Source organism: Carassius auratus, chromosome 5 (genome assembly GCF_003368295.1).
Source record: "Carassius auratus strain Wakin chromosome 5, ASM336829v1, whole genome shotgun sequence".
Lineage (NCBI taxonomy): Eukaryota > Metazoa > Chordata > Actinopteri > Cypriniformes > Cyprinidae > Carassius > Carassius auratus.
In genome coordinates, this window is record NC_039247.1 from 19,654,769 (window position 1) to 19,943,126 (window position 288,358).

General features: G+C 37.4%; 8 protein-coding genes, 3 long non-coding RNA genes and 1 pseudogene across 25 annotated transcripts; 7 read left to right on the forward strand and 5 right to left on the reverse strand.

The window, feature by feature from the left end:
• Positions 1 to 5,820: 5,820 nt before the first annotated feature.
• On the reverse strand, positions 5,821 to 11,861 carry LOC113069306 (uncharacterized). Its single transcript, XR_003279700.1, has 3 exons — positions 11,764 to 11,861; positions 7,617 to 7,800; positions 5,821 to 5,897 (listed from the first exon to the last, which is right to left on the reverse strand). It is a non-coding gene; the product is annotated as an uncharacterized LOC113069306 (long non-coding RNA).
• A 3,097-nt stretch (positions 11,862 to 14,958) lies between these two features.
• On the forward strand, positions 14,959 to 26,230 carry LOC113079895 (G-protein-signaling modulator 1-like). 3 transcript variants are annotated; one of them, XM_026252139.1, is made up of 3 exons: positions 14,959 to 15,166; positions 24,854 to 25,184; positions 25,306 to 26,230. In XM_026252139.1, the coding sequence occupies exons 2-3, from the start codon at positions 24,873 to 24,875 to the stop codon at positions 25,489 to 25,491; spliced, it is 498 nt and encodes a 165-aa protein (XP_026107924.1). In that variant the 5' UTR covers positions 14,959 to 15,166; positions 24,854 to 24,872; the 3' UTR covers positions 25,492 to 26,230. The 3 variants fall into 3 exon arrangements, with proteins under 3 accessions (XP_026107924.1, XP_026107918.1, XP_026107914.1); XM_026252133.1 differs by lacking the exon at positions 14,959 to 15,166 and adding an exon at positions 23,394 to 24,250; XM_026252129.1 differs by lacking the exon at positions 14,959 to 15,166 and adding an exon at positions 23,436 to 24,250 and having other exon boundaries at positions 24,811 to 25,184.
• Positions 15,191 to 16,488, reverse strand: LOC113079887 (uncharacterized). The gene is made up of 2 exons (XM_026252121.1): positions 15,965 to 16,488; positions 15,191 to 15,825 (listed from the first exon to the last, which is right to left on the reverse strand). Exons 1-2 carry the CDS (start codon positions 16,077 to 16,079, stop codon positions 15,269 to 15,271), a joined length of 672 nt encoding a protein of 223 aa, XP_026107906.1. The 5' UTR covers positions 16,080 to 16,488; the 3' UTR covers positions 15,191 to 15,268.
• Positions 26,231 to 27,505: 1,275 nt separating the features above from the next.
• LOC113079918 (adenylate kinase isoenzyme 5-like) lies at positions 27,506 to 34,726 on the forward strand. The gene is made up of 8 exons (XM_026252150.1): positions 27,506 to 27,784; positions 30,432 to 30,618; positions 31,351 to 31,524; positions 31,700 to 31,872; positions 32,991 to 33,104; positions 33,664 to 33,855; positions 34,014 to 34,100; positions 34,201 to 34,726. Exons 1-8 carry the CDS (start codon positions 27,725 to 27,727, stop codon positions 34,219 to 34,221), a joined length of 1,008 nt encoding a protein of 335 aa, XP_026107935.1. The 5' UTR covers positions 27,506 to 27,724; the 3' UTR covers positions 34,222 to 34,726.
• Positions 34,727 to 36,244: 1,518 nt separating this feature from the next.
• LOC113079927 (myosin light chain 4 pseudogene) lies at positions 36,245 to 37,011 on the forward strand (annotated as a pseudogene).
• Positions 37,012 to 60,433: 23,422 nt separating this feature from the next.
• On the forward strand, positions 60,434 to 145,363 carry LOC113079934 (pappalysin-1-like). Of its 3 annotated transcripts, none has more exons than XM_026252176.1 (22): positions 60,435 to 61,198; positions 66,067 to 67,138; positions 87,946 to 88,091; positions 88,285 to 88,578; positions 88,738 to 88,930; positions 89,252 to 89,373; positions 94,363 to 94,864; positions 104,173 to 104,301; positions 104,745 to 104,836; positions 108,013 to 108,209; positions 113,601 to 113,708; positions 114,293 to 114,428; positions 114,568 to 114,781; positions 115,562 to 115,730; positions 124,190 to 124,373; positions 124,592 to 124,799; positions 127,081 to 127,300; positions 127,668 to 127,815; positions 129,420 to 129,535; positions 136,587 to 136,658; positions 138,106 to 138,204; positions 143,426 to 145,363. In XM_026252176.1, exons 1-22 carry the CDS (start codon positions 60,817 to 60,819, stop codon positions 143,528 to 143,530), a joined length of 4,908 nt encoding a protein of 1,635 aa, XP_026107961.1. In that variant the 5' UTR covers positions 60,435 to 60,816; the 3' UTR covers positions 143,531 to 145,363. The 3 variants fall into 3 exon arrangements, with proteins under 3 accessions (XP_026107975.1, XP_026107961.1, XP_026107968.1); XM_026252183.1 differs by having other exon boundaries at positions 60,436 to 61,198; positions 127,081 to 127,273; XM_026252190.1 differs by lacking the exons at positions 127,081 to 127,300; positions 127,668 to 127,815; positions 129,420 to 129,535; ... (1 more) ...; positions 138,106 to 138,204; positions 143,426 to 145,363 and having other exon boundaries at positions 60,434 to 61,198; positions 124,190 to 124,425; positions 124,592 to 124,719.
• An 11,926-nt stretch (positions 145,364 to 157,289) lies between these two features.
• LOC113079953 (nascent polypeptide-associated complex subunit alpha, muscle-specific form-like) lies at positions 157,290 to 162,816 on the reverse strand. The gene is made up of 2 exons (XM_026252201.1): positions 158,160 to 162,816; positions 157,290 to 158,055 (listed from the first exon to the last, which is right to left on the reverse strand). The coding sequence occupies exons 1-2, from the start codon at positions 162,597 to 162,599 to the stop codon at positions 157,339 to 157,341; spliced, it is 5,157 nt and encodes a 1,718-aa protein (XP_026107986.1). The 5' UTR covers positions 162,600 to 162,816; the 3' UTR covers positions 157,290 to 157,338.
• Positions 162,817 to 168,817: 6,001 nt separating this feature from the next.
• Positions 168,818 to 171,097, forward strand: LOC113080006 (uncharacterized). Its single transcript, XR_003281789.1, has 4 exons — positions 168,818 to 168,836; positions 169,378 to 169,474; positions 169,886 to 169,917; positions 170,374 to 171,097. It is a non-coding gene; the product is annotated as an uncharacterized LOC113080006 (long non-coding RNA).
• Positions 171,098 to 189,322: 18,225 nt separating this feature from the next.
• Positions 189,323 to 218,897, reverse strand: LOC113079963 (regulator of G-protein signaling 3-like). 5 transcript variants are annotated; one of them, XM_026252218.1, is made up of 25 exons: positions 218,765 to 218,897; positions 216,988 to 217,167; positions 215,843 to 216,024; positions 212,544 to 212,594; positions 212,260 to 212,318; positions 211,783 to 211,877; positions 211,398 to 211,466; positions 211,022 to 211,082; positions 209,917 to 210,007; positions 208,762 to 208,826; positions 204,379 to 204,460; positions 203,718 to 203,823; positions 202,735 to 203,101; positions 202,599 to 202,647; positions 201,916 to 202,166; positions 201,295 to 201,378; positions 199,427 to 199,538; positions 197,227 to 197,270; positions 196,491 to 196,613; positions 193,256 to 194,044; positions 193,001 to 193,071; positions 191,681 to 191,785; positions 191,357 to 191,418; positions 190,992 to 191,158; positions 189,323 to 190,723 (listed from the first exon to the last, which is right to left on the reverse strand). In XM_026252218.1, exons 1-25 carry the CDS (start codon positions 218,809 to 218,811, stop codon positions 190,529 to 190,531), a joined length of 3,507 nt encoding a protein of 1,168 aa, XP_026108003.1. In that variant the 5' UTR covers positions 218,812 to 218,897; the 3' UTR covers positions 189,323 to 190,528. The 5 variants fall into 5 exon arrangements, with proteins under 5 accessions (XP_026108003.1, XP_026107995.1, XP_026108008.1 ...); XM_026252210.1 differs by having other exon boundaries at positions 208,762 to 208,829; XM_026252223.1 differs by lacking the exons at positions 215,843 to 216,024; positions 216,988 to 217,167; positions 218,765 to 218,897 and adding an exon at positions 213,869 to 214,093 and having other exon boundaries at positions 208,762 to 208,829.
• On the forward strand, positions 191,679 to 193,398 carry LOC113079999 (uncharacterized). Its single transcript, XR_003281788.1, has 3 exons — positions 191,679 to 191,816; positions 192,354 to 192,476; positions 193,267 to 193,398. It is a non-coding gene; the product is annotated as an uncharacterized LOC113079999 (long non-coding RNA).
• A 4,394-nt stretch (positions 218,898 to 223,291) lies between the features above and the next one.
• LOC113080013 (dynamin-1-like) lies at positions 223,292 to 251,702 on the reverse strand. Of its 7 annotated transcripts, none has more exons than XM_026252300.1 (23): positions 251,291 to 251,702; positions 246,641 to 246,714; positions 246,194 to 246,343; positions 245,863 to 246,066; positions 245,618 to 245,716; positions 243,219 to 243,379; positions 242,947 to 243,089; positions 242,297 to 242,432; positions 242,152 to 242,219; positions 241,786 to 241,924; positions 240,253 to 240,339; positions 240,083 to 240,153; positions 238,627 to 238,678; positions 238,004 to 238,015; positions 236,497 to 236,610; positions 230,865 to 230,974; positions 230,266 to 230,377; positions 230,103 to 230,114; positions 228,958 to 229,128; positions 228,580 to 228,821; positions 227,944 to 228,133; positions 226,923 to 226,930; positions 223,292 to 224,460 (listed from the first exon to the last, which is right to left on the reverse strand). In XM_026252300.1, exons 1-23 carry the CDS (start codon positions 251,449 to 251,451, stop codon positions 224,400 to 224,402), a joined length of 2,577 nt encoding a protein of 858 aa, XP_026108085.1. In that variant the 5' UTR covers positions 251,452 to 251,702; the 3' UTR covers positions 223,292 to 224,399. The 7 variants fall into 7 exon arrangements, with proteins under 7 accessions (XP_026108085.1, XP_026108078.1, XP_026108057.1 ...); XM_026252293.1 differs by having other exon boundaries at positions 228,958 to 229,131; XM_026252272.1 differs by lacking the exons at positions 223,292 to 224,460; positions 226,923 to 226,930 and adding exons at positions 225,171 to 226,228; positions 226,913 to 226,922 and having other exon boundaries at positions 227,946 to 228,133.
• A 4,457-nt stretch (positions 251,703 to 256,159) lies between these two features.
• Positions 256,160 to 264,272, forward strand: LOC113080054 (surfeit locus protein 4-like). Its single transcript, XM_026252307.1, has 6 exons — positions 256,160 to 256,404; positions 259,646 to 259,832; positions 259,919 to 259,995; positions 260,088 to 260,131; positions 260,227 to 260,413; positions 262,864 to 264,272. The coding sequence occupies exons 1-6, from the start codon at positions 256,357 to 256,359 to the stop codon at positions 263,128 to 263,130; spliced, it is 810 nt and encodes a 269-aa protein (XP_026108092.1). The 5' UTR covers positions 256,160 to 256,356; the 3' UTR covers positions 263,131 to 264,272.
• Positions 264,273 to 288,358: the final 24,086 nt, after the last annotated feature.

Sequence of the window (288,358 nt, forward strand, 5' to 3'; positions counted from 1 at the left end):
CAGATGTTAAAAGCAGTACAACCAATACTAATATAACATATAAATATTTTATAATTTAAATAGTATATAATTTCTTTAGAATTTCAGTATTCAGAATAACTTTTTTTTTCTTTTTTTTTTTCATGAGCCTACATTGCAAAAGTGGAAATTAGGTGAAAATTTGCTTAATTGTCATGAAAATAATTTTATAATGAAAGAAAACTTAATGGTCCTAAAAAAAGGGGTAAATGGGTTTATACATTTATATTCTTTAACAAAATATAATTTATGAACTATGTGAAATATGACATTAACATTTTCTTGAGAGGATTTTTGAGATTCACCGAAAAAGAAAATAACAACATAGCACAGATGTATGAAAATGACAAGGTTCTAAAACTTGTATTTTAGGTTGAAAAGCGCATATGATTTAGTGCTAATATTGTGTCATCCAAAAGAAGGCTAAAAATCTTGGAAGTCAGATGCATCTTCACTGTACGGATCAGCTCTGTAGTCTTGCCAAGTTCTCTCCTGAATCTAGAAGTAGATAAAAAGACAAAATTAGACTTTCAGTTCTACCATTTACTGCAGTCTTAAATATTATTAGAGCTGAATTTTCACCAAAATCAGTAATTTTATAAGCAATTATAGGAGTGCCTTTAAACACACCAGTATAAAGTCCGCTCTGTCTCTCTTGGCGTACCAGTATTTGGAGCGTAATACAGTTTTTGGAGCTTCTGTCATCTGTTGCTCACTTCGCTTTAAATTCACAATTTTCAACAAACTTTAAATGAACAAGATTAACAAACTGTAAATGTTCTTAAAAGGATTTTCATCCGAATCTTAGTCCAACAGAAACAATAGTAATAATACTAATGAAATACCTTTAAAAATGTGACTAAATTTTGACTGGATTGCAGGGCTGTAATCACAGGTTGTTCATCTATATTCTGTGCAGATCGTTTTGTCCTTAACAGATCACCCCAAATCTGATGAAGTACATCAGATGTTAACCGAAAGATCACCTACAGAGTAAGATGAACAAGGTTTAGATTAGAGCTAAATTTTATAGTCATGTGTTATGTACTCTTTCCCATAGACTAACCTGCCAATAAGGTTTGCGACTATTATCGTCTAATAAATAGCTTGGTGTTTCATAAAGGTCAAGAGTGTCTTGCTTGGCCACAGAGAATCTCCGCAGCAGCATCCACTAATCTGTACACGATGCTGTCTCCATGGGGCGGCACTTTGATCTTTGGTGGCATGTCCGGTTGGGCTTGGTGCCTGCTCCAAGATACATGGCATAAAATGACCATCATCTTTTTTTCTGACATCCTGAATATCAAAGAGAGAGAAGTGGCGTAAAAAGATATATATATATATATATATATATATATATATATATATATATATATATATATATATATATATATATATATATATATATATTTTTTTTTTTTTTTTTTTTTTTTTTTTTAATTGATTCAAATTTCATGCACAGATACACATCTTAGTTTTTTAGTTGTTTTGGCAACTTACAATATCTGTAGATTGCTTGCCATGCAATGATTTAATTCTTCGTCTCTTTCTGTTATCCTGAGCACACTGAACTCCATCTTCATCCAGCTCTTCTAACAGCTTAGTATTTACACAATGCCTGTTTTGATGGAGCTTATAGTCGGTCTGTAAAATGTAGGTGCTTAGTGATAGACAGAATTGCTAAATGTTGCATATTAGTTTGTAAAAACAATAGTTACCAAAAAATGAAAATTCGGTCATAATTTAATCATTCTCATGCTATTCAATGCCTGTGTGACTCTGTTTACAAGAATGTTGATGCTGCTCTTTTCTATACAATGAAATCACACTGTGAACAGAGGCTGTCCAGCTCCATTGAGGACAAAAAGCACATTCAAAGCCCCGAGCTTTCTGAAGTTTTCTGTTAAGTTGCACATATCTTTGTGTGAGGAACAGATAGTCCCGTTTAATTTACTATCATGCTAGCCATTTATGTATATCGCTCAGAAATCATTTTAATATTCTGATTCACTGCTCAAGAAAACATTTCTTATTATTATCAATGTTAAAATCAGTTGTGCTGCTTAATATTTTTTGTAGAATCTCTGTAAATTTTTCTTTGACAAATAGAAAGTTCAAAACAGCATTTATGAAAGTCTTAAACGGTAGTGTACATGCTTCCACTATATGCAAAAGAGTTACATTTATCTTTAGTTCTCCTTTTCTGCTCCAAAGAAGTAAGTAAGACAAACAGGTCTGGAAAACAATGAGGATGATTATATAGTTCAAGAATTTTCATTTTTGAGGAACTATTCCTGCCAATGATGTGTCCTTCTGTTGTTTCTCTCTCTTTGCCCAAGGCGGCTCCTCATCTGAGAAGGGATCTTCATCCACCCCCGTCTCTATATCACTGCTATGTATTCCTGTGTATCTGTGCAACATCTTCCGCTCTGACCAGGACACCGTAGCTTTTGTCGCTGTCGCAAAGCAACACCAGCCCAAAAACCCATTCGCAAACGCCACCAGACCTTTATACTGCAGCACACCCAGTCTAGAGTTACACACAAGAACTCTGTTCTCAATTTGAAAAGAGAACAATGGATCTGAGATTTCATTTCGCACATCTTCAGGAAGTGAGCTACTATACTCCAAACAGTCATTGTCCTCTGCGTCCTCACACAGAGCTCCATCAGCATCATCATTTACCTCCTTCTCCCTAAAATTGTTAGAGTCTAGTCTTTGAGACTCTTTTCTTTTCAGAGAAACGTCCACAGAGAGAGGAGGGTGGTTCTTCCACAGAATCAGGTGGAGCTGGAAGTTCCTCACTTGTCCATGTAATAATTTCAAAGGCAGGAGGAGGAGGACAACCATAGCTGTCAAGATCTGATGAGACTCGTCCTTTGACGGATGGAGGAAGTTCTGCACTTCCGTAAGAAAAAACCTCATCTACAGGAGAGAGAATTTCTGACAGGGTCGACTCTACAGTCACTTGTCTTTCGTAATGTAGCTGTGTACAACGTTCTTCCTGTTTGTTGTTCAAATAAGGCTGAAAATCATCTGATACAACATTGTAATCTTCTGCAAAAACTAAAGACAAACTATTTGCTTGAGCTGCTTCAATCTCCTCCTCACTGAGACAATCCCTTTCTTCTTCAGACCAAGCGAGTGCTTCACTATGAAACGAAATTGCCTCTGACTTCTCATCTATCTCAAGATGGACTATCCTCAGCCTTTCTTATTTCCACACTTACTGCTTCCAGAATTAAGTTTTCAATAAGTGGATTGTCTGTGGCAGTCTCATTTGTACATGCCTGAGATTTTAGTTCTGGAAAATCATTGGTTTTATCGATTCTGGAGTATAAAAGAGATGGTTTCCATTGCCCCCCGGCATTCTGCTCACAGACATGGATGTTGTTCAGGGTCAGCACACTGTGAAGTCTCTGATTGTTCTGTACTACATTTAGAGCAGTGATATCTAGTGTTGTCGTCTTTATGTCCTCTTGCTCCTTGGGTTTAAGATGACTATTTTTAGAGTCCAATTGGAGATCGTCTTTTTTGTCAGATGACAAACTGGATACTGTTGGGGCTCTGAGTGAATCTGAATGAGGTTCATGGTTGAGTGTGAAATGTTGGATATCTAATACCGGCTTCATTGGCACTTTAGCTGGATGTTGTGGTCTTTCTTTCCCGAGTGTGCATGTGTCCTCATAAAGACCTTGAACCTTCTTCTGAGTGTCTTGTTCTGAAAATGTTATAAAGGATTCTCTATAGTCAAAAATCCTAAAGGAATGCTAATTTATAACATAATTTGGAACCACTCCCAACCAAACCTTTCCTAAGCCCCAGTCTTAAACCATTACTAACCAATCATACTTCGCAACCACTCTTGAACAAGTTCACTTATGTGCTTTCTTAATATAATTTAAAATATATATTTATTTTAGTCATAAACAGCTGAATTTTCATCATCTATTCTCCTTTTCTTTCTTTCTTTTCAGTCTACAGTGTCACATGATCCTTCAGAAAGCATTCTAATATGCCCCCCACCACCACCACCGCACACCACAATTTATAGTGATTTTTTCATTTTCAAATGAGGCTTATAAAATCATATTCCTATAGGATGTTCTGTAAAGCTAAGTTAGCAACAGTAACCAGTGAGAAAAAAACAAAAACAAAAAAAAAACACACTATTTTTTTAATTTAGTTGATGTAGTTCGATCTAATTTGATTCTAAGAAAGCTGTCTTTTAGGATTAGTTCAGATTTTTTTACACTTTTTTGACGGTGTAACTGTTTTCCAGTTTTGCATTGTTTATGTGCAGTCATATGCTATAAATGCCACGGTAAATCAGTATGGCCATTGAGTCATTTCTCTCACAGCATGAGTCAGCAGAAATTAGACACACTGTAAATCAGCACTCACGATGAATTGCAGTCCACTAAATAACAACAGACGGACATCTATCAAAGAGAAAGTCTGTAAAAAAAAAAAAAAGTCAAATCAGACTGTATGACGTCTGACTGTTTTCTTTTACTGAAATGAAGACGAAGCCTGGTTCTAGGCTGAACCTGTGAGAGGGACTGGATGGAGGATTCTTTGATTCTGTGACTTGCAGAATATCCTGCTCAGCCGGGACGAATTCAACTGAGTTCCTCTTCCTTCCTAAAGTCCACGCTTCATCTGATGATAACAGCCTCCTCAAACCTGGCTTACTCAACAAGCTGAAGGAAAAAGAGCAAAGTTTGAACTCACATCTGAGGCCTCAAATTAACTCAATAAATTCTTCCCCTTATAATTATAAAGGAAATTTTTTTCAGCTTACAATGGCATCTTTATCCCATATGAAAGAAAATATGAAATATGAGATTTAATAGAACATTTTTTATGTTTTATTTTTTGCAATTACATTAAGCGTAGACCAAGGCTTTCACCTTCGAACAAAAGCCTCAGGCTCCATTCATTGTAATTACTTGGAAAAAGTAAATAATGTACTTAAGTAAGTACTTAACAGGATGTTCATTTTTCAGTGAACTACTGCTTTAATTTTATATAATAAATTATATAACTAGCAAAGAACTAATGCCTCCTGATGCAATTAGAGAGAGAGTGAAAGAGCAAGAATCAGAGAGAGAGAGAGAGAGAGAGGGAGGGAAGGAGGGAGGGAGGGAGAGAAATGCCGTCCACCTACTCTGACCTGTTCATGACTGGCATACTGCCATCACAAAGGGACTCAGTGGCGAGCAAGCAGTCAGAGGAACAGAAGTCCTCATTCATGTCCCCTGTGAGACGCTGCTGCCATTCCCCAAATATAGTGTCAACTCGCAGCTGCAGTCAATCTGGTGGCTGAGAGAGCAGTCATCCTGCATCTCTGTCTACAGCTATGTCTTCTTTTTATTCTCTTTAACTTCCTCCTGCACGCCTCTTTCTCTTTCTTTCATCCAATAACTCTCTCCTCCCATCCAGCCTCCCCCTCCTCTCTCCTACTCACTCAATCTATCAATCTCCACTTTATCTCACCGACTTCCTTCCATTTCTCTCTCTCTAAGGGTAATTACTCGAGTGGTGCATTGTAGCAAGACAGAGAGTAAATGCTGTAGATAACAAGCTCATGATATGCACACCCTTCTGCCATGTCTCCTCCTCTGCTGTGTGTCATACAGGATTTGCCAGTGGTGCACTGCAGTATTTCCTCTTGAGGTGTTACCCTACATAAACGTGATGGCACTGCCTCTGCTTACTGTATATGGGAGCTAAATATCTCAATACTCCTCTGTGTAAGTGTATGATAATAAACGATGGAATAATAGTGATCACACTTGCCTCCCTTCCTCTCTTGGTGCTTTATCTGTGCTTCTAGCATCTGGCTTAATCCCAAGCTGCATAACACCCTCTTCCTCCTGCAAAGCATCAGCATAAAAATCAGTACTGCTAAATGTGGCATCAGAGCATTATGGGTAATTATCACATGGTTTCACTTGTTCAGTTCATAAACATTATTGCAGTGACAACACTGAGAACGGTTGCATTTTGGAATTTGTCAAACTCAACATGAAATCAAAATCCTCATAATTTAGTTTTTTTTTGCTAAGAACATATAATATCAGTTTATTATTATAATTGGTATTATTATTTTGTCTTGTTTTGAAGTGCAAATGTCTATATATCATTAAATCAATACACATTTACTTGAGAACTGGGTTATTATAGTTAAGTAAAACTAATAAACAAACAATAGCATTAAAATATTAATAAAAAAATATGAAAAATATTATATATAAATATAGTGTTGTGAGGGACCCGGTTTCGAATCCACTGTGAGAAACCAATGTGTCCCTGAGCAAGACACAACCCCTAGTTGCTCCAGAGGCGTGCGACCTCTGACATATATAGCAACTGTAAGTCGCTTTGGATAAAAGCGTCAGCTAAATGAATAAATGTAATGTAAATTGACATGACCATAAATACAATAATGGTGGTATTATTAGTTTAAAATGTGTTTTCTGCTTTTTTATTACATATTCAAATATAATTTCCCTTTGATTGCAAAACTGAATTTTCAGTATTACTCCAGTCTTCATATAATTCTTCAGAAATCATACGCCTTTTTTTTTTTGTCCTCAAGAAACATTTCTTATTATTATCAGTGTTGAAAACAGTTGTGCTGCTTAATGCTTTTGTGGAAACCATACTTTTTTTATGATGAATAGAAAGTAATTTTGTTTACCATGTATGTATACCAATCAATTTAATCCGTCGTTGCTAAAAAAAAAAAAAAAAAAAAAAAAAAAAAATTATATATATATATATATATATATATATATATATATATATTTTTTTTTTTTTTTTTTATTCTAATCTTACTGACCTAAACTTACCTGGTCTTATTGGAATCTGTGAATTACTTCCTCCTGCTTCTGCTTGAGTTCAGTCAAAGCAACTTTTGCTTTTTCACGACTGATGAAAATAGATGTTATATGACAATATGGACAGGTTACATGCAATGACTGCAACAATAACAGCAAACTTATATATGACTTAAATATCCCAAAACCAAATATTTGCATGTACTGTATGAATAAGTGGTAAAAAGATAATAATAATAAAAAAAGAAGAAAAAAAAAGAAAAACAATTTGCATCAGTCATAGAATTATGAGAACTACTAGCTATGATGATACAGAGTAAAATGAGGTATTGCTTATCCAGTAATAGGAGGATTACTTAAATTTATTCTTTTACAAACGTCTAATTATTTACTAAAATGTAATCAGTTAATTAATCAAGCCCACATGTGCAATTAAATAAGAGAAAAGGAATAATGCATAATGACTCACGTTTTCTGTACTACCGAATCAAAGGTTGAACATGCTCGACTCGAGACCGGTGGTGCTATGAAATGTGTGATTTACGTATGTGATAATCAGCAGCCTGATGTGATAATAAGGCTCTGCCACTGCTAACACATTACTGCTTTTCTTATACATCCTAGCCTTTTTTTATACCCAGTTTTTCCACTAGATGCATCAGTAATTCGATGATATCCTTTTAAAATGTAACTGTAAATGATTTTTTGGGGATTCTGATCATGTAGCATCATTACAAGTTCTCTGTTACTGACCTCATGCAGTGCTCAACCAGTCAAGCTCAGCCCGAGTCTTCTCCCAGAGCGCTTTCTCTCTGAGCCTGAAGAGGACGCTGTACTGCCGTGCCCTCAGCTCCTCTTCACTCAGGAACTGCTGGCTCTGGGCCAGGGAAAGGTGACTGTGGAGCCGCTGGCTGTACAACTCACTCAGCTCACTCCACTACAAAATGCATTAATAGAGGAAGCAGACATAAATGTGCGTTCAATACTTTGACATACACTTGCCTTGCACGGCCTTTAGTGCACATTTGCAATTTGTGATTCTGCTACAGACAGGAGTCTATCCTGTCGAAAGTACAGTGGTACAGTGATGGTATTGTATAGTTATTTTCTATTTAGTTATATAATAAACATCATTCTAAATAATTACCTAATTCATTTTGCGTGGTACTCCAAGGTTTTTTCGAAGAATACCATGGTATTTTAACAAAGCACGTCATTGCCATGGTAGGGGAAGATGGAGAAAGATGCTCCCCTTAAGAACCATGTGCATTTACTTTAAAATTGCAACATTTTTTGAGGGATGATGATGCATCAGTCATTATGTTATTAATGGAAGTAAATAGAAACACACTGTTTTTTTTTTCCTCTCAGGCGTTATTAATATAAAATACTAAATAAACTCATGTGCTTCATTATATTTAGTTGAATAATATAATATAGGCATGTGAATATAAACATATTTAATAGCCCATATAGTAATTTCAGACTATGAATTCAGATGGAATGATTTCACTCAATTAGCCTATAAGGGTTTTAAAGAATAGCAGAAATGGAATTAATGAATAATAACCCCATATTACATATTCCATTTTGTGTCAATTCTGTTGCCCCTCTTATAGGGTGTCAAATTGATTAATCACATCCAAAATAAAAGTGTTCACATAACACACACACACACCTGTATATATTTAAGAAAGTAATAATAAATTAATAAGAAGAAGAATTTATAAGAAAATAATGTTTTTATATATATGTGTGTATATATGTATAAATATAGACTGCACACACATATATTATTACAAACTTTTATTTTGACTGCAATAAATTTATCGATTTGATATCCCTAAAATAGACAAAAAAAATAATATTCTACTTGTCAATATCACAGATCACTGTTTCTAAAGACAAAAATGGCATCAATTAACCTAAAAAAATATTTAATTGACTTAATGTCACAAATATTGATATTCACATAAAGAGAAAATTTACAGGTGCATCTCAATAAATTAGAATATCGTGAAAAAGATAATTTATTTCAGTAATTCAACTCAAATTGTGAAACTTGTGTATTAAATAAATGCAATGCACACAGACTGAAGTATTTTAAGGACCCATCCACACGGAAATGCTTTTCGCTGTATACATTTTGGGAAAATTAAAACTATTTTTTTTTAAAGGGGGGGTGAAATGCTCATTTTCACTCAATATCCTGTTAATCTTGAGTACCTATAGAGTAGTACTGCATCCTTCATAACTCCAAAAAGTCTTTAGTTTTATTATATTCATAAGAGAAAGATAGTCTGTACCGATTTGTCCCGGAAAAACACGAGCGTCTGGAGGCGTGACGTGTGGGCGGAGCTAAAGAATCACGAGCGCGAGTAGGCTTTTGCGCTGAGAGCGTTTGGAAGCTGTGACATTACCGTGAGGAAAAAACATCATCCAAAACAAACCATGGCTAACAGTCAGATTCAACGTATATTTATGATCCAGAATCAGATCCAGAGGCTGAAATTTAACAAGAACAGCATCAGCAACGACGTCTCTATGTGTTATGTACTGAAACTGTATATATTTGCATAGGGGTTTTCGAAAAGTCCACTTTATGTCGTCTTTTTTTTTTTTTTTTTTAAGCTGTACATGTGGAAAGTGCAGTTTGATGACAACATCGCATGTTGTTTACTTGATGTGATTAAGCGCCGATAGCTAAGTTAACAACACAGAGATATTTGAAGCAGTTTTACTCACCGCCTGCGGTTCCAACACACGATCGTGACCCTTTTTCGTTGGGACTGCATTATCCTTAAGAAATAAATGATGTGTAAATCCGGCGTCAAACTGGGCCTTGTTTGTAAAACAATCATCTTCAAAATGCAGGGAATAAACAAAAACACTTGCACAACTCCGTTGATGCTCTAATAAACTCCATCCACTGGTCCCTTAATGCTGTTTTTTTTTTTTTTTTGGTAATCTGTGCAGGGTTGTCTTGCCCTGGCAACCAAAAACACACTTCTTTTGTGACATTTCGCGACGCTCTCGCTCTAATCAGTGAATGCCTCTGCTCTCAGTGCTCTGCTATACGGGAGCGCGCGCTCTTCCGGCAGAAGTGCGTCAGGACCCATATAAGGAAATTCCGCTCCATCTAACGTCACACAGAGCCAAACTCGAAAAAAAACTTTCCGAAACTTGTGACAAACCGGAAGGAGTATTTTTGGAACAGAAATACTCCTTCAAACGTACAACTTAATTTTTGAAACTTTGTCCATGTTTAGCATGGGAATCCAACTCTTTAACAGTGTAAAAAAACTCAGTATGCATGAAATAGCATTTCACCCCCCCTTAAACAGTGTCATGAGAAATCGAGTACCCCCTCGAAATCGCGGTCACTAACACATCATGACACTGGGTCTCGAGTGAATAAATTTGAAAACGCCGCCTTTGCGTTTTCATGTGGACAGCAAATCTTCTCTACATCACGTAACAGTAACCGCAACAAAAACATGAACACTCACTAAACGATTGTCTTTACAATCTAACATTAACACAGATTAATAAATGTATTGTTCCATGTTCGTTTGTGTACCATGCGTAGGGTTTATGCGCATAGTCCATGTCTTCTCCATTTTTAGTGTTTCACTGTGCCACAATTACAGCACCACATGCTGGTCTGGCATGTATCCTATATCATTTTGTGGTTTGGGTGGACGCGGATATTTCTTGAGATTAGGAAAAAAAAAGATTGGATAGGGAAAGCTCTGGTTTCGTGTGGACGTAGCTTAAGTATTTGGTTATTTTTATTCAGATAATTTTTGCTCACATTTAACAAAAACAACTCTCAACAAATTATATTTTAATAATTTTACATGCCAATCAGCTAATCAATTCAAAACACCTAAGGGTAAGCCACAAACATTCATTGCTAAAGAAGCTGGCTGTTCACAGAGTGCTGTATCCAAGCATGTTAACAGAAAGTTGAGTGGAAGGAAAATGTGTGGAAGAAAAAGATGCACAACCAACCGAAAGAACCACAGCCTAATGAGGATTGTCAAGCAAAATCGATTCAAGAATTTGACTGAACTTCACAAGGAATGGACTGAGGCTGGTGTCAAGGCATCAAGAGCCACCACACATAGATGTGTCAAAGAATTTGGCTACAGTTGTCGTATTCCTCTTGTTAAGCCACTCCTGAACCACATACAACATCAGAGGCATCTTGCCTGGGCTATAAGGAGAAGAAGAAATAGACTGTTGCCCAGTGGTCCAAAGTCCTTTTTTCAGATTATAGCAAGTTTTGTCTTTCATTTGGAAACCAAGGTCCTAGAGTCTGGAGGAAGGGTGGATAAGCTCTTAGCCCAAGTTGCAAGTTTCCACAGTCTGTGATGGTTTGGGTTGCAGTGTTATCTGCTGGTGTTGGTCCATTGTGTTTTTTGAAAACCAGTCACTGCACCTGTTTACCGAGAAATTTTGGAGCACTTCATGCTTCCTTCTGCTGACCAGCTTTCTGAAGATGCCGATTTAATTTTCCAACAGGATTTGGCACCTGCCCACACTGCCAAAAGCACCAAAAGTTGATTAAATGACCATGGTGTTGGTGTGCTTGACTGGCCAGCAAACTCATCAGACCTGAACCCCACAGAGAATCTACGTATGGGCTATTGTCATGTGAGCCAGCCAAAATCATCACAATTAAAAGAACCAAAGACTTAAACTACTTCAGTCTGTGTGGATTGAATTTATTTAATAGACAAGATCACAAATTGAGTTGAATTACTGAAATAAATGAACTTTTCCATGACATTCTAATTTATTGAGATGCACCTGTAGGAGAAGCACATCCATTTGATAAATATGTTGAGATGATATTAAAAACAGTTTCTTAATTTGATGTTATTTAATTGATCACCTTGCTTGTGGTGTCAGTGCTCTCACTGCTGTCACTTTGCTCCTCTTGTCTTTTTTCTTTCTGGTCAATCCATGGTCTGAAATCTGCAGCACGCAGTCCCATATATAAAATAATATATACAGTATTGTTCAAAATAATAGCAGTACAATGTGACTAACCAGAATAATCAAGGTTTTTAGTATATTTTTTATTGCTACGTGGCAAACAAGTTACCAGTAGGTTCAGTAGATTGTCAGAAAACAAACAAGACCCAGCATTCATGATATGCACGCTCTTAAGGCTGTGCAATTGGGCAATTAGTTGAAAGGGGTGTGTTCAAAAAAATAGCAGTGTCTACCTTTGACTGTACAAACTCAAAACTATTTTGTACAAACATTTTTTTTTCTCTGGGATTTAGCAATCCTGTGAATCACTAAACTAATATTTAGTTGTATGACCACAGTTTTTTAAAACTGCTTGACATCTGTGTGGCATGGAGTCAACCAACTTGTGGCACCTCTCAGCTGTTATTCCACTCCATGATTCTTTAACAACATTCCACAATTCATTCACATTTCTTGGTTTTGCTTCAGAAACAGCATTTTTGATATCACCCCACAAGTTCTCAATTGGATTAAGGTCTGGAGATTGGGCTGGCCACTCCATAACATTAATTTTGTTGGTTTGGAACCAAGACTTTGCCCGTTTACTAGTGTGTTTTGGGTCATTGTCTTGTTGAAACAACCATTTCAAGGGCATGTCCTCTTCAGCATAGGGCAACATGACCTCTTCAAGTATTTTAACATATGCAAACTGATCCATGATCCCTGGTATGCGATAAATAGGCCCAACACCATAGTAGGAGAAACATGCCCATATCATGATGCTTGCACCTCCATGCTTCACTGTCTTCACTGTGTACTGTGGCTTGAATTCAGAGTTTGGGGGTCGTCTCACAAACTGCCTGTGGCCCTTGGACCCAAAAAGAACAATATTACTCTCATCAGTCCACAAAATGTTCCTCCATTTCTCTTTAGGCCAGTTGATGTGTTCTTTGGCAAATTGTAACCTCTTCTGCACATGCCTTTTTTTTAACAGAGGGACTTTGCGGGGGATTCTTGAAAATAGATTAGCTTCACACAGACGTCTTCTAACTGTCACAGTACTTACAGGTAACTCCAGACTGTCTTTGATCATCCTGGAGGTGATCATTGGCTGAGGCTTTGCCATTCTGGTTATTCTTCTATCCATTTTGATGGTTGTCTTCCGTTTTCTTCCACGTCTCTCTGGTTTTGCTCTCCATTTTAAGGCATTGGAGATCATATTAGCTGAACAGCCTATCATTTTTTGCACCTCTTTATAGGTTTTCCCCTCTCTAATCAACTTTTTAATCAAAGTACGCTGTTCTTCTGAACAATGTCTTGAACGACCCATTTTCCTCAGCTTTCAAATGCATGTTCAACAAGTGTTGGCTTCATCCTTAAATAGGGGCCACCTGATTCACACCTGTTTCTTCACAAAATTGATGACCTCAGTGATTGAATGCCACACTGCTATTTTTTTGAACACACCCCTTTCAACTAATTCAACTAATTGCCCAATTGCACAGCCTTAAGAGCGTGCATATCATGAATGCTGGGTCTCATTTGTTTTCTGAGAATCTACTGAACCTACTGGTAACTTGTTTGCCACGTAGCAATAAAAAAATATATGAAAAACCTTGATTATTCTGGTTAGTCACATTGTACTGCTATTATTTTGAACAATACTGTACATATATTTAAAAAAATATGATATATTTCATTCAAAGATTTGAAATGCCTAGATGCATAATTGTTTCATATTCTTTAAAAGTAATCAACCCTAGAGCACCCACTTCATCTTTAATCTCTTTTTTTAATGGACACTCATTTTTGTCTGTGCTCTCTCTCTGTATATGTATCCAAAGATATAAAATCAGACAAAGTTTCTCTTGACTCGGCTTCACAGAGGTCCTGTCCAGCAGGTTGTGACTGGCTCAGAGCCCCTTTGTGGTCTGTGATTCGCAGCCAGGCTGACTCTGCCTCATCATGTGTGTATCTAGAGCACTTATTGTCTTCCTGAGAGCCTCTACACTGTGTGTGTGAGTTGCCAGAGTGTTTAGAGCCCAGCTTACATCGGCAGCACACACAGGACTGCCAGCTTCACCCACAGTGCCTGATCCACCTCCTCAGATCTGCTGGTTCAAAGATGGCAGACGTGTTAGGATTCCACGTACTACCAGACTGATTACAGCTGAGAATGAGTGACGCTAGCATGTATAAAATCAAACATACAAATGGTTGCATAACAGTGTTGTTATTGTTACAAATTTGAAATAAAGCCGTAATAAAATGAAATAATGTCTGTCTAAACTACTGGTCAAAGTTTTGAGTAATTACGATTTTTGAAAGAAGTATCTTAAGATCAATGAGTCTGCATTTATTTGAAAAACTAAAATACAGTAAAAACATTAATATTGTGAACTATTATTACAATTACAAACAAAAAAGATTTGTATATATTTTATAATTTAAATTATTCCTGTGGTGGCAAAGCTGAATTTTCAGCAGCCTTTACTCCACAAGTCACAAGATCTTTCAGAAAGTAATCTAATATGCTGATTTACTGCTCAAAAAATAAATAAATAAATAAATAAATAAATAAATAAATAATAATAATAATAATAATAATAATAATAAATTATATATATATATACATATATAATTATTTTCAGGGTTATTCAGTTTATTTAATAAAACATTACAAATGTCTTTACTTTTACTTGAGATCAATAAAATTGATCAATTAATTTTTGTTTTTAAATATTCAACATTTTGAATGACATTGTATCGTGGTTTCCATAAAAGGAAACCATGAAATATTGTTTCTTTTTTTCTTTTCTTTTTTTTTTTACCATTGATAATTATTGAGCATCCTATTCAGCATATAAGAATGATAATGGTCATAAATTGTCAATCAATCTATATTTTTGTCTTGAAAAAAAAATTGCTTTTCTATCTAAAATTAAAGTTAGAGGAATTTCTTCTTTCCATTTCAGTTCATTTTAATTCAGCTTCACTCGCAATTATTTATCCTGTTTGCCATCTTAAAATTCTGTTCAACTGAATTCACTAATAATCCTGTAGTTTTAACTGTTCTCCAAGGACAAATGGGTGTGGTGTTTCAGGTCCAAATTCTGTACATTTGGTCACGTATTGTGTCTATTTCTTTGCTTTAAATACTTGCTGACTCAATACTGCCCTCTTGAGGTTGAGAAAAGGTAGAGTGGGTTCTGCAGTGGACTCGCACTGTCACACTTTGGGACTGTCTAGGAAACACAGACAATTCAGTTGTGTCAGCTACATGAGCACATCTCTTCTCCTCGGAACTGCCTCTCTTCTGTGTAAGTGCACATTTATATCTCATTATTGCAACAACATGAAGATGGTAATGCCTAAGTTTTTCATTTGTCTATGTAAGAACATTTGCATTTTCCAGTCAACATTCATTTACATACCTTGTACTCCTGTTGCTGTTCTCTCTTGGCCCTGTGGAGCACTTGCCTTTGTTTTTTAACTACTTCATGCATATTCCTTTGCTTCCTCTGGTCCTCTTGCTGTACTTCTTTCCTCATTTGCAGCACCTTTCTCCTTCTCTCAACGGCCTGGTGATGCAAATATTCACGCACCTCTTGGATGTTATTTCTAGGTTGCCTGTTTGATTTCGTTTGACCTTCATTTTCTTCACCTGCTACTAGCGGTTTTGTTTTCTTTGTAATGTCATAGTTTTTAGCAAACACTTTAGAGATGGAATTTTGTGAGTAATGATTTCTGTGTGCCAACGGAACTGCTTTGACCAGGTTTGAAGAAGCTGCGCTGCTAAGAAATGTCTTTCCAGATGCTGGATAATATAAGACTTGAGCTTGAGATCTCAAGGGTCTGGGATGCTCCTTAGGTGAATTCTCATCCTTTTTGATTCGGTTTGAACTTAGGTCTCCATTTGTTTGAGCCTTCAAAACAACACATTGTTGAGGAGCCTTCTTGTTTGACCACTTGCTCTGATCTGTAATGAAAATGCGTGCATGAGAAGTGTGCAAATTTAAAAGAATGCAAAGATGCTAAATATGATATAAGCATGCATAAGATGCTGAGTCTGATTCTGTGTGCCCACTCAAACTTAAAACAACTGAATTACAGCCTACCCTTAATGCTGACTCTTTCAGCCTGTGAAACAGCAGTGCAAGGTGAGTTCAAAATTAGTTTCTCAAGCCCTTGGGCATTCCTCGATGTGGATATGTATAGAATGCTCTGCTGCATGGTTAGAAAGGAAAGGGTAAAAAAAGAAGTGCAAAAAAAAAAAAAAAAACGGTACCTTTTGTAGGGATACAATAGCTTGTTACTGACACAGCGCCTTAAAAGGAATACTTCATCCAAAAATGAACATTTGCAGTAATATTCACTCACCCTCAGGCCATCCAAGATGTAAATACAATTTCTTTATCAGAACAGGTTTGCTGAAATTGAGCATTACATCATTTGCTCACCAGTGCGTCCTCTGCAGTGAATGGGTGCCGTCAGAATGAGAGTCAAAACAGCTGATAAAAACATCACAACAATCCACAGGACTCCAGTCCATCGATTAACTTCTTGTGAAGTTCAAATTAAAAGTTAAAATGCCTTAATGATGGAGTGCTTTCTCACAAATACTTATCCAATGATTTCTCTAAATCTGTCCCAATGAAGAAACAAGCTAATCTACATCTTGGATGGTCTTTTTCTTCAGCAAATTTAAAATTTTGGGTGAACTACTGTAATTAAATGGACAATTTTGTACTTTATCTATATAAAAGGTGCATATTAGTACCTTCCCTTGTGAAAAAGAAGAGTGCTTAATTGTATCGAATGTGCACTTGTGTACTTGCAAAAAAAAAAAAAAAAAAAAAAAAACCTTTACTTGTACATACCACTTAAATCATTATGTTTAAATAATTGTCATGCATACTATAAAGCACATGTAAAGTACATTATAATGATTTTAACTGCCTTGTGTTACTTGGAATTACATTTAAAGTTAATTCAATTTTGAATATAATTTCAAATTGTACTTAATTGTAACTGTATACTTTAAACATATTTTAAAGACAATATATTTATGATATTACATTTACAGATGAACAATTAAAACAACTAAACAATTAAAGTGTCTGTATAAATACTCTGAGTTTAAGTGTACATTTTTTTCACAAAGGTTAGTGTAGTAAATCTATACCATTAAGGCACTATTCTGAACCTTTTAGGAGTAAATAAGATACAAAGATGCCCTTTAAAGGAACAAGCTGTTATATCCCTATAAGGTACAGTTTTTGTTCAATTTTCTTCTGAGAGTGTGGTTTTAATGCTTAATTGAATCTTTCTATTCTCTAAGGCAGGACATTTAGTAGGCCAAGGTACCTTGAAAGCTCAGAGATATTTTTATCTTATATTCTGGGTCAGGAAGCATTATATTAAATAGTGTCCTCACAAGTCTCACCTCGGAGATCAGATGTTTGGCCGGAATTGGGTGAAAAACAGCTTCCAGCGTTTTTCCTTACAGTCAACTGAATTACTTCATCTGTACGTGGTGATGCTTTTGCTTCTAGCGGAAGAGATTACATCAGATTACATAGTAACTTCATTTTACAGACTTTCACAGTTATATGTAATCTAACTGACATCTGTTACCTCTATATCTTTTTTTATGTACATGCTCTGTAACTGCATATACCATAAAGTTAAGTGACAATGCAGACCTTTGTTTGTCACCCTGCACATTTTTCTGGTAAGACGTTGCCAGTCTTTCTTCCCAGGCGCTGGAGTTTGAATCTCTCTCCTCATTTTCTGTTGCTGGATCTTCATTCTTAGACTGTTTAAGGCTTTGGATGTAGGTACAATTTTCTTCAAAAGCTCCGCACAAGTTAGTGAGTGTAATTTTGGAGAAAGAGTGTCATCTTGTGGAAACTTTTGGGAATGACTCACAGTCTGCAGAACTTAAGGTGTCTTTGATGCGTTCGTTTTTGATTTGTATGATAAATGCTCTTTGCAAAATCCTTTCTGCACAGATTTATCATGTATATTTAAAGAGTCCAGGAGGAAAGTACTTCCTGAATATGGCACAGCAGATGAGTCACACTCTGACATGCTCCTAAATGGACTGAGAATGAAATTTTAACTTCATACAAAAAAAAATAAAATAAAATAATTAAATTAAATAAAAAAAATAAAAAAATAAATAATAATTCAGGGATAGAAACATTAATCAATGTATACAATTCTAATATTCACCTGTAACAGAATGTTTGTTTCAAGATTTTTGTGTGTGTGTGTGTGTGTGTACTTTGTGTCTTTGCATGCAGTGTTTCTGAAAAACAAAGAAAATGGTTAATTAACATATAATCACAGCATCAGTATGTCCCCATTACAGGAAAAAAAGTTTATTTAAAAATCATAGTATTCATTTAAATTAGACAAATGCCTGTTATTTCCACTTCACGAAATCATATGCATTTTTTCCTGGGTTTTTTTTTTTTTTTTTTTTTTTTTAACGAACCTCATAGATACAGTAGCAAATCCAATGTAGATAGGCTATCATTTAAAATAATCCGAGTCACATTCAAATAGCAAGATAGTTATGTCTAACATTGCCCTAGTGGCTGATTTTATATTTGCCTACTATTAAATACGTGAAATATTAGTTCAGTACAAAGCCCCGAAAATACCCGCTATCATAAACAGAAAAAAGACTAATAGGTTCTATCATCAATTATATTTAACAACATAAAGCCATCCTACCCTTGGATTCGCAGGATCACGGTTACATGTGTCTGCGTCAGTGACTGTGTTTACATCAGAGTTCCTGGTAACAGCTCGATAAAGTCAGAGTTATGGACACAAGTACACAACAACCAAAAGGTTTCTGCCAGACTTATATATACTATATATATATTATTATTTTTTATTTATTTTTTCAAAATTGAGATACATTTCTGTAACGTATTAAAGTTCATTGTCGATCTCCCTTTGTTAAAGTTTGAACACAGAATCCTCGCCATGAGCACATTCTTAGCAGAGATGTAACTTAATCGTATTCCACACATTGTGGCCAACTTTTAATATGTAAAATATAATCAATCATAAACAAAATCCTGTAATTGAAAGTATTTTACTTTTATGTCCAAATTCGCAAATAAGGCAAGTTTGATGAAAACCATTCATTTAAAATATTTATTATCTGGCACTTTTTAGATTTTACTGCACATGATATGCTTTAAAAAGTCTTGAATTGAGTGAAGGAATCCTCAAATCTGCAGTTTAGCTCTAATAACCCTAATCAAATATACCCGAGCATGCTAATCACTGTTTTCAGGATCATTTGAAAATCAAAGGTAGGTGAGTTACAGTTTCTTACAGCTAATTAATTAAGCTTGAGATGACATAAAGCAATTTTTCACTAAAATGCATGATTTGTCTGACAGGATGTAAAACAAAAATACAGAACAGTATACTTTAAAACAGGGGTGCCCAACCCTTGCTCCTGGAGATTGACTGTCCTGCAAGCTCCAGTCCGAATCTTCTTCTTCTTTTAGAGTTTAACTGGCGGTTGGCAGACCAACTTAAAGGGTTAGTTCACCCAATTTGCAAAATTATGTCATTAATAACTTACCCTCATGTTGTTCTAAACCCGTAAGACCTCAATTTATCTTCGGAACACAGTTTAAGATATTTTAGATTTAGTCCGAGATCTCTCAGTCTCTCCATTGAAGCTGTGTGTACGGTCTACTGTCCATGTCCAGAAAGGTAAGAAAAACATCTTCAAAGTAGTCCATGTGACATCAGAGAGTCAGTTAGAGTTTTTTGAAGCATCGAAAATACATTTTGGTCTAAAAACAGCAAAAACTACGACTTTATTCAGCATTGTCTTCTCTTCCGTGTCTGTTGTGAGAGAGTTCAAAACAAAGCGGTTTGTGATATCTGGTTCACGAACGAATCATTCGATGTAACTGGATCTTCTTGAAACCTTTCACCAAATCGAACTGAATTGTTTTAAACGGTTCGCGTCTCCAATACGCATTAATCCACAAATGACTTAAGCTGTTAACTTTTTTAATGTGGCTGACACTCCCTCTAAGTTCAAACAAACCAATATCCTGGAGTAATTCATTTACTCAAACAGTACACTGACTGAACTGCTGTGAAGAGAGAACTGAAGATGAACACCGAGCCGAGCCAGATAACTAACAAAAGAATGACTCGTTCACGAGTCTTGGGTTCGTTACCCCAGTGCGCACCAGGATCCGATGACTGCGTTCACATTGGCGATATTTTTTATTTATTATTTATTTTTTTATGCATACATTCCGCACTAAACTGCCAGTGTGAAAGCCCCCTAAGATACGTCTGATTAGGGGGAACCCAGGTGCACAATTGCAGGTATCCTGGTTGCAGTCATGCTGGGTGCTTCAGCAAACAAGCCCTAACAGCCATTCAACTTTAGCACAGAATCTATTTTCATGGAAAACCAAGTAACTCTGCGTTTCTAATTTTGGATACTTATGCCTTCAAATAGACAGTGTGATGCACTTGTGTTCACAATGTTGTAACATATAGGTGGTGCTTCTCAATAAATTAGAATGTCGTGGAAAAAGTTAATTTATTTCAGTAATTCAACTCAAATAGTGAAACTTGTGTATTAAATAAATTCAATGCACACAGACTGAAATAGTTTAATTCTTTGGTTCTTTTAATTGTGGTGATTTGGCTCACATTTAACAAAAACCCACCAATTCATTATACACTGAGGCTGGAGTCAAGGCATCAAGAGCCACCACACACCGATATGTCAAGGAATCTGGATACAGTTGTCGTATTCCTCTTGTTAAGCAACTTCTGATGCGTCTTACCAGGCCTAAGGAGAAGAAGAACTGGACTGTTGCCCAATGGTCCAAAGTCCTCTTTTCAGATGATGGTAAGTTTTGTATTTCATTTGGAAACCAAGGTCCTAGAGTCTGGAGAAAGGCTGGAGAAGCTCATAGGCCAAGTTGCTTAAAGTCAAGTTAAGTTTCCACAGTCTGTGACGATTTGGGGTGTAATGTCATCTGCTGGAGTTGGTCCATAGTGTTTTTTTTAAATCCAATGTAAAGCACCCGTTTAATAAGAAATTTTGGAGCACTTCATGCTTCCTTCTGCTGACCAGCTTTTTGAAGATGCTGATTTCATTTTCCAGGAGGATTTGGCACCTGCCCACACTACCAAAAGCACCAAAATTTGATTAAATGACCATGGTTTGGTGTGCTTGACTGGCCAGCAAACTCATCAGACCTGAACCCCATAGAAAATATATGGGGTGTTGTCAAGAGGAAAATGAAAAACAAGAAACCAATGCATATGAGCTGAAGACCACTGTCAAAGAAATCTGGGCTTCCAGACTACCTCAGCAGTGTCACAAACTGATCACCTCCATGTCAGGCCAAATTAAGGAAGTAATTTAAGCAAAAGAAGTCCGTACCAAATATTGAGTACATGTACAGTAAATGAACATACTTTCCAGAAGGCGAACAATTCATTTTTATTTTTTATTGGTCTTATGAAATATTCTGATTTGTTGAGATTGTGATTTGGTGGGTTTTTGTTAAATTTGATCCTAAATCATCACAATGAAAAGAACAAAAGGCTTAAACTACTTCAGTCTGTGTGCATTGAATTTATTTAATACACGAGTTTCACAATTTGAGTTGAATTACTGATATAAACGAACTTTTTCACGCTATACAAATTTTTTGAGAAGCACCTGTACATATGCAGTTTCACATATTGTCTTTGAAAAGAGAAAAGTTTGAATCTGTCTATGACGCTTTTGTGTATGAATGGTGACTGATAGCTGAATGGACCGGTATGGCTGAATAGCTTTGTTCACAAAAGCTGATGGATTTTCCTATTTGCCAGAGCACTTAACTAATGGAGGGTTGAAAAGCTTCCTTTTGGCAGTGCATTTAAAAAGACGGGTGATGTTTGCTCTCACTCCAGCGGTGCGTCTAAAGTCCGCTAAGACCTTGTTGGCTTAATAGCGACATGAGGTTTCACAAATATATATTTTATGAGACCCAAACCGCAGTAAGGGCATTTTTTGTGCATGTTGTTTTTTTTTTTTTTTTTTCACATTAATGGATATGACAGTGTCAGTGTATGTTATCAGTGCAGAACACGTGGAGAGAAATACATTCATGCAAATATTGATTTATTGAAATTATTAATTTATTATTTATTTAATGATTACGCTGGATGATAAAATGTTTTAAATCACCAGTAGTCTTAGTTAATTGTGACCGGCTCTGTGACTGGCACTCAGTTTACCCAGGTTTAAGTGAAACTTAGGGTGTAGTATAATGCACAGAGTGACAGACATAACAGATGTTTACATATACTCCACAAGACAAAATAATAACTGAAATTACAAAAATGACCCCATTCAAAAGAATTTTGATACTGTGTGTTATTTCCTGGATGATCCATGACTGTTTTTATATTTTGCGATGGTTGTTCACTAGTCCCTTGTTAGTCCTGAACAGTTCAACTGCCTGCTGTTATTCAGAAAAATATTTCAGCTCCTGCACATTATTTGGTTTTCCTGCATCTTCTGCATGTTTGAAAGCTTTCCAACAATGACTGTATGATTTTGAGATCCACCACACTGAGGGCAACCGAGGGACTCATAGTGTACATAGCGATTACAAAAGGTGGAAATATTTACTGATGCTTAAGAAGTCAAAACAATGCATTAATAGCAGGGGGCTGTAAACTTTTGAACAGGATGATGATGTGTAAATTTTTCTTATTTTGTAAAAGATTATACTTTTTTCTTTCATTTAGTACTGCACTTCAGAAGCTACATAAATATTTAAATGTTTCCCAGAAGACAAAATAAGTACAATGTACCATGATCATCCAATTCCAAAGGTTTACACCCCAGCTCTTAATGCATTGTTACCTTTTTGAGCATCATTACATGTTTTCACGTTATATACTAGTTATGTATGAGTCCCCCAACGAAAGATGGATCTCAAAATCATACAGTCACTGTTGGAAAGGGTTCAAATATGCAGAAAGTGCTGGAAAACCAAAGAACGTGCAGGAGCTGGAGGATTTTTCTGAAGAACAACAGGCAGTTGAACTGTTCAGGACCAACAAGTTTCAACAACTATCACAAAATGTTAAAATGTGGATCATCCAGGAAACGACACCGTATTAAGATTCAAGGGTATTTTGAACGGGGTCATTTTAATAAATTCAGTTATTTTGTCTTGTGGAGAATATTTAAACATCTGTTATGTGAAATAGCTTATTCAGGGCTGTACTAAGTAAAAAAAGATAATTATTTTATTTCAATTATTTACATTTTCCATATTCTTCAGGGGATATGTAAACTTATTAGCGCCACTGTGTGTATACACACACACACACACACATCAATGAACAGCCTGCTACCGCATATGAAATGGTGTGAACTGAAGTAGTGTAGAGCACCGATGAACTGGACCTGTTCTCGTAGCTCCCTGCTGGCTGGCACATGGAGCTGGACTGGAGGGAATCCCAAGAAAGACTGCTCTATTCCCCCTGGGGAATTCTAAATGGAGTGGCATTCATCCATTCATTTCAGACGAAGGGCCCCAGGCAACATTATGTTGCTTTGGTTTATCCCGGAATCATTGGTTATTGCCTCCCACTTATGGTACCTTCCAGGCAACCTTCTCGTGTTTTGTCAACGTGGCTCGGCATCGCTTGAAACAAAGACATGAAAATGACAGACACATCAGTAATCTTGGCCACTGTATCCTGGTATAATTGTGCTCTAGTTTTCCCGACTGTGGATAGAGAGAGGCAACTGATCCCCCCAGGAGGCAATGAATGGAACTCAACATTGCAGGAATGCAAGCCAGTGTGTGTGTGTGTGTGTGTGTGCACTAGACAGTGTGTGTTTTTGTTTGTGTGCACATGTCTGTGTTTGAGTGAACAACGGGAGCGAGATTTGGAAGCCGATTTCTAGTTCCTATAGCAACCATGATGTAAGCAGAGAGGGGCAACAGCGCCCCATTTTTCTCTATCTCTCCCCCCTCACTCTCCCTTTCTCTCCCTCTCCCCCTTGAAAAACAGACAGCCCAGCACACAGGAAACCTGGGTGTGGAAGATAGGAAAGTCATTCTCATTTTTGCTGGAATATAAGGCATTTTTCTTGTATTTCTTTTAATTTTTTAATGTTTTTAAGATTTGAAAGCTGTTTAGTAACATGTACGTTTCAATCTTGGGAGAGAAAGGTCTGCTTGTCATGTCTGCCAAGAAAATCATTTAGTGCCAGAGGCTGTGGCAGTTGGTGTATGGCTGTTCTCAGATGAAGTCCCTGTGGAGAGCGCCTTTGTGAACTTTATTGTTTTTGGATTTTTTTAAAAAAGGATAAAACTGTAAGTCATTTTACATTTTTGTCATATGTTAAATTTGTCATACTTAAATATTCCATTTCTAGTAAAATATCACAAATGTTTTGTGTGATGTTACATATTATATTTATTAAAAGCCATTTTGTTTTATAATGTTTGAAGATGATTTAATGTTATTCCTTTGTGCTACTTCTAATAACACATTTCCAATTTTTATTAAAATTGTTAACTAATTCAAACTGTGCTGGTCTGCAGTTTATGCATCATGGTAACTCTAAAATAAGTTATTATGCCAGATATATTTCACACTTCAAAACTTTTCAGGCTTACAAAAGCAAGTCTGTGTTAAAAAAGTTAAAAAGTTGACGTGTGTTTAAAGATCTGAATATAATTTTTAGTTCATGTTTGCATCATTCTGGGAACAAAAAAGCACTGTCTGTCACATTGGGCACTTACTGAAATTATTGCTGACAGTCTGTTTCAAGTCTTCATGTTTCAACATGTGCTTCAAAATCAAGGATCATAAGTGATTTCATTAATTGTTGCAAGAGTGTTTAATCATCTGCTCTGTATTCTGTTTTAAGGGTAAGTCACCTCTAATGAGGTCTGCCCTTTCACTGTGCTCAGAGACCCCAGAAGCAGCGGCATGGAGAACCGGCGCTGCCAGCACTCTCAGCAGCCCAATGGCCAGGCCCAAGAGGCCTCGTCTGGGCCTCAGTCCTCCATGCCCCAGTCCCCTTTACTGTCTGGAGCCTCCTCCCTCATCTCCCTTACCCAGACAGAGGAGTTCTTTGACCTGATAGCCAGTTCCCAGAGCCGCAGACTGGACGACCAAAGAGCCAGTATAGGGGACCGTCTGGGCATCAGGATAGCACAGAACAATGTGGGACACTTGTGCGAGTCATGTAGTCCACGCGAACCTAGTGACGAGTTTTTCAACATGCTCATAAAGTATCAGGTAACAAAATAGCAACTGAAATTCAATATCATGTGAAGTGTACAAATGTGCCTTAGACTTGCATTCCTCAGAGTTCCTCTGTTTGCTTGTTGTGAACTTTCTCACCTCTGTCCCCCTCCAGTCCTCCAGAATCAATGATCAGAGGTGCTCTTTGCCACCAGCAGCAGACCCAGATGAAGACTTCTTCAGCCTAATTCAGAGAGTGCAATCCAAACGCATGGATGAACAACGGGTTTCTTTTCCTTCTGATGAAAATGATGAAACAGACTTAAATTATAAGTCCAAAACCTCTGAGGGCTCAAGCTAGAGACTTTAACACTTCTGATACGACTTCCACAAATTATTCTGCGAACTCTGACCCTCTGGCTGCACATTTTGCGAGATCTTCTAAGGCTGGGGTTAGGGAGGCGTGATATAGGTTTATTTTAATTATAGGACTATATCATGGTGAATTGTTTTATATTTTTAAAGACAAGTTCCCCTGAGGTGAATCCAAACCCAACAGATGTGGTTCAGAGGAAATGGAAACACTCACCTCTTTGTATGTTCCATCAATTGTTCTTTCACAAAAGTGTTTGTGCAGAGTTTAAGCAAAGCAACACCATGGAAAATGATTAACATGGTGCTTTCTGAGGATAATATTACTAACTACTTTCACACAACACTGTATAGATCAGTGTGACAAACAATGGCAGCACATAATCTCCAAGCACATGCGTGTTCATTTAACTCAAGTGGAAAGTGTGTTTCAGAACACAATGAATATGAATTAAATGATTCCCAACAGATGGGAGCAGCTGTATTTGGCATGACACTGAAGTTACATGGCTCATGGATCAGTTCATTAGGTTGTCTAATTCTGCTGATAAGTAATATAAATACCAATAGTAACATACTTCTTTCAGAAGATTTAAGAAAAGCTGAATCCATCTTCAGCATTAAAAAGTGCATATTGTTAGTCTGTGAAAAGTGATAGACTCATTTTGAGGTGCACTGTTTAACATGATGGTTTATTGTTTCATTGGAATAAAAGTGATGTTTTAGTATGATTGTAGTATGTCATTAATATTATTTTCAGTGGGGCTTATGTTATGATTTTTTTTTTTTATGTTATGGATATGGGATCTCATTAAAACAGTAAAAAAAAAAAAAAAAAAAAAAAAAAGAAAAAAAAAACTTTTAGGGGATAGTTTTTTTTTCTCCTTGTTTTTCGCTCCTAAACTTGTTCCAAGCCTGTGACACAAGATTGTTTCAAACTATTTGAGGTGGGACTATTTTCGTTTAAGACTTGTACAGAGCCACATGACATGCACACACACACACACACACACACACACACACACAAAAAAAGATTTTGAAATTTTTGGTCATGTTTTATTAATTTGTTAATTTTGTTTAATTTAAATTGTTCTTGCGATTTCTTAATTGGTCACATTGTACTAATTCATTCCCCCTGTTTAATTTACTATGCCTAAATTATATCAGTGATTTAACTAAAATGAGGAAACAACGTAGTCTAGTAGATTTTGGCCACAATTTATGTAAAATTAGGGAATGGAGGAAGTCATGAATGATCAGTGTTGGGTTGTATAGAAGTAATCTGGATAACGTAATCATATTCCAAAAAATAAGTACTTGTAATTATATACTACATTGTAAAGTGAAATTTTATTTAAAAAACATTTGTAAATAAAATAAATCCCACTGCTTATATACTTTCAGAAAGTATTTCAGGTTTATGTAAATGCACATGTGATTATTTGCATGGAAAATGGAAAGGCCACACAATTAGTTTGACATTTTAATTAATTATTTTAATATTAGCTTTTTATCACCTCAGAGACCCCAGTTTGGGGGTAAACAATGAAAAATATTTTCTTGAAACTTCGAAATCTTTCTTACAACGGTCAGGATACAATTTCGTGCAATCCAAGTGTTTACATTACTATCTACAATTATATAATTAGTAATCAGTCGCCTAATGAACCATTTATTTATTTGCCACCTGCATTTATTTGTATATTTACTTACTAATTTATTCATGCAAATAATAAGTTCTGTATAATGACATAAAAACATCTTACTTTAGATGATTTTTCAGTGTCATTATTACATCACAAAAACATAAGTGTTTTCTTTACAGCGAAATAAAATAAAGATCTCTAGGTGGGCTAGCTTATACATTTCTGTCAAACACACGGGGGAAAACGGTCTAACCTATCTGATTATTATTATTTTTTTTCTTTCATTTTTTTTTTTTTTTTTTTTTTTTTACTGCGGTAGCGATACCAAGGATACTCGATACTGATCGACGCTACTAAGGGTCACTTTGAGCTCAGCTTTCATGAGCGTGACTATAACAACTGATGAATAGACACATCGCCCGGAGGTCATCGGCGTCAAAGCAGCGGAGAACAACCCAAAGCGATGGTGCAAGAAGACAGCACAGCTGCTCCGAGGGTGAAACGCAACAGATGAGCAGATCGACACAGCTGCTGCTCTACTGACTTACAAGCGCTGCCTCTGGATAACCGACGAGAATGAACACAAACGACGCGAAGGATTACCTCTCCAAACGACAGATCCCACACCTTTTTGAGGTAAGAATCACCTCCAGGAGAAGCCTTTTGAAGTATTTTACTATTAACGTCAATTAGAGAACAACACATTTGGAAACATCTGGCACTCTGAAATCTGATCATGTAGTCTGTTTTCAAGGTGAGCATACAGTATATATGCCTTCCTATTATTCAGCCTCTAGTTCTTCTTCTCAGAGTTCTTCAGAGTTAATGAAAAATTATAGATTGGTAATGATTGCTATTTCTACAGTCAACAGTTTTTATATGAACAATCTATAGGGGGAAAGCGTACTAGAGCTGATGTGAGCTGGTAGCATGAATTAATCAAAAGTCTGTGTCTATTTATCATGCACAATTACATGGTAAATTAGATACTTCAAGGTGTCTCTATGGTGATTCTCAAGTAGGGTGCTGTAATGGCAAAGCGGAGGGTCTCAAGCCTGTCAGCAAGAGGGAAGATTCTCCTCAGGCAGCGTCAACAAGTGCTTGTGCTTGTGTGGGAGATATGTAGTTGCATACAGAATACTGTGTCCATGGAGGATCATAGAACACACTTCTGACCGGCTTTCCATCTCCAAATTGATCATGTATATAAGCAAGCTCAACATTGTAGGTCATCACATCTATCATCTATCATCTATCACCACGTGTATGACATCTGGTCAGGCAGGAGACAATATGTGAAGGATGTAAACACGAGTTTCAGCACATCAACACTTTGGCTGTCTCCAAGGCAACAAGCAATGCACTTTTATATTTAGTGTCTCATCTTAGAAATTGTGGGTAATGGAGGGTGAGGGGGAGAGAAGGAGTCAAACTCTTGAAATTCTTGAATGTGCCCAAACACGCAATTCACAGAGGAATGCAAACAAGCCGGTTCATGTGCATACCTCTAGATATACATCTCTGAAACTCATCCGTCTGAGACAGCATGTAAAGATGCAGTAAGGAAGATTAAGAAAGTGCATCTAAAGTAGTTGGTAAACTGGTATCATTGCAAGTATCTCTCACTTATCTCATAAAGCATAATATAGGAGGAAATGGAGGATAAAACACCTCTGTTTCATTCACTGAGAAGAAAAAAAGTATTTGGCGCAGTTGCTGATGTTTATATGGCCAGAAAGTAAGATGAAATTCTGTTAATTTATAATGTAAATCAATATAATCTTTATAATAGCATAGTAAACTATGTATATAAACATCAGTTATCACTCTAAATGTCAATAAAATGTACATTTAGTAAAGCTATGTGGTGCAAAACATAACTCAATGCAATACTATGATAAATGAGAGACATACAAATAAACATCGCTCAAAAGCTAACTGAAAAGCTGCTTTAGTTTCAGCTTGAAATATTACTAATAATATAAAAGTTATTTGCATGTACTAAAAACTATAAAAATCTGAAAAGATTTCACAGCAAAAAGACACATGTAGCACAACCTTTTTTTGATCAAATAGCACTCTAAGGTAACAATAGAAGGTTACTACATTTTACAGTTCAAGCTTAGTTTGAGTTTATTTTTCATGTTTTCTTCTAAATATCGAAACTGCATTAGTCCTTAAAAATGCTGTGGTCTGTTATTAAACTGATACCTCTAGCAAATTCAGCCTTTTGTTCTGTTTCTGTTTGGGACACTGTTCCTTTATTCAGTGGCTGAATGTGTCTTTATCTGTTTGATACCCGTGAGGATTGAGATGTAAATTCTCAAGCAGTTTTATTTGCATCAAAAGAAGTAAACAGCTGATTATTTAGAGCTCAGATTTTCCATTCCATGTCCCTCAGAATGGCCCAGAGTATGAACTGCTAGTGTGGGATGAATAGAAAAACAATTTGCAAGTATTATTTTCTCTCCCTGGATGTTATTCATATTTGTTCTCTCTTTGTCTCATGATTCAGAAATCATTTAGCTCTGTTTGGGTAATAAACAAAACATGTTCTCATGCTCCTTGCTTTGAGGTAAATAAGCAAGAAAGGACTTTTGCTACATGTCAGTGATGTATCAAATTATGATGAACATATAAGTCGTTTACACAAAACGATGCACAGGAATTCACACTTAGAAATACAGAATTGCATTTCTGAAACACTCAACTAAGCATTTCATTATGTGTCCTCTAGACGCATTACATTCTGCATTATAGCACCATCCCAAGAGGCATAAAATCACTTTCACAGACTTTTACATCAACTGTTCCCTCCTGGTGGAATGACCTGCCCAACTCAATCCTTAACCCTCTTTAAGAAATGACTAAAAACACATCTCTTCCATCTTCATCTGACCCTCTAACTCTAGTTCTCTAATCTAATTCTAAAAAAAAAACAAAAAAAAAAAATACTCGAAACATCTAACACTCTATATTCTATTTATATTCTTAAAACATGTTTTCTTAAAAAAAAAAAAAAAAGACTAGCATTAATGTCAAGGTCAACACTAGCAGTCTCTATTCTTTTTATATTCTATCTTCTTGTATTCTTTTTATTTATTATTATATAAATTTATTACTATGTGTAATGCATTAGGCTAACTGAGACATGTCACAGCACTCACATTATATTGCACTTTTGTTGATTTTGATTACTTCTATTCTACTAGTTTGTAAGTCTCCTTGGATAAAAGCATCATGTATGTAACAAAACTGTTCAAACTCTGTGTGTATCTCACAGAGCATGTTAACAGGGCTGATGTACCACAAGCCTGAGGACCCTTTGGCATTCTTGGAAAGTTGTCTGCAGAAAACACGAGACCTTGGGGGTCCTGAATGTGTGGCCTGGGACACTTTCATTACACCTGATCGAAAACCTCTACCACCGATCACCCCAGCACAGGGAAAGAAAAACCCTGGCAAACTCGGTAATTTGAAGGCACATTACCTTAGCAAGCAATAGAAAAAAAAAGTAATGAAAAAGTAAAGAAACAAATAAGAAAAGCAAGAAAAAGACTACAAGTCAGAGGTTTTTCATAATTTCATATAATTCAAAATTGTATTAAATGTTTTAATTTACCAACGTTAAGTTCTCTATCGGAATGCAATTATTAATTTCCATAAACCACATCTGTAATGAGATGGTAAGCTCTGATTTTTCACTCTAAGAGAATATAAAATCAGCAATAGTTCTTCCATGAGCTTTATGGCATGGGGACTCTTGAGGTTTGAATATGTAGACCTCTGGATCCACTAGGAAAGGACTGTACTGAATCTTATATTAAACTATATATATGTAATACTTTTAATTTTTATGCTTAATGAAAGCATTAAAACTCACAATTAATTATATTTTACAGTTTTTATATTGGCCTCTCTCTTTCAATCACTAAAACTACATTTTCCACATAAAAAGCCAGCAGCTAAGGAACCATCATTCAGGATGGGAATCTGAAGGAAGCTGTGAAAATGGAAACGAAAGAGCATTGAAAACGAGTTTAAAAAGGTTAAACATGGTTCAAGTGTTTGAAAATCACCCGAATATCTCAATAATGAATATTTAACCACATAGATTTGTGTGGGTTTAATTAAATGTGTGAATTAAGAGTGCATCTGAGGTCATATAGAAGCAATGAATGTAATCTGTTTCCTTTGCACAGACAGTGGTCCTGGTCCAGGCCCCGGACCTTACCGTCGATATGAAAGGTTGCCACCAATCCAGGCCCAGTTCTCCATAGAAAGTGACTCAGACATGACAGAGTCCTCAGGGCTCATACAGGAATATGATGTCTTTGACCCATCAAAACCACGCCCACACATCATATTCATTATTGGTGAGTAGTCCTCACCGTCAGCTGGTCATTTTCAGTCTGTTTCGGTCATTTGATCTTATTCTGAATTCATCTGGGTCTAAATTCCAACTCTTTGAGCTGGATGAAATTGAATTCAGTAGACCTATTTGAAATTAGCATTTCCATTTTGCTGTTTCTGTGATCAAATATTTTCCAGGTGGACCGGGCAGTGGGAAGGGCACTCAGACAGCTAAACTTGCAGATCACTATGATTACGAGCATGTGTCCGTGGGGGAAATTTTGAGGAACCAGTTGCTGCATCATGCCCCCAGTGACAGAAAATGGGAGTTGATTGCTCAGATCATAGCCAACGGGGAACTGGCACCTCAGGTTTGGCAGTTTTGACAACCAACAGTGTGGATCAGCTTAATTACTAAACTAACTTAAACTATCATTTAAAGATTTTTTTTTTATATATAAAAAAAAAAAATAATAATAATAATAATAATATATATATATATATATATATATATATATATATATATATATAACAGTTTCACACACACGCACACACACGCACACAAATATATATATATTAATGTAGTTCACCCTAAAATGATACAGTAGGTAAAAATTGATAGCCTGAATGCACTGTAAGTTGCTTGGGATAAAAGTGTCTGCTAAATGCATACATTTAAATTTTATTTAATTTTAAAATGTCCTTAACCTTAGTCCATCCAAGATTTAGATGAGTTTGTTTCCTCATCGTAGCAGATTTTAAGAAATTTAGCTGAGACAAAAAAGATATTTACATCAATTGCTGACCAATGGATCCTCTGCAGTGAATACAGCAATATCATGGATAGAAGACTTGTAGTTTAGCCAGAAACAACGGTTTGAAGTTAAAGGGATTGTTCATCTAAACATGAAAATTACCCCATGATTTACTCACCTTCAAAGCATCCTAAGTGACTTTCTTCTTTTAAATGAATACAATCGGAGTTATATAAAAAAATATCTCTGCTCTTTCCAAGCTTTATAGTGGCAGTGAGTGGGTGGTAATATTCAATAGTCCAATAGAAGTCCAATAAACTGCATTTATCCATTATATAAAGTAACATAATGCAAAATTTCTCCAAATCTCTTCTGATAAAGAAACAAACTCATCTACATTTTCAGTAAATGTTCATTTTCGTGTGAACAATTTCTTTACGTAGCACACTGTTTTCAAAATTGATGATAATAATTGTTTCCTGAGCATGAAATAATCATATTAGAATGATTTCTGAAAGATCGCTGAAGACTGGAGTAGTGGCTGCTGAAAATCCAGCTTTGCAATTACAGAAATAAATTACACTTTAAAATATAAAAGTAGACAGTGAAATTATAATAATATTTCACAATAATACAGTTTTTTACTGTATTTTGTTTATCAAATAAATGCTCCAAACATCTGAGTAGTGTACTGTAGTCAAGTAAGTTTAGTCACCCTATTCTTGTCCCTTTAGGAGACGACTATCGAAGAGCTGAAGCATCAGTTTATCAAAAAGCAGGATGCTAAAGGATTCATTGTGGACGGATTCCCCAGAGAGATCTCACAGGCTTTCACCTTTGAGGAGCAGGTCAGATATTCAGCTTTCTGATGGTCTATACAGTACATAATCTACATGAAAACATGTGACCCTGGACCACAAAACTCGTCTAAAATCGCTGGGGTATATTTTTAGCAATATGCAAAAAAACATTGTATAAGTCAAACTTAGCGATTTTTATTTTATGCCAAAAATCATTAGGATATTGAGTAAAGATGTTTTGTAAATTTCCTACTATATATTTCTATATTTATACTATAAATTTCCTACTATATATTCCTAATATATGAAAAATATTTTTTGATTAGTAATTTGCATTTATAAGAACTTAATTTGGATAACTTTAAAGGCGATTTTCTCAATATTTAGATTTTTTTGCACCCTCAGATTCCAGATTTTCAAATTTTGTCCTATTCTTACAAACCATAGATCAATGGAAAGCTTATTTATTCAGCTTTCAGATGATAACAATTACATTTCTCAATTTCTAAAAATGACACTTAAGACTGATTTTGTGGTTCAGGGTCATATATGTTTTTGTACATTATGGCAGCGTCTGTCAATGTGAATGACACTCATATTCCTACAGATTGGCTCCCCAGACTTGGTGATCTTGCTTGCCTGCTCCAATCAGCAACTCCGGCAGCGTCTAGAGAAAAGAGCTTCCCAGCAGGGACGTCCCGACGATAACACTCACGCTATTGAGAAGAGACTAGATACCTTCAAACACAATATCACACTGATAGCCAAGTACTACCAGGAGAGAGGACTTATTGTGAGGGTAAGCTGTTCTGTGCTTATTTTTATCTTAACTCTATTATTCAGTTGGTTTTAACAGAATATGCTGTTCTGTTGCTGATTACAGTCACAGCCTTTGTTTAAATAAATTGTCTAGTTTTATGCTGTGAAACACAATTCTGTCTCTCTGTGCATGGTCAGGTCGATGCTGATCGAGAGGAAGATGACATTTTCACAGACATTTCTGCCATTGTGAAGGAGAGATTCTTCCCTAATGACACAAGTGCAGTAGGTTTTGAATAAAAGTTACTCTATAAGCCACAATTTGTGTTTTAAAAATCTTTTGTTTTTGCAGCAAACTTCATAAACATTATTTTTCTCCCTGCAGAGCAGTACTGAAGATCTTTAGAGGGACGTCTAAACATCCAAACAACTGCTGCCATTAATTCCAAAATGGCAAAAACAGCCTGCCAAACATATTTTTCATCATTAGGGTCAAGGAAGTAATATAATATACTGTAGAATTTACACTGGATGTTGCCTCTATTTGTACTTCACTGTGAATCTACTCTTTTGCAGTAATTTAATAAGAATGACTTTCTAGAGCAGAGCTTTTTTTTCCCCCAACATTTTCTGTTTTTTTTTTTCTTCTTTTCTTAATTTTAATGTTGTTTTGACTCTATATTATTAATGCATATTTGGAGCTCAAGCCAGAGTTAATGTGAGTTGTAAAATGCACCAAATTATAATGCAATAACACAATAACAACATCAAATGTTTTCAAACAAATTGCCTAACCTATTCCTGCAAAATTATTAAAGGGATTAATGATTACTGTTAAGTTCTCCTACTTCACAGTATGAGCACATTGGAGAGAGACAAAAAAATTACAAATAAAAATAAATAAAAAAAAATGGAGAGAGAGAGAGAGGCACTACAAACGTGTCTCCGGGCTGTGTTCTCATTAATAGATGTTCATTCCAGCTGTGCCAATATTTCACAGTGAGACATCAGTGAAGACAGACTCTCTGTCCTTGCTGACAGACCTTGTCCTTGACTGTTAACTCAAGTGCCAAAAATACTGCAAATTACTGAGGAGTACTGAAATGTAAACCCACCTTTATTGAAAGATGGTACACAGAAATTAGTGGAAAAAACAAGTAGTAAAAGCTTATTAAACATCAGCAGTATCTATTTCATGTTTTTTTTCTACACTCATTGCTTGTACATTTTCTAGACAAAAAAAAAAAATCACAATTATCCCACTAGATGGCAGGCTTTTATTCCTTAAAAATTATTTGTTCAATACCCTCAACTGATTTGAAAGCGTTAACTCATAGACGTCCACAATAATACCCAGTTCTGCCTTTTTGAAGAAATGTAATATTATCAATTCTTAGCTTTTGAGTATGTAAACTGATTGATAAAGAATACACATGTTTAAAAAACTGCTTGGAAAAACATGAGCTCCGAGTACGCTTTTAACAACAGTAGATAACGTTAACCCTAAAAAGACCATAGTATCTTTGTTTGGGTTAAGTGTGTTTAAAATACTGTGTTATAAACAGCATCACAGTGAAGGAGTGCTGGTATGTGCTGCCTCTCAAAATAGATCCGCCTTTATCACCTGCCTGGCAAATTACTAGCAGTGGCGCGATAGGAGACTCCTCTATACTTGCACAAAATACAGCTTCAGGTTTTTTAAAGTATAAATTGAATTACTGCATCTGTATGTTGTTCAGAAAATCTCCTCTTTCGTGTTCTGATCTAACATGTTCAGTTTGGTTTTGGATGGTTATAGAGAATAATACCACCGTGGTGCGTTTTTACTCTTCTTATCTGCTGTATAGTCTAGAGCTTTTCTGCTCTTTATAATTCTTTTATTTTTTATTTTTACATCCAGTAGCTGATCTTGGCACAGTTATGAGATAAATGTCATTGTCTGAATCAACAAATCATACTTTTCAGATCTTTTAGGTTGATCTAGTTTACAAAACTGAAAAGAACGATTTGTTAATGAAGCAAATTCATCAGCTTCTCAAGTTCAATGCGCTCAAATCGGTCAATCATAAGGAAATGTACATTATCAGTGAATCATTTCTAACATAAATATGTGATATGTGAATCAACTAATTTCCATTTTAAGCTTGTATGCTAACATAATTGTCCTGTTGATAAAAAGCCAAAGAATAACCTATTTTGTAACAGTGTTTCATTTCAATCTGAAATATGGCTATTTAAGTACATTCATTTAATTTGTTCATTTTTATAAGGTAACAGGTTTGTCGGTCTGGTTTTATCTACTGGACAGAAGCATTTCAACATGGTATGAGCAGCACTCAAGTCTGTTCCAGTTCATTTCCTTATACAGTCTGCCACTATTCCAGTTCTGATAAGGCTTATCACAGTTAATATAAAAGCCCAACAGGTTCTCCCACAATACATTACCCAGCTTTCCCATCTGCACTCTCAGCATCGGCATTATGGCACCCAAAAAAATTGAACCCAAGAAACCAGAGCCTAAAAAACCTGAGCCGAAGAAAGAAGAAGCCCCAGCTCCTACCCCGGTTCCAGAGACCCCCAAAGAGCCTGAGCTGGACCTGAAAAGTATCACGCTGGACTTTACAGCTGACCAGATCGAAGAGTTCAAAGATGCCTTCACTCTCTTTGACGAGACACCAACGGGCGAGATGAAGATAAGGTACGCCCAGTGTGGAGACGTGATGAGGGCCCTGGGTCACAACCCTACCAATGCCGATGTCCTGACTGTGCTGGGGAAGCCCAAAGCTGAAGATATGAACAGCAAATATCTGGACTTTGAGACGTTCCTGCCCAAGCTACAGCATATCTCAAGAGCCAAGGACCAGGGGACATTTGAGGACTTTGTTGAGGGTCTGAGAGTCTTTGACAAGGAAGGAAATGGAACAGTGATGGGTGCTGAGCTCCGTCATGTCTTGGCAACACTCGGGGAGAAAATGACAGAAGATGAGGTGGACCGTCTGATGGCGGGACAAGAAGACGCCAACGGCTGCATTAACTACACGTCCTTCATCAAGTACATCCTCTCTGGGTGAGCCGGAGCAGCGGAGATTGCCGAATGAAACTGGAACTCTAAATGGCAACTGTCAAAACACTGGAAAGAAAATATGTCTTGTCTGTATTTCTTGGAAAGCATCAAATAAAAACCATCCAAATTTTGTTTCGTCTGATTTCTTTTTTTTTTTTTTTTGCCCAGTTAATCTTGTTGTTGAGATGTCAACCTCAGATGTGTGTAGACAAAGGAAGCTACTGATTTAACTATTGGAAAACATGATCTACAGTATGTAATCTTATAAAGCTGCCAGCAAAGAAAAAAGGAGTTTTGGCAGTAATGTCCTTTAAGTTTTTTTTTTTCTTTTTTTGTGCCATAAATGGTTAGTTCCTGAAGTATGCATTTCATAGACACTTTAAAATCCCATTAGAGAATTTTTAAGAGGCTTATCCGAAGTGCGTTTGTCAGATGTTAAACAGACTTTTAGACAGTCTTTAGGATGTTAATGATTTATAATGTATGTAAAACTTACTTTAAAGATGTTATCCGCTGTTTGCACACATCAGATGCTTTCCAGACAAAGCGCTCTTTAAAAGACATACTGGAGATGTACCTGTCCTGTCTGGATAACATTCATACTACACACATTCATACTATATAAAATGTACATTTTAGTACATTTAGTAGTTATCAATTCAGATGCAACCATCATGTCCAACAGCACTAAGTTACTTTTCACTCTTTTTATCACTGCACTTGTCTGTTTTTGTTCACTAAGGAACCCCGCACATAACAATGATATTGGGATTAAGAATTTGTTCCCACATCTTTTTAATTTGTTGCCCACGATTGATTAATCGATATCCCCAGATTCATAGTAACGATATCATGTGCAAGGCTCCATATAGTGCATAAAAGTATGGGAGGCAGAGTGATACAAAAAGTGAACAGTCCCAGTGCTGTTACATAATTGAACCATGACAATTTATTATTTATTTTTAATGAAAGAGCCATACATCATTCAACAAGGTACTGCTTTTATGAATGAGTCATTGACATCAAACGATTCCTTCGAAAACACTGATTCATTCGTGAAAGTTGATGCTGTTTGTTGTGCAATGGTTCGCAGGATGACAGACAAAGGTAATGTGTGTTCAAGTTAGGTAATATCATTTTTTCAAATGTTGTTTAAAAACAAGATCACTTCAATTCTGTTGGTAAATGTTATCCCCCTAGACACAGGCATAGACTTTGGTCTTCCGAGGACTGTGACCCTGCATGCAACATTTTTAAATCTGGATGTCCCTTACAGAGCACATTCAGGGCTTTTTAGAAATATCAAATGTTTGGAGGTTTGATCATAAACACTCCCTCTCCTTGGACTTAAAATACGACTGATATTGATAGAATGAACAGATTTAACAATATGATATGAAATATGATTATGTTTTGTAATTAACATTTAAATCTAAATAAACTTTTCAGAAAAACGTTATTGGGTTTCAAATCGGAATGTGACTTTTTGTTACGTAACAGGGCATTGTTTTCATAGATGTCTTCTTGTTAATCAGGCACTTTTCTTATGAAAATGTTGCCAAGTTATTTCTCATTATAACACTTCCGTTATGGTTTGCCCCAAGAACACATTAATATGCAAATTAGATGCAACATTATAGATACATTGTGTAGAATGGGAATACCAATTTATGGACATTTTACTCACATTTTGCATAAAGTAAAATAGTATATCAAATCAATGATAAAAAGGCAGATTTTACAGCTTTTGAACCACTGAAGAATAACTGAGCCCATTTTCTATGTGGTTGTCACGCATCTTGTTCTTGTAAATCCACGTTTTCCTCGTTATCGATGCTGTGAAAATAAACAAAAGTCGTTCATATCATAACATTATGTTTGGCGGGACTCCCCCGTGGTTTTCCCATATCTGACATTTTTGCTATGTTCTCTGCATAACAACATTCTTTGTGATCTAGAACTGCGGTAAATGAGTTATTTAGGCGCTTAGAGGTTTCGCCAAGATTTAAATGCTTGTGAGTCCATGAGATTCGCTTTTCGTGCGATTTATATCTGTTTGCAGTTATGATGGCAGCTCACCAACACTCTTTTGCTTGCAGCTTTGGCAGCTTGAAGCTCACTGGATTTTCCCCATCTCTGCTCAATCAGGAGAGCAAAAACAGAGCCGCAGGTAAGTCCAAGGAAGGATTTTGAGAGTTTGTTTATGGTGACAGGTAATGCCCTGGCAAGCCTGGTTGACACCGCATCTGTACTTCCCCCTCTGTTACATCCCAAACAAACTTAGGAAAAGTGCCACCCATCAGTCATCACATAAATTATGTCTATCAGGCATGTGTCCTTTTCCATTTTCATATGCCACATCTTCTGTGAGTCATTTAGTGTATTAAGTTTTTCCAAAGTGTGAGTCGAAACCCGTTTGATTCTCATTTGTTGAATAGTGTGGATGAAAATTTCATTTCCCTTAAATAGCAAAAAAAAAAAAAAAAAAGAGGTCCTCTAGCTCAAATTCTTGATTTTGCTCATATGTTTTCTGAAGAAAGATAAACATGTATAGGGATGAAAGCCAAAATATTAAATGTCATGGTTGAATATTTACTGAGTTATCTACTATTTTGCAGAGGGGGGTCAAAATGGCAGTTTTCACTAGAGATTCAGAGCCAAATTGATGTTATTTTTACACAGGGATCAGTAGGTCTGTCAATAAAATCTGTTGTCTTTAGCAATCTTTGTTGCATCACATGCCAGTTGGAATTGTATCTTGTTTCAAAATATATTATTCTGTATATTTTTATAATATACCGTCATATCATTTAATATATTGATAATTCATATATTAGGAAATATATTTTCTTTGCGTTATGGTTTGAAAAGCCTCTCTCAGAATTAGATTCTCTAGGTTCGACTATAGATCCAAAAGGCTGTTTTCTTTGGCAGGACTGATCTTAAACCAGCTTTGTCTCTTTTCATCCTTAAAAGAGAAATGTATGTTTTAATTTAGAGACGTGTATGGTTGTTTTTATTCATTTTTCAGGACATAAAGACCACTGATAGAGAAGATCATTTTAGTTGAGTTTGGATCCAAAGACACATCTGCCCAGCTAATGACTTTTTGTGTATGCATGTGGATATAGGTTCACATTGGGACGTACAGTACATATGGCAGTAGAGTTTAAGTTCACAAAAGAAACCTATGTTGATTCTGGGGGTAGCTGATCTCAAGAGAATGTTTGGCACATGATCAAGGAAGCTTGGCCTTAAAAACTGAGCTTGAGCATCTTTATTATTTCAAACAACAGTTTATTATTCATTGATGTCCAGACGTATATTTTATTCTTTAAGTCTGCACTTCACGGGTGCACTGAGACATAACAAAAGGATCCTTTAGTAGAGAGCTCTCAAAGGCGAGACTTTCTCCTCAGAAGGCCCGAAGAGAGACATGAGGTTACATGAGCTTACATTCAGTGTGATGCAAATATCATCCTAAATCTCAGTGAACAAAGAATGCTAAGGAAGACTGATCTCTTACAGTGGGAGAGGGACATCAAAAGATATTAGGTATAAGGTATTTCTTCTTTCCTAGTCATAAGTCTTTATTTTATTTCACTCATACATTATAGCTAATAATATTTTTTATAGGCTACTATTTCGGTTTTGTTAATATTTTAAATTGGATTTTAGTTTAATGTTTTCTGCTTGCAGATTAATTTGAAAGTTTTTTTTATTAATTTCAAAAGTTTTTTTGTGGTATTTAAAAAAAAAAAAATAGTTTTTTATACATTTATATTTACTAGTGTTCATATAATTAATAATAATTATAATAATTCCTTACATTTATATAGCGGTTTTCTAGGCACTCAAATCGCTTTACATTGTCAGGGGGGTATCACCTCATCCACCACCAGTGTGCAGCATCGTCCTCGATGATGTGACAGTAGCCATAGTGCGCCAGAACGCCCACCACACACAGCTTACTGGTTTATTTAATTATTATACTACTAACTAGTTAAAGTTAAACTGAATGAAAATGAGAATTAGCAAATACCGTAAGTAGCAAAAAAAAAATATATATATATATATATATATATATATATATATATATATCAACATTGATAAAGACATGTTTCTTGAGGACTAAATCAGTGAATTACAATGATTTCTGAAGGACTGTCAGAAATGTGACACTAACACAACTGGAGCAACAGCTGCTGATAAATTCAGCTTTGCCATCACAGGAATAAATTCCATAATTATTTTAAATTGTAATAATATATATTTGACTACGTAATAGTAATATATATATATACAATTCTATCCAAAGCTGGTTAGATAGGATAAGAGAGGATGCTTGGAAGAAATCAAAGTCTTCTTTTCTCCCTTTAGAATATGTAGCTCTTATAAATGTTTTTTTTTTTTTGTCATTATAGCTTACATTTATACACAGTATATGTGACATGGATATTTATGATATACAGCATATTTGATACATCAAAATATAATGTCAAAAGTAATTTATAAGAGCTTTATGTTTATAAAGGTCATAAATACCTCAGAGTCTTTAAAATGAATGCTGTTTTGACTGAAAAAATGAGGAGAGGATGATCCCAACATACCTTAATCAGTACCATTGAGGTATCTCAGTGCACAAGCCCTCAAATCTGCACTGAATCTTCCTTTCTGATGGGGGATGGGTCAGCTAGAGATGACATCATCGGCTAGAGTTGTGCGCTGTGCTTGTGTGATGCAGATATTTCGCACTCTTGTAAGAAGGATGAAGTCTCTCCCTGATGACCTCGTGAAGACTGACTTGCAGCCAGTCACTAGAGGGCCAACACTTACTACATACATATATATATATGCTCATTTTTTTATAAAAACAAGAATACAGAATGCATGGTAACAGGCTGAATTTGTAGCTAGGAAAGTACAACACTAAGTTTGAGCCTCAAAAGATGCTAAAATGTCAATAGGCAATTACTTGTTAGAACATCGCTAGGGGGCATCAATCTCCTTTTTTTTCTCTGCCTCTACGTAACATTTGGGATTGTGTGGACAATATCCATTCTGTAAGGTGTCTCGGTTATCATATATTCACGTTTTCTGCTACAATTCAGGCATCTTGCCACCAGATTCAGATGTTTAGTCAGGCTGGACTACCACGTCTTCATTCCCTTTCCATAGTGATTTACAGTTTTCTTGCAGACCAATCTGGTCATGACCTACATATATCCACTGCCATATATATGGAAATCGCTAAGACTCATAGAATGATGATTGGGAAGCTATAATCAAATTCTGAAAAAAATGATTAGGCAATTAATAAAACCCACACTGAGAATAATGAATCAAGTGTATGAAGACAGCACAGAGCAATGGTGGAAGTCAGACAGATTCAGGCCTAGAGCTGATCCTGTGGGGAGATGAGCGGTTCTTCAGGCTGATTTTATGCACATTGACATGGCCACAGGAACCTGCCAGAGTCCATTAAAATCTTCCCCAGTGAGGTGTCTCCTCTGCTTCTCTACACATGGTCCTCCAGCTCACCACCAATGCATTCTGCTCCTAGAACAATCAATATGTTAGGTTACCATCCAGGATGGAACATTGCTGTGCCATTTCAGCAAGTTTAGGTGGGGGTCAAAGTCCATCCTTAAACAGATATGATGGTGCAGCTGCTTCTTTGAGCTCCTGAACTTGGAATGGTGAATAAACAATTATTTAATATAATATAATAAGCAGAGCCAGATTGATAACTTACTGTGATGTTGTAAAAGCAGTAAAGAGAGAGTGGTTGGTGAAAAATTATGCATTTCCATATTGAGGATATTCTGTCATCAACTACTTTCCCTTGTGTCGGTCCAAACTCAGAAAACATCTTTTTCATCTTTTAAACACAGCTGAAGATTTGTTTCTATTGCAGCTTGTGAGATTGAACCTCCACTGAAAGTCCAATCCACCAAAATGCTCAAAATGTTAGTAAAAGAATCAAGAAATAAAATAAGTTGAGCAGTTGAATTTAAGTCTTCCTGAGAGACAGAAGCTTTTTTAATGAAAATATTTGATTTAATTTAATTCAGGCTGTCTTTCACATATAAACGCACACAAATATGTTTAAGCTTTCATTTACTATTTGATGTGCTCTATGTATATACTTAGTATATGTGAATGAAAGACTAAATTAAACCTTTTCATGATATAAATTGATAATGGGTCTTTAGACTAAACTGTCTGATTCATACGGTATGGATTACGTGACACACTTTTTGAAGCATCAACGTTTTGGTGGAACAGACTTTCAGGCACAGAAAAATAAAGCTCTCTGATATTATTAAAAATATATTCATTTGTGCCCAGTGAAACACAGGGAAAGAGAGATCCAATTGCAGTATGGTTTATTTAGGGTAATCCAAATCGTAATCCAACAAGCCGGGGTCAAAACCAGAATACAGTCCAAATAAACAAACAAAGAAGGAACAGGAAGGGAACAGGAACGGAAACAGGAACAGGAACTCGGAATGCGAGGAACTCGGAAGACGAGAAGACTGGGTACGGAAGGAAACGGAAGGAAGGACTCCATGCAGACAACAGGAAAAGAATGGTTAATATAGGGAGGCTGATGACTAATAAATAAGGCACCTGGTGTAATTAACAGGAGTGCAATTACTGTGATGAAGGGACAAGGCTAGTGGGAATTGTAGTGCCTACGGTGAGGTGCCTAAGGGGAAGTGAGCCCACTAGTGGACACCCAGGGAAACAGAGACCAGACAGCGTGACAGTGAGTTAATGATGACTTTAGCTTAACTTAGTTAGGTAGTGCTCATTCCAGAAAGATGAGCCATATATTCTAGAGCTTTTAATTAATTAATATAGATGTCAATCATCCAATCAGATGTGTTGGTTTTATAATTTTATATGTTTTATGTTCTGTCTTATAAGTTGTTATTCTTTCCTAAGGTTTAATATCTGTTATTTGTCCTTTCTATTAATCGTTACATGTAATTCTCTCAAGTTCTAACAAGGACATAGAAATGTAGCTTTTAAGAAACCTGTCTTGTTGTTAATTTAGTTTCATATTTCAGCATCTGTCAGATTTATTTTCCTTTTTGATAAGCAAGGAACCAATAACATAGTAGGTATGGTCACAACGTCAAAACTGGAAGCATGTTGATGGGATTAGAAAACTAAGAAGACTGGAAAAACTAACTATTTGCATATATCACATTGGAAACAATTTACAATTCATAAACAAACACATACTGTAAAGATGATTTTTTTAGAAATTGTAAATAAAAGAGGTTATTGGAGTGTGCTTTAAATGAAAGATATTTTCTTAATTTGTCAAAATTCCACGTTTAATTCAATGCGTTTCTCGCCGTTTCTTTTAAATGTGAATTTTAATTGCAAGTTCTAAGTGAAAATGATTTTAAGCTAATCGTTTTTACAAATTACAATTTACACTCATACAACTGAATGTTTACTTAAGGTCTAGTCATTTGTCAGAATTATAATACTTTGAAGTGTTTGTTTTGGTCAGTGGCTTCAGGGTTTGGAAGAGGGGGCCCCCTGTTTTGATGGGTTTGTTTTGAACGTTCAAGGTGGGCAGGGCCAAAAAGCATTGATTTGAAAATGAAACGTGCCATGTCAAGCCTTACGTTTGAGCAGAAGGTTACGGGGGTGTGGAAAGAACAGGGGCCAACAAGTAGGAGTGGGGCACAGGGGTCAGTACTTTGGAGAAACACATGGGGTGGGATGGGGGGCGGGGGGGTTGGTGGGTGTTTGAAGTGGGTGGTCTCAAAAGAATGCCTGACAAATTAGGATGAGTAACTATGGATACAACAACACGTGGCTGGAATATGCACTGGAGCCACATTGACAACAACACACTCCAACACACTTCTTCACTCCAGTTGCTGGTGTTGATAAATTAAAGCTTTCAGGGGAGTTAAATGGTCATTAAAATGTTTACTCAGTCACATCCCATATTAAACAACTTTTGTTGTACTTTTGTTCTGCGGGTTTTAAGGACAGTTTGATGTATGACGTGGGTCAGGTACTCAAAAAACGTTTAAGCATAAAAAGCAATATTTGAAAACAGTTACTGCACAAAAAAAGACAAATGATAAGGTCAACTTATGATATATGAGATCACTGGAAGAGTGGAGGAGGGGATTTGGTGCATCTTGGGAGGTTGGAGAGATGTTGAGGTGGAGGCTTGGGGCTGTCACCACAAGATTGAGTAACTTTCCAGACATTTTAAAGGGATAGTTCACTCATAAATGAAAAGTCTGTCATTATTTACTAATCTTTTTCAAGTAAGACTTTTGCAAAGCACTAAAACACTACCACTACCTTTTGTGCAAAGTCAGTGGGGTCCAAAACAATAAGACAAGTCATATATTTCTGGAGCGACATGAGGGTGAGTAAATGACAGAATTTTTATTTTTGAGTGAACTGGCCCTTTAACAACTGTCCTTAAATACCCTGAACATCAAATGTGAAGAACACTGAAGAAGCTGAACAAATGGAAAATACAGAAAATGGCAGTCATCTGACCTTATTCTGCTGATAATCACATAATGAATCAAAATATACCAATATTAGTAAGAAAATGTCAGTGACATTTGAAAAAGCATGACGTACCGTATCACACTTTGGCATACAAACAACATAACGCAGGGATACACAAGCACTCGGGACGAGTACAAGGGATCTGAAATGCAATTTGTGGTGAAATGAATCATTTACTGATGTCATCCTCTACCCATTGGCTTTGTCAGCCTCATGCACAATATCTTCAGGAAGCAAGAGGGAGATCATTGACTGACCTCTGTCAGGGTGGATAAGCTATTATCTCTATATCCTCTCACTCACATCTGTCAGACATTGTGTCCCGCTGTTTATATTGTAGCAGATTTAATTTTCCCCTAGAATAATCTTGTGATTTTAATTGAAACGGATTTGAGTCATTTCTACGATATTTGTTTGGGAGATCATACAGTATGTGGAGCATGTTTACAGAGCTTGTTGTTGATGCAGACATGATGAGGCAACTAGAGCACCGAAGGATTACTCTGATCAGTTCATTGTCCATTGAAATAGGTTAACCCTTTAAGCCCTGAGGGCATTTCTGCCTCACTAAAGTGGATGTTTTTTTCTGAGTGACATACACAAAAATAATGACTCATAACTCGAAGATTGCAATCAAAAGGTTGGTCTTGTTTGGTAGAAAACTTTCTGTACTTTCAGGGGGAAACATGTTTTATTTGGACATAATACTGATTAAAAAGATGTAAGAAAAATTAGCATAAAGTACCCAAAAATTAAATTATTTTGTAACAAAATAGGCCTTTTTGTTTAGCTCTTGACTCCCTGAAGATATTTTTGTTTTCTGAGTTTCAGACCCCAAAATAATGACTGTTTGATAAAAAAAATCTTTCTATATCTTGGAATATGCATTTGAATATTCTCATGTTGAGAAAGAGGTGATAAAATGTAAGAAATATTAAAGTGGTCAAGGGAATTTTTTCCTTATCATTCTTATTTGACATTCAATATATCATTAAAAAATAAGTTGGTGAAAATGTGTGATGATGCTCCCCAACATATGCGCTGTAGGTAAAATAATTTTTGTGGTGATATCATAAAGTAATCAAATTACAGCATTTGAAACCAAGGTAGCCTTTCTCTTAGCAGCACTTTGCAGTTTAGAAATTGTTTTGAATTTAAAGTAATGCCTCACTCAAGTTTAGTCAAAGCCCCAAACGATTCTACTTGTTTTATTCTACTCGATGAGACCTTCAGATGACACCTTGGGTTTAAAGGGTTAAAGTTCCCTTTATGACAGTCTGAGAGCAGCTTGTTCTCTCACTCCGGATTTGACCGACTAGTTGTGTGCCGCTGTAAAAGAGCAACCTGTCCCTAGAGCTCATTCATCAATTGATCAGTTGGCAGACTGAGCTCTTTCATCAGTTTGAAAGACATCTATATGAATGCTCTTTATATCTCTGTTCACTCCCCCACTGGCTTGAAATGCAATGCACAAATTTAAGACAAGGATCATCCTTTTATTAAAACCTCCATTTTCATCAGGACAATTAGATGGAAAAAAACTATATTGTGTTCATTCTGTCCTTCTTAGCTCAACTCAATATTTGCATAAATGACTGTGACTCACTGCAAACTGGCTTTCGAACTAAATTGCTTCAAATAATACAATACGTACAAAGCTGAGTCACTAAAGTGTCAGGAAATCAGTCCCAGTCCTGGCTGGCTATGTTCTGCTCAGGCTGGTGGACCAGCATAGCCATGCTGTTTACCAACAAAGACCTCAACCAGTATGATGATGGCTGTCTTGCTGGTGTTATTTCTTTTTAACCAAACCATTATTTTATTCTGGAGTCCAAGATCCAAGACAAGCGGAATGTTTTTTTTTTTTTTTTTTTTTTTCACAGAGATGCTCTGCCAGTTCCTCTGGCTTATCGCGTACAGTTCAAAATTCTAATTACAGTTTTTAAAGCACTTCATGGTCCTTCACCGCAGTATCTAGCAGATCTTCCTGCTCAGACACTTAATTCCTCCGGAGCCAATTTATTAACGGTTCAAGATTGTCCTCCATGGGTGGTAGGTCTTTCAGTGGCCCCCTAGACACTGGTATTCTCTCCAGCAGCATCTCTGTGAAATTTCATCTCCTCCCACTTTCAAAACTCCATTAATAAAAATGTTCTGTTTAGTTAGTGTTGTTAAGACGTTTATGTGCCTCTTTAGTGCCATGTAAAGGCTTTGTGAAATGCACAATAATAATAATAATAATGAAATATGTTAAAGTATTCTCTTTATTGATAAAAATATTATTATTAATGTATTACTACTCCTAATATTAATAATTCTAATAATAGTTTTATTAATACTTTTATTTATTTGGTGCTTTTGTAATGTTGCTTTACAGAATCAATGAATAAATCAAAATAACAACATGAGCTGTTTAGAAATAAAATTATTTTTGCTATAATTAATGTAAAATCTAGTAGCGTAAAATCTAAAGATTACAAGTAAGCATAACAAGAAGAAACTGAAGCTGTGAGGACTACGTTAAAGGAACACGTAGGGGGTTTAAAGGTGAAGGTAGTGGCAGGGGTGAGAGTGTAACAGTATCTCTTCCCTCAGCAGGCACAAATGTTTGGGCTACAGAGCTGAGATCTGCCTCTCTGCGAAGTGGAAACTGTTTATTTGAATTAAATGTCATTTCTGCGGTTCCATATGGAACTGGTATATCTTTCATTTTTATGTGGTATGTTTGATTTGAGAAATCAGGAGCTGAGGCTGGAGGCTTAGGTTAAGGTCTTTACAGTTTCCGATAGGTACACTTTCCAGACCACAGGGGGGAACTGACTTTGTGTAAACTGGCTGAGGTCCATCATGCCGTCTTCTTAGGTTTGGAGAAACAGACAAAGTCTGTGCTGCTCTCTAAAAGGACCACTTGTTTGTTACGTTTGAGTATGACCCTCATTAATACTCCCCACTTTAGTTCTCATGTGTGAGCTACCTGAACCCAACTTTAAAACAACATGGTTTCAGATTTTAAAAGTCTACTTTCCTTTCAGCAAATAAATACATCTAAAGCACCAATGTTAGGGAGAGATACTAGTTTTCCTACTGTACAGCTCCAGTTCCCACCTCTTGGTTCATTGTCTGAGAGGAAATGCTTCAGATCTGCATCTAAAATTTCCGATCTATGCTTTAAAAAAAAGAATCACTCTAAACTAGCAGAGAGAGAAAAAAACACTTTAACTTCAACTATACTGTCAGTGTGTAATGTTTGTTTGTGTAACTGCATTTTATTGGTTATGTGATGCTTTTCATTCCTTCGTGTTCACTCTGCTGTTCTAAGTTGAACAGAACAGTATGATTCAGTAAACACAGACAAACATTGCTAAACTCCATTTTCATGCCAAATTACTTCTTGAGTGGATTAGATGTACAATTAGGTTTTATATTGGCAGGCTTAAAAATGTGCCTACATGGAAAGCATCACAATTTTAATGATCCGGTTTAAGATGCAGTTCCTCTTAATGATTACATTTACTTAATGAGTAGTCCAGGGCCCGGTTCCCCAAAACGTTCTTATCGCTAAGTAGTTCTTAACCTATTCCTTAACCTCTCTCTTAACTTTATGGCACGATTCCCGACACATTCGTACACTAAGTATATCTTCTGTAAGTCTTACTTTCGTAAGGTTGGTCTGGACCATTCTTAAGCTCTCTCTTAGCGTTGTTTGAGCTCAAGACGCTACTGTACAGCAGTCTTTAGAAACCAGCGCAGCGAAGTACAAGTCAAACCATGGTATGTTGACAATGTTGTGGCTCAACAATGATTTTATGTTATTTTTTAAGACTCATAATAAATTATGTTCGCAATGGATACAGGCCTATTTATGAAGTTGACTTTAATGACTTGGATTTTTCATAATGTAATTAAAATCTGGCAAACAATTTGGCTCTAAATGTCCTTGTATTGAATCAAAGACGGAGCCGGACACGGAGCCATTTAGTCCATGTCAATCATTTTTTATTCGGCAAAACTTAAGCCCTTCTGACATTTTGCCTAACGTGGCTGTATTTAAAAAAAATTGCCTCCCAAGACAACTCATTGTGGAGCTGCTGGACCTTCTCAGACCTGCGCTTGCCAGGCAAAAGCGGCGGAATTTTGCTTTATGCCCTGAAGGCCAGCGCTACGTTTTTTTTTTTTTTTTTTTGCTACAGATAGATTCATCGAGGTCGTGGGAGAGGGCTACGGCTTAATCAAGACCTCTGTGTGGAGGTGCGTCCACACTGTCACCAACGCCCTTCTGCGCCATGCCGGGGATTTCATCCTGGTGGATGGCACACTCATCCCTATCGCCAATCCATCAGTGATTGATCAGGCGTAGGTTACTTATCGCGAAAGAGAGACGCGGCCATAAACTTGCAGGTTATAGTGGACAATAGAGGTGTGATCTCCGACCTGGTGGCAATGTCCAGCAAAACTTCAACTTCCTCTGACGAGAGGCTCGGTGCCCTTTTTTACGTTGCTTCCCCATCATATTCTGTATCTAACTCTCTTTCTCTCTGTTCATTGTAGATAGGTTGCTTTTTATTTAAAACATAAACCAATTGCCAATCAATTCAGATTGTAAAGTAACTTACCATTAATATAAAAGTGTATTATATAATTTTTATAAGTCGTTAAACCCATGTCAAGAAACGGCACAAGTGGCACAATGGGATAATGAGGGTGGATGATTAGCGAGGGATACCCGGTTCGTCTAACCGTCACAACATATCGTGTGAACATATTACTGACCATTTGATAATTAAATTTATAGTCTATATTCTACTGATAACTTGAAGAAAAGAAAAAAGAATGTTAAAATAAATGTTACTATAATAATTTGAGGAATGTTTCATTTGCATAGAACGTGTTGTCTTTCTTAACGCTGTATTGCACCTTCGCGTGAAGTGGAAAATCGATTCATGAGCAATCGATGCCAACTAATTCAGCACCCTTGTGTTTTTGAAAGAAGTTTCTTATGCTTACCTAGACTGCATTTATTTGATACATAATAAACAATAATTCTAAATTGTAATATTGTGAAATATTAATTATAAATTCTCAATTGTTATTGGTGATGAATTATTATAATTTATTATTGATGCTCAGTTATTTATAATGGTTCTTATTGTCAATGTTATATACAGTTTTTTATTTCAACTTTGATTCATTTATATATATATAATAATAGAAAGTTTATTGAACAGCATTTATTTGAAATATATCAAATAGAGATCAAATAAGTGCAGCCGTGTTGAGCATGAGACACTTCTTTAAAAAAAAATTCAAAAAATAATTGTATGTCTTAATTGTTCCAAAGTTTTGACCAATGATGTGTGCTGAGTAATGCAGGAAACATTACCCAAGTATTTTAGTTCAATGCTCTCTTTGCATTCATGGAAGAATGCATGCTTTTAAATTGTTGAAGTAAACAAATGTCATATCATTTGGTTACTGTTTTTTTTTTTTTGCATTCTCGCTTCCCAGCCCTGCACGACTATATGCAGCTATATGCCATGTGACCACCGGGAAGCCTTTCCTTGTCCTTGACCCAGTTCTTACAAGACCTGCACCTCTTTCCTCAAGGAGCTTCTTTTTTGTCTACATTGTTCTCTGATGTTCTGTCAGTTCATGAGGGAGATGAAAAGACTGTGATTGATGAATGAGAGGTATTGACTGCTGCCCGTGATGGCCAGACATCAGCCTCTTTGACAGGATAATGCATCGCAATAATAACTTTAAAGGGATCAGTCATAACCATTATGAGGCTAAGCCTAAAAAGTTAATAGCCATATGAAAACAATGAAGAGCATTTTTTTTGTCTTTTCATGGCTTGTGAAGACAGTTCCCCAGAGTTCTAGTTGTGTGGAAGATACATAAACCTGTGAATCAAGCATATGTGCACACCTGTGCTCCTCTTCATCATAGATCAAAACCAGGACAAATCTGGAGCTAACAATTATGTATGGTGTGTCAAATGCACTTTGGGGAACGCGCCCGGCGTGAGCGACTCTGAATATTGTGTGTAATCAGTCCAATGGAAGATCGTGACGTCACAGGCTGGGTGACGTAAGCGACCAGGAAGCTATAAAAGCACGTGCCACGCAGCTGGCGTCAGCTTCGCGTCTTTCAGCAAGCTCTCTGTGTGTGAATGTCACTTGTTTGTCTTGTGAGTCTTAATTACTGTTGTCTGTCCAGTTAGAGCTCCTAGCACTTCCTCCCAGACCTAAGGGGTCACCATGTGTTGGTGCGCACCGACAACACATCGGTGGTCTCTTACATAAACCACCAGGGAGGTCTGCGTTCGCGCCCATTGTACAAGCTGGCGCACCAGATCCTGGTGTGGTCCCAGAGCAAACTTCTCTCATTAAGAGCAGTATATATTCCTGGGAAAATAAATATGGGAGCAGACATACTGTCAAGGCAGGGGCCGAGGCCCGGGGAATGGAGACTTCACCCAGGGGTGGTTAAGCAGATATGGAGAGTGTTTGGCAGGGCTCAAGTAGACCTATTTGTGACTCAAGAGACATCACAATGTCCTCCTTGGTTCTCTCTAGATCATCCAGCTCCTCTGGGACTGCACGCAATGGTACAGACCTGGCCGAGGCTTCGTCTGTACACCTTTACCCCTATTGCTCTGCTCCCGGGAGTTCTGTCGAGAGTACGCCGGGACAGGTTCCGTCTGTTATTAGTAGCCCCGTTCTGGCCGGGCCGATTATGGTTCTTAGATCTAGTCTTGCTCCTCGACGACCCTCTGTGGGAGAGACCGATCAGGACAGACCTACTCTCACAGGCGCAGGGTACGATAATTCACCCTCGCCCGGAGTTGTGGAAGCTGTGGGTGTGGCCCCAGAGGGGGCACAACTGTTAGCAGCTGGTCTCTCAACTGAGGTTGTTAAGACCCTCCTCCAATCCAGAGCTCCCTCAACGAGGAAACTGTACACCCTGAGGTGGAAACTCTTCACCTCATAGTGCAGAGACTGCCAGTTAGACCCAGCAAACTGCCCAGTTGGTACAGTTCTGGAGTCTCTACAGGCTAGGCTCTCTGCAGGGTTGACCCACTCCACACTGAAGGTTTACGTGGCGGCCATTGTGGCCTACCACCCCATTCTCGATGGCCAGTCTCTGGGAAGTCACCCCCTAGTTACACATTTCCTCCACATTGCGCTGAGGCTGAGACCTCCATTACGGTCCCGTATTCCCCCGTGGGACTTGGTTGTGGTGTTAGAGGCAATGTGCAAACCCCCATTTGAACCTATTCAAGATATCTCAGACAGATATCTCACACTTAAAACCTCCTTTCTGTTGGATATCACCTCTCTGTGGAGAGTAGGAGATATTTAGGCCCTCTCTGTGGCCCCCACTTATCTTGAGTTTGCACCTAGCATATACCCTTGAGCAGTATATGTTCCCAAGGTTCCCTCTGTTACACCACGACCTGTAGTGCTGCAGGCCTTCTGTCCTCATCCCTTTCGGGAGCACGACCAAGCAAAGCTAAATTGTGTCCAGTTCGGGCGCTGGACGCATACGTCCACAGGGCTGCCCTGTGGAGAAAAACTGACCAATTGTTTGTATGCTACGGTCCCCCCAAGAGGGGTTTTCCTGCTTCTAAGCAGACTATTAGTCGATGGTTAGTCGAGGCTATCAACGGCACCTGTGAGTCCTCTGGTCGTCCCCCGCTGTCGGGAGCCAAGGCTCACTCTACTCGGGGTATGGCAGCCTCCAAGGCCTTCCTAGCAGGTGTATCCATGCTGGACATCTGCAATGCTGTGGGGTGGTCCACGCCCTCTACGTTTGTTAAATTCTATGGCCTAGACATGCCAGTCACTCCAGGTGCCTCTGTCCTCCTGTCCTAAGCTGTGCTCTTCGGATACACACTAGGCAGGGGTTTGGTAGTCTGGCGCCGTTGGTACTCGTTCCCCAAAGCGCATTTGACGCAGCTTGAGTTCCTGAAGAGGAAAGTCTCTAGTTTACATATGTAACCCTAGTTCCTCGAGGAAACGAGACGCTGTGTCTCGGAGCCATACCGCCGGCAGGAACTCGCTTGCTGGTACCCGAAGCTGACGCCAGCTGCGTGGCACGTGCTTTTATAGCTTCCTGGTCGCTTACGTCACCCCGTCTGTGACGTCATGCTCTTCCATTGGACTGATTACACACAATATTCAGAGTCGCTCACGCTGTTACGCTGGTGCGTTCCCCAAAGCGCATTTGACGCAGCGTCTCGTTCCCTCGAGGAACTAGGGTTACATACGTAACCTAGAGACTTTATTTATGTGGATGAATCTTCATAGTAAATATTGCACATATTCTACGTCAGTAGCTCTCAACTGGTTTTATTTCACAACCAAGTTTTTGCCAAACTAGATAATATAATATGTTTCTTTAGCATTAAATCAGCATATTGGATTGATTTCTGAAGGATCATGTGACACTTAAGACTGGAGAAATGATGCTGAAAATTCAGCTTTGCCATCACGTGAATAAATTCTATTTTAAAATATATTCAAATAGTAAAGTATAATTATTATTATTATTATTATTATTATTATTATTATTATTATTATTATTATTATTATTATTTTATTAAATAAATCCATTTGTTAGCAAATAAGACATTAAAACCTTACTGACCCCATACCTTTAAATATTGGTGTGTGTGTATTTCTTAGTCTTCATGGTATAAAACAATTCCTTTCAATTACTTTTTCTACAAGATACTTAGCTCACTTTTTCTTCAGGTGCTGGCTTGACTTTTTTTTCAGTAAGAATCTGTGCTATGCTCATTGCTAGAGCTGGTACTATACATCATGCACTCTTTACGGAAGGATAACCTGTCACCTCACTGCAGGGTGTCTCGAGGGAGTTGGGCTCTGAATGTTCCCACCACGTTGTACCCAAGCAGTATAACTGTCACACAGAGGAACACGTCCTGACTCATGCATTCCCTTATATCTTCCAGAGCAAAGAACACAGGTCTCTGAAGAGGGGACATCTAATGCCCTCGGAGGGATTGTCTTATGTAAAGAACTGAAATATTAATTTGTCCACGTGAGGGGGCTTTTCTTTTGAAGAACACCTGAAAAAGCCACTAGATGTGCACACTCACACAATCTATGTCAGTGTGCTGCCATTCAAAAAAAAAAAAAAAAAAAAAAAAACCTTTATTAAAAAAGCCTAATGTCCATCAGAGACCTGTGGCTCATTGTGGCTAGTGTAGTTATTGGTAATATGATATCACATTCACACATTACGAAAACGATATTGATATTGACAACTAAAAAAAAAGATCCAAATGTATAATAATTTGAATATAATTATTATATAATTCATACAATTTTGTATCTAAAAATCTGTTTTTGGTGAAATTATTTTAACATACTTTTCAAGTGTTTTAATGTAATTTAAAGTATCTTGGAGTCTTTTCAGCAGTTATTATCATGTCCGATAACTGGCATAAGAAATCAACACACCTAAAGTGTGAGTAAAATGGGAGTAGTGCTTTATGGCAGCAGGGAGAGGAAACAGGCTGTAAGAGGAGGGATTTCCAGGAACTGGTCACGATCTTACTGGTCTCCTTTATCAGCCTTCCTCCCTTAGGGCTGATTGACCGGCCTGGTGGTGACGTAAAGCAGAGTATAACTCAAACACATCCACATCCATGACTATACCATGAAGCGTCCCTGGAGAATGTGAAGGGTTTGTGTTGCTGCTTTATCAAAGCGTGCATTATCTCATTCTAGGAATCAGTGTTGATAATGTTTTTAGAAAGGCCACATGGATGTCTAAACTATGACACAGTACTGAAGTGAGTTTTTTTTATCACTTTGACAACTTTCCATAGCTTAAAGGCACAATATGTATGATTTTTTTAAATTAAAATATACAAAATCTACAAGAACAGTATTATATATTTTGCTGACTTGTGAACTTACATTATCCCAAATGTTTGGACGAATGTTTAAATCCAGAGAAATAAGCAATTTTACCTAGTGACATGGACCGTTTCCATAGTGTCATTGTGTCTCCTGCCAATGATGTCATAACCCCTCAATTTCCAAGAAAACATGGAAACACCAAAGACGCTTTAATATGTTGTGCATTCTATTAGACAGGTGGTGACTGCATAGAGTAGCATTATAACAGAACTTCCTTGTATGATAAAACAGTGCTGCCCATATATGCATGACCGGAAGGAGCGGAAGCGGTCGACTGTGGCATAATAAAAGCAGCTCCGTTGCTTTCGAGCCATGCACGTTTGTTCAGCAGCCTCTTTTCGCTTCTATGGCTTTCAGCCTCACCATGCTTAATTCTACTACCTTAATAAATCATATTAGCTCATCCATGAACATGATTTAAAATAAGAATTTATTCCATTATTTGTTTTGAATAGGCATTAGAATATCACATAATGTAGCTTTAAATTGTTAATTGGTAGTCCCACAGACCGTTGGCTAAACGTCTGAAGCATATAACACACAAAAGTGAAAACACTTCAGGAGTGTCGAAGTCATCATCGGATTGGTTGAATTCGACAGGATTTCCGTCAGACATGTGTGTAGTGTTTTTTAACGTTCCACCTGGAAACAAAGATGCCATGAAGTCCGAATTGAGGGGGGACTTAAGCATCAAGGGACCCCCATAAGGCACAAAAAATAACCTTGTTGGGGTCCCCTGGTTTTTCTTTTAAAAATAAAATAGATAAAATTTTTGACATAGCCCTATCTATTTTTTTTCGAAGTATTGCGCTGCCGCTCCCATAAAAAGCTACTTCAAATTAGATGTGCATTTGAAAATACGCTCAAGTGCACCACACGCTGTTTTCTGACAGAATTTACAGATTGCGAGCGCGACATCACTGTGTGATCGGCTGGCAGAGTGATCCTTCCTCATTATTTTACCTCACGATGACGGTAAGATAATATTTCTTTGCTTTATGATTGTTTGGTACACCTAATTTACTGCTACTGAATAAGTGTTTATCTTAGAATCGGACAATCACTTTTATTATAATCTTGGTTTGTCAATTGTAGTTTTTTTTTTTTTATCTTACGATGCTAGCTCTCTATCGGATTGTCAATTGTAATTAGCCATCTAACGTAATCCCCAAGAGCTTTGACACAATTCGATCACTGGTGACGCCAAATCCCCTCATGAAAGAAGAAAGCCACTGTATTTACAACGGTGACGAAGAGTGCTTAGCAGGATCAACTAAACACTGGATTTTCAAAAGTATGTGAAATATTTAAAGTTCATGGCATATAATCTTTAAAATACTTCCGAGAGTTTTAAACACCGGTCTGTTATTGTGGCGATATTTCCACGCCTCGAAACGTGACCATGAATGAAACAAACTGTGATTGGTTGTTTGACATGTCACTCAAATGGCCTCATTGGCGGGCCTTTGCCAATGAAAGCTACCATGAATTCTGGCTTTTTTGCATAGTTGGCTTTTATTTAGAAGTTTATGTTCTCTGGCCAATGCCTGATGTGTATATATACAGTATAATAAGAAGCTGGAACCTCGAAATGTATGTTTTCCTTCCATTAAATTGTAAACTATAAATATTCTCTTAAACATAAATCAGAAAATAAATAATAATAGTAAAATGGGCGATTTAGTCTGGGAATGTTTGTCACACTCTGTATGGGTGTCAATGTTTTTTTTTTTTTTTTTTTTTTTTTGTGGCTTTATCAAAGCATTTCAGTACTGACACATACCTTAAAATTGTGACCAAAAAAAAAAAAGAAAAGAAAAGAAAACTTGAACTTTGTGATCAAAGAATCCTGATATTTTTATTTATTTGTTATTATTATTTTTTATTATTATCATTATTGACATGAACAGCAAATCCACATACAGATATTCAAATCAACATTCCATCAGCTGCTGTTAGTCCACCATCAAGAGCTTCCATTCAGATGACATGAACCAAGTTTACCAACAAATATGTGGACTTAATGTTGGTTATGGTTATTTTGCCAACACCATCCTAATGACAACCACTTCATGCAGCTGAGATTAAATTAATACGTTGTTCCATCACAGTACAGGGTTTTTCCAGTCTCCCTCTTTTCCATTGAAGGAACACCTTGATCTCTGGAATGAATAAAAATGCCCATATTCATTTATTGGATCAGATACAATAGATGTCAGAACATGCATCACTTTCCATTTTTATGATGGTTATCTTTTTGAAAGATGGGTACAATAAACACCAGGTGGAGTTTCCCCTATTACAAACACAAAAACGCTTGTTCAAGCACGTGCTTGTTCACACGTTTACATGTTTGACTTGCGAAGGATTCACTTGCAAACTTTTTAAATTAACATCAAAGACAGACCTTTTCATATTCATGAGTCAACACATTAATTCTGCATTACATTTGCTTTGATATTAGGAAAGATGTTTGATTGGACAAATTTCTGCATTTCCTCTCTGTACTCCTAAATTGCAATTCACCAATAAAATCTGCTGATAAGTCATCAAAAGGATTCATTTCACAATTGTAATGGGAGCTCACTTGCCTTTTGGACAAGCTGTTCTTTTACTGCCAATGAATATTATACATCTTAATGGCCCAAGAGTACAAATAAGACATTTACTGGAATGACTGTTTAGTTGTTATTACACAATACTGTGTTGGAGCTTCTATCCGACCCAGCCCTGTGTGCAGGTGCAGGAAAATTCCACAAAGATTATTCATAATGTGTTTGTAGTGAAGGCAAAGGCAGTTTTGGTGATAAAGAGAAATGTATGGTAAGTCAAAAATTGACATGCATTTCCTGATTACAGGCAGAGAGTAAAAAAACAGGATGTGTACATCATTTATGACATCAGCTGTCTATGCAACCTGCTATTAATCACAATACAGGACTAGTGCCAAGCTCGCTTAACATTATGTTTGAATGATTTGTAAAGTTTAATTTCTGTAATGCAGTGAGTACCCCACTAAAGATGCTGAATGGAAAGCAGTGAGTCACTGAGTGCAATAGCAAAACCTGTGCAGATATATGATAAAATAATAACTGACTGCACAAATCCTGCCTCAAATACTTAAAAACCACCACAAACCTGCATGCATGCCTTCTTTTTTACACATGAATATTTCTTGCATTAAATAAAGACATGCATTATAATATTTAATTAAATATAATAAGGTCAAAGTTGACACCCCTATGTGCAATTAACAAATTATAGTTATCTATATCTCAAGAGGGTGCAAAATAATTATATAAGTCATTTATAATAATTAAACTTAAATATGTTGTCTATATATGACTTAAGAAACAACTATATATTTTAATGGAATATGTTTCTTCACATATTTTGGATATTCCATAGGTTTACGATTCTAAGGCGTATATGCATCCAAAAAATATGGAGTTTTAATAGCAAGCCTGCATCTATTTTAAGTGATAAGAGACAAGGTACTTCAGAGTATCACTGTAAAACCTTCCAGAGCAAAGGGCTTACTTACAGTGATTTAGACATCCTGCTGAATAAGAATGGCTGAAAGTCACTTTGAGGTAAGAACCTGCCAAATGAGGGGCTCTATAGTGGCTCACCCTATAGGTTTCCCGCTGGTCCTTTAGCACCAGTGCCCATTGATATTCAGCAGTATTGACGTCACATGTTTGCAAGGAGTCCCTCTGCAGCTGTGAGAACCAGAACACTGAGAACAGGAGCAGACAATCTAGGAAGTGCATTCAGTCATTTTCCAGGCTCCCTCTGCTGCTGACATTCAATAAGAAGACTCTGGCTGGAAATGCTTCGATGCACTAGTTCTATGTGTCACACACTGTATGTAATCAGATCTATATGTACTATGCTTCCTATTATTCATCAGTGCTATAGTATATCCACTCTAAAATCACCAGTCTACTCATATGAGGGTCATTTCACAAAATGAGTGCTTTGAGATTTTAAACCATGTCTGTCAGAGAATGTCTTTGAATGTTACGTGCTGTGCTTATTTTAAGTAAAAGAGTTGAAGATGGCATTATTGTCCATTATTAAGCGTCTTTTGAGCTCACAACAAGGTGTTTATTAGAAAGAGAAAATATAACATTAAGTAATCATATTAATAAGAAACATGTTCTTGTGGTTTAGAGTTCACCCTAAAAGGATGATGCCATTTATGAGTGTATTTATTTATTTATAAAAATGTAGATCATATACCAAAAGCATGGTAAATAAGAAAAGAAAATATTAATCTGGGGACAGATCAACAAGCATAGCATTTTACATTTATTTTTCTTTGTAATGGACGATTTTTTTTTTTTTTTTTTTTGTTATTTTAGTGTTAGCTTTTCATCGTTAAAGTCGTTATTACACCAATATTTTCAATAGTCACACATAAAAAGCATCATTTTCTTGAAATATTTATCTTGTCCAGTGCACCTTGCGCCTGTGTTTGGCTTTATGTGAGTCTTGCCTCGCCATCCAGCGCTGCGCACGATAACAGGTCGGTGGGGACAAAGGAAAGAATCATAAAAAAATATTCAACTCGCCTTACCAGATTTATTTTTTATTTTTATTTTTTTTATGAGAGTTCATTGTGTAGCCACTAGAGGGTTCTCAACGCAACGATGCACAACATAAAACACCGTCCCGGTTCAGATACGCACTGAGGAACAAAACAGAAAGCAGGTTGACAGGACTCCTGTCAGAACGAACCCGGCTATTCGCGCTGAGTGTTATTAGGCCAAAAAAAAAAAAAAAAAAAAAAAAAACCTTGTGACGTAATGACCGAGAGTTGCCCGAAACATGTAGCATTTGACAAATCATGTCTTTTTATTTCAACTCGGTCTCTTCGATTGAGACCGGGGATATAACTTTAATGCACGCGAATCCCTCTGAAGAAATAGACGCAGGTCTCGCCTCTGACCCCGTTCAAACACTCATACATGTAGGCTACGTCTAGAGCAGTGCACGTGATGTGTTTGAGGCACGCGCTTTTGCCAAGTTTATTTGAAATGCAGATGAAGGAAAGGTGAAAGGGAAAAGATTTTGACCTCTCCACACTGATTGATTAATAAGTCATCCCTGCAGTTTAATTGAGATCCATTCAATTGGGAAGGTGGAGCACTTGAATGAATTAACATATTCCTTTCGCCCCTCAATCTGTGTTGAAGTGTCTTTGAAAGGGGCAAGGAAAGGGGGTCGTGGCTTAACATTATAAAGGAAAAAATAAGACAGCATTGCCGTCTTGGTTGGTGTTGAATACGCGTCTTGACAGGCTTTTGTAAAAGCAAAAGACCGGGAAAGATCTCCAAAGACGAGCGCTATTTAGTATTTTGAAATCATCAAATCCCCTATCCTTTGACAAAAAATCTCTTCTCTCCACTTGAAAATGAAACTTTTGCCCATTTGCACTTGGCTCCTTTGCCTTTTGCTTTTTATCGTGTGCTTGGGATCTGAGTGTGGGACTCCACGGCGAATTGAAATGTCTAAAAGGGACATGGTACGCATCAGGGAAGCCAGAAGTACCTTCCTAGGACCTTGTGCCACACGCCTGCCTCGGGGCAAACGCTCACCTCCCGGGATAGATCGGCACTCCCCGCGCCTGTCACAGGCGGGGGAAAGCAGCCCAGGTCGGCGGAGGGCTGTTTACTTTACCGGTCGAGGAGACCAACTGCGTCTGAAGCCCAATGCAGAGGTGCCAAGGGGAAATTTCACCCTGGAAATGTGGATAAAACCTGAGGGTGGGCAGCGCTCTCCAGCTGTTATCGGAGGTTTGATTTGCTTAATTATGACTTGCATTAGGCTATATTCACTGCAGAAATCATTTCATAGTGTAACTGCAGCATACCCGTGCTTCATAAATCACCTCCAGTGTGAGATTAGTTGCTTAAACACTTGCCTCTAGCACTTCTTTTTATCACTTTCACTATTTATGAGCTAAGGCGAGCATGTACCGAGAATAGTTAACGAATATCTCTCCGAGGACGGCACCTAGAGATGCGCCTTTCTTGTTGTTTACAAGCAAAAACTCTTGTAAGGTTTTGTATGCTGTTGGCAGGTTATCGCCACCTAACTTTTGGTAGCATCTTATAGTTTTAACGTTACCAGTTTAAATCGCCTTTAGTCATTAATATTTGAACGATTCGTGATGTGGAGAAAATCAACTGTTATTATAGGCTACCAGTATCGTTTTTGTTGGTTTGCTATTTAATTCATGGCGTTTAAAGAATTTGATTTGTTTACTGGATTATACTTATTAATCATATTATTTACTCATTTTAAACTGCTTTTTATAGTGTCTGTGTAAAAAAAAAAAGAAAAAAAAAATTCTTGATAGCAGCATATAGATTCGTCTGTATGATGCTGAATGATTAAGAAATCGCTTAAACAAATGCGTCATCCCTCTGATGCATAGGCTACTGTACTCCTTACGTGCTCAGCTCTGCACTCTCAATACTACATATACACCCTAGCTGGCGCCTGTTTTACTTTAGTCTTTATGTATTTATATTTATAATTATATTTTTATTTTAAAATGTGCTTTGAAAGTATGAGCCACTAACGAAGCGCTTGTAGTTCAAATCGGATAACAAAATCAGTACGTTTTTTTTTTCCCCTTGAAAAATCTCTACTTAGCACATTTACGCATTATTCTGATGGGGATGGAGTAGCATGGTGGGCGTGTTATTAGTTGCTCGGTTGTATTTTTTTTTCCTTCAAACAAATCTATGTGATTTCTTTCCCCCCCATCCCTTTTCCAGCCAACAGAGAGCGTAATAGCCGTGTAGTCGGTTTATGAATCCTGCGTGCACCCCGTGAACCCCGAAAGCACGCAGTTTTTCTAACATGGATGTCATTAGAAATCTACAAAAGAACCACATGCTTATTTTTTTATCTTCACAAATATTAGACAAAACGTCTTACATAGATTAAATGTAAAACGTTAACTTTATATCTGAGTTTTTATTTATTTATTATATAAATAATAAAATACTGAACATATTTAGTGAGACATGCACATATGCACATGCAATTTAGTGGTAGATTTAAGGATGCATGATTTAAATAGCAAATCGTAGACTCAGGACATTGAAAATTAATGTAATTATATATAGCTGGGTACACTGTTTTTAAACAAGCTTTATATCTCCAGAGAGCTGCATGATAATGGATTGATTGAATACATCTTGTCAGTGAGTCATCTAAAATTAGTCCACTCTGTTCTCATCTCCTTATAGTCACAGTAACGTTATGAAGCAACGAGGGGGCGCTGGCAGAGTTTATATAGCTTCTCCAACTGCGCATCTAATAGTGCTGTTCAGTAGATTTTGTTTTAAACAATGCATTAAATGTTTGCGGTCCATGGAAGTTGTTACCCTCATATATCTGCTGTCAGGTCTGAACCCGAAAATATACGCTGTTTTGGAATCAGGATTCTTCAAGTATAGGATTATGAGAAGGAAATGCTTTAAATGTCAGTCCAGATGGGGGAAGCTATAAAATTAGTGCCTTGTCCATCCTTTCTTCAAGTGGTTTTGTTATTGCTTCTTCTTGTAAAGATATTACAGCCCTTGCCACAAAATATAATGGAATGAGCTCCTGCTTTCAGTCAATCAGATCCTCAGACGCAAGCGCGTACAGAGAGGTGCTGAGCCTGTTCTCAGACACATGACATTTTTATTAGAAGTTTTGCAGCATGTCTGCTGAAGTTAGGTGGCAACTTTTCATCTGGAATTGCATGCAGTCTGTTTTTAAATTTAAATGCATAGATTTTGCTTATTTTTTCATTGTTGTCATTGAGTTCTCTGTGTAGTATACAGTGAAATGGGATATTTTATGGCACATTACAATAATAACTTAATATGCACCTCATGAAACTGTCGATAACACCACTTAGAGGTTTGTAAATGATGGCTATAACAATTGAAATATTCAGTTATCATGTTACTAAACGGGATGATTTATGTTTGGTTAGTGTAGTTGTTAACATATTTCATGTTTTTACAATGGTAATTCATTCTTCATGAGAGGTTTATGAAGATTTTATTTAGTTAATACATTAATAAACGTATATTAATAGATGTAATAAAATATAATATATATATATATATATATATATATATATATATATATATATATATATATATATATATATAAATATATAGTGCATACATTTGTACGGTGGTTTCATTAATGTTAGTTGATGCTAAAAATGACCAATTCATTTGTTTCAGTATTTATTAATCTTTGTTAGCTGAGGCCCATAAAATTGTATAAACAGATACAACTTTTGTAATGTATTAGTCAGTATTAGAATTAACATTAGCTATGATTAATAAATGTCTTACAACTATTTTTCATTGTTAGTTCTTGCAATTAAATAAGGTATAACTAATGATAACAAATGGAACTGTATTTAAAAGTCTTACATATTGTACTGATAAAGAACATTTTGTCTTAATCATACTGCATGAGTGAAAATATTATATATATATTATTATTTTTTTTAAACAAAAAGCTGATCTTTAAAATATTTTGACACCATATCTAACATAAAATGAGTCTAACAACTTAGTTTAAATGTAGCTATTCGAAGAACAAACTCATTGTAGCCTTACAGATGTTTTAATAAAAGTATATAGACACTACAGGTGGATATAATGTTTTCCAAACGGCTGCTGTGCTTGTCTTTCATTTCGTAATGCTCACTTTGCAGTGCTCTGTCCATGGTGCTGGATACTGAGATTGAATGAACTCAAAATGGATGCTTTCATGAAATATTGGAAAGGATTACAATGTATGCTATATTCTGCACAAGGAGCCAGCGGCATTAATTTCCAAAACTGCATTTTAACTTCAGCATGTACTTAGTTTAATGACTGGATTGATTTCATAAAGTAAGTTAATTTGCAAAGCAAGCAGCATGCAGCATTTGTATTTGCGTGTGAGATTTTTTTCTCCACACTATTTATCATACATTAGTTTTTAATGCATTGTCCTAGTTAAAGCGATGGACAGTATTATTATGCATTGATGGTTTTAATGAAATCTTATTTGTGATCAGTGTAAAATGTACATTTTCTAGTGCGTCCATCCATTCATTGAACCCCCATCCCTTTTCCCTACACTGAGCCCCTTGCATGTCTAAAGTTCGGTGCTGGCATGAAATGTACCTGTTTGTTATTTCCCACTTAGTGGTCTCATTCCAGGATTTCACAGATTGTAATTTCCTCAGTTTTATGGCACAATTTATTTTTATAGATGCTGGCAGTGGTTCTGCTGGCAGTCCAGAAGTGAGAGGGAACTACATGCTCCTGACTGTTCTTTAGTAAGGCGCTCCCGAATGAATGATCTCTTTAAAGTGGTCAATCCTAGTGGTCAGAAGATCGTCATGCATTCAGCTTCACTTAATGGATTTAAGCAGTTCAGTCCAAATGTGTTTCCCTGCTGCAGAGGCATGTGTAAATTTGGAGTTATGTTACACGGTTTAAGCAGTAATGTAGCATAGTAACATTTTCCTCTACTAACCTGGTAACTCTTTACTGCTTATTTGCCCTAACTGAATTTCACTAATTACCTCTGACAAACACAATTCTCTCCACTCTGGAAGACCGGAGAGTTCCTCATGCAGAAGACAGATCCACAGATCCTCACTTTCTGTCTTTGACTTTAGGTTTCATTGCTCAGCAATTTACTGTATTAAGTAGCACTGCTGTGTGGATTTGTAGTGCTTGTTTGATTTTTTTTATTTTTTTTTATGAAATGTAAGAATACAATTTTTTGAATATGCCCTGTATCAGATTTCTGCAGTATTGAAATACAATGATTCATATGAAATCAGGAAGATTATGAAGGACGTGCACCCATTAAATGTAAGAGTACTTTTCCTTCTGGAGCTCAGCGCATGGTTTCCAAATGAAACAGGAAGAAAGGGTTTCAGAGCCCCTATCATAATACAGACTGTGCTGAAAAAGGACCATTTTTGATTTCAAACATCCCTACTGCCGAGGCATATTTCAAGAAAATAGACTGAAAATTCAAGTAACCTTTGCTCTGTTGATACAAGACCACACTGTCTGGGCCTGATTGCTAGCAGATGCTTTCTCGTAGGCCTGTAGGCCTTGGACGTTGTGTTCCCCAGTTTTCTGGATAAACACATACAGTTTTTCGTCACTCTCTGCAACAGGTTGCAGAAACTTGCGTCTGTGGTGTTGCGTCAGTCAGTTTGTTGAACTTCTATGTGCACCTTTAATTATACTTTTGGGTAAATCAGTGTCAGCTAATTGTGTCTAACATTTATGGAGCAGAAAACCTCAGAAGAACACAGTGAAAATCTGCAATTGAAAATGGTAATGGTAAACATTGCAGTAAACTTTTAAAGCTTTTTGAAAATATATGACAAAAATATGCTTCTATTGAAGCTCAAGACCATCAGGTTTTACAAGAACTTGTGAAGTTCATGCAGCTTGAATACTTCTGTCATTAAACTAACAACGACAAATTGTAAAATTTGTGTGAATTTTTATACATTCAAAAGTTTTGCTGATAATAGAATTTATGAAAAAAAAGCATAAAAATGTGCAATTGTACTGTGATTTTCTGCTTGTTCTTGTATCTAATACCCGTCATCTTCCTGCAGGTCTCTTTGATAAATGCTTCTACGCATCCAGCGATAGAGGGTGGTTATTTGGCATCAAAGCATTCAGCGACCAAGCAAACCGCGACCCTCGCTTCTTCTTCTCCCTCAAAACGGACCGAGCCCACAAGCTCACCACGATCACCTCCAATGCACCCTACACTCCCAATCAATGGTCACACTTGGCCGTCACCTACAACGGTCTCTTTATGAAGCTGTACATAAACGGGGCACAGGTTGCTGTAAGCCGAGACCAATCTGGGGAGATTTTCAGCCCACTTACCAAGAAGTGCAAGGTGCTAATGATCGGTGGCAATGCCTTAAATCACAACTACAGGGGTACGATGGAACACTTGAGCTTGTGGCACCGGGCTCTGAGCCAGCGTGAGATCATCAGATACATGGGTCACAGTTTGGGTCAGTTTGGTGACCTCTCTCAGCTGGTCATTCATGAGAACTTTGAGAACATGTCAAGACGGTGGCTGACAGTGAAAGATGGCAGCTTCCCCCGGTTGGAGGACTCAGACAGGAACCTGGCGGCTGTCCTCAGTGATGCTGCCCTGAAACCTCCACCTTGTGGACAGACTGTATGTGACAATGTGGAGGTAATTACAAACTATTACCAGCTCTGGAGCTTCCGCAAACCCAAGACGGTGCGCTATCGAGTGATAAACATTTATGACGATGATGGACGGTGGCCGACGATTACAGACCACCAGATCAACCTTCAGCACCAGCACTTGAACAACGCTTTCCGCATCTACAACATTTCCTGGGAGCGCACCGTTCACAATGTCTACAACTCGTCCTTACGGAACCGCCTAATACTGGCCAACTGTGATATCAGCAAAGTAGGCGATGAAGTGTGCGATCCAGAATGTAACCACATGCTTACTGGCTTCGATGCCGGATACTGTAAGAGGCAGAGCACACACTGCCCCGAATACAAGCAGGGGAACGGGGTTTGTGACCCAGAGTGTAACTGGGACAACTTCTATTATGATCATGGGGACTGCTGTAACCCCAACATCACTGATGTCACCAAGACCTGCTTTAATCCTGCGTCACCCCACAGGTAATTCTGTAACTCTGCTATTTCAAACCTGTTCATGTTGCGTACTGATTAAGTAGTTAAATTATTAATTCAACTTGCAAATAGCAGATTATATCCAGTATGGCTTAACCCTGTAAAGCCTCACATATGAAATAATAGCAAAAAATAAATTAATTAATAAAGTCATTTTTTTATTTTTATTAAAGCAACAGTTTACTTGAACCTTTAGACAAATTCTAAAGCTACATCTGATAGAAAATGGAGCTCATATTCGAGGAGGAAACATCACCTCAGTTTTATTTTGAAGCCCAAACTGAGTAAACTGATATTTATATGGCCATAAATTCATTCATATGAAATTCTAATAGAGCCTAATATCAATCAGTCTTTATAACATGGTTATTAATTAAATTAATAATTTTTTTTTTTAGTTTAACTTTATTAATCACCTTGGCACAATTAGTTCAGACTGTTGTGTTGCTTCACATATACAATCAACACTTAAACACACATGCAAATACTCAAAATACACAAATACTTACAAAAGATATAGAATGAAAAAAAATCTACTATTTTTATTATATAAATGTATTGGTTGTGTAACATCTGATTGTCCTTAAACGTCACCCAAGGGGCATCCACTCAAAGTAATAATTCAAAGGGTGTGTGCTGTCTCCTGGTATTTTATGTGCCATCCTCATCACTCGCTGTTCATAATAAAGAAAAAGGACAGGATAGTTTCAAGGTCAACAAATGAATTATAAAAAGCCCTGCGAATAACTCTCTGTAAATTGAAATAGTCAAGCTTCCTCAGCACAAACAATCTTTGGTGTGGCTTTTTTAATCACTAATGTCACTATTGATATATTAATTTTAGTTGTCTGTAGTTTTATTTGTATTGTGATGAATGATTAAAAAAAAAAATAATAATAAATAAAAAAACAGGGATGCACCGGTTGACCGGCCATAAATCGAAACAGCTTTTTGGCTTTTTTTCAGCCGATTTTTCCGGAAATGCGCCCGCTTGGCTTGCACACACTAAATTGTAATTATTCGCTGTCATGTCATTTGTGTGGAAGTATTTCGAATCTGTGCGCAGGACACGGGCAGCCGTTCAGCACTGGAAGTGCAGAGCTACATGTCTGAGGCACAGATATCAGGAAGCAAACAAATAAGAGCACCTTTCCTGCTCACTGAAGCTGCGTGAGCGTACTGTACCTGTCCTTGCACAAGCCGAGACAGCGAAGGGATGTTCAACTTCTAGCATGTTGGATGAGAAACGAAACGGACTAAAAAAAAAAAGAAAAAAAGTTTTTTTATTTGTAAATTAGAACTTGCATACATATTTGAGAAGCCAGAAGTAACCATCAGTTCTGTATAAGATCATTATTTTTATTTTACATTAAAACTACATCGACTTAATTTGATTTAAAAATCACCTGCTGTAGCACACTGAAAAATTGTTTTATTCATCCAATTTAGGGTAATGATTCACATCTATATTTTTTAACTTGAGCCAATAGTTATTTATTTTTCATTGGCTCAAGTAAAAAAATATAGATGTGAATCATTACCGTATTTTTTTTAAAAATGAAACACTTTGCATCTTTGTTTTATTTGCACCAACATTGTTTGATTTTAACATTTTGGAATAATTTATTTACGTAGCATACTTTTATTTATTCTCACTGGTAAAAACTTTTTTTTTTTTATTTAAAACCAAATTTAAAAACTAAAACAAATACTGAATGCTGATTAAGAAACATCTTATTGAATGTGTGTTGGTTGTGTTGTTTGGATTATAGAAATATGCAGTTGTTGCCTTTAATTTCACATGGTTACAGTTAATCTTTTAATTTAAGGCCAGTTCTATGTAGTTTCAATCCAATTCAAAAACAAAAGCTAAATGCTGATGTCTGTAACATCTATGTTTGTATTAAATGTAGGCTACTTACTATGCAGTTACTGACGTTAATTTCCAATGGTTACGGTTATTGTTTTCAATAGCCAAAAGCCAGTTTGGCCTATTAAATTCCAAATAAACATCTTGTTTATGCATACTTTCCTTCTTTCTTGTTTGTTGCTGAAAGAAAAAAAAAAACGGAAATCGATATTGGAATCGGCCAGTTTGCTTATAAAAAAATCGGTATCGGAATCAGCCATGAAAATCATGATCGGTGCATCCCTAAAAAAAAAAAAAAATTCAAAGATCACGCAAATAAATGTTCCTCAAAAGCATGTAGTATCATATTTGTCACTTAAAGGGATAATTTACCCAAAAATGGGTGAAAATTTTATGTTTATCTGCTTACCCCCAAGGCATCTAATATGTAGGTGACTTTGTTTCTTCAGTAGAATGCAGAAAAAGATTTTTAACACAAACCATTGCAGTCTGTCAGTCATATAATAGAAGTGAATGGGAGGTGTAAAGACACAAAACAATCAGTCTGTGCAAGAAACTGATGAGTATTTAAATAGTTTTTTACCTTTGAATCCCCGCAATGTCCAAACTGCCCTGAGCGCGTTCTCAACAGCGGCGTGTGATGCGTCTTCTTCTTGCTTTATGGCGGAACACAGACTTATAAGTGCATTACCGCCACCTATCTCTCAAGTAGGCCATTGACACTCCTTATTGAGTTTATATGTAGAGTGTCTATGGACATTGCGGTGAATCAGAGGTAAAAAAAAAAATATATATATATAAATACTGTTCAGTTTCTTGCACATACAAATTGTTACTTGTCTTTACAAATTGATGTCTCGTCTCGAGCCGCAGAGTCTAATTTGGTTTTGTTTGTGTATGTTTTTTTGACTCTCTATTATATGACCATTCCCATTCACTTCTATTATATGAATGACAGACTGCAACAGTTTGAGTTAAAAATCCACGTTTTATTTCTACTGAAGAAACAAAGTCACCTACATCTTGGATGCACTGGGGGTAAGCAGATAAACATCACATTTTTGGGTGAACTATCCCTTTAATTAAATTTTTTTCTAAAATTATGAATGGATAAGTTGCTTCAGAACAGCAAGTGTTCATCTTGAAATATTTATAACAATATAAAAGTTATTGTTATGTTTACTTTATGAAATTCATTAGATTTCACAGCAAAAAACATGAACGATGACCTGAAGGGGAAAATCATTTGAATTATACTAATTAGAATTATACTTTGAGTTAAAGGCAGGGTAGGTAATAAATTATAAACAACTTTCTTCCAAATTCGTTTAAACTTTCTATATATATCAATACATAATTAAAATGTAAGTACTCTGATAAAAAGAGTATAAAAATCGAGTGACTCAAGACCGTTTAATCTGTATTAAACACAGCTCATTATTTCCATTCGGGACGAAACATAGGATTGGCTTAGGCGACTGTCACTCTCTCGCAACCATGGCAACCACACTTTTGCCACACATGACCTGCCCACTTGCGCGCGTACGTTTGATTTGAGGAATTCAAGAGGCACGGATCCTAGGAATACCAAAACAATTGTAGAGAAACAGCAAGCAAAATTCACAGTACCGGCCTATGCAGTTAGTGAAGGCAAACCAGGCAATAAAAGGAAGACAGTAACAGTACAAGAAAAGGCAATGAACAAAAAGTCTTTGGATAAACAAAGAAATAAAACGTGAGTTAATATCGGCGTGGCTTTCCAGCAATGCGAGAACTGAGGGAACTCAAGGGGCTGAAAAGTGACTCCTTGATGGCTTTTTTTCTGCTGGACAGGTAAATCTTTATTTTTGTATTTTGATCATACATATTTTTTTGTTTATTTTTTCATGAAGCATGTGTCATTAGCACACGTAGCTGCATAATATAGCTTACATAACATTATTTAGCGAGCCGTAGTAGAGACGATAAATAATCTATAGGCCTAGCTCAAGATGATAGCTATAGCGTGGCTTTGGAAGGAGCCCAGAAGGGAGGGGGTGAAGTGAATGGAAATAATGAGCTGTCTTTAAAACAGTCTCTATGTGGTATGTACTGGAACTGTATATATTTGTTTAGCGGTTCCACTTTGTCGTCTTTTTTTTTTTTTTTTTTTTTAAGCTGTACATGTGGAAAGTGCAGTTTGATGACAACATCGCATGTTGTTTACTTGATGTGATTAAGCGCCGATAGCTAAGTTAACAACACAGAGATATTTTAAGCAGTTTTACTCACCGCCTGCGGTTCCAACACACGATCGTGACCCTTTTTCGTTGGGACTGCATTATCCTTAAGAAATAAACGATGTGCAAATCCAGCGTCAACCTGGGCCTTGTTTGTAAAACAAGCATCTTCGAAATGCAGGGAACAAACAAGAACACTTGCACAACTCCGTTGATGCTCTGTAAAAATAAACTCCATCCACTGGTCCCTTAATGCTGTTTCTCTTTTGGTAATCTGTGCAGGGTTGTCTTGCCCTGGCAACCAAAAACACACTCCTTTTGTGACATTTCGCGACGCTCTCGCTGTGATGAGTGATTGTCTGTGCACAGCCTCTCTCTGCTCTGCTATACGGGAGCGCGCGCTCTTCCGGCAGAAGTGCCTTAGGATCCATATAAGGAAATTCCGCTCCATCTAACGTCACACAGAGCCATACTCGAAAAAAACTTTCCGAAACTTGTGACAAACCGGAAGGAGTATTTTTGGAACAGAAATACTCCTTCAAACGTACAACTTAATTTTTGAAACTTTGTCCATGTTTAGCATGGGAATCCAAGTCTTTAACAGTGTAAAAAACTCAGTATGCATGAAATAGCATTTCACCCCCCCTTTAATGGTTACATGTGACATTTTTTAGAGTCATTAGGTTAAAACTTCATGAACTTATAAATGCTTTCAAAGTCAAAATCATATGAATCCAACATGAATAATAAACCTGTCTTTATCGTGGACTCTTATTTCTCATTGACCCATGTACAACAGTTTTCTCTTCTTCTTTTGAAGCTCAAGGTTAGTAGTTCATAGCTGTTTAAAAATTTTGGAAGTACCAGACGTGAACTCTAGGGCACTATAATTTTCTTTAGCTATGTGTGAAGCTTTCAGCTATTTTAATTCTGTTCCATTCATGTATTATGACGTGACGTCCTGAAAACATCTTAACTGCTGAACCGGAGTCAGAGTTCTGGAGCATCAATTAATGCATACAGGGATGGATGCAGTTTGAGGGACAATAAAACACCATGATGGATGAGTCTCGGCCCTGTGACTTGGTGCGCACAGTTTGGCGTGTCTGTACTAGTGAGTTTCAGGTCTGTTCTTATGTGTTTTTATGTGTCCCCAGAGTCCATTTTGGCACTGAATCAGAGCTCGGCAACCAATCGCGTTTTACTCTTTGGGTGAAATGAACTACTCTCGTGGTGACCAGATGTGAAGACTGAGGAGATTGTAGACATAGTTCTCCTTTTTTGTAAGCTTATAAAAGTGATTTGATAGAAAGTGAGTGGGAATGGAAACGGTGTCCCTGTGGACAAACAGGGGAGCCAATCACAGCTTAGAGTGGAATCTCCAACACTATTATTTACGGCATTAGAGACTCTTCTGGGAGTCCTGTTCAGGAAAAAGAGCTTTCCAGAAATATGTTGAGGTTGTGGGGGCACTGGAGACTGTTGGGGTAAAGCTCTATATTTACTCTCTGAATGGTGGGACAAACCAAACCACTCTGCAAGTTTTGTGACCTAGAGTGGGATTCAGAAATCTGAGATTATGCTGGCAATCTTGGATTCAAAATTTAATTTAAATCTGGAAATAAAGTTTTAGAATTTTGATGAAAAAAAAAGTAAACAAAGAAACTTTATGGATTAACGTTAGAATGAATATAAATGCATATACGTTATAATAAATATTTAAGATTCTTCTTTTGCTCACACTTCCTGTGCCCTCGTAAACCAAATGGATACCAAAATACTAAACTGAAATTTTAAACATGCATTTTTCCATGATGGAAAGAGGTAGTGTATGGCGATAGAATATACCGTTTGTACAGTATAGAAAACCTTGTTCCTGCCAGAGTTCAGTGTGTTTATCCTCTTGGTCAATGGTCCACATTCTCTGTGGCACTGCTGCCATGTTCATCTTTCTTCTGTGGTTTCCCTAGTTCGTGATTGGTCAACTTCCGATAGATCAACAAATCGGCTCGTTCAACCACACACGTCACAAATTCAAACCGATAGCTCACAAACTTTTCAGACATGTTTAAAAATGATCGGGAGGTCGGGAAGTGCTCGTAAGGCACTCTGCTTGGTTCATAATTTCTAGCACATGATACGAGCTGCGACCATATGAGCATACACGATTTCCACACAATAAAAAAAAAATTGCATGTGAACTCGTACAACAGCAAAAATCGCACCGTGTACCTTTACCACCATGTCGTTCCAAACCCGTAAAAGCTTCGTTCGCCTTTGAAACACAATTTAAGATATTTTGGATGAAAACCGGGAGGCTTGTGACTGTCACATTAACTGCCATGTAAATTACACCGTCAAAGTCTAGAATAGTCCATCTGCCATCAGTGGTTCAACTCTAATGTTATGAAGCGACAAGAATACTTTTTAAACGTGAAAAAATATATATCTTTCCGGATCACTATAGTGCAATTTTGGAGAATATCCACTGAACCCAAGCAGCATACGCTCTTCTGTGTCAGCTGTGCAACAAGGATATGGTTTCTACGTGTATTTATGCTTTTATTTGAACAAAAACAGCCCATCCGTGCAGCGCGGATGACATTCTCCAAAATGGGGCTACAGTGATTCGGAGAGACACAGAGGAGATGAGTTGTTGAATAAAGTCATTATTTTTGTTAAGCTTACAAGTTTTCATCCAAAATATCTTAAATTATGTTCAGAAGATGAACACATTTTAATAGGTTTGGAATGACATTTTACAGGGTAAAGTGATTCATTTTGGGGTGGAGTATCCCTTTAACTAGATTTTGCAGAGGCAGTAAGTTTGCAAGTAGCGTTAACATTGAAATGTACAGGGTTCTCTTAAGTCCAAGTTTACATCAGAATTGTGGACAAATTGTGAAATAAAAAGTTCGTATTTATTCATATTAATTTTTCTAATACAACATATCACTTAAATTGTTGTGCTGGTTATGTGTTTATAATAAAAAAAATAAAATAAAAACAAGGACATGAAGCAGTTTCACAGGTGGACTTTTGAAACCGTATGTCTGCTATTGAAAGCAAAACCACTGATTATCATTTAGTGCAGTTTAGTGTATTTAATCAGAACAAACAAGGGTATTTAAGGACAACTAGTGATCTGTGCCAGATAAAAAAAAAGAGAGGCATGTCAAGGTCCAAGATGAAAGTTTTATTCTCAGGAAACAGAAACTGAATATGGTTGAATGATTGCATATTCAATATCTGTAAATCGGAACAAATTAAATATAAAAGGCATCACTTACCTTTGAGAGGTTCTATAAATTAAAATATTGGTTCCAGGTTCATAAACTCATTGCACTATGGTACTGCTTGCAAATTGCACAATCATATTGCTTCCTGTCCGTATGTGGTTACAGATCCTTAGTTCACCGTATTTGTTTTTGCTGTAATTGCAGTTTGTTCTGTTGACGTTTTTGTGTGTTCGTGTGTGAGATGAGACTAGAGCATGTGGTCAAGCGCAGAGCACTCCAAGTTGTTGCTTGTTTTGATTTGATTATGGTATGTCTGGAGAGCTTTGCCGAAGGCTGCATAACGAAGTGATTTGACATTCCTTTTTGATTGTACAAGAATGCATGAACAAAGAGTTGTGCAAGAACAGAACAATGAAATCAAATGCTGTGGTGAATTTGTTGTTGCCCAAGACCTATGCAGATGTTGCAGTCAACTTAAAAATCTGCAATTTTCAACAGACCTTGTTATTGAAGGGTTAGTTCACCCAGATAGCAAAATTATGTAATTAATAACTTACCCTCATGTTGTTTCAAACCCTTAAGACCTCCGTTTATCTTTGTAACACAGTTTAAGATATTTTAGATTTAGTCCTCCATTGAAGCTGTGTGTACGGTATACTGTCCATGTCCAGAAAGGTAAGAAAAACATCATCAAAGTAATCCATGTGACATCAGAGGGTCAGTTAGAATTTTTAGAAGCACCGAAAATACATTTTGGTCCAAAAATAGCAAAAACGACGACTTTATTCAGCATTGTCTTCTCTTCCGTGTCTGTTGTGAGAGAGAGTTCAAAACAAAGCAGTTTGTGATATCCGGTTTGCGAACGAATCATTCAGTTCAGCAAATCGAACTGAATCATTTTAAACGGTCGCATCTCTAATACGCATTAATCCACAAATGACTTAAGCTGTTAACTTTTTTAATGTGGCTGACACTCCCTCTGAGTTCAAAGAAACCAATATCCCGGAATAATTCATTTACTCAAACAGTACACTGACTGAACTGCTGTGAAGAGAGAACTGAAGATGAACACAAAGCCGAGCCAGATAACGAACAATAGATTGACTCGTTCACGAATGAAGAGCCGTTTCTGTCAGGCGCGTTCAATTCGTGAACTGAGGAGCTGATGATACTGCGCAAGTGTGATTCAGCGTGAAGCAGACCGACACACAGAGCATCTGAACTGAACTGATTCTTTTAGTGATTGATTCTGAACTGATTCTGTGCTAATGTTATAAGCGCGGGTAAACCGAAGGCTTGAATCAAGGGCAATCATCACAAATGACGTCATTACGTCGAGCGCAAAAGAACCGGTGAACCGTTTTCTTCAACCGGTTTATTGAGTCGAACTGTCCGAAAGAACTACTGGTGATCCGAAAACCGATGCAACCAGTTCTTGACTCATGAACGAGTCAGTCTATTGTTCGTTATCTGGCTCGGCTCAGTGTTCATCTTCAGTTCTCTCTTCACAGCAGTTCAGTCAGTGTACTGTTTGAGTAAATGAATTACTCCGGGATATTGGTTTGTCTGAACTCAGAGGGAGTGTCAGCCACATTAAAAAAGTTAACAGCCTAAGTCATTTGTGGATTAATGCATACTGGAGACGTGAACCGTTTAAAACGATTCAGTTCGATTTGGTGAACTGGTTCAAGAAGATCTGGTTACATCGAATGATTCGTTCGCGAACCGGATATCACAAACTGCTTTGTTTTGAACTCTCTCTCACAACAGACACGGAAGAGAAGACGATGCTAAATAAAGTCGTTGTTTTTGCTATTTTTGGACCAAAATGTATTTTCGATGCTTTAAAATATTCTAACTGACCCTCTGATGTCACATGGACTACTTTGATGATGTTTTTCTTACCTTTCTGGACAAAATAACGGTGTTCCTTTGGAATTCTTCAGCTTTTAAGAACTGCTGGGTTCTCCTGTAGTGGGAGGAACTAATGCACAAATGGCAATCTCATTGGCTGGCGCTCACTTCTTATCGTCCCTGAACTGATTTCAGCAAAATTATTTAATTATTTAATTTTTAAAGTCACAAAAGAAGTGTGATTTTGGTTGCCAGGGCAAGACAATCCTGCACAGATTACCAAAAAAAAAACAGCATTAAGGGACCAGTGGATGGAGTTTATTTTTACAGAGCATCAACTGAGTTGTGCAAGTGTTTTTGTTTGTTTCCTGCATTTCGAAGATGCTTGTTTTACAAACAAGGCCCAGTTTGATGATGGATTTGCGTATCGTTTATTTCTTAAGGATGATGCATTCCCAACGAAAAAGGGTCACGATCGTGTTTTGGAACCGCAGGCGGTGAGTAAAACTGCGAGCGAGTCGTTGCTGATGCTGCTCTCGTTCAATTTCAGCCTCGGGTTGAAATCATGATTCTGGATCATAAATAAACGGCTGAATCTGACTGTAAGCCATGGTTTGTTTTGGATGATGGTTTTTCCCTCACGGTAATGTCACAGTTTCCACATGCTCTCAACGCAAAAGCTTACTGGCACGCGTGATTTTTTTTGCTCCGCCCACACGTCACGCCTCCAGCCGGTCATGTTTTTCCGGGAAAAATCGGTACAGACTATCTTTCTCTTAAAACTAAAGACTTTTTGGAGTTATGAAGGATGCATTTCTACTCTGTAGGTACTCAAGATTAACAGGATATTGAGTGAAAACATCCCCCCCCCCTTAACCTTTTTTTATATCTGTTTTCTTTCAGTGATGAATGCTATATATTGAATTGGGCTTTTTGTTAATAATTACTTAGTTGCCTTAATCTTAAAGCAAATAATTTATATACAGGTTGCTATAATAAATTAGTGCTAGTTCTAGTCTCGTATAGCCAGAGTTTTGACTGCAGAAGGTATGGACTCCATGGCAGCTTTTATTGGCTAAGAATCACCCAAGAGGCTGTCTGACAGACATATAAAGGAACCAGTCACAGTTCGCTTTGTTCAGCATCATATTTAGGGGCATGAAAATTTAAAGTGTAAAGGGCTGTGCCGCCAATAAATCTATCATTCAAGAATGCTGTGTGAAAAAAATATGAATAAATGTCTTCACACTTTTGAAAATCCAGCGTTTATCTGTGCAAGATTATGATTTTTGAACAAAGATGATTAAAACGTCTCCAGAATCTGTTTTTGAAGAAATATCGCAAATATTGCATCTGATTGCGCTAATAGTTTTAAAAACACACAAGGTTTACATATAAACATTGTTGGTTATGTCTAAAGTGAAAGTAAACGGTTAAAAGAAAGAAAAACTGATGTGTGCCTGTATATTAGACACGCTGTATATTAGACACGCGCAGGTCTTAAAGAGACAGCAGACTAATAGTGCTAAACGTGCTGTCATTAAAGGGATAGTTCACCCCGAAATTTTTATTCTGTTATTATTTACTCGCTTTCATATTGTACCAAACCTGTATTAATTTCTTTCTTGTACTGAACACAAAGAAGATATTTTGATGAAAGTGTGTTACCAGAGTTGCTGGACCCCATTGTCTTTAACAGTGTTGGGCAAGTTACTTTTAAAAAGTAATTAGTTACAGTTACTAGTTACTTCTTCCAAAAAGTAACTAAATTAGTAACTCAGTTACACATTTTTAAAGTAACTAGTTACTTAAGAAAGTAACTATTGCGTTACTTTCAAGTAAAATTAAATTTTAAATGCTCAAACGTGACCCCACCTCTACCCCTCTTTAAAGGAACTTAAAATACATGTGCATGTTCAATTATTTATGATAAATCTGAATATTATAAAGAAATGGACACTTAATACAATACATTATTAACAGAAACATGAAACATTGTACACACATCTAAAAAAAAAAGTTGCTGTGGGACAAAGTGAGACTAGCCTCCAATCAAATGGCATGTATGTAGATATTATGTTTATATAGTGGATCAATGCAAATAACACGATAGATTTTTGGGAACTTTTGATATTTCCTTTTATTGTTTCTTTAATTTCTTGAAGGAAAAAGTAATGTATATACTTCTATTTAGAGAAGGCTACTTTTGGATTATTTGGGCTCGTCGCCATACCTGTCTCTCGTTGACTGACTGGCTTGTGTTGTTCGTTGTGTGTCCTGTCCTGTCCGATGATGGGTCGTTCGCGAATGAGTGTTAGTGATGATGGATCGACTCGTTCGCGAATGAGCTTTTGATGAGTCGTTCGCGATTCGCGAATGAGCCGACTCTAAGAGCCGGCTTTTTTAGTTGAACTTCGGGAGCTGGCTCGCATATCTGAAGAGCCAACTCTATTTTTTCAAATTTAGCCTATAGAAATTAAATAATTATGTAATAAAAATTGAAATATTATAGTCAAAGTCATTTAAAGAGCCGTTTGTGAGCCAAAGAGCCGGCTCTTTTCAGTGAGCTGAGTCAAAAGAGCCGAATTCCCATCACTACTATGCGTGCTTTCGAAAACCCGCCCAACTCTAATTCTGATTGGCTTACAATGAAATTTTACTCTACCTCAGCCAATCGTCAGCATTTATGCGCTTGTCTCGTGCTCTGCCCACTAACCAAGGAAGAACAGTAAAAAAAAAGTATTTGCCTCTCGCTCAGAGATCTAGTTGGTCTGATGAAAAAAAAAAAACAGCTTCATCATCAGTTATAGTAACGCGCCGCATTTTTTGGCAGTAACGGTAACGGCGTTATTAAGATGAGAAGAGTAATCAATTAGATTACTCGTTACTGGAAAAAGTAATGCCGTTAGTAACGCCGTTATTTATAACGCCGTTATTCCCATCACTGGTCTTTAATAGTAGGGGAAAAAATCCTATGGAAGTGTCAGGGGAACAGCAACAGTTTGGAAACCCACATTCTTCAACATAACATTTACGTATGTTTAACCGAAGAAAAACTCAATCAGGTTTAAAACAACTTGAGAGCTGGCAAATGATATCAGACTTAACATTTTTTGGTGAACTAATATTAATAAAACAACAAAACACAAAGATAAAAATCACTCACTACTCTTGACTGAAGAACTTTAACATAGTTACTTTAGTATGAATCAATGTATAATTTATACAGTGTTTTATTTTTATATTTGTTCATTACATTTCTTAAATGCTATGGAATACAATACATGAATATTAATCAGGTTGTGTGCATTCGCTCAAACTGGTTTGCTGAAATCAGTTCAGGGACGATAAGAGGTGAGCTCCAGCCAATGAGATTGCCATTTGTGCATTAGTTCCTCCCACTACAGGAGAACCCAGCAGTTCTTAAAAGCTGAAGAATTCCAAAGGAACACCGTTATTTTGGCAGGAAAATACAACAAAGAATATTGTTTACATGTAGCTTGTCAACTCTCTCTCTCTATCTCTCTGCATGAGCGAGACAAAGTGACAACAAGTTGTGCACCTTCACACTAGAGTTTGTGGTAACTTGCGTCAAATACAGGTGCACTGCGCATTGAGATGATCTGAAAAATAGCACAGATCACTTGATGGAGAGTGAAATTCTGAAGTGCTCAGTTAGTGTGTTCGGCGAGTGCTAAACTGTGCTATACTTATACTTACCTGTCACACACTGGCGAGTAAAATCTGAGAATTTATTAGCCATTGGCTAATATTAAACCTTATTTAGTCGCCCAGAGTGGAGATTTAGTCTCAATGTAGAGGGTTGATTTATAATATGTGATTTTTTATTTTATTTTTAATAACAAGATAAAATAATGACAAATTTTATCGTCGCCCACTTTGGCCTAAATATCTGCCATTTCTTTATTTTATATTTATATTTATTGTGAGGCTTTGTTTTTAAAACAGGGAAATTAGTTTGTCTATGCTGCTTAGAAAACTTGCTAAATATTAAAACAATCGTGATAAAGAATCATGATTTTCATTTAAAAAAAATCATGATATGACATTTTTGCCACATTGCCAACACCTACTGACCAAAAACTTTTGAACAGTACTGCATCAATGTTACAACATTGACCATTTCCATTAAACCACCACTGACATTTTCAATGTGCACTTAAAGCTAATGCATTTAAATGATATGTTTGGGTCACCCCACGACTGCAGAGCTGGTGGGGGAAACGGTGGTAGAGCGAGACAGTATAAAAATGAGTCAAGTCTGTGTAATTGCATGAGTCGAAACCCATACATCTGGCTCATTTTCAAGCACTTCAGACAAGCTCTCAGTGTCAAAAAGAGAGTGATATCATCACTTCTTTAAAAACTAGCTGTTCGGTTTCAGTTCACACATGCGGATTTTATATAAACATGGTCGTCTATACCTGAATTGACATGAATTTCAGGAATAAATTGAGCTTAAGTGCAGTACTTTCACTGTTCACTGGCGATTCAAAGGTCACAGCAGTGCAAGAGAGAAAAGAAAATGCATTGCATTCCTAAGTGTATCTCGATCGCATACCTGATTGTCTCAGAATAGTCAAAGGTATGTTGTACCGCTGTGCGCTCTCTTTCCTCCTGCTTTGTCCAGGACTCTCTTGAAGAGGGCATCCAACTCAAATAATAATAGTATCTCTGTAAGCCTTTTGTGAGACTTCACTCTGCAGCATAATCTAAGCCACTCGGCTTGTAAACTAAGCCGGCTAATAGCCAGTTACCTTATCAAGGATTTGGACAGGAAAAGCACACTCTTAGCACCTTTTTATTCTTATGGAGGCTTGAGAGACCACACAAGTCTACACAAGTGGCAAAATAAAGATCTGCCTTCCTCTGTATTGCATGCAATGCCACACACCCTTACCCACACAATCACAAGGTCCAACCCCTGGTGTTCAGAAGTTAGTTTGGATAAAGAGTTAAGCCCTGAGGACAGAAGGATTTCCTCTTTTTAAACTGCAGCAATTAAATAGTGCTTTAACATGCCACTGTGAGGCCAGCTGATTCATTTGTGTGCAGAGCCCTTTTCATTGGGGACTTCCACTCCACCGCAGTTACAGCAGTGGACACACTTACTTGCAATGAACTAGTTTCTGAGCTTTAATTGTATTCTAAATATATTTGGCTTCTGAAATAAAGTGAGAGATTTACGCGAACCAAATAATGCTGATGCTTTGTTGCATTGTCATTGTTGTGTGTCCGGCTGTCTGCATGAAATGTGACGGTACATAGCTCATGTTGAGTCATGAATGTTTTTTCTGCCTTTTAATATTCAATTTTTATTTTTTATTTTTAAGGATAATAGTTTTGAAACAGCCAATATTGCCACATAGATACACAGTGTTTAATGCATAACATTTAAAAAAAAACTGTTAAAAATTATCAAGGCAAGTTTTTAGACTGTATTTAATGCCCCTAAAGGGGACACGGCGATAAAATAAATAAATAAATAAAATAAAAAGAAAAAACAGTAGTATCAACGCTTTTACTATGCTTTCGGTTGCAAAACAGTTATATCTGTATCATAAGTATTATCTCTCAAAACATTTGTGTTCTCTGACAAAAAAAAATTAAATATAGTTATCATTTCCATCATAAAACATTTGTGAGTGTAGAAAACGTTTCTCCGTGGAAAGCAAAAAAATTTCAAGAACTTGAAAGCAATAATAATTTTTTTTTAAACCTCCATGACCATGTCCTTTTATGGACCCCATAATATTTCACAAATAACAGTGAAAATGTAAATGTAATAATTTTTACTTATGTGTTTGTGAGTGTGTGTGTGTGTGTGTGTATGCGTGTGTGTGGGTGGGTGTGGGTGTGTGGGTGTATATATATACACATACACAAACACACAAACACACACACACACTCACACACAACACTGCATAGGAATCAACAGCAATATTTATATACTTTACTTGTAGTAAAACATTTTAATATAGTTGATAATATACATTATTAAATGAAGTGTACAGTTTCAACTGAATAACAAACTGTTTGAATTTGTATTAAAGACACAGCAGAAAATAAATATGCTATATATATATATATATATATATATATATATATATATATATATATATATATATATATATATATATATATATATAAACATTTTTGTAAACATTTTACACAATTTAATTGTCAGACGTTGGAAAATTACTATTTAAACCTAATTTAAATTGAAATAACATGAAGAAACAGAACAAACTGAGACCAACTAAATCCAGAAGAAATGCTTCTCCAAAATGCTTCAGAAAACCTGCAAAGCTACAGTACTGTTCAACATTTTGGCACTTGAGTAAAAATGCTGTAAAGTGAGGATGCAGTCAAACATAGTGCCATAAATAGAGTTGATTAATTATCTTCTATTTAATTAAATAAATTGAATCAACATTTGGTGTGACCACTCTATGCATTAAAAAAAGCTTTTGTCCTAGGTGCACTTGCACAGTATTTGTCAGGCAGCTTTGAAGGTAGGTTTCTTGAAATGTCTTGGAGACATTGCCACAGTTCTTCTGGACTCAGTCTGTCTCAGTTCATTCTGTTTCTTCATGTTATTTCAGACAGACTGATGATGGTGAGATCATCTCTCCGTGTTGAGCACTGGCTGCTGTCAAACTCCTTGTGCAAACAGAAATCTCACTGGATTATTACAATTAATGGGAAAAATAATGTTTGGAAATGTAAACTGATATTTACTACTGACACACTACATCAAAAGATTGATGTTAAACCATTTTTTTGTTGGTGGAAATACTAGTGGCCTAAGACTTCTGCACAGTACTGTACATGTTGTTGTATTTTACTGCATAAAATAATTCATACTCTGAAAGTAGAAGTAGACTCTTTTTTTTTTGCAACCAATATGCACCCACAAAATCCTGTTGGGACACTGAATGTAAAGGAAACACTGTAGGTTTGGCTGTCTCAATGTGAGTGTGCATGCCAGTTCACCTTACTACTTGTGTGAACCATGTAATGGTACGAAATACATTTCCTCACACAAAGAGCAGCCTAGGGCCACTGACAATGTTAAGCCGCCCCTGCTGAGAGACTACAGTGAAAGTGATCATTTACTCTATTCTTTTAATACAATATTTCCAGTTTTATCTACTTCAGTTCTCTTTTCTTCATACATCAACCAGCCCTCGTTTTCCGTAGACTTAGCATAAATTTATCGTCCTCTCTTCCAGCCCCTTTAAAGGTAACTTGTCTGTGAATTATATTATTCCTGTAGAGGCTAGCCTGTGAACTTCACGCCTGGTTGTGCATGATGCTAATTGTATAGATGATTGATCACTCCTCTTATGTAGTTGGAGCTGACGAAAAGATCCCTGAAAGGCTGAGAAAATTACAGCCCTCTCTGCCAACTGGTGAACACTGCCATGCCAACCGGCCCCGAGCAGCTCTACGCAAAACCACACTCAGTACATCTGGATGTAAGGCCGTCTTTACTGATTCAGATGAATAATACATGGGTGTAAATGGATGAAGCCATAATCATGCATTTAATAGGCATTAAATATAAATGCGTCAACACACCACTTGGAGCACTCTGAGTGCAGTCAGGCGGAACTGATCAGCAGTGACGTCTGCACCATTCCCCAACCCCTTTTTGCACGTTTAATGGACAGCCTTCCTATGACACAAGCCTGTACTGTGCATGCTAATGTGTAGATAGGAATGGATTACTTTTAAGATGTCCAGGAAGACTAATTTGGCATTCATAAAGGTGATCACCTCCGAATGTGAGCCTAGTGATTCGTTATGTGGCTTCAAATGATCGTGAGCAGCATAGTGCAATACATGACCACTGATGCCTGCATGCTTTGGCTAGACATATGCCTACTTTGGCCTGCTGTTTTTGTAGTAGGCCTACTTCCACATCTGATTCATGGTGTGTATTTGTAAGTGAGCCAGTGGATTAAACTTAACTGAACTCAGATTAGGTGGCATTGACCTACAGTAGTGGAACTTTTATTAAAGCAGAGGCCTACGTTTTTTAAAAACAAGCTCTTTTTGCACTTACTCTATAGCTGACTTATTTATCTCATCATGAAACTCCCTGACCACTTTTCCCCTTCTGTACAGCCAAAAAGCCAGCCAAATATTTTCATAGGAAATAATGAAATTCCTGAAATGATTAGGAGGGAAACCTTATATCATCTGTTTTCCTTAGATTTGTCCCCTGAGCTGGCTTCCACAGTTTCACAAGCCAAGTCTTTTGATACTGCCCAACTGTTTATTTTTATTTTTATTTTATTTTATTTTTAAGAAAAGACGTTAGTCCAAGTATTGCAGTACATAGGTTCACTTTGGTGATGCTTAAATGCAATATTACAGATATACCAGTAACATTCATGCTTATAAGTCAAAAAGTGAATGGTTCTTTTCTGTGATCATAACAGTACCGTTCCTTGTAAGAATATCTATTCTATTTGGAGTTGTTTTCTGAATATGTGTGGAACGAAGCAGGTAATTTGAGATCTGTACCACACAAGATGTTTCCACGCTGTGCTGCATCTCATTGGCAGCTGTGTTGGCTTGTAACGTCACCAACACAACTAATCATCAGTGTTCTGCCTAGAGAACATCAGACCCTCTGCCATGTTTGTTCATATTTGTGCATCAAAATCAAGTTTTTGTCTTTTTTTCATACATATAATAACTTGATGAATTTTTTTAAATGTTTAAAAAAAAATAATCTTGTGTTTTTAATCTTCAGTTATTAAGAATAGTAGAATGATTTCTTAGATATTATGTGACACTGAAGACTGGAGTAATGCCATTTAATGCTGAAAATGCAGTTTAAATGGCATTTTAAAATATGTAAGAAATCTAGTTTTAAATTGTATGAACATTTCATAATATCATTGTTTTTACTATGCAGCCTGCAAATACAGTAAGCATAAGAGACTTCTTGCAAGAACTTTTAATTCAATATAACTGTCCCACTGTTGCTCAACCAACAGCCACGGTATAGAAGGCTTATGAGAAAATAAATACCAGGAAATGATCATCCTGTCTCCTAGACCCGTGTCTTCCTTAGAAGGTTAATACATCAAGAACAACTACAAAGTAATACATACATTTTCATAATGTCTCCGCTAAGCCAGGGTTTAGCAGCATGGCAACAGATACCATCTTTGATTGATTCTCCCTGTGAACTGGCTAACAGATGTTGCTCTTAAGATGAGGAATGAGACCTGGCTGTTTTGTTTTGTTTTGTTTTTTTTTCCTCAATGAATAATGGAGGTGGGTGTCAAAAGGGGAAATGTTTTAAGAGAATTAAGCGTGGCCTCCCGTAAAGACAGAGGAGGTTAGAAGAGAGGCGATATGAAATACTAGACGTCTGCACAAATATGAATATATGCATGCTTACATGCTGTTGTACTTTTGGAAATGTGCGTCTTCCGCAAGCCAGCATTCATCACTCCAGAGAGGATTGTCTTTGCCTGTCTTGCATGACAGTTATCACTGCAGGGGAAAGGCTTGGATGGGAATAACATGCCCAGTGTGTTTGAGGTTAAATAATAAGCATTTTAAGGGGGCCGTGTTTGGAACTATCCAAATGACACAATGCATTCCTAACTAAACAGGGCCAGTGACCTCTGACCTCAGCTCTGGTTGCAGAGCGGGGCTCAGGTTTCCTTCCAAATACAAGCCCTGTGTGACAGCCTCACTACAGCCATTAAATTACAAACACTGCTTCCCCTGACAAATATTTACACACACACACACACACACGTGCTCTTTGTGTACATTCTGTTTTCTCATCTATCTTGAGTGATATATTTAATTAATTTATTACTTCAATGTGTTGAAATTATATACACACTTAAATTAAATGTTTAGAGAGTCAAGTAAACAATATGCACCACTTGTAAATCCAGTGATTCATATAGATATAGGTTTTCCTATTTGAGACAATTCTGACTCACAAGCTATCAGTTTGATTCCAGTTCATTTGGGTATATTTCAGTAATGATCATTATTAAAAGAGGTGGCTAATAAATGTGCTCATTTGATCAAATTCAATACAGACCGTAATCTCAACTATGGTTTATTTTGCTGTTGCACTTAAGTTTCAACATTGAGGGAGCTGTAAAAATGAATGAAAGAAAATCCTAACAAGAAAACCCTAACCTAGTATATTGCAAACCCAATAATTGTAAAAATAAGCAACAGAGTCCAAACTACGTAGCTGAGTCAGTTAGTTGAGCACAACGCAGTGACATCTGCGGGACACGAAACACTGTACAAATACAATATAATGCAGCCCCTGTAACTAGGCATAAAATAGCAATGTTGTCATGTTAATAATCATGATGAGTGAAGGTAAGATGGTGGGAAATATAAGAACATACAGTATTCACAAAAGCACAAGCGGCAGCTGGTCAACTGGAATTAATCATTTAGTTTAAAGGGGGGGGGGGGGTGAAATGCTCGTTTTCACTCACTATCCTGTTAATCTTGAGTACCTATAGAGTAGTACTGCATCCTTCATAACTCCAAAAAGTCTTTAGTTTTATTATATTCATAAGAGAAAGATAGTCTGTACCGATTTTTCCCGGAAAAACACGACCGGCTGGATGTGTGACATGTGGGCGGAGCTAAAGAATCACGAGCGCGAGTAGGCTTTTGCATTGAGAGCATGTGGAAACTGTGACATTACCGTGAGGGAAAAACCATCATCCAAAACAAACCATGGCTAACAGTCAGATTCAGCCGTTTATTTATGATCCAGAATCAGATCCCGAGGCTGAAACTGAACGAGAGCAGCAGCAGCAACGACTCGCTCCGAGCGGGGCTCGAACCCGGGTCTCCGGCACGGGAGGGGACGCACTAACAAGGAGGCAGAGATATTTTAAGCAGTTTTACTCACCGCCTGCGGTTCCAACACACGATTGTGACCCTTTTTCGTTGGGATTGCATCATCCTTAAGAAATAAACGATACGCAAATCCGGCGTCAAACTGGGCCTTGTTTGTAAAACAAGCATCTTTGAAATGCAGATAACAAACACAAACACTTGCACAACTCCGTTGATGCTCTGTAAAAATAAACTCCATCCACTGGTCCCTTAATGCTGTTTTTTTTTTGGTAATCTGTGCAGGGTTGTCTTGCCCTGGCAACCAAAAACACACTTCTTTTGTGACATTTCGTGACGCTCTCGCTCTGATCAGTGAATGTCTCTGCTCTCAGTGCTCTGCTATACGGGAGCGCGCGCTCTTCTGGCAGAAGTGCGTCAGGACCCATATAAGGAAATTCCGCTCCATCTAACGTCACACAGAGCCATACTTGAAAAAAACTTTTCGAAACTTGTGACAAACCGGAAGGAGTCTTTTGGGAACAGAAATACTCCTTCAAACGTACAACTTAATTTTTTTAACTTTGTCCATGTTTAGCATGGGAATCCAACTCTTTAACAGTGTAAAAAACTCAGTATGCATGAAATAGCATTTCACCCCCCCAATCTATATTTGATTGTAAGGTTTTATGCATACATTTTGAATATTTGGTGTGTTAATAAGTCTTTCTTGTTCTGTAGGGCCTACATGAATGTGAAGGAGCTGAAAGAGGTTTTGAATTTGGATGGATCTACACACTTGAACATCTTCTTTGCTAACTCTTCTGATGAAGACATGGCTGGCGTGGGCACTTGGCCCTGGGATAAAGAAGCTTTAACGCATTTAGGTAAATAAATATTTGCACCACTACAATGTAGATAACAACCTTTGGGTTACCATCATTTATATTGTAGTTTTAAAGCGTTTTAAGAGCATTGTATATCAACTTTCATTGTCATCAGAAAAAAAAAAAACACATTAAGCAGGTATCAAAAAAGATAATGCTTATAATATCTGTTCTTGTTCTGTCTTCTTTTGAGGTGGGATTGTTTTAAACCCTTCATTTTATGGTACATTTGGCCACACTCACACCATGATCCATGAGATTGGCCACAGCCTTGGACTGTACCATGTCTTCAGGGGAATCTCAGAGGTGGAGTCCTGTAATGATGCCTGCTTAGAGACTGAGCCTTCTCTTGAGACAGGAGATCTGTGTGTAGATACCAATCCCACACCCAAGTACAAGTACTGTAGAGATCCTGAGCCAGGCAACGACACCTGCGGCAGACGTCATTTCATAAACACCCCCTTCAACAATTACATGAGCTATGCTGGTGAGACATATATCAGCTCTAAATGTCTGCTTAGTAGAAGCCTTCTGCAGACATTTATTTTATTTTTTTTAGCATTTTCTGTGCTGACTTGGATCTGTGAAATGTATTTAAAATTAGTATAACATCTGAGATTTCTTTGTTCATTTTATTCCCATAAAGATGATGGCTGCACAGATTCCTTCACGCTGAACCAGGTGGCCCGGATGCACTGTTACCTGGATCTGATCTACCAGTCTTGGAGACCTGGAAGCAAACCAGCTCCTGTTCCTTTAACTCCACGAGTTACGGCCCAGGATCAAGAGTCTGTTACACTAGAGTGGTTCCCTGCCCTCACCGGCCATTACTCAGACAGGTGAAAAGGACTAGGAGCCAAAGCTATTCCTAGATAGGTTATTAATTTGTTTTATTAATCAAGAAATGATTTATTAATTCAAAATTTATACAATTATTAAATATGTATTCAAATTTTATCACCTGATTTCCACCATAATTAAAAAATTGAACATTCATTAAAATTGTGAAACCCTAAAAGTGACATCATTTGTATTGTAAGTTATTGAAGAAAAAAAACAGAAATAAAAAGAGATAAAATGTATTAAGAAAAGCCAATCAAGAGGTTGTTGTGGTGTTGCTGTGTCTAAGTTGCTACCTTGGCTGTCTGTTGATTTCCTAGAGAAGTGGGATCAGTTTGTGACAGATGTACTGAAGTTGGGGTGCTCCTGCAGTATGCCTCAAACTCCTCTTCTCCCAGACCTTGTGCTCCCTCTGGCTACTGGAGCCCTCGTGAAGCAGAAGGTAAGACTCAATAATGCTGATGAATCCTTAGTCTAAAATATTGCACATAAACCCTGATGTATATGCATTCTTGGTTTGATTCATATGCACTTTTAAGGTCAGGTTTTTGTAAAAGCAGACAGTTAACCAACTGTGGTTGCAAGTTCCATTGCTAACAAAATGGCAAGAAACAAAAAGCAGTGATGTAGTACTTACAGGAGCATCTCAGTAAATTAGAATGTCATGGAAAAGTTCATTTATTTCAGTAATTCAACTCAAATTGTTAAACTTGTGTATTAAATTAATTAAATGCACACAAACTTAAGTAGTTCTTTTAATTGTAAGTAATTTTGGCTCACATTTAACAAAAACCACCAATTCACTATATCAACAAATTAGAATATGATGACATGCCAATCAGCTAATCAACTCAAAACACCTGCAAAGGTTTCTCTGAGCCTTCAAAATGGTCTCTCAGTTTGGTTCACTAGGCTACACAATCATGGGGAAGACTACTGACCTGACAGTTGTCCAGGAAACAATCATTGACACCCTTCACAAGGAGGGTAAGACACACACATTCATTGCCAAAGAAGCTGGCTCTTCAGAGTGCTGTTATCAAAAAAATAAAAAAATAAATAATAATTATTATTAAAAATGTATGCATTTAGAAGACACTTTTATCCAAAGCAACTTACAGTGCATTCAGGCTAAACAATTTTAACTAACATGAGTTCCCTGGGAATCGAACCCACAACCTTCTGGTGTTAACACAATGCTCTACCACTTGAGCCACAGGAACACATATCCAAGCATGTTTACATAAAGTTGAGTGGAAAGAAAAAGTGTGGAATAAAAAGATTCAGAACCAACCGAGAGAACCGCAGCCTTATGGGGACTGTCAAGCTAAACTGATTTAAGAATTTGAGTGAACTTCACAAGGAATGGACTTAGGCTGGGATCAAGGTATCAAGAGCCACCACATACAGACGTGTCAAGGAATTTGCTGGATCACAGACAACCTCAGAGGTGTCTTACCTGGGCTAAGGAGAAGAAGAACTGCACTGTTATCCAGTGGTCCAAAGTCCTCTTTTCAGATGAGAGCAAGTTTTGTATTTCATTTGGAAACCAAGGTCCTAGAGTCTGAAGGAAAGGTGGAGAAAGCTCATAGCCCAAGTTGCTTGAAGTCCAGTGTTAAGTTTCCACAGTCTGTGATGGTTTGGGTTGCACTGTCATCTGCTGGTGTTGGTTTCTAGTGTTTATTTTTTAATCCAAAGTAAAGCACCCGTTTATCAAGAAATGTTGGAGCACTTCATGCTTCCTTCTGCTGACCAGCTTTTTGAAGATGCTGGTTTCATTTTCCAGCAGGATTTGGCATCTGCCCACACTACCAAAAGCACCAAAAGTTGGTTAAATGACCATGGTGTTGATGTGCTTGACTGACCAGCAAACTCACCAGACCTGAACCCCAGAGAATCTATGGTGTATTGTCAAGAGGAAAATGAGAAACAAGAGACCAAAAAAAATGCAGATGAGCTAAAGGCCACTGTCAAAGAAACCTGTGATTCCAGATCACCTCAGCAGTGCCTCAAACTGATCACCTCCATGTCATGCCGAATTGAGGCAGTAATTAAAGCAAAAGGAGCCCTTACCAAGTATCGAGTACATGTACAGTAGATGAACATACTTTCCAGAAGGCCAATAGTTCATTAAAAATGTTTTTTATTGGTCTCTAATTAGTTAAGATAGTGGGTTTTTGTTAAATATGAGCCCAAATCATCACAATTAAAATAATCAAATCAATAATCAATTGGTCCATAGAGCTTTGTGCACATTAATATTTTTACCACGGGGAATGAGTAATGTTTTCCAGTGCTGTATCAATGATCTTGCCCTCGTAGTTCAACCTTTGATCTGGTATCACAGAACGAAGCCAAACTGCCATGGCAGGTTATTCTTATTGAAATTCTGAGGAATCAGTTTTTTATCCAGTTATTTTATGTATAAAGTGTATAAAAGAGTGTAAAGTATCTGTGTTATTTACCCTACTTACTCAATCGCTGAAGAAGCACTAGCTAGGTCCTAACGGCCATGACACATGCCCACTATTTTAGCTCAAACTATAAAAGCTCTTGAAAAAATGACATTGAAATGTTGAGAACAACTTCAGAGACCTACATTCCAGAGGCCAGCTATTTTTCTGTGTAATTACTTAATCACTTCATTTGTGTTGCTTTTTAAATGGGTGAGTCAGACTTGTGGCGGGCAGAGCCGTAAGGGCATGCTTGGATCCCTAAAAGCCAAGTCGGCCCAGCAGTTGCTACACGCAGTCAGCTGAGAAGGCATGCCCAGGCTTGCCATGGCCACAGCACTTTAACTATGCTTTGCATTTGGATGGCTTCACTGGTGTGCTTCATTGCCTGGGCCATCTTTCCACTGTTTACAATCGGATACAAAACCTGACTTTGACGACCTGCAGCTGGCTCAAACCTCTGCCCTTCACTGCTCTCAGAAAATCACTTGCCTGCAGTCCTTACCTCATCCAATGAATGCTCCCTGTCCTCAGTCATCTAGGTTAAAAAAACAAACAAAAAAAGCCTTTTTTTTTTCCTCCCGTTCAGATGTCCTTAGTTGGCTTTTTGGAAATGAGCATTATGGCAGTGATGCCCTTATCGTGTTGCTAGAATTCAATAAAAGAACAACACAGGCACAACAAATAGATGGATGTGAGAGTGCTGTGCAAAGTAAGCCCGATTTGCTACGCAAATTACTCTGCGGTTTCTTGTGTCCATAAGAAAGATCCAACAGTTGATTGAAAACATGAAAAAGATGAGAATAAATGTGAGTCACAAAACCAGGAATGCTAGGAATGACTTGTGTCTCCGTCCCACTTTTACCAATTTTTTTTATTATCATTATTATTTTTTTTAATCTGAAAATGTTAATCTTTTCTTTTTTTATCTTTTTTGTTTGCTTTGTGAGTTTGATTCATTTGGTGAGAAAATTTTGATATAATTTATCAGTTTTGTTTTGTAAAGTCCAGTTCTGCTTGATGGCTCACAATGGCCTATTTCTGGCTTTGTCCTTTCCCCCTTATCCATCTAATATTTCTTCTAATATTCCCTTGATCAGCAGCTGAGGTACATGGGGGGGATTTATGTGGGAGACATTTAGCAAAAATTTGTGCATTTGATACTGCAAAAATGCATCTAGTTTCAGAACATCCCAGTTTGCTTTGGCCATCTAATTGATCAACAAATATCCCTAGAACAGCGGTGATATCCGAGTCAGATGTGCGAGGGAGGTTACCCAGATGCTTGGCTGAGGTCAACCAAATAAACAACACTTTTGGCCAATGCTTTTTTTCCATTTGTCATTTAACTTGTAGTCCGACTACAAATGATGATTGACTGAGGTCAACCAAAATAAACGTGAAAGAAGCTTTTACCTCACCTTATTTTTAAATTCGTCGTGCAACAATTCAGACCAAAGACCAGCATTTTAAAAGCAATAGTGGTTTCAAAATGGGATGCTTGAGCCACACTTAAAATGTATAAATGCCATTTAAATTAAATTAAATTAAGGAAATTACACAGAAAAATACACATTTTTTATGCAAAACAGAAAAAGATGCTTTGTAGTCCCCCCCTTCTTTCTTTCTTTATTTCTTTCTCTTTTTTATTTTTCTCATCACAACATGAACAATCATATTTGTTTTGAAATATTTAAGCTAAATATAGCAACTTTATTCTGCAAGACAACAAAGGAGGATAGAATTAAATAAATAATATTCTACAAAAGCTCATCATTATAATATAAATTTATGAATTATCTTTACTTAGTATAGACGCGAGCTTGTAGCTGTTGGCCACTGCTGTAGGTCTCTTTTAAGCAGATTTTCCGTCAGAGTTTCAGTGGGGCCTCCCTGTCAAGCTCACCCACTCTCCGGGACCCTCCCCCTTCTGCTGCCTCACAATGACCTCTTGCCAGTTTCTAAAAAGGAAAAACTGGGCCCAGGGCCAGAATTCTCCCCATGACCTCATGCCGTCTCAACGAAGAACATAATTTTGCTCTCTTATAATCTGTTTGTTTGTTTTTGAAATGCCATTCATTAATCCAAGAACCCAATAATTGTATGTAATAGTCATTGCAATTGATATTGTTCAGGGCAATTTCTACAGTCTTTTATGTTCATCTGCAAATAATTAGCAGTGCTTGCTATGGCAAACATGGGTAATGCTATTGGTCAAACTTAGGTTTAAGGGTTTAACCGCATTGCAATACCCTGTAAAGCATGCTAGCATCCTAGCGGCATCAATGTGCCCCTCTTATTTTTATAGGAACAGTCCTGATTTTCATCCTCTGCTGTCCTCCTTAGGTCCACCAAACATAGAATGATTCTGTGGAATGATTGACTCATTTAGAGTCATTTGTTTGTGAATTGGACAGCACTGGTCATGTGGTGTGTGTTTAAGTTACTAAAAACAATCAGTTGATAAGTGTCATCTGTGTGTGAATCAGACAACACTGGTGCTCTATGTTGTGCACAGGACATTTATATGGAAAAAAAAATGTTTCCGATTAATAGCTTAGAGAAAAGTGTCTTTGTTTCCATCCTTTGCTGACCTCCTTAGGTCCATTAGACAAAGAAAGATTCAGTAGAATGATTGACTCATTTAGAGTCATTTGTTTTTTAATTGGAATACACAGCTACACTAAAAAGAATCAGCGAGTCTTGTGTGCGTCTTTAAAAAAGCTGGGCCTAGTGAACATCCATTATTTATTTTTTTTTGGCAATATTACCATTGTTCATACTTTAAGGGTTTAAGGGTTTTCAACTGCATAGCAATACTCAAGCACGCTAACATCCTGGCAGCAACAAATTTACCCCTCTCATTTTCATAATCTCACAGTGTCTAAGGGAAAATAACAAGACATTAACTTCTGCTAAGTTTTAAACATGTTGACTAGAGGAAAAGTCTTGTTGTTTTTTTTTGCTGTCCTCTTTAGGTCCACCAGATGTAGAGCAGGCCTGTGAAGCGAGCGTCAGCACTTGGAGCCCCAACGCTGGTCTAGACTCAAGTAGTGTTGGTTCAGCGATGTGCCCACCCCAGGGCTGTATGCTGCAGCTGGAGTTTGCCTATCCACTGGTGCCTGACTCCCTCACAGTTTGGGTCACCTTCTTCTCTCCGGAGGAGACTGGACTTCCTGCAGTTCACGACATCCTTTTGCTGACCCTCAGTGGCAACAACATCTCACTGGGTCCACAGTATGTGTTCTGTGACACACCATTGACGCTCAAACTTAATGTGAAGGAGGAGGTGTATGGGGTGCAGTTCTTCACCATGGAGCAGCACTTGGAAATCGATGCCACATTGCTTACCTCAAAACCAGACAATCCCCTGTGCCGGTCGTGTCATCCTCTACGCTATAGACTGATTCGTCAGCCACCATTCACACATTCACCACATGGGCTGATCCTTCAGGAACCCACTCTGAGATATGTGGACAGGTAAGGATTAGGGGTGCATATATTATTTATATACAACAGTAGTTTTTAGCAATATTTGTGAATTAACGTTTCATTGTAGTTAAATTTAAGTATAATTTTGTTAATTGTTTTTCCGCTTTCGTTTTGATTTTATTTAATTTAATTTCAATTTATTTTATTTCTAGTTCATATTTTAAATAAAATGTTTGAATAGTTTTAGTTCTAGTTTAGGTTAATACAACATCCAACATGCCTCAAACATAGCCTGATACGATTACATTTAATTAGATTGAGAGGCCTGTGATCAATATAATAATAATACAATATTTTACTATTTGTGTCTATTTTACACAATCAGTTAAATCTATATTACCTCACCAGAGCAACCAAAATACATTTCATTTAATTTAACCTATTTATCATTTGTCTCCCTAACCCTAACCCTATCTCAGTTTGAACACTCCCGACTTAAAATACACTTTAGTGTTATATAGAATAACTAATATAGAAAAATAAATGAAAAAAAGTTGCACGAGATTATGAATCACAGGACATAATTGTCTTGTGGAATGAGATAAACTATGATAACAGTAACTTGAGTTTTGAGGCTTCGGAATCATGATTGTGTGGCACTTGTACAGTTTAAAAGAGAATGCACACTTTGGCAGGAATACGTATGGGTAGTCATGGGCAATGTGTAGAAATATGGGTAACATCAAAAATAAATATTCAAAAGTTAATCTTAAAAATATTTAAGGCATTGCATTGATACATTATATTGTTAGTTATTTGATTGATGTATCAATACACATCAATGTATTGTTACACCCCCAGTAAGAATGAAATATTGGTTTTTCTTTTATAAAAGTTTTTACTGGCAAACCCTTAAATAGGCTTTGAAAAGTTTTTTTTTTATTTTTTATTTTTTTTGTGTCAACATAACTGACAACATAAACAAATGATGTCAATTTATATGGCACTAACACTATTCAAGATTTCTAGGAAATTTCTGGGAATGCTGGAATCATACATAGGAATACTCGTCTTTGCTTAACCATATGTTGAGGAGCTTTGACATTGTATGAACGTCTCTTAGGTACTATATGTGTGGTCTTCAAACATATCCTTTACTCCTTGGGCTGGGTGTTGAGGTCAGCTCTAATAATTTCACAGCCAGCTTGTTGTCATCTGAGAGATATATGCTGAAGTGCTTCCAGGCAGTTTAACTTCATGGGATACTCATAAATTCTGAGAGGCCACAAAACAGTTGGAGAGTGTTTGAAGAGCCTCTGCCTCTTTGATGACAGCACAAACAGGCAGACAGATTGACAGGTAGACTCCAACTCAATGAATTGGACTACACATGTTTTAGCATAAATCAGACTGTTTGTGTTGTGTGTTTTTGATTCACAAAAAGTACTCAGTTCAGAGTCATTTGTGTGTGAATGGGACAACACTGTTCATGCTATATATTGTGTGCAGTCTGAAAGTACATTAACATGCCCCTATTATGCCTTTTCGACTATTACCTTTCATGCAGTGTGTCACGCAGCAGAATAAACTATCTGCAAAGTTGTGAAGCTGACAGTGCACGATAGATAGTTATTGTCTGTCAAAAAAAAAAAAAATAGTCTGCTTGCAATCATCAGGAATTTGAATCTTATTCTGTTACGGCCCTACGTTACGAAGTAAGACATTTGCATAATCTCCGCCCACCTTTTAGGTCGCCAACTTGTCTGCCCACAAACACAGTAACATTTCTATGTGGTTAACATCATTTCGAGAAGACGCTGTAAGAGTAGTTCAACCATTTCATTATCAGACTCCAGCTCGATTTGGTAAGTGAAAGTGACATGACAAACAGCCATGTATGGTGACCCATACTCAGAATTCGTGCTCTGCATTTAACCCATCCAAAGTACACACACACACACACACACAGAAGTGGACACACACACACGTGACCACACACCTGGAGCAGGGGGCAGCCATTTATGCTACGGCTCCTGGGGAGCAGTTGGGGGTTCGGTGCCTTGCTCAAGGGCACCTCAGTCATGGTATTGACGGCTTGAGACTTGAACCCACAATCTTAGGGTTAGGAGTCAAACTCAAAGGGCTGTTATTCTGTCATGGCAATGGGCATTTAGTTTCCGACACACGCTGTATGCAGTAGACCAATCCAGAGCCAATCCCTCTACGGCTCTGGACCAATCACAAAGAACACTTTAAGATGCAAAGACATTTTCAATTAATTGGCAATGTTCCCAGAGTTTTTTAGTTATATTTTATATATAATATAAGTTATATATAAGTTATATTTAGTTTTATTTTTCAAAATAAAGTTGTGAACCTCCATAATGATTTTGAGAAAAATTCTTGAAATAACTGAAGTAACAATTATAAAACTTGTAGTATCCAATTAAAATTTTTTTAAAAAATCTGTAAAAATTACCTATTGAGCATCCATTATTTCTTTCTGGGAAATATGCCTCATTAACAGGATATTGATTAAGTTTGGTAGACAGGCATTGTGTTTGCCTCCTTTTGTGCTTTCTTTTTTTTACCCAGTCTTCTAAATTCTGAGACCTCCAACAGAACAAGACCCCACCTCAGTTGGCAGGCTGCCAATAATGTACATTAGCGTCCCCCCCCCCAAAAAAAAAAAAAAAAAAAAAAAACTACTCTGTATAGACTGTATAAACAAGGCCCAATGTGAACTCACTGAACTCACACTGGGCTGTTTTTGGGCGTCTTTTCTTGTTTCCAAAAAGTTGTCTGACAAGTGAAATACTGTAACAGTAAATGCGGTGACAGCTGCAGCAGCAGTAAGAAAAAAGACTTGCAGATCTTTTCATCTGAACAAATAAATGTCTATATATATATATATATATATATATATATATATATATATATATATATATATATATATATATATATATATATATATATATATATATAAATATATGAAAATAGTCTTAACAAATCTTTGCGAAGTATCCGTGTTTGGTTTGTAGAAGCACAATCCAAGTTGTGTTAGTGAGGTATACAGATTCATCAGCCAACAGTTTAATCTGCTCAGATAATGTGTTTTTATTTTATTGAAAAGGTTTGTTTTATATATTAATGCTGCACAGCTGTATTCACCAGATGGTGAGAAAATATATTTGTGATTGTACCACTCTGGGATCAGTAAAAAAAACTCCCCTCATCTGAAATTCTGATGTGTGGAGTAATACAGCGTATTTCAGAAAGACTTCCACTTTTATCAGTTTAACAAATTATTTTTTATTAACAAAGTTCGGGAGGAGCATGTTCAGATAATTAACCCGGCCAGTTCATCATCAGCTATCACATCACCTGTCCTATCAGCTCAAGAGAGAAATTCTATAAATAGCCCAAGCCACCTTACCTTTATTCTCTCTACAGTATTTCAGCATCCCTCCACCACCCAACTCCTCACCATCGGCAGTTCCAACCTCAGCATGGGGTGCGCTCTGGGTCCGTTTTTTTTTTTTTACTGCAGTAGTTGGATTCGGCATGAACAACATTAAGGCCTGGGGGCAGTCTGTGTCAAAGAAACAGAGTTGTTTTGCTCCTAAATCATACATTAATTGCTCTTACAAATGTTTGACTTGGTGACTAACTTTAGTTTAGTTTTTTTCTTTCCCCAAAACTGTTACACAATTTACCAGAAAATGTGTATGATTTTATTGCTTTCATGGAGTTTTATTATAGCGGTATAATTGTTCGGAAAGGGAAGTTAAATTATGAATATGAATGAAATATTGTTAAATTGCTACAATTTGTTTTCTTTGTTTGTTTTTTGGAGTTTCTGAATGCTCAAAATACAGTAAAAATTGTAATATTGTGTAATATTATTACTTTTCTCAATATTAAGTAATGAAATATTTTTAGTTGAATATTTTATAATGATATTACAGTTTAGTTTCGCATGATCCTTTAGAAACCATTCTAGTATGCTAATATCATTCTAACAGGAGATTTAAAATAAAAATAGTCTTTGAATATTTCAAATAGAATTACAAATGTGTATGTCTATATACATTTATCAGTGTAATGCAATTTAATATAGTACAGTGATAAAAATAAAGTTTTTTTGAGTGAGTAAAAATGATGACAGAGCGAGTAAAAAAATATATGTATAAAGTTAAGCTACAACTCAGTTATAGAGTTCTGTAATTGAATTATAGGTAAGGAGTTGTTTCCCAAAGATTCGTAAGAAACATTATTAAATTAAAATAAATAATTTGAGATTTGTTTGATCACCTGAAATGAAAAGTATTGCTACAGATTCTTGTCAGTTATTTTGTCCTATTTTATTGTCATTGTTACTGTCCACTATCTGTTTTTCTCATTTCTTCTCCCTTTCAGTCCTCAATGTGGGTGGCCTTTGCAGAGTCCACACGGTCCTGATCCTTCATCACTGCGTGACAATTAACTATAGATCGTTTTAATATCATCATGGAAAACAAGGGCCATAAAATGTTTTGTCAGCTCCAGAGTGGCGCAAAATTACATGGCCATTTCATCCTCCAGGTGCAAGCCTACTTCGGCTCCAATAGAGGCAGGCAATCACTCATTGTGACCAGTGAAAGCAGCTCCAATCAAAGTGGTGTCTGGCTAAAAGAGGCAGGCTTCCTAATGAGAGCTCTTCAGTGTAGCAGGGGAATGTGCTGTAATATGTGATCTCAGCCAAAGAACAGCCGCTATAGATCAATGCTGCTCCAGTTTGGAGTGTGATTAAACGGCATGGCCTCCGAGAACCTTCAAACTGCTTCACACACGCCATGTTTTCATTTGCTAATTTATCAATATGATTATGTCACAGGGCACCTAGACAAAGTGTTATAAAAGAACACACATGACCCACAAATCAATGCTGCATGTGGTAAGCATGCACAGGATATGCAAGTTTTAGCATTGTCTTGTGCATTTTAAGGTATAGTTCACCAGCCCAAAATTAACATTTTTGTAATTCATCATTCACCTGTAGGTCATTCCAAACCAATAAGTTGCGATTTCTGCTTGTGAAATGCAAAATTAAAACTTATTGAACATTCTTAACTCAGATGGATGATTGATGGATAATGATGGAATTTTTGATGGATAATTGCTTTAAAGCTGTGAAATGCATGTATGATTCGTGACTTCAATTCAGAATAGTATCTATAGTATCTATTTAGGACATTCTGGTTTAGACATCTGTGTTTGTGCAGTGTATTTTTGTTTTCCAGTTGCAATCTGAAGAGATTACTACTTATCTCCATTAAGGTAACCTTCCCCAGAGCTGTCAATGATTCCAGCAGCGTGCTTCTCTTTCATTCATAGAGCAAATAGTAAGCACCACTTGATGGATCTCTTGGGTTGAGTTGCGGTCTGACCAAACATCTGTGGTTTGGTAAATTATACGATTGAGGTTGTGTTGTTGTTTTATATAACCATATGAAATCTGATTTTGATTTTAAATGACAAATTATTTCCACTCCTTTGAAGTAAGTTTCTTGATCGTCATTCTCCTCCTAAACACTTCAAGCAGCGAGCAGCTGCACAGAGGGCTTAGCATTATGGATGCATCTCTTTCATTCCTTTACAGCGAATTCTATAATGCGACTTTTCCAGCATCTGGGCTGAAAGAGAGGAGTACCTTCAGAAAAACTAAGGAAGACGAGTGTGCTTCTCTATGAAGCTCAGTAACACGCACCAGAAAAGATGGACTTGTATATCTCACTCTTCTATGTGTTTGTTCCAAAGTCCAGCTGCATTTAGGTGCAGACCACATTGCACAATAAAACAGGTTTTCATTCCGTAAGTGATAAATACTGTTTCATTTCCTTGTCTGCATGAAGATATTAATTCACACTTCAAATTAGCCTGCTGACAGAAAAAAAAATAATACCTTATGCCTCTTGTATGATTTTTAGTTTCTAAAAATCTGTATTTTTAAATTAGGGATGCACAATAAATATTGCCCAGTAATTAATGTGCATCTCGTCAGTAAAGCCGGTTCTCTAATCAGCGATAAATTCCATCAGGTGTGTGATTTCACATAGAGCAGCTGTTACTACACAGAGCCGAAATTTATTGTGCACCCCTATTTTAAATTATTTAACTGCTTAACTGTGTTTTCATATTTGCGAAGTGCTTGTCTGATAAAAATCGAAGGTTTGTTGGTGTGAAAAGTCTTTCTGTATGAATGAATGGCACCTTATGGTTCATTAACCCATATGGTAATTTGGGAATGAAAAGAAACTCTGGACAGATGAAAACCTACGAGCATTGACAGAAACCAAACCATTATGATTTCAGGAAGTGAAGCTGGTCACATTTATACCCAGAGATTTGGGCTGCTTCAGTGTCTGGTTACTGTCTTGTTTAACAACCCGGGTGCTTCCTGAACATTGTCAGTGTTGCACGCTCCCATCTTATTGACTTAAGAGTGAAAGGCTCGGAGCCGCAGTGTTTTCCCACACTACTCTGGGGTATCCCGCACGGGAATAGTGATGATGTCATGAGCTCTCACAAATTCCAGAACAGAGGCTTGACAAATGTTGTTATCGTCTGAAAACACCAAGACAGGAAGGTGCTGTGACCGCTTTCATCGTTTTGAGTTACCACGCATGTGGGACAATGAAGAGTGCTGTCTTCTTGTACCATGTCTTTGAATGCTGCCGTATTCATAGAAAGTTTTATGTCTGCAGGTTTATTTTTAAGAATGATCTTCTCTGAGTGTTTTTAGCAATGCACGGAAGCTCCGGTTGCTCAAAGAAATGATTATGATTTCACAAACAAACAGCCTCGCTGTAAATTTGTAATGTAGCCACAAGACATTGATGGCTAAATTGATACTTACTCGATTTAATAGGCAAAATATCCTTTCCTGGTTGTGGAAGCCAAGCCAACGGTCTACCTCAGGAGTCACTGTGGCTGTTAAGGATAGCAGCAGTACTCTTTTAGCTTTGCTCTGCCTCTCCACAACAAACATGTCTTAGAAAAACACAGCCACAAGACCACATTGTAGGCCAAGATCTTCCAGCTCCTGCCTTCGGGGGTTGGCTCAGACTCGGCATGCAGTTCTAGCAAAGTGTCCTCTGGCACTCGGCAGTTCTCACACCACCGAGGCTCTCTGACCCATATTTGACTGTTTGGGAAGTCTGCAGCTGGATGAGCTAGTGGGGTTTTAGAGCCTCATGGTGGAGCTGATTAAGTCGAATATACCTGAACCAGCTGTGAGGCTTTCCGCACATTGCGCGATCCCTCCAAGTTTCTGTTCCTGCAGGCGGAAAGTTAAAGCGGTGTAAAGGATCAGAGAAGCATATGTGCAGACAGAGGTTTAAAGGTTGATCTGAGTCGCGATTAAAATGTTTTCGTTAACCCGAGCCCCGTAAGTGGCTGGGTCAATAACAGCAAGATATTTCATTTATGTTCTTTTTTTTTTTAGAAAGAAAGGGAGTTGAGGACTAGTAATGCAGACAGATAAGCGTATCGTCCAAGAGTGAAGCTCCGTACCTCCCCCTCCGCATCCCAAATTGATCCTGCACTGCCTCCACCTCTATTCTCCGTCGCTCTATTCTTTGTGTTTCATTGTGAGGTGAAGATAAATAGAATGAGAGAGGAAATGCATTTTAAGGTACGAGGGGGTCTTGGGTCATTTGGGTGGTCCGTTGCTGAGCTTAAGAGGCCTGATCCCGGCACATATGATGAATAGAGGTTTGCTCTGTTTCAGCTGAGTCTTGTGCCTCGTGTACCTGAAGGGTTGTATTACAGTCATGACGAGTGCCGAGAGCTCACTTTGTACTCTACCTAGAGTCACATTACAATAGCCATCCTTTCTTAGCATCTAATTGTTGGTGCTTGAGGATGAAAGGGGACAGTTAGTTTCGCATGAAATCCCTAAAATTAAATACACTGAGTGTTTATCGCCTTATAATAGCACACACTACAACTCGTCCCGTAAACACTCATTCCAAAGTAATTTTCCATCTCTCAGCTATAAATATTTAAAAGTGTTAACGTAGGCAGAGGTAAGCAGGATTCTTTTAAAGGTATAACCTCTTTTCTTTATACTAAAGGGTTCTGTGTTATATATTTGTGCTATAAACATAATATAGAAAAAGTGTGCACGTTCAACTCAAGCATGGAGCAGGACTCAAACTAGCTACTTAGCAGTTCTATAATAAAGTGCTAACTCTAATAAAGAGACAGTTCCTGTCATGTTTTGTTGAAGTATATAGAAAGCATGTAAGCAATATATATCTGTTCACCAGTGTCTGTTTGACAACAGTGCTCTAGCTTTTTATCAAACTTTTGAAAACCTTACTGAAACATATGTACCCTACCAGAAACCCGGAGCATATCACACCAGTCCTCAGGTCCTGATACTGGCTTCCAGTTACATTTAGGATTGATTTTAAACTACTTTTACTCGTTTATAAATAACTCAATGATCTAGGACCGAAATACAGGGCAGATATGCTCACTGAATATAAACCTATAATATATTTAAAAAAATCTGAGCACTCAGATCATTAGGATCGAGTCAGTTTAGTTGTTATGCAACCCATAATTGGAATCAGCTTCCAGAAGAGATCCAATGTGCTTAAACATTAGCCACTTTTAAATCTACTCAAAACTCATCTGTTCAGCTTTAATTTATTGAATGAGCACTGTGCGATGTCCGAAATGATTGCACTGTATTTTTTTTATATTTTATTATGATTATTTTACTTTGTTTTATGTAAAAAACTTTGAATTACCATTATGTACGAAATGTGCTATATAAATAAACTTGCCTTGCCTTGCCAACCATTCAAAAGTTTAAGTGGTAGTAAGTATTTTTTATTTATTTATTTATTTTAATGTTTTAAAAAAATAGTCAAAGCTGAGACATTTAGAAATGTTATTATTATTATTATTAGTAGTAGTAGTAGTAGTAGTAGTAGTAGTAGTATTAGTATTAGTATTATCAAGAATGTTGAAAACAGTTGTGCTGTTTCTCTTTTATTTTATTTTTTCATTTAATTTTATAAAAAATATAAAGATAAAAATATAAACCGTGACATTTATTTTACATTTTTGAATTTGGTTTAATATTTTTTTCTATGGTTAATTTAATGTGTCCTTACTGAATAAATGTGATAATTTCTTACTGACCTCAAACTTTTGAAAGGTAAGGCCCCACAACCTTTTTATTTAACTACAATTTTAAGAATGCAAGCTTTGTGGGGTTGGGTTCCACTAAAACACCTTATAATTTACATCCTGCATAAGAGTTTAATAACATATTAATAGTCCTTGTTTATGTTTTCCAGGGACATAAAGCCTGATGAGACATACACCTACCACGTGCTGACAGTGTCTAGAAGAGCAGAGAGTGAACCATCTCCTCCTCTCTCTCACCAGCTGGGCTCCCCCTACTGTGGAGATGGACTCATCCAAAAGTGAGTTCACTCTCTAAACTCTTACTGCATTCAATAAATATAGATGTAATGGAAATTAAAAACATATCCTTGTGTTTATTGCAACCACTGTGGGTGACAATGGTTACAGCCGTGTTATGAAAATAGAAAAAGTTTTGTCAATAAAACAATCTGTACTAGACATAGTCGATAGAATCACTTATTGAATTGACTTGTTTGCTGAGAAGCTAAATCATGTAAGATTGTTTCCAGAGGCTGTATCTTGAATTAAATGCATTTCGTTTTGCTCAATTTTTCTTGTTTTGAGTATAAGCCTACTTTTATTTCTTATGTTGGTAAAAGCTGTTTTGAACCATGACTGACATAAAGTTCATTTTTGATTTATTTAAAAGCAGTCTTGTGGTAGCAAGGCTATTTGTGTGATTTAAGTCTCTTTTAATGGCTTATGTGTGCATGCCCTTCAGATATCTTGGAGAGCAATGTGATGACATGAACTTCGCTAATGGAGATGGCTGCTCAAATCAGTGCAAGAAAGAGCCGTTGTTCAACTGTGTTGGTATGTGACCGTCATCTATAGGTAGAATAGTGGTTCAAGTGTAAATTAAGTCATTATTTACCCTCTTGACATTCCAACACATATATTTCATTTTTCTGATGAAAACAAAGGTAACATTTTTGGAGAATCTTGGCCCCTCAAATGTGACCATGTCTTTTAAGGTTTTACTGGGGGTTTTTTTCACACTATTGTATTGCTATTGCATGGTTTCAAAAATCTTGGAATGCTGTGCAGTAATCTTATAGTCTCTTTATATATTTGTAAAAAAAAAAAATTCAAAGTGTTCAAAAACATTTTAATCTTTGCAGACTTGGTCAGACATGGTGTAAAAACATAGACACTGTATGTGCCATTCAATGGAAAAGATCTGCATAACAATTATTCAAAATAGCTTCTTTTTTGTACAGCAAAAATTTTTTTTATAATAATTTGTATAATAATAATAAATAATTTTTAGCACTATTTCAACAGCAAAGTACAATAAAGTAAAAGCATGCGGTGTAGCAACAGTTTGATCAATGTTTTGCTCCAACAGCAGCTGTATTGCTGATTACTTCTCAGTGCTCTGTTGATGTCAGTTCTCGCCATCAATCTCATGGCTTCAACCCGTCATCAGTGTCACAGTGTCCTACACTGACAATGTGTGAAAGACCAAGAAAGTTCTGTTGTACTATCCCTTCGTAGTACAAAACTTGTTAGCTGGTTGTGATGTTAATGGAGTGCTTTAAGTTGTAAGCTGATCAGTTCTGTCAAAACAATTGGCCACATAATTGGACCCTCTTAGGGACATTTAAGTCCCCTCACAAAAGATCTGCCCAACGAGCACCAGCGAACTTTTGTGGCACTTCTTCCTGTTAGCAGGAATGCAACAATCCCCTTTTCTTCTAAACGTGTGGACAGTAAGCTGGAGTGGAGAAAGAAAAGGAGGCAGCAAAGAAGAACAGATAAGAAGGGTTTTTGAAGTTCTCTGTTGAATGTAGCCAACATTCATCTAGCTGAAGTCTTGTCTGACCTCTAGGACACCTCTGGAAGTTTGAGGTTGCACTAGTACCCGACAGTGCTTAATTGGCAGTTCCGCTTTTCTTTTCTTTTTTCTTTTTTAGGTTCAGTGAGTTTATCCTTCACTGCCTTAAAGGAACAGTTCATACAAAAAATAAAATTTGTAATTTACACAAAAAAAGAGAAAGAGAAAACGCAACATAAACGTCAAAGATAAACCATGTTCATTTATTTTTTTTCTTCTTTTCTTTTTTTAGTTGTACTTTACCATTTCAACAGTACCTTGACAGTTTACGCTTTCATTACCTTAAGATCTCATTTCCTTTGTCAACATAGCACACGCCAAGTCTCTGTTCAGATGTTCATTGTAATATCATTGATAAGAGCATCTAGCACAGTGTTCAAAAATTGAACACTTTTGCATTTCACTGAGAAAAATAAAGTTAGATTTGGAATGAGGCTGAGTAAATGACAGATTTTTTAGATCCTGCCAGAACTATTCCTTAAAAAAACAGTCACTGACATTCAGCACATTCCACTTGCTTTGCTACATCAGTTTTTCTACATCCTCGTGTGGAAAGTTGGAGCTTTCTACAGTATGTCACTTTGAACAGCACTGGCTGCTCTGTCCAAAACATGAATGAACCCCAAGACAAACCTCTGATCAAACAGAAGGGCAAAGATCTATGGTTACGTCAACCCTATGCTTCTTGATGTTTTCCAGCACTCTGTTTTGAAAGTGTCACGCGAACCGTACACGGTAACACAGTATTAATAAAACACTTCCTGTGCTTTTTTAGCGCAGGAAGTGATGTGACAAGGTGCAGCGTGGATCCTGCTGCCCTTTACACATAGTAGCTTCCTCTGACTGATGTACTGCGGCTGCTGTGCGCCTGAGGATGCCTATAACTTTACATAGTCTGTCCTTGTTAGCATTGTTTTGTAGCTTGTCGGGGAAAGAGTGTTTGATTTGATAAGTGCACATCTTGCAAACTTATTTCCTGACTGCTGTTTGCAGTGATTGACTCCTCGTAGTTGTTGATTACCAGGATGGCTGGATTGAACAGGTGACAGAACATTGCAATTCAAAACGTGTTCCCTTAGTGTCAGCTATACGCGTCTAAATTTTGCTGACACCTCAGGGCCTGGGTAAAGACAGGAACGGGACACATCAAATAACACAAATCACCATTTTGAAAAGGAAGAGCTCTTAATTAAAAAGAAGCTTGAAGTCCTTCACCCGATAATGGCAGTGGGATTTTAATCGAGGTGATCGCTTTGCTAGAAATGCGTCTGGGCTGCTGATACATGAAGTACAGTCTTAAAAGATAATGAATCTGTCATCGTGTATGATGATTTATGACTGTCCTTGTTTTAAAACCAGTAAAAAATAGACCATATATAACAACACTGTGAAGTAATGCCAAGTTAAACAGTGAGTGCTCTAAACAACCTTTATGACAAACTAAACAGAATGTCATATACTCAACTAAATTAAATATCATCTGTTTTTTAACCCCAACAGCTAAAATGGATAACTCCTGTTATCCTGACACCACTTGAAAGCTGTTATTATTATAAAAAAAATGTTTTATTTATTTTTGTGTTTTCATATAATTCATATTGCTTATGTATGATTTATTTAGCTTTCATTCACATTAGCTTAACGTTTTTTTATTTAAATTTTTTTCCAACATGTGGAGTGAGATCATTTTAAAACTGCGTACACCTAAGATGTGTTGTTGTAATTTTAAAATGTTAAAATGCAAACAAGTTATTACTTACCAACAGAAACTATATTTATCTGCATATTATTCAGACTGTGTAAATGCAATTTATTTGGAAGGTCGATAAAGTGTAATTTATTTAGTGAATATTTAAATTAGCCTCAAGTTGTTTTTTTCTTTTCTTTTTATTCTTGTAAACATGTACAGTAAGTAAGTTAATTTAATAATTTACGTACCCAAACAAATCTTAATGTATATCTACTGTAGATAATTGCTTTGAAGTAGATGGGTGGAGGGTTTCTTTGAAGTCATCCACCGCCTGAAACTGTCGGAGAAGCACTAAAGCTAAGGAAGTGAATAACTGCTACAAGCTCAGTATTTGAAATGGGCTTTTGATGCAGTGGTTCAGTGTTTCTCATACCAGTTCATCTCTATCTCTCTCCTCTGAAGATGAGCCCAGCTTGTGTTACGTCTACGACGGTGATGGTGTGTGTGAGGACTTTGAGCGGGAGGCGAGCGTAAGGGACTGTGGCCTCTTCACCCCGAGCGGCTTCCTGGATCAGTGGGCCACTGCGGTGCAGGTGTCCAATGAGGAGAAGATACACTGTCCAGCGGAGGTGGCTGCTGGATATCCTGCAGTGACAAAGGTGAGTATGCTTAAAGAGGCACTTTTACAAGCATACCTGCACATACGTTGTGTAGGATGTGCTAAAGACCCCATATAAATGTTGATGATCACATGTCAGTGTCATGTTATAGACCATTATAGGTTGTTCGTTTTTGAAAACTTTGAAGGTTTGGAGCTAACTTTTATTTTTCAAGGTATGTCATGTTATTTTATTATTTTATTTTTCTTTTATATATATATATATATATATATATATATATATATATATATATATATATATATATATATATATATATATATATATATATATATATATATATATGTATATGTATATGTATATATATATATATTTCTGTTTAGGTTTAATATATAATAATTTCAGAATTAGTTTTTATTTTTGTCCAGTTAGCACTCCAGTGCTTCAACTTAAACATTTTTTCATTTAGTTACCCAGGCAATATTTCTAATTTCTACGTTTTCATCTATTAATTTTATTTGATTTCAGCTGTATTTCAAAAGGAAAAAGGAAAGGAAACTGCAAGTCAAGCCATTTCACGGGGTCTTTCAAAGAGAAATGCTGGCGTATTTAATGAGCAGTTATTATTTATGAACACAAGTGTCTCTTTTTACCAGGAACACTGAAGAATCTCAGATATAATATATAATATATGTCAGACTGAAATGTAGCTTTTCACAATAAATGGCTGAGAAGCAGATTCCGTTAAAGAGAGATTTGAGACATTGCTCTAACCCTTCACACATGGAAGTAGTAAAAAATTGGCTCTTTCTGAGGGACGTCTAAAAAAAACTGTGTTGTTTTACTCCCTGGATATTTCAACATGATACATTTGTAATTTTGCAGTTCTGTTGGCCACTTCTCCTCCTCTTCTCCCCCCTCTTGTGATGTTTGAGGAGCGCGAGTCTCCTGCGCCCGAAATCGTGCAAGCTCCTGAGTTAATCATGTCACAAAACTACTCCTATCATGCTGTGTGCAACCTAAGGATTTATGGCACTGAGAAATGGACATTTTTCACAATTGAGCTTGAACCTCATTGTTGGGAGAAAATGGGTATTGTGGCTCATAATGGGAAATGATAGCAGATAGGATACAATGACATTGAATAGTTAGTCTTGCCAATACACCTTTGTGTGGAGTTTGTACTTTCGCTTCACAGTCTCGCAAGTATTTTATATGAATGTAAATCAAGGCCTCGTTCAGCTTGGAAACAGACTTAAGTGAATCAGTTGGTGATAGATGTTAGCGCTGTATCAGAATGACGAAATGCTTCTTTGCTTATTGTGTGGCACAGCGGGCAACAGAGATGCAGAACGGACTGCGTACAGTAGTGTACTTGAATCAATGGAGAAGAGGTGGAGGAGCGGGGAACGGTGTCACTGATCTTACTGTGGCGTGCTGAGAGAGAGCTATAAAGAGAGAGAGAAAGAGAGAGGAATCTCATGAGACTAAGCGAGGAGTGCAGAAACAAATATCCTTTTATTCTTTTTTCACCCCATTTCTCCCTTTCTAAGCCTCTTTTAAGCATTACATCAGAATTCTCTAGTTTTGCGGCTAATTTTGTATCCGTTTCATTCAATTTTTATAAGGCATTTAGAGATGAAAAAGAAGTTATGAATCCCCGTAGCTGCTCCAGTCAGCTGTCTCCCCGCAGAGCTGTCTTAGAGTAGTGAATGAAGTAAATTTCCGGTCTCTCAGTCTAATTCATGTAATATTACATCACCTCTAGATCTGTGAACTGAAAGATGATTCCACTTTCAGAGACAAATTAATTTCTGTCCAGAAAGATTATAGCCATGTAAAATGTATGAACGACTGCTTTTCTGCTTTCTTAAAAAAGAAAAAAAAGGAAAAAGCTATTACTGTTCAAGAATTAGCTGCATGATATTACATTATACTGCACTGCAAAACTCATTGCTTATCAGTATGTTGACTTGTTTTCCATAAAAATAAATAAAAGTACAATTTACATAAAAAGAAAATCACAAAATAAAAATATTTTTCAACTCTTTTATTTATTGTTATACACCATTTCCAAATAAAAAATTATATATAACAATAATACTAAATATATAAATACAGTGGGGAAAATATTTATTTGATCTCCTGCTGATTTTGTACGTTTGCCCACTGACTAAGAAATGAAGGACCTGTAATTCTTATGGTAGGTTTATTTGAACAGATAGAGACAGAATATCAACCAGAAAAAAAAAAAAAAAACATTATATGATGTTTTAGTAACAAGATTCGGGAGGAGCGTGTCAGATACTTAGCCTAATCAACACAGGTGGACCACAATCAAGTAATCAATGCCATATTATAAATATCGCTGACTTACCTCAATCCATTGACAGTTCATCAGCATTCCTCCTCCACCCCATCTCCTCACTTCGAGTTCACTTTATAAATAGACGGGGAAGAGGGGGTACTCTAAGTCCAGGCTATTCCCGAGCTCGGAGCCCTTCCCCGGACAGCACAGCAAATATGCATACCATACATCAGCTAATAATATGTAAGTGTGAACTCATGAAATATAGTTCAGAGATTGATTTGCATTTCAGTGAGTGAAATAAGTATTTGATCCCCTACCAACAGGCAAGAATTCTGGCTCTCACTGATTGGTTATGTGCCCATGTGGAACAGATTAGTCTTGCCACTTTAAGAAGTTCCTCCTAATGTCCGCTCGTTAGGTGAATAAGACCCCTGTCCACACAATCTGTATCTTCCATTCCGACCTCTCCCACCACCATGGGCAAGACCAAAGAGCTGTTAAAAGATGTCAAAGACAAAATTTTAGATCACACAAGGCTGGAAGAGTCTACAAGACTATCAGCAAGAAACTTGGGGAAAATGAGACAACTGCTGGTGCAATTATTCGGAAATGGAAGAAATAAAAAACAACCATCAATAGGCCTCTGTCTGGAGCTCTATGCAAGATCTCGCCTCATGGGGTAAAGATGATCATGAGAAAGGTGAGGGATCAGCCCCGAACTACACGGGAGGTGCTTGTTACTGATCTTAAGGCAGTTGGGACCACAGTCACCGAGCAAAACATTGGTAACACACTACGCTGCAACTGAAATCCTGCAGCACCCGCAAGGTCCCCCTGCCCAAGAAGGCACATGTACAGACATGGTCAAAGTTTGCCAAAGAACATCTACATGATTCAGAGAAGGCTTGGGAGAAAGTGCTGTGGTCAGATGAGAAATTGAGCTCTTTGGCATTAACTCAACTCGCCGTATTTGGAGGGAGAGAAATTACCCCAAGAACACCATCCCAACAGTCAAGCACAGAGGTGGAAACATTATGATTTGGGGCTGTTTTTGTGCTAAGGGTACGGGATGATTTCACGTTATTGAGGGGCAAATTGATGGGGCCATGTACTGTAAAATCTTGGACAAGAAGCTCCTTCCCTCAGCCAGAAAACTGAAGATGGGTCATGGATGGGTCTTCCAGCATGACAGCATGACAGTGACCTGAAACATAGATCTAAGGCAACAAAGGAGTGGCTCAAAAAGAAGCACATTAAGGTCATGGAGGGGTCTTGCCAGTCTCCAGACCATAATCCTATAGAAAATCTGTGGAGGAAGCTGAAACTTTGAGTTGCCAAACAACAGCCAAGAAATCTTAAGGATTTAGAGAGGATCTGTAAAGAAGATTGGATCAAAATCCCTCCTGAGATGTGTGCAAACCTGGCGACCAACTACAAAAAACATCTTACCTCTGTGCATGCCAACAAAGGTTTCTGCACCAAGTACAGTAGTAAGTCATGTTTTGCTTGGGGATCAAATACTTATTTCACTCACTGAAATGCAAAACAATTTCTAACCTTTATATAAGTTATATATATATCTTACAAAATCTGCAGGGGATCAAATAAATATGTTCCCCACTGTATGTATGTGTATGTATATATGTATTTGTATATATCATTTTGTTACTATAGTTAACTAAAACCATAAAAACCTTTATTGCTTAAAAAAAAAACGTTAACTGAAAAAAAGTATTTTATATTTTACTTTAAATATTTTATTCCAGGTAGTAACCAGGGAAACATTTGTGATTTTTATTTAGTTTAACTACAAAAACTGTGTATGCACACAGATATAACAAATCATTTGCTAATGAGGTACTTAATGAGGTACTTAAAACTAAAGATAAATGTATGAAGGGGAAATGAGATCAGCGTAAAAGCCTGACAGTTACTGGCACACCTGTACTGCTGACCGAGCAAAAAATACTCTCTGCATATCACACCAAAATTCCTGGGGACATCTATATTGGGCAGGTTCAGAAGACCGCTTAAGTGAAAGCACTGCTGTCCTAATCTGCTCCCAGTGCTGTTACAAATACACAAACACTGAACACATAATTAGTGCCATCCACTCGATGAGGAAGCGTGTAGCTCTCCAGTGTCACCTAGCGTTGCAGCACTGTCACCCCACATTTGGGTTCAAGGGGTTCAGTGAGGTTCTCTGTCACATTATTCTACAGTGAAATGAAATACACTCGATACTATTCACCATGAAACAAGGGTGAAGAGTTGAGAAGACTTGGACTAGGAGTCAGATGTTCAGTTGAAATGCCACTAGAAAGGCAATGTACAGTACTTCCTTTTGAACCAACTTGACCCTCCCTGAAGGCTTGTATGATTGGTGAACTTCACTGTCACACAGAGTCAAACTTCTTGAGTAATTCTGAAACTTAACAGTTACTAGAGTACAGGCCAGTTTTGATCTCATTGCGGTGTGCTCATAGTTCTCAGAAGAGAGTGATAGGTCGGTTCACCCATTTTTCACCCGGATTTCACTGGCTTTAAGACGGTTCTGGAGTGACACTTTAACCTGGCCACTTTAGAGGCTAATTGTGAGCTTCCAGATGGTCTAATTTACCTTTTCATAATGGACTACAAGCTTGTAGCCTCATCATTACTCTGTTTTAGTGCCTTATTGTTTGCACTCCAAAAAATATGCTGTAAAGTTTGTAGTTGGTAAGATTTCTTTGTTTTTGAAGCAAGTCTCTTATACGCACCAAGGCTGCATTTATAAAAAATAAATGAATAAAATAAAATAAAGCAAAAACAGTAATTACTGCTTTCTATTTTAATATGTTTTAAAATGTCATTTATTCCAGTTAAGGCAATTCTGAATTTTCAGCTTTACTCAAATCCTCAGTGTCACATGATACTTTAGAAATCATTCTAATATGCTGTTTGCTTCAACACTTATTATTATTATTAGTGTTGAAAATTCTTACTGACCCTAACTTTTGAATGGTAGTATGTGTACACACACACACACACACATATATATACACACACTTTGATTGGCCACATTCAATGAGTAACCAAGGAAGAGGAAAGACAGTAAACATCTCTTATGTTTGTTTGCTTAGAGCTGTCAGTCGAAGGTGTTCGACCTGTCACATGGCGTGTCTCAGTACGCTTGGTTTCCTTGTGAGGAGTCTCAGCAGCACGGCTGGACTTCACGATTTTGGCTGAAGGTAAGAGATGGCTAAGCATGATAATGTAACTTTTTGGATTCAGTTGAACAGATTAATGTCATGTCACATCAGGTGCATAAATCTATTTGATCATGTAACTTACCATGGTTTCACCAAGTAGTACATATTCCTGAAACAACATTCTTCTAAACCAGATTTTAGGGTTAGGGTTTGTAAATAAAACAACTTTATTATCAATCGACAAGTTTCAAGTAGTCATGGGAAACCTATGAAGTTTAGAGAATTGTAAGATTTTGATATAAAAACTATTTCTGGTTGAATAAGCAAAATTTTAATAAAATTATTTAATATTCAGTAATCACAAATGACTGGGAGAGTCAGGGGAAATTCATTGGTCAATAGGTGTAGGAACCCTGAACCTCATTTCCCTAAAAATGTAAGAGTAGTTAATGGTTAGGACAAAGATTGGGGTTAGAATAATTTTGTTATTGTGTTTAATCAATAAAAGATTTTGATTCAGAAGCACATGCTACTTGGTGAAGTCGCAATTATCAATTAAATGAACGGACTGTCAGTCAGGTTTTTTTTATTTTAATTTTGGTTTGTTTTTTTCCTCCCAAAAGGCCTATTACGCCCATCCTATGGTGGCTGCCGCAGTCATCATACATCTGGCTGCTGACGGAACAGCCGACATCGACCAGAGACAACACAACATTACTGTTCAGCTGCTGGACACTAAGGAGCAAACCCACCCTCTCGGTCAGTCTCAGCCCAATCTCCATAACATTTGAACACACTTTTTACCCCAAGCTCTATGTTCTAGAAAATTAAGGTGGATGGAAAGTGATTTTTGTACTGTATTTAATTTTATTTTTTTGCCATGACTGGATGGTTTTAGGGGACTGGAGGCTGAGCTGCCGGAACAATCCACTGGTAATTCCTGTGAGTCATGACCTGAGTGTGGCCTTCTACCGGACAAAAGCCATTATAGTGAGCTTCAGCTCTTCTCTGGTGGCCATCTCAGGTGTTGGGCTGCGTTCCTTTCAATATTTTGACCCCATCACTATCAGCGGCTGCCAGAGCAATGAAATCTACAACCCCATGGGCCAAAGGTGAGGACATAAATCTACCATTGCTCCCTCTCATGTCAGTATAAAGGCTAAATGGTTAGCCAGTCCACAGCGCTTAGATGTGGTCGTAGATCTGTAATTATAGTATTTGATTTCTTTTTTTTTTCTTTTTTTTTATAATGTTATGATGTCTATTGCAGTGGTGACAAGTTTTGAAGAAATGTTGATGACACATTTATTTAATCCTCTATTGCACAATGTAATTTAATAAATCCATTTTCTTCACTTTGCAAGCGCATGATGCGTAAAAGATGGCAATAAAGTGATTAATAATAAAGGGATGTCTGAACAAAAAACAATAAAAAAGCCTTTTCTTGGTCACGCTATATCCTTACAGTCAACAGCAAAGCTTTAGTTTTACATCCATTAAATATGATTAACAATTGTTAGTGAGAAAATTGTAAAACTTTAAACATTTATAGTGATAGAAATGATTTGTTTGTTATGAGAAATTACATACATTTGTTTGCTTGTTAAATAAAATTGTGCAACAGCGGAAATGTATACTTTGTATTTGTATTTGTTTTTTTTTAACTTTTATTAACCTTTTTATAAACATTTAAGTAAAAAATTAAAATACAGTTTTAGCTACAGGCCAATGTTAAATTCAGTTTTTGTTAAGTTCAAGTCTTTGATTAAGAAGATTCTGATGAGTTTATTTCCATTGTGGCATGGATTTGCTTTCATAATGCAAGAGTGTTAAAGTAAACTAACTGTAGGTTTCACATTGTCATAATGTAAGTTCCTTGTGTAATCCCTCAGTTGTGTTCATTACTCGTGTGACGCCACTGAATGTCAGAAGCCTTTGGTCAGTAATGCGGAGATGAAGTGCAGTAGTCCTGGATACTTCAACGGAGCTCGCTGCACCATCACCTGCAACCGAGGATATACACTGAAGATACACCGAGATGATGATATCATTAAAACACAGGTAATACAGTCTTGTTCATTGCTTTTTGAATGTGTATTTGTGGATGCTACAATGGTGTGTGTGTGTGTGCTTACTCTCTGTGCTTTTATTCTACAATAAAATGGCTTACATTTTTTATTCCAAGTATTTTGACCAGCTTTCAGAGAGCACACAACACAAACATACACATGCACACTCATGCACACACAGCGGTTTATATTACATTAAACAATAATCATTGACTCATGCCCTGGCCACATAGAGAGAAAGTAGCAGTAAAGATTTATGGCTCACGTAGGTTTCGCTAACCAAACTGTGAGACGGTAAGTGAATGGTCACAATAACTGGCGCACAGGCCAGTGGGCGTTCTGTTATTGGCTTGATGCTGTTTTTATGCCTTTCTCTCTGCCTGGAACTGCTGAAATGGTCCATGTGGCTCAAATAAAAGAGAAGCTGTAGATTTTTCATGAACATTACTCTCATTCTCACCCTCCCTTCTGACTGCAAGGGTTTTGTTGTTGTTGTTGTTGTAATAGGCTAGAATGGCAACCTCAACCAAACTGTGAATAATGGAAGCAAAAAGCACTAAACAAGACCAATAACCTTGATTTAGAACCTATTAACACAGTATACCCCATTTTCACATGATATGTACTTACAAGTGATTTCCCTACCAGTAAATATAGTTGCCACTTGGAATTTTAACTAAGTATACAAAAAGCTATAGATCTCTTGTAAGATTTGTTGTGTTTGGATGATTTTAGAGACCTTCATGATTATGTGTATATATATATATATATATATATATATATATATATATATATATATATATATATATATATATATATATATACAATATACACACAAATTATTAGTATCATGAAAATTGAATTTCTTTTGGAGGGTTTGCATTCGTCATGCTTCCTGGAAGTAAGGGTAGGAAGTTGACGGACTCATGTGACAGGAAGGAAGTGAATACCTTTTTTTTTTTTCTTGAAATCCTTTATTTTGTTGTTTGCTTGCATGCCATTGAGAAAGAAAACATGGAGAACATCTAGAAAAGTACTTTCAAAAGGAAAATGACAATTATAAACTCTAGTTGCCGCTGGGCTTAAACTCATGTCTTGATTACTTTCCTTATTTTGAGTTGAACGTGAGAGAAAACGGGATTCATTGACTTATGGACAGTTAGTTTAATTAATTAACTTTGAATTCAACCATTGACTCGTGTTGAATTAGGGTTAATACAGGTAAAGTATTGAGATAAATGAAAAAAAGGTATTTACCTTTCGGCTTCAGATGCAGGTACAAGATCTGATGCAGTCGAACAGTTAAATAGTTAATTAACTTTTTTTTCTTATATCTAGCAAATCATTGGTTTCCATTCACAAATCTCATAAGCCTGGTGTTTGTGTCGGCATGCATATGTGATCACGAAGGTCTGCTTGTGTTTTGCGTGTGTGCGTCTTGCAAATCTTTTAATCGCGCTTGCATTTTCTGGTTCACTGCTGCTTGAACGTGTGAAGAAAGTGTCGGAGTGTAGTCAGTCAGGATGCAATTTGTTCAAGTCTATTTGACTTAAAAACAGTGGAGCACCATGCTCAGCCGCCACCGCACTCCCAGAGGACTCTGTTTAAGGCACAGCCACGGATCAGTGGTACTGCAGATCTGCCGGCCCAGTACACCCTCGCTAAGCAATGAGCAGCGATTACCGCAACTCAGTTGACCCCTGTCCTCCACACAAAAGGCCAGTGGTGGCAATGGCAGGCCTTTACCCCACTCCACCTGGCCAAGTGTTTTGCGCTGTACTAATTCCACAAGCCATCGAACATCCTTCACGCCACCCATTCACAAAGAACGTTTTGGGCCATTTGCAGCTCTGGTCTTTCAAAAACAACTCTGTTCTGTTTTCCAGCGCTTGTTCTCTTGTGATATTGAAAGAAGGAGAACAAGGGGAAGAAAGAAAAGGGAAAATGCAAACATAAAAAAAACGAAAAGACGTCAAAGTGCTGTGTGTTCTTTGTAAGCACTTGGGCTCTACTGTATGTTGGGTGGGTTTCTGCCAGCAGCCGCAGTCGACTGAGAAGCTTGGCCGGTGAGTTATTATGCATTTGGAAGGAAAGGCAGCAGACAGTTTTTCTGCCCTTTTGGGAGGGCTCGATTTATTTAACAGATTGCACATTGGGGTCCGGGGTTGGGGGCTTCGGGGGCCATTGGGGAGATGTCTAGTGCGGTTATGTAAGGTAAGAGGGGAGATTTTCATAACTGTAACTGTAGTAGTGCTGCATTTACAGCACTGCAGTGTAAAACTGAAATAGAAATACTGAGTTTTGAAATAACATCAACCTTCTTTCACCATGGCTTATCTGTTTAAAATGCACCCACAATCCCACATTGTGCCGTTTCTAAACCTCACTGGCTTTTGTGATATTGTTTAGCATTTGGTGAAGTCCTTAAAACAGGCCCATTTGATGCAGTATTATTTTAGTATTATGTATATCTATTTATAAAATGATAGTTTTACAATATAAATTATTTTCTTAGTATTACGTCATTTTCTAGTCCAAATATTTAAACATTCTTAAATCAATATACATTGACTTGAAAAAGCAAAATGATTTAAGATTTGAAGTCGTTTTCTGAAAATAAATAAATAAATAAATAAAATAATAATAATAATAATAATTTTTTATAGGTTTTTCCTTAAAACAAGAAAAAAATATCTGACAATTGGGGAAATAGTTTTTCCCTTTCACGTAAGATTTTTTTTTCTTACTCCATTGGCAGTTATATTTTTTTAGTCATTTTTTTTTATGAATAACTGCCCCCACCCCAATGTAAGAAAGTAAGAAAGTATTTTTTTTTTGTTGTTTTATATTTGCAGTTTTCATTTGAATTTTAGATGAAGTATTAATAGTTTTGTTAGGTGCTTTTTTTATTATCCATTTATTTTTATTTCAGTTTAAGTTTTTGTAATTTTAGTGCTTAAATTTATTTTAATTAAGATGCCAAAACAATATTTCAAATTTTCATTAAAAAAAAAAAAAAAATCGGTTTATTTCAGTTCATGACAATGATTTTTAAACACTGATCTGATGTCCTCCTGCAGCGATGGTTTAATTTGGTTGTTTCTTCACCTGTTGGGCTACGCCTGTTTATATTGACAGATATACATATAAACACATATGCACATTAAAAAAAATGTTGCACTTTTAAATGGAAAAGATTTTTAAAAGGAAAAAAAAAATATATAGAATTAATTATATATATATATATATATATATATATATGTGTGTGTGTGTGTGTGTGTGTGTGTGTGTGTGTGTGTGTGTGTGTGTGTGTGTGTGTGTGTTGTTTGGCTCAGGATGTTGTTTGGCTGCTTTGTTTTCTTTGAAACTATTTTGGTAGAAAAAATAATAATAATTCTAAAATCTGGGGGTATGTACGGTAGATTAAATAATATCATACATACACGTGATTGTAAATGGGCATTCGTTTAGAAATTATATTATTAAAGCTTCAGAGATTACCCTCTAAAAATTTTACCATACAAAGACTGAAAAGAAATTGCCGTGGATGGATTTCCAAGTCTCACTTGCGTTTGAGCCAGAGAGCTGATAACAGCAGTGCGATACATTTACAGAGTACAAGTGCTGATCCCAGCACAGTCATTACAGTTTATCAGCCATCTCCAGGGAGCTCCTAATGTGTGTTCCTAAAGGATTTAGTCAGAGACAAATTAGCCATTTCATCATTAACCTGTTACCGTAACATAACTGAGAAGGTGCCAATACAGTCCTATTGAGAGAAACAAAACTGCATTAGGAGCTGTTACAAACAGAGATTAATATGTGTTAATAAGGTTGCAGGCCAAGCATCAAGGGTTCTGTTCTTGCAACCCATCATGAACCGAGGACAGGTTTGGGAGTAGATAACTACAGCAACAAGCACCACTACAGTGTCATGTCTTTGTGTCCGCAGCTTCCTGGCTGCAGGCCGCTTGTTTTTGCCAAGGTGTTATTAAAAGCAGAGCATGTCCTGAAATCACTGTTAGGCAAACAACATTTCAACAGAGCAGAGGGAAGCGGAGAGTTCAAGGTTTGCTTTACCTCGGTTTTCTTCTCTTTTTTTTCTCTTTTTTTTTTAAGCGCTTATGCATGTTTGTGTGTGTGTGTGTGTGTGTGTGTTGCTTAAGTGTGTTACTATGCATTCGTGCGTGCATGTATGAGTGCGCAGAGAGAGAAACACAGGATGGGGCTGCGGTGTAGAAGAAAAGCCAACAGAGGCATCTGTGTTGAATTAGGCACAGTAGTCAGTGGTAGTTAAATACTCAGTGGAGGAGGAATCAGCAGCTGTAAAGTTTTAAAAGAAGGAAACTCAGCACGCAGACACCCCTCTCCCCTCTGCAACTTGCCACCCCCCAATGTGATGGCAGTCCCCTTCCCCTATGTTCAGCACAAAGAGTGACCCGTCATGATATAACTTCCAAGCAGGAGCGGCACGTTTATGTGTTTCCGTTTGTTTACGCATGCGACACCGATTACGTAGTGTACAGGTGGCCATTTAAATAGTCCCCTGCATGTTTGTTTTTCTTCTGTTCAACCACAACAGTTTATGTTTTTCCTTTTCGTCCCACATAGCCCATGTGACTGTGGTCATTTCATTTAATGCTCCTGTAATACAGCCAGTGCCGGCTAATAAACCTTGTGTCTAAACTGCCATTGAGCTTTGAAATGGCTTTGAGAGAGCCAGAGATGTCTGGGCATGGAAAGATATATGACACTTTTATGTACTTCTGTACCCTTTCGCAAGTTTTATAAAGAAGGCAGGTGTGTGGACTAACACGCTCTTTGGCATTGTTATGACATAGACGGCAGCCTCTCTGGCCCTAGGGGGAGATGTTGAGTAGATCGTGACTGCCGTTCTGTTTGGGATTTTATTGAGCCAGTGATATGAGGTCTTTTATTACATTGCTGCCCTCACATGAAGCAGTCAAATAGAGACTTTTTGTTTTATAAACAGTTGTGTTGCTCTTCATTTTTGTTTTGTTTACTTTTGAATGTTGCTTTACTTAATTTAGTCTTGTGCTTAGATTAGTTTTTGATTGGCTTTGTTGTTGTTTTTGTCTGCTTTTTTAACTGTATTTTTGTTGTTTTGTTTAATTATAGGTATGCCTTAAAAAAAAAAAAAAATATATATATATATATATATATATATATATATATATATATATATATATATATATATATATATATAATTAAAAAAAATTTTTGCTAATTTTTTTTGTACTTTTGCTTAATTTTTTTGTTTGATATTTTTGTCGCAATGTTTTTATATCCAGTTTAGTTTTTGCGTTGCTTAGTGTTTTCTTTTCTGTTTTATTAGTTTGTTTTCAGTCCATTTTTGCTTTGCCTAATTTATTTTGCTTAGTTTATTTTAACTTAGTTTAGTTTTTGTCTTTTATTTTTGTTTTTACTTTTTGCTGCTTTCATTTACTTTAGTTTAACTTTTGGTTTGCTTAATTTAATTTAGTTTTGTTTGATTTTATTTTTTTTTATTTGTATTTTTTGCTTTGCTTTGTTAATTCATTGCTGTGCTTACTTTGGTTTTATGTATTTAGCTTTTTTTTTTTTTTTTTTTCAGATATTCACCTCAAATATTCAAAACTCACACTTTTATGGTGAGCTGTTTTCAATAAGAGCTGCAGCACAAGAAAAGGAAGAGGGAAAGAAGGGGGTAAAAAGTGTTTTGTAACTGTGTCTGGATTGCATTTCAAGTGCTTCCCGCAGCTTTGCTCAGTTTTAGGTGCTGGTACATTTCCTGAGAGGGTAAAGAACATTAGATAAGCTCACCACATTCCAGCCCATTTAAATCTGCAATTTCAAATAAAGAGACAAGAGAAAAAAAGTAACCTGGGTCACAGTAAAGCAGCAACAAAACTGCTGTTGGTATATCTATGGTTTTGTTTAGTGAATGCAAGTTAAAAAAACATTTGCCATATAATCTGTGCCATGCCAGCAAAAACTGTTTCAATAAACATTTGCTTTTTTTTTTTTTTTTGGGAACCATCCAGCTTTCATCACTTGTCATAAACAAAAGGAGAAATCTGTGGAGAAGGGAATGTTTAACTCTGTGCTTCATTAAAACAAGTCTGGAAGCAAGAGTGGATGGAGGAAGAGAGAGACTCTTTGTTCTTGTCATAGCATAACTATTTGGTGTTTTAAACTGCGCAGGTGCGCAAGGGAGAGCCTATGGAATCACCAATAATCGAAAAAACATACTTTTAGACAAACTGATAAACTAATGTTAAATATAAAAATATTGTATTTAAAACAGCTAGTTCATATATAGTCGGACACAACTGTCATATCGCGCGTCCTGTGACAAATTTGCCGCATCCGCACACCGAAGTTATCAGTCTAAATGTCAACGATGAAAATCAATAGTAGTTTTCAACAGTTTAACATTAATAAAGTCATGAAGTTGTGGCCTAGTGGTTAGAGAGTTTGACTCCTAACCCTAGGGTTGTGGGTTCGAATCTTGGGCTGGCAATTACAGTACATGACTTAGGTGCCCTTGAGCAAGGCATTGAACCCCCAACTGCTCCCTGTGTGCCACAGCAAAAATGGCTGCCCACTGCTCCCGGGTGTGTGTTCACAGTGTGTGTGTGTTCACTGCTGTGTGTGTGCACTTTGGATGGGTTAAATGCAGAGCACGAATTCTGAGTATGGGTCACCACACTTGGCTGAATTTCACAGAGCGACGCGGAGTTGTGGACATCTTCCATTTCTACTTCCGAAAGCATATGCTAATGGTCCACTCCGCAACAAACATGTGAACAAACAATTGCCCAGAATTATTGCAAATCTGTCTGTCTTTATATTCTTTTATCACCGGATTGCACAGGTTCGAATAGCAATGGACTTCTTTACACTTGCAGTTGTCCGCGCGGTATCTGCAGACGAACTACGTATGTTTGTGGATGGAGACTTCTTCATCGGCTACAGGCTCTAATCCTCTTTTGTGCGCACATGTGTGTGTGTGAAACGTGGTGCTGAAGTGAAATAGCTGGGCAGTTTGGGAGCCAAATTATAATAGGCCGCCTAATAAAAATAATAATAGTTATTATTATTATTATTTAATACATTAATAGGAGAATGAGCCTAATATCGTCTTGACTATCGACAGAGACATGTGCTATCGTCAATATCTCTAACTATCGTCGATAAACGATACTATTGTCGATAAACGATACTATCGTCTATCGGCACAACCCTACAAGGCACTAACCCCCAGTTGCTCCCCGGGTGCTGGATATAGCTGCCCACTGCTCCGGGTGGGTGTTCACTTCTCACTGCTGTGTGTGTGCCCTTGGATGGGTTAAATGCAGAGCACCAATTCTGAGTATGGGTTACACGACTTTCAAAATGTCACAACTTTCACTTTTACTTTTACTAAATATTCCCACATATTACTCAAAAGACAAGGACAACTAAATAGTCATAATAAACTATAGGCAGACTATTCTACATTGTTAGACTGGATTTTGATGGAGTGAGGAGAGAGTAAGGAGAATTTATTAGCATGTTCTCATGCACCTTTTGAAGTATGCAATTGTCTATTTTGGTTAGAGGAAGGAGTCGTCCTCTCTATGACTGCAATCAATCTTATGCTGGAATAAATTCATTTAACCTTTTTGTAATAAATCAATAAAAATGATCTGCGTATGTATAACATGAGTGGGAAACACTATATGTACTTCTAATAATGTCAACATTCCCATATAAATGTTAGTGTTCAGCACAAAGGTTATTGCGGTTTACAGTAAGTGTATAAACAATCATGAATTTGTGAAAATTTGTAACTTTACTCTCATGTGAAAATAAGGATCTGATTCGTCACTCTCGTGTTCACAGAACTGGGTTTGGCGCACTTGGACGCACTCAGGGTTTTCCAACAGAAAATCAGTTTCAAATCACTAATGAAACACAAGTCACTTTATGTCATGGCAGTGATTCGGCAGAATTTTCTGAAACAAAATGCGACCCGGAGTTGAATTGTTTTGTTCTTATGGGGGGTCCTGTATGTGTGAGGTTTCATGGCTCTGCCTCTAGCACAGATGTCTTTGGAGACATCACACAGGTCAGACATGACTTAGTAAAACAGCAGAAATGACCTCTGACTCACTCTGCCTTCAGTTCTGACAGCTTTATATGCTGCACCCGAGCCATTTATTATCACCCACTCAGACTGTTTGCTTCCCACTGCTTCCTTCCACCAAGAGATACATAAATACATTTAATTTAGTTGTATTTTTATATCTGTATGTGTAAAATGTTATTGAAACAGATGTGTATTACTTGATATGGTCTGGTCTGGTCTGATGGATAGTTGCGGTTGCAGTGATTTAACTGAAAGAAAACAAAATGTTCTTTACCCTTATTTTGAACTATTGCCTTCATGTTTTTGCCCCTCGACAGTCTGAATCCACAGTGACCCTCACCTGCGCAGATGGGAAATGGAACAAGCAGGTGACCTGTGAACCTGTGGACTGCGGGCGCCCTGACAAGTACCACGTGCACCCGGCTGTCTTTGAATTCTCTGAGGGAACCACCTACGGCAAGAAGTGCACTTTTCAATGCCGGGAACCGGCTCAGCTTGTGGGTGGGTATAGACCCAGACACATCCTAAAACTTAAGGCTCTTGGGATTGAAAGGTCAGCTCTGTAAAAGGCCAAATGTGGTTTTGACTCCAACTGCAAAAAATTAAAATAAAACAATGCACACTGAGAAAACAGTGCTGTGTTTTACACCAAATCAAAGTAGGTTGATTTTACATCTGAGGTCAACTTGTCCTGTTTCTTTTTTCTTTTGTCTCCGCAGGTAGTAATAACGAGCTGACGTGTATGGAGGATGGCATGTGGTCCTTCCCTGAGGCTCTTTGTGAGCTTCGCTGTCCAGTCCCTCCTCCAGTACCTAACGCTGTCCTGCAGACCAAACGCTGCAATGCCACAGGCCTCAAAGTTGGGTCTTTCTGCAAGTACAAATGCAAGCCTGGCTACCATGTTCCCCATACAGACAAGACCCAGAGGTGAGACAACACTAGACCATGCATAGTAACATTAATTTTAACGAGTTCCATATTCATACTGTACCATCCTTTTGTTTATTGCATTGCAGATTTAGTGAACCATGTTGTGGCAATTGAATACTCAGGGCTGTATTAATTGTTTGAAAACTTGGATAAATTCGTAGCAATTATTTACCCTGTTGGTCAGTTACTCACGACTATAGTTATAAATCTGGACCACTTTTAAATATCAAATTTAGATTTGAAATGTAGAAGACCCATTTTTACAGGAAGCAATTGTGTTTGGTTTTTATGTGCGTTCAAATGTAATAAGCAACAAATATTCCACATAAATCAGAAAAGTGCAATATACAGGTGCTGGTCATATAATTAGAATATCAACAAAAAGTTGATTTATTTCACTAATTCCATTCAAAAAGTGAAACTTGTGTATTATTATTCATTCATTACACACAGACTGATATATTTCAAATGTTTATTTCTTTTAATTTTGATGATTATAACTGACAAATATGGGAAATCCCAAATTAAGTGTCTCAGAAAATTAGAATATTACTTAAGACCAATACAAAGAAAGGATTTTTAGAAATCTTGGCCAACTGAAAAGTATGAACATGAAAATTATGAGCATGTACAGCACTCAATACTTAGTTGGGGCTCCTTTTGCCTGAATTACTGCACCAATGTGGCGTGGCATGGAATCAATCAGGTGTTATGAGAGCCCAGGTTGCTCTAATAGTGGCCTTAAGCTCTTCTGCATTATTGGGTCTGGCATATCGCATCTTCCTCTTCACAATACGTTAAGGTCAGGCGAGTTTGCTGGCCAATTAAGAACAGGGGTACCATGGTCCTTGAACCAGGTACTGGTAGCTTTGGCACTGTGTGCAGGTGCCAAGTCCTGTTGGAAAATTAAATCTGCATCTCCAAAAAGTTGGTCAGCAGCAGGAAGCATGAAGTGTTCTAAAACTTCCTGGTATACGGCTGCGTTGACCTTGGACCTCAGAAAACACAGTGGACCAACACCAGCAGATAACATAGCACCCCAAACCATCACTGACTGTGGAACTTTACACTGGACCTCAAGCAACGTGGATTTTGTGCCTCTCCTCTCTTCCTCCAGACTCTGGGACCCTGATTTCCAAAGGAAATGCAAAATGTACTTTCATCAGAGAACATAACTTTGGACCACTCAGCAGCAGGTCCAGTCCTTTTGTCTTTAGCCGCTTCTCTCTATCAATGTGCTTGGACACAGAGCTCTGTGAACAGCCAGCCTCTTTTGCAATGACTTTTTGTGTCTTGCCGTCCTTGTGCAAGGTGTCAATGGTCATCTTTTGGACAACTGTCAAGTCAGCAGTCTTCCCCATGATTCTTTAGCCTATAGAAATAGACTGAGAGACCAATTAAAGGCCTTTGCAGGTGTTTTGAGTTAATTAGCTGATTAGAGTGTGGCACCAGGTGTCTTCAATATTGAAACTTTTCACAATATTCTAATTTTCTGAGATACAGAATTTGGGATTTTCCTTAGTTGTCAGTTATAATCATCAATATTAAAAGCAATAAACCTTTCAAATATATCAGTATGTGTGTAATTAATGAATATAATATACTTTTTGAATGGAATTAGTGAAATAAATCAACTTTTTTATGATATTCTAATTATATTACCAGCACCTGTACAGTCGTTTTATATTCTACTTTGAAAATATACTTGGCCTGTGACCAGCGTACAACAAGTGGTTTGGAAGGTGGATAGACAGATGGATGGATATTTCTTTGGTGATAATTTGATGTCTGATAAAACCCTGTGCACCATGATTCCCAGAAGAGTCATTCAGATTAAAGAAGGTCATTTTGGAAAGTACTTGCTAGTTTTAAGTGCTGTATTAATCAGATGGTCCATAAACGGACTGTGGATGGTCTGTGAACATTTTATTCTAAGCACAGTGAATCATTAAAAACACTACACAACTTTCAAAAGGGACAGATTTAAAAACACTAGGCATCATACACTAAATGACTCAAGATCACGAATGCCATAGACTGAAGATAAAAAATTTGCCCCCATCATACATTGAATAATTTGCTGTGAAATCGTTCTACACAGACTACCTAAAATCTGCAGATTATTTCTTTTGGCAACTAGCGTCAGCTCGTTCAGATTGCAAATCAGTGACAAATCTGGGCAAAAGTGGTGCAATGTATTCCAGCCTTTACATGTTCAAAAACTATGATGAGAAATCTGCTGAATCTATCTATTTTTGTGATAATGAACATGTTGTAGGTCAGTGCCTGTGATGTACCACAGGCGTGCATTTAAGCGGCAGTGTACGGAGGATGGAACCTGGCAGTCGGGTGAGTGTGTGGCAGTCACATGTGAGCCACCTCCTCCCATTTTCCATGGTACCTACAAGTGCACAAATGGCTTTCAGTTCAACAGCGACTGCTGGATCGACTGCAACAGGGCTAACCACACGGTGAGACAGCACAGCCGCTGCAAGCAGGTCTGTCATGTTCTGTCTCTCTTCTCCTCATTTTCTCTCTTCCTCCATCAACATCTCAGTCCATCACTTCCCATTACTGTCTGCAGCGCCTTCCATTCATCATGCGCACCCTATCACTCACTTTTATGCATCACGATTTTTCTGTGTCGTCCCTCTGGCTATTCATCAGCAGCATGACTGGTAGACTGACAGATCTTACGCATGCTTTGTTTCATTTGTCAATTGCACAGCTTGGCAACTGTACCTTGAGGTCATGCCCATCCTTGGCCTCCTCCCTTACATTCAACCACATATGTTTTTTGCCAAGTGGCGATGGTTAGTGAGCTTCATTTATAATGATTAATAGAAATGTTGGCCTTTGCTCCAGGTTCCTTCCACCAACGTGATCCAATGCAGAAAGGACGGGAACTGGACCGGTTCCTTTCGTCTCTGCCCCAACCTGACAGGCCAGTGTTCCCTTCCACAGAATCTCAGCCCAACTATCCATCTCAACTGCAAGGATGGATATGACATAGGTCTCTGATTCTCTGCTTTTCACTTCCTAGGCATAAAACAAACTGCACACACATGTATGCACTGCATTCTCAACATTGCCACAAGGGACAGTGTAACTACAACAGCATGTTTTTGAGTAATTTCAAATTCTGTCTTAATCAGAGATTATTTTAATCGAACCCATCTGTCTCATTGTTTTGGAGAGCTGATTTTTAGTTTTTTTAGTTTTGACTAAATATGTGGTTGATGTGTATTCCAGTAGCTATTAACATAAACTCTCACTAGGTTTATATCGGTCTGGTTAATTAGTCTTGACGAAGCAGTTTGTAAAAAATCTGTGCAAGTTCTTTAAACTATCCTCACGTTTTTAGCTACACTACAGTTCAAAAGTTTGGTGTTCATTGTTAGTTACTGGACAGACACATTGATAACATCTGGAGAGTCTTGTATTTAGAGGGCAGATGGGAGCTCCTAGATGTTTTAAAATGCGCAGGTTTGTTTACTGGATGCTTTGCTCGTGTGAAAGAAAGTGCTTTAAGTGCGTTCTGGAGATTCCGTCGCTGTGAATACAAAAACTCCAAAATCATGTGCAAATTATTTTCTCTACCTACTTACCTACTCTACCTCATAGCCTACTTCTTATTAAATTTAATAATTATAATTGTAATAAGTATTATAAACAGTGCAAAAAAACTATTTGTTTATTCAAATATGTGTTGGCCTTTGTAAAATATGGGACAAATCATTATACCTTAAATATGAATTATTCCATATTTTGAGGGATGGGTGGCAACCCTAATAACTGGCTTTGTTTACATAAATTGTATGTCGTAAAAAAAAAAAAAAACATTTTGAGACGCAAATGCATTAAACCACTTACACTGAGTCACGTACAGCCACATGTGCGATCAGTCTTCACGAACAAAGCGCGCGTCAGCATTTGAAATTGAAAGCAGTCTTCTGTTAGTGAGGTTCATATTTTAATTATATAATTCCACTGCATTCCAAACCACATAAATTATGACTTTGTAGAGCATTTGTAAGGAAAATGCAGAAGTGCGAGACAGCACACATTAAGTGTAAAGCGCGCGTATCTCATATTGCATCCTATGCAATGAAGCCCATGAATGTCCTTGTAATTCGCGTCAAACTTTCTGAACTTTATGAAAGATTAATTTTAACGGATGGTTCTAATGGTGTATTTGTGTGAGGAATTGGAAGCAAACAGGGTACGGTGTTTCTAAAGCAAAATCAGTGTCATCACACATCTGGTTAAAAACAAAGCTCAGAATCGATTCTGAAATTCTCCCAACCCTACTGTTTTTGTTCAGACCAAAGTGAAATTCAACCTATGTTTTTATGTTGCAAACATGCAGAGTTGTAAATGTGAACTGGTAGATCGACAAAAAAGATTATGCATTATAAAAAAAAAAAAAAAAACTAATTAATTAAGACAGTGAATACACTGTCTTCACATTGTAGGGCGATGTCTATGATTATCATAGACATTGCCCTACCCCGCTCATATGGTATTCATTTTATTTGTGCAGGTCCCTTTTTTTACCCTGAAGCAGATATCAATATACCACGGTCATAAATAACACCTGTCTATGATGTCCAACAGGAAAGGTGTGTGAGGTGGCCTGTAGAGATGCTAGCAGCAGTGTGGTCCTCCTGCCCAGCAACATGAGCAATGCAGCTGTGATGAAAGACCACTGGTGGAACCCACCCAAAGTTAAGGTGAGAGCACAAACATTATAAGATTTGGGTGGGCTCACTGTACTATCATAAATGCTGTGTCTACTTCGTTTTATCTCATATTCCAAACTTTGCCATATTTTTTTATGAATGTTACACTGAATTTGTATGGTAAATGTTTGATACCATGGCCGGATTCACGAAAATCTTCTTAAGAAATAAATCAAGAAATTTCATAAGATAAATTCCACAAAGGTCAAAAGAATGTTCTTAAGTGCAATTCTGAAGTTCTCAAATATATTCTTAACAGCCATTATCTGAATGAATACATGACACACTGATAAACTCACACTATTGTATTTTTGTGCTTCCTGCAGATTAACCTAATAATCATAATAAGCATGCACACTATTTTCGTCGTGACTTTGACTGGCACTCAGATTCACGTTTTTAATGTGGCATGCTTTTGAACAGTTACTCTTAAAATAGCCTGTCTCAAGCTGCAGCAATTCATTTCTGTGCCGTGTTTTTGAGCTCTCATCTGAGTGAATGCTTCTGGTATGTGAGTCGACGCTTGTACAGCAAACGCGTCCTGTGCGTTCATATGCGCTGAATACTGCAAAAGATTGTGTCGTATTTATAAGATAAAATTAAAATCATCCAATTAAAGCTCCCTATCTGACTCGTTTTAGAGTTGCTACTGAGTTTTAAAGTCAGCAAAAAGTAGCGTCACACACAGGCTAATCATGACCGATCATGTTTACATTAGCAGTCATCGCTGTCACTTCAGAAGACTTGTGCACATTCCTAGTCCTACTATTTATTATATGTAGCTGTTGTTGTAATGCTTAAATATATCAATTAATTTGAAATAACCCAATCAATGCATTAAATAATTCTTACTGTTTGGGATTTAAGATGAGTCTGGGGCTGTCCTAAATGTAAGAAATTATTTACGATGATTTATAAGAAGATTTTTTTTTTTTTTTTAAGAATTTAAGAACAAAAAAATAAGAATATTCTTAAGGTGAATATTAACTAAAAATGTATTGTTTTCGTGAATCCAGCCCCAGGTCCTAGTGCAATCTGAATCTTCAAACATTTCCACAATTAAGTACCTATATTTAACACCATGTAGTATTTTTTTAAACACATGATTATGACTTAACTTCTCAGAAGTCATCTCAATCATCGGCAGATGGTTGTAACCTAAGCACTAAAAGTAGTCAAAATAAATACCTAATGATGTAAACACACCAAAGTAGTCAGCACTTGTTACTTAAAGCTTGCAGATTAATGCCTTTATTGATCATTAACAACAAAAATGGGCATGACAAATTTTTTTCTGTAGGCTATTATAAAATCCAATGCATCATTATGTTTAGCTGACTGAAATAGACTGGACCACACACACACGCTTATTCACATTGGTATGGTGACATTTGCCCTTTCCCTGTGACTAAGAAAGCAGGGTTAACTTACCATCACATTAACCCCGAACTCTCTGTTGATTAACTCAAATGTTTTTTAGTCACGGTTATTGGTTTTAAAAACGCATCTGGGAGTAAGTTCAGTCAACTCAGCACATGTTCATGGTGAACAACACACAATATATCCCCGAGAGACAAATCCAGAAGCCACCTTTTAATCGAGTGATAAAAAGTAGCATGGCATGTGATGGAGTGATAAGAGAATGACTTCTATGATTCTCATGTTCTCCACATATACTGTATTTAAATCTACTATTCCTAAAAAAAATCTTATGATTGCACTGCTTTGTTTGTTTCATCATTTATCATATTATTTATTGCAAATTATTTTATTCCCAGGGATTGTAATTCTTCAAGATTTACCCTTTTCCTTTTATATGCATTACATATCATCAAAACGTGTTCCACTAGGTGTTTTTCAATGTCAAGGAAGGATCCTCGGAAGCCAGAATTTCGAGGATGCTACGTCATCGACATCCGTCGAAGGACTGTTCCAATGTCGAGGATCCTCCGAATTTCAACCAAGGACTGAGTCCTTCATTCGAAAAATATCCCATACACAGGAAAGGATGCATATGTGTATCCTTCGCGCTCTTTGCGCTCTCAAATCACCCACAATCCAATGCGCGCAGCTTTGCTATCTTGTTCAAAAATTCTAAAATGTCGAACCTTAATCGGAGCGTTAACGGTTTTTATTTACGTTACCAAACATTTGTTATAACTGTAGTTAATATAAGTAAAGTTTACTGTTAAATGCCAGTACAAATTACTACCATTTTGATATGGTAAATTATACAAATGGTTAACTGAACCGGACCTGTCATTTAACAATTGGTTGCGTCATCGGCATTTCTTTTATAAATAACTAGTAAAGTTGTCCGAAGTAATTTAACGATACCATTCACAGAGTTATTCAAACAGACCTTTTCACTGACGTAATGACGCAATTACGTGCACTTGCTAGCCTGTTCCATTTACGTGCTCTCCGAATGCTAAAGAGGACTCTCATTGAAAGAGACAAAAGTGTGACTCATTCTTCTGTATCTTTGTGGGAATTTGTGATTTCATGCAACAGTATATCAATAGCTGCAGCTAGGGTCACACAGTCCAGACAGGTCTCAAGGAATATCCATTTCCGAATTTACTGTGTCATTAATTTATATATGGACTACTGAATGACATTTCTGGGTGACATCATGCCCGCCAGTGGTTATGTGGCCATCTGGATTATTCATTCCATATTTGCATTTCCTCCTCTGTACTATTGTGGACGCCCTTTGGTGTCATGCTTTTTTCATTCTTTTTCGATGTGGTCTGTGCCATGTGGTTCTTTACTTGATTGTTTAAGCTGCAGTGGAGCTTTAGGAACCACAAACAAATTTACTGCCTGCATCCGAGAGTGCTGCTATAGTTTCCTCCAGGCCTAATCCTTCATATCATAGGTTTTCTTCAGGATAAATCAGCCTTGCAAGGGGATTGACCCACAAGGTCCTTGGAGTTTCTTCATGGAATTTGTTGGACATCGAATCTGTACAGTTTATTTCTGTACATTTTATTGATATCATTCAAATGCAGAGACTTGGAAGAAAACATCCAGCTGTACTGTATGTACGCATCTGGTTCTCCATAAATCAGCCAATGTGTGGTGTGTACGAGCTTGGAAGCCAACAGGAAATGTTGTGTCCTGACCATATAGGATGGAAAATATGAAAGGCATTAAAAAGTGTAAAACTATCTCGGATACAGATAGTATAAAAGTCTATTTAATAGATGGCAGGTAGCACTCATGCAGCTCAGGCCTGTGGAGAAACTATAAAAACATGCACAAGTTCAGGAGCAGAAGGTTTAAATTAGGCCTTGAGTAAACAAGCCGCTTGGGTCTTTGGTGTGACACTGAATATGAAGCATGTGTATGTGTGTGTGTGGATGGCCACAGTTAAGTCCTGCTTTCTTGGAAATGTTCTGTTTATGTTCAGCCTTTCCATTCCTCATTGCTTCTGGAGATCCCCCAGACTGCGTCATTTCACCTCTCCAAACATCCTCTCTACCTGTGCTCGCCCAGGAGGCAGAGCTACCGAGGTCCTCTGCAACAAACCCCACCCCACCCCCCCAATCCCAAACCTTTTGCTCTCCTCGGCAGGGGTTGAAGCTGGTTAGCACCCCTGGAGTTTAATCAGTCCCCTACTTAGCCGAGCTCTTAAGACTGTAATCCTTCAAGCTGGGCCCTTTCATTGATTTAAGCATCTCCACCGGAACACTGGGTTCATTGAGGATTTTATTTGTTTGTGTTCTGTGTGTTAGGCAAAGAAAAATGTCAACAAACAGAGCAAAGGTTCTTCACATTCAAACTGAAACCCCTGCCAGCCTGAAGGCTTATTGGCAATTCTAGCTAAGGATTTGAACAAACCCCTGACCCTGTATGCTGAACCTGAAGGGGGATTTATACTTTTGCGTCTGTGCATCAGTTTTCATTTATACTTCTGCGTCGTTGTTTGCGTCGACATTCAGTACACATGCAAACCACTAGTCTGCAGTGTCCATGGGCATGTTGCTTGTATAACCAGCAGACCACGGCAAAAGCTAAAGAAGAAGCAGCTTGTAGGGGGATGGCATCCCCCTTGTTAGAAAAAAGGAGAAAAAAAGCATCCCCTCTATCCCCCTTACCATCCCCTTTAGATTAATAATGTTGTTATGTAAAACTTACCATGCAAATTAAATATTAAAATTCTCTATGTATGATCATTTACGAACTAAATAATGGTAATTGGCAACTTTTGACGTTCTTTAAAATGAAGACAGCAGAAGGTATGATATTTCCTTCGAGTTTAAAGACCCCTGACATAACATCATTGTGCTGTATGTGTGACTGAGGGACAGAGAGATAATATTGAGAGATGACATTTTCAATTACATCACTGATTTTGCAAAAAAATAAAAATAATAATAAGCCTATTAGAATGCAATAAGGAACAGCGCAAAGAGAACAACCCTGCTGTGTTTCATTCCTGAATGAATCTGTTTTTTAACAAATCAAGTGAGCCAGTGATTCAATGATCCATTCATAAAGATAGGCTCTTGATTCATTTCTAATTTAATCAGCCGTTTTGAATTAAAGGTTTGACTGGACGATTCAGTGAATCATAAAACAGGGATTTGCTGCCACCTATTTGTGGTTTTTGTGTCATATATATGTATCTATGACAGGCCTAAACCAGCCAAGCTACAAGCAGAAAGCATTCCTAATTTACAACTGGGAATGCTGCCTCGAAAAACTTTAAAAAGCATGTCTGCATGACTGTGTAATGAAGCACATGTGAAATCAGTCCAGTAGAGCGGCAAGATATCACAGGCGGTGTGACGTAGAAGTTTCCACCCTGCCAGATGGTCTACTAAGGAAATAAATCTCTTGAGACCAGTGTCAGTGTACTTTGTGTACAAGTGTCTGGTGTACTTTGAGCAGGCAGCTTAGCACCCTGAAGCAGATGATTGGCAAGGAACAACTGAACTGGCTGCTCTAATAACCTCCTTGGAGGATACAAGCTTCTGGTTGGACACTGAGAACTGTGCTCCCTGGAGACTGCTTTACCCTGAAGCACCGGAGGTGGCAGGGTTTACAGACCAGGCACCATATGATGAGGTGTACACCGCTCTTCCCAAGAGGAGCTTGCCCTCAGAAGCCTGGCGCCTGATTCTTCAGGACTTCTTCGCCGGAGTCTTCCAAGAAAGAATAATGGTCCTCAGAACCGCAATCTCCCTGGACAACTTTGGCTAAGAGCCTCGTCCCAATCCCTGATCACTCTGCATGTGAGCACGGGAAGCGATGCTCTTCTTATGCTGCATCCTGTATGAGGAGCAGGAAGATGGCTGGGGTTGCTCCCGCTCAGCAGCTCCTAAGACCAGACAACAGCAAGAATGAAACCACTGGAATGCTGCTGCCTGCTTCTCAGCGAAAGGACTGACTGTGTCACCGAAAAGGCCAGATGGAGCAAGCAGCGCTCCAAAAGGAAGAACCTGTCCTTACCCTTCATATCGGATAAGTTCAACCAGAGATGTCTTTCTGCTGCCATGGATCGGCCAATGGCTCTGGCTGTTTCCTTGGTTGCCCTGAGAGATAAATCAGCAGCACAATGCAACTCTTTAATATCATCAGATTGCACTTCCTCATCTTCATCCAGATCTTTAAACAGGTCTGCTTGGTATGCCTGCAACACCACCATGGTGTAAAGACAAGCATAAGCTTTGTCCACCAAGGCCGATGTTGTCTTTAAAGACCTGGTGGGCAACGCCGGAGTCTTCAGCGACGATGCTGACCCTGGGAGGACAGATAAATAACAAGTGTCTGTTCAATCAGCGTGGAAGAGGTGACATAAAATGCAGGAAGCATACGTCTAGCTTGCTTTTAGGACAATCTAACTGCTTCTTAGCCAGCCAATCGATTTTTAATTTAGCCACAGCATGAGTCACCACCTCTAATAGCTCCTCATACTGGATGGACTAGGGTGATGAATCCCCAGCCTCATCCTGTTCGATGCTCTCCACATGGACCTCCTCAGAGGAAGAGAGGTGAAGCAACATGATCTTATTCCGGGGGAAGAAACCACAGAGCATGCTTCAAAACCCTGAGAGCGAGCACTGGATCTAGATAGTTAGGTCACAGGAAGGGCCATGCCCATCTGCAACCACTCCACTAGATGCATCTGGGATCCCCACAATTTCAATCGCTGCTCTGCCTTGGCCGCCGGTGGACAAGAACTGCAAGGATCAAGAGCCTCTGCCCCCTCCTCAAAGAGTGCCAGGTGGGAGCAGAGTGTGTACAGTGGCAGCAGCTCACAATGCACACAGTCAGCTCCTTTGAGAGCTGCCTGTGCATGCTTCTCTTCTAGACAAGCAATACAGAGAGATGTGTAACCCCGCCTGTAATTAAACAAGGACAGGGAGGAAAACTGATTAAAATGCTGATTGTCTTTCTCTATATAACTTAATTTGTGAACTGGCACAATACACACACTTAAAAAACACACCATTTAGACGGAAACAACACAGGGCGCTTGCTGAAGAGCAGAAGCTAGCAGGAGCTTAATTATGCAAAAAGCTTCAATTGCAGGTTGATGCAGAGATGGCGACAAAGAGGCAAAACTTATGGACTGCAGCTTTAAAGCTTGTCCCCCCACCCGTGACATCTCGCTACTCTACTGGATTGATTTCACATGTGCTTTATTACATGCAAATTAATTCCAAAAGCGTTTCTGATGCAGCTCGAGTTCCTGAAAGGGAAATACATTCAGCAAAATATAGTTTTAGTATAGCTATAAAACAATTCTCAATTTCAGGGCTCATAAGGAAACAAACAAAAATAGTTAATTTAATAAAGATACCTTTGTTTTTATTAGAATTCTTTTTCTTTCTTTTTATATACACAGAATAAGACAGAAGACATAATTAATATTGTCTTGTAAGACATGCTCCAATAATCTTTGTTTTATTGTGTTCAACTTCAGAAAGGCTTTTTTACAGTGTTGTTTAAAAACCCTCTCAGTGGCTGTCAATTGAACATTGATAACTTCGAACATTAACTTTGTTATTCTGTCATTTCTCTCATACAGAACATTGTATGCACTATGGGACTAAAGTGGTACCCTATCCCAGAGGCCCTCCACTGCATAAAGGGATGCGAAGTAAGACCTACCTACACACACACACACACACACACACATGTATATATATATATATATATATATATATATATATATATATATATATATATATATATATATATATATATATATATATATATATATATATATATCTCATAATAAAAATAATGATATTTTTTATAATTATTTTTTATTTGTTTTTATTATATTTATATATTCCTTTATTTATTTGCTTTTTATTTGTTGAAAATCATTTTCTTTATTAAATATTTAATTTGTATTCATCTATTATTTCACTTAATTCTATTTATTTGTTTGTTTTAAATTATTTTTGATTCATTTATTCATATTATTCAGTTAACTGGCTGTTCACCATATCCAAAATCCCATTGTAAGTTTGCGTGATTACAACATTATGCCCTAATAGTCATTTCAAGGTAATCTCCCAGCCATAGCTTTACGTTCTATACAGTCATGGAGGTCTGTTCTCTGGAGCATGAACTTGAACAGTTGTTTCTGCCATCTTCTCACGTTCTTTGAAGTATAATACATAAATAAACATGCTGTGCTTAGTGTCTTCCTCTCCTTTTGCTCTTTGGGCCAGTCTAGCCTAATCTGTGTTAGGTTTAACAGGGCCAACAAAAGCAGACAAGTGGGATTTGTTACCACCTTTGTTTTTGAGGTCAATTTTTCTTTTTGCATTTTAGACTAACCTGGAAACCTAATTTAGAGGGTGTCATGTTCCCAGTTTCCTCAAATCACAGAGTGGGAATAAAAAAAAAACAGCTACTGTGTTTTCTTGCAGAAGGAGCTGTTGAAAAGTCATTTGCCAATGAAAAGACTAAACTGACATTTTTTTTTTACATATACTGTACAGTATGCTGCTTTTTGAAGAAACACAATTTCTTAAAAGCACATGTGACTTTTCTCGCCAAAGACACTTCTAAAACAAAGGCACTGCTATCTTGAAAGTCAAATTAATCTGCACGTCTGTCTCATTTATAACAAGTCTTGCTGTGGCAGACTTTTGAACCCAACTCATCCTGACCCAGTTTCAATGGGTGGTAATTAGCAGCCCTCTGAAAGCATTTGGGTTTGACCAGAGAGATGATTTGAAACTGGAAAAGGTCACAGGTGTGTTGGGCAACCTTTTTACCTGTCAATATGAAAATGTGTAGTAACACATATAAGTTTAATAGGGCTTTGGTTTCCACATTAAAAGTGGCCTCGACCATCCACAAGCCCGGGAATACCAACTCAGTTTTTCCAGGGCAACATAACTGCAACAGACTCAAGTCTGTTTTTGTTGTTTTTGTCTCTTTATTTCTTGCTAACTGGTTTTATATGACTAAATTGATGAAGTTTATGGGGGGACACGTTTATATTTGACAGTGTATTGCTGATGTTATTTGTGTTTATATTGTTGGTGATTTCATGTTACAGAGCAGTTTTATCTGTTTCTCACCAGCCGTTCATGGGTGATAATTACTGCGACGCCATCAACAACCGAGCATTCTGCAACTATGATGGGGGAGACTGTTGCCATTCTACTGTTAAAACCAAAAAGGTATGTTTTGGTATTCTTTAGCTGTTTAATCTGTTGAATCCCTTGTTTATGCTTCAAGAGCTGGTAAATAATTGGAGTAAAAAGCTGTAAATTGCATAATTTGCTTAGTTACTACAGATTTAGGGTAATAAATCTTGCGTAATAATAATCTCCTCGGAGAGGAAACTGAAGGACACCCACAGAAGTGGGGTAAGCTCTCTGAACCATACCCACAATGCACTGTAGACATTGTAGATGAAGCACGCACGTGTATGTTTGGGTGTTTTTCTAAAGCCATGGCAACAGACGGTTGCATATAGCATTTCCATATGGATATTCACCTCACTTTCCAAAAAAGAGAAAGATCCGAGAGTTTAATCCCGAGGGTGGTAAATAACCATAGAAAGGCTTTTTCTGCAAGCTTGTGTACTGTTCTTTTTCCAATTGACTTGTCATCCTCTTTCACTTGATCCTCCCTTGCTTTTTCCTTGAGCAAGTTTTCCTGGCTGCCAGAGAAAGTGAACTTCTCTTTTGACAGACAAAGAATGAAGTAACTTCTCCAAAGTAACAACAGCGAACTCTGGAAGCACACTGGACGGCTCTACTCGTGCATGTTGCCAAAAAAAAAAAAAAGTTGGCATGTGTGATGACGCATTTCCCGGCAGAATACACAACGTGTTGTGAAAGATCTAGAAATGGCAGTTGGAACTGTACTCTTAACATTTAAATGCAGCTGTAAATCATATAGAAACATATAAACTCAAGGGGGCCATTTGCTTTGTCACGCCAGAGGATTGCCCAAGCAAATAATAAAATCAACTGCACATCCTCCACCACTCAGGCTGAGCTGCTGACCAATTCGTTGTCAATTCTGAATTGTGCTAATAAGTGGCTGTAAATAAGGAATTTTATTTTCTTTGTAAGTTGAGAACAAAAGAAAGTTTTACAGTCTTGTATGAATTCTGAAAGGTTGCTGCCAAAAGCAAATAATTGATTAAATTGCTCCACCACAGGGCAAGTGTGTAATTTTTTGTATTTAGAAAAGCCAATAAATGATTATGAGGGTTGGAGGTATGGGTAAGTTTAAGGGTGGGATAAGGTGTAAAGTATGGGTCAACAGTGTAATTATAAATGTAATTACAGAAATTAAATACAGATGTAATTACATGTAGTTTTTTTTAAAAAATATAAGTACAATGTAAAAACATGTATGTACACAATAAGTATAAATTATTAATTAAAATTTAAGTACATAGTAGTTAAGGCCACTTAATATAAAGTGGGTCCTATTTTTTTATCAGACTTTAAAAAAAAAGTTCAACTATGCAAGCAAAATGATAAAACTGAGTTTTAAAATCAGAATTGAGACAAACACTTCTCACAGGCAACTGAAAAGAGACGAGACTCATTCGAAAGGGATTACTGTAAGTAAACAGAACTGTTCCTAACGATACATTCAGTATGGTACTGATAACTAATTACTATCCACACTACAATGATCTTGAGTATAACATAACTATGTTGGCATTGGATGAAAAAGAAGTGTTTGTATTGATTTTTTTTATTTGGTAATGAGAGTGACACAAAGTTAATTAGCCAAACAATAATGGCTTCATCCTCATTGGGTGCATTATGTACTGTATTTTTGTATAGTTTCCATAAAATTGTGCTTAAGGATGCTTTCACGTTCACTAAATATGTTAAAATGTATTTAAATTTCACAATATTACTGTTTTTACAGCATTTTTTTTTTTTTTTTTAAATAAATGCAGCCTCAGTGATTATAAGACTTCTATAAAAACACTTACCAGCCCCAAACAGTTGTGTACATTAAGAAAGATCCAAGTTAAGCTTGTCTGAGAAAATGACAGTTATAGTTACCAAGGTGTGACGGTTCAGGGCATTTTTAGGAATAATATTTCAACCTCCCAGAAAGTAACTGGGTAACCAATAAAACTTGTTCATTGTGTGCTTAAGTTGTCATTCTCTTATGACTTCTTGTCCTATTTAATGTACTTTTTGTTCCTTCTTTGTCTGGGAGCCGCAAAGATATCATCTTCCACAATTACTTGAAAGAGAACACTTACAGTAGATCGGGTCACATCAAATCATAACAGATAAGACTGAAATTATGTTTTGATTCCTTCCCCCATTTGATGCTTTATTGGATTCAGTAAACAGAATTTGGTGGCTTTCACTGGAGCGCTGTGTACTAATGTCATTTTTGGTGGTCTTCGTGGGCTGTTTTCATTGTTTCTTTGGAAGGCCTCTATGTTTTTCAATCCAGTGTTCCAATAACTCACAGTATACATTGCTTGTATTTGTCAGGCCTCTTGTCAGCCAAGGTCTTTTCCTCCCAAATGCACCATCAATAGCAAATAACTGCCCTCACAAGCCCCACAGAGCAATTAGGAAAAACTAACCCGGGCCTCTGACGTGCAATGAGCAGACAGAAAAGCAACATTGACACAAAGCATCCTTTTAGTTTGTTGGACTTTAGGATGACCAGGATTTGAATCAGTGCCTTATAATGATGAGGTCTTCCATTTTAGAGGTGAGGTCATGACGGCAGAGCTAAATTTGCGTCCAGTTGATGTGTTTAGTGGAGACGCTAAACATTTTCTAGCAAAGTCCTCCAGATTTCCGTTGAACGCAGATCTAAATTGTACCCAAGTATAGCTTAACAGTGGAATTGCACCCTATGTATAAAACTGCACTGCCTTACGTTGTGTAGAGAGTACAGAGGAGTAATATGGAAATGGAATTTGGTAAAAATTGTTGTAGGTTAGTTGTAGGATCTCAGCTGGTGCATCCAACCCAAATGCCGAATATATTAACTTGCTAAAAATAGTTTGTTTGTGCAGTAAATTATCGGCTACCATCGAATTTCAAGAGACATTTACAAACAAAACAATGTGCAGCTGAGTATATTATAGTGTTTGTTTTTAAGGACATTTTCTGTTTACTCTTGTGTCTCATTTTTGTGGGCAATTGTTCAAATCTTCTTTTATTACTACTGAGGCTACTGGAGAAATCACAGTTCCTCTACCACCATCCCAATGACATCAGTACAGAAAAGGTCAGATGTTGTTAGAACATTCAGCGGTTGCAAGGTTTGCTGAAGGAAAAGTGCACTGACAGCTCAGCTTACTGTCAAAAGCTTCCTGCAGACTTCTCAACCTCACTTCTTTCAAACTTATGTCAGAGTTTGTCTGAAGCTTGTGAAATGCTGATATTTATACTATCCAGATGTCATGGGCTCAGTGGCATGAACTGAACATTAAAAGTTGGTTTGCTTGCATTGGCATCACCTAACGTCAGTTTATAAGTCATTTATTTGGAAGCAAACAACATATTAATTGTAGCTGGACTAATACATGCTCTAATACCTGGAGTATTAAACTCTGGGTGGGTAACTCATCCTGCACTGTTTGTACTACAGATAGTTGGAATAAGTATTATTCTTGCTTAATATTTCCATTTTAGAAGAAAAAAAAATTTAAAAAGGAAAATAGTTTAAAACAAACGTTCAGTAAAATGAAATTAAAATGTCATAATGTATAAATAATTAGTTAACTACAATTTCTCTGGTTCCTTGGCATCAAAAGAGTTTAAAACCCCTGTTCTAAGATACCTACTTGTACCTACAACTCAGTTTTGATAAATTGTTCACTTTTGCAGTTGTTTTAACTTTAAGAAAGGAACGAAAGGTTTTTTTTTTTTTTTGTGTTTTTGTTTGTTTTCCCTGGAAACAATTCAGGGATGGCTGCATACACACACACACACACACACACACACACTTAACGCCTGGAGAAGTGCAGGTCGGTTGTAATGAGGAGTGTGGCAATGGAGGGAATGTTGTCAGCCAGAGTTTGTGGGCACTATGAATGGACTAGATTTACAGTTGGGAAAATCCCCTACAGTGGCTGGGGACACCAAAAGGAAAGGCCTGTGTATTTCACAGGGCAAAGAGAGGGCATTCCTTTCCTCAACGCTTCGAACACAAGAGATTCCTTGTTACTCTGTACACATATACGCTCTTGTGTTCCCCCTTTTTTCACTCTGCACTCGCAGACCTCCAGTGCACACAAACAGTATAGCTCACAGTGACTGAAAAGATACCTCTTTCTGTTTGACATCAAAAGTAAAAACAAGCTGGGGTCAGTGGTTCATGTATACTAGAGGTGCAGGTGTGGATAAGATTCTCAAAAATGTGTTCCATTGTGTGGATACTTTTGGACACATGGAGTTGTTTTCACTGACAAACAGTTTTTTTTTATTTTTTTTGCATTCCATCTCCAGTGTTCCGCATCCTCTTTTTCCCAAATGGTAGAATAGTTAGAACTAAATAAAAGGATAATGATGTTATTTATAAAATGAGAGCACAATGTACTTTGGTCGGTGACACAGACAAACACACACAAATAAAAGTTCAGCTCTCACCGTATATAATTTGACAAAAGTGCAAGTCTAGTTTTGACTGATGTTTGATAGATAGCACATCTGACCACAGTATCAACCAAGGACAACTGTAAAGATTTTTTTACTGTATTCAATTCTGTTCTTCAAAAAGCTTGGTTTGTCTCAACTTATTATTATTATTATTTTCATTCTGTGAACTGTTTGTAGTCCTTGTTGACTTTTACGATTTTTTTATTTGCATTGTAAAAAAAAAAAAAAGAATTTGCTTTAGTCTATCAACTTCAAAACATTGTGTTTAATGTATTGTTACTTGCTGTTTTTTTTATTAATATTTGTGAAATTTAAATAATTTTTTCAGTTAAACCGATGCTTTCATCCAGAGGAACTGACAAATTACAATTTTGCGATTTTATATTTCAGTAATATTTGCTGATAAATATTGTTGTTTGAGATTTTAATGCCGGTGACAGCTTTCGACCGGGAAAGAATACGAAGATCCGAGATGATGTTTTGGTTATAGATACTGTACACTATTGGTTTGGTAGCTATTTTTTGTCGTTCCACTGCTCATTCTTAATGAACTCTTAGTAGTTTGCCCAAAAATTTTAATAAACAATCTGTCATCAATTACTCACCCTTTCAAGTAAATTATGAAAAACTTTTCATTTTTGGGTGAACTATCCTTTGGATATCACTTATTTGTAATGTAATTGATGAAACATTGTAACCCCTTCTGCTATTATAACACTGCTGTATTATGGTGAATGTGATCACCTCAATCTCTTGGACTCAACCCACTTTGATATTTTGTCTGTGCCAGGTGATTCCATTCCCTATGTCGTGTGACATTCGAGAGGACTGTGCATGTCGAGACCCCGACGCCCAGGAGAACAACAAAGGAGTCCGCCACAGGTCCATTGGCTGAGCTTGGTACCCCCTGTGGCACCCAGGGGGCCTGCTGGGTAACCATTTCTTCTCTACATGCTGCTTACAAGAGGGCCTTCCCACTCACACCGCACTCCAACATGCCCTCGTTTCCTCATCAAACCTCGACAATTTAAGAGTGTACGACACTCAAAAACAAATAACCAACCAAACACATCAACAACAGGTTTCGCAAAGGACAAGAAGTGGAAGTTTTATGAATGACTTCTGGCAATAGCAACCATAGATGTCATCAACCTAAAGCTCAAACCAGCCTGGGCTGACGGTTTTGTTGTTTTATGTTTGCTTTCATTGATCATTATTTGTAAAGCGCAACCATGGCAATGTTGTTTTTATGTAGAGCCAGAGGAATAAGGGAGGAAAGGGAAAAAATGCAGCTGTTAATGTTTGACTGCAGTCAGAAAATGGGACGATTCCAATCGAGTCAAATTGCAAGACTTCCAAACTAAAGCAAATCGGTGAATGAGAGGACCTCTGATGCTTCCACGATGCCCCTTAACACCTGACCTCCGAGACCGTCTCGATGACACTTTAGCCATACGCTGTGTCCTCTCAAATCAAGTGTTCTCCGTCTTCTTATATTAACCATTTCAGATATCAAAGAGGAAATAGATACAAATGGACCCTAACATCAAATCCCAATCTGTGTCACACGAATGGCTTGCACTCCTCTGCATGTTTGAGCTGCTCGTACTCACTTGGAAAAAAAAAATCTGGCTGACAACCTCAGCGCCTGTATGAAACATCGAGGGATGATGGGAATGTTTCACAGCGCATAGGAAGATGTACGAGTGCAGCTGCTGTGGCCCTAAATCACAAAATCCTGTATATCAGCAAGAAATGCACAAATCTGATGCCGAAAAATCATCAGAGGAGGTGTTGATCCAGTGAGTTACATCCAGAGAGAGAGAGAGCTTGTGAAAGAAGCTGTGTTAGCACAGCTGTTGCTGCTAGTTATGCTGCCATGGCAATGCAGCCAATTCTGTCTATGGACAATTTGTAGCTTAGTCTGCCATAGATTTTACCTCTGGTCAAAATGCAGTTATGTCAACTTTACAGGAATATATATATTCATATAAACGCATTCTATATACACATTTATATATTCATATAAACAGCTTTATACGTGTAGATATGCCAACAGGTTCCCCTCTGCAGAAAAAAGGCTGTTTTGTTTGGGCTGTCAAAGTTCACACACTAATTGACTTAATGGTTTCAGTCTGTTCTGTGTGATTTTCCGAAAAGTGATCTGAGCTGAACATTCAGAGCTCATTGAAATGGATTGCGCACCCGTGTTGCTATCAGTAAATGAAGAAAGATGTTCTTTACAGATGACTTATTTATAAATCAATCCCTGATGGGACGTATTTCCTGCCTGCGTGTTTGATAGCTATGATTAATGTTAATAATTAGATTCACTACAGAATTTCTTTTTGAAACGAGTAAAAATGAACGCGTCTGGTGTCATATATATATATAGACATATCATCTACAGTACATCAATTGCCACGCTCAAATACACATATTCCCCGAAACTGATTGTGTTAATGCCGTGCATTAGAACTATGAAACAGATTATGAGATTAATCATTTTCATAGATTGATAGCCCTTTTAGAGACTCAGTAGCCAATGAGATCACTGACTAAAAGAGAAATACAATTATATACACGCTGACACAGCATATCCCGGACACAATTAATTACTCATATAAAATGTGCAGTCAGTCAGCGTTTCCTTGTTGATGAAGAATAGCTGAAGGGTATTCAGGACAATAACATATTTTATTAGAAGCCATGTGTCCATAAAAAAAAAGCCAAATTATAAGAAAAGCGAGTTAAATATTGACGCAAAGAATGTAATTTAGCCTTCATTGTGAATATAGTTAGCATTTAGCATTAAGGTGTTTGTGCTAATCTAATATAGCATTATTTATATATATATATATATATATATATATATATATATATATATATATATATATATATATATATATATATATATATATATATATATATATATATATATATATAAAGTTAAACTATGTAGAACACATAAAATATTTTTAGGCTTTGCAGTTCATATTCATTTGGCATTTTGTAATAGATATATCTCATCGGCAGATATGCCATCACTGCTCCCCTTTTTGTGGTGCTTATTATTTTTGTGAAAAAATAACTAACTGTAACATTAGCGCATAACAGCAGTGTATGTAACAAGTGGCTTAAAGTTCAACACAACTGCAAATATGCTGTTTAATAATAGGTATTGTTAAGATTTATATGTACACCTGTGTAAAACTGCAAAGTAGAGTCTATGGTAGTGTGGTAGTAATGGCAGTAAGTATGACCCCATTTAATACCTACACATTGGTATACAAACCACTTTTAGAAAGCATAGAACATCTAAGGAACATAAAAACGTCTTGGAAGCATTTATCAGCCACCCTCACAATCTCCCTGAGCTCTCAGAAATACATCTAAATGACATCTTTCTCATTACATTAGCAATGTAGCATAGAAACAACAACAACTGTTGTGATAGAAGTGAAGCTACTTATCAAACCAGCATATCCCAACATCACAGGTTGTCTCAGCCCGGCCAATGATAAGAGGTTATTTCTATGGCATTGAGGTCAGTGAATATTCTCTTTTTTTTTTTTTCAGAAGTGAAGAGTTTAAGGTAGGAAGGGGCTTGTGTGTATATTTATATCTGGTGGTTTTGTTCAACTGTATCTCTGTCAACCAATATTTTTATCTTCAACAACAGTTGCTGCACTTCTTTGAACAGTTATTTTGTTGAAATAGTAAAAAAAGAAAAAAAAAAAATAAGTTTACCATATAAAGAAAAGCTGCTATGGTTAGACAGGTTATCATAATTGTTAAATTAAATATATAGTCGTTTCGTGTATGACATCATTGAATAGTACTTCATACTGTGTCTTGTTATGTTCTTCTCTTTTCACTACCTTTGGTTGAAACTGCAAGTATAAAAGAGAAATGTGTGTAGTCCGACCATCTAAGGATAGCCAAAGGAAAAAAATCTGATCTGCGAGAGACATGGCAACAGTGAGATGACAGAGTAGGTCATGCCAGTCGTGACTTATTTCTTCATGTACACAAGCAGTCGTCATTTCTTTTGATGTAAAGATCATGTCATATTTAGTCTGTATAGACGTCTTTATTCCTAGTATTAAACTGTATGCTGTTATTGCATTGTAATTGCTAAAATACTGCTGCTTTTATTCTATTATCACTTGGAAAGAGTGCCTAGAACAAATACCAATATATGTGCAATTATATGAACCAGTATCACAAGCGATTTCAGACATCACTGAAAATGTACTTTTACTGAGCTTTACAGTACATACAGTTCTTTACTGGAGTGTTGTACACAAACGGCGATCAACCTTTTCTGTGTTTTTTTCCTAGAAATGTAAAAAAATTGGAATGCATTCTAACGCAAAATTACCTTGTTCTTTTGAAGCCATGAAAAACCAGATCAAATCAAATGAAGTTTGGTGAAACAGTCTACTGTAAACTTTACAGGATCTTTTTTTTTTACAGGCTGTACCTCATGCCTGTAATGTTTGCTGCTTACTTATTCAGTATTAGTAATTTAAATATCTTAGCAATATACAGTGTTGTAAATAATATCATTATTTATTAAGAATGTTGTCTTTTTTTATTTATATTTACACAGTTCATCTAAGTTATTTTTATATGTCTCCAGTTTTATTTGGTGTGCTCAAAAGCCTATTTTTCCTTGCTGTTCATTTCTCTGTTCTGGATAGGAAGCAAAGGCCTGGCGTAAGAAATGACCTGTTTTCCCAGCCACTCAATATGTGTGAGTAATGAATAAAAGTCTCTAATGCACAAGGAAAATGTTATAGAAGTGCCACCTTTGGAAAATTATACAAAGCGTTCCTTTGCCGTATTGACTTCCACCGGTGTTTTAAATTCCCTATGTTTGTATATTCTGGGGAAACTGGTCAGAGAGGTTCCGTTTCCAATTGCTGAGTAGATACATTGAACCGTTCTGGAGCTCGTGTGGTTTTGTGTAAATAGTAGAATAGGTGAGAGGAACTGAAAGACTGCTTGTGGTGGCTCAGCTGCTGATGTTTGGCCACGTATAGAAAGCCTCATGTATAGATTGCTTCTATAATCTAGCGCGTGTCCCTACATTTTCATCCTCACCGCAGAAAGAGGCATGTCCTCATGTCCGTACATGCAGATGAAGTTGTACCTCAGCAAATTAATGTGCTATTTTGTACATCCAATTTTGTGATTTAAAGGTTTCAACCTGTTAGAGGGTACTTTACATCCTGAGATTTTTGCCGTAATTTCTAGAGGTGCTCCGATCATGATCGGCCGATCGTTATGCGTATCTCGTCAGTAAAGCCGGTTCTCTAATCAGCCGTTAATTCCATCAGGTGCGTGAGTTCACATAGAGCAGCTGTTACTACACAGAGCCGTTGTTAATAGAGAAGATGCGCAAATCCACTTCATTTTCAGTGTTTTTTTGCATCTACTCAGTTAACAACGGCTCTGTGTAGTAACAGCTGCTCTATGTGAAATCACGCACCTGATGGAATTAACGGCTGATTAGAGAACCGGCTTTAGGCCTACTGACGAGATGCGCATTAACCATCGGCCGATCGTGATCGGAGCACCCCTAGTAATTTCGCTTTCTGTGTTTCTACACAGCTGTGTAGGTTTTGTACAGGGCTACTAGTAACATTGCTGGACATTAATATTAGACCAGTTCAGCATGTTTTTCTCCAATCCCATAGAAGATTACAGTTGCAAGTTCAAAACCGTGGTCTCAAAGTCTGAGATGTAAAAAGTCTTATGGTTTGCTACTTTCATCATAGTATAGCCAATTTAGATGCATTTAATCATACGTTTTTTGCAACGAGAGGTAATTGACCCCATTATGTGTCATTTGAATATTCATTTTGTTTGCTGTTTTTATTTTCACAACCTTTATATCTAAATCAAGTGTTACATGTTATTTGATTTATATTATTATCCTGAGAGTGCTTCTTTTCAATGCCCTGCCTCACTCGTTTGGTCTCCGAATTTGGATATTCTTCTGTGACTGCACTGACATAAAAATCAAGACCAGACATGTCGTTCTGTATCTCCAAATACAACCCTAAAAGGCTTGACCTCCTACTTTGATGGTCTCCGTGAGAACTGGTTAGACTCAATAAACCCACTTTGCTCAGTATACATCCTAAATGCACTGTTTTGGGCACTTACCACAATATTATTTTAATAACAAATTGATTTGTACCATATGTCATTTTTCATGATTATATCTGATTGTTTGTTCATTTGTTAGTTTTTTTTTTTTTCTGTATAATGTTGATATTATTTGTCACTGAGAAGACTAGTGTACTGTATATTTTCATGAACTCCTCAAGCATTATTAACAGTAAGTACATCAATGTTATTTTTTCTATGTATTATTTAGAAAATAAACACTGGTTAATGAAATGTAATTCTACCGCTTGTTTTACTTGCTTTGTGAAACCTAATGCAGGCACTTACTCCTGTAAGTATATTTCTGAAATTATCTCTAAATATTGTAATGGGAAATATAGAAGAGCGGGGTCACTGTAACTATAACACCTTCTGCGTGTTGCCACCTCAGTTTTGAACAGGCAAAGTGACAGTCCTCTTTCACAAGCCAAAATGTATATATTTATAAAATATTCTTTCCTGTTTGTCTCAGGGAGCATCATATCACAGTTTGCACTTTTATTTACATTTGTTCATAATTTGGACATAATGACATTTCATTAAAACATCACTAAACCCTTTGTTGCATGACTTTTACATTGTTACAAACAAACAAACAATAGATTGTTTTGAACTTCCAGTTCCCCCCCAAAAAATGAATATTTTAATCCGAAGGGTGTTACTGATCTTTAAGAAAATTATTTATTCATGCATGTTTTATTTTCAATAAATGTAATTTTATAACAACATATTAAAGTATAGTGATATTTTTTGATCAAATTAACGCAGCCTTGGTGAGCACAAGAAACTTCTTTCAAAAACATTCACAAATCTTACTAAGTACAAACTTGATATAGTTTTCAACATACACTCAAATGTGAGCTCAGCTAATGCTTTAGATGGAGAGACAGAGCGCTTTTACATTGTGCTGGAATTACCAGTCAAACAGCATCTCATACTTTTTCCATTGGCCATTTTAAACACATTTGCCCCGGCCACATCAGCCAACAGTGTTGGTTTTCCTGCGATCGGAGGACACTCTGAGTAGGCAGTAAAATTGGCTTGGCTTGAGACAACTGTGGCTTTGTGGTTTTAAGAGCAGCCAGTTTAGTCCCAGCTTCACGGGGTCACCCAGAGGCCCGACTGCAGCTGAAATCAGAGCGGGTGTCCCTCTTTCACTGAGGGATTTTCCCCCGGCTTCCACAAGAGAGGAAAAACTGAAAAGCAAATCAGTTTTGGAAATGCACTTGGCCTCAGGCAATGGTGGTGGACAATTATACCAAGCAGTGGAGCTTGTTATTTTTTTTCAGCTCTATTCCTGGATCATTTGGGGAAACTGGTGAAAGACAACGCAACTGCTAAAGACTGGTGGTTAGTGTGAAAATACGAGCGCTGTAAACAAGCCTACAGGATATGAGAATAAATAGCTGTTTCTTTATTTGTACCAGGTTGTTTATTTAATTATGAGGATCATATACATGTAGTCCACAAAATGTCTGCTATGTAACAGTGGCATTATTTTATTTAACAATGCCCAGAAATGCTTTTGATATTTGTTTAAAATGATATTATCTAAACAATCTGATTGAAAATTGTTTCTACACCAATTATGTGTCAGTATAGTTCAGAGATGGATATGCAGTAATCAGTTATGTCCAAAGAGAAACATTTTAAACTTTTCCTTGGGGTATATCATTTATTACATCAATCTTTCAACTTTTTTCAGTGGTTTTATATTTTATTATATGAAGGTCTCTCTCTCTCTCTCTCTCTCTCTCTCTCTCTCTCTCTAAAACATGGTTTCATCACCATTTTTTGGGCACTTTTCAAATGCCTTTGTATGTATATTGTTTTACCCATGCCCCAGACCTAATATTAAAACAAATTAAAAAACGAATTGAATTTTGATGTTTGTGATACAAAATGTAGCCATGGACTATATGTGATATTTTTATGGGCCTGTGATACAATCACAGAATTCACTGCCGCTGAAAAATAGACCAAATACAATACAGGTCTGCTGTTGGGATTCCAGCAGATTGTGTTGCTTTCCAGGATTCTCCTGGCACACAATGAAGGCACAGGGCCATTATCCTCGCATGGTTGCTTAAATAGTTCTCCCCGTATAATTTCAACATTAATGTTAAAGAAAAAAAATGAGCCCAACCAGCTCATATTTTTCCCAACATCATGACCACCTCATCACTCTCTTCTCTCTCTAATCCCCATAGACATGTTCAGCTCTGTGAGACCCTTCAAATGAGGCAAATAGTAGTATAGCAGCAGCAGCTATAGATGTCATAACCTGCACCATCTGTTTATGCTGAAAGATGTTGACTATTATGCTGTTCCAAACATTTATGACTTCCGTTATTCCGTGGAACACAAACTGTACAGTCAGAACTGTTATTGTACAACTTAAATAGATGCAGGCCAGGTAATGTCAAAAGGACATTTTTACCTTAAAAGTTTTCATTGATGAATCATTGAAACATCCATAAGACTTTTTAGAGCTGATCTACAGTACATGGGAATCACTTACAGCATTTAAAGTGAAAGTGAAGGTGAAAGTGACGTGACATACAACCAAGTAAGGTAACCCATAATCAGAATTTGTGCTCTACATTTTACCCAGTCAAAGTGCACACACACAGCAGTGAACACACACACCGTGAACACACACACGGAGCAATGGCCAACAATTTATGCTGCGGTGCCCGGGGAGCAGTTGGGGGTTCGGTGCCTTGCTCAAGGGCACCTCAGTCATGGTATTGAAGTTTATTAGTTTTTCAAACGTCCATTAGCCTTTCTTTACACATCTTTAAAGTTACAAACATGGAACAATGGCATAGTGACAAAAACAGTATACCTTAAATTAAGACTTTGCTTCAATTTATTAATGAGATAAGCTCTAGAATTTTGGACATTTTATTTTACAAAACTGTTTTTTTTTTTCTCACATTACAATGCTGTAAAAATCATCGCTCTCTCTGGGGTGGCTTTGATTGAAACAAAGACATTCTGGATTTAGGCCCTTTTTCACTGCTAAATATTTTCTTATCCAGTAAAAAGACTGTAATGCTTTGAATATTTTTTCTGAAATTAGATATCTGTTGAGGGGTGTTTGGGTTCACATTTGCACAACAGTCGAGGTTATTGACTAATTAAAGTCAATACAGATCCCTTTTTCCCCTTTATCATTACCTATGATTGATGATTAGTAGTGTGTTTATGACACATGACAATAAAACAAATAAATCTGTGTGTGTGTGTGTTTGTGTGTGTGTGTATGTGTGACTGAGGGTCTTAATTGATTTTTATTCATTCAACGTAAACTGATGTTCATTCATGATGTTCATAATTTTTTTTTAGAAACATCAATAGCATTTGTATTAAATCTATATTCACTGAATTTAATCGAATCAAATCATGAGCTTGCGAATCAGAATTGAATCAGGACATCTGAATTGAATCATTAGGATTGAATGTATGCATATTGTCAAATAAAATAATTTCAATATTTTCAGAGCAAAGGCAAACAGAGGTTGGTGTGATGTCAATGGCAACAAGATGGCTTCAATAATATATGCCTAAAATTAAGTAAGTAGAATTCACACTGACTAAATTGAAGGGCTTTAGTATTGTACAAGATGTAAATAATTATGTTATGAACAATTATTTAAATAAATAGTTCTCCAGTTTAAAATTTTTTTGATGAAATGCCAATCCAAATGTTATGATGACCAGAAATGTCTTGCAGCACATATAAGTCTTCTGAAGCAATACAATAGATTGTTGTTATTATTACACTTAAATTTAAATCTAAACATTGATCAAACTAACATCATTGTTTTTTGCACACCACATGATTGGTCATTACATGTATGACATGCAGTAATGACAGCCAAGGACAAATGATGTTTGATGTAATGCAGTGTGCTACTAGTTTGGTTCAGACTGTGGGAGAGTAAATAAGTTAAATTTCAGTCTGTCTATCATTCCGGCCCTTTGTGTTTTGTGTTGCTTCAGAAGAATTCTTCCTCCAATTAAATCCCTTGATCCAAACATTATTTTGCATTAGGGCTAAGAATTGGGAGGTCCAAATCAGAAAAGAATTCTTCTTTCACTTTTTGATTCATAGATTTATTTTGGTAGTTGTCAGCAAAGCAACCATTAATTTCCTTAATTTTCCCATTATACATTTAATATATCGCACGTGCTGCCTATAAATGCTTCAATTGTCGTGTGAGAAATTTTTGGGGCTTATGACCTATTGTTTGAGAAAGTATATAAAAATTATATAACTCTTTTTTGAGAGTAGTCTCTAAATGTATTACTTTTTGATAATTTTGATTATTTCAATCAATTTAGCCCTGTTCTGTCATCTTTGGGCTGTTTTTATGCTATAATAACACCTCTGATAACTGCCTTCGTTGTCCCCCAAACTACTGAATCAGATACATCATCATTATTTAATTTATCATTATTTTCTAAAAATTAAGTATATTTTTTAGCAAAATTTGACATAATTTAATAACATTTCAATTTCCAGGTATAATTTCTCAATTTTATTTTTAGGTTAAGAAAAACTGAGGCATGGTCTGATCACAGCCTAGTATAGTATTTTGTTGAAATTACACGTTGCAGAAATCTTGAATCTATTAGGAAGAAATCAATCCTTGAATAAGTTTTATGGACTGATATTTATGGTCGCTGTGATTTTGCCAAGTAAGACATGTTCCTGGATCAACATCTTCTGATGATCCTGGATCAACATTATTGTCCAAAAATATAGACTTAACCCAATCCCTACCCCTAAACCTAACCTTACCCATTATGTATTCTTAAAATCAGTGGGAAATAATAGCTGATTAACAAGGGAGTAGAAGCACCTAACTCTGATTGTAAGCCTAAAATAGATATATTCTGAAAAGTTATATCTCTGTTCTGATTGGTTGAGTGGAATGTTGTTCCAGGATCAACAAGGAAATTGATCCAGGAACATGTTGTACTTGGTGAAATCATGCTCGCCGATATTTATATAGCACAATTAAAAACAAACCATGTTGACCAATATGCAACAACTAAAACCACACACAACAAAATAAAACAATAAGACAAAAACAATTACAATTTTATTAGAGTACCATAAAATAAAGTTCTTCAGCATAATAAAAATAAAAAAAATTTTTTGGGTCCGGTTGAGTGGTGGTATATCATTATTTAATGTTTTATAAACTAGAAGTAAAATGCAAAAATCCACTCTGTAGTGCACCGGCAACCAGTGTAAAGAACTTTAGACAGGGATAATATGATCTTGTTTATGAGCAGCCCAGTAGTAGTTTTGCTGCTGCATTTTAGACTAATTGTAACTGTGTCATAGCTGAATGACTAATCCCAATGTAAAGAGAATTGCAATAGTCCAACCTTGAAGAAAGGCATGGATTACTTCTTCAATTTTTTTTAAAGAAAGAAAAGTCTTTACTTTCAATAAAAGTTGAAGTTGGAAATAGCAGGATTTCACAACAGAGTTAATCTGCCTGTCGAAGAGATTCATCAAACACAACGTCCCAAATTTTTTTAACCACGGTTTTACAACAGAGGACAGCCCACCCCAAATTTAGTTTAGGAGAAAAAGAGGAATCGTAGGGTTCAAATATACATTTCTGTTAAATTCTCATTGAGATTCTGAAAGATTAAAGACTTGTCTTTACATCAGTCAAACAGGCCAAGAGGGTATTCAAATCATCTGAATTTCGTTTGATGAGCAGGTAAATTTGTGTCAGTGTAACAATGGAATGACAGTAAAATGTTTTCTAATAATAGAACCAAGTAACAGCATGTAAAAAGAAAACAGAATTGGGTGAAACCCTGAGGAACCCTACACGATAAAACAGCTTTTATCATTGTTTGTTTCTTCTGATCCCATTTTCAAACTCAGCAATTTCTGTATTTCACTAATTTTCCACTGCGTTCTGTAGATATGATTCATTTTGATATGAATCAAAACCCTCACAGTCACAATGAACTTAGAGGGAAAACAAAATCCACATCTCATTATGTGCTCCCTGCATTTCTTTCATATTTTGTCAATCTTTTTCTCTGTTTCAAGACATTGGTGGTAAGATCTGGGAAGATAAGCTTTACCATCGTATTGCAGGGGTTTTGATATTTCAACATGCAAAATGTGTTCTTTCATTTGATAATGATGAACTCAGACAATAAATGCCAGAGAATTTGTGGCAATTGTTGCTGATTGAACTGGAATGTCAAAGTTCCCCTCACCCAGTACCTATGCCAGAAGTTTCATCACAAATGCAGTAGGTTTAACTTTCTCAACACCTTCATTTATTTCAACAGTTCAAATGTTTGTTTGTTTTTGAGATCTTGACTCTAAAGCCCCGTCCACACGGAGACGGAGCTTACCCCAATCAGATCTTTTTTTTTCCTCGTCTCAAGAAATATCTGCGTCCACACGAAACCGCATAATGATGTAGTATACATGCCAGACCAGTATGTGGCAGTGTAATTCTGCCACAGAGATACACTAAAAACAGAGAAGAAGACTTGGACTATGCTCATAAACCTTGCGTGTGGTACACAAACGAACATGGAACAATACATTTATTAATCAGTGTTAATGTTAGTTAATAAAAAGACAATCGTTCAGTGTTTGTTCATGTTTTTGTTGCTGTTACGTGACGTAGAGGTGTCTGACTAGGGGGGAGACGTGGGCTGATGACGTCATCGTTTCAGAAAATATACGGATTAGCCGTCCAGACGGCGTTTTCAAATTTATCCACTCTGGGACCCGGTTTCAAAAAATAGTGGTTTCACCTGATGAAAACGCCGGATTCGTGTGGACAAAACGCCTATCCGATAAAAAAAATTGTGCGTATTCACAGAAACGCGTCTCCGTGTGGACGGGGCCTAAGTCAAAGGTCTTTTTCCTAAACTTTTCACACTTAAATCTCCAAGTATGCACATAATTTCTCCAGGCACTATGTGAGTTTTGTTAACTTTTGTTGCCTCTTCTTCAGTCCAGGCCATTCTGGTGGAAATATTAGTGATACATTCAACTCTGGTAAAGTAGATGAAAGAACATCAGATTTTCTGTCAAAGGAGCTGTTTAATTTCACTATTGCTTCCATAATATCTATTTTTAACCACTTTTATGATAGCTTGATAGGCCAGTGGCTCCTCTGGAGAATTTGCAGTATTTTCCTCCTCTTCAAGATTCAACTTTTCAGCATTCTTCTTCCTTGTCTACATTATTCAGGATAGTAAGAATGAATGAGTAATGATTTCCAAATGACTAAAAGGTGTATTACAATGAAATAATTGAGAATAGCAGAGAGCTATTGAAAACACATTTACTCCATTCATTGCTGGCACAATTGCCCTTGTCCACATGATTTTTATCAAACAGCAAACAGGCAGCAGTGGATTTCTGGAGAGCTGTGGCTTTCTCCTTGTAGACTTTGTTAGATCCATGTTCTTTAAATTAAACAGGGCATGCACTGAATCCTGATCACTAACTGAAAACAACTCTTAAACAGATGAGCTCTTAATTCACCTTCATAATAACTGCTAATACTAGAGAAGTACATACTTTAGCCCCTCTTATATTAGATATACTGTATAATATTATATCATTTCCAAGAAGAAATAAATGACAAAGTATTTATTTCCATCTCATTTATTTGAATGGGTTCTCTTTGTCAACTCTCAGAAATTGCATGAAAATCTGATGATGTTTTGGGTTATATTTATGCAGAAATATGGAACATTCTAAGAGGTGCAAAAACTTTCAAGAAGCACTGTATATATATATATATATATATATATATATATATATATATATATATATATATATATATATATATATAGCTTTACCTATGAGTGAAATATATTTCCATCTAAAGCCTTAAAAAGTCTAATGAATGTATAATGAATACATTTTTATTTATTTACAAATGCACAGATTCTAAAAACAAATCAAACATTTTCTACAATTGTTTATATATATATATATATATATATATATATATATATATATATATATATATATATATATATATATATATATATATATATATATAAGGGCTGGTAAGCGATAATTATTATTATTTGTAATCTAATTAAGTACATGATGTGGTGATTAATTAATCGAAATAATCGCACATCAAATTAGGAGAAATTACTCCCAAAAGTTAATTTAAAACATTGTTGTGTAAACCAGCAAAAAGGCATTACAAAAAGTGGGTTCAGCAAGAAATATTTTATTTGATCAAATTGATTACATATTGCCTACTCTTTTGGACAATCTGAGTAAATGATGAAAGAATTGTATTTTTGGTTGGGTGAACTATTACTTTAAGGTCAAGTGTATCAAATGCGTTAATAATTTTAATGCGTTATTTTTCTAGCCCTAATAAATAAATAAATAAATAAATAAATAAATAAATAAATAAATAAATAGTATAAAAGTGTATAAACAAATCCAAATCCAAAAAAATCATGTTTTATGAACTAGGTGACTGATTAATTGGGCCAGAACCATGAATAGGCTCTTGGGTGAAATCTCAAAGCTCTTTGTCCCAGATGCCATGGTCTTGATCGAGGTTCATATGCATTCTGTGCCCTCCACAAGTGGGGATGGGTCCATGGGTGCATTCTTGGATGAACCCTCATTTCTCTTTGCCCTAAATGTAATGGTCGTGATTGATGGGCACGAGGGCTCTCCTGCCTCCTAAAATGGGGATGGGCCCATGGATATGTTCTTGGGTGAAGCCTCATATGCCCCATATGCCATGGTTGTGATTGAGAAGAATACACATTCTGTTGCCTCCACAAACTTGGCTGGAACCAAGTATGTGCTCTTGGGGAGATTCTTTGAGCTCTTCGTCCCAGATCTGATTGTCGTACTTGAGGGTCATAAGGGTTCCACAAAGTGGATTGAAGCCATGAATATGCTCTGGGGGGAGGTCTTCGAGTTCTTTGCCTCAGATGCACTGGTTCTCTTTGATGGGTATGTGGGTTTTGCTGTCTCCAAAAACTAGGTTGGGAACATGGACAGGCTTTTGGGTAAAGGTTACAATGAGATCTTCTTGGCAGTTGATGGGCACAAGAGTTTCGCTTTCTCCGCTGCTGACTTCTCAAATAAAAACGGCAGCATTGACAGGCTCTGAGGTGAAAGAATCTTTGACCTCTGTTATTTGTCTTTTTCCTCTTTGGAAGCTGACATCCATCTAAGTTGTCCTGTTGAAATAAAAAACAGACATAGTCATATATTGCTTCTACCATTTCAAGAAGAGGTTGGAAAGTAAAAATAAAAAAATAAAATTAACTTAAGAGGGACATACCAGTTTTTTTCTGCTGCATGCACATTTCCTTTTCAGATTAGGATGGGAACTTGGGCATGGTCTTGCCTGCTGCCTTTGGTTCTTCTTTTTTCTCCTTCTTTGCGGCTTCTGCTGTACCTTTGCATCCTTTATTGTGTGCTGTTTTTTGCGTGGAGCACATTTATTGTCTTGCTGAAAGGACAGAATGGGTGCTCCCAGTGGGGAAATTTCAGGCTCAGGTACTATCTCTGATAAACACAGAAGCATGGGCTCTTCCTCCGGGGAACACACATGCAAGGGTTCGTCTTCCGGGGAGCACATAAGCATAGGTTCTTCCTCCGGGGAGAACATAAGCATAGGTTCTTCCTCTGGGGAACACACACTTATGGGTTCTTCCTCTGGGGAACATTCAGGCATGGGTGCTTTTTTCAGAGTCTTGGCAGGTTGGGATACTCCATGTGACATCCTAGCCTTATTAGATGAGGACCTGTGTGGTTCCTCCACCCTTGTTTTGTCAAGATGGGCTTTAAGAAGAGACGGGCTTTGTGGGGTCCCGGTGTGCATGGATGATTCCTGAGAGGAACACTCAGGCATAGCTGCTTCTTGTGAAAAGCTCTCTGGCACAGGTGATTTCTGTGAGGATTTGACAGGCAAGAGGGTTTTCTGTTTCAAAGAAGCTTGAGACTTATGCTGCTGGTGCTTCCTTGTGGAACAAACGGGTGAAGATATTCCAGGATTTAACAACTCCAGCATGGGAGCTTCATCAGGGAAGCCAGAGAGTGTAGGTGAAGATGCTCCCTGAGAGGATGACTCAGGCATGAGTGCTTCTTGTGGGGACAACTCAGGCTTGGGTGCTTTCTCTGATAAACACACATGCATAGGTTCTTCCTCTGAGGAACAAACAAGCATGGGTTCTTCCTCTGAGGAACACACAAGCATGGGTTCTTCCTCTGAGGAACACACAAGCATGAGTTCTTCCTCTGAGGAACACACAAGCATGGGTTCTTCCTCTGAGGAACACACAAGCATGGGTTCTTCTTCCTCTGGGGAACAAACAGGCATGGGTTGTTCTTCCTCTGGGGAACAAACAGGCATGGGTTCTTCATCCTCTGGGGAACACACAGGCATGGGTGCTTCATCCTCTGGGGAACACACAGGCATGGGTGCTTCTTTTTTACCTTTGGCAGATTGGGTGACTCCCTGTGACTTCCTTGTCTGATTATGTGAGGACCTGTGGCGTTCTGTTGCCTCAACCTTTGCTTTGTCAAGATGGGTCATGGATCCTTCCTCAGGAGAACCCTCAGGCATGGCCGCATCTTGTGAAGAACTCTTGGGTGCAGGTGATTTCTGTGAGGACCTGTCAGGTAAACGAGTTCTCTGTTTCAAGGAAGATTGGGACTTATGCTGCTGGTGCTTCCTTATAGAAGAAACGGGTGAAGATATTCCAGGATTTAATAACTCTGGCATGGGAGCTTCATCAGGGAAGCCAGAGAGTGAAGGTGTTTGATGAGGGGAAGATGCTCCCTGAGAGGATGACTCAGGCATGAGTGCTTCCTGTGGGGAAAACTCAGGCTTGGGTGCTTTCTCTGATAAACACACAAGCATAGGTTCTTCCTCTGAGGAATACACAAGCATGGGTTCTTCTTCCTCTGGGGAACACACAGGCATGGTTGCCTCTTTTTTACCCTTGGCAGGTTGGGTGACTCTCTGTGACTTCCTTGTCTGATTATATGGGGACCTGTGGCGTTCTCTTGCCTCGACCTTTGCTTTGTCAAGATGGGTCATGGATCCTTCCTCAGGGGGACACTCAGGCATGGCCGCATCTGGTGAAGAACTCTTGGGTGTAGGTGATTTCTTTGAGGACCTGGCAGGTAAACGAGTTCTCTGTTTCATGGAAGATTGGGACTTATGCTGCTGGTGCTTCCATGTGGAAGAAATGAGTGAGGATAATGCCAAAGTAAATAACTTTGGCATGAAGTGGAAGCCATAAGGCAAGGGTTTTTGATGAGGGGAAGACTCAAGCATGAGTGCTTCCTGTGGAGAAAACTCAGACTCAGAAGCTTTCTCTGAGAAACACACGAGCATGGGTTCTTCCTCTGAGGAACACACAAGCATGGGTTCTTCCTCTGGGGAGCACACATTCATGGATTCCTCCTCTGGGGAACACACAATCATTGGTTCTTCCTCTGGGTAACACTCAGGAATGGGTGCTTCCTGTTGGAAACATTCAGTCACAGGAGCTCCCTGAGATGAAAACTCAGACTCAGGAGATTTCTGTGCAGTCTTGATAGACAAGTATGTTCTTTTTCTCAAGAAGGCTTGATACTTATGTAGCCGGTACTTCTTTGTGGATAAGACAGGTACAGATATTCCCAGGGTGAACAACTTGGGCATGGTTGTTGTATGATTGGAAGATGCTTCCTGGTGGGATCCTTTGGGAGTAAACGCTTCTGCTGGGGGTAACTCAAACACCGGGCCTCCATCTGAATAACTCTCAAGCAGAGGTGCTCCCTGTTGGTCCTTAGCAGGCATGTATAGTCCCTGCAAGGATCCTGTGAAACCCAGCATTCCTTGAGTAGAATACTCTAGTCTGGGTGTTCCTGCGAAACACTCAGACAGGGGTGCTTCTTTTGGGATATATTCAGTCACAGGTGCTCCCTGAGATGAAAAAACAGGCTCAGGAGATTTCTGTGCACTATTGATAGACAAGTGTGTTCTTTGTCTCAAGAAAGATTGACACTTATGTAGCCGGTAGTTCTTTGTGGATAAGACAGGTACAGATATTCCCAGGGTGAACAACTTGGGCATGGGTGTTGTATGATTGGAAGATCCTCCCTGAGGGAAACCTTCGGGAGTTAACGCTTCCACTGGGGGTAACTCAAACACCGTGCCTCCCTCAGAATAACTCTCAAGCAGAGGTGCTCCCTGTGGGTCCTTAGCAGGCATGTTTACTCCCTGCAAGGATTCTGTGGAACCCAGCATTCCTTGAGTAAAATACTCCAGCACAGGTGTTCCTGAGAAACACTCAGACAGGGGTGCTTCTTTTTGGAAATATCCATTCACAGGTGCTCCCTGAGGTGAAAACTCAGGCTCAGGAGATTTCTGTGCACTCTTGATAGACAAGTGTGTTCTTTGTCTCAAGAAAGATTGATACTTATGTAGCCAGTACTTCTTTGTGGACAAGACCGGTACAGATATTCCCAGGGTTAACAACTTGGGCATGGGTGTTGTATGATTGGAAGATGCTCCCTGAGGGGAACCTTCAGGAGTTAACGCTACCACTGGGGGTAACTCAAACACCGGGCCTACCTCTGAATAACTCTCAAGCAGAGGTGTTCCCTGTGGGGACTTAACAGACAAGCGTTTTCCCTGTCTCAAGAAAGCTTGATACTTACGTAGCTTGGAGTTCTCTGTGGATAAGAAAGGTACAGACTTTCCCAGGGTGAACACCTTAGGCATGGGTGTTCCATGATTGTAAGATACTCCCTGAGTGGAACCTTCGGGAGAAAACAGTTCTGCTTGGGTAAACTCAAACACAGGTTCTCCCTGTGGGGAACACTCAAGCACAGGTAATTCCTGTAGGGGGCACTTAAGAACCATTTCTCCTTGTATGCTCCCGGTGTGCACATATTCTCTCTGTGGGGAACATTTGGACAAATGTGCTTCCTGTGTGGAACACTTGGGTATGTATGATCCCTCTGGGGAACACTTGGGCAATGGCCTTACCTTTGAGACGTTTGCAAGCATAGATTCTCCCTGTGGGGTATCAGCTGGCATATGTGCTCCCTGCAGGGATCCTGTTGAAACTGGTGTTCCTTGAGTGGAACACTCAGGCACAGGTGATCTCTGTGGGGACTTAACAGGCTTAGTTGCTTTTTGTCTCAAGGAGGCTTGAGGCTTATACTCCCGGCGCTCCTGAAACAGACATGAAGGCTTTGATCGCCCTTTCTGGTCATGAAGAGTGGGTATAGATAATCCCAGAGTGAATAATCTCAGCATGGGAGCTCCCTGTGGGGAACACTCAATCACAGGAGCTGCCTGTGGGGAACACATAGGCTTTGGTGCTCCCTCTTGAGAACAACCAGACACAGGTGATCCCTCTGGTGAACACTTGAACACTTGACCACCCTCTGTAAAACTCTCAAGTAGAGGTTCTCTCTGTGGAGTCTTAGCAGGCATGTATACTCCCTGCAGCGATCCTGTGGAAACCACAGGTGCTCCTGAGAAACACTCAGACAGAGGTGCTTCCTGTGGGGAACACTCAATCACAGGTGATTTCTGTGGGGGCTTAACAGGCTTAGGTGCTTTTTGTCTCAAAGAGGCTTGAGGCTTATACTCCCGGCGCTCCTGAAACAGACATGAAGGCTTTGATCGCCCTTTCTTGTCATGAAGGGAGGGTATAGATAATCCCAGCGTGAATAATCTCAGCATGGGAGCTCCCTGTGGGGAATAGTCAGACATGGTTGGCTCCTTTAAAGGATGTAAGATTGTAAATTTATAAAATCGTGGAATTGTGCTAGTCCACTTGTGTCTGCAACATTATCTGTGAAACACTGCGAGAGAAAGAGAGAAGAGATAAGTTGAGTAAAAACACAGAACACAGAACTCGACATGGTATCTTGAAAATGTGGCACTCATGCATGAGACACATTAAAAGCAGAGTGAAGCAGTGCAGTGATAAAATACTGTATTATTCACATATAATATGTTAAGAAAGAAAAACTATTTAAATTAGCGTAGCTGAAAACACATAGAATTGAATTATTCTCAAAATGAAAAAAGTTATGCCTAATGTAAAAGGTAAAATTTTATAACAAATGAAATATTTATAATAATATGAAACAGGTTGTCTCTGTATTGTTAAAATATAACATATAAACTTGAATAATTTAAAAACAATTATTGCAGCTTTATCCATAGGTGTTATCAATGTTAATAATTAAAAGGAAAATATGTAAAATCCTCACTTTTTATGAGAATGCATCACTGGTGATATCATCTATGTTAATAAATGATTTATTATTAAATAATCTAAAACCATAGAACAGTATGAATGGTTTTAAATTCCAATGGGCAAATTAGATTAATTTTGTGGTCGAAAAAAAAAAAATCATTTAATGCCATGTTCTAGGTACCTGTATGGCTTTAAATAAATATACATGGATCTATTTCTCAAAAGAATATTGCAGGTAATTTTAATTTTTATTGATACTCATGTAAGTATAAACGCCAGTGAATATTAATGGATGCAAGCCAATATTGAATTTAAGACAAGATAAGTTTAAAATGATACTGAAAAAGGCATTCAACTTTATATACTTTTTACATATAATGCATTTGAATGCTTGCATGGAGTTGAATGATATATATCTATATCTATATCTGTATCTGTCACTAATATCTGAATTAACATGAGATAATGTTTAACAGCTTGTTAGCAAGGTATCACTAATATCTGAATTAACATGAGATAATGTTTAACAGCTTGTTAGCAAGGTGGAAAGTAGCTATTATCTTTTCAACAACAAAACGAGATACATTATTGTTTGTCAGGATTGAGTGTAACATTAGCATAATATTAGATGTATTAACATTTAGCTAGAAAATCGCATTTTAAAAATGAAATTTGGTGTCATTATGAATTTATACAGTTATACACGGTTATATGTAAATTTGTATGAAATGTCTTTATTTATTTGATTTCTGTAGCTCATTCTTTAGTGCGTTTAGCCCACACAGAAATCAAGATCACCCACAAAAAAAAAATTCTCACTCTGAGCTGAACTTAAAAGTTAGCAACCCTGCCTGAAGAAAATAAAAGCTTGCAGGCGGTATAGTAGCCAATTAAGGACACGGTTACGGTGTTTGTAAAATGTCTGTGAAACTTGCTCAGTTAATGTCTCAATTGTTTAATTTTTTATGTTAATACTGCAAATAAAAGCAGTTGAATGTGAGAGGACTTTTCTTTTTTTGCTGAGTTTATATTCAGTGTAATTGTAAAGTGTATCTTTAAATGAAAAGATTAAGATACTGGATGAAAAGCCTACTCACAGTCACTCGTTGATAATACGGTGCAAATGCAACTCTGCTCTCTTTTATATGCTCCCAACGTTCTAAGAAATTAATCACTGTGACGTCAATGGGCAACGTCACGAGGCGACGTCACAGAGAGGGGAGGGGGATCACCGCGCCGCTTTATTGCTATTCCCGAGTACTTTCATAATTCATTCAATAGGAATTAATACGATTTTAATGATTAAAAATAAATAAATAAATAAAAAACATTACTCAACGAGTCAGGGTTTTTATATCTTTAGTCTCCCTATACATTTCTTACAAGGTCGATCCTGATCATGTAAATGTTTATTTGTTTGAGTCGGGAATTTCCCCTGATATTTACATTTTAAAACTGCAAATAAAAGCAGTTGAATGTGAGGGGACGTTTCTTTTTTGCTGAGTTTCTATTCAATGTAATTGTAAAGTGTATCTTTGTCTGAACGCACACTGAGAAAAATTTCTCTTTTTGTAAGACATGAAAAGATTAAGAGATACTGGATGAAAAGCCTACTCACAGTCACTCGTTGATAATACGGTGCAAATGCAACTCTGCTCTCTTTTATATGCTCCCAACGTTCTAAGAAATTAATCACTGTGACGTCAAGGGGCGACGTCACGAGGCGACGTCATAAGAGAGGGGAGGGGGATCACCCCGCCGCTTTATTGCTATTTCCGAGTACTCTAATAATTCATTCAATATGAATTAATACGATTTTAATGATTAAAAATAAATAAATAAATAAAAAACATTACTCAACGAGTCAGGGTTTTTATATCTTTAGTCTCCCTATTCATTTCTTACAAGGTCGATCCTGGTCAAATGTTTATTTGTTTGATGTCAGGAATTTCCCCTGCTTATTAATGGCAGTTTATATGCATTAATAGGGGAGGGATAATAAATCGATGTGCTTTATTTTTGCGATATTCCCGGCCGCGAGGCGCTATCGATACTCTTGCACCAAGTAGCCTGTCGATTTTTAAAATATATAAATAAGCTCTACATACAAAATTACATACAAAAATTTAATAGAACAGATTTAAATTCATACAGCGGCTGTTTACCACGTTGGCTTTCTGGCTTGGCTTTCTGGAGCTCCAGTAAACGTTACCTCCCCAGATAGCAAGCAGACTTTCAACGTTGGTTGTAAAGGTCAGTATCGGTCGTCGATCAAATTTCGATGTTGAATCAACGTTCACTATTTGGTCGGAACATCAGAACGTTATTTAGTGGAAAATAAAGCATCAATTCAAAGTCGAAATAACGTTGACTCATCAACCGACACAGCCGACGCATCTGATCGAAATCATAACAGGATCTATGTTAAAACTTGACCAGAGGAATCGGAGATCTATGCGTGCACTCTCACAGAAAGAAAAGTAGTAACTACATGTATTTCTCATCATTATTTTATATGGTCTCGTGGGTTGTCCGTCTGCCACTGAATATTATAGGCTAAGTTAAAGTCTGAAGTGGATTTTTTTTTAAGGCAACAAGCGGTGAGTAAACAAATAGAGAGGGTCGAGTCAACTATTATGTCTCATAGTATACACACACACAAGCAGATTTTGCAATGGGCTGAATCGGGGGTTGAGTGTTTATGTAAATTCTGCGTGTTTTAATGAGCGCGCGCTGAACACTGAGTAGCCTTCATTCAAACACTGTAGCGCAGGGAGTTGCCATGGAAACGGGGCGACACTGTCAAGCTGCAGCTCTGTTTCTTGCTGCTGTTTTCAAGTATCCCAGAGTGCAGTCTGGACGATGGGGCGGGGCGACACGTTGGGGCGGAGCGACACGTGTCGCCCCGCCCACCTCAGCGGTTATTGGTTTATGATTAAGATGAGCTTATTGGTGTATAGATGAGTGACGATTTTACAGCTTATTGGTATAGAGAATTATGACGCTATTAGCAGGATTGGAATGCGGAAGTAGACACTAAGATGAATAAACTTTTAATATAAATTAAAAAGTGAATATACATGTTGTGTTTTTGCATTTATTGTTGCATTTCCATAACATCCCGTATAAATACAAAGATTTTTGGATTACGACGAACAGAATAAAAATAAATGGTCTACTCCCTCAATGGCTGTAGTGTAGACGCTACCTCGGCATTACTCGCTGGTTTGAAAATGACACGGCAATATTATGCGAAGTATGGTTATGTAGATAGTCATGGAGTACCTTGATTTATATATTCAAATAATATATACATACATATATATGTGTGTGTGTGTGTGTGTCGTATGTGTAACAAATTGTCACCAGTCTCTGAACTTCACCAATAATATTCTGAACATTCCCTTGGCCCCTACGAAAATTTACTATGGTTCTGCTACAGTAACTATAGTAAAACTATGGTGTTTTTATAATTACAGCTCACAGTAATTAATGTGCCAACAAATATTTTTACTACAATAAATCCATGGTTACTTTTTGCAAGGAAGGAACTATACAGGTTCTAAAGAACTTGCCCAAAAACACTTGTTACTTTCTGTTATTTGTTTTCTGAACTGCACTACTGAAAACCTCATTAATCCTCACAATCTTGTCACAACTAAACTAAGAATCCATTATGAGCAATGCATAGCAAATCATGTTATCATCAAATATGAGAAACCTTAAAGAATGATAGACTGATGTAAATGACTGAAACCTGTTGTCATGCACGTGTTTTCCATAGCTTTTTTATTAAAACATTATACAGTGCAAAGTTTAACTTTAAATTACATCAATTAATAATCAAAACCAGTTATTTCCCTTCAATGAACTTAACACACAAATGTGTTTCATGCCGCAAAAAAAAAAAAAAAAAAAAAAAAAAACAGTCCTTGGAACAAAATCCTGTGTAAACAAAAGCCCAGAAGATCACCACGCCGGTCTCTTCCCTGTACCCTGGTGGGTTAAACTTGAAAAGGGCTCTGCACTGCAAGCGTTCCCTGATGCTGTACATCCGTCTGAACTCGTTCCGGTCAGGAGACAGGAGGACAATTCTTCCAGTTGGCCACAACTTATAGTGTAAAGACAAAATACATGAAAGATAATAATAATAATACAAAAAAAGTTTAACAGCCTTCTACTACAAAATTCAATTGGAGAATGAGCATTAAATGGGGAAATCTTACTCTCTAGCCAGGCAAACTGTGCCGCTTTCCGAAAAACTTCGGAGCACAACCCTAAACCATCTGCAAACCAGAGAAAGTGTCAAATATGCAGAGTCACCCGCCGACAAAATAACTTCCCTGAGGATTTCCAGTGGAAGCTGTTGAATCAAAAACATACATAGGTTTATTTATATATGTATATAAAAGTTATTAAACATTATATAAACACTGAATACAGACAACCTTGCTTTAAAACTCTCATTAAAAACTCTATAGATTGTTGTCACAACTGCATACTCATTCTTTTATAATAACACTAATAAAATGTTAATATATACAGTACTGTGCATAAGTATTAGTGTTAGTATTTTCACATTGAAAAAAAAACTGTTTTAAGCCAATTATTTATATCTTTTGCTGTTGTGTGTCAGTAGGATATATTAGTTTACATTTCCACACATTCATTTTGCCATTAATTGTAATAATCCAGTGAGATATTTGTATATATTTGTATGCACGATCCACATGAAGATCTTTTACATTGAATATAAATATTTCTATCTTATATGGTGAACAAAATCCACATTAGATCGCAAACAGAAGTTATTTAAAAAACTTGCTGCTGTCTGAAAATGAATTAAGCTGAAATGTTTTTAAATGTCCTTGATGCTGATGTTAACTGATAGTTATATATTAAATAATCCACAGTATTGACCAATATAGTACTTGTACATAATACCAATTTCACATCTGAACAACTATGTAGCTGTAATAACTAAAATACCTCTGCATGTACACACATATGTAATTATTAGTTCTTAATGAATGTAATAACCTGCTTTGCTGGACTCTGCCTGAAGACATGGTGAATGGTGAAGTTCCTCCCCTCAGTGGTTGAGCTCTAAAAGAACAAATGTCAAGAGGTAGGTATATTGCTAGATATAGTACAGAGTAATGTTTCATGTGGCAACATTCAAACAGCTACATACATTTGCGGAGTAAAGCTGTCCAGGAGAACAGAACACCACCACCTCCTGATCATGTCATCCTGAAAAATAATAATAATAATAATATACACACAAAAATCATGCATGTCTGTTCAAATAACTTGACAAATGTGATGCCATACCTCTGTAAAATCGAACCTATGAACTAAAGCCATGTACAGAGTGTACTGTTACAATCCACAAAGAACAATAAAATGAGCAATTTATAACAATTATTAACAATAATTATTCAAATTGAACGTACCATGGATAAATAAATGATCGAACATCGCATTTCATATTATAAGATATTTACACAACCACTTTTACTCACCTCAAGCAATCAACGGAATAGCGTTATTACTCTGCTGCTGTAGTTGCCACCGTTCTGTTTGTTTCAACGCAAACTGCTCCCTGCTGGCTCGGAGGAAAATGTCAAAGGCGGGGAAAACAAATATGGGCGGGGCGACACGTGTCGCTCCGCCTCGAAGTGTCGCCAAGCCCCATCGTCCAGACTGCACTCTGGGGTTACTCGCTGTTTTCACTGATTTCGGTAAGTTTAGGAAATTAAAATTGCACAAATATCATATGCCATTGTTCCTGACATCTCTCTTGCTTGTCTTTGACCCGCATCTGTTGAATTTACTTCATACAAATAGTTTAGTGTTTTCGAACAAGTTTGTGCAACCGTAGAGGAGGTAACGTTAACGTATGCTAACTCCCTAGACTGAGCTTTTCATGAAGAGTTTGGGCTTTCAGTAACACATTTATGTGTAGATGAGAGGCATTGAAAGTTCTCTAAACTATTAGCTGGTCATTTTTCGATGGATGATTGAAAATAGGCTTTTTTATTTAACCTAAATATACACTAACGTTACCGTTAATCAGTGACGTCATTACATCAGCGTCACAGTTCAAACGCATTTTGATCTCGTCTAATGGTAAATATTGATAAAAACGGTTCAGGATATTTATTAAATACATATTTGTTCTCTTTTCTACATTTCTAGTAGCTCGGTTCCTTGTGATAAAACTGTCGTTGTATACTAAATATTTGGCTCTGTGACAGATTGTTATGCTTGTTATATTTCTAGATTCTTCTACTGTTTGATGGCCTTCTGCATCCCAGAGTCTGGGCCAACCTCCTGTCCAACAACATCTCCAAGGCACACTGAACTATATGACTAGCAGGTTTACCCCAAACATACACTAATGCTATCCTTACCAATTGCTGAAATAACATTACAATTTAAAATAGCAGTTTTCAGTGAAATGTAATTTATTTCTGTGATGTGCAGCTGAATTTTCAGCATCATTACTCCAGTCTTCAGTGTCACATGATCTTCAGAAATCCTTCTAATATGCTGATTTACTGCTCAGAAACATCTCTGATTATTAACAATGTTGAAAACAGTTGTGCTGCACAATATATATATATATATATATATATATATATATATATATATATATATATATATATATATATATATATATATATATATATATATATATATATATTACATGCATATTTGTAAATTTAAAGTCACAGATAATTCTTTTTAGTACTAACAATATGTTTTTTTTTTTACTAATTCTCTCCAGCAAACTCAACATCAACAGTTTCACATTCTGAGGTGCACAAATCCTGTTCTACAAATAAGAGAACAACAGTATACAAGTGCTCAGTTTAGCCCCTTTCACACTGAGGTTCTAGATAATACACAGGTAATTTGTCCTGGCAATTGTTCCAGGATTGTTAGATTTTGGTTCATTCACACTGCCAGTGATTTTCTGGAATCTGTGTGTGCGTTCACACACAAACCATAAAGATCCCTTAAAGACACATGACATTACGAAGTGACGTGTTTTGTTTCACTTAAGCTGGCGAACGATGTCAGCTTCAGAACGGATATTGAGGAACTAACTGATCTCTGTTTCATTACAGTTTGCACATATTTTTTCGCTACAAACATTGATCTGCCTTTTTTTTTGGGACCACCGTGCATTGTGAAAGGGGCTTTAGTCTAGCACACTACACATTACTTATTTACTATTATTATTATTTAATTTTTTTTTTTTTTTTTTTTTAGAGCAACTTGAGTAGAAATTAACTGAATAGAAAAGGTAAGTGCTTTTGGAAAATGACTGAAGACTCAGCTGCTCAAATTAGTAAAGGCAGGTCATTCTACCATGATCTTATCTACAAATACTACTATTCTCATGAAGTCTGTAAATATGTCCAGTTCTAATAAACACATTTCAGGAAAAAATTATTTAATAATATGAGCAAAATGAAATGCAGCCCTGCATAAATCTGGTATAACTGAGCCTGTGAATTTGTTAATTTGTATAGGATTTATGCACCTGTAGTGAAGATTTTGAGAAGGTTTTGTTGTGTTTGTGAGAGAAAAAGAAACAAAATACAAGCTTGCAACTCCAAAAACATTTTCTTGATGATTTATTTAAATATTCTCTACAAATACAAATACAAATTCCACTGTCACAAGTGCTCAATTTTGTTATAATAATGAACAAAGTGTCTCGATTGTACAGTAGATGTACTGTATGCAAATATAACAAAGGGACATTAACAATTGAATATTCAGGGGATGCGAACTTGTCACCTTTAAGTAAAAATTGACAATTTCGATCCAAAAATCATTTGCATTTTTTGAGTAGATCCAAAGAGTTGAATACAAAGTGAATTAGTTAAATAGCACATGCTAAATAACACAAGTAATTTTTTGTTTACATTTTATATATGTTATAAAAAGAAAATAAATACATGTTTTAAATCAAATGTTGCCATTTTAATCATGTAGTCATGCTGGAGGCGTGGCGTGTGGGCGGAGCTAAAGAATCACGAGCGCGAGTAAGCTTTTGCGTTGAGAGCGTTTGGAAGCTGTGACATTACCGTGAGGAAAAAAAACCATCATCCAAAACAAACCATGGCTAACAGTCAGATTCAGCCGTATAGACGGTTTCAACGGCAACAATATAAACAAACGTTACTTAGACTTCCAGATAGAATAAATAACAACAGCCAAGTCCCTCTAGAGTAGATATTTTTTGATAACAAACAAAATATGTTTGCTGCGTGGATCAGGCGGACTTAATGAATATGCAAATTCATTATTTGCCAGCAGGAGATGTTTTAAAGCATAGACATAAAGTGCGAGAAATAGAGGTTTCCCCAGTAACAGCTGTAAACAAAGCAGAGCTATGCTCACACGCTGCTTTATCAGGCATATAACATGCAAGTCTTCCTTCAGAAATACAGTGATATAAAAACACCTGTGCCTCGCTTTGATATTTAAACATATAAATGTAAGGAATAATAAAACTGCAGTACGTAACGTTACTCATGTTTATTCAACTAAGCCTTTTTGAAAATGGATCAGTTTTAAAATTGTGGCGAGTCTCCAAAAATAAAATAAATGTATGGGAAACACATCCCACAGCACAACCACCTGAGCCCAACTTCAGTCTACTCATCACCTTAAAGGGGGGGGTGAAATGCTCGTTTTCACTCAATATCCTGTTAATCTTGAGTACCTATAGAGTAGTACTGCATCCTTCATAACTCCAAAAAGTCTTTAGTTTTATTACATTCATAAGAGAAACATAGTCTGTACCGATTTTTCCCGGAAAAACACGACCGGCTGGAGGCGTTGTGGGGGCGGAGCTAAAGAATCACGAGCGCCAGTAGGCTTTTGCGTTAAAAGCGTTTGGAAGCTATGACATTACCGTGAGGAAAAACAAACCATGGCTAACAGTCAGATTCAGCCGTTTATTTATGATCCAGAATCAGATCCCGAGGCTGAAGCTGAACGAGAGCAGCAGCAGCAACGACTCGCTCCGAGCGGGGCTCGAACCCGGGTCTCGGCATGGGAGGCGGACGCACTAACAAGGAGGCAGAGATATTTGAAGCAGTTTTACTCACCGCCTGCGGTTCCAACACACGATTGTGACCCTTTTTCGTTGGGATTGCATCATCCTTAAGAAATAAATGATACGCAAATCCGGCGTCAAACTGGGCCTTGTTTGTAAAACAAGCATCTTCGAAATGCAGGGAACAAACAAAAACACTTGCACAACTCCGTTGATGCTCTGTAAAAATAAACTCCATCCACTGGTCCCTTAATGCTGTTTTTTTTTTTTTTTTTAGTAATCTGTGCAGGGTTGTCTTGCCCTGGCAACCAAAAACACACTTCTTTTGTGACATTTCGCGCCGCTCTCGCTCTGATCAGTGAATGTCTGTGCTCTCAGTGCTCTGCTATACGGGAGCGCGCGCTCTTCCGGCAGAAGTGCCCTAGGACCCATATAAGGAAATTCCGCTCCATCTAACGTCACACAGAGCCATACTCGAAAAAAACTTTCCGAAACTTGTGACAAACTGGAAGAGGTATTTTTGGAAACTTTGGAAACTTTGTCCATGTATAACTCTTTAACAGTGTAAAAAACTCAGTATGCATGAAATAGCATTCCCCCCCCCCCCATTTAATTATTTTACAGCGTTATTAAATATAGTATTATTTATTATGCTAAAATAATGCTAATGCACTGAAATGAAAATTATTGGCTGAAACCGAAAACCGAAAATGAGAAAACCAAGGCCGAAAACCGAAACCGAAACACTGAACGAAATTATGACAATTATTAGTCCCATTGCATTTATTGCTATGACCGTGTATTAACTTTACTAAAATTAAGACATTGCAATTGCATATATTAATATTAAAGTTTGAAAGATAATTACAATTACATAACTTATTTTAAAAAATACATAAAAATACATAATTACAAATTATGCAAATATTTATTAAGCACATTGCAACAATGCACGGTATAAAATAAAATTCAAACTAAAAATGTATCCCACTCATGTGTATATTAAGTAATAATGTACAGGCCTACTGGCCTGCAGAAAGGTTTTAAAATGAACTGTTCTCTCATAAAAACAAAGTGCATTTAGGTGAAGTGCATTTTAAATTTTTCTCTGTAGGACTAGAAAGTGCATTACTTCTCCAGTAGGCAAGACTGTTATCACTTCTGGGGATGAGGACTTCAGACAGATAACCATCTAGCTGTTGAGCAGTTGAGCTTGTCATCTGCCTGATATTTGAGAAATATTTGAGAGAGTGTACTTAAATCTAGCAGAAATATGGCTACAATCTGATATTATATATATATATATATATATATATATATATATAATGTCACATACAGTATATAGTAGCCTAAGAACAGAATAGCCAACATATTATTATTATTTGAGGCACTTTCTTGCAGATTTCCACTGAACAGAACTGGTGCAGAGACTAGTCTTTTTTTCTGCGCTCTGATCTCAGTCTCCTGCGCTTGGCGCTTCTCCATCTCCACGCGGGTTCTCCGCATCCTGGATCATTTCTCGTGCACGCTGCCTTATTTCCGCATCCAAGTAATGGTCTTTATAACGCGGATCAAGCACATTTGCAATGAAGTGCAGAGGATCCGAAAAGATCTCATTGAGACATGTGCAGTGTGTGTAACAGACTCTATAAGACTGTACTTTTCTTTGTTTTTACTTTGTGGTCCATCTTAATCTCTTTGTTAGGAGATGCTTTAGTGCTGCGAATAAAGGAATAAAAAGAGAGAGAATGTTCTCACTGATGTTCTCACTGGTGTAAAGTGCAGGTCGCGGGTTCTGTTTGCGTCATCACAACATTTCGGCCGTGTTGTTTCAGTGATAAAAGTCTATCGGCCGGAAACCGAAAAGGCCATTTTCGGCCGAACATTTTCGGTGGCCGAATATTCCCTACTAATTTATATGTTTGAAAAGTTTACTTGCATTTGATAATATGATGGCATGCATCCCACACGCTCTTAAATGTTATATTCATGAAAATTATATGATATTATTGAAACGGTCTTTAATTTTAAAAATAAAAATGCAAGTACAATTTTAGATTGCAATTGTAGCCCTGCTGAGACATGACTACTGGTGACACGAGCGTTAGTAGAGATCACTGTTGTGTTTTGAATTTTGTTTTTACAGGAAAGAGAACAAAGTTTACCTGTCAGAGAGCAATGGGCAAACAACAAACAATAAAAGACATTCCTACTTAGTCTTGTAAATATCTGTGTTTTCGTTTTGACATATGTTCATTATTTATCTAAATTATTTGTTATCATGTTTAGGAACCCTGACATTTGAGTGAAGAGAGCAGATAGTAGTTGATAGTGATCCGTGATTAGGCCCAAGGTTCAGCAGGCTTGTGTTCAGAGGATTCACTGCAACATTTATAGAGTAAAAGTTTTATCATTTGTACGTGTTTACAAAGTCAAGTGATTTTAAAAGAGTGCAAGAATAGGCGAAAGAGCAAACAACAGAACAGACAGCTTTGATAAAGATTAATCCATATTAATTTATACTGTGAACACACTTTCACTTTCAGTAAGAGTTTCAACATCTGGAAAAGCAGTTGGAAACTGAGAAGATAAAACATTAGGGGTGAATTTATTATTTGAGGTTAATGTTTGTACTGGGCTACTTTTTAGTTTCAGCAGCTACCGTATCACTGTGTTGTTATGAAGTCAGTTGTGCCAGACAATTTTGGAGGCAGAGACTGATTGTGGGGGGCACTAATAGGGAAAAATCCTAAACTGTTGGAATAATGAGTTTTAAAGGGTTAATTGTGAAATAGTGCAAGGTAAGAAGCGAAAAATTTTATATTCTATTCAGATGTTAAATGATTTAAATAATAAGTAATGCAACCTTTTTTGTCGAATTTTAATTTGAACATTTATAATTTCATGATTCATGTAAATTGCAGTTGAATGTGACAAGACGAAAGGCAGGCCTATTATGCATGATTAGAGGAACACTCCACTATTTTAAAAAATAGGCTAATTTTCAAACTCCCTAGAGTTAAACAGTTGAGTTTTTGAATTCATTCAGCCGATCTCCGGGTCTGGCGGTAGAAATTTTAGCTTAGCAATAAAGATCATTGAATCTGATTATACCCATTAGCATCTCTCTCCAAAATGATAAAACAGTTTCTATATTTTCCCAATTTAAAACTTGTCTCTTCTGTAGTTACATCGTGTACCAAGACCGACGGAAAATGAAAATCGGAACTGGCTGAGTGGATTAATAAACGGTAAAACTGAACTTTTTAACTCTAGTGGTTTTGGAGCCTATTTTTGAAAATAGTGGAGCGTTCCTTTAAGAGTGAATGTGTGTATACTTTCAAATACTGCAAATTGGTCAGTTTGGCATTTTGCAGGTTATCGAGCGAGTGGGTGGCGACTAGGGCTGTCACTTTTAGTTGAAAAATTGATTGCACAATCAATCGGACCAACCAAAAAAAGTTTCGAAATGAAAATAAGGAATCGATTTTAACCAAATATGTACACTATTAATTAGAAAATAAGTAAACAATAAAAATTTGATGTATCAAAACTTACAAACAAGCAGAAAAAGAAAATAAAGAATTCCGAAAGTGCAGTATGCTTTGCGAAAGCCATACAGAAAATACCAGCAATTTATTTACGCGCCTATAAGACCCAGTGATGTCGAAAGGGACTTCTTATGCTGTGTTCACACCAAACATGAATAGAGCGTCTGGGGTGAATGATTTCAATGTTAAGTCAATGTAAAGACACGTTTACGTGCGTCTGGAGGTCTCGCGGCGGGGTATAGGCGAATTTGTCTCATTCACGCATCTAGTTACGGGAGACTCTGAGTTATGTAGAGGACCATTGCAAGCTGACAGCGACTGGCTTTTGTGGTGGAAAATTGGCAGTAATACCCCCACCTTGCGCAGCTGTGCCTGAGTGTCCCTGGGACATCAGTGCGGTCGGAGCGCGTCTTCTCAACAGCTGGACATATAGTGAATAAAAAAATGCTCTGCTCTGGACCCTGAAAATGTTGATCGACTTGTTTTCCTGTCCAATAAATTTGTAATGGCCCTAGCCTTTTTGCGAATTTCATTGTGCCGCCTAGCCTAAGTGTCGGTTAAGTTCAATAAAAAAACACACATGGCCTGTTCTCAAGTCCATTTAAAGTTTAATTTTTTGAACAGTTGTTTGAAATGGATTTAATCATTATTTAAAATAATCTTGGAGATTTTAGAATTGCCTAAATCATAAATGTGGCCGGGTTGAAGCCAGCAGTGATGTTTTTCTTTTGTTATGGCAGCCATCCACTCTGTATATATATTTTTTCGAGACTGTTGCACTCCTGTTGCTGTTTGTTATTCTGCACGAAACTTCATGCCAATAAATAAGAAATATTACTGATTTGTGCGTTTCCAGCGCTCTCTTTACGTTCGTCCGTCCGTTATTTGACGTTGGAAAAGGAAACGTCTGCAAAGTAGGCTAACTGTCAATATTGTTTCTAATGTGTAATTTACTCAATTTTAACTTCTTTGAACTATTTTATCCACAATATTTTAAATGAACCTTCTGCACTTGTCTGTGTTTCTGTTTTCAGACACAAATCTGTCTACATCTCCTAGATCACAGATAAAAGAAGGGATAGGAATTGGCAGCTTTTTTTTGCAAGTTTGCTTTCCCAGTACGTGGGCTGAGTCCATTCCCCTGAGAGCACTCTTAACAGCATGTTCTGCGAAAAAATCTGTTGAATGCTGGTTGACTGTCACTCTTATCTGCACCATGACATCACACAAAAGAGGAAATATGACTGTGCGGACCTGAAGTCAGCTGGGTGAAGTTTTAGCAGAGAAGTGAACTGCTTCAGCACCAGTATTATTCTCCATAAAGAAGAAACAAAAGACTGGCTGGGTAATATTTAGATCAGGTGACTCACTTAAGTAGGGCACTGGGTCAGGGCCACTGCAAAACATAGTTTTGTGAATTCGTGCATGATGTTAGTATCAGAGGTGTGAAACACAGCTGTTTAGAGTTATCATGGAATTTTGTTTGTGAGAAAAAACATTTCTGGAATGCATAAAATTCTTGTTTTGCTTCTCACTGGAAACCTCATGGCTATCATTTTATGAGAAATCTAGAGGTGAGCCGAGACTTTTAACCAATTTAAAGTGTGTAAAATGGAAAATAGTATAAATTCAAACACTGAGCATGGTAGTTTACTGTTTGTAGTGGACAAATGTAAAAAAAAGTCAATAGCTACATTCACATAGTGTTTGCTGACAACTGTATTTACTAAGGTGTCATTCATGCTCGGTATACTGTACATATTCAAGTAGAACAACAAATGTGTTTGTGGACAGGTAATTTAAGTAAATTCCCTTATCTGTACCCACCACAGCCTCAAATATTAACCCTTGTTATAAGTGTTGTGTATGCACAAAATGGGCATAGAAACATGCGTATGCAATTTTTCACGCACATATCGTGATTTATAAAAAATATTATATAAATATAAAAAATATATAAAAAACTTGGCGTAAATATGTACGCACCGTACGGACATTCTAGACCATGCATACAAATTCTTTTTTCCTGGAGTGAGAAAAGTAATTAGTAATGATTTTAAACTCTGTTTTCATGTCGATAAACACATTTACATTAAATACTCCACTCGCATTAATGGAGATAAACACAAAATAACATAATTTTATTAAAAAACATCTTCATTTAAAATAAATGTTCTCAACACATTGATAATAAAAAATCAGCATAGTTGAATGATTTCTGAAGAATCATGTGACACTGAAGACTGGAGTAATTCTTCCCTTTCGATACTACACTCGTACTGCGTCTTGCTAGACACATATGGGAAAAAGCCTTTTTTCTCCCGAATTGATGACTTTCTCATTCACGCAGTGAAACTGCACAGCTGTTCATGCAGTGTATTAAAAAACTAACCAATGGCTAGGCAGTGGAGCTACATGAGCTTATGGCAACAGAGCCCACCAGAACGGGCGGGTCGCTCTGGCTATATAATATATGTACATCTCTCCTCTCTCAGCAAGCCTTGGAGAGAGAAACGGCAAAGCTTGGTAACTAAGCAATTGGGTCTGAATGATCTCACGCAAACACAGAGCCTGCGTACTCGTACTCGCTTCCCGTCGATCCGTGTCTCACACGTAAAGATCAGTGACCCTCTTTATATCGAGCGGCTCTATCCTCCTAAATAGATCAGAGCAGATGCAGCCGCTGACAGCTTAAAATTTGTATGTGTTGCAATGGTTGCGCTCACAGACATGGGTTGCTTTTACCACGAAATAGGTGTGCCACTGTTCTTTCGTGGAAGACAGCCGCGCCTTCCCATGCCCATGTTTCTCTCCTTCTAGTTACCTTGGAGGAATCAACGATGAGCTCTTGGGTTGAACAGTCAGACTTGAGCAATCCTCGACACACATGATTTGTGTTTAATTGGCCAGTGTGTGTTACAAATGAGGATCAGTGCACCTCGTTATATGAGCAGCTTAATCCTCCCAGGCTGACCAAAGCAAAACACTGGCAGCTTCACATTTGTGTGTGCGTCGCTGAGCACCACCTCCCCTGCTTTTGTGTTTCTCTCCTCCCAGTTGTTAGTAGAAATGGCAAACTCGGGGGTATGATCGATCAGGCTTTGATCGATCAGTGATTTAATGCCGGCAAAGCTCCTGCTTGAATCACTCTCCATGTAGCTCTTTGATCTGCCAGTGTAAGGATCACTGCCTCTCATGAGCCCCTTTCACACAGTAATCCCAGTAAATTGCCGTAAAATTACCGGAAAGACTTTACCGGTAAATAAAGACATGCGCTGTTCACACAGTCAATGACATTCCGTCTTTTTTTTCCAGAAAAGCACCATTCACACATCCATTCCAAAATAACGGTAAATTCTGTGATGTCATTAACCTCTAAACAGCTGCGCTTGTATTTGTAAAGATGAAAGGGTTTATGCGGTCATTGTTTTTTGTTAATGTTACATTTTTGTTTCAAACTTTAGCATTCATGCAACTTGTTACAGAGACAAAGCAATAGACGACTACAAACCAAAATACTGAACTATAGGAGAAAAAATGTTGTCTGTAGTCGCTAGCATCCGAAGGCTGCTACCTGCAGCTAAAGAAGTTGGTGCCTCAGTCAGTGTCGGCAGACTGACTCGACGTGATTCATCACACGCGTCCTCTGCAACGCTAGTTTTGGGTTCCTCTGAATTCTTTTTTTTTCCCATGGGTTGAATTATGGTCCAAGTGCAAGACTCACTGGCCGCACGCATGTCATTTCATATTATGTCACTGATACAAACCAACCAGCTTTATAATAGCCTAAATATTATGGTATCTAATCGATTACATTCATTGAAATAAATAAATAAATAATTATACTTGCCATTAAAAAAAACACCTGATGCTGTCGGGAGCTGACCAATTTAGTGAAATTCGGCTTGAAAGGAGTAACAGCACAATGAAGTTGTGACTGTAAATTGCAGTCTGTAAGATGCGCGACATCGCAGAAAAGGTGCGTTTACAAATGTAGCCTTTGCTGATCCAAATTAATATCAAATAGTCTATGTGCCCTCAGCGCAGCTGAACAGTTCTGCGTTCAATATGAGTTCAAAAGATGGCTCAAAGCACCGGGCAAAAGAAATTACCATGAATGTGTCAGGGGGAAATAGTAAGGAGATATTTGAATTATTTACTAATAGACTATTGTTTTCTGAGTCTGTGTCCCAAGGATGAATTTGCCTCGTCATTTCCTCATTAGACGCGCCCTTCTTATACAGATTATGATTGTAATGAAAGAGTTTTATTTTTTATTTTTATTAAGTAGTAATTTCTAGCTTTCTATAGATATATTTATCATGTCCGTGAGGCATGTATTCGCTGAGTTTCGGTTTATTTTTGTAAGCGCTCCTGTTCAAGACGATACGGCAGAAAGCATGTTTGTTTTTTTTATTTTATGATCGCGCTTGCCTCTATGTCCCAAAAGCGTGCTTTATCTTACACTTTCCTCACAAAATATTGGATATAGCGCACATTTATCTGGGTTTAACATTAATACATTGTTACATGCTTGAACTGTTTTATATTTTTAGATTTTATTTTAGACAATTCGTGATGATATGAGAAGGCTAAATTTATCAAACAAAGGCTATGATCATCTCACTCTCTGTGCTGGCCGCTTGGTAGTTACTTCAAAAACAATTTTTTTGATGGTCATTTAATTTATAGATATTTAAGATGCAATGTTTTCAGTTAATTGATGATCTGACTCCTGTGAATGCATTGCTCTCGGAGACAGTTAGTTATTTTATCATACGTTACTACATTACTAACAGTTCCACTCAGATGACGACAAATTTCTCAATTCGCCTGCATAAGGAGAAGTGCTTTAAAGCTGCAGTAGGGATCTTTTGTAAAAATATATTTTTACATATTTGTTAAACCTGTCATTATGTCCTGACAGTAGAATATGAGACACAGATAATCTGTGGAAAAAATTAAGCTCCTCTGGCTCCTCCCAGTGGTCCTACTGCCATTTGCAGAAATTCGCCGCTCCCGGTAAGAAACAACCAATCAGAGCTGCAGTTCGTAACTTTTTTTGTATTCAAAATTTACAAAATGTATATAATAAGCGAGTACACCATGAATCCATTTTCCAAACGGTGTTTTTAGCCTGTCATGAATCACTAGGGTACACCTATAATAAGTGTTTATATCCGGACTATTTTCGATTGCTTCGGGGTACCGCGGCGGAGTAACCCAGTACCTTTGTGATTCTTCATAGACATAAACAGAGAAGTAGCTCCGGCTACAATGTTCTTCAGCAAGACGCAAGTAGTTCTGTTTATTAACCGCTAGAGCGTCAAAAGTTATCGACTGCAGCTTTAAGCACAAAATCAGACGCTTATTTGAGACATATATGAGTTTGTCTTTTTTTCCATTTTCGCTCTGCCTTACGATACTCTTGTCTGATAGTGTGGGTTTGATCATTTAACCAAGGCTGAGTAGTGACCTTTCCCTTCACTTTCTTTTTTGGCTTAAGGGGAGCAACAGGATCGGTAGAAATGGAGCAGGAATTAATAAAAACCTCCACCATCTCTTCAGTGTTTTAATATGTTGAGGATGTTGAGGACAGCAACCTCCAGAGAGTTTGTTTGATAGTGCTCTGAAAATAAACTGGCAGTGGATGGTTGAATAAAATGGGAATAACTTACATTCTGAGAGCATGTGGGGGTGGGGGAATCACAAACAATTTCAAACAGAATTGGCAAATTGGTATGGAAAGAGCAGCATCAATCACTTTCACAATCTCTTTGCCTAAGAAGACAACTCTCACTGCCCAATTTATTTATCAAAAACCAAGGATGCGTTGGCCCATGACTGGCTCAACCTCCTTCTTTATGGTTTTCCCCCAATCGCTCTGATTCCACAGGTAATTAGGTAGGTAAAGGAAAAAAAACACAAGGTTCTCCTAGTGGCCTTCTTCTGGAAGAACCAGCCATGGTTATCAGAGCTAACTCAGCTGTTGATAGTGGCCCCTTGGCCTGTTCTACTGAGACAAAATCTCCTCTCTCAGGCAAACGGGACAATATGGCACCCTTGCCCAACCTCTTTCCACTCAACGGGAGCCTTCCAGCCTCCCAGAGCAAATTCTAAACATAATTTCAGAGGCAAGATGCCTCTATGCCTTAAAGTGGTCTTTTTTTCTCCACTTGGTGTCTTAACTGTGGCAAAGATCCTCAGACTTCCGATTTGGCAAAGGTGTTGTAATTTTTGCAATTTTTGCAGAGTTGCTGAATAATGGACGCTCCCCATCCATGCTCAAAGTCTATGTGGCGGCCATAGCGTCTTCTCATGCACCTGTCGAGGGCCAATTTGTGGGTAGACACAGTGTGGCCATTCACTTCCTAAGGGGTGCCAGGATGCTGAATCCGCCTTACACTTCATGGGATTTGCCCACTTTGAGCCGCTACAGTCTGCCAGCATTCGGTCACTATCGCTGAAGACTGCCCAGCTTCTAGCATTGGCATAAGTAATTCGAATAGCGGACCCGCAGGCACTCTCTATTACCCCTGCCTTCCTGGAATTCAGGCCTAACGACACTTAGTTGTCCTGAAACCAAAGCATGGTTAAGTACCTAAGGTGCTCTCCACTCCGTTCAAAGCCCAAGTCATTACGCTCTCTGTGCTTCCTCCCTCTGAAGAAGACAGTGAGCTATCTCTACTCTGCCTAGTCCGAGCTCTGAGAATCTAAATCAGTGATCCTCAAATCTGGCTTGCGAGATCCACTTTCCTGCAGAGTTTAGCTTGAACCCTAATCAAACACACCTGAATTTGCTAATCAACGTCTTCAGGATCATCAGAAAATCACAGATAGGTTAGTTTGATTAGGGTTGCAATGATTAACCAGGCTGGGTGTGACCTCAAGCTGCTTAACCCGTCATAGCCTTGGACTATTGTTAACTTCTCTATGGCAATGAATTGCTTGTGGAAGTCTGATATCTTAGTCGTTCCACTACATTTGCATGGTGTGATTGTACTCTTCCCATATGCATCTAGCAAGATGCAGTACGAGTGTAGTATCGAAAGAGAACGTACTCGGTTTCTGAACAAAACCTCGGTTCCCTGAGATATGGGAACGAGTACTGCATTGCTAGCCGTGCTATGTAGCTTCAGACGAAGTAACCTGAGAATCCTGTGGCAAATGAGGCTTCAGGCTTCGTCACCATAGGCTTGTGTAACTCCGCTGCTCAGCCATTGGTTAATTTTTTTAATACTCTGCACGAACCACTGGCAGTGAAGTTTCACTGCGTGAATGAAAAAGACTTCAGTTCAGGAGAAAAAAGGCTTTTTCTCATATGCGTCTAGCAAAACTCAGTACTCGTTCCTGTATCTCAGGGAACCGAGGTTACTTTAAGTAACCGAGTATGTTTCTAAACATTCAGCTTTGCCAAAACAGAAATCAATTATATTTTGAAATGTATTAAAACAAACTGTTATTTTGAATTGTAAAAAAATATTATTCACAATATTAAGCTACTGTTTTAAATTCTACACATAGAAAAAAAGAAAATAAAAATGTAAAAACTGATTAAGCATGGACTGCACAAAACATTACAATTACACTGGCTTTTTTTCACCATAGATAACACACGTAAGAAAACATAACAGTTCAATGTATGACTAAAAACATAATTTAAAGTCACTGAGTACGTAAAGGAAAACTCTATAAGATCATCCAAAAACTACTGGCACCTACAGTAAATTGTTTTGTATTCTTAGCAATGAATGTTTGTTTCTTTTATTTTTTGTTGTTTGTTCTCCTCGCACCAAAAGCCCAGTAAATATTTCAATAAAACTCATATTTGGAGCATGCTGCCTTACCATATCACTTCTGTACTGCCTTTGGTCTCCTACCCTTGTTAAGCTTGCAAATCTGCAGTGGAGTCAGCCTAAAATCACCTTTGCAGGCTCAAAGGATGTGCCAACATGGTAGATGAGACCATTTTTATATTTTTTTGCCATGTATGTTTTTTGGAAGCTGCCCTTGACGTTAAGAATATAAAACCCACACTGTGGAATACACCATTAACATTTATTTTCCTTGGCTCTTTTCTGAACTCAGGTTAGAGACTAAGGAAATACAAACCAGCCTTAGTTTTTTTAGAAAAGAGTTTAAGCTGTCTATAATTGTACATATTTTTCTAATCAGTTCATGGCACTGTTTGAAGGAGACTGACTTAAGCATACTTTGGGGGTGAATGATGCAAAATGAAAACTTTGGAGTATTTCAGACTTTGGCGGACGCTTTTGAGAGTGGGGTATTTACAGCGGGAAAAATGAAAGACATAATAGGAAACATTTGAGGCACTGAAAGAAGGCAGGCAAACATGGCAAAAAGAACTGAATGATTCTGCTATACACAGAACCTGAAGGGCTGCCCATATGTTTAAACAATTAAATTATAGTTTAGAATGTACCAGGTTAGGACTGCCTATGCTTAGGGCCCGGGATCTTGTGCAGCGCCCCTGTGAAGAGGTGTAGCCTAATATGGAATACCACAAGGCTCAGCAACCCTCTACATTGCGAGTAAATCACTTGCATATTTAACTTAATTTTACTCTGGGTTACTAAATTATGTCTATTGTTAGCCATTGACTAATACATTCTTAGATTTTACTCGCTAGTGTGTGTGTTCAAGGCTATTATAAGATTAGCACATTTACACTCGCTGAACACTGAATGAGTGCTGCAGAGTTCTCTCTCCATCAAGCGATCAGTATTATTTCAGTTCACCTCAATGGACGCACAGCGCACGAACTGTATTTGCCGAACAGTAAACTCTGTGTGAAGGCGCTTGACTCGCCGTCACTTTGCTGATAGAGCTGTTTCTCACATATGCAAAGAGAAAGAGAGAGATTCTAACCATTAGGACTGCCTATGCATAGGGCCCGGGATCTTGTGCAGCGCCCCTGGAATCGTGTGTGTGTGTGTGTGAGTAAAATAGTATACTAGTCTGGCGAGTAAACAAAATATTTTACTAGCCACTGGCGATTATATTGCCAAGATGTGGGTACAGTGTTGCTCAGTACCAAGGCCCTTGCTTTTCATCCTACCCCTGGGAGATAACATGGTGTTAGCTTTCAGTGTTATGCTGATGATACCCAGCTCTATATTTTTTTTGTGTCCTGATTAAACGTACAAATTGGCAAAACTAATGGAATAGTTGCTATAAAAAAAATAGATCTTGGAGTTGATGCTGGATCAACACTTAGATATGACCTCTACAACCCTGAATGTCATTCTAGACCATAGGTGCGTTCCGTTCGACCGTAAGTGTACTGCGAAGTGGACTTCACAGGGTATTCCGCCATCTTAAGTGAGATTCCAATCCGAAGGGAGCGAACATGTTCAGTTCGAAGGGCACTGAGCACGGCACAGGGAATAAGGGAACATCGATACATCACTGCACAGGAAGTGGAGAGCGATTATCCCCCAACTGTCATTGCGCGCAGCACGTCATCACCAGTCAGAACGGCCGTCTTCGCTGTCTTCGTTCATATTCATTACGGATTGTAAAAAGGTATGATAATGTAAAAGTGACTAGAAGCAGACGAGGCTCTGCCATTTTTCTTTATTTTACTTTATTTACCTCAGTGTTTACTATACGGCTGTGCGCAGGAAGAAGGCGCACAAGACCGCTATGCAATTATATGACCATTTATTAAAAACACATATAGGCTATACAGTTAACCAAATAAAAGTTATTTTCATATTTGCATGACAGCAGGGCTTCAATTCTGTTAATAGTGAAGTAATAGCAGCAATTGTCAATTAAAGTGTATAATAAACATACGTTTTTCATCATATAGTACTCAATTATTTTTTTATTGTATAGTGTACATATTTTAAATGTGATTGTAAATAAAAATTAAAATATGAATGTAGTCTTATATATTTATATCATAATCTGCGCGACCCCATCGGTGACTTTCTTTAATACGTTTGCAGGGCGTTCCAAATGACCGGTTATTGTCAGTGAAGTCCACTCAACTGATATACCGTGCTCAGGGAGTAGGGAGCAGTGAACACTGCGTAGGGACCCTGTCGAATGGAACGCACCTCATGTCAATTATATGAGCCCTAGAGACAGATCCCCTGCAAAGACCTTGTCACCTAAGCGGCCATCAGCACAATACCACAGGAACAAGACAAATCCTCTGCACAATCTGACTTTTGTTGCAGCCTGGAATCAAACCACACCATTTTCCAAAGGAGACACTATCTTTATTGTATAAAGCATTATCTAAATAAAGTTGAATTGACTTTGATTAATTTGGTTCCCTCATGAACTGATTAATTTGAAGTGGTTTCCTAACGGGATCATGTCAGAAAACAAAAACTGGAGCAAGTGGATATTTACCTATGAAGAAAACTTGAAAATGACTATAAGTCTTTCAGTGAAGAAAACAGTTTATTGCGTGTGCATCTTGTGAGCGACTGCAGGTAAAGAACTTTTAGGTCCATGTATCCATACAAATATCAAAATATGGTGTCCCTTTTTTGATGAGAGGCCTGGGTACTGATGGAATGCTAGAAATGCTCCTGTATGTGAGTTTGTAGAAACTTATGCATGTGGATAAAAGAAAGAGAAAGCAACAAAAAAAAAAAAGAAAAAGGCTAGATGCCTTTAAGAGACAAAGACTCCTGGCTTATCGCCCAATGTCCAATCTGCTGATGATGAGGCATGTGATGAGGAAGGAACCCGGGATCCATTTTTAACTATGAGTTCATCCTTTATGGCAAAAAAAAAAAAAAAAAAAGAAATTGTGCAGCCATAAAAAGTGCAGTCCGTGTGCTCCTGAAATTCTGTCTGTCGGCACCTGACAGCACATCGCATCTGCACTTATCTGAATTTAGCCATCAATCATGAGTGAACACGTACTGCTTTAGAAGAGGTTGATTAAAATAATGGCGGACCTCAGGGAACAGTGAGGGATGCATTTCTGAAAGGGTTTACACTCGCCTAGCTGTTTAATTTTGATTTATGAAAATCAAAACAAAACAACAGTTAAGCCTATAGTTTTTATAATTGGTAAAATAATAGAATAAAGTTGCAAGAAGCAATTATCAGGTTCCCAATGTGATCCAGTTAAGTCGTAAGGTCACTCCTTATTGTTCCTATTCTAAAGCTGCTGTAGTAAATTCATAAACATTAATCACAGTCGTGTTATTTGATTGTCCACTGTTATAACGCCACCTTCTGTTCAAATGAAATTAAACTTGTTTTTCACTCTTATTGTCCTCATAAATGATTGCTTGCAATATGGCAGGGTAATTGAACTAGCCTAATAGTCCCATTTTGACATTTTACTGTTTATCATTAACCCTATCAAACCCTACCGACTTGACTGATACATATTTGTTCATTTTTTTATACTGTAGCCTACTGTACATATACAAAATGTAATTACAGTTTTTAGTTATCCATTTTAACAAAATAAGCCACACCCAACATTTTGTATTGGTGTCTGGCAGCCATGTTGAATTTAAAGTTTGGCATGTTTTCATGATTGTTTTAGGCTCTTTTAAAAGCAAGTCAAGACTTTGTTGATGTTTGTGAATACGCCACAGGGAAGCAGGCTAGTGAAGTTAGCAGAGAGTGATTCCTGTCCTCACATTCCCTTCATACTGAGAGTGCTCTCCCACCCTCAAAACTCACAGAACTGAAGAAACACATCCCCATCATTTCCCTACCATCCCTCAATGTGTCCAAATGTAGACTGTTTGGTCAGAAGTTATGGCTCTATAATAACAGCTGAACAGTATGATTGTAGCACCATCTATGGGTGTGAATGAAGGCATTGTGAAAATCTCAAATACGTCATGTCAGCAATTGAATGCCACTATGCACAGAATAACAATGCATGCATTTATTTAGCAATTCACGTTTTATTTTTAATTCTTTAATATAAAGTAAAGAAGAAAGAACCTGAAAGTCACAAAATATCTATTTATAAACTTGAAGAAATGTGAAAATTTTAAGATACCACCTCAGTTCTCCTTTGTTTTATTTTATTTTTTAAGAAAACTACATTTTAACTGTTAATATGGAAAATGTATATTCTACATTTAATTTATTTGCTTAGTACAAATAAATGTTGCCTATTTCAGGATTTAATTTTATTTACACAGACAGACATTTGATACATAATTCAGGATACATTTTAAATAATTTTTAAAATGTAATTTAACAATTTAAATTGAGAATATGGATTTAAATGGACAATATGCTAAATCTATTTTTATTTCAAGAGATGGATGGTGGATGGATGGATGGATGGATGGATGGATGGATGGATGGATGGATAGATAGATAGATAGATAGATAGATAGATAGATAGATAGATAGATAGATAGATAGATAGATAGATAGATAGATAGATAGACAATCATAGCACTTTTTGTAAAATATCTGTATGTAGAAATTAATGTTTAAATGCATATTTTTGGATAACTTTAAATCTTCATTCTACATGACAACCTCCATGTGCAAACATCCTCCTCATAGTAAAGGCATTTGGACTGTGTGCGTCATCACCATCACACACTTGACCTATTGTCTGACCTTGTCTGAGAGTGTGTGCTACAGTATATGTGAGTGCTTTCCTTCACCTACACGGTCATTGATGAAGCTGCATGATTCATTGGCACAAATCATTTCTGTTTCCTGAACATCTGTTTTTGGAAACTCGTTGCACATAAAAGAAAGGCTTTCTTATTGACTGTCTTACTAATTGGGATGTACAGTAAATTTATGCATTTTATACACATGTTAAGCACAAGGGTAGATCCTGTACTGACTAAATATTTTATACCTACAGAGCCACCCTGGGGAAATAACTCTTAACAAGTAATTGTAGATGCATTACTGGGTCAGCATGTTGTGGTGTAAACACTGGTGCACTGTCAAAAAAGTATGCATACAGTGAATATTATGTTGCTGTTTTCTTATACACTGATCATTTCGTTTAATTCGTTTTTGTACATTTGCTTCAAGTTTAAAGGAGTGTGTCCCACACCTTCAACCGTTGCATGAGGGGGTCAAACCCAGCCAAAAGTAAGAGGAAGGACTGTGCTCCCACACCTAATATTTGCCTCCATCTCTGATTTCATCAGCAAATAAAACAAAGTTATTTAGCTGTTTATAAAAAAATTTAACAATTATTATTAAAGGTGCAGTGTGTAAATTCTAGCGGTGAGGTTGCAAATTGCAACCAACTGCTCAGTCCCCCACTCACTCCTCTCTTTAGAGAAGCTACGGTGGCCGACACAGGTTTCTATATATTTTTAACTCTATTTATATATTTGTTACATTCAGTTAATACAAATTTCTTTCAATAAAATCGAATACAATTTAAATGAACTTTAAATAGTGAAGGTTTTGGATTACTTGCATTATTGCATCTAGAGCTTTGCTGCCCTCTGGGGATTTTTCTGTGTACAACCTATTCATATATTAATTTATGCATGTATCCTATGGTATTCCTAACAAGAATATAATGATAATACAAATAATCATTAGAATTTGCAAAAAAAAAAAAAAAGAAAGAAAGAAAGAAAGCCCATCACCCTCATGCTTGAATGTCATTTTATTTGATGAGAGTATGTTACAATATGAAGGCAGCGGTGAGTGAAATATGTCCACACAAATAAATACAAAATATATTATTACAGAAGGAAGGAGAATGTTAGGATGAAGGCAGGAGGAAACTGACACTGTATTTGCCAAACATGAGTCTATCTGGTAAATAAACGTGTAAATCAACACAGAACACATACGTCTATGTACAACACATGCTTCTCTATGTTAAGCCACTATTAAACAGAAACTCTGGCATCTTCTTGTTATGTTATTCTGGTTTCTGATGTGTGATCAACCGTCTAATAGCAACGACAACAAACAGAATACCTTTAGTTTTAACATCACTATAACTGTTAATCCATATATCTCGGCCTGTTATTTACATCAGAAAATCACATTTTCGTTCGCTTAATAAGCCTGTGTGATGCATTTTGGGAGAGCATTTGTACAATTGTGTGTGTATATATATATATATATACACTTCTGACCCCTTTAATATACTGTTTTGTTAAAGAAATATTAATAAGAATAACTAATTGTATATTGCACTTAAGGGGTTAGGAGCCATGGGACCACTACATGAAGAACAGATGAGGAAATGTTACCAAAGCCCTTGAAAGTAATAAGAATTAGTGTTCTGTCATTAGTATTGAGAGAATATAAACATGCTGTCAGCTGCGACTCAGATAAAAAAGGACATTAATGTTAACTAATACTTAGTTCCATCCAATGTCATCTCACTAGGATCTTTGTAAAAGTGGAGTATGCTGAGGTCTGTGCAGGAAAGAAAAGTGAAAAGTCTCTTGGTAAAGCTGAACAAAACGGTACCAAAATTTCTCTTTTTTTCCCTATACCCATCATGCATTGCATCCTCTCTGTACTGCCAGTGGGTCATCAGGTAGCAAGGCATTTTGGGCACTGGCAAATAGATTTGAGTCAACATTTCCAGCATATTCATAACGCGATATTGTCATCATATTGCCGCAACCGTCCAACAGGGTGCAGCACAGAAGCATCTTAAACCTGTCCAAACAATGATCCATCGGGCTGAGCTCTCCAAGGTACTTAATTGAGTGACGTTTCAATATGAAGCTGTGCATCAGTGGATTTTGTGATTGTAGACACGTCCTGTTCTACTATGTCTCCAGCAATACTGATCTAAAAAGTTCAACGTCTACGGTTTGTCGTCATAGCTTTAAGACGGATCTGTAACAGAGCTGGGTCTCTTTTGGTTGGTTAACTCCAGGTAAATGTCAGAGCGGAGGAATCGAGGGTATGAGTCTCTTTCCATTAGTCCAAAGATTCTGCTCTGAGCCAGGTCAAAGCAGTCTGCACAGATGTTCTCCATGTTTTCCTTGATGTGCTCCCTGGTGTACGAGTCCAGATTAACCTTGGAAATAAAACAAGAGTCTGCTTAGGACACTTTCATATTCAATTTGGATCGGTTTTCTGGCACATCTGCTTTCTGGAATCAGTTACAAATTGCAAGTCAAATAAAATAAATAAAAATTCTTGCCAAGAAAAACTGGATATATTATTGCTGAAAACAAGTCAACTAAGAAATATCATTTTTCATTTTGTCAACTTTACAGAATTCATATTTAAACATGAGCTGGGTTTCTTAATATGAAAGCCTGAAAACTGTTTCTCCATCTTACCTCTTTACAGGACTGTATGGAGATGTACTCCGTGAATATCTTCTTTGCTCTGGTTGCCATTTTGGACAGTGATTTGATCCTCTTGAAGTCCTCACAGGCCAACCAAAAGTCCAGATTCTCTTCACTAAACTCTGTTTGCAGGAAGGAGCGGAAAACCAATGGGCCATCTAAAGAAGGGGAGAAAAAATTACTCTAATGCTTATTAGAAAACCCAGAAAAAGTGCTGAAGAGAAATTGGGGTAAATCTGGATTTGGATCCAGGAGCAGAGGTTAATGTGGATAAAATGCATGGTTTAAAACAGCAGTAACAGCTGCTGCGGTGCAGAGATCAACACAGCTGTCATATTGAATGAGACATATCTTACATTTGTGGGAAAGCAGTGCATCAAGTGACTCTGCCCATCTGAGAGCTTCCTCTGGAGTCGGTCTGTAGATGAGCAGACAGAGCGGTCAACGAAGCCATGACTCACACTAATGACCCATTCACAGATAATTATAGCGCACAAAATAGGCCATCTACTCAATAACTCAAAAACGTCACTGTTGTTTTGATTGCATACTCAACAATCATACATCAAAGCTCAGCTGAATGACTCTCTCGATACTTAAAAACGATGATATGCATATGACACACAACGCAGTGCGCCGGGAGTCTTCGCGTGAAAGAGGAAACAATCACGTGGACTCACTTGTCTGACTTGAGGACTTTCTCAAGCTTGCTGGCTGGATTGCTTCCATGTCTGTCGTTGGTCTTCTTCCGCAGAAAAGTCAGGCGGTTTTTCATGTCTTTGGCCCTGTGTGACGAGACAAAAGGCGTCACATCAGGTGATTTATTAGCTAACTGTTCACTCAAGTGCTTCTGGGAGGAAATGTATTCCGGTTATAGCAGTGAGCTTTATTGTAGGAGGAACACAGTAAAGGCATAAATAATGCTTTCCTCCTGCAAACCTAAGAATGGAAGACATTACATCAACATCACTTAAATCAGAACACCTAAATATCTCATGGTTACATGGCTACAATGCTTACTATTTTATATAAAGAAATTTAAGGAATAGATCAAATAAAAAACTAAATTAAATAATGGTTGAAAGATTACTCACCCTCAGGCCATCTGAGATGCAGATTTATCATTATTTTTTATTAGTACAGATTTTGTGAAATTTAACGTTACATCACTTGCTCACCAATGAAAACAAATACATCTTTAAGGAGAAAACAATATTATGGATAGAGGACTCATTTTAGCTGAAAGCAACTGTTTGAAAATGTATTACAAACATGTAGTTCAGTTTGCTAGAAGTTAATTGATGGACCGGAGTTGATTGTATTACTTGTGAATTATTGTGATGTTTTTATCAGACTCCAATTCTGACGGCACCCATTCACTGCAGAGGATCCACTGGCGAGCAAGAGATGTAATGCTAAATTTCTGCAGATTTTTTGTCAATGATCAAACTCATCTGCTTCTTGGGTGGCCAGAAGGTGAGTACATTTTCAGCAAATTTTAATTTTTGGGTCAATTATTCCTTTAAGCCTGTGTATAGGACCGTCTGATTTTAATAGAAAAGAATAATGTATACTATACTTTTCTGAAAATGAAAAACATTATATATATATATATATATATATATATATATATATACATATATATGTGTGTGTGTGTGTGTGTGTGTGTGTGTATGTATGTATATATATATATATATATATATATATATATATATATATATATATATAGCAGTCAATAAACAGTCCAGATACCCGTCCACCGCTGGCGTCTAAAATCAAATGAAAAAAACAAAAAAGAAATTCTGTTTTGTGTGAAGAAAATTGACTCTATTTGTAGGACCATTATGTTTTTTGTTACATTATTTTCATGATAATGAGCCATTTTTATGATAATTCTCATTTCTATAATGCAAAATGATTTTGTAGGTATAACCCTGGGTGACATACATTATCTTGACAGTTTTAATGCGATTCACTTCGAAGAAAATGGCTTGACTCACAAATTCTTGGATTTCTTCTTTTTGACACCAGTTTTTCCTGTGTCACATTTACAGTTCGGCTTGCCACAAACCTGTGGAAGATTTACAAAAGACATATTTTGAATGAATGAAACCAAATTCAACTACTAATGAAAATATTTTTTAGTCTGAATCACCATCGAGGTTTTGACAAAAGAACCTTTTTTTGTAAATAATTCTAGTGACCTCACATAAATCGTGGTTTTTGTAATTTGATAAAGCTGAATCTCTACACACCCTTCTTCCAGTGAAGAGCAGGCAGATCTGGTGGACGGATCCTCCGTTCTTGGTGAGCTCTTTCCTCAGGGTCTGCGGGGAGGGAACCGCCCAGCGCTCCGAAGGTTCCCGCTTGGCCTCTATGCAGTCGATGGCCTGATCGGAGATGAAGCGAGGAGACCGAGGCTCCTGCAGCAAACTGCCCTCGCTGTGCGTCCGTCTGTGGAGGGACCTCTGCACACACAAGCCCCCGCTCTGCTGCCCACTGCTAGGAGATGATTCCACCATACTCCTCCTTTTCAGAAAGCCTTCATCTGCGTCCTCATCATCTTCCTCCTCCTCCTCTTCATCATCGTCAGTTGACGGTGAGGTCAAAGCATCTGTGTTGAAGGAACGATCCAGGATCAGCCTGGGAATGACTAGAGGTGAGGAAGATGACGATGACGATGTAGGTCTGGCGCCAACACTGATGGTCTCAGAAGCACTCTCTCCCTCCCCCTGCTCCCTTTTCTCCAGTTCTGACACTTGGCCACCTCCTTTCACCTCCTTCTGTCTGTCCTTCCAGATCTCGGAGGTGTCCAGGTATGGAGGTTTGCAGGCATCTCGAGAGGTCGGAGAGGTTTGGTTGGCGTCTCCGGTGCTGCAGTGCAGGTCTGGGTATGAGAGCCGCTGAGCTGGAGAGCTGCAGTTGGTTCTTCTCATGATGGGCGATGCAGAGGGGCATGATGGGGAACAGGGCTCAGACACACTGTGAGGGCTGAAGCCCAGCAGACCCAGATCAGCCTGTTCAGCTGCTTTTGGTTCCAGCATCTGTCAATAATACACAAGTGAAATCAACATTTTACAAATGGCTCTGGATTTAAAAATGCCTACTACTTTATGAATAAAAAGACTTAAGAAAAGCTGTTGATAAAAAATAAAAAACATGTAAAAAGCTCTCATGTCTTGGCACTTGTGAATCCAAAAATCGCTAGAGCAGTCTTAAATGTATGTACATATAAATAATGTATATTTAATTAAATGAAAAACATGGTGCATAACAAATAATAAATATAATAAATATACTTTATTCCAATTAAAAATGTACTTTATTTAAAATCATTTATACACTGTAAATGGGGAAAGCTATACAGAAGTGTACATTGTAAGATAACACATAAAACACTTTTGTATGTCATGAAAATCAACATACAGCAAAAATTCTAATGCATTTTAAATATATTATACATATTTATTTAAAATAATTATACAGTACATATGAGTAAGATTTAAAAATACAATATATTTTGCGGGAAACACAGAATTACACATCATTCAAACTGAATTATAAATAATCAAATTATTAATGCAGTTGTCATTCACAAACACTGCAGATGAATCATTACTCATAAAAAAAAACACGCTTCCCCTCATGTTTAATAGAAACTAATACTTAGCCATAATCCATCCTCCATTATGTTTGGGGTTTCAGAGACTCCAGTATTACACATTGTTAATTGCAATCGATTTTGTCATGTTATTTTTGTCTACAACTTATTTTTATTTATTTATTTTTCTGAGGGGGTAAAACTGATCCCCAACAGACGCTATGCTTAAAAAAAAAGAGATGATATGGGAAGGCAGAAAGAGAAAATGAAAGCTCTATTGTAAAAAAAACTATTGTATTTTACATCTCCTATTGAAGAGGGAAAGGTTAATGTATTCATGCACCCTACACATCTAATCAGTCACATAGTAGTTTGCAGGCAGCACGACTGACACACAAGCTCATATGCTCTTTAAAGACACAGAAGATACGAAGACACAAAGAGGTAAACAAGTATTGCTAATATGAGCAGCTATAATGCTATTAGTTTATATGTATATGATGCTCACTCAAGTGTATGTTAAACCCTCTGTGCAATAACCAAAATTATTAGATTATAACATAGGCGCTTTTACTCTAACTTCACACTATAGTCACGCTTCTATCTTGTGTCATGTTAAGTTACAATGCATATTATTTAAACTTACATATTTCAAAACGAATTCAAACATCCAACTCTAACACACCTTCTTAAATATCCCTTTTGCCAATAAGATCACACTGAAGGTGCTATAGAGAAAAAAAAACTCTTATTTACTATATCACACACTGCAAAAGCACAAGGCACATACAGAACATGCAGAAAGCAACATGTAAGTGACCTCACCTTCGTAAGGAATTGTCCCTACAAACAAGTAATGTAGTCCTCCACCATCCTAGCATGCATTACAACAGCCCTGTTTTCTCTCTCTACACTCTTTTTCTTTCTCCCTCTCTTTCACGCAGTCACATGCGCGTGTCTGTTTGTGCTAGTCTGATGATGATGTCGCTGCTCTCCTGATGTCAGTCGCCCACCCAAGTGGAGAAAGTGAGAGAGAGCATGAATAAGAAACCGAGGAACAAACGCTATGTTTAACTGCTACGTGCACTATATGGAGTGGAGCGAGCATCTGTCACATAACAGTCTGCTGAAATCAACACAAACTCATTACGGACCATATTTACTGTACATTCTTAATCCAAAACAGGACTTTTGTGGTATTTAGTCCTGGTCTTTTAGCTTCAAAACCATTTGCTCCTGTACTCCCAAATATTTATGAAAGCTACTTTGTTTTACTTTAAAATCGCAGCTCTACCGATTAGCAAATCATGGTTCATTACTATGACTTAACTCACAAAATACAAAATATCTGTCTACATATAAAATACAACATTTACATCCTGTATCAAAAAATTATAAGAAATAAGATATACATCTTATACCATGGGGTCTTCAATAAATATTACTTGTATTGCGCATATTATTTTAAAGAGTGAATTTTGTTTGCACAATCTTTGATAAAACTAATAATTTACTCCACCTCCGAAACGGTTTTCCTTTACAGCTGATGTCATCGAGGCCTTTTATTTTCAACCTCTTCCTTGCAACCACATAAAATACTGCCCTTCGTTTTTGTTTTTGTTTTCTCATTGAATATCCTGGTTCACTCAGAATATTTCACATTGCAAAAGCAAAACAGTTTCATGCTGACTTTAAAGGGAGAGCAAGAGAGGGAAATTAAATAATGATGAAGCTCTTGAAATGCAAGGTAATTTTGCAGAAGCTAGACCTGCCTCTATCCTGAGCGATAATGCTCCATAACTGCTGGAGAAATGCAGACGTGCAGTGGTTAAAAGCGAGACCCAAGTGGGTGTTTTTGCGAGCGAGTGTGCTTGTGTTTGATTTAGTACCTGGTCGGGGCCTATTCTGTCCCTCAGGGTGAGCTGCTTGTCAATATTGTCTCTCAGACACTGAACGACCCTCCTCTTCTGCTCGGATGAAAAGGCTTCCAGGCTGAACAGACATTCGGTCCTCTACAGAGACACACAAAGACAGTGTGTAAGCCACATTGAGGGAGTGATTATGAAATAAATGTGTGTTTATGTCAGAGCAAGGACAGAATTACAGTCTTATAAATTATAAATCTGAGGAAAAATATGTTTTTAAAAGCAGGTTCCACCTATACAAGAACATCTCTCTAAAGAAACCTCAATGTCATGCGCTGTTATGCAGGAGAATGGCATATGAGGGATGCAATCATACTCACACATTCATATCTATCTGTGTGTGTGTGTGTGTGTGTGTGTGTGTGAGGTGTTGTCAGGGAGATGGGCAGATGGCTGGGTCGATGAATGTGTTTTCTCGAGTGAGCAGGCTACGTCTTTCAGGCACGTTTACTCTGGAGAGAAAGAGCAGCTTTAAAGGCTCTAATATGTGACGCAAACCTCAGGCACAAGAGGCCCTCCATTTAACAGCCGCACCACATTTACATCCTGTAAATGTTTACCACAAGGCCATCCTGTCGGGCCGACGCTTCGATGGAAAACACATTACATCACACGTGATCTGGAGTGCAGAGCACAGTGTTAAGCACGATGTGCCGTGAGCAGAGAACGAGTGGGTCGGTGCTTAGATGCAGGATCTCACCTCTATCCAGTAGGAGATGTACAGGCGCAGTTTGTCTGCAGGAACTGGAGAGAAGAAGACAGAAGTGTGAATTTCTTGTGAATCTCCAGGCTGTCAGGTTTTTTTTTTTCTTCTGACTTTAGGGGATGTAAACACCCACATCTACTCAGATATATGTCACCCATATGTGCACTGCATAAACAGAGTGCTATTCAAATGTACTAAATACAAGTATTAAAAGATATTACAAGCATTACAGATTTCATATCTATAAATACTTTATATTTACATAAACGTAGTTTTCATTAATTGAAATAAAGCTGAAATAAAATAGAAAAATAAGTTGAAGCACTACAATTCTGAAAACTAAAATTAAAATTTCTCAATTAAAGAGAAATATTTTTTAAAGCAAACAATTACAAACTAAACAATTATTTAACTAAAATTACTTAACTACAATGTAAATTTAAAAAATGAAAATAAATACTATATATATATATATATATATATATATATATATATATATATATAGAGAGAGAGAGAGTAAATGTAAAATAAAGTATATTATATTTATATCTATAAAAATGATATCCATAAAATATTTTCCAAGTAGGGGTAAGGGTTAGCTAAAATCCTATTCAGTGTTCAGTGGTCGTTTTCTGGTCATCAGAAGTCAAACTTTATTTATTCAAACTATGTTAAACTAAAGCATAAATGGTGACCCTTTAAAATAAGGAATACATATTCACTATTAACTAAGAAGTTTCCCTATTAAAAGTTAACAAGGTAGATTAAGGTAGTTTAGTTATGGGGGAGGATGAAAGGATACAATATAAGGTCATGCAGAATAAAGCATTAATATGCACTTTATAAGTACTAATAAACAGCCAATAATAATATGCATGCTAAGAAGCAACTACTTAATATTGAGAAACGGTCCTTAAATAAAGTGTTACCGCATAAATACTGATAACTAGAGTATACGATTTTTAAAAAGATATTCATTTTGCCCCTCTGTGCACATTCTGGCACATCTGTTTTAATAATGGACTTTGTCTGCAAAGTCAAGTGCCTTGACCAAACAACTAATTTCATATCCAACAGGACGAAGGTCAGCATAGTGATGCTATTAAAAAGAGAGAGATGTCAAATAAAGGCTGAAGATAGAACTGCCCTCTGTGCCACATGCTGCAGTATTTCTGTTCTCAGGAAGGTAAAGAATACACTGTCCCGCCCAGCCTGCCTATAACAGGCCTTACCGGAGACATGGCCATTGTTCCCAGCAGACACAGAGAGTGAGGAGAACTACGCTCTCATGACACACACATACTCATTCCCACAGTCCTGACGCCTCCTTCCTGACTAGCGCTTCTAACACACAGTCATAAATAACACAGGGTGGAGCTCCTTAACATCCCCTCTGCACTAAACAATCAACCCAGAGAGATGAGATACAGCTAGACTGAATGACAAACTGACAGACGGGCTGATAGAAAGACAGAAAGATAGTCTAACATTTGAACTCGTTACAGATGAAGAAATTTAGTTCACTTAAGGTTACATCTTAAACGGATGCAAACCAGGCACTAGCACTGCCTTTGAAACACAGCAACACATTGCACGGCTCGACAATAACAATAGCTGGATGGCCCAAGGCCAGTGTGAGAGAGTTTCTTGATAGTTGACAGAAATAAAACTCGTTCTATCAGGCCAGAACTGCACTGTCGCTATGTATTATGTTTGTTGATCATGCACATGTGCTTTACGTTCCATGCAGACTTTTCTGTGATGTCATCGAAGCATTAAACAAACCAGTCACAATTTGCACATTATGTTTTCCAATTAAGGTATGTGTGTGCCTTTTAATTTTGTATCATTTTTATACAGCAACATTATAGTATTAGTATCATTAAAAGCCTAATAAATAATGTTATTTAAAAAAGACTGTATTTGTAATTGCTGTATAAACTTCTCTGTGTAAAACATAATTTACCTTTTTATATTGACATACACTGATGCTGTGGTTACATATGAGCAATAATGAAAGATTGAGCTCCTGCCAGACAAGTGCACAATGAAACATGAGTCATGCTTGATATAATGCCTCACTTTTGAGCACAATGTGCAGTGCTCCAAAAAACAGCTATCATAGCAGGACAAAAAAAATAATAATAATTACAATGTCTTCTACACAGAGGTAGTGGAAAACAGTAGTACACACCGTCCTGCAGCTGTATCTCATGGAGGTAAAGTGGACTCTGTAGGACATTACACCGGCCCGGTTCATCTTCCCTGGTCAACAGCATCAGGTCCGTGTAGATGAACACTGTAACCTATAGAGGGCGATACAGACAACAATCAGTATCGCACTGAAACATCCCCAATCTGACCTTCTTGTGTCACTCTCACTCAGCTTCTACCAAGTGAAGACAAACGTAATTCTTTATAATGGAAAACATAAGCCTATTTATAGCGTTCATTTAAACTGGAGAGCAGATGAGAATGAACTGTCCTTTACTTAATGGCTTAAATAATATTAGACAACTATAATACCAGTTAAAGTTACGATGAATCAGGTAAAGTCAAGTTGAGGTCATTAGGAAGGGGGAAAGCTCTGATTCCCACACAGAAAGCAGTAGGCTGGTTGCGCTGCTTTGCCTTTCATGGCACCCACTGCCCAGGCTTGGAATTAGGCCAACTTAATAAAAGCAGCTGATCTAAATCACAGGCGAACACACACGCTCGTTCTAGGACACTGGAGGAATGTGTTTAGGGATGTACAGCTCATCCTTCTTAAACACTCTGATCTTTAGAAACTCTTGACTGCATTACTCAAACAGGTCTCTCGGCAAAATTGAGGTCAGCTGGCATGCAGAAGGGGGCCCTGCGAGAGAGCACAAAGGATCTGACAGACTCTCAAAGGGGATCGCTATAGATACGAAGTCGGTTTGGGAGGCTATTGAGGCACTCAGAAATTTATCTTTACACAATATTGCTCATGCTGAGGAAGCCCAGGTCATGTTATTCCCAAACTGCAGGTTTTCTTTAAAGCCCTAGCAGAAAGAAATCTCGGATCAAGGTATCTGCTTCCACACTATGTGGAGCACATATTTTGTGTCGGGCATTACTGTCAACGAGACAAATATTTCTGCAGTTCCCAAACGATTGTTCAGTGAAATGGATCTAACAGAAAAGGTAGTGTTTCGTCCATCTCAAGAAAACATCAGGGTCACTGGACTATCGCAGGCTTTTAGAGGGGTATCATGAGCACAAGCTCAAATCTGAGCAAGCAAAACAGTCAATTCTCCTGAAAGTGGACACCAGCTCTAGGTCACCTTCAGCGCCCACAGACAAGACATTACAAGAATCGTTTCTGCATGTTTTATTCAAGACAAGATGTTTTAGACGGGATGTCTCTCACGCCAGATTCAGTCTTGCTTAAAAGGATATGAAAGTCATCAATAGTTCAACAAAATGCAAAAACGTCAGGTTTAGGACATGACAATGCAATCAGCAATGAACGTTGAGTAAATGATGACAGAATTATTTTTTCGGTGTATGGAAAAGAGCAGCATAAACAATCTGCAAAATTTTCCTTTATGTTCCATGGTAGATAGTAAATCATAAAGACAATGGCAGATTTGACAATGCGTTAAATTTTTGGATGTACTTGCCAATTCCCTTTAATATCTCGATTGTTACGCCAAAAGAGCAATGACACAAAGAAAGCAAATGAAGACTTGTGGTTGCTTCAGATGCTTCTACAGAGATTAGCTCTTATCACAATATCACAAATTGTGCACAAATTTGCCAGTCTGCAATCAAAGGTCATGAATCATAATATGAACTTAAATGTTTCTCATCACATTCCGAAGAAAAAATGATTTGCAACATGCAATCCATATTATTTGTGTGGCTGTATAGTCATATTATATCGCTAGCAATTGTCTCATTAGTTATAAACACACTTGTTGAAATGTAAATGAAAAATTAGTTAATTAAATAGAACAGAAAACTCCCCTTATTCATAAAAAGCAACCTCTGAGCAATACATTTTCCTCTGGGGAGAGTGTGAGTTAATGGCGTTACCTTAAGAGCTATGTGTTTACTGTCATGAAGAATCATTTCCTCTGACAACATCAGGACTCTCTCAGGGCTGCAAAGGTCCAGCGGCTGCAATGCAATTAAAGACTCATTACAGCTACACTATGTGCATCAGGTCAATCATGTCATATGCAAGGGTGTGTGTCAGTACAACACATCCTAGATAAACTAGAATAACACCACACTGGTCAGTAAATCAGCCAGTGTATGGGTACAGGTAACTGGCATGAAATGCCAAGCAGTGACACCAGTATGCTGTGGTGTGGCATATTATACTGCCAGCTATTTCAGCAACATTTTTGTGTAAAAAATGCACATGTGCTTTATGTAAAAAATAAAAAAATAAAAATAAAGCTTGTTTATTATACATGCAGATTTTATTTGAGAAACATTCTCACACCACCGATAAAAAAAGGCTAATTTAAAATTAGGAAAACATATGAAAATATACACTCTTACTGTATACATTTATATAGATTTTAACCCCAAATTGACTTATAAAAGCTCATTACCCTTTTAATTAATCATCCATAATTTGTCACTGACAACACTGATGTGATACACTCTGCATAATAAACCTGTAAGATAAACCGATTCTGAATATACCTGAACAAAAACTGGGAAGATGAGAATCTTGGGGGCCAGGCTGACGTATGTGCCATAGTTGGAGTGAGGCAGGTGGGACTGGACGATGGTGCAGTTCTGGTAGTTGGCAAAGCTCTGTCTGTAGGATGAAGGAGGCATGCTGGTGGTCTTACTGTTCATCGACCTGCACAAGGTGGCTTGTGCTTGCAGCCCCCCATTCTGCAGGTAGTCTGGGCTCTGCTGCAGTCCTCTGCCAGTCTGATAGATTCTTCCTATGAATCAACATGAATAATATCAAACACCATGGTGTACACACTTCCCTTCAAAAGATTAGGGTTGGGAAGTTTTTTTTTTTTAAGAAGAAGAAGACTTATGCTCACCAAGGCCACGTTAATTTGCTCAAAAATACAGTAATAACATTAATTCGGAGATATATTATTACAATTTACAATAATTGTTTTTTATCTTTACTGTGATAACTGTGATCTTTACTCTCACCTCTTATTGATTCCATCTACGAATATGTTAATAAATTATTATCATGGTCATGAGGCTCACTATGGCACCACTATGCTTTAAAAGGGAATCATTATAACGGTTCTTGAACACTTCTTAAAGAGCATGTGCATTTTACACCATCATCAGATCTTTACCTAAACATGTAAAAGAGAAACAAACAGAAACCTTATTATGGCTTGGCTTACCCAGAGTTCCCAGTGTGCCATTGGAGTCAGAATACACCGGCTGCAAGATCTGAAACATTAAACATTCGGATAAGTAAGATGTTACCCCAGCCTTCAGTCGGAATGAGCATGAATCCGACTGCTTTCAGATTCCCACCTGGTTTCCAGGACTGACAGGAGAGAGGATGATATAGTTGTCGCCGTTTGAAGATGTCACGCGGGTCCCTTTGAGGGTCTGTGTGCGCGTTTTGTAGTCATTTTCTTCTCGTTTGCCAGTCCAAGACCACAGCGACTCTCCTTCTCCGTTTCCCGTGTTATCAGAACCGCTTCCTTTCTTACGACGACCCTGTTTGTGTTTGGTGGGTCGAGAGAGTAAAGGTGGGGTTTTGCTTTGAGTCTTTGCCGTTGAGAGAGAATCAAATCCGGAGGGTTTGTAGGAAGGCCTGTGGATAAGCCCCTCGTAATAAGGCTTCATAATAGGCACTGTCCTCCAAACCACCACTGTGATCTCATTACAGCAATTCCTGCAAGAAGAATTTAAGATAAGGCATTAATGCATTTTAAAAGAACCATTAATTTCACTTGACCCATGTTATCTAATTGAACTATTACTATTTAAAATGTGAGGTGAACAGGTGGTACCACTTTTTTTAAAAAGTGACCAGTTCTCATTACTAATTAGTTGCTTCTTAGCATACTAGCATATTGGCTGTTTATTCATTTTTGGTAACACTTTATTTTAAGGTGTCCTTGTTGGACATAACATGTACATACTATTATACTAACATCTATTAATTGTGCATAATTATATGCAAGTAGCCCTAAGGCAAACCCTTTTTTTAACCCTAACCCTAAATACATGTAGTTAATTAATATTACTAAGTGCTTAAATAAATAATACACCGTAAAAAGGACTCCTTAAAATAAAGTTTTTTAATAATTGCATATATTATATGGCTTATTCTACAAATGTAGATCCCTTAATCTGACCCATACCTAAACGTAACAACTTCCTTACTAACTAGTAAATAGTTAATAGTTTATTAATTGTGAGAACTGTTCCCCATATAAAGTGTGACCAAAAAAGGTGTTGTGATACCTGTAGCTATAAAATGATAACCAAAACATCCCTATACACACCTGATGGCATGAGCCAGATCCACACACTTCCAGTGTTCAACCGGCTGGCCGTTCAGCTGCAGTAATGTGTCCAGCTGCTGTAAACCCGCCTGGTGAGCTGGACCACCTAAACAAAATAGACAAAGACACTCAAGATCATAAACCATAGTTAAATAAAGGATCTCCATCAAAAATAAAAAAGGCAAATGACATCTCTTTTGTTTACAATTTATTTTATGGTGTCCTTTAAATACTGAGTAAAACTGACTAAAGGCATTTACCTACTATAGGGTAAGCATTACGGTTTGGGTTTGGTTTAGGGTTACTGCATAATTTACTAATGTTAACAATAGTGCACGCAAAATGACACTGTAAAATAAAGTGTAATGCTTGGGGGTTTAACAGTATTTTTAACTATGCACAGATTTTCCAAAACATCTGAAAAAGTCTGCAGTTCAAAAGTTACATCAATATGAACAGGGGAAAAAAAAGAGTGTGGCAATACCTTGGTATTTAAGGACATTGGAGTGCTATGTTAATACTATACAGACAAAGGTGTTACTCAAATGAAACATAACTAAGAAACACAGTCTTCTGTGCTATCAACGAGCAATTCTGAGCAATACAATTTTATAATAACTTGAGGACGATATGAAAAATACAATTTCTTTAGTTAAATTACCTGGATCAACAGCCTGGACCCGTACAGGGGAGTCAGAGCAGATGGTGAAGCCAAAACCATCTTTTCCTCTCAAAATGGTTACCTGTGAAGAAGCACATAAATTTACATTATCATTTATAGGTTTGCTGTTACAAAAATAAATTTGGTCACACTTTATTTTAGGGTCCAATTCTCACTTTTAACTAACCATTAACTATGACTTTTGCCTCAATTGACTCCTTATTTGCGGCTTATTAATAGTTTATAAGGTAGTTGTTAAGTTTAGGGTATTGGGTAGGATTATGGATGTCATGCATTATATATACTTTATAAGCACTAATAAACAGCCAATATGTTAATAATAGACATGCTAATAAGCAACTAGTTATTAGTGTGAATTGGACCCTATACTAAAGTGTTACCTTAAATTTTTTAAACAAATCAATAGTTTTATTCAGCAAGGATGCATTAAATATATCCAAATAAAGACATTCAGACTTTAGATTAGAGAACACAAATTCACTATTAACTAAGTCTTTTGCCTTAATAAACTCCTAATTTTCTGCTTAATAGGTAGAAAGATTAAGGGATCTAAAATAAGGTCATGCAGAATAAGGCATTAATATTTGCTTTATAAGTACTAAGAAAAAGCCAGTAGTCTGGTAATATGCATGCTAATAAGCAACTACTTAATAGTGAGAGCTGATCCTTAAAATAGTGTTACCAAGAATGCTTGCATTATTCATGAAAAAAAAAATAATAATAATTTTGTAATAATAATTGACAATAATAAGAAATTTTTACTTAGCACCAAATTAGCATATTTGATTGATTTCTGAAGGATCATGTGACACTGAAATCTGGAGATGATTGCTGGAAAATCAGCTTTACCGTGACAGGGATAAATTACATTTTAAAATATATTAAAATATAAATGAGTCATTTTAAATTGTAAATTGTTACTATTTCTAATAAATGCAACCTTGATGAGCATAAGAGACTTCTTTCAAAAACATTTAAAAAACTGTAGCAAAAAAATTTGATTCACTCCTAATAAAATCTGTAAATCTGTAAAAATACATTAAATTAACATCATTAACAAATAGAATTCCTTAAAAAAATAATATTACTTTTGAATGGACTGAAATGAAAGGAAAATTCATGAAGATAGACCATCCACAGTACAGTGTAAGGCCCCACAGTAAACGGGTCAGTATGTGTGTGTGTGTGTGTGTGTGTGTGTGTGTGTGTGTGTGTCTGTGTCTGTGTCTGTGTGTGTGTGTGTGTGTGTGTGTGTGTGTGTGTGTGTGTGTGTGTGTGTGTGTGTGAGTGTGAGTGTGTGTGCCAGAAACAAACAATCACCCCCAGAGCGCCACTGTACCCCAGCAGCACGAAGACTGAAATGCCACAGCACCAACGAGTCAGGGATATTAAAAACTACAAGCTGAGAAATTAGTCAGGGTTGCTGGGTGATCAGAGGGCTTTTCTTTTTCCCTGGCAAGAAAAGGAAATGATGGGGGAGAAAACTGCCATGGCACTGACAAACAGCAGAGACAGAATATTTGGACAGTAGAAGTTCAAAATGTCAACAGAACCTGGAGCCAAACTAAATAGGAAATGTTGAAGAGGAGGGGGGCGTCTCACATTTAACATGACATTGACCGCACAACAACAAAGAGGCTTGTTTGGGGAGGGAGAGAGAATAAAAGAGAAAAAGTGATGACAGCTTTAGGACTTTCACTGCCATTCCTCTTTTCTCTTCTGGGGCGATGTGATTGCACTCGTTACAAGCTCCATTAATTGCTGTGATAAAATAATTATCCACATCAAACTGCACTGTTTCCCTTTTTCCGCTGCTCCTGTTTGTTGTTCAAGTTCAAACTTCGACAGTAACCTAGTGTAGTCGAAAGTAATAGCATTACTGAATGATGACTAGTTCATGTTATGACAATACTCATACATTATGAAATTATCCAGTTTAAGATGATTCAGTCCATCACTAGAATGGAGTTTTAAACATAAGTTGAAGATGAAGCAGATGACTGATTTCATGAGGTGTCCCAAATTCACAAAAATTTTAATATGTCCTGCTTTTGGCCAACTAAGTATCCTCAATGTTTTAGCAACCAAGTATTGGACCCTTTGTGGTTCTCAAGAAGGAAAGCTGTTTCTTTGTCCATGCAACTTGCTTCTATTTTCATCTTCATTAAGTCATCAAAAAATCTGTCAATTTATTTGGTTGCCAATGGTTATTCTATTCTATTCTATTCTATTCTATTCTATCTAATTTTTCATGGTTTTATGATGACAATGTATTTAATATTCTAATGTATAGTTATTTTTATTCAAACTAAACACTTACAGATTTTTTCAATGAAATAAACGATATATCTAAAATATTTAGTAACTAGTGTTATTCATATCATTACAAACAATCCTGTATGGGCACCTCCAACGAAATCACACCCTCCACCCTTCGACATAAAAGTCATCCTATTCCTCTAGCCCTGTCAATCACAGCACAAGGGTATCTAAGCAGCTGCTTACCTCACTTATATGACTTTATTTCTAATATTTCTGTGATATATTGACTAACTTTCATTCTCAAGGATCATCCTTTATAATATAACAGAATTGTCTTAAATCTTACTAGTACTTCATTTGACATTTTTATCCAAATCTAGTGCCAATCTGAAGCAACCTAGGGTTAAGTGCATTACCTAGGCTTGTGTAGATCAAGCCTTCAATCAGCCTGGGTCTATAAAAATTTGGTTCTAAACTAAAAAATAAAATAAAAAAATGCAATTAATATTATGACGACTATTTGAGACCAAACACAACAAAACACTTCAATCCCAGTTTCAATAATCCTACAACCAAAGCCATAAAAGCAAAGAAACAAACCTGTGGCAAGTTTCGTTCGATGCAGAGCCGGCACAGACCGTGGATCGTATGCATCGCTCACCGCATATATGTCCACCTACATCTGCGGCGCTCTCTTCAGTGTCTTAAATAAAAGTAAAGTCACACAGGTGATGCTGCTTCCCTTCGTGGCCGCTCTAGTGCGGCTACGCATACCCACTCATGGGAACTGCTCTGAGCAGAAGAATGACAGGAAACCACCTTCCACCCCCCCAGCCAGTGGCCAGGCAGTATGTCTGCTCCCGATAAGCCAACATGTTTCCTGAGTAGCTCTCAACAGTAGTGGCTGAACTCACTCTCTATGCGCAGTGAGATGGAGCTCACTCAGATAGGCTTGATTTAGTGTAAACACAAACATGCATTATGAGTCAGAGACATTGAAGTAGGTCCGATGTTTGTTTAATGAGAAGCTGGACAAGCATAGGCTGACAGACGTGGAGGACGTCCAGCCCTTGCACAACACCTTGATTCACAAAAACAGTGTTGAGATTTCTGAAATCCATTATTATACTGGAGCAGAATCTGTGTAAAACCAACACAGTCTTTTCACCAAAGCACTCAATCTACCATAATCCAGCTTACATCACCCTATCGCTGATGTTCCAGTTAAAACCAGTGATTGCTAATCAGAAATCCCTGGAAGGTCAACTTCGAAATCTGAAAAATGGATTTTCGGGAAGAGAGGAAGGAAACGGAAGAATGATTAGCAGAGTATTTGACCAGCCTCCAAATAAAAATGCAGGGAACCAGCAAGAGTGTCAGCGGAGAGGGAATCATAAACACTGTGCGGGATTGGGCTTCCTATTGGAGCCACTTTGTTGGCTTTTCCCATTTCCCAGCTTTGTCTGAGGAGAACAGAGCGGGCGGAGAACAGTCCTGGGAAAAGTTGCTCTCTAAAGTGGATGGGAGGGTTTAATGAGCGAGTATGTGTGTGTGTGTGTGTTTGTGTCGCACATATCCGAAGTACATCCACACACCTCATATTTCTAGTGTCCGTCACATTAGCTCGTGACACAGAGCTGCTTATATTCCCAAACTGATCGAATCACATCTCTGATAACTATGATGGCTGAAAAACACTTTTGACTACAATGCAGTACCGTTAGCTGTTACAGTTGTTAGCTTAGCATAAATCTGCAATAATAGTTTTCAACACTACAGCCAAAGTTATTTACTCCCAACAAGCCAGCAAATGCAGAGGAATCATGTTTTGCGCTGTATCCTTTTTCAAATTATTATTATTGTTAACTGAATCTAAAACTACCAGGAATCAACAACTGAAATTAAGATGCACTAAAATGAAATATGACGAATAGATGATTATTCTTAAAAAATAAAATATATTTTTTTTTACCATTAAGAATTATTATTTTAGTTGTTACATCACATGTAGCACATTTTGGGTTAAAGAAAAATGTTAAAGTTAATTAAATCAAATGAAATAAATCAAAAATCAAATGCACTTTTATAAATCACACTTACTGTAAATGACTGCATGTTCTCTGGACTTGTGGTCTCGGGTCCAGCTTCATAGTTGGATGCAGCAGCTTCTGAAAGATACACAAGAGTGTCCCATGAGTCCCAGGCCGACAGATTGCTCTTGGAGTACATAATATCTCTACTCCACCACTCTTTAGAGAGAGGGCAGCAGAATCCGGCCAACACTGTCTGCAGGCTTCAGCTGAACGTGCGTGTGTCTACACCATGAGAGATCAACTCAGCCTGAATCCCTGTGACACAGAGCTGACTACCCCACAACAGAGAGAGAGAAAGAAATCTACTCCCCTAAAAGCATCACCCCCACCCAGACAACCACCGACAGGCTCCCCCACTTTGTAACCATAGAGATTATGCTCCCAGGAAGCAATGTCTTTTTAAACAATCTTCATGGAAACCGCTTTCAAGAGGGATACAATACAGCTGGCTCTCTCTATTAAAGTCAGCCCAGTGCCTTGACTCAAGCCCCCTCTCTTTCTCTCTCTCTCTCTCTCTCTCGCTGTCCAATCAAACTTAATCTCGGCTGAATTTCTCTGACGGGACACGTGTCATTTCATCCAGATCCCAGAAGCAAAACTATTCATTTTGGGATGAACATGATCTCTTACACTCGATGAACCAAAAATGTCAGTGCATTTTATAATAAAAAAATACATTTCATCGCAAAGTTCATCATGAAATGGCAGAGGGAGGGAGACTAGATCTCTAAAGTGGATTTAAACTGACTCAGACACGTCATGATGCTTCAGCGTTTTAATTCTCATATCATTCCCGCAGCTCATCAGAGGCATACACAATGTCGGCCCCCGGCTCTTTGTTACGGCTCTCCACAGGGATACATTTCAACACCGAGCCCTCTATATCCCTCCAAAAACTACAAGGCAATGCTTGTTCATTTAACATAGCGTTTGATGAGAAATAAAACATTTACATTTCATTAAGACTCAAAAGTAACTTCCACTGCAAAGAGCTTGTTAGGTTTCAGTAATGTCAAGAATATCTATTCTCATCTGATCTACGTTGCTGAGAAAAACCCGTCTTGTGGAATTGGTCCGTCTTCACTGCTAAAGGCTATCAGAGAGTGGCTACGATCCAGCTGCGAAAGACAGAAGAAGAGAGAGAAACTGCATCTAATCTCACCAGCGGTCTGTCTGATGCGACGCGAGGCCACTTTCAGATGTTTGCTCCTGCCCAGCTCCTCTCCCAGGAGATAATACCAACCTCTGATCTCCTGTCAGCAGAAAATGTGAAAAACACAATCAGACACATAGAGCCATGGGAAGAAGATGTTCTTTTCTTCACTAGGTTTTCCAATCGCAATATCTGTTGACTAGTTAATGCGGCCCTCAGAGGGACAGCATTCAGATCTGGCCCTGTGGTCATCCGCAGCTCTGTTGTGTGTCCATGTGTGTATGTTTTTGAGACCTTCACAGCTGTAAACAGCTGATGCCCATTTTACTCTTCCACTCAGCCAGATGCCATCATGTTATGTAAAACATCCATCAAGCATGATCTATTTTTTCTCTAAATATCACCCTCCGAGAAATGATTTACTGTCTTAACACATGAGTATAACACTCGTGAATTTGACAGCGGGACATAATGTAAAGGAGCAGGGATCTCAGATGGGATATTTCTTGTTTGTCTGTCTGTGCATACGGAATAAAGCCACTATGCCAGCGTGTTTGCGGTGTGCTGCTCTTGGTTAATTGTAGGTCATTTTTCAAGCCTCAATGAGCAGTCCTGTCGCCACTTCCCCCACTGTGTAATTAGACGCTGGTGTGAAGGAAATGCTTTGACAAGAGGAGAATGAAATATGGGGGAACATTTAATAAATATGAAACGCTATCTTTCTTAAAACAAGTCTAAACTGAGTTGTGATACAATGAAAGATTTGAGATTAAATAATGGATGTTTTATAAGTAAAATCTGTGAAAACTTTTGTCTTTCTGTTTCAGTCACGAATAAAAATAAATAATTGCTGAACTGCACTAATTCAGAGCATGTACATATATGAAAATATGATAATGAATTAATATGAAATGTGTTCATGTATTTTGTTTACTTTAGTCATTTTAAATGAATGTATGGGTGAAGGGAGAAAATAAAAAGCAATAACCACTGTACTACTACTCCTACTACTGTACATTTTTCTGTCATACTGATAAAAATCCAAATCCAAATGACTTTCAAATCACTGCAGGGTAAAAGTGCTATGGGTAAATGTAAACAGCAGGATATTTACCTTAGATGAGGTGATGAGGGAGTGGACACCAAAACTCATACAGCCCAGGAAGTCACTGCGCCTGTGGGCAAAATCAGACACTCTAAAACACAAGAGGCGGGAATTTCTGAACTCCTGATAAAGTCACATTCATATCGGTTAACCCCACTCAGATCATGTTCACTGTCTTGTGATGCTGCTGGAATTAAAAAAAAAACAGCCAATAATATATAGATTTTGTACTGAGTGATTGTGACATTGCCAAGTGTGTTGAATATAAAATGCATACAAAAATAAATGTACTGTACTTATGGTACACATATAAATAGCCTTTATCTAGAGCTGTATTCATGTCTAGAATCAGTATGTGAGTGAAATAAAGATGATAAAGTCCTACCTGGAAGTTCGACTGCGATTCCACACTGTTAACAACAGCCTCTTCTTCTGATCGTCTTCATCCACATCTCTGCAACATAAATGCAGCACTTCAAAAACTCATCCATCAATGTCCAGCTTCATCCAAAAACACAATGGCCTTCTCCTCCAAAGACTTCAAAAAGACAGTCTTCTTTTCAGCTAACACAAGAGAGACAGCAGACTCAGCCCTTAAGTCTCTTTCGGAAAGACTGAATGAGATATAGAGGCTGTCGGATGAGGGGTTAGAGAGCGCATGATGTTTAACATAAATTATTCCACTTTAAGATAACATGACACTCTTCACTTCCACCATAATACAAGTGCTCTGCAGTAGCAGACAAAAAAACTATAAAAGAATCACTCACAACATAAACGTCTCGTTGAAAACAGGACTCTTGCTGTCTAGAACGGTCCTGGTCTTCCATCGCTTCCTGTGGTCAACATCTGGAGCAATACTTATCTAGAATATATAAACACGTGTTGGTGGTTGCTATTACGTCCACTAGTTCAACATTGCTAGAGGACATATTCAACATATTCAGAGGGAAAATCAATCAACACTTGAATCTGGAATTGAGTGGACAGCTGCCGACACAACTGCTGCTTTCTCATGCCTGAAACCTGCTCAGGCTGACCTGAAAAAGGGTTCATTTCAAGGACAGGCGTCCTCAGAGGATTATGCAGCAAATAATGACAAAAATAATAGCACATCATCACCAACAGTGACCGGGAAAGTAATTGTTGTCTTTCTGCTAAGAGAAAAATATGTTGTTTTATGAGGCTCGCGGTCACATGACCTCAAGTGTCGTCTAAGTATTCTCTGCATATGTCAAAATGCCCACCTTTACATATGAGTCGCATGGTTTGTACTCTCTTCCCATGAGTCCCCTGGCCTCCAAAACTGTGTGAAAAAACAAACAAACATGAAAGCATGAGAAAAATGCTGTTTGTGTAATTTAATTCTGATTTAATGAATTATGAATGTAAGATTTCCTGTATGAATTAAATGCAAGTATAGCCTGTTTATTAAAATTAGATTTTAGCATGAGAAGCAGTCTTATTTGAAAAACTCATTCTTAAAACTCTTAAATTATAAGGTACAAATTCTGTTCACAGTAATGCTTACTTTGGACATAGAGCCACCCGCTGCCCGGAGTAACTGTCAGTTTGAGTTGACCTGTGGTCAGTGGGAGAAAAAGTTTACATTTAATTATACATACAGCAATAATACAAAAATAAATAATGATCACATGCACAGGGTTCACACATGCCAAATACATTTCCATGACTTGACTTTTCCTGTCAATTTCATATCCAGTCAAGTAATACAAATAATAAATAACTGGTCAAAAGTTAGTATAATATTTTTTGTAACATTTTAGAAGTCTCTAATGCTCACCCAGGCTGCATTTATTTTATCAGTACAGTACTATTGTGAAATATTGTTACAATTAAAAAATGTTCTCTATTTCAATATATTTAAAAAAAAAAATTATTTCAGTACAGCTGAATTCTCATCAGCCATTACTCCAGTCTTCAGTATTACCCAGTCCTTCAGAAATCAGTCTAATATGCTTATTCTGTGTATTTATTTTCATGGAAATATCCACACACACAGGTGAAATAGAGAGTTCAAATTTATGCTTGTTTTCTCCTGCTGTCTTTTATGCTGCAGTGGCAACATATGCATAGTGGCAGTTAAGTTCTTGAATAGCTGTGAGGCATCACTTCTGACAAACTTCCACATTTTTTGAGCATATCAGATGAGTTCAAAAACCTGTAAAAACAGCTATTTTACATTTTTGATCAATTAAGTTCAGCCTTGGTGAGCTCAAAAGACTGCTTTTTAAAAACATAAATCTTTCTAGCCCCAAACTTATGAATGGTAGCATACATCAGTCTATGTACGTGTTTGGCCTAACATGTTGCTGATTTCATTAGCTAAAACAGTCACACTTTAATTTGGGGACCAATTTTTACTTTTATCTAACAATTAATTACAGCTTATGATTCAATAAACTCCTAATTAGCTGCTTAGTTGTTAAGTTTAGGTATGGGGTAGGATTAAGGCAGGGGTGTCAAACTAAAATCCATTAGGGCCAAGGCCCTGCAGTTTTGTTAACTCAAACACACACAGCATGTAGTTTGCAGATTAGCCTGAAGGGCTTGATTAGCTGGATCAGGTGTGTTAAATTAGGGTTGAATTTGACACCCATGGATTAAGGGATCTAAAATACTGTCATGCAGAATAAGACATTAATATGTGCTTTGTATGTACTAATAAACAGACAATATGCATGATAACAAGCAACTAGTCAATAGTGAGAACTGGTACCTAAACTAATATGGGTAATAAACTTAGAACTGTAGGTATTAGTTTAAACTTTTTAGATTATAAATGCTATTGAAGCATCATTTGTCAACACATTAAGTAGCACAATAAAGACTCACCATGAGTTTGTAAAAGAAAAGATGATCTCTGCCATTGCCTGAAACAGCTCAGTGTCACTTCCTGTGCCTTCTGACAGTCCATGTTATAGTAAAACCACAGCCTGGCTGATTTTAAAAAATTCTCAAATCTCCTTCATCACACATGAATTCTCAGAAAAACAGTAAATGAATTCAGAAGTGATGCCTCACAGCTATTCAAGAGCTTAACTGCCACTATGCATATGTTGCCACTGCAGCATAAAAGACAGCAGGAGAAAACAAGCATAAATTTGAACCGCCTTGCATTTTGAATAGCTGATGAGACAGGAGGAGCTGTGATTGGTCAGAGAGCTGCATTGAACGAGTGAAAGGGGGTGTGTGGATGGAGGGAAAGTCCATCTGCTGTTCTCATAATAAACAAAACCTCTGACTGAGGTTGCCCTTTGTGTTGATCTAAGATCAGTTAAATGATTTATCTCAATATTATGTATAATTGGATCGGCAACAACAAAACTTAAAAGCTTCTCAAAAAACACTTCTAATTTCTTTATAGTAAAGAGTTCGTCACGGACTTTGACTTTGTCCATTAAAGGACTTTAATCTTAGTAAGTCATTTACTGACACAACAGGAAATCAAACAGGCACTGCTTCTTTAATTCTATCAAATGGTTTTGAGTAATAGGCAATACATTCCTCTGCAAGAGCAAAACCATGTTTAGTGCATAAAGCATTGTGTTAAGCTCTGTTTCCTGGCCTCCTTTGGGACAGCCGTGGAAAATGTTTGCAACTCAACATCCACACAGATGAAAGTAACAATAAAATATCTGGTGCAGTCTGCAGAGCAAACAGGATTTCAGTCTATATTAATTCAGCCATTATCTCTAATGTCTCCCCAAAAGACAGTAAAAAAAAATAAAAAATAATAAAAATAAAATATTTGTGAGATGGGTTACCACAATTCCAGATCTTGTTTTTCAGTGTGTGATATATAACTGTTCTTTCGTTTTTAAAGGGAATATCTTGATATACTAACAGCACCACTAACTACTGGAGAAATTATTGAGTCCTTTCGGTGAGCACAGTTTGAGTTGAGTTGAGCCGATTATATGCAAATGAAAGGAACACAAACAATTATTGCAATATTTATGAATCCAAAATATAAAATTTTTTTTTTTTTTTTTGTATTGCTTTTTGGGACACACAAGCTCCCAAGCTTTGCTGTGGTATTGCTGATCAATTTATTTATTTATTTTTAATAATAACAACTTTTAATAATTGTAATGCATCCTTGCTGAATAAACTTCACATTTTTAACAGTAGTGAATATGTATTCATTTGTTTAATAATAATAACTTTTAGCACAATTTGAGTTGAATGTGTGCAAATGTAAGGAACACAAACATTTATGCAGTATTTATGAATTGATAATAATAATAATAATAATGATAATAATAATAATGTATATTTAACATTTTTGTATATTTTTGGGACCTAAAAGCACTCAAGCTTTACTGTAGTAATAATACATTTCAATTATTTTTGTTGTAGTTGTTGTTATTTTTAATAATAACTTTTCCAGATTGTAATCCTTTCCGAATAAAAGTATTATTTTCACCAAATAAATAAATAAATAAATAAATATTTGAAATAGTATATGTTTCAAAAATATGAATGATGCAAACCGATTTTAAAATGCATCAATTTGTCTTTATAAAAGCTAATAATGTTTTTAAAGCCATTAATTAAAGTTAATTAAAAAATTACAGTCTGGATGAGAGTTCCTGAGTCAGTTCAATGCTCGAAAACCCCATGAACTATTTCCTTGTGCAGAAGGAAACGGTTACTTCACAGAGAGGTTAGATTGGTCTGAGCATTTCAACACTGCCATCTAGTGACAAACGGTGCACAATGTCAATGAATGTCTTGATATCTTTGCATCTCCATCAGAATGGAGCTAAATTCAATGAATGTGTAATCAGATGAACAATCACTCACCTTTTCCTCTGAAACCAGATGGGTGAATTTTCCTCCTTTTTTTCTGTGCAGGTTCTGTACCATTCTTTACAGTGGTTTTGACCACTGAGGCCACTTTAACTCCAGCTGAAGAACTTTTTCTGACAGCTTTCTCCCAGTTCCTCTCAGCAGGTCTACCAGCTCTGAGTCTACCAGCTCTGAGACTGCAGGAATCACAACGCCATTGAAAAAGTTGAGTCTAGATAAGCTATTCTAAACTGATTTTACTACAGCACTCTTATTTTATTTAATTTCTTTATCATTTCTGGGTTGGGAATCTAAAGAAAGTTGAGAATCAGTGATCCACATGATATAAACAAATGTTGTATGAATAGATGTATGATTTCCTTGACTGTAATAACCACTATTAATTGGATTTCGGTATACAAAAAAAAAATATGTACTTCTGTATATATTCAACGATCAGTATATTATTTAATGTATATTTAAAAAAAAAAAGAATTGATAACAGAACAATACATAAGAAATTTCTGTTTTCAATATACTGAAAAAATCTTAAAATTGTAATGTTTGTTTTCAGTAAACACTTTTTTCCCTTATATACAATCAAACATATTTTTATATATTAAATATTATATATTATATTATTATATATATATATTAAATGTGTAACTATGCAAACAATGAAGTCATACAAGTTTATGAATTTGTGTTCAGCTTTATGTAAACCCATGTGTTAATTCATTAAAAGTTCAGGTTATTTAATTGAGTGGTTCAGTAGTAGCCTACTGTATATAAAAAAGTGCAGTTTTGTCATTGCAATTTATTTGTATATGCATCAATACATAGCCCATTCATATATGAAAAATATAATGCAGCTATAATTTCCCATATATGTGAATTTATTATTAAATGCATTGCATTATATTTTCCAGTATATTCCCATGTTTTTTGCTTCATGAGGGATTCTATAGTTATTCATTATTGCTATCATTAATTATAACACATGTATCATGCATTATTCCACTGGTCTGATGTAACTGGTTAAACGGTAGACAGTTGGTAAGGCTTTGTGGTTTGTGTTGATATGGTCACGCAGCATTAAACAGTAGCGTTCCATTCATGTGCATTTTATGTGTTTGTCACAAGACACAGAGGTTCTTTACTTTGCCTGTTGGTTCGTGGCCAATGGCCTTTTGTCCCTGACAGATCTGATGTGTGCCACTGAAGATCTCCTCTCTTTGCTGTCAGTAAGCCTGGTTCCTTCTTTACACGGATCCTTTGTTGACGGTCCCTTGGGGAGGCAGTGATCCTGTAGCCAAACAGATTCCCTGTGAAGTCTCTTCCTATAGGCACAGCCAGAAGTGTTATATGATTAGTGCACTCACTTCTCTCATGAACTCTGATGACAGAGTGATAGACATGTGAACCCGGCAGGAGGTTCTCAAATAATCTACTCAAAAAAGCTGATTAAGAGCAGCTGCCAGAGCTAAACTGACATAAACGTCACACTATTTTAGCATGAATTTGATGCATGAAGCTGGTGTGCTTCTTTGAGTTAATAACGTTTCAGAAATGTCAACAAAGAGTGTCAATGATTACGCTTAATTAAGGTTTTCTGAACGTGCTGAAGGGAATCACTTCTGACATCACAGCAGGATGAAAAACTGCATCTTACTAAGTTGAAATAGTATTCGGAAGTTACATTTATTTATTACTTTGACAATTTTTTTTTATCTGCTTCTAATAACTGGAATTTCAAACTGATTAAGATATATTGGAATCAGTGGCCCACAAATGAAAATCTAGACATTGAGGCCAAACAAAAAAATGTATGGATGTCATGCTCTAGATAAAACATATCAAATCAAGCAAAATATTTATATTTATACACTAAGCAGATGTTTTAATCCAAAGCAACTTACAATTGAGGAATAATACAACAAGCATATTTGAAACAGAGATTGCACATGCTAACTTTCCATACAAAACGTTTCACAAAAAGAAGCTGACAAAAAATGTATATTTTTATATACTGACCTGGATAAACACTATGCTAAAACACGTGTGACCTTCGTATAGCCTATAGCCTATCCACTAAAAATGACCTATATCAGCTGATGATGTAAATAGATATTATTATTTATTAACAGAAATATAAACGGTTCAGAAAAGTTAAACATCATTTGGACTGGTGGAAATTGTTCCAGGCAGAGTTTTTTTGAATTTGCAAGCGTGCATTAATGCATGCCATGTACAACACAATATATTAACAGATAGATAGATAGATAGATAGATAGATAGATAGATAGATAGATAGATAGATAGATAGATATATAGATAGATAGATAGATAGATAGATAGATAGATAGATAGATAGATGTGAAGTGATGTGCATGTAAACATACCGTTTTGTCACTTTATTTTGTTTTGTTGATTAACAGCATTTAGTTTGTCAGTGAGTCATTGATTGTTGTGCTGTCGAAGGGTGTTGTTTCTGCCTACAAATCTTCACAGCTTTATCGTGTAATCATGAACTTGTAGCTTCTGCGCTTCAGTGATCACAGACAGAGAAGGGGGTGAACCTCTACACCCCTTCAGTTCCTCACAATGGGTTGTGAGAAAACACTATTGTACTGCTTAAGATTAAAAAACATCTGTTTTACTCAGCCAGAAGGAGTAACTGCAAGTATATCAAGCTGCAGCATTAAGAAATATAATTACGATTTGCGATTTCTTCCATGTACGGTCATTATTTAGAGGTAAATCTGAAACTTTGCATCTTACACCTTTTCCAAATCTTAAAGGGTTAAACCTGACACCAAATTATTTATAGGAATTTTTGTAAACTCGGTTAACTGTACTTGTTTCTGTAGGAGTTTCTCGGTAGGCGTTTCCAAACGTCCCGAACACACTCAGCAGCCGAATGGCATTTACACTTACCTTTCTCTGGTGTCCATATTTTGTCCGTGTTGTCTGCTATAATCCATTTTCTTTACTTAAACAAGGTCCCCGCTTTTATTTTTATTTTTACTAGCTCTGTGTCTGAATGGGACAGAAATTGCCCCCGTCCCGCTCTGGAGAGGAAGTGTGTGTGCACCAATCCGAGCGCTGCATTTGAAACACACCGCGTGCGACTGCATCTGCAGAATGTCGAAAACTCACGGGGACTGCAAAAGTATTTGCCCTAAGGGAGTAACTGTTCTCTTTACAGTAGCTTTATTCCTTCTTTTACGTTTTTATTTTTGATAGGTTCCAGTTATCCAAAAATACGTTAGTATACTTTCCATTTAAATATTTCTTAGCCTACAGTGTATGCAAATTTTTATTTTATTTTAGTTCCATGTTTTTAACAGTATTAGGCCTACGTCAACCAAAATCCTATTGTTTCTTTTTGTTTTTTTCTTCACTCACAGACTAGGTTATGTTTTTCAAGCAAGGCGCAGTGTATAGTGTCTTTAGTTGTCAGGTGTCGAGATAGAATTGAACTTTTTTCTTTTTTTTTTAACAAATTGTGTCACTTTCTCCTGTATGCCACTAAAGTGAGCTTATAATTAAAAGTAGATGTGATCTTTTAATAATTTTACATGTCACAATTTGACTTTATTTCCTTTTTAAACTCGTGGTTATTTTTTATACTCTGAGGTGAAACTGGCTTCCACATGGGCGTGGTAGTGGGGGGAAAAGTTGACCTGACTACCCAGGGCCCCGTCTAGGGGGAGGGCCCTTTGAATCCCATCAATTTCTTTTTTTTTTTTCCTTTTTTTTTTTGTAGCCTAAGTCGAATTAATTGGGCCCTCCAACTGATGTCATTATTCATTTAAAAATATATTGATAATGTTAATGTTAAATCTTTAGCTTAGTTTGTCAACCAGGCTGCTTGTTGCTGTAAGTAAATTATGGGCCAGACCAGCTAGCGTCAGGTTGCCAACATTAACCAGTTTCAGAAACAACCAGTGGTTCTGACACAACCAGCAGTAGCAGCACTGGCCAGTCCTGGCTGCTGTTCTGGAGATGAGGCTGAGACCGAGAGCAGAAATGAGGAAAGACAAGGTGAGATCATTGCCCAAAGGGCGAGCTCCCCCCTTGCTTCCTAATTGTGAGTTGTTTGCCTTAAATAAGTAAGCCTTTTGATTCAATGTGTGTGCTATTGCTAGTGCTATTGGAGTGGTGGAAAGAGTGGCAGCACAGTGTAAAGTTACTAGCCCTACTATTGCTTATAATGTGTGATATATTCTCAGACTCCATAAGGGGGGGGGGGGGGTGAAATGCTATTTCATGCATACTGAGTTTCTTACACTGTTAAAGAGTTGGATTCCCATGCTAAACATGGACAAAGTTTAAAAAATTAAGTTGTACGTTGGAAGGAGTATTTCTGTTCCAAAAATACTCCTTCCGGTTTGTCACAAGTTTCGGAAAGTTTTTTTTCGAGTATGGCTCTGTGTGACGTTAGATGGAGCGGAATTTCCTTATATGGGTCCTAAGGCACTTCTGCCGGAAGAGCGCGCGCTCCCGTATAGCAGAGCAGAGACATTCACTGATCAGAGCGATTCACTGATCAGAGCGAGAGCGTCGCCAAATGTCACAAAAGAAGTGTATTTTTGGTTGCCAGGGCAAGACAATCCTGCACAGATTACCAAAAAAAAAAAAAAACAGCATTAAGGGACCAGTGGATGGAGTTTATTTTTACAGAGCATCAACGGAGTTGTGCAAGTGTTTGTGTTTGTTCCCTGCATTTCGAAGATGCTTGTTTTACAAACAAGGCCCAGTTTGACGCCGGATTTGCTCATCTTTATTTCTTAAGGAAGATGCAATCCCAATGAAAAAGGGTCACGATCGTGTGTTGGAACCGCAGGCGGTGAGTAAAACTGCTTCAAATATCTCTGCCTCCTTGTTAGTGCGTCCCCTCCCATGCCTGAGACCCGGGTTCGAGCCCCACTCGGAGCGAGTCGTTGCTGCTGCTGCTCTCGTTCAGTTTCAGCCTTGGGATCTGATTCTGGATCATAAATATACGCTGAATCTGACTGTTAGCCATGGTTTGTTTTGGATGATGTTTTTTTCCTCACGGTAATGTCACAGCTTCCAAACGATCTCAACGCAAAAGCCTACTCAAGCTCGTGATTCTTTAGCTCCGCCCACACGTCACGCCTCCAGCCGGTCGTGTTTTTCCGGGAAAAATCGGTACAGACTATCTTTCTCTTATGAATATAATAAAACTAAAGACTTTTTGGAGTTATGAAGGATGCAGTACTACTCTATAGGTACTCAAGATTAACAGGATATTGAGTGAAAACGAGCATTTCACCCCCCCTTTAATAAATAATCTGCCTATATTTCTGCACATGTAGATGTGCCTACCAATATCACTGTGTTCTCAAGTGCACACAGGTAATATTGATTTGAGCAATAAAGCAAATTATCATTTTTGTTTGGTGAAAAGCCCTAGCATTGCAGCACAGTGCTGTGCTTAAAAGCTATAGTCAATGCTCAATAAATTCATGATGTTATCAATGCCAATGAATAGGGTTGCAAAATTCTGGGAATTTTCAAAGTTGGAAAACTAAAAAGACAAACAAAAAGACTTGTCAGTGGGCATTTACTGGGATGTAGATTACATCTTATTTGACTTTTTTTTTTTTTTTTTTTTTTTATAGTTGACATTTTTTTTTCATTATGGCAGGCTTAGCTTATTTGATTGGTTTCTGAGGGTACAGTTGTCTCGTGTTCTCCTGTTAAAAAATAAATGTTTTTAATTTAAAACTTGCATCAGTATCATGGATCAAAATGTTAGTACACAAACCCGATGTAGCCTAAGGTTTAAAGGTATTTGAGCACAAGTAGGCCAAATAGATTTAAACACTATTTATACTTGTTTATATATATAAAAAAAATCAAAATAGAATTTTTATTTTGCTAACCCTCATCGTACAATGGCATGTGTAGGGGGCCCACTGACCTTGAGAGTATACAGGGCCCAGAATTTGGTGCTACGCCCCTGGGCTTCCATAGTAAAGAGACAATTAGACTGCTTTCAATTACCTTAAAAAATGGCTTACACTGGAGACAGCGGATACACCAACAAGTCATTATATTGACATTTTTTGCTGTAATAGTTCTTGTTCAGCTATTAGTCCTACACAATTAAATGACACCTCAACGATGTAACGACTCACAAAATGTGCCTCATTGTAATGTAAAAACACTCATTTGTGTTAAACAGTTTAAAAACCTTTGACCTTCAACACAACAGTAACTAGTCAGAATTATTTTGACTTGCGAATGATTTCTTGAAAAGCAGAGACTGGAGGTGAATGAGAACTACTTTACACTGATGTACAGTCTGACAGCCGTTTCTGCTCCCTGATTAGCAATTCATATCAGTGCAGCTAAATGCAGATCAAACTGTATGCTCTAATGAATATTGTGAACCAGCCAAAAGGGGGAGAAATAACTAAAGAAAAACTAATAATGTGTTTGTTCACACATTTTCCTCTGTATTATGTAAGGTATTTTCAAAAGCCATCTGGTCTTTAAAACAGGCAGGAAATCTGTGGTTTACAAAGTTATCTGTAGTCTGCACATTGTTAATAAGGGAATTCCCATCAACATGCAATTTCCTCAGCTAAAGCCGAATGAACTGGCCTTGAACTTCTAAGAGGGTCAGCTGAGCAGAGATCCATTCATAAAGCAGATTCACATTCAACAGATCTGTTTGGTGTTGCAGGTGACGACATTCACATTATGACAAAAATGGACATCACCAATGCCACCCAAACTGTTGTTATGGCTTAGTAATGACTGATGTTTCTAAAAAAATATATATATATATATATTTTTTTTTCTTTCCAGAGGATCAACCAGAACATTCTACAAAACATGGGGTCCTTTAATTTTAAACATCAAGAGGAATGTAGTTCTTGAACGAAACGAGTGAATGAAAAATAGTGTTTTGTCACCGAATGCTTTCAATATACCTTGTTCTGATAAAAATATAATAATAATAATAATAATAATAATAATGGCATTGTTTTACACAAAGAACAAACATTTTGGGTTGTTGTTTTTTTTAATACTTTTTAAAATAAATTAATATTTTTACTCAGCAAGGATGCATTAAATTCATCAAAAGTGATAGTAGAATGAATTATGAAAAAGAATTCTGAACTTTTGAATGGTGTGTTTTATTCATATTTGGGAATTTAATATGAAATAACTTAATTAAAGCATTTTCATCAATATTCAATTAAAAAACAAATATGGGTAAGACATAACATATGTTATTCTCTGGAACATCAATGTTAATTTTAATTGTACTTGTACATGAATTACAAAGTTGGGCTAGCAGTTACACTTTTCACTCCAGTGAATATTTCTCAGTTTATTTTTGAAAATCAATTTCAGTATAGATGCATACCTGAAAGTCTTGACTGTAAAGTACATGAATAAAAATCACAAGAACAAAATTCACTGTTATCTTTTGCACAAAATCACTTTAATTTCATCACAAAGCATTGGCCAGTTTATGACACCAGACCACAATAAGATACACAAGGCAGCAGTAAGATTCACACACCCCTGTTCCACCACAGAGTGGAGATTTTGGTGTTGCCTGCAGACCCCTCCATATACAGTATGTATATACAAACACACATACTAACCGTAAACTTACATTTTACAATCAGTTAATTTTTAATACAATGACTTCATTATCAATCCTTAGTAAATGTACATGTCAACACAAATCAACAGAAGCACCACTCCCAGAGATGCACAATAAATTTACATCAACACAGTAACAGATCCTGTTCACCGTATAAAGAGTCAGAACAGATGCTATATTCATTTAAACTCATGTCATTGTATTAAGGATTCTTGAATTTATATATCAATAACATTTCAACAGCAGACAGATTGATTCATCAACCATTCTCATTCTCGGATGTATTCCACTGCTGCATCAACAAATAAATAAATAAATAAATATATATGTATATATATTCTAATGTATGTACATTTCAGTCAGACATGACTTATTAGTTTGCTAGGGAAAATAGAAGAGACATTGTGGCTGAAACAAACACAGTGGGATCAAATAACCTTCAAACTCTCAGGAAGAATACATTCACACACAGTACCACAGTACGTTGTGTATCCGCTATCCTTTATATTGGTGTGCAGACAGGAATATTCTGTAAGCTTATGTATGGCAGATTCCCGTTTAGCTCTATACCTCTAAATAGACTGAGTCGATATTGTCTTGTGAGTAAACACAAGCACCACACAGCATCTGCAGTACAATAAGTATATCATTGCAGCTTTTTTTTCAATGTTGACTCAAGTCCACACTGGGTGTATTATTCAGATGGCCATTACAATGTGATTCGTGTATATAGCTCAGACAGAGGGAGCGAGCTCTCTTGCATTCTTCATTTATCTTTCTGCCTTTTCTTTCAACCACTTCATCCATGCTGCTCCATCCAATGCCAGGATGCACTTGGTCAGAGGGAAAGCACAGAGAGAGAGGCAGTGGAGAGACAGAGAAAGAGAGGAGGAGGAGGGGGAGGAAGGCTGATTGACTCTAAGAGCCAAATGAAGGATGTGGATTCTCACTGTGAGAAGGGCTTCCTTTGATTGGATGGCTAAAAGGCAAAAAAAACAAACAAACAAAAAAAAACACAGGACCAGCAAATAAAAGGAAAAAAGTGTTTAAAAAAGCTTGGGAAATGACAGCATGGATTTGTAAGAACAAGAATGTGTTTGTCAGTGTCAAGAGTGATAGCACTTGGGAATGTGATGGCTATGACAAATGTGAAGAATATATATCTTATAAAATGTATTTAAACTACTTGAACACATCTGAAACACTGATTTACATACACAGTGTGCTGTGTATGTCTGATTCACTACAAGTCATTTGTTCAGACTACACTTGTAGGGCTTTATGGTTGAAATTAAAGGACCATCATTATATAACATTATAACTATCATTTGTTTGGATTTCTGTTTCACTAAATAGGGCTGTAAAAGAGAATATTAGTCTATATTTAGGTTTTTCCATCTGAAGAATAATGTGTGAGAATCATAAAGAAACAGAAGTGTGTTCCAGCATTTTTTTTATTGAAATAGGAACTGAATAAGAACTACTGAATACTCAAATACATATATTTATTTGATTTACTGTTTACTCTTTTCATGTAATCAGTATATAACTGATATAACATTAATAAGGACTATATTAAATCAGAGCATCCCAAAAACTTGTTAAAACATGTCAGATGTGTTATTCTATCCTGTATCCTAACAAATAAAATAAAATAGCATAAAATAAATGAAAAATAAAATAAAAAACATTTAATAGAAGGCAATTTAAAAAGGGTGAAACTTGCTAATCGTTAAGAAATAAAATAAGACTGCAACAAAATGAAAGTGTCAGTGAAACAGCAGGACCGGTAACATGGTATATTTTAAGAAAAATATGCAGGGCAAGTGTATCGAGGGGTTAAGAACTGGTCAGATGCTGGTTAAGGCTTAGTTGTGACTAGTAAAGGCAAAACATGTCAGTCTCATCTAGCAGTCATGTGCATGAATATTGAAGCAAACAGTGAAAGAGGCTGGTTTATACTGACAATCCCTGTACATTTTATAAATAGTGTTATTCATTTCCAAATACAGGATATATGCTGGTAATGGAATACAATGGCACCACATCTGCGTTCATGTGAATGGTACAATTATTAGACCAATCTATATTGTTTCTGATGTTCATTCCTGGTGTATATTTGTAGAAGAGATAATACTCTTTCAAGTAAACGTGATATGTATGTGGACTGTGCTTGTGTGCATGAATGTGATATAGTGGCTGAGGAGTCAGTGGTTTGCCTCTGTCTGCTGACCGCCAGTGTTAATGCTCGGTGAGCGAGTCTCTGTTGGATCTGGTGGAGGAGGCTGGCACTCTCCGACTTCAAAGATGACAACAGACAGATTGATGGATGCAGACGTACAAACAGAAGGACAGACAGACAACAGGGGAAAGGACACACAATTAGGAACAACATAAAATAAAATGAAGCTACGGTTGAACCACTGGGGTGGAGTATGGGGTGGGGTGGAGTATCTCTTTAAGACTTGAGTTGTTCAATCAGGTGGCATCTTTTCTTTATAAAATTAAATGGCAGTTCCACGAACGGTTAAAATAAAAACATTAGAAAAATAAAACACTTTGAACAAATGAACTGACAGTAATAGGCTGGTGTACTCATATCTAGTGAATGGTACAGTAAGTGTCAGGGAACAGCAGATATTAACACATTTAAAGATGGAACCATGCAAGGACGTGGTGACGTCACATAAGGACAATATGTCAGACATACCATTTGTGTAACGCCTCATCGGTCACTGATAGAAATTCTGAAAGAATCATTGTGGAAGGGATTTAGTGGGACTGAGTTTGAGGAGAACATGAGTCAACAGAAAAGAGGCAATGGTCTTAATTGGTCTGATTCCCTTATATTTTCCTCCTAAACACGTATATCATCAGAGAATGATCTCACAAAGCTGATGTTGCTATGTATTATATACAAACAATACATGAACTCAATGAGTTAAAACAACATTTGAATGAATATGCACATAGAGTCATGTCAAGGAGATGGAAAAAGCAAACCAGCGGAGGTGAAAAAAAGTGTGAGTGGTTTATTAGTGCGAGGCTCTGAGTTAGGCTGTGTGTGTAGGAGTGTGTGAGCTGAGAAAAAGTGATAGATTATGACAGGTGAGAGAAGTAGAAATAGCAGAAAGAGTGCTGCTGATCTGTCTTTCTTGTGTTAAAGACCAGGGATCAGGGCAGGGCAGAAGGGCTGTAAAGGGTGTAAATGAAGGGTAGTTTGTAGATCATTGCTCTCAACATCATTAGCACTTGTATTACTCTCCAAACATATTCTGTATTTAATTAAATTAAACATTTCAAAGGCCCCGTTCATTTGCATTTAGACCATCTGAACAATTACACTGGAACATTATCAAACTTATTTGTATGTCAGGATGGTAATCATGTTTTCCAAAATTACTGTATGAATGAGCCTCTCTCTGACTCACCTGGGGACACCTGGGGCCCTATTTTAACGATCTGAAACGCAAGTGTCAAAGCGCGAAGCGCAAGTAACTTTGTGGGCGGGTCTCGGCGCTGTTGCTATTTTCCCGGCGGGATAAATGGCTCTTGCGCCCGGCGCAAATCTAAAATGGGTTGGTCTGAAGTAGCTTCATTATTCATAGGTGTGGTTTGGGCGTAACGTGAAATAAACCAATCAGAGCGTCATCCAACATTCCCTTTAAAAGCAGGTGCGCAAGTTCCATTATGGATTGCTATTATTATGGCGTATTTACCAGGCGCACGCCAGGAGCGGTTCACAGCCGAGGAGACTGATGTTCTTGTAAGAGCAGTGAAAGACAGAGAAGTTGTGTTGGATGGGGATGGGAGAAACCCACCCAAAATAGCGTCGGTTAAACAGGCGTGGGAGGAAATAGCCACAATTGTTTCATCGATTTTTTTTCCTGGTTCTTGACGGACAAACCAATTTGTCAGATGTCCTTATATACATATATGACCTCAAACATGTCTGATCCTTAATTACTACAATTAGCCTCAATAATTTGTAAGCTAGATTTATGCCTATTTTTTCACATCTTCGTGTCACACCACAATGATTTCCGTCATCTCAAGTGTTAATATTTTTTTAGTGTAACAATTTATGATTTGCAAAAATAACTGTTGCATCTGTGTAGATTACATGAGCAAAGTGTATGCGCGTTGTGCACGCTATACACTATGATCAAGCATGCGCCCTTAAAATAGCATAATGAACAACGCGCAACGCGCCACTGACTTTAGACTAGGTTTTTTCTGGTCAGTAGCGCAATTGTTTAATGGAACAGCAAAATAGCACCAGGGATTGTTTGCGCCGGAGCACGCCTCCTTTTTTGCGCTGAACCGCCCAGGGAGCGCAAGTTCATTCACTAGTTTAGCGACGTGCTTCTGTGGAGGGAAAAGTGCGCTTTGCGCAGGTGCAAAATAGGAATGACACATGCGTCGGTGTACAAAGTCAATTGCGCTGGGTGCAAGATAGGGCCCCTGGTGGGGCGCGGTTGGGACGAGAGGGGACCTGCGGCGGGGGGCCGCTGAAGGGGTCAGGAGAGGCTCCAGGTCTGGATGGAACAGGAGGTGCTCCAGCGGTAAGGGGTCCTGGGACGGTACGTCCACCTGGACGAGGGGGCCCAGGTGGGGCCCGACGCTGGGGAGTGGGACTAGACATTGGAGATCTGATGAAAAAATAAAAAGAATATTATGTTAGCTTGAGAAAGAAAATTAGCTATCTATATATCTATCTATCTATCTAGCTTTCTTTCTTTTTTGTGAGTGTATTTAGCACAAAAAACTCCGTCATATGTCCAAATAGTTTTATACTTTAACCATGTTTAGCATGAGAATCCAACTCTTTAACAATGTAATTAACTTGGAATGCATGAAAGGGAATTAGACCCACTTTAAAGACCTCATGAAATTAGAATTGGGGTTTTGTGGCAATATTAAGTAAAAATAATGGTTTAACTTTGCTAGGATAAATTAAAGGCTATTGGATATTTTAAAATGATCTTTGATATATTCCACCTCACTTCCCTGTGTCAGCATGAAATACTGAAGCAATGAAAGGCCATCTCATTCAAATTCTTAATTTAAGTGTAGACTGAAAACGATGACACAATACCTGCGTCCTGAAGGTACTCCTTGTACCTGGAGCCAAGAGTCATCCACCGGCGGGGGCATGGCAGTGGAGACAGTGGTGGTGCTGATGTCCCCGATGATGCTGAGGGCCTCTTTCAGAGCGTGGTACATGCGCAGCATCTCCTCCCTGTGCTGAGCCTGTTCTGCTGACTCCTCCATAAGAGAGTTCTGGTCTCCACATGAGTATAAGTTAGCCAGCAAATCAGCATGGATGAATTCTTTAGTCTATGTAAAGAGGAAGCAAGGAAGATTACTTTAAAAAACAGCTGTATTTGACTGAAACCGCAGGTCTAAGAAACATCCAGAAAGAATTTATATGATTCTTATTTGATATCAAAACGTCCTGTTAAACACAGCTTACGTTGTTGATCATGAGATGCATGATGGTCTTGGGCATGAGGTCCCGCACAGTCTTGTTGATGATGGCCATGTAGGAATCCACAAGGTTCCTGATGGTCTCCACCTGCCTCTCAAGCTGAGGATCCATGGAGTGCATGAAGCCATCTGAACTGTTCTCCTCACTAGCGTCACTCTGCTGAGGACCAGCAACACATATTTACATTTACAGATCACTGGCACCAGTGTTGGGGGTAACGCATTACGAGTAACGTAAATTACGTAATCAGATTACTTTTTTCAAGTAATATGTAAAGTGACATTAATTTTTAATTTAGAAGGAAATATCTGAGTTACTTTTTTTTAATAAGTAACAATAGTTACTAGTTACTAATCCCATGCCTTGACTGACAGCTCCCGTGTTGCCATGTTGAGAGAAATCGGGAGTAAGTGGTATTGTGTGCGCTGTGATGTTACTGTACTTCTAGACTAAATATGAACATTATTCAGTATTCCTTAAAAATGAATAAAAAATAGTCAAATGCAAACTCAGAATATTATATAAACCTGTGATAATTAAATATGTTAAAAGAGGCAAATATAATTTATGTATTTAATCCCATTTTATTAACCAATGTCTTTGCCCTTCGATGATTGAATTCAACCATACCAATAGGCAAAAATGACACATTTGTGTTGAATTTTTGATTTGCTGAAAAGTGTTGAACCTTCTTCTCCTGCTTCATATTCTTCATGCGATTTGTTTGAGCTGCGCCCTCTACTGTACAGACGTGAATTTACATTTCCTTCAGCCTGGGGCATATTCATTTCACTTCTGTTGTGAAAAAGGCTTTTACATATGTAAAATAATAACTTTTTTTATATTAAAAACAAACAAGCAAGCTCTGCCCAAATTTTAAAAGTAACTCAAAAGTAACGTAATTAGTTACTTTTTAAGGGAGTAACGCATTATTGTAATGCATTACTTTTAAAAGTAACTTTCCCCAACACTGAGTGGCACTAATAAAATTAGGGACACAATGAGGAACAAAAAGTGGAATGATGAAGTTGGTCAAGGGCAGGGTTTACACCATCACTTCAAAGCATTGTTAAATACAACACATGTTTGCATATGACAAACGTTTGAAGGAGGGAAAAATCAATCCATACCTTCTCTTTATCCTGCAGATGAAGCAAAGAAAGCACAGTTGGTGAAGTTAGTAAGCTGTCAATGTTTGTTAGAATTGCATTGGTGATTGGTTATACATGTGGCAGCTGTTACAGCACAGTAATGAGTTAATATGTTAATATGACTGGGGTAGCATTCACATACAGTGATGCGCTCTGGGTAAACTCCAGCTCGTAGGAAGGATGCCTTCCAGCTGTCCACCTCCTCCTGGGTGTCACAAGCCAACTCAAGTTGCCTGTAGTCTTTATACACATTCCTAAGACAACAGTCCAACAACATTCATGAACGATGAAGTCATGTTGTGCTTACGAAATAAAAATGACCAGACGATATTGTCATTTGAGATGTATTACTACTGTAAATTACATAAATTAGTACTAAAAGTATTATATGAACATTTTTTTTTTTACTAATATTTAAAATTATGTGTAAATTTTTAGTATTATGCACATAATCGGTACATGTAAACTGGAGTAATGAAGCTGAAAAATCCGCTTTGCCATCATAAGAATATATTACATTGTAAAATACATTCAAACGGTTATAAATTACGATTTTAAATTGTACAAATGTTTCATAATTTTACTGTTTTTACTTTGTTTTTGATCAAATGAATGCAGCCTTTGTGCGCATAAGACAATTCAAGAAATTGCAGTTTATATTAAAATGAATTATGCATTGTGGATATTAATGTATTTCTTTATTTCGGAGAGCTCTGCAGTGAGTAAAATATTTTCTCTAACCTCTGTTCAGTGTTAAAGAGAGCGAACACGTGCTTGCTTGACATGAAACTCTTCTCTATATCTCTGAGCTTCAGGTTGTCCAATGGAAGCATGTACTTCTTCTCTTTCTCCTGCAGGGGGCAATGAGCACAATGAAAAAGTTATTATTTGCTGTAACTATATGGCAAAAGCAGAATACACCAATACTTATACAGCTAAATCTGTATGAACACGTTACAAATTCAGAGGAATGAAACACCACAGTTCTGACAAGTCGGCCCCATCAGCTATAACACTAAAGGGTTAACAAATACTTGTGATGTGAGTAGTAATTCCACACTGGAAGCCTGTGATACACACTGAGCACACATGCTTTATGACTCACAAACTTAATCAGCCACACACAAGCTAGAAACTGAAATCCTGTATAAACTGAATTAAACTCTGCTCTTAAAGATAAACCTAAAGGGAAGAGAAAATGGTTGATTTGTCATTCTTATTGATTCTCATTTCTTTTAAATATAAAAGTGAGAGCAGAGAGATGACACAATGAAGCGTGTAGGAGGAGTAGAGGGAGTAAAGATGAAAACACTTGCATGTTAACAGTGTGAAGCATCCACATATTAGAAGAGTCATCTACTTACAAACAACCAGATGAATGCACTTCAGCCTTCAACACAAAACTATAAAAATATCAGTTGTACTTAACAATTGTGAATTTATTCATATTGTGTTGCAGATTTGTTGTGGCAAATAAAATGATGCCTAGGCTAATTGTGGTGTAAAAGCAAACATGAAAATGTAAAGAATATTTTTCACTGATACCCCACCTTAACTTACAGTAGTTAATGTAGTTAATGTTTACAACACTGCATGCAAGGTGCAAAATACTAAATGCCCATCTCTCTTTTTTATGTGATCTTTTCTCAACTGTCCTGTTAACCACCCCAACCCCCCATTTAAAAAAAAGAAAAGAAAAAAAAAAGGAATTCCGTGCATTTCTTAGACCAGCATTCATATTCTTTGGTTCAGCATTTTACCCTGTAATTTATGATAATTTTCCTCCACTGCACGCTAACCAAAAATAACAGACTTTAGAGAAACTCCCAAGTCTGGGGAAACAAAAGCATTGAATCACGGAAAGTTTCAAAACAATCGCAGTGGATGTCTGTGCATGGAGAATCCAGGAACAGAGCTGATGTATTTGATTTTCAGTGAATGATCATTAGACGTTTTTGGAAGATGGGCACTAAACTTAAGATCCACTGATCTTAAGAGGACATCAGATGAAAGTTTCACTTTTTTTTTTTTTTTGCATTTAGTCAGGACTCTGGCATGTCTGCCAGCTCAGAAAACTGAAAACAAAACATGCAGCCAGTTTATTACAGGCTGTCTTGAGTCATCCAGTGTTATCCAGTGAGCTGTTTCAATTTGCAGCCGGTTTCTACATAGATAGCTAATTGAATAAGACCACCTCTAAACTAGAGTCCAAGGCAGCACTTCACATGTCTTGTGTCACACTCCCCACAGAAGAAAGAGAGTAGCTCATTATCATTTAAAGAGACATGCAACGAAACAGCTCGCTTTGAACTGAGCTGTTTTTGACAAGATAAAACTGTGTTGTTTTACACAACAATTGAGGAATTTTAACCAAAGTCACTCACGCTATGTTTTTATTCGCATGAGGTGAAGAACATCCTGCAAGTAATCAGTCATGGTGAAGATAAATATGATTGCTGCTTTGTATCTGTTGTGGAATTCCCAAAAACGCCGGAAAGTGAAACGCAGACATGTCTGGACTCCATACAGAGGCGCACACAACTCGGTGAAGATGTATAATATATTTTGGGGTGCCCGCAAACAACTATAATAATGTAATCCTCCATTTACTGATTCAATCAGATGTGCCAATAAGCTCTTTGCTGATTGGCTTGCGTGAAAACAAATCAGGCAAATTTTCTGCTCGAGTTGAAATTTTTAACTTGCACATAAGATGCGTTTGAGGTGAATATCTCACGTTCGCGACTAACGCGCCACGCATTTCACGTCATTTGCATCGCCTGGCATGATATCGCCACTATTTGTGTCTTTGCATTGACTTTGCATGTAACCTACTCCTTGAATAATTAAATTTGCATTTGGTGTAAACACACTGTAAGGCAGGGGTGGCCAACGTCAGTCTTGGATAGCCACAGTCTTGCAGAGTTTTTTTCCAACCTTGATAAAAAGACAGTGACCAAGTGACTTTATCCCACTAGTCTCATGTTAACAAATATAATCTTGATGCATAGCTACTAGACTATTCATAGACTTTAGTCTTCTACTGTTACTGCATTGCTGTAAAAACATTTTTGCTTGTTGTTACAAATTATTGAAAAAGTGTGTGGTAATCTGCAGCATGGCAAAGATGCTGTCGATAAAGCTTTCCCTATCTTGAACCCAGAACATTCCTCATAAATTCAGACTGATTTTCAAACACAAGGCTTCAGAACCGCAGACGGTGTCGTCTTGTGACAATAAACTTTCCAACCAAACTGAGATTAATGTCCACAAAAACCAATGTAAAGGGAGCCCAAGGATGGATCAAACGGTGTGACTATAATTAATAACTCTCGTTTGAAGGTCACCACTGTGTCACTGTCTCCACATTTAATAAGAACCCTCCTGCATTTCAGAGGAACATTCTGCGGTGAGCGTGAACTTCAGCCCCGATGTGAACTAACTTCAGAGGCACCTCGTCTACCTCTGTTTTAAAACTTGAATCCTTGTGTGTGTGTGATCATTAGGGGGGCCGTAAGCCAGTATAAAGAGCCCTTTATCCAGTACGAGCAGAGGAAGTGAGCTTCAGAATAAATAGCAGCATGAAGAGAGGTCCAGACCACAGGACTACACATCTGGAGAAATTACAATTCCATCTCCATGCCAAGAAACTCAGTCAGCAACATCACCCACCCACACACACACACACACACACACACACACATACACACACACATAAACATACACAGATGTCAGAATTACATCTCAAAGCAAATGCTGAGTCTGACAGGTCTTCATCAGTACCAGCTTTTCTCGTATTACTCTTTTGTGACCTCTGACCTCTCACTTCCTGTTGAATGAGAATAGAAAAATAAACTTAAGGCGGGGGGGAATGGAAAAAAGCTCCACCTCTTTCTCTCCCTCTCCCTCTCCCTCTTCTCAGCCCTTTCAGGAGTCAAAATTCTGCCACGTCGATTTTGAAAAATCCTCATTTGAAAGACACTGTGTGTTAGAAACAAATGTTTTTTATGTATACAATGTATACTTTTTGTATATCTGTTTTCAAAGATTTTGCTGCTGACCTTAGAGGGATTTATGAGTCGACGGGGGTGAAAGGGCCAGGAAACCCAACTCTTCTTGCCACCCACATTCTTTCGCCTTCTCGTTCCACCATCAAACACTCAGAGGTTTTAAAGGACCCTCCTCTCCTCCTCCTCCCCCACTCACCTACCACTCTTTTGGCATCTCACACACTCGGACTTCCAGCCAAACGGAGCCAGAGAAAAAGAGAGACAGAGACAGAGAAAAGGATGGATGACGGTTTTCGGAGGACAATTGGAATGTCTAATGACAAATCTGACTGGAACAGATGCATGGACTTTGAGGTAATTTTTGTCCTTTTATAGTTTTTATAGTTTACATATGGTAAAAACAGATCTGAAAGTATGAAGTTAAGGAGGGACTATGGGCTGGATAGATATTATCAAACAGCTAACTAGGCAAACTGAAGGAATTCGTGACAAACCGCCTGCTGTAAAGCAGCATTTTCATTCAGATTCAAAATGATTGAACTTTCTTATCTCCTTTTCTTCCATGCTCACTTACAAAAATACTTGGAAAACAGAAGAACATTTGCTTATGTGAAAGGGTGTGGTTGCTTTCACCAAAAAAAAAAAAAAGATTAACACAATGTGTGCATGTATGTGTATGTGGTGTACATCATGATCTTTAATGTTTTGTACACATTCATTCCTTAGTGCTGTTGGACTCATCTCATCTCCCCATGAAGCGTCATGCCCGCCCCGCTTTCCCAGTGTTCAGACTACCTGTTCAGGGCGTAGAGATTGTACAGTAGTCTGCACATTGGTTAGGCTGTGTGGGGGGTACACACACATCAATTCGTTCTGTTCATCAATATTCTCATCATCATGTCTCTGTACGTCAGTGGAAATGTGCTTTCATGTGCGAAGTAATGTCTGAGTATTTAAGTGTATTTTGGGAAGTGGATTACACAGCAAAGTTAGCAAAATCTGACAAAGCTTGCCCTCAGCAGAACCTCCTTCGCAGAAAAATCTATTAAGTTATGCAATTAATTGAGTTAAGTAAGAAATGCATACTTGCTTATTAATGTTTATTTTTTGCTTCATTTTTTATTCTGAAATGCAAAAAAAATTATCTCTCTCTCTCTCTCTCTCTCTCTCTCTCTCTCTCGGTCTGTATATATTTTTTACATAAAAATTTATATATATATATATATATAGTGCATGTGTATTTTTCATTCTAAATAATAATATTAAGAGTAATAACTATTTTATTACTCTGTTACAGACATCTGATGTTTTATACATCTGATGTTTCACACATATATATATATATATATATATATATATATATATATGTGTGTGTGTGTGTGTGTGTGTGTGTGTGTATAATATTCAAATTAGCATTACTGTATATATAAAACATTAAATGTCTATAAGAGTAAGCATGGAAATGTAAAAAGAGAAAGAAAGAAAGAAAGAAAGAAAGAAAGAAAGAAAGAAAGAAAGAAAGAAAGAAAGAAAGAAAGAAAGAAAGAAAGAAAGAAAGAAAGTGAAAAGTTGATTTGATGGAAAATAAAAGTATTTTTCTCTGAGTATAATTGTCATGGTTTGGACTCTTATTTCATCCACTTGGACCTCAAGGAAATTGTTTTGGCATGAGCAGGACATAACTGTGGTTTGTAAAAAGGAAGTTTAAATGAAAAACAATTCTATGCAAAACTGATATTTTTTTCTAAACAGTAAGCCACTTTGGACCAGGAACTCCTTTGTTTTAAAATGACTTTCTCTGCATGCTTAAACTAACTAGAGTGAGGTCTTTTGGGAAATGTTGGATCAAAATCTGGTATGTATGGTAATGAAAACCATATGCCACCTTCCCAACCCCCAGAGCAGCCCTCCCACCAGCCCCTGGTCTGCTTCTCCTCATGCCTCCGGTCTGGACTGACAGCAGGGGTGGGGCGGGGGTCACAACGGTACCGTAACACCTGTGCTTGATCAGACCGCCAAGTCGGCAAAATGCCTGGCCATTACGGAAATAAGAACCAGAATGCACTAATGCACTTATTTATACTGTATGACCTCATCCATCTCAATTCTCTTTTTTTTTTGGGGGGGGGGGGGGTGCATTTCCAGAAAGGGTTACCTTACCTAGGATAAGATGCTTTTGTGAAACAGACTAAATATAGCCTTACTTCTGGTGGAAATAATATTAAAATACAAAGCCCAGAATATACGAAAAGAAAAAAAGGCTGCTCCAGGGCAACTGGCACTATAGAGATTATACTGTGAGTTGCTTCAGAAAAAAGCATTGCTAAATGAAAAGGAACCAAGAAGAAAAAGAGGGTACTCACCTCATCATCTTTGTACCAGGACAGATTCTCAGCGGTCAGGACAAACCAATATTCCTTCGCTCCTCCTTTCATGATGCCAATGTTATTGATGGTCAGCCAACCCTTTCTGATCACCTGAACACAGGGAAACGTGGATTATAGGGGATAATAACTGTCATATTTTGTTACACTTATCACATGTATGAATAAATAGACAACAAATCATTTGGCCAAAAGTCTGAGTCCACTAGCTGAATTCTACAGTTAAAAATTTTGGGGTCAGTAAGATTTTTTTAAGAAATGTATACTTTTATTAAGAAAACATCACATTAAATTGATCTGGAAAAAGAAAAGATACCAAATAAATACTGTTCATTAGAATTATTTTTATTTTATCAAGGAGTCATGCAAATGTTTCATGTTTCCACAAAAAAAGTATTTTAAATTCTAAAACTATTTTTGCAATATTGCAGTTTCTACTGTATTTAATCAAATAAATGCACCCCTGATAACCCTATAAGAGAACACTTTCAAAAATAAATAAAAATCTTACAGACCCAAATTCTTTGAACATTATGTCCCCTTGGAATTATAAGGTTCTATCTGCGTTCTGAGCAGTTTTGAGATATTGAGCTTCAAAGTTTTTGTGTTCCATAGACTTCTGTAGATAGAACCTTTTTGTTTTTTCAATAAAAAGTCCCAAAATGTACACAACTTTAAAAAAACATCACATAATGTAAATAAGTTGTCACAGAACAAGAACATGTGAACTTAATTTTGACAAAAGTGTCAGATAGAACCTTATAATTCCAAGGGGATGACTAGTGTTTGTGTGTATAATTTCAAATAAAGTTTTATATTATTACAAATTAATATAATTATCCAGAACTTGTTAAATTTGTAAACTTGTAAAATTATATTGTCAGTATTACAATTTATTATTTATTGTCAGTATTACAAGGAAAATAAATCACATCAAGAATCTACATATACTATCAGAATCTATCAGAAATTCTTAGTATTTGGTATGCTTTTAAACACGTGTACCTTTTCAGGTGTAAAGTAAAAAAAAAAAAAAACTTCTCAGCATTTCCGACTGTAATTGATTAGTGTATGCTTTCAGGCTTTACTTTCACCACACTTATTTTTACCCCAAAATAACCTACAGTGCATTTAAGGCGTACTATATTTGTTCAGTACATTTGTCCTCTGAGAAGTGAACGTCATGTTTCTTACAGATGAGCTACAGCTCTCAGAAATGTAATGGGTTTCCAGCAGCTTCTCCAGTGCAGTGGCATTGTGTGAAATCACTCAACTTTATCGGAAAAGGTCAGGATTAATTGATGATCATGAAAAGCTATTTGTGTTTTTTACTTTAAACAAATACACCACAATTAGTACCATAATAATCAACTTGTAATGCTATTTTTCCATTTATATTAATAGGCCAAAGTGAATTAGCAGACACAATCACACTAAATCACACACACATACACACGCAACTAGGCTGCAGTCTATGCACACTTACCATTATCTCATCCTGAGGTGTGTTGCCATAGCAACAGGAGCAAAGCAAAGACAGGGTTTAAGATAGGTAATCACAAACTGAAAAAGGCAGACAAGTGAGAACAGACAAGATGAACAGAACACAAAAGTAGCAGAAATATGCTAAGTACAGTAACTAATTCACAGCATTAACACGATTCACATTTGCTTTGATTTTGACGGAAACCTCTCCATCATATACATTTCTTCAGCTTCTCATTTTGGATGAAGCCGTTCATGGTATAATGGAGGATACAGGTATCAGATTAAATTGCATGTTCAATCTAGATGTTATATACTAACTGATCAAGTAATTCTTTAATTCACTCGCTTCTCTCCATGTTTGCCACTGGATGACAAAGCACTTCCACCAAGCTCTTCCTAATCATGTCTAACCTTTAAACAGCATTTTACAAAACAACACCCACCACTGTTCTCAGTCACTAAAATCTCATAAAATGACTGACACTGAGTGATGCAGTGTCCAATTATAGACCTGTGTGTGCTGTTCCTACATAAGTAATGTTTGAGTGAGGCAGCGAACATCTGTCCAGGCTGTGTGATGCATGCAGGACACAGCATCTGTTCATTCTGGCTTGGGCTTACCTGGTTGCCAGCAGCCTTCTTCTTATTCATCTGACTGCTTCTCTGCTGGGCGCTGAAGGGATAAACAGAAAAAAAAATATATATATAATCTAAATATCTATAAAGAACACAAAATGATTGGAACTAATGGATATCCAATAGCCACAAGACCATTTGAGTGATTTTGGGGGTCATTGTTAAAAAGCAGATACTGATATCACCATCAGACTTCTTCATAATCATAACCAGCAACACCTCCTAAAGGTTGGAATACACACCATCTTAAAATGCCCCTATTATTCCACTTCCAATCATGCCTTTCATATGTAGTGCATAATGCCCCTTTATGTGAAGGTAAACTATCTGCAAAGTTGTAAAGCTGGAAGTGCATGATAAGTAAAGTTATTGTGTCCCGAAAGAAATAACTGGCAGTATCCTACGCTTTGAAAGGACATTTGTTTTATTCTCACTTCCGAATGATGAGGCAGAAAAGAATCAGTGGTTCAAACTCACAGCAGTACAACCCCAATCTTTTTTTGTGTTCCCGTCATTTTACTAACGATTGCTTCTCTAATTTCGATGAGTTTAACGTGGGATTCACAGAACGCTTGCTCTTGAAAGATGGCTCATTATCCAGTTTATTTGGACCAGCTGATCCACTGAATCACAACCTGTAAGTATGATCAATAATAAATGTTTACATTTTCTAATGAGCGTTCAAAATACGAAACCACTGCGATCATATCGTTTCCGACATGCACTGAATCACATACTATGACTTATAAGTCAAACAGACTCTGAACACAACAAACTCACACAAAAACTTGACACAAAAAATGTGCTCTAAAATTGGTTCAAAGTATCAGACATTTCTGATATCCTCTGATCGGATGGAATCAGTCTGAAGCTAAAAAAAACCTGGAGTCTGTGTTTCTTTGAACATGCTCAAAATGCTGACTGACTAGCATCAACTCATCCAGACTATAAATCCAGGCAAAGATCTGTACAAAAGAACGTAATGTATTCCAACCTTTAGTTGACTACCTTTACATGTTAAATTAGAAAAGCTGAACAGAATGGCTTCTGCTGGTCCACACACTAGACTATCACCAAACTCACAATAGGACAAAGGATTTATAAAAGTCTAACTGACAGAAGGTAAGAATATGAACTAAAATGTATGGCGAACAGACACTTTTAAACTGTAAAACTATTGTACAGTTATATTTAGCATGTCTTTATGAATCAGCCTGCAGGTCTACTGTAAATATATATGGATGACAGAGGATACAATCAGATTCTTAGGCTCAGCTCATTTAATGATGGTCCTTTACTCCATAGAATTGCTCTTTAGAAAGCATTCACTGAATAACATTTTCAGTATTATTTTCTATGAACCTGCTGATCTCCTCTTCTAGCTGTTTGCATTTTAAGGTGACAAATAATAATGTAAGTAAACGGTTAAAAAAGTTCTTACTTTGCAAAACCGATGAAATCCTCATGATTGGTGTTCATGTAGGCTAGCTCGATGTCAATTAGCAACATGACCTAGTGGCAGGAAAAGAATACATGTCACTACTTGTTTTTCAATTTTACCACATGAGTTTGTACGTGAGGGTTGGCAGGCTTGTGGTAGAAAGGCTGTACCTGATTCTTAGTGCGACTCTCTCGATCGCGGATGTGCTGGGTGACAATCCTCTCCATTTCCTCTCTAAGCATGGGGTACTGAGCCAACTGTCCCAAGTAAAAAAACAACAACACATACTGGATCACCTACAACCACTGAGACAAGAAGCAGGGCTTCTTGCTTAAGTTAACCTTATTACTTCAAACAAATGGACAAGGATTTCAGTGATTATCAGTTAGAAATGATATGATGTCGTTTCGAACAAAATCAGGCTGAAATTAAGTTCATTTTGAGTTTGTTTCGGCAGCTCCATTCACACATTTACACAATCGCTCAAGTAGAGACTTTAAAGATCCAGAGAAAGTATTTAATTCCTAGAGAGAAATTGCAATGAAGCATAGACTGCCTACACTTCTGCATTTCATCTTTGTTATGTTTAGGCGCTATGCGTGAGCAGTGTGACACATTTACATTAATCTACACCCCGCCTCCAGCAGCACGAGGGTGTTGGAAAGTTTGTTAATAGTGTACTGTCGCTCAGCCTTTTCAAACTAATTTGGTCCAGAAACAAAGAATGAAAATAAATTCTTCCGAAGTATATCGGGGCCTTAAGAATGGAGCTTACGGAAAAACAGGTCTGGAAGAGATTCACCCCCAAAATAACATGAATTAAAATAAGAAATTATAATATGCATAAAGACAATGAAGACTAATGTAAAATATTTATATATAATAATGTTTTCATTTCTAGAATAATCAGTAATTGCTGGAAAAGTTTTGCATTATTTAGCTGACAATTAACCCCTATCCCCCACCCCAATTCTCATTATTATAATGTGTATCGATGTCTTATTTTTGAGCTGAGAGTAATGAGAGTCATTTTGTCTTTACACACTGACTAACATAAAGCAAAATTGACAGAAAAAAAAACAATAGATTAACATAAATAGATCAAATTAATTAGTAAAATATTGGATTTCATTTCTACTATGTAAACAACGCCTACTTGTTTGAGAATTATTTGTGTGTGTGAATTAAAATAATGCCACAATTCAAACCTTACATTTCTGGAGTTATCTTTATTAATTTAATTTATTAAATGTATTGCTTAAATTAAAAAAATAAATAAATAAAGTGAAATATTGAAATTGTGATTACAATTTAAAATTACAATCCCCCCCCACCCCACCCCACCTCCCATTTGAACATATATTAAAATGTAATTTATTTCTGTGAAAGTAAAGCTTAATTGTTCAGATCATGCTGTTCACATGATCTTTCAGAAATCATTCTAATATGCTTATTTGTAGCTCAAAATACATTTCTTATTTTTACCAAAATAGTTGTGCTGCTCAATTGTTTTGTGGAGACTGTGATTCCAAAATTCTTTGATAAACAGACAGCATTTATTAAAAATAGAAATCTTTTGTAACCTTATACACATCTTAACTATCACTTCTGATCAATTTAATGCAACACTGCAGAATAAAAGTGTTTAAAATGGATTGTAGTGTGTATGAAGCTGTATGCTGTAGACAGACATGGACTTTTACCTTCTTGGTGCACTGCCTGACTGTATTGACCAGCTCAGTGATGACAAGGTCCACACATTTCTGACACGGCTCCTTGATCTTTGCAATCTGCCGTTTAACAATAGTCTCAAAGGCCATGTCTGGAGTAAACAGACCGGTCCTGACAAGTGAAAGGGATGAACAGAGCAGTCAGAGCCGTTTTCAGTTACTGATCACTTTGTCATTGCAGTTGATACTCATGGTATGGTTTTCACCGTACAGTTCTTCATATCTAGCAAGCAGTTGCTCAGAATGTCACAGTACCATTAAAGCGAGTTTGATCTCAGAGCAGCAGAGCTGTTGAATGTGCGTGACTTGTGTGCGTTTGAGGCAGAGGCTGATGCACACCTGATTCCGTGGATGTTCTTGATGGCGTAACTGATCTCCTTACGCAGCTCTTTCTCATCAAACTCCATCTAGTCATCATTAATAGACAGAGAAACACTTACTTGATATGTTTTCCTCTTAGAGAACAACAGTATGATGAAATTACCTTAACCAGCTCAAAGGGGAAGCGCTCATGGAAGATGCGATTGATCCTTGCACCTCCGGACAGCTCCACTGTGTCCACCTGATCTCCTGAACCCTCAATGCACTTCTCAAAATCCACTGCGAACTGCTGCACCATCCTTTAAACCAGAGAACGCTGAGTTTTCTTTTGGTGCAAGTCAGTGAAGTCACATATTTTCCCACATAAACTCAGTCTCCAATGCTTAGAAATATTTGAAATATTATTATCAATTAAAATAACTATTTTTTATTTTTATTTTAATATACTTTTAAAATGTAATGTATTCCTATGATGGTAATTCTGAATTTTGTTAACTTTTGCTCAATATTTTTTTAATCAGTGGTGAAAACAGTTAATATTTTTCTGAAAATGGTAATATATATATATTTTATTTTCCTGGATTCGTTCATGAATAGAAAGTTCAAGAGAACAGTATTTTTTTTAAATAGACTTCTTCTGCACATTATCATTAATGTCTTTACTGTCATTGATCAAATCCTTGCTGAATAAAAATATGAATTTCGATCAACAATAACAAAAAAAAACAAATCATTAAAGGCCCCTAACTTTTAAACAGTAGTTTGTGTGCACGGGCTGTAAATGTTCAAATGTACAACACACAGCAGACTCACTGTAGCAGAGCCTTGGTTTTGCGAGAAGGATCATCGGGACAGAAATGCTTGTACTCCTCCACCTCTTTCTCAATAGACAGCAGCTGGCTCTGAAGTTTATTCCTCAGTCCTGGCAGAGTGTCTCGGATGTGGTTAGTTAATTGCTAGATGAGAATAGAAACCATTGGTTACTACTGTAGTCAACATCTTTTTTTATAGTCAAAATTATTTCAACAACAGCCAGAACAGTTGCAGAAAAACATTTGCACGAGTGGCTCTCGGAGTCATTCTACCTGGTTAAGAACTTTCTGCAGGTAGGGAGTCCCCATGCGATCAGCCAGGTGTCTGTAGGCTGGGTGGGTGAGGAAGAACTTCCTCTCCGCTGCTATTGCAGCATTGATGTCCTTCTTGCCATCAATGTCCTTCTGACTGCGGTTCACAACCCCAATGTAGCCTACAGGGAACATCCAGTTCGACATTGTTACAGGCAGTCAGCATGAACAAATGTAGTACACTGGAGGTAGTCATAACTAAAATCAATAAACACATCACATTATCTTTGCAGAACTGTAGCTGTTAAATTACTTTCACAAGGTGGACTATCTGGACTATCTATAATAAGCTTTAAAATGTGAAATATGTGAAGAGATAGATGTTTAATGTTCAGTTATGATGGAGTTTGGTTATTATTGGTGTCTATATGATGACCATGATGTGTGTTGCATCAATCGTTGAGCAATAACAGTAATTCCTTTGAAGTTTTTCTGTGCACTTATAGACAAATACATTTATTCAAAATATTTATTTTTTTCCTGACCTATATTTTGTTTTCAAGAGACCAGACACAGATTTCTTTATCATCTACTAATGCTAGGTTTCTAAAAGTTATGTAGATAGTTAAGATAGATTTATTATCAGGCAGGGCCATAACCCCCACACCGTTCTGTTGTCTTTAGTCGCGTCCGGTGAAAACACAGGGTAAAATTAGCAAAGAGGGACAGATTACGTCAGTGATACAGTTTATTACAGTTTGTTTGCTGTAATAATTTTTTTTTAAAACAAAAAGTCTATATACTGATATATAGCATTTATACGTTTTTTAACACAAATGACTCATGTTGTTTTCAGAGTAAGTGAAACTGGTAGCCAGAAATCACAGAAATCATTGTTTACATGAATGCGCCCAGCCTGTAAAAACAGACCGTTCTGCAGAGAGGCTCAAAAACAGGATAGAAAATAGCCTGCTACTTCTAAATTGTGTTTTATTATATTATTTGCAAAAAGTCAAAATAGTTACAATAAATTCTGATTATTTTATTTATTTATTTGTCCCTTAAAGCCCTTTAAAATTAAATATTTTTTTTTAATTCCTTTAAATCAGTACATCAGTCCATTGCCTTTATTGTGCCTTAAGTTAGGCAGAGGATTAGTAACGTACTTCATATACAGTAATTATTTAATAAAAAAAAAAAAAACAAATTCTAATTCAGAGGGATTTTGCATCTAATTACTAATCGACTATTTAAAGCATATTTTATATATATATATATATATATATATATATATATATATATATATATATATATATATATATATATATATATATATTCCTTCACTCTTTCAGGCCTGGGAATGTTCATTGTTATTTAAAGGGGGGGTGAAATGCTATTTCATGCATACTGAGTTTTTTACACTGTTAAAGAGTTGGATTCCCATGGTAAACATGGACAAAATTTCAAAAATTAAGTTGTACGTTTGAAGGAGTATTTCTGTCCCAAAAATACCTCTTCCGGATTGTCACAAGTTTCGGAAAGTTTTTTTTCGAGTATGGCTCTGTGTGACGTTAGATGGAGTGGAATTTTTACTTATATGGTTCCTAAGGCACTTCTGCCGGAAGAGCACACGCTCCCGTATAGCAGAGCACTGAGAGAACAGACATTCACTGATCAGAGCGAGAGCGTCGCGAAAAGTCACAAAAGAAGTGTGTTTTTGGTTGCCAGGGCAAGACAACACTGCACAGATTACCAAAACAAAAACAGCATTAAGGGACCAGTGGATGGAGTTTATTTTTACAGAGCATCAACGGAGTTGTGCAAGTGTTTTTGTTTGTTCCCTGCATTTCGAAGATGCTTGTTTTACAAACAAGGCCCAGTTTGACGCCGGATTTGCACATCGTTTATTTCTTAAGGATGATGCAGTCCCAAAGAAAAAGGGTCACGATCGTGTGTTGGAACCGCAGGTGATGAGTAAAACTGCTTCAAATATCTCTGCCTCCTTGTTAGTGCGTCCCCTCCCGTGCCGGAGACCCGGGTTCGAGCCCTGCTTGGAGCGAGTCATTGCTGCTGCTGCTCTCGTTCAGGTTCAGCCTCGGGATCTGATTCTGGATCATAAATAAATGGCTGAATCTGACTGTTAGCCATGGTTTGTTTTGGATGATGGTTTTTTTTCCTCACGGTAATGTCACAACTTCCAAACGCTCTCAACGCAAAAGTCTACTCGCGCTCGTGATTCTTTAGCTCCGCCCACATGTCACGCCTCCAGCCGGACTTTTTGGAGGTATGAAGGATGTAGTAATACTCTATAGGTACTCAAGATTAACAGGATATTGAGTGAAAACGAGCATTTCACCCCCCTTTAAGTTTTTCATGACCTCCCTCTATTTAAGTGGAAAGAGTCTAAAGACTGACTTTACCTCTGCGTAAAGGAAGAAGCTTGTTCTCCAGGATGTCACGTGCATCCGTTCCTTCATCCATTAGATCTAATTTAGTGATAACACCTATAGTTCTCATGCCTACTCAGAAAAACACACACATTGATGCATGATCAGATTAGATTTTTTAAAAGAAAAGAGCTTTACAAACCTCAATACCTTACAAAAAGGTATGTCTGCAAATAGGCCATTATTATGTTTTTAGTCATTGCTGGATGATAACCCACCCTGAGGGTCCACCTCCTTAGCAATCTTGAGGGCATCTGAGTTGGCCAGGTCAGAGTTGGCCGGAGACACAGCCAGCAACAAACAGTTGTCCTTAGTCACAAACTGCATTAGCATATCCCTGATCTGAAACTCAATGTCAGGTGGCTGGTCACCTACCGGCACTTTGGTCATACCAGGCAAGTCCACAAGGGTGAGATTCAAAACTGGTGATGAAAACAAGGGGTGGCACGGTTATATGTGATATTTCACAATACATACTTATTCGCAACACAATATTAAGATCTGATCAAGGTTAAATAAATCCCTCTGTATGTTCGTGAATGTAGGTACCATGAGGCGAATAGACACGCAAACTGATAGGGACTGGTGAAATGCCTTTGTTTTGGCCAGTCAGGCGATCTGTTTCTGCCTCAATCTCCTGACGAACCTCATCAAAATCGGTAAACTTCTTCCCTTTGCATTGCAAAAACTCTGCATATTCTGGAAATAAGAATTTAGAAAATACAATTTTATAAAATTGCTTTTTAATTTAGCCTTAACGGAAAACTTCACCCAAAAATAACAATTTGCTGAAAATTAGAACAAACACATAGCTGTTCACTTCACAAAATGTGAATTAATGGAGACTTATTGTGATGTTTTTATCAGCTGTTTTGACTCATATTCTGACGGCACCCATTCACTGCAGAGGATACATTGGTGAGCAAGTGATGTAATGCTAAATTTCTCCAAATCTTCTCTGATGAATGAACAAACAAATCTTTACCAGATATTTACCAGTAGGGCAGTTGATGAGCTGCAGCACTAGGGGGCGCCGAGTGACAATACCAGAGCCACGAGGCAGAAAATCCCTAAAAAGTACAGGAGGCAGCACTCACTGAGTCACATCTGTTTTTATATGCAAAGTATGTCAAAGTGAATATCTAGTATACGAATATTACATAAAAACATGGACAATCTTAAAAAATAAATAAGCAATGAAAAAAAATGTACAATAATTTTATAAAGTCACGCTGCTATGTTTAAAACTGCTTTTACAAGTCAAAAAATGTAATACATTTAAATAATGTGAATAAAAACTCTTTTAATCGAATGATGACTCTTAAGTGTATGTTCACACTAAAACAGCTCATCGTGAAGAACAGATGTACTGACTTAACTAAAAACATGTCAGTGCTATTGCTCCGGCAATTGATTGCATAACACATGTTGTGCTTGTTCTAGATTTTAGTAGCACTAGTTCAATTTTTCATAGATGTCTGTTGCCAGTATTTTTGCAACTAGGCCTTTCTTCGTAATTAAATTTGGAGATATAGGGTTGAAGAACGAGCAGGAGTGTGAGAGTGTGCTGTATGAGTTCTGGCCATTAGGCAGAAGTGCTTCCAACATTAGTCGATATGATTTAGAATGAAAAAACAAACAAACATGTAACTGCATTTCAATACTGACCACCTTTATGAATTTCAAAGACTAGATGGTTTAAAATAGCCTCTACACATTCTTATCTCTCTTTTTTTAGGTAGCTAATATAATTTCGCTGCTGTGAATTATTTATCCATATCCAAATTTTGTAGGATATAAGGAAAGCCTACATATAACGGTACTTTATACCTTACATTTTTATTTACATTGTAGGGGTCTAGATTCATAATCTAGGAATTTGACAAATGCTGGGAAAATACTTCTGACAGTGATTTTTTTTTCATAGAAATGTAGCAAATATCTGTGGCTTTCTGTCTCTTTACAAGAGTTAGTTATCTGCAGTAGATGGAATAGGGCACAACTATTTTTTAATCCATATCTTTCATAATACAATCACAGTGCATAACATTTTGGATATGTAGAATAGGTAAAAAATTCAAGAGATTGGGAATAGGTAGTATTTTTCAAGCAACAGCACTCTTTATTGAGGATATTTATACAATTATTTATTTAAATCCTCTATTGAGAAAGTATATATATATATATATATATATATATATATATATATATATATATATATATATATATATTGTCAGCGTGGGTGAGCTCATGTTGGTTCAACTGATTCAAGAGTCCACAGAAATCTTGTCAACTTAGAAATTATTTATGTATAAAAAAACATCAGCAAAGATATTTTAAAGAATGTTTCAACTGTTTTGTCCATGCAATTATGGAGCCCAAAAGAAAAGTTGACCATATATATATATAACTGCCATTTTCTGTATTAAACGGGCAGTTGATTCAAAAATCACAATTCTGTCATAATTTACTCACCCTCAATTTTTCCCAAACATTCTTTAATTTTCTTTTTTCTGTTGAACACAACAAGAACATATTTTAAAGAATATTGGTAACCAATTAATGTTTTTTCATACTATAGAAGTCAGCAGGGACCTATTGTGGGTGACTAATAAACTCATAATGGTTTGAAACAACTTGAGGCTAAATAAATGACAGAATATTTTTTCATAGTTTGAGTATTGCTTTAAATATCAGTTCTTCACTCTCATGTCATTTCAAACATTTGAAATATCTTCCAAATCTTTCAATTTCAACGGTTTAAAACAAACTGAGGATAAGTAAATTATATTTAAAAGAATATCTCACCCAAAAATTTAAATTCTGCCATAAATCAAATGATTTTCAGGTGAACTGTCTATTTAGGGTAAAAAAAAAATTTAGTATTACAGATGTGAAAACTGTCAATCTAGCCAGGCAACACACCACATTTCATGCCAAACACTGGTCCTCCAACAGCATTGTGAAGTCTGTCCTTGTAACAGCTGTGAGCATTGTACTGCCAGTGGATCTGTTTGTGGCTGTCAAGCTTGACAGACACTTTAGTGTCCACAGAGCTCAGTGTGTAGCGTGACCAACAACACTGAAAAAAGGCCCTGCTGAATAATAATGAAGGTCTACGTGGCAGTGACGAACGTCACAATGTTTCGAGCTAGACTTAATAGCAACCTGCCAATGATGAGGATCTATGCATTGAATCGAATACAAACACTGGGTTCCTTTTGTCCCATAAACAAACATCCCTGATGGAGATACAAGCTTAAACCAGCCTAACGTGGTTTGCTGGTCTTATTTGGTCTCTTCATGGGTGTGCAGCTGGTATAGCTACTCGGCCAGCTGTTCTACCAGCTTGAGATACTAACAAATGCCTAAAGCTATCAAACCAGTTCAATGGCCCACAAGACTAGCAAAGAAAACACATTAGGTTGGTTTAAGGTCTTTTCCTCATCAGAGACCTAATAAGATAACTAGATTTGAATTTCCTGAAACAAATGACACCACTTGCAAAGGGGCAGTTTTAGTAATTTAAGCACTTAGAATACATGTTATTTCCTATCAGCTGTGCAATTCACCATGAAATAAATACAAGAAAATATGCATTTTAAAAATGCATTATTACAGTTATGATAAATGCATATATCACAATGACATAATTACTCATTTTTTAAAACGTGAACATTCTAACAATGTCAAGTAAATGACAGATTTTGTCACTTTAATATTAAATTTTTTAATAATTTTGAGAATAAGTAGGAAACTCTAGAATTATCTACATAATGTTCAAATGGAGCTCAATTAATTGCTTAAAATTTCTCTCATATACTCACTATATGTGTATAGTCAAAATCCTGAAGGAATGTTATTGTATTTTAAGTTTAAACCAATATTATTGTGACAGTTTAGTCCTTTAAAGAGTTAGGTCACCCAAAATGAAAATTCTGTCATCATTTACTCACCCTCATGTTGTTGCAAACTCATATTTGATTACATCTTTTGTCCTTGCAATGAAAGTGAATGTTGAATGAGGCTGTCAGTTTGCCTTTTGTGGTCCATGGAAGGAAGTCATACAGGTTTGGAACAACATTAGGTTCAATAAATGATGACAACATTTGAATTGTATGTTACATATCTGTTCATTTATATGATTCTCTAAAACAGATCAACTCTTGCTTAAACTGAAATTTCATTCCATTCCATTTTTCATTACTAAACATAATATTGGTTGTATAGAAGTAAATTCTGCTAAGGATGTGGACTACCAATCAAAGTTATATATAATTGATTTATTTAAAGATCAGTGTCTATTACAAGTAATAGTGTGGTTACTTGGTTCATATCATTTTAGCTAAATCAAGAAATCAAGACAACCTTTTGAAAGAACCGATTTTTGAAAGAACTGTCCTTGGTCCTGAAAACAAGCAAAGCTCATCTGGCTATGAGCCAGAAACAAAACAATGATGCTGTTAAAAGATAAAGGATGGTAATTAGTAAACCTCTGACAGGTATGGGCCTATATTAGATAAAATATGTGCAATAAACCAGCAAGAATCAAATAAGGGGATGTAGAGTTTGTCAACTGCTTTCTCACTCAGTACTGGAGTAGTGGCACCTTAAAATAAAGCTTTACTATAATTTGTACATTATGTAATTTATTTATGTTATGGTAAAGCTGTATTTTCAGCAGCCATTACTCCGGTACTACTCGGGTTTTTTAAAAATATATATATTTAGTAATATTGCATTTAACATTTCACAGTATATCATATAGTATTTTTTTATACATCTGAGATCAAATAAATGTGAACATAATACACATGTCTTCTTTCAAAAACATTTAGAAATCCTAATTACCTCAAACTTTTGGATGGTATGCACATCCACAGCTAAATTTACCTGTGTACCACCAGCATTACGTTTAGTTATGAAACACATTCATATTCTGTCATTTATTGAACCTAATGTTGTTGAACCTAAACCTGTATGACTTCCTTCCATGGACCACAAAAGGCAAACTGACAGCCTCAGTCAACATTCACTTTCATTGCTTGGCCAATAGATGCAATGAAATATGAGTTTGGAATAACGTGACGTAGAGTAGCCTAAATGATGACAAAAACTCTTTAAAAGACCAAATTGCTTTCAATGAACATTGCTTTCAATTTATGCACGAAAACTGTGATTAGCAGTCCGTAAATTAAAAATATATCTCATAATATTTCACAAAAAGAACAAATTTCTTCCTAATACATAAAGCTCGCTCCTGGGATGCCCAAAAATGCTGGTGTATGTGACGGCCTCGCGAGGACACAGCTATGAGCATCTGTCACTCTTCTTCACGATGCTACATCGAGAAACCGAGGCAAGGTTTGTGGGCTGCATGTCCCGCATTAATTAAATCATGGTAAAATAGCTTTATTTTGTCAGTTAAGGCGCAATGCATAACACCTTCCCCTGATTTATGAGCTCAGCAATGCCATGGGTAACTAACTCGATACCATAATAAATAAACATTGGTTTTGGTAAGCATGCATTATAAGTGATTACTGAACATACTTGTGTCCTGTGCTGAAGAGCAATTAATTATACAGAAATACTGGATGGCACGATACAGAGTGATGCTGACCGTCACTGTCATCAGTCACTTACTTCCCAACGAAGTTCTCCAATACCGAGCTCTTCCCAGCACTCTGACCGCCGACCACTGCGATCTGAGGAAGGTCCAGGTTGGCATTTTGTCCGATGGCAGAGAACGCGTCCTGCAGTCGGTTTACCAGAGGAATCAAGTCCTCCATTCCCCGATTGCCCATCTTGTGGGATAAATAAAAGACTCTATTTCACAGTGAATGAAAAACCGATGTAATCGAGATTAAACGGAGCCAAATTGACAGGCCCAAAAAATATCTAAAAGCCGTCCCTTGCAGCGTTTCATTCAATTTCCCAGGCAGGCACCTCGGCGAATCGACATACGACCTCCTCCCTACAGGATGCTCCCTGCCTTTCCCCTGCCGCTGTGAGATCTGCTCCTGGAGCGATGTGCTGATGAGCGCTGAATGCTGCATTACCTTCACCAGCCACTGTATGGAAGCATATGGGTAGCATTATTCAATTTGGGATGTAATATACAAAATTACAATGTAATATGTAAAATGGCAATGCATTTCTGTATTTACATTTACATTTTCCAATACATTTGTGCAACGTTTGGTGCAAAATGAAAACGAAAATTAAATTACATAATTTTCATTTGCCATTTCCTACACCAGTTTTAATATGTAAAATGAATATTAATTTTAACGCTTTATAAGTTGCAAAATTAAAATGAAAATGTATTACAGAAATGATTATATATCTCTAACATGTTCAAGCAAAAACTGTGGCAAAATGATCATTTAAATGCTATTTTTCTTAAATGCATTAACACTCACAGTCAAGACACTTAAGATTGCATTTTCATTCAATGTCCCGCAATGAATGTAGCAAAATTCAAAGTGCACATTGAAAATGCATTCCGAGCCGATCACATCTCCGCCCCCTCCCGCCCTGTCAATCACTGCGTGAACAAGGCGGGAATTACAGAAGGTCAGAGACTCAAATCTCAAGAAGAGGATTCAAGTGAGAGAACATGGACAAGACAGTTGGTCCGTGTATGTTTTGATGATTTCGGTTTATGGCTTGAATATTTCATTCGCACTTGTGGGCGGAGCTAAAACGCTGCTTTCATCTGATTGGTCGAATCGGATCGGTTTTCATCTGACAGCCTTCAGCTCTGTCTTTTTATTCTTTCAGGCAGAATAAATAAGTCAGGCAGAATGAATAAGAGTTAGTGCGAGGGAAGCATTGAAATTTCTGAAACTACACTCACTGTTAATTAGTATAATGTTTGAATCAGATGTAGCTGGGCACATAATTCGTGCTGCTGAGACCTGCAAATTATTTCTAGGTTGTAGTATTGTATGAATATTGTCCCACTGATAAATACAGTGCAAATAGTTCTCTCTCTTTGGATAAAAGTGAAGTGGAAATAAAAATCAATAATAGACTGAACAGTTCCATGTCTGTAACATTTACCACTCTCATCTTTTAAGTCATAAGGCACTAGGTATGTGTGTGTGTGACATTAATAAATAATTGAAAAAATTAATATAGTTAAATTTCTAAATAAAAATAGTAAAATTAGCTCTATGCTGCTCAGTGCTCCTGTAGCCTACCCCAGAGCGCCCTCTCGCGGCTGTAGACGGTAATGTTTTCTCTTGGTCCTGAATAAATGTAACTTATAGTCCAGTGCGACTTATATATGTTTTTTTTTCCTCGTCATGGCGTATTTTTGGACTGATGTAACTTATACCGAAAAATACAGTTAACATTATTATTATTATTATTTATGAGAGTAATTGACACAGACTAGAACTTAAATGTTTCACCCAATTCAGCTCAGATCTTCAGACTCTTCCGACTCGTGTTGCTTGTATAACTGGCCAGACTTACCTTCCCAAAAAATCCTATTTAATTTTATTTCATATATTTAACTATATTTATTTCCACTTCACTGTTATCCAAGGAGACAGAACTATTTGCACTGTATTTATCAGTGGGACAATATTCATACAATAATTTAACGGGGTCTCTTGCAGGTCTCAGCAGCACAAATTATGTGCCCAGCTACATCTGATTAAAATATTATACTAATTAACAGTGAGCGGGGGTTCCAGACATTACAGTGCTTCACTCGCACTGATTCTTATTCTGCCTGAAAGAATAAAAAGACCGAGCTGAAGGCGGAGCGATTCGACCAATCAGATGAAAGCAGCGTTTCAGCTCCGCCCACAAGTGCGAATGAAATATTGAAGCCATAAACCGAAATGATCAAAACGTACACGGGCCAACTGTCTTGTCCATTTTCTCTCACTTGAGTCTCTTGACCTTCTGTAAGCCCCGCCTTGTTCACGCAGTGATTGACAGGGCGGGAGGGGGCGGAGATGTGATCGGCTCGGAATGCATTTTCAATGTGCACTTTGAATTTTGCTACATTCATTGCGGGACATTGAATGAAAATGCAATCGTAAGTGTCTTGACTGTGAGTGTTAATGCATTTAAGAAAAATAGCATTTAAATGATCATTTTGCCACAGTTTTTGCTTGAACGTGTTAGACATATCTAATCATTTCTGTAATACATTTTCATTTAAATTTTGCAACTTATAAAGCGTTAAAATTAATATTCATTTTACATATTAAAACTGGTCTATGAAATGGCAAATTAAACTTATGTAATTTAATTTTCATTTTCATTTTGCACCAAACGTTGCACAAATGTATTGGAAAATGTAAATGTAAATACAGAAATGCATTGCCATTTTACATATTGCATTGTCATTTTGCATATTACATCCCAAATTGAATAATGCTACCTATATGCTTCCATAGCCACTGGAGGCGCACAACATAATTAGATGACCGTTCGTTCTTCATACCAGCGTTTTTGTATTAACAGTTCTTGAATAAAACAAATCAAACCTGAACAGCACTAAAATAAAACAACATCAGGCATGGGTCTGATCAATTCATATTCCTAAAACCCCGAGGAAAATGAGCATTTTTGGACAGTCATTTAAGGTGGTTTTGTTAACATTCCTAAGTAACATATTTTTTAGGCTATAGGCTATATGTAAAAAAAAAAAAAAAAAAAAAAAAATATATATATATATATATATATATATATATATATATATATATATATATATATATATATATATATATAAAGTTTTTTACTTTCATTTTGTTCATAGCACTCTGCTCATAGGGATATGGCTCTTGAAGAAACAAATGTGTGTCTGGAACATGGGGCATATGATCCAGACACACATTATGGTGAGTGCTAGGCTTCAACCACTTCTCTAGATAGTTTTAGTAAATTAATCTGACAGATCCGACTGTTTTCTGACCCTCAGGCACTAGTTTTGTTGTCTCTGTCACTGGTTTCCTCTGTAAGCTGTATCATAAATTCTACCACTTTGAGTCTTCTGCACGGGAAACTCACTGCAGATCTCTTACGCACTTCCAGAACTTACAGGTGGGGAATTTGGCATAAGAAAATGGTATATAGGATATATGGTATCTACAGTTATGTGTTTGACATTTAAGAGGCTCTGTATGATGGACTGAACAGATGGTCCGTTGAGTGTAAAGTGGCTATACACTACTGAGAAATATGTGTAAATAATGTAAGAAGAGTTTTTAAACAAACAATGATCAGAAAAGTTAATTCAATGCAAAATGCTCAGATTTGTATTTGATTTTCAAAAAGCACAATGTCATGAAGATGCAGAAAAAGGCACATCGGGATGACTGAAGGCCTGGAGCTCACGGCTTCCTGTGCCAGTGAGAGGAGCCAACTCTCAACAGACCACACGTCAGTTTCTCAAGAGAGCGCTTACACTTTAGAAAGCTTAAACCATCTAAAAGACCTCACAAATCCAAGTGTCCATGCTCAAAAAACTCTGTAGCTCCACAGAACCCTGCCGTGGTCATAAAGCACTTAATACTCCACACTGTGGGTCAGGGTCAAACCAAGAGTCACACTACCAAGAAAGCAATAGGCCTGACTCTAGTGTTGCACAGAGAATCTGTGTCCAGTGAAAAAGAAAAGACATCCTGTGACCCTGTGCATTACTCAGAAGAGTGAGAAAATATGAGCTCAGCACCCACACACAGTTTGTGTCATGCATCACAGTTGAACTCAGAGGAGAACACAGTCATCTGAGCTAAAGTGACCAGATAAAAAAAATTATCTTCATGTTCATAGGAGTTCCTCAAGTGTTTCTGTGAAATCAGTGAAAGAAAGCCTGTAATACTACAAAAAAAAGGTTGATTTAAATTCAGAAATATTTTAAATCTCATTTCCTTTTATTAAATTGTATTTATGTAGGCTATAATTATAAATATATTTTTAGAGCATTTATTAATCAGGGTTGCTGTTGTTAAATGAATGTAATTAATTGTTCATTCTTGTTCATCATTATACATTATTGTTAATACATATTAACTTAATTTAAGGTATGTTTCAGTCACCTCAATTTAACATCAGTTGGGAAAAGGAAGCAAAAACATTAATATCCACAATTTATGTCCAAAATAAGAACAGATTTCTTGGTTAAAAAAGAGCAGATCTTGTGTCCATTATTCTTTTCTTTTTTTATCATAAGAACATTGTCTAATATTATGGACCAGATAGATATAAAATAGATATACAAATACAGGGCGAATGTTTCCATATACGATTTTGACGAAGTTGTGGATATTCTGAATCTGTCTATAGTGATCTCCCTCATAACCCCAATCTTGAATATTTGGTATACATTGTGGTTAAATTTTACCCCCCTCAATTTATGTATTTATTATTATTAATTGTTAGCAAGTGGGTAGTCTATTACAATGTATGTCATTACAAACTGAGAGTAGACCGTCATCAGACGTCACAGACCGTCGTTAGTACACGTGGCATGCAGATACACGTGTGTCCTACAGGGGGCGACAGAACCAGCTGCAGGGCATTATGGGGCGGAGATGGCATTCTAGTACACACTCGGACGACGGCAAAGCAGGACTAGTACGAGACCTGCAGCCCACCTGCGAGCGGACATAGATATCGATTAGAAGCACACAAACAAGCAAAGGTGTCCTGCAGACGGGAGTCGGCTCTCAGATTCCGGTGTCATGGCTCAAAATGATCTGATGAGCAGCGCGGAGGACGTGGCGGATCAGGTGAGAATAGTAGGCCCCGCCAGACAACACACACAGTACACCGCGGAGACCACACTTCACCAAACACACGCTTTCTAAGTTCAGGAAAGTCCGTGTTTGCGTGTATAGTTTGGGTCATGTTTGCTTGGCTGCAAATGAGGTTTGTCTATTGACTAACGTAACCAGTCTTGTGACTAAAAGTGAGAAGGACCGAAGTTCTAGCGTCAAGATAGTGTGCGTGCGTGTGTGCGTGCGTGCGTTACACATATTTATATATTGTAGTTGAGTGAAACTACCTTATGCTTTCTAGGGCTGCTTTCGAGTACTGATATATGTCAAATATTCATACATACTGTATTTTTGTGAATCCAAAATGTTTGAATAGCATGCTAACTTTATCCTTGAACCATTTGTATTAGTCCTTTCAAACATCTGTTCATGTGATGAAGCAAGAGGGCATGTTACTCATAAAAAAAGTCATCTTAAGATGACTGATTAGGAAAAGATGAGATTTGTTGCCCATATGCAATGTGAAATCGGCAGCAGGACATTAATGCATTTTTTATGTTGTTTATGTTGAAGGATATTAAAAATTTGCAGGATTGATTGGTGTGTGTGTGGATCTTTTTCTATGCCTAATTTGGGCTTAAAAGTAGAAATCAACTTTATAAATGGGTCATGATTGTGTGGGTGTATAATGGAGTTGTGAATGTTGTACCAGTTTTGGTGTGTTTTTTTTCCAAGGCCATCTGTGTCATCATCAACTTATTTATTTAAAGCCTAATTTTCAATGTAAGTTTATTAACTTAAACCCCTGCTAATGACAGCTTACTTTATTGTGATTTTTAAGTGTAGTTTTGTCCTTTAGCAACAATATAAAAAAATCACATTTGTTTCTCTCTCTCTCATTCATTTTTTCTTTTGACATGTAGCTGGAGGCAAAGTCTGTACTCTTTGATATTCTTGTGATATTGATGTCAAATACCCTCAAGGCACACATACTACGAGTAAAGTGTTGACACACAGGCAGACAGTGGCCCTGAGGTCTCTTCCCATTCATTTAGTCTTGCTTGGTACTTGTTGAATGCTGATTGGCCCATTTTGTTCTTAGTGCTGATGTGGATCTTCTGTGGGCGGGGCTTAGCAGAGGCCAGTGTCAAAGCTCACATTAGACTGTTGATTTATGCAATTATATACATTTTAGTAGTCCTACAAATTGCTGATTCGATCACAAATAACATTATTTAATGTTAATCTGTTATACATTATTTTATATATACTATTTTATATAATTGACTATTGTCTATTAAAAGCATATTATTAATTCTTTCATACAACAAGCTAGCACATGTTACTTATATAATATCCTGTAAACTTCCTGGAAGTGTGAATTGCAGTATCTTTATCCTTCTCTGAATATTTCTGTTCATCACCTGCTGCAGGAGGAAGTGGAAAAGATTGATTACTTGCACACCACAGTGATATTCAAATGCTGCAGAAGTAGCCATTGTGCTCATAAACAGTTGCAAATGAATGTGCTTTTGGCCAACTGTGCTCTGATATTGACTGAAAATGTGGGGAAGAGTGAAAAGGGTCATTGGAGCTCGAAGGTTAAAAATTAAGCACCATTCATTTGAAGAGCTGCTTCAGCACTTACTGGATGTAATATGAAGATTGTTTAAATCTAAAATATTCACACTATGGACTTTTATAGATAAATGGGTAAGAAACCTCTACTTCAACAAATTCACCAACTTAATAAAGAACTTTACAGCCATTAGTGAAACCAAACAAATAAAGACACTAGCTGTAAGACACATGTGGATGAAGATGTATTTTTGTTTATGTATACTACTCTTTGGAAATATTGCATCATTTACAGTCAGGCCAATAAAGCAATTTTAAATTGAATTTTATATATATATATATATAAAGGCCTCCCTCTGTCACCTACAGTAGCAGCAGGGTGTCAGACACAACTCTGGTGTGTAAAGACACAGAAAACGCAAAGCAGCCGTCACGCAACTGACACGCAGCAGAAACACCACGCTCACGCCACGCAGCCAGTGTGTCACCGGCCTTAGAATCAGCTGCAGGGCGGGATTTGGCTGAACACGGAGACTTCTGCCACTTAATATGTTCGTTTGGAAACACGAAAATGTACCTATGATCCACACACAAAATATTGCATTCGGTCATTCGGTACACACGTGCACCGTACCGAAAGCCCTGTACCGAAATGGTCCGGTACGAGATTTTCTGCAGGATTTGGGGTATCAGTCAGACGAGATCGATCCAAATCTGATATTGTGTGTATACCATTCTGTGTTATTGTAAAGGCCCACGAAAGACACACACACACACACATTATAAAGCACCATAAAGTTTTGGTGCACTATTTCAAGTGTTCTGAGACCATTCTATAGTTTAAAGTGAGGTAAAGATGAATATTTACAGAATATTTAGTTTGTTAAATTCAAGTTCACGTAAACTGTTCTCTCCGCTGCGGCTGTCTGTCGTTCTCCATTCAGCGTTCAAACTGCACGTCACGTTCATTTACGACTGTCTAGATGATGAGACTCTCCAACATGATTCAATGTTCTTATTATTATACTTGATCTGTATATAAAGATCCAGATACAGAGCAGTGGTTCACTGACAAGCTACACAATGTTGCGTTCATAATCACAGTTGATTCATTATGCCGATAATGAACATGATATTGTGTAGTTTGTCAGTGAACTATGGCTATGTGTAGTAAATGCTGCTCCATCTGAAAGCACGTACTGGAGATTTACTACTAATCACAGAACCGGCTTTACTGACCAGATGCGCATGAAAAGAAATTGTGAACCCCAAATGTTTGATATAGCATTGTTTGAAATTTAAATAATTAGTAACATTATGAATGTCTTTACAGTCATTGTCTGGGGTTTAAGTCAATCAACTTACTTAAATAACATTGAAAATTAGGCCATAAATAAATAAGCTGAGATGATGATGACACCGATGGCCTTGTTTCGGCCTTGAAAACAACAAAACTGCTACAACATTCACAAGTTGACCTGAGACATTTTGAACGGTAGTGTATCTCAAGAAGGTCTTTTATGCTGTGCCCTTTTCCATCAGAAATTATTGCCATAAAATAGACACTTTCAGAATGACATCGCATGTTTATTATTACGTGTTTGCTGAGGCAAGCGTTGCTGTTGCTGCTGCATATGCCTAAATTTGTATACTTTTTCTTTTCGTTCATCTCTAGTTCCTTCGAGTGACGAAGCAGTACCTGCCCCACATAGCGCGTCTCTGTCTGATCAGCACGTTCCTGGAGGACGGGATTCGCATGTGGTTCCAGTGGAGTGATCAGAAAGATTATATTGAGACGTCGTGGGGATGTGGCTTCTTCCTGGCCACACTGTTTGTTTTAATCAACTTGCTCGGACAGCTGGGTAAGAAGTTTGTTCAGCGCAATGTCTCTAGCGACTTGGAACATCTTCAGATTTTTATATGGAGTGTTTTATTATGTGTTTGACAGGTGGTTGTATACTGATCCTGAGCAGGAATTTTGTTCAGTATGCCTGCTTCGGATTATTTGGGATCATCGCCTTACAGGTGTGAGCATGCTGTTTGTGTTCTTTAGGATTGTAATTAGGTTTAATTGAGTTAAACTGTATAATTACAGTCCTGATCTTTATCTCTTTCAGACTGTCGCCTATAGCATTCTTTGGGACCCAAAGTTTTTGATGAGGTAAGTTCTTTGCAGGATAAGGTAGGAATGAGTAGATCTTCCTGTGTTTTGTGCTCTGATCGTGTCATTCGTGACGTCTCTGGCCTGTGTTTCAGGAATCTGGCTCTGGGAGGAGGCCTGCTGCTGCTGCTGGCAGAGTCTCGCTCTGAGGGCAGGAGTATGTTTGCTGGGGTTCCTACTATGAGAGAGAGCTCTCCGAAGCAGTACATGCAGCTGGGTGGCAGAGTCCTGCTGGTGCTTATGTTTATGACACTGCTGCACTTTGACACAAGCTTCCTCTCGGTGAGTCAATATCCTCAGAAAATATCCTTAAGATTTTTTTCATTTTCATGACAATTAAGCACCCTTAGCACGAAGTTCTCTTTGCAGTAGAAAATATTGTTCTGATTGGTGTAATGCAGTCAGGAAATTTGCCTACACCCCCCCCCCCAGCTTAATTAGTCAGTTATACTTGTTTTTAAATCAACTAGATCAAAAATCAAGATTTCTATTAAATAACTGATGATAATAATATATGATATATATTATAAAATAATATACCTGTCTTCGTATTAGTGTCGAAAAAATAATGACTTTTTTTTTTCAAACTAGGTAATGATTATTAAATAGTATCCCAATCAATATTCTAACTTGTTTAATTCATAGCAGCACATGTAGGAACCCACAGGGGTTGTATATTATTTTTTATTTTATTTTATGAAAATAAAAAATAACATTACGTTGAGTGGCAATTATATAAAATATGTATTTTAAATTGTTAGTATTATGAATTATATTGACATAATTTAATGATATGCCATCTATAATAAAATTTGTACATTTATAAAAAGGTAAATGTAATGCAACATTACTAAATAAGCTGCAGGATATAATTTTATTTAAATTGTATGTGATATTAGTTTCTTAAAAAAAAAAGTTTTTTTATTTAAGTTAGTTTATTACTTAAGAGTACTCTTTGCATTTATACTTCATCAGGACATCATCCTTACTATTCTGATCAAGGTCTTAATGTTAACATTTTTATGCTAACATAAAAAATATCTATTGAAATTGCAGCCGAAAATGGCATTTAGAATATTCCAACAATTTCTCAATTACTCCTTTTTATATAAATGTTTTGCTTATCTTTTAAACACTTTTTTTGGAACAAGCTTTGAACTGAGTTCAAGACTTCAGTCAGCCCTGTTTACATATATGACTGAATGTGGAGTCTCATTAACGTTTAGAGTTGGCCTTTTCTGGCTTTATTAATGTGCTCATAAACCACATCTTATGACTTGGCAGAAGGTCTACAAGTTTATTAAACGGGGTTCAGCTGTTTCTGCAGATAAGTGCTTCAGGCTTGCAATCATACAGATGAAGTGTGATTGTGGTGCTCAGGATGTGGTTTGATGGTGGAGTTTTTGTGTCGGCTGCATCATATTGTAGCCTGAAACGCACAGTTTATGTTCCGTTTATCATATAAATGTTGTATTATGATAGAAAGGACTTTCTGAATGCAGAGTTTGTGAACATGCAGGCTATAGAGGCAAGGACCATTACCAGCACTGATGTCAAACACGGTCACAGTCTGTTCTGAAAGTCACGGACAGCAAGGACAAAATGTTAAGACCATTCAGTTGTACATTGTTAAGGCCTGTTCACACCAAGGATGATTGATAACGATAAAGATATAGTTCTAAAAATCAGCCTCAATTTTAGTAGAGTCCACACCACAACTATAACGATAAAGGCACAGAGAAACAATATCGTTGGAATCATTTTCAGAACCATTCTTTCCAGCTGATGAAAGCTAAAAACATTGACAGCCAATCAGAATCCAACCTGCTGTAATGAGCTCGGGAATTTAAAGCATCAAATGAGCATGCGCTTAGAATAAATACAAGATATCGTCTGCTGGTGTGGACGCTAATATAGTTATCTTTATCGTTATCGTTCTTGGTGTGAACAGGCCTTTAGGATAGGAAAAACACACTTAGGCTAATCAACTTTTAAAAGGGAGGAAAGAAATGGTCTGCATATCTTTGTGGTTTTTGATATTAAATTTGGTATTTTGCCATTAAATCATCCGATATCCATATTTAGCATATAAAGAGGATATCATAAACTCATCCTTAGAAAGCATGAGCAAAACTACACAAGAAAAAAGAGACTATATTAGTTACTACATTGAGATCACATTAATTACAACTACAGCTGCAATGAAGATTTGCAAATGATTTGTGCCGACCACACAATATACATTACTGTTGAAAAATCTGGGGTCAGCAAGAAGTTTTTAAAAGTATGCTTACCAATGCTGTATTTATTTGATTGTAAAAACTGAAATGTTGTACAGAATATTCAAAAGAACAGCATTTATTTGTAATGGTAAAACTATTGTAACAATGTAACCTTTTGCAATTTAATGCATTCTTGCTGAATCAAAGTATACAAAAAAAATAATTACTGATTCAAAAATGTTGAATGGAAGTGTTTTTGGAATTCAGACATTGATAATTTTCCGTATTGTTTAATCTATACAATTTACAGCAGTAATAATAATTTTAGTGTTTAAATGAATTATGTGTGATGTTTAATCTGGGCTCAAAAACATTTGAAGATGCACCTTCTCTGTTGTAATCAGCCCTTTACCACTAGAGGGCATGCGTGACCAGGTTTTCTGCTTCCTGTTTCACAGTAGTGTCATGTCTCACTGACTTCCTTGTTCTTGTCTCTGTGTTTGGTTTTAGATCTTGCAGAACCTAGTGGGCACAGCTCTTATTGTCCTGGTGGCGATCGGTTTCAAGACTAAACTAGCCGCTCTAACCCTGGTTATCTGGCTGTTGGCTATCAACGTGTATTTCAACGCTTTCTGGACCATACCAGCCTACAGGCCCATGCACGACTTCCTCAAGTACGACTTCTTCCAGACCACGTCGGTGATCGGAGGCCTTCTGCTGGTCGTAGCACTAGGTCCAGGCGGAGTGTCCATGGATGAGAAGAAGAAAGAGTGGTGAGACAGGACTGAACTCAAACGGCTCACTCCATCACTCAGTAGTTTGCTCTTTGGCAACAGCTTTCACAGAAAGCAGGTACACTACTTAGGGAGGAAAGAGCCAATTGAGACGTGGCCTCACAAACACCCCAGGACCGAACAGAACGACACGTTCTCCACATCTCATGCACTGTCTGTGTTTTCATCTTGCGTGCTTACTGAATCATTTCTACCAGCACTTTTAGACATGTTAGTTTATCATATTTATTTTCTAAGGATCGGGTCAAATTCTGTTATTTGACCACCCCCTTGAAAATGCGAAACGTCCGTGTTATAAAAGCTGCGACTATGCTGAAGAATAACAAATGAATCTCTCTTGCCATTTTTTTTTTTGCTCTGCATTTTTTATTTCAGTGCCAAGTCAGCAAACCAAAGACATAAGCTTATGTATATATACATAATATATACTTAATTCTGCTTATATCTTCATTTAAGCCATTTAATTGATGTGAAAATTAATTTAAAGTAAAATGGTAAGTTGATGTCATTGAAAATGTTGTTTTTGTTGGCCGTGTTATGTCAGTCGTGTTACGTGTGCTGTCTCTGGGCAGGACTTCAGCTGATAATATTGTTTCTGTGTTGAAATCTGTTGCACACTGGTTATGTTAAATGTTTCAATCTCTCCCGGTTTCGCAAAGAGAGAGTGTTGTTCATGAATATTTTCTACCATTTAAAAGTTTAATGGCCATTGCATTCCATTCTGAAGCTCCGTTGGCTACTCATGTCCTTGTAAGAAGCTGTTAGTTTGTGTGTTCGCTGTCTGTCATCAGGTCACTTTCAAGTTTACAAAAAGTGAATTATAGTGTTTCTCGACGCAAGCAGAGAGTGAGATGACAATATTGTAACTCTGTGGTTTGTCAGCCTCAAGTGTTTATCCTCTTTGTACAAAAAAAGAAATAACAGAAAAATATTGGTTTTCTAAGTGTTTCAAATATTTGTTTTGACATATAAAGGAAAAGAAAAAAAATTTGTGTAAGTAATCGACAATAAATCTGTAGTGATATTCAAATACAACCTTTTTGGTCTACGTGACATGAAAACTGATGTATTGTCAATGATGCTGGTTGTCTGAACATAAACATAAATCATTTCTGAGCTGTCAAATCGTGTCAATGTCTCCCAAACCTTCACAGCAAGCAGGAAGTCAAAAGACAACTTCCCCGAACATTCAGCACATAAAATGAGAAGTGGGCAGATTTTGTGTAGGCCAAAGCTTTACATATTCCTTCGCCAACATTGCATGCTTTGAGAATCCTTGACATATCAATAATGTTCTACACTTATAAATATATTTTGCAATAGCGCAAATGTTTTTAAGGAAAGTTATTTTATAATGGTTTTGTGTATCTTGTCAGCAGAGTTCTGCTTGAAAACCCCTCATAAAAGCAAATTCTGACTGGTGCGGAAAGCCTCCTCCTGTGTGCTTATAGCCCTTTATCTTCTTGAATGATTGTTAACCAAGAAAGCACTAATAAACTGTGCTTCCTAGAGAAAATGTGTTGATGTTAGGCAGTGTTTTAATTTTAAGTTTATGAGATAAAAGTGTACAGGAAAACCTTACAAGATGGATTCGCCTCGCCACAGAACTTCCATTCTGTCCCAGTTTCAGATCGGTCTGGGATCGGCTGCTGTTCGTAAAGGTGATTTATTGTTATTCACGCAATAATGTTGCTTTTTGTGAGAGAGGTGGAATCCCTACAATGTTTGTGTCGATTACATTAACTACGGTATTACATTAACTTCGTTACTTCATAAAGCAAGGTCGTCCATCCGTGAGATTGAGCAGTAGAGGGCGCTAAAGCAGTTTGTTTATGAGACTTCAGTTGGGTCGAGCAAGTTGATATTTTGGTTCATCATGATTGATTCAGTACTTGCCCAATTAAGTCCTCAAAATATAAGCTATTGAAAGTATCAAAGTAAATGCTGTTGTATTTTTTTCTTCGCTATTTCTGTAAATTACATATTGTTTGAAAATAAATTTATCAGTATTCATTCTGAAAGGGAAAGTTTAATCCAGTGATGTCACATAAGATCATCTTGTATTTTAAGGTAGTATCTATAAAATCCCTTTTTAAAAGTAAAATTCTCTTACTGTCTATGATAAAATCAGATTCTCGGTGGACTGCTATTGACATTGAAGTGTATTTTTTTTAATGTTTGATATGTTTTTCCTCCATGTAGCCTATCTGCACTCGCAGTCACCCTTTGCTCCAGTGAATAAGTGCGAGGTTAGACTATTTTTTAATGTCGGTTTATGTCAAAGAAACTAGTCAGACATTTTTTTTTATATCTGTTTCAAGCTTAAAGATTTGAAATTTGTTACTGTTATTAACCAGGTAAAAATGGGAGAAGTTGTCATTAAAACCAGTAATGCACTATTAAGTTGTAGCTTAGGCTGTAAATGACCATTCATAGGTTAGGTTAGATTTTTCAGAAAAAATGTAAAGTTAAACATTATGAAAATTATAATAATTATATATATATATATACATATATATTTTTTAACATTCTTAATATTTAGGGTACATGACAACTTGCCGTATTATGACATTTATGAAAAACATTCGTCCTGAGAAATCCACCTTTATGACTACATATGTGGACTGCTGTTTTACGTATGTCTGTACACTTTTATTGTGTTCATGTCATTACAAAATGATTCTGGAACTTTGATTTGCAGGTATCCATCTAAACGTAAGATATTCTAATGTAAAAAGTTTAAAACAAACATACAAAAAAGACACTTTTTTTGTGTGTGTTTTGACCCGTTTTAAAACCCTTATAGTTACTGAGATCTAACCTTTTCAACAACTTGCCTTGCTTCCCCTGTAATGATCATCCAGTGCCACTGCAGTACTTTGCAAGAGTGCTATTACAGTTTGCAATCTTGATTTTCCTTGATAAATGTTTAATTTTAAGAAATTGAACACAGGATTGATTTCCTTTTCATAAGCATATTGTATGCTAAACTTGGTCCTGAATCAAGTTTAATATTCAGACCGGGCCTCTGGCAGTTGATGCTTTCCTATTATCTTTTTGAGTTCCTCCTCCTTGAGCCCAACTCACTTCCTCAGCCTTTAGCCAAGCAGCGATTGCTCTGTAAAGGAAATGTTATTTATAAACAAATACTGCCTCCTTTTTTGGCCACAGTTGCATGAGTTTAAAAAGATGCTGTGGGTACAGCAGAGTTCAGCTGCAGGTCAATGGGGATACCTCAGGTTTACCATACAAACCCCATTCACAAGGTATAGACGGGGAGATGGAAATATCCAGCTTTGCTGTTGGCATATTGAAGGGACTCGATGACTCTCCAGGAAATGTGGGAACAGTTAAAGATCAATGTAGCACTTAAAAAGTGTCAACCTCAGGCCAGGCTTTGAGTCCATCTCTAAGGGGTCAGTATTTTGAAGGATAAGGGTGACTAGGTCAGCCTTCAAGTCCCATCAAACAGAGTTTCTTCCCTCCTTGGGCCTGTTCCCTTGCTTGGAAAGTGTCAGGAACATGCAGACAATGATCTGTCACCAGAAGCAGCCCTGATAATTTCCAATTTCATGGGAGCCGGAGAAGAGGCCAGGATGGTCAGTCACAGCTGGAAGTGTGTGTGTCCACTGTGGGCTGGGCCATTGTTAGAGCCCCAGCCGCAGGCCACTGTGTGTGCGGGACGCTTTTAACTCTGAGAGCCCTGACAGCCAAATGTCACCATTAACCATGTGCTGCAAAATCAGAGGCAAAATCAGATGCTCCTCATAAGACATAAAAGGGGTCATCGGTGAGGGTGACTCAAGTTCAGCAAGTCAGATCCAATGGTGTCATGCTTGTTCTGTTCTTTGATGTGACGTGTGTGGAAATGTGGCTTCTTTCTCACACTCGTTAGCACTGCCAATCATCCAGTAGATTCTCTTGTTAAACAGTTGTCTGTTCTCACTGCTGGCACACTGGGAAATCTGTGATATTGTTGACAGATAATCAGGGGCCTGTACCATGATGGTAGCTGAACAAATTCAGAGTTACAGGATTAGTTTTGAGTTGACAAAACCAAACCTCTCCAAGAATCCTCTGTTGGTACCATGATGCTGTTCATCAACTTTCTTTGTCAACTCAGGCTTTGATCCTGAGTTTGTGGAGCGTGTGCACATGAATGTGTGACATCACTGGCGAACAGCCAATCACGAGCCTTGCAACAAAAAGCGTTTTGATTTACTTCTCGCGAGAGACCCAGCGAGATTCGAAACTAAAGGTTAAAGGTTTTGCTAAAGGTTAAGAGACTGAAGAATATGACAAATTTAAACAGGACAAATAAAATAAATAATCTTGCTCTATCAGTGAAGTCATAAGTGAAACTTGTTAACTTAGTTCATACATTTGAAAATATATAGTGGTAGAGACTAGAACATGTAAGGTCAGATTTTTTTTTTTTTTTTTTTAATAGTGCAATCTTTTGATACTACAGCTTATTTATATCACATAATCGGTATACATTTATATTTATTTAAAATAAACTATTTATAATAACTGTTTAACTAAAATTGCTTGTGTGTAAAAGATAAATAATTATAATAATATGAACCACAATAATTATATAAATCATAAAATGACTGAGTAGTTTTTTTTTTTTTTTACTTTTTTTTTTAATAAGCATTAGTGACCTTTAATTTGTAACAAGATAAACTGGAGTGACTCTGTGTCAGACATGTCACTTTTCCTCACATCTGATTGGTCCAACTTCAGTTTGAGATCTCAGCCCAGAACATAACCTGCCCTGGAGCAGATTAGCCGTGGAGTATAAGTTACTATGGAAATGAATGCCGCTAAAAGCCAAGCTACTTACATGGTACCTAAAACCCAGGATTGGTGCAAACTAACCTGAAACTTACCTGGCTAATCATCTAATCCAGCTTCATGGTACAGGCCCCAGATAATTTGATCAGTTGTTGATTTGTGATTGCGATCTGGTCTGATGTTAGAATGTTCTTTCTGCATATGCATGCACTGGTTTCTTCAGTGGTTCTCAACCAGGGAGCCTCAGCAAACTTCCAAAGTGGCCACAGAATGATTTTTTAAATTGATGAATCGAAGCAAATTGTTATTAATATGTTAGAATATTTTAACTCTAAATTATAATGATAAAAATAAACTTAAAAATATACATTATTCTGATAATATTCTGGAATACAGAACATGAGTTCTGGGATCAAAAAGAACTGTGGTTAATTAATTTAATATAATTATGAATATCATTAACCATGCTATTTAAAAATAATAATAATTAACAAACAGCTTTGTCATAACTGAAGCTAAAATACAGTAAATGCCAGGGGGCAATATTGAATTGGGTGTCTTTGAGTCAAAAAGGTTTGGAATAAAATGGGCCTAATAATTCCATGAGATCCATTATTTATCTCAACCAGTGGAGTGTGTCTGGGACAGGATCTGTTTGACTAACCAGAGATGGTCTGCGGGAGTCTTTGAGGAAACCATTTTGAAGCATTCATTATTTTTGTATTTTTGTAAGGGGTGATGCTAGTGGCACAGAAATTAATCACCTCGACTTTAATGAAAATATTAATTAAATTTGAGTCCATAATATTTTTCATGCACTTAATTTAAGGTAGCATAGTTAAACAATACATGTACTTACTGCAGTAATTTCAGAAAATGATGCATTAATACAAATAACTAACCCTAAACCAAACCCTAATCTGAACCCTATAATAAGTATATGTTAATTCATAAACCTCAGTATTTGTTTGTGTAATATACTGTAACAACGTGATCTTAAAATAAAGTGTAATCGTTTAATACACAAAGCTAAAATGAACATTGTTGTACCTTCTTTGCCCCTAAACAGTACGTATTAGTTGCTGAAAGAGATCAGTAGTATAATGACTGCTTAAACCTTTTAAATGATATAACTGTTTAGATAAGGCAACTGATTTCCTACATTTACATATGTCTGTCATATCACTCTGTGGTCTCTTTTTTACCTTATGATAATTTCAACTCACACTCATACTTCACATTATTTAAAGGTTTATTTTATTTATTTTTTTATTTTTTTATGTAAGTAGCTGCATATTAAGAGAGATAATGCACAGTCAACTGGTCATTATTTCAAAATAAGCATCTTCTTGTAGATAATGACTTTCTGACTATACATTATCATTAAGTCACCATTACCTGTTTTTTGGTTCCCTCTGGTTAACACAGTGAAGAAATGTGGCCCTTTCCCCCCCACCCAGATGAGCTGAAACTAATTACTGGTTTAAGTTTCCCTCTCAAGTTCCTCTATAGCCTACCTCCTCTTCTGACAGGGTCCCACCCCAGATGACTGAGCATGTGATGGACGAGGTGCTATTAGGGAGATGCAACTTGCAGATAATCAGCTCTGATTAGGAGCACCTTTTTTCAGACACGCACACACCTGTGGAGGGATTCAGACCCTCCCTCTCCCCTCTTTCTCTCCCTCACCCTAGCAGTTTCTGAAAACTGGAAAATGTTCCCTTCACAGTTTACACGCACTCACTGGAGGTACATGCAAATGCAATAAATCTTGACATGCCATCATCAGGTTTGGTTTTAAAGGTAGCACTGATGTAACCTGCCATGCAAAATCATACAATCATTTGCATGATGTTCTGATAGACCAGTAAGTCATAAATGTCAGTTTTTCCATGCATAATTACATTTCTAATGATAAATAATCATTGTAATCATATTTGCTAGGTTACGTCTACATCTTAAGTGAATTTGTTTAAGAACGTTAGAAAAACGTTGTTCCAAAAATACTCCTTCCGGTTTGTCACAAGTTTCAGAAAGTTTTTTTCGAGTATGGCTCTGTGTGACGTTAGATGGAGCGGAATTTCCTTATATGGGTCCTAAGGGCACTTCTGCTGGAAGAGCGCGCGCTCCCGTATAGCAGAGCACAGCAGAGACATTCACTGATCAGAGCGAGAGCATCGCGAAATATCACAAAAGAAGTGTGTTTTTGGTTGTAGTTTGGGCTACAACAATATGCCATCACTACATTTATTTTTATTTTTCAGTTTTTGGAAACTTTCTGTCATGGAATAAATCATGAGTGCTTAAAACACATTCATAATTATATTAAAATGGCATCAGTTAAGGAGTAAAATGCTGTCTTTTGTGTCATGCTGCATCCACAACAAGAGGTGTTAGTTTAAAATCCAAGACTGTAGCAGTGCCAAAAATAAATTTACTCTGTGCACTTTTAAGTTTTTTTTTTCCATTTAACTTTTTGTAATTTAATACAGAAAATGCAAAGACTCAAGACTGTCAAGAAAATTGTCATTTAGGTTGCCGCTATTTTAAAATGGCAAAACAGAATTTAGATAAGCACAAATACATTAACGTATCAAGGTAACAGAATCAGAGAACTGTTCGGCGCTTCTAGTGCACCCCGTTCAATGAATTGTCCTCAGAAATTTTTCTCCTTTCAGGTCCATATGTGTTCCTAAGCGATGGACAGAAATTTGAAAGAATTGTAATTTTAATGAAAGCGATTAATTATGGTGGCAAAGGGAAAGGTAGGAAAGGGTGATTGGGATTCTTTTTGCTAGACTCCATACAAATACATTCATATTCTTTATTCAGCACCACAATATACCTTATACAGTCCAACAGCATACCATGTCTGGTGGAGTGCTCTGAATGGCAGAGTTGGTGACCTTGGGTGCATTGATCGAAAAATACTTTTAAAAATACTTTATGTATGGCTCATTCAGTACTTTAGAATTCACAGGTCCAAGTGTATTATGGGGTAATGTGGCAGGAAAAAAATGTAAAGAACAAAATGTTTTAAATTAAAATAAGAATGCAGCAAAAAGCCAGAAAAGAAAGCAATGTCAATGGGTGCAGAAGCAAACTGGAGACGTGTCATAAGGTGAAGTACCTTCATCGACGCTTACTGCTTCGTGAACACCTGAAGGATATCGATATAACGTCAGTATGTCAAATCTTTAATATGGGGTCGATTAGTGGAAGTTTAAAGGGATAGTTCATCCGAATGACTTTCTTCCCTTTTTAAAATCCAAAAAAGTTAATATTCTGATGAAATATTTTTAACTCATACAGTAAAAACTGTAATTGGACACCCTCACATCTTAGAATGCTTCCTATAGAATTAAAATACTTTAAAAGAATATACTGAAGTGTGAGCTGAATGTAATGTTACAGACTTTTCAGAATTGTAATCAAATGAAAGTTTTATAGTTTTATAGAGTCATACTGAATAAAATTTTGACCCAGTTAAGTAGGCCTTAAGTGCATCTTTACAAATTTATTTTACTGATAAGTATTTATGATGAACTAAAATAAACTTTAATTCCATTTCTATTGAAACTGGTTCATCATGTATTTCAATATTTTATAATTACATATTTGTAATGAACTTTTGAACATTTTAAACACCACTGCTTTAAATGTACATAATATCAAATAACACACTACAGTTCAAATTAAGTACTTATGCTTTAGTATGTTAGTAAACACATCAAAATGAATGTACTTGAGATGACAAAAAGTACTCAAACAATGATTCAAATGGTGCATTAAAGAAAACCTTTAAAGGGGGGGGGGGGCTGAAATGCTATTTCATACATACTGAGTTTTTTACACTGTTAAAGAGTTGGATTCCCATGCTAAACATGGAAAAAGTTTCAAAAATTAAGTTGTACGTTTGAAGGAGTATTTTTGTTCCAAAAAAACCTCTTCCGGTTTGTCACAAGTTTCGGAAAGTTTTTTTCGAGTATGGCTCTGTGTGACGTTAGATGGAGCGGAATTTCCTTATATGGGTCCTAAGTGCGCGCTCTTCTACCGGAAGAGCGCGCGCTCCCGTATAGCAGAGCACTGAGAGGCTGAGCACAGCCTGTTCAGAGCGAGAGCGTCGCGAAAAGTCACAAAAGAAGTGTGTTTTTGGTTGCCAGGGCAAGACAACCCTCCACAGATTACCAAAAGAGAAACAGCATTAAGGGACGAGTGGATGGAGTTTATTTTTACAGAGCATCAACGGAGTTGTGCAAGTGTTTTTGTGCGTTCCCTGCATTTCGGATTGCACATTGTTTATTTCTTAAGGATAATGCAGTCCCAACGGAAAAGGGTCACGATTGTGTGTTGGAACCACATGGGGTGAGTAAAACTGCTTCAAATATCTCTGTGTTGTTAACTTAGCTATCAGCGCATAAGCACATCAAGTTAACAACATGCGATGTTGTCATCAAACTGCACTTTCCACATGTACAGCTTAAAAAAAAAAAAAAAAAAAAAAGACAACATAAAGTGTAACTTAGTCATTTTCCAAAACCGCTAAGCAAATATATACAGTTTCAGTACATACCACATAGCATACCGCCTTTGCTGATGCTGCTCTTGTTAAATTTCAGCCTCTGGATCTGTGTCACAGCTTCCACATGCTCTCAACTCAAAAGCCTACTGGCGCTCGTGATTCTTTAGCTCCGCCCACACGTCACGCCTCTAGGCGCTCGTGTTTTTCCGGGAAAAATCGGTACAGACAATCTTTCTCTTATAAATATAATAAAAATAAACACTTTTTGGAGTTATGAAGGATGCAGTACTACTCTATAGGTACTCAAGATTAACAGGATATTGAGTGAAAACGAGCATTTCACCCCCCCTTTAATTTGACACATTACAAAGTGCACATTTTCAAAATGTCCCTGAGAGTGCTAAGAAACACTAAAGAAAGTGTAGTCTCAAAGTGCACTTAAGTGGTCTTTTATTTCATTGATATTGCACTTATAATACAATATAATAATATAATATAATAAAACCTTGAAGATATTAAGTGCACTTCTTTTTCACACATAAACAAATTTAGGATTGAAACAAAATGCGTGAGTAAAAGATGACCATTCAAATTTTTGGGTGAATTATCACTCAAAGAATTGGAGCTCACACTTTCTACAAAACGTCTGAATCTTATCTTTGGTTCTCTTTAGCAAAGCCCCCCTCTTCCTTATTAAATGATCCTGTAACTCTCAGAAGGAGGGCCAATTAGGAGGATGGATCTCAGACGCATGCACTTCTGTGAATAAACATGGTCATAAGCGAGTGTATATTTGTACTCCTACAGGTGCATGTCTATCGCCCCTTTAATTAGCTCCAGAAAATCACCTTCACCTGATTGACATCTCATTAAGATGTCATTAAATACATAACTAGCTGTAACTAGCGAGCTTGGTGACAAGTAGTCTATTGAGTGTGAAGATCCAGGAAACTCAGACTGGAAAGAGGATAAGGGGGAGAGTGTGTCATATTTGTCACCTTGTTTTCATGTGTATGATGGCTGCAGAAAATAGAGCCATGGAAGCTGTTGTCATCTGCTGTGTCACTCTCAAAATCTGGCCGTCCATGTCGACCTGACAGACAATCCATCCTTCCATTAATCGTGTCACTCAAGTGTGGGTTTATTTGCCTCACTGTAGCATTTAAGCACCAAACGGATTGAAAATCACCCCAGGTGGCAGGCCTTCATCTGACTCTGGATCTTCACTATTGTGTGGATGACTGGGAGCTGCTAAGCCCGCAGAGCCCTTGGTGGACATTGGCAGCCTCTAATTCACCAAGATAGGTCTGTGAGAGTGGCATCTTTCTCCCCAGCAGGTCAACCTTTTCTCAGTCTATTAATATTCTCCTCCTAATAAAAGCAAATTTGATAAATGCTTTTTCTAGCTGTTCCATTACGGAGCCCCTGCTGTGCAGTCACACTAGAGGCTGAAAAGAGCCCAGTGAGTCAAGCCACCAAGAGAGCAATTAAATCTCTTTCTTAGTTACAGGGAGGGAAAGAAAATGCCTGACTTCCTGTGCAACTTTATATGGTGCATGTCCAATCTATGTTTATTGAAAGCCTTGTGTAATCCCACAAGGTTCATATGCTGCTGGGCTGGAATGACTGTATTTTTGAGCTGAGCATGAATGAACGGCACCATCAAGATGTAATTACTTATAGGACCCCATGACCTAACTTTTAGTTTCTAAGATCAGAGGTGGAAACCAATTGGGATTGATATTGTGAATTTTGACTGCACAATTTGCACCCACATGTTGTGAACTGCAAGACTATTATAGTTTTGAGTTTCTGCTTCCATTTAATTTTCAGTGTATATTTAAAAAAAAACAAAAATTGGCGTGAAATGAAAGTCACGATTGCTTACTAGTTGCTATTGCCTATTGTGATGTTTATCTGAGTGAAATGACTTCTCAAATGGATTGGTGGATCCTTGCTGTTAGCTAGTTTGCAGGAGGAAAGCGATAAAAACTCTTCTGGCCATTGGACAACCTTAGAGATGTGTTTGTATTTCATGAAAGATTATGAGTGTGCATGATATTTTTAAAATAAGGATGTACAAAGATAAACAGAATAAATGATAAATTTAAAAATAACTATAAATGGTTATTTCTGATTTCATGGTGACTAAAAAAATGGTAAGTGTCGTTACATTTCTCACACAGTCTATTGTTATTGCAGATTTAATGCAGATGGGTTGTAAACATTCCACATTTTAGAATCAAACTACAATCTAAATTCTCACACTGTAAAAAATATCTCTGAATTTAACGGTAAAAGACTGTAAAAATACTACAGTAAAAACCTGTTAAATGGTTAACGGTAAATTGCCCTACTATACACGGTGAAAAACTGTATTGGACATTACATGTAATTTTACTGCTGTATACCACTTTTGGAAGTGAAAAAGAACGTATAATTTTCAGTGAATAACCGTAAATTGACATTCGCAGAATTCTCTGCATTACATTTCAAATTTGAAGGTGTTTTTTTTTTTTTTTTTTTTTCCTGAAATGGTTTTGTTTCAGTTTTGTCTTTTGTATTTTTAGGTTACTTGATATCATGTTTTCATTTTAGTTATTAACAATGATAGCACTGGTGTGCTAATGAAGGTGCTTGCCAAAATACTTTACTATTTAGCTGATTTGTAAAAAGACAAACTCCACTGGATAGTTGCATAAACCGCTTGGACTAGTCTTAAAAAGTTTGTCACTTAATTTCTTTTCTTGACTGGTCATATTTTTTAAGGTCAGACACAAAAGGTAAGATTGGTATAATTTGAATCTAGAAAGTAAGACTGATTACACACTGGCTAACTGCTAGTCAGAGAGTCTTTACATAGTGGCTATGTTTTTGCAACTGACCCCTGGTTCCCATCATTCTCTGTGGCATCACATGAACAATAAAATGCACAGTTAAAGCATCTATTACACATCCCATTTGCATTAATGCACTTTATTTTGTTGAATTAACTAGAAATAGAAACAGATCTTTTATACCATGACATGAGCAGTACATAGTGAAACAATTTGCTGCTTACTATCCATCAGTTGTTGATTGGATGGAGGCCGTTCTGAATGTGAAGTTGCAGTCAATTTGTCAGAAAGAGGAGGTTGGCCGAGGTGTTGATATGATTGACTTGGCCCTCATTGGTTTTATTTATCTCATGATCATCAAGACCTTACTAATTGATTGACTAATGAGCTTGTTAATTAATTCTAACGTGCCTTTCCGGCCCCACTCTACTGAGCCATCATACACAGACCTTTTACACTCAACACAACACAGCCAGTAGCACACAAACAGCACTTACACCATGACCCCACCTCCTTTAAAACCAAACACAGCACTTAGCACAGCCCACACACACATCTTGACCCCGTCTGGAATGCTAACTCTCGACAACATTCAGGGTTGATGTAGTTTGTGTTTGTTCATTCTCTTGCTCTTATTCAAATCCTTGGAATATGCAGCCTATTTATGGAGTCTTCGCTTCATTTTTGCATTTAAATGTTCATTTGATTTACTTTCTCTTTGTGTTGTCCCCCTCCTTGAACACTGCCCCCTTCCATTTCTGCAGGAAAGGTTTAATTGCAGGGTTACGCAAGTTCAGGGCCCCTGGATGTCGCGCGGGCGAACAGGACCCTACCCTGTCATTTACTCACGTCAAGCTTAGCTCAGCCATGGGGATGCTGGAGATTTTCGTGGCAGGTCCTGAGAGTAGAGTGGACTTGTCTGCCCCTCAGCAGGGTCATAATGACAGATGACTTTTAAAGGCTGCATGAGTAGAAAAGGAAGGGGGGCAAACCACAGGGTTGCCTGTCAATGTGAAGGGGGATCCTTTTTGTCACCAAGATGTGACAGTTTTAATTTTTTTGCCTTTATGAGTTTGTGAGTGCAATGAGAGAGTCTTATTACTTGTGTCTCAATGCGGATTCTCAGAGTAATGTATGAAGATGAACCCAATTCATTCTTTTGCACTAAAGCTACTAGACTAACTGAGACTTGTCATGGCACTTGTATACTGTTGTTGTTCTCATGTTGACCTGACTGCTTCTAATGTTCTCATTTGTAAGTCGCTTTGGATAAAAGCGTCTGCTTAATGATTAAATGATTAAATGTAAATGTAAAGCCAAATTTTGATCACTGCAAGAGAAGTCAATAAGTAGTCTTGAATTCATATTTTAAAAAATATTATAAAAATATAAAAAAAACTTATAAAGCTACATTTATTAAATGTAAAATAACAATGAATACAACAAGAACAATAATAAATATATTATTTGTTGCTGTTGTTATTTTATATTTAATACACATTATTTTATTTATTATAATATATTTAATATACTTTATTATTAGAAGTACTACTAATAATAATAGTTTATCATTGTATTATTATTTTTAATAATAATAATATTTTATTGTTGTTTTGATGTTTTATAAGTATAATTATATATATAAAACAACAACAACAACAATAATATTATATTATCATTAATTATTATTATTACAGCTGTTGTTGTATTATACATATGTAGTTTATTATAAAAAATATTATGAATACTGTTTTTCATTTTTAATTTCATTTTTTTTCATTCATTTTAATTTTTAAATATAAATAATAGAACTGTAAATAATTATATTGATTATAGAACTTCATAAATTGAAAAAACTTGTTTTGTGCCTCTATCTGAATTTAGTTGTACCAACACATACAGTTCTCAGCTGAAATTATCACTAGTGTCCGTGAAACACAAATAACTTATATTCCGTTTCACATAAATTATGATTATAGTATATTGAATAATAAAGACCTGTTTTTGTGCAGTTCTTTGCACAATGCTTTGTTATGACACTTTTAAAACACTTTTTTTTTACAGCTGTTGTTGTATTGTAGATATGTAGTTTATTATAAAAAAATATTATGAATACTGTTTTTCAATATTTTTTAAATATAAATAATAGAACTGTAAATAATTATATTGATTAAATAACTTTCTAAATTAATGGTAAATACTTACCTCCTTAAATATTATTACATTTTATTAAAATAACCATTCTTTCATACAAGTTTTCATGTTTTCAGCAAAAATCCATATGAAACGTGTGCTGAAGGTTTTCCCCAGGCAGTGTGTTTGAGAGGTACAGAACACAAGCGACAGATGGGCCCAGTGAAAGTCTCCATTGAGAGAGAGCCTGTCCTCAGGCTCCAGCCCAGCTGTCAGAGAGCACTGAGACAGAGGGAAAGGTGAGATTCACCTGTTTGAAGGACAGACAAGTAACATATGTGTCAGAATTACTAATCTTACACAGGTGATTTAGTGCTTGGTAGCTGGCAGACCTGCCCCTGTGTAAATGATAGGCAGATTAAAGAAATCAATGGCCTTTTAAAGAGCACAGGATTATCTGATGGTCATCCCTTGAGGTGATTTCCAACCAGGTGTATGTATACATGAAAACCCTTGATTTTGCTGTATTTAAAACTGAAAAGGAAAAAGAGAGAAAGAGAGAGAATTAATGACTTAAAACTATTAGGACCATCAATAGATTGTGTTACTAGTGTGATTAATGTCTTTAAACTGCACATATTCAGAATATATGTGCATTTAAATCCACCAGACAGAGGTTTGGCTCTTTACTCATTTTACTCATATTTGTTTTTCCCCACAATATTAAACATTTCTTTCCTGTTCTTCTCTAAGCACATCTAAAAGCAACAACAACGAACTATAAAATAAATTAAATTAAATTAAATTACATTTATGCATTTAGTGGACACTTTTATCCAAAGCGACTTACAGTATACTGTAAATGTCAGGCTAACATTTTTTACCTCACAAAATACATTTTTACCTTTTAAAATAACAAAAAAAAGACAATCAATATACATCAAACTGGATTAAAACAGACAAACAAAGTTGCAACACAGTTGTTACTCACTGGAAAAAATGTGCCTCTGTCTGAATTTAACTATACAAACACATACAGTTCTCAGCTGAAATGATCTCTAGTGTAAGTGAAACACAAATAACATATTCCTTTTCAGAAAAATTATGAGTATAGTATATTAAATAATAAATACCTGTTTTTGTTCAGTTCCTTGCACAATGCTATGACACTTTTAAAACACTTTTACCATAATGCATGATTTGTAAATTAATATAATTTGATGTATGCATCGCATAGCGAGCGCCATGTGTGTGGCTTTCCTTAAATAGTAAACTTGCTTTGTAGCTCAACTGGTACTGCAGCGCCTCAGCAAATTCGTAAACACTACTGCCTGATTTATGTTAGGGTTTATAGTTGGCACATTATTTTCACAAGCAATAGAGTATTAACTTTTTAAGTTCTTATATATATATATAATGCAGTTTTTTATTTTTTGTATTTAATTTATGAATGTGATGTAAATTGAATCGTTACATATATGAAATTGTTATTGTATAATAAAATGGTATTTTGTACATGCAATTTAAATTTTTATCCATATAGACACTGCATCTGTCCGACATGCTTTCTCACTGATGCCCCCGATTTGGAGACTTTGGACGCAAAGAAAATTTCACTCATTATTACTACTTTTTGGTGATGTTCATGTGCATATAACTCAAGTTCATGCATTTTCCACTGTGCTTGCAAATCAGTATTAGGTAACTATGACAACTTACTCCAGACTTTATGGACTTAATAGTACATATGTAAGCTATCCATGCCACAGGAAGTGCTCTGATGGTCTTCTCATCGATGTAAATGACAGGTATCAGTCTAAATATATCTGGTGTGATGTCAATGAAGGGCTACTGGAGTCCTACTGATTCAACTGTGCAAAGCATAAGACAAAAAAAGGTGAGGGAACACTGAACTAACTAAACTTTAGTTGAAAAGTTTCACATTTAAGGCATGCATGAGTAAATGGAAATTACTAACTGTATCAAAATGTGTAAGTGGGTGTATGTTTTTCTTCCTCAAACTAATTTTCTTTCTCTTCAGTCTTTAACTTGATGACACAAAATAAAAGGTTGTACTTTGGCAGGATTCACATGGATTGCTTTCCTTCAGTTCATTTAGAGAAATCACTCTCGGATGAATACAGAGATGCAAATACTCCCTACACCTTGAAAAGCAGCAACAACAAGGTTCGGTGCACAGAGGGTTTCTGCTCGGCTGCTCTCCAAAGGCTTTGACTGACGGTGTCACATTAAGCGTGGGGAGACATGGATGCTCGGGGAGGGTGTTCTTTGGCGCAGTAGGTAGAAACTACTGTAATTATAGAGCACAAACACACTGAGGAGGAGAAAAAGAGTCCCAACATGCAGCTCACATTGAAAGAAAATTGCGCAAAAATAAAAACAAGTGTGTTTTCATGCTGAAAGAAAAAAAAGGAGAAATAAGTGGAGAGAAAAGAGTAAACAGCTTAAACCGAATAAAAATTGTCTGTTTTTGATGGATGCATGCAACTCTTTGTATAGGATGTGTTGTCTAGGATGTGTGTATGCGTGTGTTGATGCATTTCGCTTCAAATTTGAATACCTTACGTTTTGTAGCTGAATATTTTACTTATGTTTCTGGTCCCTTAATAAAAAGCACTGACATTAGTAGCATTAGTCAACAGTAATATTTATTAATTTATTAATTTATTTAATTAATATCTTTGTCCTGCAACTGTGCTTTCATATGAGCCTTTTGATATATTTTGGATTTGTAAGTCAAAACCTGCAGTATTTTCTGCACAGACTGTCTTTGCTTACAACATATGGTTAATTTATAACTTTTGAGTTACTATGAATCTTCATTTGCATCAAAAATCAAAACATCAAAATCTATGACACATATTAGCTCATATGTCAATCTCATTACTTTTTATTTCATTCTTCCACCAATTTCCTTAATTTAAAATTTTTTAAAAGTCTCTTATGCTCACCAAGGGCTGCATTTATTTGATCAAATGTACAGTAAAAACAGTAATTGCTGGACAAAACATTGTGATATCTGTCAACAAAACTGTGGCAAAAACAAAAACTATGGCAACAAAATGCCTTTGAAAAGGTTAATTGCAGGTTTTCTCTCTTTATTCAAATCCAAACTGCTAAAAAAATGTATAAATTATGTCATTTACTCACAAATAGTTTTAAACCTCAAAGATTTTTCTTTCTTCTTTTGAACATGAATGTTGTTTTGAAGAATGTGGGTAGTTAAAGGGGTCATATGGTCCTAAAAAGAACATTATTTGGTGTAATGAAATGTGTTTATGTGCACAGGGGAGAGTTTGCTCAGTTCAGAACACGCAGGTCCAGGATTCGTCGTAACCCACCACCTTTTTTGGGTACAATAAAGTAGGGGCTTTAAAACCCAGACTTCGGACTGCAGAACAGGACTGCGATTTCTGCTTGCAAGACAGGAGCATCTTTGTTCAGCACAGAGGTGAACAGGATGCCCCTGAACTTGGGAGGACACTGGGCAAACTGAATCACATAACCAAGTCTGATAGTTCTCATGAGCCAGTGAGACGGTCTGGGTAGCGTACCCCAGGAACTGAGCAATCAGGACTATGGGAACCACTAACATACCCACAGTGGGGCAGTGTGGTGGAGCACAGGGACCCAACCCGGAAGGCACAGCGCTCCCGGAGTGGGGTCTGAGTGAGCGGTGCGACTCTTACCTGGCTCCATGGTTGGTTAGGGAGTGTGTGAGAAGGCATAGTGTCTTCCAACTGGGCCCTGCTGCCCGCTGGTGAATGGAGAGGGGAGCGGTGTGGAGGCTGTGCCCCATGCACTGCCATCCTGGCCCTCTTGAGACCCAGAGAAACAGGAAACTACTCTTTTATTGAATGTTTGGGTAGCACTGGCTGGGGGGCCAGCAGTGGAACAAAACAAAAAGGAAACAGAAGATTTTCCACCTGGCCCTCCTCCAGGGGAAGGAGCAGTGCCCTTCACATCTCCTGAAGAGCAGGATCCGTCAGGTCACCCATCTCATAGGCGCTGTTTACCCTGGCACTTTATGGGCTACTACCAGATCGGCTGGTGTGAAGGCTGCTGCTGAGGCCGATCTAGAGCAAAGGTGGAGGCAGCAGGAAGGCACCCTCAGCGATGAACAGGTGGAGGGGCTGCAGCTAGCGGCAGGTTGTTGACAGTAGCAGCCTGCCAGGGCAGGATGTGTTTAATTACCTCTGTCTGCTTCTGTGTGGTGGAGAACTGTTGGGTGAAGATCTCCACCGTATCGCCTAAGAGGCCAGTCTGGAAGATCGGAGTGTCCAAGAAGTGGTGCTTATCGGACTCCCTCATATCATTCATTGTAAGCTAAAGGCAGACAATGTCTGACCCAGGGACCACGCTATGACTTTCGTCACCCCTAGGGCAAAGTCAGTCGCAGTGCTTAGCTACTGCCTCACACCTGGGCCAGAACTACCTTTGTGCAGCTTCTTTAGCGCCTTGGCCTTGTAGACCTGCAGAAGGGCAATGGCGTGCAGGGTAGAGGCGGCTTGTCCAGCAGTAAAAAAAAATCAGAAAAGGGGAGAAAATAAATGCCCACACAAAGCTTTTTCTCTGATGGTATAAATATACACTTTTCTTTCATAGTTCTTCATCAGATATGCAAACAATGACATCATTTCTCACTTTTTTCTCCTCAACAGGTAACGTTACAATCAAACACAACAGGTATCCTGTACAAAGGTATTCAGCTAATCAACAAACAATGCTCAAAAATATCAAAATCAGTTGCACTGGCAATGAACCCATAAATACACTGCTTAACAATGGCAGTTTGTCCCCCCTCCTCGTCAATTCCCTGCCTTCTTCATCACAGTTATGTTATACATTGCATGGCACATAACGTTACATAACCGAATTTAGCTAGCTGCTGAACAATATCCCAATAATAGCATTTAGCATTAGTCTAAAAAACTAAATATAATAACAAAAACACTCGACATGTCAACAAAACAATAACTGAACATCTTCCCAAACACATATCAAGCTTATTAAAAAACCTCGAAAGCATAAACACTCATTCAAAGTATCTGGAAAAGGGAGATGTAAATAACCATAACCTTAAGTTCCCGCCTCCTCAGCACGAGCTGACCAATAACACCCCAAGAGAGGCGGGACTTAAGGCAGAACAGCCAATCATCAGCCGGTCACACTCAAAGCCGGTCACGTTTGAGAGGGAGGGGGAGAGGAGGCAGCCGCAGCGAGCACAGACACAGAGCGGCCAGAGAAACGGAGGAGCAACTGCATTAAAGCATTTATGCAAAACTGCGGAAAAACTGCAAAAAACGTGCTGGTGTTGAACCCTCTCACCGGGTGCGACGCCCCTGAGTATGACCATATTAGCCCGGTCCTGTCAACACTGCACTGGTTCCCTATCAAACATCGTATAGATTTTAAAATATTGCTTATTACTTATAAATCCCTGCGGGCGGCAGATCCTTTTCCTATTTGGCGCCTAAACTCTGGAATAACCTACCTAACATTGTTCGGGAGGCAGACACACTCTTGCAGTTTAAATCTAGATTAAAGACCCATCTCTTTAACCTGGCATACACATAACATACTAATATGCTTTTAATATCCAAATCCGATTTTTAGGCTGCATTAATTAGGTAAACCGGAACCGTGAACACTTCCCATAACTTCCTATGTACTTGCTACATCAGTAGAAGAATGGCATCTACGCTAATATTTGTCTGTTTCTCTCTTATTCCGAGGTCAGCGTAGCCACCAGTCTGTATCCAGATCAGAGGGTCACCACAGACACCCGGATCCAGTACATATCCAGACCAGATGGTGGATCAGCACCTAGAAAGGACAACTAGAGCCCCAGATACAGATCCCCTGTAAAGACCTTGTCTCAGAGGACCACCAGGACAAGACCACAGGAAACAGATGATTCTGAGAAGTTGAAGTGAATGTGAAGGATGCTTCTGAATTCACAAGTTTTATCATCTGCTTCTGTGGCTTTTAAAGCCTCTTGTTCCTCTTCAGGAACTCGAGCTGCATCGAGCACTTTTGGGGAACGTCTTTGGCAAAAAAAACTCTGAATATTGTGTGCAATCAGTCCAACGGAAGAGCGTGACGTCACAGGCGGGTTGACGTAGCGACCAGGAAGCTATAAAAGCACGTGCCACGCAGCTGGCTTCAGCTTCGCGTCTTTCAACAAACGCTCTGTGTGTGCATGTTCAAAAGTCTGTCTTGTAAGTCTTATTTAGTGTTGTCTGTCTCAATAAACCAACATAATGCCTAAGAGCAAAGCTAAGACCAGACATATGAAGAGCGAAACCAAATCACGCTATAAATTGTGTGTTGGCCGTCCTCCACACTATGGCCGTCCTCCAAGCATATCAGGCTGACCTGCTGAGAGATTTAGACGAGGGAGAGGGGATCAAGTCCGACGATCTCACCTTCTGTGCCACCAAAGAGACCGATCGTGCGATTGGGTGGTCTATGGCAGCCTTGGTGGCTGCGGAGAGGCATTTCTGGCTGACCCTGTCTCAGATAAGAGAGCGTGACAGGGTCTGCCTCCTGGACGCCCCGCTTCAAGCCTCGGGCCCGTTAGGCGACACAGTCAATACCGTCGTCGACAGGTTCCAGGAGGCACGCAAACAGGCGGCGGCATTCCAGAGTTTCCTCCCTCGTCGCTCTTGTGGGTTATCTGGGCGGGAGATACCCACGCCACAAGCGAGCTCCTCATACTGCGAGGCTCGAAAGCATCACTCTGAGTCGGGGACTTCCAAAACAAAATCAGATCTTCGTGCAATTATCGAAGCTAGGAAGTCCTCAACAAAGATGTCCTGACGCCACAGGTGCAGTGACCATGAGGGTAGCCCCTACTGGGGTAGAGCGGTGTCCACCTCATTATACGGTGCCCGTCTCACCCCAGTAGGGGCTACCCTCATGGTCACTGCACCTGTGGCCTCATTATACGGTGCCCGTCTCACCACAGTGCCCTCTGGAGGCCGGTCTGCCAACCCTGCCAGTGTTTCAGGGCGCAACGGTCTCCCGCGAGTGTCAGTCCCAGTTATGTCCATGCGTGAGCGTAGCGGAGCTGGGAAGCTTGCCACCCCTTCGGGGGCCTCTTACACCAGAGATCAGTCTCAAGAGACTGATTCCCTTAGTACATTATTTAGCAGCATGGAAACTACTGCCAAATGTATCTCAATGGGTCCTGCACACAGTAGAAAGAGGCTATTGTATTCAGTCCGGCCGTCCACCGCCGAGGTTCAATGGGGTTACACCGACAGTCGTCGGCCCCCAGCAGGCTCTGGTGATGGAACAAGAAGTAAATACCCTATTAAGGAAGGAGGCCATCGAGGTGGTCCCTCCTCTAGACAGGGAATCCGGGTTTTACAGCCGGTATTTCATAGTTCCAAAGAAGGAAGGAGGGTTGCGTCCGATCTTAGACTTACGTCAATTAAACCTCTCAGTAATGTCACTGAAGTTCAAAATGCTTACTGTCAAATCAGATCCGCAGCACAAATCAGATCCGAGGACTGGTTTGTCACAATAGATCTCAAAGATGCATACTTCCACATATCCATCCTTCCACAACAAAGGAAGTTTTTGAGGTTCGCTTTTGGGGGCAATCTCTTGCACTCTCACCCCGCACGTTCACGAAATGTGTAGATGCGGCTCTGGTACCCCTCCGTATGCAGGGCATCCGCATTCTGAATTATATCGACGATTGGTTGATTTTAGCTTAGTCAGAGCAGGTGGCAGTTCGACATCGAGGTGTCATTCTCGCCCATATGGGGGAGCTGGGTTTGAGACTGAACGGCAAGAAGAGTGTACTTTCTCCATTTCAGAGAACCACCTATCTAGGCGTAGTATGGGATTCGATCACAATGCAGGCACGTATGTCTCCTGATCGGATTGAGTCAATCCTTTCCTCAGTCAAGAGAGTAAGAGAAGGCCAGTCACTCACTGTCAAGCAGTTTCAGAGACTGTTAGGGCTCATGGCAGCTGCGTCCAACGTGATACCTTTTGGTCTCCTGCACATGAGGCCCCTACAGTGGTGGCTCAAGACCAAGGGATTTTCCCCGAGGGGAAATCCATTCCGAACTATCAAGGTCACGAGGCGATGCCTTCGTGCCTTAAACATATGGAAGAAACCTTGGTTCTTGAATCAGGGCCGGGTGCTGGGAGCTCTTGGTCGCCATGTAACGCTAGCGACAGACGCGTCCCTCACCGGTTGGGGTAAAAGCACTGGACGCATACGTCCACAGAGCTGCCCTGTGGAGAAAATCTGACCAATTGCTTGTTTGCTACGGTCCCCCTAAAAAGGGTTCCCCTGCCTCTAAGCAGACCCTTAGTCGTTGGATAGTCGAGACTATCAACGTCTCCTATGAGTCCTCTGGTCTTCCCCTTCCTTTGGGAGCCAAGGCTCACTCTACGCGGGGTATGGCAGCCTCTAAGGCCTTTCTAGCAGGTGTGTCCCTCTTGGACATCTGCAACGCTGCGGGATGGTCCACGCCCTCTACATTTGCCAGATTTTACAATCTTGATATGCGAGCTGCTCCTGGCTCTTCTGTCCTCTTGCCTTAGCTGTGCTCTTCGGATTCACACTAGGCAGAGGTTTGGTAGTCTGGCAGCGTTGGCACATTGTTCCCCAAAAGCGCTCGATGCAGCTCGAGCTCCTGAACAGGAACATCCCTAGGTTACGAATGTAACCCTAGTTCCTCGAAGGTATGAGACGCTGCGTCGAAGAGCCATACTCCGGGCACCCCTGCCGGCGCTTGCTTCCCTACTCGAAGCTGAAGCCAGCTGCGTGGCATGTGCTTTTATAGCTTCCTGGTCGCTACGTCACCTGTGACGTCACGCTCTTCCGTTGAACTGATTGCACACAATATTCAGAGTTGTTCTTGCCAAAGGCGTTCCCATAAACGCTCGACGCAGTGTCTCATTCCTTCGAGGAACTAGGGTTACATTCGTAACCTAGGGACGTTTTATTTCAAATGTAAAGTTCTGGCTGTTCTGACCTTTTAATATAAGATGGTTATAATTAACAGAGCGTTCAATACATTTAAGAGGAATAAAAATATAAAAATCTTTCCACCTTAATCTGAATTTTACACCTTTTGTTAGTGTTGTGCTTCTGTTAAAAGCCTGTGAATCAAAGATCATATGGGTTCAAAACGGTGAAATGCTGACATTTCATCAAGGCTGCACTTTTGTCACAGCAACTGCACTGCAATGCATCATGTGAGATCTAGTCTGGTCGATAGGCAATCTCTCAGCTCTAGCGGAAGTGATGGGACTATTTGAGTCTGGAATGGCTCTGTTGTAATGGAAGTAAAGGCTAATCTGTTGCAGATGGGTTTGGACTCAGCAGGTGTGCTGGTCAGCTGGTCGTGAGACCTGTGTGGACATGAGCATTCAGAAAGGGGCTACGGGGCAGGACAGGGCCTAGTTATTGTGTGTCAGTTATTGTGAGTTTTTTTTTTTTTTTGTGATCCTTTATTGTCTGTTCTTATGTTCAGAATCATATGCAATATTTAGTTTATCTTTATTTTTAGTTGTTAGTTTTTTTCTATTATATTTGCTAAATAGTACAAACTGCACCATAAAAAAAATGTATACAAAAACTATTTATAATCAGAAATTGCTAGTACATTTCACAGTTTAGTACAAATAAATGGCAAGTTTTAGGTAGAAACACTGCAATAGTATTTTCTTGAAAAAAATTCTAATAATTTTATATTTTTTTTAACAGATTAAGCTCAAAGCTGCTGTTATTTGACCAAAAATATAGTAAAACATTACACTGATTACATTTAAAATAACTGTTTTCAGTATAATTGAAAATATCATATAGAAATATTTTGTAAATGCCTTTACTGTTACCTTTGATGAATTTTATATGTTCCTGCGGCATAAAATTTATTTATTTTTTTAAAATTGAGCCCAAACTTTAGAACAGTGGAATGTTTATTTATTATAAATTGATTATCTAAGTATAATGAAATTATTGCATACATAAAAAAGGCTGTTAATAATTAAAACTGAACCACCATGGGATCAAAAAATATCAGTGAATGTTATTGTACTAAAACTAATGTCCTGCCAGTTGTGAATTTTTCCTGTAGTGGACAGTTATTTGATCAAATCAATGATGATAGTATGTTATCATCAAAATAAGTTAAGACACATCCCTCTCAATTACTCTGAAATGATTACAAATTAAAGAAAATAATTCTGGAAATAAAATCAGTGTATTAATCAGAACAGCGATTAAGCTAAGTGCATGTTTACGTTAAAAATATCCAGTGATTTTGCATTTTTTAAGCTAAAAGTTAATAAATGTATAATTCTGTTAAAGTGATGGACTCTGTCACAGAGGTCTGGCCTTGAGTTTTAGTAAGAGCTTCAGTTTGCTTCCACTCACAGGTTTCATGTTCCTGAAATGCCAGGGGCTCTAAGAGGTAACTGTCAGTGGTAGGAGGTCAAAAAAATGATGCTTGACTTACATCCATTATATTCCATTAATATGGAATAACAGTACATGAACCTCGACCTCCTGTGGGAGATTTTTGAAGCCTCATAAAGATATTCGCTATTGTTTCAGGGGGGGAGGGGGGGGGTACGTTTAAGTGTCTTGCTCTCGCCACATAATAAGCCACAAGACATGATTTACTTTTTGCTGGCTGACAGACCAGCCTGGACGAGTGACCCCACTGGATGACTTCAGAGCACAACCTGGTGGGAACAAACAGATTACTTGCTGGACCCCCCTTCGGCACAGGCCCCTTAAGTAGGGCCTCCTCTACTCGTCTCTCGATGTCCCAAGAGAAGGATGCCACCACCACCCCTTTGGGCAAGATGGTGTCTGCTGACTCCTCCCCCCCTGGAGCCTCGAAGAGATGAAAAAGAGCATC

Coding starts and splice junctions, on each gene's coding strand:
- LOC113079887 (XM_026252121.1), bottom strand. CDS start 16,079: ATGCAGCAGAGCATTCTATACATATCCACATCGAGGAATGCCCAAGGG. Junction 15,826..15,964: donor TGAAAGAGTCAGCATTAAGG/GTAGGCTGTAAT, acceptor TTTTCATTACAG/ATCAGAGCAAGTGGTCAAAC.
- LOC113079895 (XM_026252139.1), top strand. CDS start 24,873: ATGGAGAACCGGCGCTGCCAGCACTCTCAGCAGCCCAATGGCCAGGCC. Junction 25,185..25,305: donor ACATGCTCATAAAGTATCAG/GTAACAAAATAG, acceptor GTCCCCCTCCAG/TCCTCCAGAATCAATGATCA.
- LOC113079918 (XM_026252150.1), top strand. CDS start 27,725: ATGAACACAAACGACGCGAAGGATTACCTCTCCAAACGACAGATCCCA. Junction 27,785..30,431: donor AGATCCCACACCTTTTTGAG/GTAAGAATCACC, acceptor TGTATCTCACAG/AGCATGTTAACAGGGCTGAT. Junction 31,525..31,699: donor ACACATCATATTCATTATTG/GTGAGTAGTCCT, acceptor AATATTTTCCAG/GTGGACCGGGCAGTGGGAAG.
- LOC113079934 (XM_026252176.1), top strand. CDS start 60,817: ATGAAACTTTTGCCCATTTGCACTTGGCTCCTTTGCCTTTTGCTTTTT. Junction 127,301..127,667: donor AGCACAGCCGCTGCAAGCAG/GTCTGTCATGTT, acceptor CCTTTGCTCCAG/GTTCCTTCCACCAACGTGAT. Junction 127,816..129,419: donor CAAGGATGGATATGACATAG/GTCTCTGATTCT, acceptor GATGTCCAACAG/GAAAGGTGTGTGAGGTGGCC.
- LOC113079953 (XM_026252201.1), bottom strand. CDS start 162,599: ATGTCTGACTATTCCCCACAGGGAGCTCCCATGCTGAGATTATTCACG. Junction 158,056..158,159: donor CATGCAGCAGAAAAAAACTG/GTATGTCCCTCT, acceptor TTATTTCAACAG/GACAACTTAGATGGATGTCA.
- LOC113079963 (XM_026252210.1), bottom strand. CDS start 218,811: ATGGATTATAGCAGACAACACGGACAAAATATGGACACCAGAGAAAG. Junction 204,461..208,761: donor AGAACATGCAGTCATTTACA/GTAAGTGTGATT, acceptor GCTTCTTCACAG/GTAACCATTTTGAGAGGAAA. Junction 191,786..193,000: donor AAGAAGAAATCCAAGAATTT/GTGAGTCAAGCC, acceptor CTCGTCACACAG/GGCCAAAGACATGAAAAACC.
- LOC113080013 (XM_026252293.1), bottom strand. CDS start 251,451: ATGGGCAATCGGGGAATGGAGGACTTGATTCCTCTGGTAAACCGACTG. Junction 238,679..240,082: donor GATTTCATCGGTTTTGCAAA/GTAAGAACTTTT, acceptor TTATCCCTTCAG/CGCCCAGCAGAGAAGCAGTC. Junction 228,134..228,579: donor GGAGTACCTTCAGGACGCAG/GTATTGTGTCAT, acceptor TTTTTTCATCAG/ATCTCCAATGTCTAGTCCCA.
- LOC113080054 (XM_026252307.1), top strand. CDS start 256,357: ATGGCTCAAAATGATCTGATGAGCAGCGCGGAGGACGTGGCGGATCAG. Junction 256,405..259,645: donor CGGAGGACGTGGCGGATCAG/GTGAGAATAGTA, acceptor GTTCATCTCTAG/TTCCTTCGAGTGACGAAGCA. Junction 260,414..262,863: donor TTGACACAAGCTTCCTCTCG/GTGAGTCAATAT, acceptor GTTTGGTTTTAG/ATCTTGCAGAACCTAGTGGG.